The sequence below is a fragment of the Coturnix japonica genome, chromosome 5, assembly GCF_001577835.2.
Source record: "Coturnix japonica isolate 7356 chromosome 5, Coturnix japonica 2.1, whole genome shotgun sequence".
Lineage (NCBI taxonomy): Eukaryota > Metazoa > Chordata > Aves > Galliformes > Phasianidae > Coturnix > Coturnix japonica.
The window spans coordinates 6,379,790-6,668,147 of NC_029520.1; the positions used below are offsets into that span (position 1 = coordinate 6,379,790).

Sequence of the window (288,358 nt, forward strand, 5' to 3'; positions counted from 1 at the left end):
CTTCGCTGGAATAACCTTTTGAGGGGTTATGGTTCAAAGTATGAGCTTCTTAAAAACTGATGCCATAAAATTTTTAAGTAAATCAGTTCTGTCTTTGAGAAAACATTGTGACAAATGATGTAGCACTCAATGCAGTAAGACCAGTGTAAAAACTAAGCTCGAAGTGCAAGTTTCAGAAAGATCTGACCACCAGTATATGAACTACAAACACTGGCACTGTTTACCTCCCAGTGTTGCAAGACCACTGTTGTATATTAGAGATGCATTGGACTCATAAGTGAAATTGCTACCTTACAAGAATATGCACATAAGAAGCTAAAGCAGTGCAATCTCATTTCACTTTACTAGCAAGTTACTACAGCTCCATCCTAGTAAGACTGCCTGATGTGAAAAAGCCACATATTCCCAGCCCCTTAAGCTCTTATTTTGTTCTGATTCTAATTTGCCTAATTCATTTGGAAGTAGGCATGGATTTACCAGCTAGGCAAAGGCAGCTCTAGCAACATCTCTGCAAGCCACTGAAGGACAGCCCACTCCTTTTGGAAGCGATTACTTTGGCCACAGTCACTAGCTCCAATAACATGGATTACTGAAAATAAATCAATAAGAGCAAGTGCTGTTCGCACCTAATTATAGATGTGGAGGTAAAATATTCCATGTTCAATTACAACTGATTAATGTGTGCAAAATCCCACTCCCAAAACATGCAAGCAACATGGAATCTTGATTTTTATATATATATATATATATAATATAATACTTATATATATATGATGGTGGTAGGTAAGAACAATCCTTTCCCTTTCTTCTCCCTTTGATTTGTGTCGTATGTTGCCATGAGGGGTGGTTGAATGACCTCAAATATAACCACGGACTTGCACAAAAATGTTGCTGTTATCACTCCTGAGCTAAAACTGGGTTCTTCTAAATGTTTTCCCTTTTGAGGTACAATAATTGCTCTATGATTAGGCAGGAAACTGTACCACCATTATTGCTTTAAAGGAGCCAGTGTTATCAAAAAACAACACATCAGGGCCTGTCCTCACAGGAAGGAAATCATAAGTAATCAGCAGTGCTATAATCCAATTGGCTGCTGCTCCCTTTTCACGGACAGGGCAGAGTGCAGAAAAATGCTTTAGGACTTCTGTTTGTGGCAAAAGGACTTTAAAAGAGCCCTGGCTGCTCTTTGCCTCCTTCTTCATCTTTTCCAAATTTTTCTGTCTTTCTCCAACAAAGTATATATAAAAAAAAAACTTGATAAATTTGCAGGGCACTTACATAGAAAAGATGTTTTGCAAACTGGTGCCATGGCTTTCCTGAGAGCCCCAGAAGTTTGCACTGGTTTACTCTAAGCCAATTTGTCCATATATAAATACACCCACCCACACCTATGGATATATGGTCATCCACCAAGACCAATGTGAACTACTTACATCTGTGTTATGTAGTGAGAGCCAGCCTGCTCTCAACATGTTCTACAAAAGAAAACAAGCACTGATTTGGTTAAATAGTACAGAATCTTACAGGAAATCTCATTTTTGAAGCAAAATTCTACAGATGTGCTGATCTGCATTTGCAGGCTGTGTATTTGGGGATTCATAGTGATTTGTAGAGATGTGGTCTCCTGTTCATCCATCCAAGTTGCTCTGTGTTTTCAGGACAGGTGATTATTTTGTTTTTTAATAACATACAGTAGCCTAGCTGTGGGAGTTAAAGATACCAGTAATTCTGAAAAGCTGCTGATTCTATAGTGTTTGATTTGATGGCAAATGCATCACATGTTCCCTCTGTAACACAAATGAAGAGGGGTGGTCACTCCTCACTCATTGCAGTATCAAAGTGACACTGAGGTCACCCACAAAAGGGAGGTTTTCACAATGCTACTTTGAACCCTCAGCTCTGCAGTGGTCTGGAAAAGACCTTTAGAGAACAGTAAAAAAAAGTAAATAAAAATCAATCTACATGATGAGCTGTGTGGGGAAAATGTCAGGATATTAATTGAAGTAGACAAACCAGTGTTATGGAACTCACTGCACAACCAGCACCCTGGAAGTATCTGATAAAAGACACCAATAACAATCTGAACCCTACTGAGAGTTTTGATGTCTGCTGAGAGTGATATTCAAGATCTTTACAAAGAAGAGATTCCTTAATGCTTTAACATCCTTGTTTAGCAGGACTAGCATCAGTCAATGAGCTTCTATTTGTTTGTTGTCCTGTTACAATAGGACCCCAAGACTCTGGAGTACTGCCTGAGCCTCTTGGACCTGCAGCGTGTTCCTGACAGGACTACCTAAATTCTCAGCACTGTCCTTAACAAGTAAGCTGCTTCTGTTGTTTCTGATGATGTGGCCAGGGAGCACAGGGTGAAGTTGAAGGCCAGCAGTTCAGAAAGGGTTTCTCCTCTCCCAAAACCAGAGGTGGGGGTTTCTAGGTATCAGCCTGATCAGGTGGGCCCAGGCATTTGGGTGTTGCTGAAGGACAAGTTGCATGTGCAAACAAATGCAGAAAAATGCAGAAGAGTGGTTTAGTATCTATGTTAGTATCTAATATTCTATTCAGCTGAGTCTGTCTTCAGCACAGTCCTTCTGGCAGTGATGGATCAGAAAAGGAAGTAATAAAATAATAATAATAATAGGTGAATGAGCCATTTAGGAAAGTTGCAATATTTTGCTGTTTTGTGTGAGCTCAGCTAACAAAAGGAAAATATGTGAGCCTTGAACTGAGAAAGAAGCCAGGAAAATCAGATAGCACTGGGGAGAAAGCTTACAGGTTTTTGCACTTATCAGGCCACAGGAATAGAATTATTTGTCTTATCTCTACCTTTTCCTGCTTATTCATAACTTGTATTATATTTGTAAGTGCCCAGTGCTTCATGGTGCCCTAATGCTAGTATAGTGGCAGTAAGCAAAGGAGCGCAGTTACATCACACCATCCTTCACATCCTGTTAGCTTCCATCTGAGAAACCCAGAATGCTAAGAGTTCATAGATATAAACTCCAAAGAGCCAAAGTAAGAACATTCGCTTCACCAGAGTCATAATTCCCACATTTGGTCTGATTTTTGGGGTTGCTGTCCTTCAGACAGTAGTGGAAGGCTTTTACTTCAATGACATTGTGAATACTGAGTTGCTTTTATGTCTCATCTGCTCTCCCTGAGATGGCTTTTGTCAGTTTGGTTGTTTGGTTTAGTGGTGATGTTTTTAAACTGAAACCTCTGTGCCCACAAGGCACATAAAACAAGAGCCTTTTAAAAGCCAGAGGATAAATAAAACACAACCTTGAATAAACAACAGGCTTTTGTCCTTATTTCCTTCCCTTCCTTAATGGATGCTGATAAACTATCTGAATTTCTCAGTGTATTAATGCCACAATGACAGTAATAGGAAACCTGCAACCTCACAATAGCAATGATTTGACCAAATTATTAACTTTTAGACAAGCGATTGTTTCATTCCAGATGTTTTATAGGCTACTGCAGTCTTTTCAGGCTACTCCTTTCTCTACCCCATCACTATTTCAGTAGAATATATTTATCAAAGAATAGTGCTAGGTTCATTTTGGGCTGATGTGTTTTATGGAGATATATATATATATATAATTTATATATTTTATTTTTAGAAAAAAAATATATATATTTTATGTATATATAATGTTTGACCAGGTAAGCACTTATATATTGTTTCATTACTGATCTTATACTCTCAATGCTGCTAGCAAATAATACTGTTTATTGTCTGGATCAAAACATTTCTTGCTCTGTAAGACTGATTAGCAGAAGTACTAATAATTTCTCTTTGTTTGGGGTTAGTTTGTTGTTAGTTTTTGCTTTGCAGATGAAGGACCTAAGAGCATACTTATGTGAAAAACAGGAGAACTGGAGGAGCACTCCTAGGTGATTTCATCTATGGCTTACATGGCCTACACTTGATATGGTATTCCATGTCACTCCTCCAGTCATCAAGCGCTTCAGGTCTGATTATTGTGCATAGTAATTTTATGTATTTCTACTTGTTAATCATGGAAGAAGCCTGAGAATTACTATACAAAGGAGGCTGGTTTCTTTTATCTGCATTTCTGTTCCTCTCTTTATGATTGTGAAGATAGAAAATTCCCCTTGACAGAGAGCAGTTACAGACCTATGTGAATACAGCCATAGTGCCAGGTGGGAGATCCACTGCGCCAGTAGAGCATGGCTCCAGCAATGACATTGAAGCTGCTGATACTAAACTAATGCCAAAACCTGTACTTACCTCTGAGAAAAGGTAACAAGAGTCATTAATGTAGGAGCTTCTTTCAGTTGTCACTGGCACTGTGGTCAGCAAGACATCATATCTGCTTTTTGTGCCTTCCGTTCTGTATCTGCCATAGTCATACCCAACCCCTTCTTTGGCAGTATAGGAATTTTGGTGTCAGGGAAAAAATCAAGTTTTGTACATTAAGGCCCTGAAAAAGACAAACTCAGTGGTGAAACTCCCTTCAGGATGTTCATATGTCTCTTCTTCTTTCTGCTGGAGTAGATTGGTGCCTGTATCCAGGATTTCTGCTTCTCATAGCTATCATCGGTGAGTTCACCTTCCCCACTGCTCTCTAGACTGTATACTGGGGTGAGTCATAACCAACTGAACACCCACCCAAGCTTTTGTTTTGAAAACGTTCCCAGAGCAAGTCATATCCAATCCATCTTTCTTTCTGAAGGTCTCTAAACAAAACAGGTTATGTTTGATAACAAACACAGGCAGATGCACTGCTGAACATGCCCAGAAAGAGGCAGCAAATAAAACACACTTGCAGAAAAATACAACTTCAGACAAGTCAGGACACAACATTCATTTTGCATATCCATGCACTTAATGTTTATTGCTTGGCAATGGGCTGCGTAATAGAAAATTTGTTCGTCCTCTATATAGATCTATTCACTTCTGTCTATTTCACAGCGTGTGTAACTTTCACCAAAGGGTGGTGATAATTTTCCCAAGCAGAATTAGCTTTGCTTCAGAAACGACCAAATTATTTAAACAGACCAATTCACAAAAGCATATTATAGTTTTACCAACAAAATTACTATGTGTCCAGGAATGAAAAAACAGAACTCAGAGTCACTTGAAAAGCATGTCTTGTTATGAGAGGACCAGATGAGCATTGTACTAAAAAAGCAGTGATATCTGTCCAGCCATTTGGATTTTCTGAAGAATCCTTTCCTTGCGTGGTAAAAAAGATAAATGAAGTCAGACCTGACATCATGAGAAACTCAGTTTCTGAATATCCATATGGGAATTGGGTGAGATATGAATTCCAGCATCAAAATGAAGGTAGTAGATGTTTATTGAAATGTGAGTTTCCAGAATAAAAAAGGGCAGCCTGGTCTAGTGGTTGGTGACCTTGTCCAAGCAGGGGGTTGAAGCTAGATGATCTTTGAGATCCTTTTTGGCCCAGGCCATTCTATGATGATTTGATGATTTTCTTATTTTTTTTTTTCTCCCTACACACATCCTGGACTTTGCAGGGTGCTTTGAGTTCTTCTCTGGGTGCTAATAGCTCACAGCGTGACAAGGGATCAGGTTGTTTACAAGCAAATTTGGCTGGGTTTTGATGAATTCTCTCAATTATAATGATGGGAAGAAAAATATTGTTCATGGGCTACATAAACAATTTTAATTGGCTCAGGAGCCCAAAATGTGCTTTTTTTGTTTGGCTGCCAAGGTTGCTTTCTCGCTTGCTAATTATGCTTCTTTTCAGCTTTCAGCAAAAACAGGAAATAAGACATCCATTACTTGAATGACAAATTGTCAGCAAGCCAACATTTCAACATCCGTTGTGTAATTTCTGACATAGAGCCAGCTAGGAGCTCAGCACCTTTAGATACGTATGTCTCCTCATACAAGGGCCTTATTGGCCCCATGTGCTGCTAAATAATAGCACACTATGTTTGTGCTGAACTGTGGTCCAGAGACCTTCCCTAGTGGGTATTGGAGATGATACAGCCCAGTGTGTGTCTGATGTTGATTTCCTCTGCCATGCATGTCTTACTAGGGTATGTCTTCTGCATAGGTTTCTACAGGACCCTCAGAAGCTCTGGATTATTCAAGTCCTGCACCTTGTCACCAGCTTAAATGGTGAATGAAACCCTGCTCTCATGCTGTGGCAGCTTTCTAGATTTATATACCAAGCCCACCATTTTCTCTATGTCCTTTTTCTATACTTCCACTCTGATTACTGGAACTACCAGCCTCTATAACAGAACATTTCACTAACTCTGCAGGATGTCTTGGGAGCCTTTTGCTTTCCCCCCTCAGGCTGGTGCTTGTACTCATGGCACCTCTTGTACTCTCTCCCATACGTGACAGCAGTGTTCTTCTTCTAACAAAGACACCTGATAACTCAAATTTATAAAAACAGTAGGTGTATACCCCTGTTAAATCTTTATCTGCTGCTATGCAAAAGCTAAAGATGGAGGGAAGTCATTGGAAGAGCTAGCTGTGTGTCAAACAGCCATTGGCTCTCTTTAGTCATCACCAGATTTCATTGCCTTCACAGGTCCGCTCTGATCAGCTCTTCATGTTTTCAAGAGAAGTTTAATAGAAAAGCATTTGCAACTTGAAAGAAACAATGTCCAGGTGGGTGTACATTTTGTACAAACAAGATGTCTTCAGAATTGGGGTTATAGAAGCAGTTTTTCTTCTGCAAACTTTTGGACATAAACACCACAGATTTACCTGGGATATCTGCAAGTTAGACCAGCAAGGCTCCAAAAACATTGAAGACAGTCTCCCCTCTGTTACATGAAAATACAGTGGTCCCAAGATACAGCACCAGCAAAACAGGGTTAGACTGAGGATCATATGTATTTCCTTTAAACATCTCTATTTCTTTAGTCCTGATGTTGATTTTAAGTTCTGATGAGTTTGTTTTGTTTGTTTGGGGTTTTGGGTTTTTTTTTTTAGATAAGTGTTTTTTTTTTTGTTTTTTTTTTCTCCTGAGATTCCCAGCCTTTTTCGGTTTCAGGGCACACTATCACATCTACCTGGAGTAGCTGCTGTGTCCCGCTTCACAGTTTGAGTGTGGAGAAAAAGCTCTTACTCCTCTTGTTCAGACAGCTGAGCTGTAATTGGCAAAGCAAGCAATAGGTATATGCCACATTGTGGGAGTGAATGAGAATGCCCTTTAAATTACCTATAAAACCCTTTGATTCAAACTGCTGATGTTGCCATGGGCAATTTGCTAAGCGTATTGATCATCTTCTGTTTAAATTAAAGTTTGATGTCCTGGAACAGGCTATTCAGCACACAGAGCTAATGGGATGGGATGAGATAGGGGTAGTGAGAGAAACACATGCACATGGGGGAAATGGACTGTGGTCAAAGGAAAAAAAAAAGAGGTGGGGGGATATTATATACTGAATGGGTTCTATGGGTCAGTTAGCAGTAAATATTGTGGTGATAAAAGAGTCCAGCATGGATACTGAAGGAAAGTATTTTTGGTATGTAACCGAAGGAAAATGGGCAGTTTGATAGAAACCTAAAATTTCATAAAAAGAGAATGAACTAGTTAAGAAATATTATAGATGTGTGCATACAAACTTAATGATTTCTGCCAGAAATATAGGAGCTCCCAAATGTGTAATGAACTGGCTTACATATGAGCCATATCATCACTGAACCAACATGGGCAAAAGCTGATAGGCTTCAGGTAAATGTTGACCAAGAGAAGAAATAGCTCAGAGGGAGGTTATCTCTAATAGCTTCCCTCTGGCCATGTGTATGTCTACTCCTCTGTCTATCAACCATGCAATCATTTGAGCTCAAATAAAATTAAAACTTTAGGAGGAAGAAAAATGAGGTTTTCATGAAGAATGATATCTGTTTTGCTGCTATAATGCCTAGCAGGACTGAGGGTTTGTTTTGTTTTTTTCCCCCTTAAGAAAATGACAGAGAAAGAAGATGATGAAATATTAAACCTGATTATGTTTGTCAATAATATTTATACCACAGGACCAAGAAATTCAGGCAAGAAAAGCAAAATGCACATTGAACTGGTCAGATAGCTCCAGGATTATGAATTTTGCCCAGCTCAGCATCAATTTAATTAGTTATGGGAGCAAACAGAAATTGGTCAGACAGAAGTCTAATAAAGCATATTGAACTAGAGGAGACCTTCAGAGAATGACAAGAGACCTCTCCTTGGTGATTAATTAGTTCAGGTTTTCTGGGCTTCTTTTTAGTGTGAATGTAAATTACTTTGCAGAAGAGTAGCAAGGAGCTCTTACAAAACTCGTGAGTGCTGTTGTCTTTGAGATTTGGTTAGAACTTTGAGTTTTAACAGGAGCATGGATTATGAGGATAGCCTATGGTGTGGAGCATCTCCAAGCAATAAAAAAGTTAAGGTCAAGAGTGCCTACAGTATCTACTGATACTTGTATCTCCTTTGGGAGCAACTAGTAACAGTTACTCCAGCAGGTCTTCCTATTCAAAACCAACATGTAAAGTATCCAGGTATCTCATTTCCATATTTTCTAAACAGAAAAACAGTATTGGTTAGTGGATAAGCCCATCCACATGGCATCAATTACAGCACACCTTTGCAGCTTTATTTTGTTATAGGGTGGAGATCTTGTTCCTCTATGCTAAAAGCCATTGAGGGGGAGCTGTAGACTTGGTTTTGCCTTGAACATGCAAGTGAAGTGAAATTGAAAGTGATGAAACCCTCAAGCTATGTGTGTCTACAGTCAGCTCCAGACCTTCCCCTAGGAAAGAAGAAAACAAAGGTAATGACTGCTTCTATAGAACGCTGTGCAATAAGAGAGGCTTTGGAACACAGTTGCAGGTTCGTGGTTCAAAAGAATATTTAAGAATTTCTTGATAACTGTCAACCAAAGAATTATTCTTGACAAGTTAGCCAAGACACTATATTTACTAGTATTTATTTGTAGATGTGATCTTATTTCCCCCTCCTATTGGCAGAGCCTGATGTTTAGAATACAAGTGAGCTATAATTGAGTTTCACTGTTTCAGGCTTCAGCAGAGCTTCTGTAGTTTGGCTTTCCTCATAGGGAAGTTATCCTTACCAAAATCATTCCTCTTCAGGATCTCAGTGATCTCCTCTGCATCCCTCTGGGCTGGGTTGAAAAGCATCCTGAGAATCTTAAATGTAGTCAGACTACTAAGAATTGAGGATGTATTTTCTATGTTCACACTGTATTTCAACATGTAAAATTTTTATAGGAAGATTAATAATGTGAAATTCAAGGTCAGCACAAGACTTATAGCCCTGAATGTTTATGGTGTGATTCCATGCTGTACAGATGTCTTTGTACTGGATGATCCTCCTTCAGTCACAGCAAGAAGCAGGTACCACTCCTGAATCTGGAGGAACAAAAGCACAGGTGTTGCTCTGCTCCAGTCTCTGTAGCAGTACTTACAGACCTGATTACAACATGCCGGAGAGTTGTTATGACCTAGAGCCCTGGGAAAATCATGTGGAAGAAATGGCTTGAAGAACAGACAAGGAAACCCAGATATTGACATCTGAAAAGCAAAGTTTGGACTGCACATCATTGCAAGGTAGTTTTATAATCTCTGTTGCATTTTATATAGTTACAAGGTCCAAGCATCCCTTTGATGTATTTTAGTCATGCTCATGCTTGGTGGCAGAGAGACGTCTGTCCCACTCCCAGCCAGTCTGGGAGAGTGGTGTAGAATGGCTTGTGTTGTGAAGTGAGCATTCTTGCTTTTAAATGAATGGAATTGCCTTTTGTCTGACCATGATACTTACATTGAAGCAAGCAAAGAGGAGTCCCTTGCTAGATTTCACTTGCCTTGTAAAGCTACAAGAACATACAGAGGAATAAAACTTCTGGGAGAAAAGTTGTGAAGACTTGCAGCACTAGCAATGTGTCCTACACTCCCAGTGTCCTTCACTCACAGTGGGGACACAAAAAGGCAAGTGGATTACCAGAGCATGAAGGGAAAGCATGGTGGAAACAAGCAGCCCAAGCTGCTGGCTACCACACTGCACAAAAAAGCATAGCTCTGGTACCCAGCAAGCAGTGGTGCCCAGGAAGAGCTATCGCAGGAAACCATCTGTACCGGGCAGTGAGGGAGGCACCCCATGCCACAGAGGCTGCAGGAAGGCAGCTCCAAAGGAAGTCAGGCCAGCTGCCTCTGCAGACATTTATTTCTCTCCCTGACAGTCTTCTCCTCTACGCTCTCCATAAATGACATGGAGAGGAAGTAAGTTGTCAATGGAAAATTGTCACCTATTATTAGTTGCGGAATGCAAAGTGCTTTAGTTAAGAAACCAATGTGTAACAGATTTGCATTTATTTCCTGTAACTGTAGTTAACAGGAAATTTATTTGAAATAGAACTAATTAGAAAACCAGTGTGACCCTTTCCTGAGAAATGTAATTTGACAGCCCAGAAATTCATGCTCAGTGTTTTGCTGAATTCTAGAAAACACAAGAGGTTTGAAAGGAAGGATGAAGAGAGTAAGTCAGAAAAATAAATTAGTGGGCAATAATGACTTAAACAAGTCATGGAAATCAGTGGTGCAGAATGCACTTGTACAACCACAGTATAAAAAGCAAAGTCGACTCCTCCCTCCAAATTCAATTGATGTGCTTTTCGTGGCTAAATTATGACGGATGTCTGCTAAATTTGACCAAAGGCACAGGACGGTGGGAAGAAAATGCAGAGAACTGTGGTGAGATTGAGACTGCAAACTATCACATTGTTCATAATAATTATTTCCCCATCCCTGGAGGTGTTTAAGATCAGGTTGGATGGTGCCCTGGGCAGTCTGGTCTAGTATTAGATATGGAGGTTGGTGGCCCTGCCTGAGGCAGGGGGTTTGAAGCTTCATGATCCTTGAGGTCCCTTCTAACTCAGGCTGTTCTATGATTCTGTGATGATGATTATTAGAGTATTTCTCCCACTTTAGAAATATTCCTCTGCCTCTGGCCGCTGATATGTAGTTATTATAATTCCTTTTAAGTAAAATAACTAAAAGACCTTTAGAATATTCCACGTGTCCACATTATACACTTGGGCTGACTCAGCCATGTCAGGCAGAGGTATAAGGAGGCATGGTGCCTGATCAACACAGCAGTGTCGGCGAAAGCTCCTAGCACAGGATAATTTATACCAGCAGAATTGTGCTTTTGCCAGCACAGCGTATTTCATCCAAGTAAGGCTGGAATAAACTCTTCCAGCAGAAGCTTAAGGTTTAAGGTGCAGCTACAAAATCTTGCATTTTGCTGGTAGAATATAATAGCATGGCAAACTATTCCCCACGTAGGTCTGTCCCTAGTCTCCTACTCAGCAGGTAGCAAAGAAAACAGGAAACCAGACGTCAAGAAGGCAGCAAACAAACTTCTGAGTCTAAAAGGGAAAATCTTCAGAAGCTGTGATCCCTCCAGCAAACAGGAACAGTCGGTGTCTTCCTGCCAAGCTGCTGACCTGCAACAGCACTGACAGCCCTCGCAGGCTGCTGGTTAGCTACAAAAGGGGGAGAAATTGTGAAATAAGCTCAATCGGTGCTGAAATGAGGAAGGAAATGCTAAATGCTAAATGATTTAATTTTCTAAGTTCACTTTGTTCCCTACAGATAGACCTAGAATCGGAGCTGATTACAGTGCCTTGTTTTGATTAACAGACAGAGGAGAGAGATCTGAGGCAGAGATACTTCTATCAGTTTCAAAGGGTTTCCACATCTTGTAATTCATTTTCATAGAGAGGTCAGGAATTCAAAGGATGTTTATCTTTCGTGCTTTTTAGCTTAAAAAAAAAGATTCTTAGTGATGCTAGTTTGAATCTAGCTCACTCTACTGACCTTACATTTCCTATACTTCAGTGGAATTATTCTGGGTTTACACCAGTGTGAGTAGATATGCTTTACCCTATGCTAAATGAATTTACAGGCTTTAAGCAGTCTATGCATGCTGACTCAACTTCTTTGGGAGCTAGATGAAACTTACTGGTGATAAATGATTTCAGCTTTATATACTGCATCAGGTGGAACTACTGCGTATTGTAGACAGAATTTGGAAGTTAATGGACCAGCTGCAGTCCCAGGAGCACCCTGAGATGCTGTTGAGATCTGGGTCCCACAGACCATCACTCCTTCTGTGGTGCCTGACAAATACAAGCACCTCTGTAGTGCTGCAGGAGATTAAAGCAACATTTCTTTTGTACTGCCCAGTAATCTTTATGCTTGGTGGTAAAGTTAATGTACGGGTTTGTCATTCAACTCATTTCATGCAGGCTGCCAAAGAGCCTTCAGAGCACAGTGATGTCCTGTTACTACCAGCCTCGAGGAGATCTGAGCCAGCGCTCTGGAGGTAATAGAGCTACACACCCATTTGTTTCTCAGTTTCTGGGAGGCTGTAATGGAGAAAACAATCGCTGAAGAGCAAAGGCAGTCACCATTGCTTATAAATTAATCATATAAAAGCACCTAGAATTCCTGATGCTCAGTCCTGTTGTGAATACTAGAAAGCATTTCCATCCCCTGAAGTCTCTAATTCTTGAGAACTGCTACTCTCCTGAGGCTTGGAAAAAAAGGGAAAGAGGAGGAATGTGTATTAGACGGCTCTGTCCTTTACTGAGTGTGTTCCTTTTAAAAACGAATGAAGACAGGCTTACAGAGCCTATTAGTTGTTCCACGTACACATTCATTGGGAAGGGAATTAGTTTCTGGCTAGCGCACAGCCACTGGGTGATACAAAGGAAAGACTCCTTTAATCTTCTGTGGCAGTATAGCGGTGTCCAAGCTTGTCAGAAGCTGCAGGAGAGTGATGGCCCTGGTGCTGACAGCCTTCTAATTGGGTACTAGAAGGGATCAGCAGAAAGCAGCTATAAAAGCTGTGTTTGTGCCAAACGTGTGGCCAATGTAAAGAGAGATCCATGGGGGAATGGAAAGGGAGAGAGTGGCGGTACTGCAGTGTTGGATGCTGTCCTAGACCAGCCAGGGCTCATGCTACCCAGACTGTGCTTTGATGGCTCAGAGGCTACCAGCAGCTGTAGAGAGCTGCAGCAGAGTAGTCTGGCTGGAGTCAGCAGCACTTGGAGCCGGATGGCCTGGCAGCTCTGCAGTGGAGGGATTTCTGTCCTGGCAGCAGGACTCATGCACACAAATTGGCTGGGAGATAGAAGGCAGCAGACTTTCTCAAAGACATTGTGAAGCAGCAGCAGAGCTTTTGGAACCTTTAAGCTGGATAACAGAGGTAGCTTCTGAATGCTGTTTTCACTTCCACATTAACAGGAGATGCTAGATAATTCCACTCTGAGACATGGATGAAACTCACCTGAGCTAATACATCACTTGAGGCTAGTTGATATGCATGTGACATGCATGTGTTTACCACACACTTGTGTAACTCTGCCTGGCCAGCTCCAGAACTGAGTGAATGGGAATAGGAAATGGGGAATTGAAACCACAGTTCAGTCTGAAAATGGTCAGACCCTGTGTCTGTGGAATGGAGTATCTGATCTAAATATAAGTAAAGGCTGAAGAACTCACTGCCTGAAATGCCTGGAAGCAGAACTGGCAGGATGGGATGGGCACCCTATCCCAGCTGGAGCCTCTGGACAGAGAATGAAATAAGAAGACTCCATGATGATAATTAGAGCAGGTGATACCAGTGAAGGAGACTGAATGTCCCAAATGGGCTAAGAAATTGGAAAGTAAAGCTCTAGGGAACAGTGCACTCAGGAGGAAAATGTTTGGTTTTTTTCTTCTGGGCTTGTTTCCAAACCTAGAATGGCCATAACTGTGTTTCCTGAGTCTCCCAGCCAGCAAGCATGAGGTCCAGGCAGAACTTCTGTTGGTGACAGCAGAGAGGCAAATGCCAGCATCCGATGGAGGTATCCAGCAGAGGTAGGAACAAACTGCTAGCAAGCTTCTCAGATTGCCAGCTCTTCTCCCTTGGCATACATGTGGCCTTTCCACAGCCTGCAGAGTTGGGGGGGCACTGCTGACCCCTATATGGGTGCCCCTGGGATGAGAAAGGCACTTTGGGGCTGTGGCCAGTGCACAGAACAGTGAAGGAGAGCAACAGAGGACATCCTGCAGCAGGATTCCCATGGCCATATCCTGAGGGACTGTACTAGGATAATTCCAGCCCTCATGGGATGTCACCAGGGCTCTAAGGACCGGGTTGTGTCAGAACTGATAAATATGCTGACGAGCAGAGGAGTCTGATGGAGCCACTGTAAACAAGAGGTGTTGTGGCAGCACAGAGAGATGCCAGTTGGGTCGCAACCAACTCTGTTTTCTCATTTTAATGATGCAGACTTGTGTGCATGGAGAGGAAGCCAGACAATTGGTGCCCATAACACTTAGAGGTAGCGAATAATTTGGTCAATGGTGAGTGCAGTATGTTTGACTAACATCTGCGATAGCTGGAAATTTACCCATCCAATTTTCTCCTCTACCCCAGCCACAAAGGGAGATCACTCCAATTATTTTTCAGACAGAATTAAGGCTGATGTTTACCATTATCTCCCTGGTAACCTTCTTCTCATGACTATATTATGCGACATAATTGCTGAGCCTCCTCAGCTCACTGGGGCTGTTATTAAAGGCACTCAGCTTCTTTTTCCCAAGGTCAAGGTTAATAATTAGGTGGCTGGCATGCTTGCAGTGGAGCCTTGTCATGAAGAAAAGAGAAGCGACTTAAAGGTTATATCCAAGTCCAAGAGGAAATTCCTACAGCATGTTACAAGATCTGCTGCAGGTGGCCCAGTGAAGTGGGGTAAGTTAGTGAATAAGTGCTCCTGCACACTGGTTCACAGCTAAAGCTTGGTTAGGTTCATGATGTAAAGCACACTAGATGACTTTCTATAGGATACATGACAACGTGCATGATGAGATTTGGAGCTGCAGCTTCTGGAATGAGGAGGTGAACTCGGTACAATATTTATTTGAGCTAGTGTAACAAGAATGCATTGAGCTGGAATAAAAAAATCTGTGGTACTTGCACTTGATGTGGAAGAATATTATGCAGTCCTCAGGCTGTGTATTTGGGGAATATGCAAATGCTATGAGTGTTAAGGGAGGTAGTGGAGCTGCTGTCCCTGGAGGTGTTCAAGAAACATGTATATGTGGCACTGAGGAACGTCGCTCAGTGGGCATGATGGTGATGGGTTGGTGGTTGGACTAGATTATCTTAGTGGTCTTTTCCCACCTTCATGATTCTATGTGATTCATTATGAACTTGGGGAAGCCAAACTTGTTCATCAGAATTACCCCCCATTGCATTTATTTTGGGAAGTCTGACCTATTGCGCAATAAATGCGCAGAACTAATTAAAAGCAGAAATGACATAGCAGAGCAAAACAGCAAGAACGATGTATTCCTGGAATTATGTAAGACTTCCTCATGTAACACCAAGGTACTACAACTAGTGACCCTCAGGTAACATGAAATAGTACATCAGCTTGACCAGTGGTAATCTTGAAAGCTACCTTTGTTTCAAAAACAGCTTGGAAAGCTGCAAAACACTAAATGATGTTATTTACAAGTCTGGATGCTTCTCTGTGCATTTACAAATACATACACGCATACAGAAATGCATAATTATATACACACCAGAAATACAGACATAAATACATATACATAGACAGGGAAGCTTGGGCTGAAGTTTCTGGTTGGTCAGTGACTCCCTGTGAAGTTTTCTCTCAGGGCATTTATTTCCCAGTTACTGCTTATTTTCTAGAAGGAAAGCATTCGTAGGTCAAACTCAGAGCTTCTGCAGGTTAATACGTGTATTTTTTCTGGTATGTATGGACTTTGGATGAGATATTTAATCCTGAAATAAAAACTTGTGGTGTGCTGCTGGGGTGACTTACATGAATAGTAAGCACAGAGGAGAGTACTTAGCACAGAAAAGGTGCAAATCGCTTGGAAGAATTATGCTGTAGAGCAGTATATGGAAAAAATGACATGGTAATTGGATCTGGCTGGTATGCAAGGCAGCAAGGGCTTGATGGGAGCAAGGGAAATCAATAACAGAAAAGAGAGGAAACAGGGAAGGGGAAACCTTTCACACTTCTGCAGTGAAGCATCCCTCCATTTGACTGCCTGTAACTTACTTGTCATTATCTGCAGTGTGACCTGAAGTCAAAGATTTCTCTCAGCTATAAACGCAGGCTGGTTTTTCATCTTTATTGCTTTCTGAAGAACATAAGGCACAACAAAACAACAACTTGTTACCACTCAAACTTCTTTATGCACCAGACTTCTTATCTGAAAGTCCGGACCTTACAATCCCAGGGCAAACCTCGCCCTCACTGTGCTTTTTATTGTTCTGGTATGTTTTCTTCTAGTTCAAAGGAAAAGTTAACCCGCCAAAAGAGAAGCGCATCCTTATCCTGCAGTCTTTAAAGTCCTGTGAATCACACTTTGCTAAGTCTCCAAAGACTTCAAGGTTTGTGCCTCTGGTCATCACTCAAGAACTCTTTACTTTCACCACTTCCATCCCCTGGAAAGTTAGACATGGGAGAGCAATGGGAGCCTTTGCTAGGAGGAAAACTAGCACTTGTGGAGACAGGATGTGTCACAGAAATTACTGTCTAAAAAAGAGATTTCCAGGTCCACAATAAGGGAAAAAAAGAAAATTCCCAAATATTTTTTTCTTGTAGTGATGTATTGACTTGCAGGCATATTGTGCATTATTGATATGATACTGATTCTCCGGGGTTGTCAAACATTGTCACAAGTAGCTGATTTTTACTGAAGCATTCTACTTTCAGAGATCAGCAAACATGATTGCTCCTAAGCCTCCTAACCTGCTACAGAATGTCAGTGTCATGTCAGAAAATCCCGAAACAAAACAACAGATTCCCTTATTTATTTATTTATTTATAAATCACCAAGGCTTTGGCTCATCAAAGCCCCAGTTCAGTGAGTGACAGTGGGGAAGAGATTTTCTATTTGGCAAATAGGTGAACCAAGGGTGGAATCAGGCAGGGCAGTGATTTTTCTAACACTGCATGGTGGGGTTGTGGCAGACAATAACCCAAAATACAGAGATCCATATTCCTTTTTCTCTGCCACCCTTTGCATTAGTCGTTCAACTTCAGCCATGGTCTTGACATTACTATCCTATAGAAGATCCTAACAGAAAATCGAAGCTACCAGCACTAAGATCTAATTCTCATGTCTATGCAGAGACTTAAACCCTCATAAAGTACATTTTAGGCAAACAGAAATAAATTTACCAGCTATGGAGGACAGCAAAGTTAGTCTTCCCTATACACAAGCTTCTCTAAATGAGAGAGACCTGAATTTATTCAATATTATCCATAAGCTCTAGAGAGAATAAAGCTGGGATATACCAAAGAAGTACACGCAGGAGCAGTGATCCTGGGATGTTCTCAAATGAGCAGAGTTCCAAAACAAAGCTGAAAATACTCAGTCTAGGAGGGGCTGGCTCTTTGGAAATAGAAGCCTTTTGCTATTTCTTTAGATGACAACATTACAGTTTTAGGTGGAACGTTCTTATTGAAAAAATACAGAGAGAAGTCCAGACCAGTTCTTCTAAGCACTGAATGCTTAACACAGTAGCACTGGTTTTGATCTCAGCCGTGCTCCAATAATTAGTCTGTAGTAGGATCTACATTAATAACATTTAATTGAAACCAACAGTCATCCCTCATGATTTTTAATCCGTCAGTGAGCACAAAAAGCTGCACTAGAAAATGCTGGAAAATACAGCCTCCCAGAGAAAGGGACAATGGAAAGAAAAGCCCTCACTAAAAATAGTACTGGTCTTTTTGTCCCTGTGCAGGAAATGTAGGCACCACAAATTCTAGCCCTGAATAATGCTTTGTCTTTGTGAACATTATTCAGCAGGAGGTAAAAGTAAATCAATGACCGATTCTGCAGAGGGAAGTAAACATTTACAGATGGGAAAATTGAGGCACAGAGATATTAAGGGACTTGCCCAAGATGAAAAAGAGATGCCACTCTTTGTCACTGCTCTCATCTGTTGCTTCAGGACATGAAACCCTTGAGTGGGCATGCCAAGATTCACTGTCTAAAGTGAGAGCTGAAACCGAAATGTCCCCCCCCAAAGAGCATACTTTTGTTCCCTGAAGGTGTTAGAAGAGATGGCTCTTGCTGTTTTGTTTTGTGTTGTTTGTTTTTCTTTTTTTACGGTGAATCCAGTGGAAATCGACAGCCGAGGCCAGCCCAGAAACCTGGAGAGAAGGTTCTTGAGAAATTACATTCAGGAAAACCCAAGAGCAGTTTAACTTTGTACTCCCCATCAGGACAGGACGCTGCCTCTTGATGCGCAGGGCTAAGCACTGCCTGGTGCCTTTGCTGTGCAAGTTTATTCAAGGTACTGTAACATTAATCCCCATTGCTCTTTGTTTAAGCAGACTGAGCTCAAGCACTGTCCCACTAAGCATGGTGGAGAAGCACTGTTTGTGGTTATGCATCAGGAGATTGATTTATTTGCTCCTACTAGCTCTCCCCATACTGTTTTGCCTTCACACACACACACACACACACACACACACACCAACTATGTTTGAAGGTGGTTGTTTTTGACACACCTTTAAAGCCAGTAAAAGAAATGAAATGTTCATCGTTCTGTCCATGAAACCTGGCAAAGGAGCTGCACTGTGACAGGAACATTTGGTTGTGAGAACAGCTGCCATACTGTAACGGCTTAAAATACATTGGAGATAACTCTTTTAAAGAATAAGATGTATTCTAATGACCAGTGATGGCTCTAAAGCATTGCAAGAACTCAGTTCAAAGCCCTTGAAATGAATAACAACCCTTCTGCTGACGTTACTAATCTTTGGCTCAGGCTCATTAATGTATTTCAGATATTATAACCCCGGTGCCAAAAAGATGAAAAAATTAAAATGTACTCATAAAAATAGACATCAAATGTTTTTCTGTTCTGGGAATTAATATAGAAGCTAAATGCTTCTGCTAGCGCTTTACTGCTGATCTTTTCTTACTGTTTCTGAAGGAATTAGTGGGGCGAGTGGCTCATTTCAGCCAAGGCTCTGCCTCCAGCAGCCACCCTGATCTCATGCCACACAGACTGGGAAAATGCTATAACCACTGTAATAGTTTTCACTCTAGCCCTGTAAATCAGCTCTTTCCGGGACGTGCTGTGCTGATGGAGAGGAGGGGGAGGAAGGATGGGAGTGGAAATAGAGACATTCGGGCAAGAGTTGCCCACCTTTAGCTTTCGTGTGATTCATTATGGATCAATACTGTGCTCACGAGCTTTTATAGCTCATTAACACCAAACAGCATCAAGATATAAATTTGTTATAGTGCTTACCGAGAACTCGGGGGCATCTGGAAGCAGACACGAGTGACCAGTAACTCAGGGACACAGCGGGATACAAAGGAAGCACAGATTAGTTGACCGATTTGTGCTCTAGGTAGAAAACAGAGCTCGAGTTCTGACCCAGCTCCTGATCTCCAGGTGCCGGTCGAAACGTGCGTGGCGTGGGCATGTGCGTGTGTATTGCTGGGGAGGACGAGGAGAGGGAGCGTGACCCGCTGTGATCCCTTGTGGGACTGGGGTGCCGGCAGCTCGGAGCCGGCCGAGGTTTCCCTCAGCCCTTCGGATGCTTTCGGGTCGAGCACTTCTCCGGGAGCCCCGCGCAGCGGTGCGGTTCTGATCCGTGACGTCGCGATGTGAAAACGCAGCGTCAGCTCGCAGCTCCGGCTGCGGGGAGCCCGAGCTCTGTCCCTTTAAGAAACCGAGCGAGTCGTGATGCCGTTGTTTGTGTTGCTAAACCCCCAGGAGTCCAGTTAAGAAACGGGCAGCTGTCTCTTTAAGCGTGATTTCCTTCTATTGTATTTGAATCGTGATCAGGAAAAAGGAAATGAAACCGGAGAGCCGGGGCCGCGCCGCTCAGCACTAATAGCGATGCCGAGCTCCCCGGCCGCAGCACCCGCCCGGCTCCGCGGGGCGAGCTGAGAACCGCGGCCGGGCAGGCACCGGAGAGCGGCGGGCAGACAGCGGTGGCCGCGGTAGTCGCCCCCCGCCCGCCCGCAGAGCCGCAGCCGGGGGGGCGGCCCCGGCGCACGGAGCGCAGGAGGAGCGCGGCGAGGATGGGAGGTTAGAGCCCGCGGGCAGCCCCGCCGCCGGAGCCCGGCAGCCGCCCCAGCCCGCGTTTGTGTCTCTCTTTGGTGTTGCAGGAGGAAATCCTGTGAATGTCATTGGGGGGCGGAGGGGGAGCGCGGCCGGTGACAAGGCGTCGAGAGCAGACGGCCTTTGCGGGGGCAGCGGGGGCAGATCGCACCACAGGCACGCTACAAAGGAGCCATCCCTGCCAATGTCATCGGCCATCGAGAGGAAGAGCCTCGATCCTTCCGAGTAAGTGGCTCTTTTTCTCCCTGTCTCCCCACCCCTCCGTTCCTCGCGGTGCCACCGACGGCAGCCTGCCGGCCCCGCGCTCCCCTCCGCTGTCACGGGGACCCCTCTCCGGTGGGGGTCTCTGGGGCCGGAGCACGAGTGCTGGACAGCCCCATTGGGAGGCGGCTGCGGGCGCAGCTCCGGGCCGGGCGCCTCCAGCCGCCCCTGGGTTGCGGGACCCGCTGCGGGGCTCTCGCCCAAGCTGAAAGCGGTTGTCGTTTGGGGTCCCCGGACCTGCCCCGCGCTCTTAGCCGATTATACCGAAAGGTCGGAGCTGTTATCTGTGGGTGCCCGACTTCCACATTTGCACAACGCGAGGCGCTTTGTAACTTTCAAGGTCTTTGCTGGGGGAGGTGTTGCGCAAAAGGCGTGCAGAGGGACCCCACGGTGCAGGTGGTGAGAATTCCCTTCCCCGTTTTTCATGTTCGTGGAAGGGGCCGAGCCGCAGGTCCTGTCCTGCAGCCGGTTCTGTGCAGCCTTCCCGGACATTCACCGTCCTTGACTGGGGCGACTGTGCGTGAAACAGCGCTGCGTGCCTTCGTAGCTGCAGTTACACCCCTTTGGAATCGTGATAAGAGAGAAAGAAAGAAAATCTCCTGTTTCAGATAGCACTTAAAACATCGCTCTTAGTTAAGTTTGGTCGTCCGCGGTTTGTTCCCTGCGAGATATTCAAGTGCCGTCTCTTGTAGCTGTGAGTGTGCACAGGGGAACCATCCCCACTGTGGGTTAAATCAATTCCTGCTGTGTTGTGTTTGATGTTTTGCGTGCTACGTTTTTTCTTCTATCATCTTTGAGAAATCAGCATCTGAACTCCTGGGTGTCAGTGTCCCACTTTGCACTGCAGTGCTTTAGTAGAATTTATTTGCTTTCCTGCTCAGTGTCCTACTGACTTCTCTGGCATGCAAATATGTGGTGAAGTGATGAAGAAGAAAGAAATTCTGTTCCTCAGAAATGTGTGGGGCTGTTAGAGAGCTGCCTTGTGATTCCCAGAACCTGCGAGACCAAAATATTTTGGGGCTGCAATCTCAGGTTTTGCATAATGTCCAATAAGGGACACTAAGGTGTATTCCCTTGCAGCTGCACTCTCTGTTGGGTGGCATGCAGAGCCCAGTCTCTAGGAAAGGAACTCTGGGGCTCAACTGAGAAAGCTTGGAAGAAGCAGGGCCTGCTCCTTTCACAGCCCACACTGTCTGGAGTTTCAATGAGAGCTCACAGAGCCTGGGGAGCACCGCTGGGGCCCAGCAGCTTGAGCACTGGGAAAGCAGTGGGCTGAGCGTCTTGTCTCATCACATCCCAGGGCTCAGCTCATGAGAGCTACAAGGATCAGTTTCATAGCACAGAAGTTGTTGAGCAGTGGTCATTTCTCCACCTTGTTCTAAGTCATTTTTCCCTAGAAAACTGCTAACCCGCTAAAAACACTGTATGGGTCTCCTTGTGGCAGCAGTTATAGGATTTCTCCTGTTGCCTGCTGGAATCCCAGAGCAGCCCAGTTCTGCCTTCGGCATGTCTCTGTGCTGCCAAGGGCAGAGATATGGCACTGGTGGACTGAGAACCCCAAACAGTCTGAGGTTCTGCTCTGCCTCCTGTTGAGCACTTTGGTCATGGTCCAGTAAAGCAGATAAACCTAAAGGTGCAAACCTGTAATTTCCTTTCCACTAGCAGAGGGCTGAAATGATACAGGTGCTAAAGGACTGATCCCAAAGTCTTCTTACGAGCTTCACTGGAGTCTGGATGAGGGTCTGTGTCACTGCAGAACTGAGCTCACATGCCTTCCTTTTAGGTTTTGAGCATCGTATAAAATCCAGGCTTCATTCAAAGCAGCAGCAAAGCATAAACCAGCTTGGCAGCAGCCACATCTGTTGTAGTTATTTATTTAATGCTGCTCAGTGAAATAATATCCACAGAATTAGTCTTCAAATTTACATTCCCCAGAGGAAAGCTGGCTACATGTAGAATCCCTCAGGTACCTTTTCTAATCCAACAGTCCTCTGTGAGGCAGAATAGCCTTTGCTCCCAAGCAGAACTACAGTCAAAGCTCAAAGCTCCAAGTCTACACGATGGGCTTGTGTGCTTTGGGGTGCATGCATAACTGCTCTATGGGGCTCTTCAGTAAGTTAGAGGTAGATCAAGATGTCGTCTGAGTTCATACAGGCATTTATAGGTAAATCTTAAAAATACTGGGGGAAAAAATAAAAGGGGTTTATTTTGAATGGAAACTGAAGCCTGGCTATGTGTTGTGTCAAAACAGGATTACTGGAAAACAGGATATAGTCAGAACTTGTAGGAATGTGGTTGTTGGTCAGCCCGTAAGGACCTGACCAGTGTTTCCATAGAGAATCCAGGCACCTTTTTTAAATAAGTGTCTGAAAAAGTGCAGTCTTCAATCACATGAAAATTGTGTTGTTTGAAATGTATGTATTTTTAAGAACTGCGTGGATTGAGCCCCATGTTAAGCAATTCGGGTTTCTCTGCCAGAAAAAAAAGAAGGATATATCTACACTGGCACCAATTCTCTATTAACATTGCAGGTATATTTACAGTAATGAATATTCCTGGGTGATAAAGAGATCTTCATGTTTATGTGCTATCCTTTGAAGAAAAATATATAAACAAGTTAGGAGAGTTTGGCTACTTTTATTAACTCCTTATAGTTTAAGTTATCCCAATCTCTTTAAAGCCCAAGAAGAGCGACGTGCTGCTCCCTCCCACTCATGTTAGAAAGGGATAAATCATTCTCTCCACAGGGAGAAAATATGAGGGTGTGCTCTGTGTTCTCATCAACCCACCTGCCATTGTGTTTGGTTTTGGTTTTCCTCCTTCTTACTGGCATGGTGGCAGCGTGTTTCCCTTCTCCAACACCCCTTTTGTTCACAGGGAGCCGGTGGATGAGGTGCTGCAGATCCCCCCGTCACTGCTGACATGTGGGGGCTGCCAGCAGAACATCGGGGACCGCTATTTCCTGAAGGCCATTGACCAATACTGGCACGAGGACTGCCTCAGCTGCGACCTGTGCGGATGCCGGCTGGGAGAGGTGGGGCGGCGGCTGTACTACAAGCTGGGCAGGAAGCTCTGCCGGAGGGACTATCTCAGGTATGTGGCCTCCCAGCCCGCTTCTCATAGAATCATGGAATTATGTGAGCTGGAAGGGACTTTAAATGCCTTCTGGTCCAACTGCCCTGCAATGAACAGGGACACCTACCCTAGATCAGGTGCTCACAGCCCCATCCAGCCTGACCTTGGGTGTCTCCAGGGATGGGGCAACTACTGCCTCTCTGGGTGACTTATTCCACTCACCTTCCCTTCTTTCTATCATTTCAGCTTTGTCTATCAATTTAAGGTACAGCTAGTGAACAAAGAATCATGCATAATTCATTTTGGCTAATCTTAGATGTAGAGTTTGAGAATAATGGAGTTTGCTCGGTGCTGCTGCTCCCCAGATGGCTGGATGCTGGCTGAGACGTGTCAGTGTGGGGTACTGCCAAGCAGAAACTGGGAAGCAGTGATGAATTTCAGGGCCACCCTGCCCAAGCTGACTGCAAGCCAGCTCCTAAGAATGGCTTTAAGCAGTTCTGTGCCACTGCAGGCATTGCTGTGGAGCTGAAAGTTATATAAAAACAGGTGTTGAGATTGGCTACTGATGAAAGATCATTTCGTTCTCTCATTTAAGAACATGGTATCCAAGGTAACTGAATTTAATTCATTTTCTGATGTGGTAATGTCAGCCCCTTAAGAGACGCTTGATTCCACCAAGCAGTGGGACTTGTTTGGTTCTGAAATGACAGCCTTTTGTACGTGGATTGATCCATGTCTTTTTCTGCATCACTGGTAACTTACCGGAGGCACTTCAAGCAGAAAGACAGCATGTGCTGGATGTGTAGTGTGGAGCTGCAGCCAGTACAGGGAAGTTTGGTCCTGTTAAGTTGGACTCGGTGGAGTTCTCAGCAACATCTGCCTATCTGATTCGCCCTATTTTTTAAGTAAAAGGATTAAACTGGGAATAGTATATTTCATGAAACATCCGTAATAAGGGATCTCTATGTTCTCAGTTATAAGTGGGTCTTAGCTGTGCTGGCTGTATCCCATTTGTCCCATTGGATCCCTAATGTTGCAGGATGTTTGTGGAACAGGCTGAAGACATTGTATATGTTTTCAGCTACCTTTCTGAAGTCTACAAAAATTAAAGCAACATCTCAAAGGAGCTCCTAGTGATTGTGCTCCGGAACTTACTGATGGGAATTTCTCTTGGCAGAAATGGGACCACTTGTAAAGTCTCAGCAGACATCGTGTTCCAGCAATGAACCAGTGTTAGCTACACTTCCCAGATACTTGTCTTAAAAGGGAAGCAAGAGAAAATATGCCAGTGCAGTAATGTGTTTTCTTGCCATGAGATGGAATGTTTTTGTTTATTTAATAATATAGCATGATTTCTTCCATCATTAATGAGACATCTTGCAAAATTTGTGTAACCTTATTACTTTAGTTGGGCAGAAGTAGACACTGACATCTCCTGGTAGACTAAAGGAATGATGTCTTCTACCCTTAAAGAGCTCTCTGTAGTAGGTATTCCATTTCCAGTTCAGGATAAATGAAGCAGGCACAGAAGTGAAGTGTAGAGGGTGGACAAAATCTTTCTGTAATTAGTATGGATACATAGAATTCAAAGTCAATGTGTGTATTCTTTACACAAGTAATAGGATTTCTCCCTCCTTCTAAGAATATACGTGATAATCTTAGTGGTCTTCTCCAACCTAAATGATTCTATGATTTTGTATTTATACATACTCTATATATGTCCCTTATTTATTAATGATATGACTTACAAACTCTGTAACCAGCAGACTGTGTGAAATGCTGCCATTCATTTTGTCCTCACACATGGCTGGGTGTGTTGCTCTGCTTCAGCTGAGAATTCTGGCACATGCTGTGAGGGAGACACATACATGGTGCCTTTGCTAGGGGCTCCTTTTAATAGAAAATATCATACTGATCTCAGCAGGAAATCTCAATCTGTTTCAGAAAAGAACAGTCCAGAACATAGAATTTTCTGTAACGGCAGAGTACCTGTAAGGTCTTAGCATGTATCCTGAAACCCAGCAGGAGTGATTTCATGAATACAGAAATATGTGAGCTTGAAAGAATGTCAAATGTGGCAGCAATGAATGCAGACAGTAGAATATTAAATGGTAGCTATGTCATAATGTGGCAACTTTTTCCTGTGAACGACAATAGCAACAGCTGAAGATAGAGGTGCTGAAAGGTAATGTCTGTTGCTGGTATAAGAGCAAGTATTAGCATCACACAATTTTATGCTATGATCTGGTGAACCTTTACTCTGTTTGAAGCTGCTCAGTGTTTCAGGTTAACGTCATTAATCACAGAAGCCAATTACCTTAGAAATAAGTGAAGACCTTGGACTTTCTACCTCAGTTTTTGGTATTTCAAAGATCTGAGTTCTGCTCAGCAGCTTTCTATGTGACCTCTATGTATCTTCGCAGTCGTACGACTAATGAGGCAATGCACTGATGCCGTGTTCCTGTTTTGACTATTTTTTTCCCCACCTCTCCAGCAAAAGAACTCTAATTGCTTCTTTGCTGTTGTTGTTTTAGGCTCTTTGGCCAAGATGGCCTCTGTGCTTCATGTGACAAACGGATCCGGGCTTATGAGATGACCATGCGGGTGAAGGACAAAGTATATCACCTTGAATGCTTCAAATGCGCGGCCTGCCAGAAACACTTCTGTGTTGGGGACAGATACCTCCTCATCAACTCGGACATAGTATGTGAACAGGACATCTATGAGTGGACTAAGATAAATGGAATGATATAGCAAAGAGGTGGCTCATGATCTATAAAAGACATCTCACGGGCGATGCAGGCACGTAGCTGCAGTGAGGAGATACCACCTGAGCTATGTGCTTTGTCTAAAAAAGGGGGGAAATACCACAGAGTAGGCCCTTTTCAGGCAGTGCTACGTAGAATCTAAGCTACATATAAATGAAGAAGGGAGACTGAAGCAATATTAGATAGACTGACTTCTGGCGTATCGACAATAACTGACATCAACCAGATAGGCAAGAGCTGGGGAGCAAACACAATGTGATAATGAATGCTCATAACTGGAAAAACAGTAGTGACTTGTGTAAAGAGATGTTATGACTTTGTCACCCGCAGACTAGGATTGTGCAATTGATTTTTCTTTTCAACTTGTTTTAGTTACTCAGTTTAGACAACTGCTCCTAATGTAGACATGAAGAGGAATGCTGGAAAAACAAAGGGCCAGTCCCTTATGTGGTCATTTGATAAGGCCTTATGTTTTGGGTTAGGAGAGAATGGGGGAAGAGGGTAGGGGTTATTTTTGCATGGATTCTTTTTTTCTGTGAGAATGAAGAGTGCATCCTCTAGTCCCAAACTGTTCTTCAAAAAAGTCCTGCTGAATAGTTGTTTTCAGGCACTGCTGTTTCAAGATGAGATGTTCCATAGATCATTTCTATACAAATATAAATTGAAAGAGTTGTTCAACTATTTTATTAACTTAGATTATATCGATAAAATATTTGTTGTGTGTAGTCAGACTCTGCAGCTTTAATAAAAATGACAGAAGATTTGAGTGTTATTATTTCTTTCTTGGACATCATACCAGATACTTTGTTTGCATCATTTCTTTTATTTTTTGTAGCGGGATTTCTGCACTTGGACTACAGCTAATTGCTGAATTCACTTAAGGTTGTGTTTCAAAGCAGCAACAGGAGAACACCTGTCAGCCTCAAGAAGCTTTATGGAGTTCTTCATATTAAGAAACAATGCGGTAGTATTGTGTGACATGGACCCTTTGGTGCTAATAAGGATGTTTTGAGGTTGGATGATGCCATGAAGTACATTTGGGTGATACTTTGTAGCATAAGAATAAGCTGCCTGATTAGAGGAGGTCATGCAGGGTTAGGTTCTGATTTTGCTCCAGATCAATGAAATGAGTATAATATAACCTGAGCCAGTAAAAATTGACTAATGTTTAGAAAGATTTCTGTTTAAAGCCCTAAAAGCTCTGAGCTTTGCCTTCAGGCTCCAGTGCTTAATGCCAACTTGGACCCACTCTCCATGAGTTCGCCTCGTCTCTTTCTGGCTCTTAAAGTTTTGGTCTCCTTAAAGTCCAGAAGCTACCTATTTGTCAGTGTAATTCTATGCTATGTATTTTTCAAAAGCTGTTATTCATTGATTTAGTTGGGTGTCCAACATACTGGAAGAGAAGATGAATGTCATTTCTTGTCACTATTTTTTGCACTATGCTTGTCTTTATGGACTTATATCACAACCTCTCCAACTTGTATCATTTTAGAATGAATAGTTCTAAGTTCTTTCTTACATGAAAGTTGTTTCACACTTCTGATCCTCTTCATATGTCTACATGTTTTCTGATTCCACTCTATCCTTTTGAGAGTGTCACAAGGGCTGTTAATTCTGTTCAAACATATTAAAAATTGAGCTTATAGCACAGTGGAACAAGTCAACTCAGAAGGCAGCTGGTATGTCCTTTCCTCCCATCAGTAGTAACACATAAGCTATAGCACCTCTACCACTCAGATATCTATTTGTCCCATTCATTTCAGTCAGATTGTCACCTAAGGGATCTCTCATTTTTCTATTAGTGCTAATTAGTGACAACACTTTGCATTTTACAGTGGGTATCCTTAGAGCTGTATTTTCCCTTGCTTTTGTTGTCACAGGTGGAACTGGGGACAAAAAGCTTTAAATCCTACCACCACTGAAGTTGAAAACTGTACAGGAGCCGTGATCTCACACTTGAAATGAGAAAGGGCTGTTTGAGTCCTCTGATTTAGTTCTTCTCAAGTGATATGCTGACCTCTGGAGGCCATCGACAGCTGTTATAATTACAGCTCTTAGCTTAGCATACATCCCTGTCAGCACAGGCAAAAAACTATGTACCCAGAACAAGGAAAATCCAGCTATCACCTTCATCATCCCCAGTGGCTTATTGCAAAAGCTTTGTCACATTATCCCTGTTGGTTTGCACCACCTACTGAACATAGTCATGGTACTAAGGCAAGGTGCAGGTGCACAGTCATTCCTTGGGCCTGTGCATGGGAGCACACAATGAGCACTGTGCTGCCAGGCAAGGTCATAAAAGCAGCTTAATTGCAGATGCCTTTAAAGCTTTCCAGGTCATCATGCCCTGTTGTAATGTCTCTCTCAGGGACCTCTTCTTTCATGCTTCTCCGTTCCCTGAAAAAGTAAACTCTGACAGCAGCACAACAGTACAAGAAAGGAAAGGGGTGCTTACAGCTTCATTAATGTCCATAAGTTCATGGCAAGAAGAAAAAATGGTACAGATGATAGTAGTCAGCTATAAAGCTGCTCTCCCTGTGGCCTCATGCTAATGCCAAACCAAGACAGATAGATATCAAAGGGAATGTGTTACACCATGGAGGGTGAAGTTGACCCCAGCACGTGGTGCATACTTCAGAGGCTGGGCAGCATTCTGCCAGTGGTCCTGACACTGCCAGGGACTCTGTCAAAGCGGGCAGTGATTCTGACTTTTCAGAACTGCTACAAAGAGGTTTTGAATCCTGTTCTGACCTCGTGCTGCACAATGGTAGAAGTGGCACCAGGATAACTGAAATGGCAGAATTACATTGGTGTAAAGATGGCATTGATGCAATCAGGAGTAACTGAGATCATTACAGAGCAGACTTCAGGCATTTATTCCCTAACCTCTTTGCAGTGTAGTCTTTAACCTTTCTCAGACCTTCTGCAGAGCTAATTTCCACACTTACACCTCATAGAGAGGTCTGACTGAAAATACTGTAAGGGACCTCATTACCATCCAAGCTGAGATGAGGTAATAATGTCAAGAGTTCAGAGAGGCTTTGCACTAATGAAAGCAAGGTCTGTGTTTTGTTCCCACCTCTTAAAGTGCTTCCTGTGTGACTTCTGGCAGTTCAGCGAAATATTCTGCTTCTCTGTTGGTCACTTATGAAATGGAGATATCATCATCACTTCCTCTTCAAACAATTTCCAAACATCCCAATACACTCATTATTTTGTGTAAGGTACCACTTACACTGGAAAAAATAGTTTAAATCCAAATGAATATATTTGGAATGGAATGATGCTGAAGGGTGGGTGTTCTTATTTTATTATTATTATTTTATCTAGTCTGTGGAAGACTTAAGCAAAACTGGAACACAAAAACTTGTGCCAAGAGAAGAGTCTCCACTTGAGTTGCAGTATAACTCTGCCCCTGTCTGTATAATTATGTCACTCTGTAGATGGACATTTCCTAGCCAGATAAACCCTTAGACATCACAGAGCGTGACGGACACATGCCAACAAATGGAAGAGGTTAAAAAACAGTGTAAAAATCTACCATGTACAAAAATGCAAAGATAAATACAGCAAAATGCTGTAGTCATTCCTAGTATTTCTTCTGCTGTCAAATTACCGTGTGATGTTACATTCATCACACTGTTGTGAGTTACCATTTTTTTCAAGCCAGCTGCATATCTCATATTGTTCATATTGCTCATAAGTCATATGTAACTCCTGTTATTTGAGTCCAGGTGGAGGGAGAAGAGGTTTCACTTGGAATTGATTCAACCAGCACTTCCCCTCCTTCCTCACAAGTGTATTCCTTTCAGCAAGGAGTCTTTTCTTGAATAAAAAGAAAATGAAATATTCAGAAAACAATGATGAAAAAATAAAAGCAAAAATTAGTTAAAGTCAAAGAAAAAAAAAAGCACGGTAATCTGAATATGACTTCATTAGCTGATATTCCATTACAGCGTCCTTTATGTGTTTTCAACACCGTCAGTATTTTAAAAGGCATGTCATCCCTCAAGATTTCCCTTCTTTGTCCCCATTATTCAATGTCATGGTAGGAAAATGAGAGCATTACCATCAATATTACTTTTTTAATTCCATGTCCTTGAATAAGGGCAATAAGAACCCTGCATAATAGAGTTTTCAGCAGGGAGAGTAAATGGGAATCGGTTGTTAATTCGATACAGGATACAGAAGCTGACTCTCCCTTCTCTGTTCTCAAGGTAATACTGTGCCTCCAATTGTCATTATACCCAAGAATCAAATTATTGGAATTCTGGACACATCAGCACAAAACCGAAGACTCCCTGCCAATTTCGTAGCCTGCTTGGAAGAGAACATCATAGAGCATCACTCATTTATACGACTGCCAGCCTGAGATTGTAAATTCAGAAAACAAGAAGGCCTCAGGTGCTGCACTTTAACACGTCTTTCTGCTCCTGAATCACCCCCCTCCTCACTACCCCCATGTACAAGGTAACATTTTATCTCTGAAAGGCAAAGCTTTCAACCATCTGCTGGGATGAGCACAGCCTCTGCATGGCCTGAATGTGAATTGAAAATGAGACTATTAAGTCTATTAATTGATAACAGTGACTTCTGACTTTGAAGGAGATTCATGACACTTGGAAAAATAATCTATAAAGATTTTTGTTGCTCTAAAAAGACAGTGCAGCATCAGCTTATTTCTCTTGCAGCAGGTTCATCTCTTTTATTGCACTGCAGGCAATGGAAATTTTAATGGACACTGGGAAAAAAAATGATCTATTCCTCAGACCCACAACAGAAAAGAAACCATAAAAAGGCATAGAACAGAGAGATGCAGATATGATATCAGAAAACATTTAAGGAACTGTAATTAAATTAAGATTCACAAGTCTATCCACGAGACAAAGATTAAACTGGCAGAAAGTTGAACCTTGTTTGAAGCGACTTGTTCCCTCCCTTGTCCCCTGCTGGGGGTTGTTTTGTTCCAGTCTAATGAGATGGCATATTTCTGAATGGTTCTTAACATACCAGTAGATCTCTGCCCATTAGTTAATCAATGTATTACGTAGAAGTGAACAATGCTCGATGCCTTTCAAGTGCCTTGCAAGCAGCAATTCATTGATTCTTCCCTTTTTAAGATACAAACCCCACTCCATAGGTGGGGAAACTGTAGCTCAAGATTGACATGACCTGCTTAAAACTGCACAGTAACTCAGCCAGACTTATACACCACCAGAACTTAGGTCTCCTGACCTAAGCATGGACCATCTTGCAAGCGCTGTTTAAGCAAGTATCACTATGGCATGGCCTGACCCATCCAGCAGTATGGATGCAGCCCCCTCACATCCTCAAATACAGCCTGAGCACCCAAGGGTAGCTTCAGATAGCAATTTATGGATACATTCTGCGAACTGTCTGGAAGTGATTGGTACAATGATGATGCATACTTCTACCCTGTTTTAAATGGTTGGATGCATACAGCTCAGCTGTATGTGTTGCAGGACCAGGATTAAACAGCCTGTGGGGGCATTCAGTCATTGGTGGTAAAAACTCATGAACTTCTGCTAAAATAAGTGCACCTGATAATGTCTATGGCTTATTCTCTGCATACCAACCATTTTACTGCTTGCAGCAATGCTGGGGTAATACTCAAAATCTCTTTAAGCCCCCTACTCTATATTCTTGACAAACAGTACAGGGATGATCAAAAAGCTGTTCTTGCATTACTTCCCCATTACAAATTTGGTTTGCCAGTATGTAATTATTTTTGGTGGAAAACATATGATGCATGAAAATCTCACTTGAGGTTTTCAGGGAAGAGATATTTCTTTTCTAATGCCAGGCTGAATATGCTATTTCCTGAGTGCTTCCTGACCATCTCTGCTGTCACTCTGTGGTATTTTGGTTATACATGTATGCTGGTGTAAGTGAAGCCTGAGACCGAGGGTAGATAGAGTGCATGAAGTTTTATTTCTGTGGTGGTGCTCGAATAGGTGGGCAAAGGGGGATGCTGCTCCAGTATGACTGGAGTAATAACAACCAACCTACAGTGCTGACAGAGGAATAACCTCTTAGGGCCGGGACCCTGGGTGATGGGCAGCTGAGTCCCTACTGCAGGCTCCAGCAATCTGAGTGCCTAGAATCCTGACTGCACTGCTACTGTGGCATGGTTATCTCTGCAAAAAAATAACCAAACACCTGTCTTGCATCTCTTGTCAGATAACGTTAACAGTGTATTTCACAACACCTGTAAGTCACTTTTGAGGTACAGGCTGTTTACTTATTTGCATTTATTTTCAAGAGGCGGTCTGAATAAAACTGCACTAGGACATGTGCTCTTCCATCTGGCAGTATCTTGCAGCATCTTGACAGCTACATTAAAAAGTCCATAGATGTCATGTTGCTAGCTTAATAAAATGTATAAGACCTGGAATTATACACCTGAGGATGTCTTGCAACACTGGGAATTTCTAGGTCCACTTGTAAGACAATGCTCTGTCACAATATGGTTGCATTTCTCTTACAGGAGGTGTGAGCACTGAATTCCCCAGGAATTCTTGGAGCTGGACCAGCAGTGAGTTTGACCCAGCGTGCATGAGAAGCGTGTTGTTCAGCTGATAAGGGAACCGAGAACATGCATCAGCAAACACAGTTTGTTTATCCCGTAATAACTGGTTTTGAGTAGCACAGCAAAAAGTGGCTGGGTCTGCATGAGGCAGATAAGAGCTCCTACCAAAAGGACGAGCAAAGGGCACGTGAGGCTTCCTGGAAACTTCAAAACAGAAGCCTTCAGTGGGAATGGATGACTAAGGGAATTGCAAAGGGTTTCTGGAGTCTTTTATCTTTGCACTACCTCTTCAAATCCGGCTCAACACTTCAGTAATTTATTGTTGCCATCATCTGATGAATGTTCACTGGGCTCAGCCTTTCTCCTGCCGCACAGGTTCTCAGAGCCAAAAACCCCACTGCTGGAACCACAGCTAGTGGTCGTCTCGTTAAGAATCTCAGCTAACAACCCAAAGAAAGAACACGTGGAGCTGAAAAGTGAGCCGCTATCTGGTTCGCACAGATGGCTTTTTTCAGGTGTGAAAGAATCAGTAGTAGCAGAGTTTTTGAAGGGGCACATGTTTGTTCTCCATTTTCCTCAAGCAAAGAAAGGCTTTCAGGGTTTCTAGGCAAATGCAAAAGCAGCATCAAATCAACCGGGTTCCCAACACTTCCCACAAGAGCATGGAATATTTTTCCAATGCTTGTTTTCATTGGGATCCTTCACACATGCCCTAGGATGAATCGTACACAGTGAAATGCTGTAAGCACGTGAAATAATGTAAACTCCCAAAACTTTATTAAAGCCTTTTTTTTTTGGCCAAATTGAAATTAGCTGTCTTGGGAGCGTGCACGTATGATCTCCTGTGGGCTCCTGAGGGCTGTTCTCTGTTAGTATTACTCCAGCATGGACAAATGCACACATACAAAACAAAAGAGTGGGTATCAGCATTGCTGGGCTCTGATGGAGGCCCCTGCTGACTGCCAACTGTGCAGTCTATGTTGCTCATGTAATTTAATGTGTCAGCTTTTAGAGGCAAGGATTGTGTCTTTCTATGCTATTTATGCTCTGTAAAGCAAGCAAGACTTTTACAAAAATTACATGGATTTTTCATTTTCAGTTTACATTTTCAGTCCTATCTCAAAAGTGATTGATGTCCAAGTACATTGTGTGAAAGGAAAACCACCTCTGAACTAAGAAACCACAGGGAAAAAGAAAAACAACTTGGTTATGTCAGTTTGTGTTAACATGAAGACCTTCCTCTGCAGAAAAAGAAGCAATATATATATATATATACATATATATATAAAGCAAAGACTATTAAAATTATGCTGTAATTCATATCTTTGCAAACATAGATAAATGCCTGAGTGCCATTTCAGAGTCGGAGACTTTTGATTTATTTATTTGTTTTTGCTAATGAAGAAGACAAGCATGGAATCACTCAGACCTGTCCAGCGCAAGGGAAGAATCAGAGATGTCCTGATGACAATCTTGGGCAGCCACTGTAGACATGAGCATCCATGTAGGGTCACCCAATAATTCCAAAACTATCACAGTTGTATTAGCACAGGACACCTTCCCTAGCTCATTTCTGCCTGAGGATCTGCCAGGCTCAGAGGCATGAGGGTCAGAGAGTCTAATCCATCCAGAACACTTCTGCACTAAGGGACCTGCCTGGATTACTATGTTCTTCACACCTCATCTGGTCCAGAAGCAGAAAGCTGAGTGTAAGCTCCAGCTGCTCCTTGCATTTCACTGCAACCACAAGATAAAGTCCATTGGTTCAACCCTTGGGGATCCCAGAGCTGGCCTGTGGGTTGCCTTTGACTCCAGCTGACCTTGGAGCTGCCATGGCTAATCTCCTGCTGTGTGAGAGATTCAAGAAGGGTGTCACTGTCTGTGCATACACGGCTGTAACAAGAAGGGGGGGGTTAAAAACACCAGTTGTTTCATTCTGTCAGAAGAAAGCCTGAAGCTGTATGCTGACAGAAATCCCATTTGTTACTAAAATGTCCAACAAGCTCATTCATATGTAATATTTAGTTTATCCACGTACACATTTCACTGAAGTTCTGGCTCTGATCCCTAGAGCTCCATTCTGACATCTTTCAAATCTCATCTGAGATTGACTCCTGTGAAGCCTGGAAAAGTGATTTGCTTATCAGCTCCTATGTAAATCCCTCACCTTTCAAAGGACAACTGATCTATCTTTATGTTCCTTTGACTCACTGAAGTCTCTGCGTGATGATACAGCTCCCATTTATAATTTCCTTTCCCTTACTCCTTAGATGCTGTTTGTTACAGACACTTTTGGGTCGTGGCTAATTTTACATTATCAGACTTCCAAACAAAGTTCATTGCCCTGTTTTCCCTACATGCCCTGAACTTATTCTCTCTTTTGCACATGAAAAAGCAAAAATAATATTATCAGTATAATAACAGTACGCATTTATTTGGGCCCTTTTATTCTCAGTGGTGTCTCTAAGAGGCGTTGTAGTAAATGAACAGGGTTCCAGTGACCTAATTGCACTGAATGAACTCAGATTGCAAAACCCTGTTTTGGCAGGCTCAGGGGTCATAGCTCCATAGGTCAGGTCATAAACTACACGGAGGTTGGGTAATGCCTTACACCCACCTACATCCTGTGGTTTCTTATCGTCTTCTGGCATTTCTCTCATTTGGATACAGAGGTAAGAAGCGAATCTTATCAAATGTATCCAATCATATAGAAGTTAAGGTCAGGGTACTGTAAATGTTAAATGAAGATTTATGTTTGAAACGATTAAAAGACATTTTGTGTTGTAGTCTGTATAAAACGGTCTCAGTTAAGAACAGAGTTTCTGAATGACTCTATAATAGATACAATAGGCACAAAACTCCTGTATTGCAATTCATTGCTCCCTTTCTTGTGTGTCATTCAAAGGTCAGAATCTTGTAAAATCAGATCCCAAACCATGTCATTAAATCCAATAAAAGCCCTAAAAAACCAAAGTGCTCCGTATTCACCCCAGCGACACTGCATTAACAGACCTCACATTCTCACTGCCATTTCCATGCTACCCCAGTGCCACTTTTGCCCATTTATTATTGTCCATTGAGCGCACTATGCAACTGAGCTTGTGAAACACAGACCTTTCGAGAATATAGACATATAGAAGCTTTCCTGACCCAGCCTGGTGAGGTTGGCACATACTTTGCTTGATGATTTCCTACTCTTCAACTTCCCTATTTCCTAAATGGCTTGTAAGCTCCGGGCCTCCTTTCTCGCCCTCCTGGAGCACGGGGCAGCAGGGAGGAGCTGCAGGGACAGGCGGCTGAACTTGTGAAATACAGACCTTTCAAGAATATAGAAATATAGAAGCTTTCCTGACCCAGCCTGGTGAGGCTGGCACATACTTTGCTTGATGATTTCCCACTCTTCAACTTCTCTATTTCACAGAATCACAGAATCACAGAATTATCAAGGTTGGAAAAGACCTAGAAGATCATCCAGTCCAACCATTCCCAATACTTCCCAGCTAAATCATATTCATCAACACAACATCCAGACGTTTCTTGAACACTCCCATGGTCAGTGACTCCACCACCTCCCTGGGCAGTGCATTCCAATGCCTGACCACCCTTTCCGAGAAGTAATACTTCCTAATGTTTCCTAACCATTTCCTAAATGATGTGAACAATGCTGGGTAGATTTGGAGGTGTTCATGCTCATTGTATCATTCACAATGTTAAGGCTGATTATGAATTTTTAATAGGCGATGTTAAAAATGTTTCCTTTGATGATGGCTGCGATATGTAATTATCACACCTGGTCCCTTGTTAAACTCTCCGGCATTGTTTCCTTAGCAGAATGACAGTGCCGGGCAAAAAAGACATGAAGATTTTGGAAAGGGTCCAGAGGAGGGCCACGAAGATGATCAGGGGGCTGGAGCACCTCCCCTATGAGGACAGGATGAAGGAGTTGGGTTTGTTCAGCCTAGAGAAGAGAAGGTTGCGGGGTGACCTCATTGCAGCCTTTCAATACCTGAAGGGAACTTACTCCCAGGAGGGGAGTAAACTCTTGGAAAGGGCTGACAATAGCAGGACTAGGGGAAATGGTTTTAAGTTAAAAGAGGGAAGATTTAGGTTGGATGTTAGGGGGAAGTTCTTCACTAGGAGAGTGGTTAGGCCCTGGAACAGGCTGCCCAGGGAGGTTGTGGATGCCCCGTCCTTGGAGGTGTTCAAGACCAGGTTGGACGGGGCCCTGGGCAACCTGATGTAGTAAAGGTGTATGTTTGGTGGCCCTGCCAGGCAGGTGGGTTGGAACTACATGATCCTTGAGGTCCCTTCCAACCCGGGTCATTCTGTGATTCTGTGAGGTGAGACCGGCGGCCTGTGAGCACCGGGAGGCGCTGCAGGGACAGGGCTGAGCCGGCAGCGGGATGCAAAGCGCGGTACCGGCCGGCAGGGGGCGCTGCGGGGCGGCTACCGCCGACAACGGAGCGGCACGAGGGGCGGCCCCGTCGGCGGAGCGGTGGGACGTCTCTCAAGATGGCGGCGCCCCTGGACATGGAGCCTCCGGCTCTCAGCCTGGAGCTGCTGCCCACCGACCCGCTGCTGCTCATCCTCAGCTTCCTCGACTACCGGGATTTGATGAGGTAAAGGCCGGGCCCGGGGCTCCGCGGGAGCCAGGGGGAGGGAAGGACGATCGTGCGGGAGGCGCTGGAGGCGTTCCCCGGGCCCCGCGCAGCGCTGGGCCGTGGGTCGGGGTGTGCTCCACTCCCAGGTCTCGGTACGTTCGGGCCGGCTGGTGCTGCATAACTTTTGGGATCGCTGTGTTGGAAAACGGGGTCAGGAGAAGCGTAACTGTGGGGGATGTGAGAGACGTGAAGGCGAAGAAGCGAGCAGGGCACGGTGCTTAAAAACATATGTCGCTGTGCAGGGGAAAGGTTGGTTTCTTCTAGAGAAGGCATCTTAAAGCACTGAGAGCTTGAAACAGCATTGCTGTTTTGTTAAGCGAAAGGCAACGTTCACCATTTCCCCCCATTACCTGTTGTTTTTATTTGTATTTAAATTACCGAGTGGGGGATGAACCAATAGCTGAGTTAATGGCATGAGTAATTCTCTGAAACTCTGATATGTGTGGGCAAACAAAGGGCAGTTCTGTTGCCAGCAGTACAGGCGGTTTATCTGAATGGGCTGTTGTTTGGGGATGGGGGAAACCAGACTAAATTAGACAGGAGGGACCTCTCGATCAGCACAACGTGAACCAGAGCTGCAAGCTGCTCCGTGCAGGGTGGATGGTCAGAGCTGCAGGTCGGACGGTTGAGATAAGAATAGAGTTTTAGCTAAAACCTTACCAATAAAGTGATTGTGAATCACAGTGATTGAAATCAGTGCTTCAATAGAGAGGGGAACGTGTGTGAATCAAGTAGAAGGTTATCAGTTGTTTTTGTAGTGAGGAAAGCGGATGGCATCAGGGAGCCTTATGTTAAGTAGGCAGCAGGAAAGAGATGAAGCATAATGGAAGTAAAAAATTAAACAGCGGGATAATTGGGTAAATTCAGAGGAGGTGGCTTAGTAATTGATAGCAATATAGTGAATGAAGGCAGGCTTAATGCCTGTTTTTGTTACGTATTTGATAAAATGAGGTGAATATGCAAGGTCAATTAAATACTGGTTTGGTTTCTTGTTTGTAAGTTCAGTAATGGTAGTTTTGTTCAGCTTTCAGTTCGTGGTACTCAGGGTTTTAATTGAGGACATCTCTGGTCTTCTTGTCTTTGTTTTAGTGGCATGTATACATACGCTATCACAGACAGTCTCATTCCCCCTATATTCCACAGGTTGGTTAGCCTGGTGGTCCTTAAATGTTGGGATTTTTCATTATTTATGTAATTAAAGAGAATGGTTTTAATTGAATCTTTGACCAGGTTTGAAGCCACGTGTTACACAGTTACCACAGTGACTTGTTTCTTCCAAGCAATTATAGGCTTGGTTGATCATTAAGGTTGGAAGGATCACTGAGATCAGTGAGTCCAGCTGTCAACCCACCACTGCCATATCACTAAACCACGTCCCTCAGGGCCACATCTGTGCCTTTCTTGACTCCACCACCTCCCTGGGCAACCTGTTCCAGTAACTCCAAGATAACAGATTTCAGCTAGAAATTTAACTTCAAGATGGTTTTATTTACAAATAAACTTCCAGAATGTTGCAAATGAAGTTCTCACATTGCCAGATGTCAAGGTCTTGTTATTCGTGAGCAGCCATGAATCAACATTGTGTCTCTAGTGGGCTTCTGCTGGGATGACTATGAAATTCCAAGTGCAAGCCATTAATAGGTGTTGAGGAGTTTCTTGTTTGAAAGCAAGATGTGATTCTTTTAATTTTCTGAAGCAGCAATGTTACCTGTAACACAATGGAAAGAGCTATGTATGCTCTTCATAAGAGCGAGCTCTGTATCTTACTGATCGAGATTCCAATACAGTGACTATGGTTGTGAAAAAAAATAAGGTAGATGTATGGGAAATTGGTAATCACAGCCTGAACCTCTGATTAATCAGCTGAGGTAAGTGTCGGGTTAGGTGTGGGAGCACAGGTGAGAGTAATTTAGCTGTGCTCCCGGAAGGGGTGGAGCTTGACTCCATCTCCTTTAGACCTCATTTAAGGGCTGACCACCACTAAGGCAGCATCTCTTGGAGATTGCTTCCCAGTGAAGATTGCCTCAGCATTTCCCAGCGAAGGTGTCCATATCATTGAGTTTTTCCTTATAAATAACCTTTTGAATATCTGTTATGATCTTTGTATCATTCCACCTTACAGCTGAGATGGGCAATTCAGGTAAGGAAGCAAACATAATAACTGGCCTGCATTACAGGAATGCTTACTTCTGGTGGATTGTAATCATACCCAAATCTTTCCAATTATGTTTGTATTGGAAAAGACCTGCAGGCTGACCTGCTTTACAAAATTAATTAATTGCTGACAGTTCTCAAAGCGTATACTTCCATTAGAAAAGTAGTCCATGGCTTACGCAGCTGTGATGGAAACGGTTAACCATTGTAAGAATAACTCTACAAGGGATAGCTAATGAACTGTCAAGCTTTCTCATTTATTTCGTGAGAAAGCAAGTTACAGTTTACTGGTGTGTATTTATCCCTGTTTAGTTTGCTGCTTTTCTGCAATCAAGTGTAATGATCTTGTATTTATAGCTGCTGCTATTTGAGTCGGAGGTTAAATCAGCTATCAAGCCACGATCCATTGTGGAAAAGACACTGCAAGAAATACTGGCTTATTTCAGAGTAAGTGTGGTTGCCTTAAGCCTTTTTTTCTGTTGAGGAAAAAAAAAAAAGTCTTGTATGCTATTGCACACATTACATTGATGAAAGCTTAATGGAAAGTTCTTAATGTGAACTTAAATGGGGAAGGTGAGGGAGTCAGGGCTCTACTAAGAACATACTATAGGGCTAGTTTCTGACATGCTGGTCTCCCTCCACCTAGGAAGAGTAAGTAATCAAGATTGAAGGAAATGTCTACAAATTACATTGGAGGGTGAATATAAGCTTAAACTGCGCTAGTTTTTCTGATTTTCCAGATCAAATATAATCTTTTCCATCACCCCTCTATCCTTCCTACCCCCCCCCCAAATCCTTCCTCAAGAAATAAGGCTATTCTGTCCTTACAAGAGGTTAAATATATATATTATCTGTATATATAAGAAGTTAAAATATATATATGTATATATATTTAATGCTGATATGAAGGCATCTCGATAGCTAAATTATTATGCGGTTGTATGGAGCTGTATAATACTTTCAGATTCAGAATGCTTATTGGAATCTGAGGAGCTGAAATTTATCCTTACACAACGGTGGAAGAGCTGCTACACTTTTGGAGGCAAGCATGCTTTGTCAGATGTCAGTGAGCGTTTTTTAGGCAGCCAATATTTGAGTAATCTGCTGTTGTGCCCATGAGCAGAATTGAATATGCAGTAATTCTTTCAGAAATTGGCTTTCTGGATAGCATACAGCATTCTTATTTAACTATCAGGTTTGCTCTTTAATCCTTTTTATTGGGTAAATAGAGGAGTTCATGACTCCTTTATTTGACTACTGCAGTAGGTCAAAAAATAAGATTTTTAAAGGCCTGCAAAGTGGTTTAGCTGTTTAACAGTTCTAACACTTGGTACTAGACAATATTCTTCCTTTGAAGAAATTGTTTATCCATACTTCCCCTGATACCGAGTACTAAAAATGTATCTTAAATTTGTTCCAAGTTGCTGTTGAATAGATGTCAAAATTAACTAGACTGGTGTGGCTTCCTATGACTGAGAAGTGTTCCTGGCTTAATATTACACATACTGTTTCTGCCAATGACAAAAATTAACAAGTTGGTTTTACAAGTCAAAATATTTAGGCTGGTGTTTAAAAGTTCTTTCTTTGTGTCTACTTAGTGAGGAAAAAATTCGACGAAATCAGAGCTGGAAAGCTATCTTCATCAGTACGTATTCGGATCTAGGAAGATACATCCAGTATTATGCTACACTGAAAAAAGCCTGGGATGACCTAGAGAAATACCTAGGACAGCGGTGTCCTCGGATGATTGGTTCTTTGAAAGGTACAGTGTGATACCTGCTTGCTTTAGTACATGGATGCCACTTGATTTATTTATTATTTAGTTTTATACTGCTTTTGTCTTAGATGTGTGCATCAGTTACTGGAGCCCTGGAAGTGAAAGAGATGTGCTCTCCCTTCTAGTAAATAAGTATATCAGACCACATGTATAGCCCTTGCAAAGCTGCTAGCAATCCAGAGGCAGTCTTGAAGTGAACGAATTTACCGTTGTTTTGCTTTCAGAAGCTTCTTTTTGTCTACTAAAAGTGGTTAGAATTGTTTAATTTCTGCACTTAAGTAGTGCTGGAAAGCATTAGCAGGAACTCTTACAACACTCAGACATTTATGGTACCATTAGTACGCACTTTGTATCACTGAACTGTTAACTGATGCCTCGCAATAACTGAGCATGCAAAATCCCCCCCGGAGTGTGTGTGTGTAGATATAAGAATGGTTATTCCCTACACCCTTCTGTTGATAATTGAATGTGAAAATTCCCCAATTTCACTCAACACGTTTGATGCTTCATGTACAAGATGAATGGTGGCCGTAGCCAAGGGTTTTTTTTTCTGTTAATGGTTGGATTGGAAACAGAAAGAAGCAACCCCTGAAGTAATATTTCCTGACTGTCAGCTAATAGCAATATTGTGGGGGAAAGGTTCATTTCACTAGCTGAAGGTTGGTGCTGTATTAAATAATGAGTTAATGTAATCCATCTCCTTCCAAATATATGTAGTAATAGTTCTATGCCTCCTGGTGTACAGGTGTTACTAAATATTGTTTGTTTGATCAAGATGTTTACTAATTTCATACTTTGTATTTAAAATACTTAATCTGCAGTGATTCCGGCTACTTGCTTGGAACCACGTTTTTACACAATTGTGTTCCTAATTTTCCTTGCTTGTATGTCTGTCAGATCACTTTCTCTGAATTACAAGTTTCAAAATACTTTGAAGTATATATTCTTGTTTATTCCCTCCTCTAATGCTGCCTCGTAATACTCTGTTTCTTTTTGTACACAGAGAGTGTGCAGGAAGAGGATCTAGATGCTGTGGAGGCACAGATTGGCTGCAAACTCCCTGATGACTATCGATGTTCATTCCGTATTCATAATGGACAGAAGCTTGTTGTTCCTGGGTAAGCTACAGAAATTACTTATCAATTTATCAATCTTCTGTATTTTTTAAAATGTCCAAATGTCTGCTGACCAGGACAAATGAAACATTGAACGTATTATAACTGAGGGACCACTTGTACTGATATTGATTGTACAGTTGATTATGTTCTAATCTTAGAAGTAACTGAAAATGTAGTGTGGATTTCTAATTGTTCTTCACACTTCAATCCTATTTCCTTGAGTACCTTTATTTATTTTTTTTATTTTCAATATCTGAAACTTCCAACTGTTAACATACCACTGCATGTTGCCTTCCTGAAGTTTTGCTTTGTGTTCCATAAGTGGACTAGATTCAGGCTGCAGTCTTCATGATTTGGTAACTTTTGTTCTTTAAAAATGGTTAAGGAATAACTTCCAAACCAGGCAGTCATTCTCAGTAGAATCTAAATGTCAATTTTTCAAATTAAGTTTTCCAAGTAGAAGGTTTTATGATTATATATCTGCAACTAAGAACTCCATTTACATCAACATTATCATGCAGGTGAGTGCAACGGATTTGTACCTTCCAATAATGAAAAGATTTAGCAGGTCAGCGCTTAATGAACGAACACAAGTGTTAGCAAAAGATAAAAAGCTGGGGCAAATCATTGCAGTGTCTCTACTGGGTGGAGCTTTCATGTTGCCCTGCCAAAACCTGCGCTAATAAAGCAGGCATGGCTTCCTTTAATTCTGGTGTTGTAAGCACAGAGGGTATTTGGGAAATGGTTCTATGCAGGCATAAGGATGACTTCTGGTTTTGTTTCCTTCCTTAGAAAATACTTTTTTTTTTTTTTCAGAGGAGGGGTAGTGTCCTGCCTAGTTGTGTAGGTTTTAAATGAGACACCTCTTTCCATTTTGAAAGTGCCTCCTTTTGTTACCTGATAGACTAAGAAATGGTCATTAGTAACTGCTAATACATTATTGTTGATCATTGGATAACTAAAAATTTTTATGAATGCAAATCTGGCTCGTAATGCTTACTATATTTGATCACTTGGAAGTGATCAGAATGCAGCTCTGCAGCCTGTGTGTGTTCTGCTCTCCCTACTGCTCTTTTACTCCCACTACACTCTGCCTTGATGAGCAGTGTGCCTGTGGAGGGGCTGCAGCAAGGGTCACATGCATTTGGGTCTGACCTTAGTTAAGATAACTGCCGGTGGGCTGTGTTCTATTGCTGTGCCCTCAAAAGGAGGCTGCAAGCCTCCTTGTCAAGAAGGCCACTTCTTGACAATCCCCATTGGTGAACCAGTTATTTCTGACATGTCGGACCTTGGAATAAGAAAGGGTGTCACACTGCAAGTAGAAGATATAGTGTTACTTTGGGTCAGGCTTGCTTGCTGACCCCACAGTTCATGCTCCGTAGTGGGACTTGAATACTTGCAAGATCAGATCCAGGAGAAAGAATTTAGTGAGTTCACGGGATGGGTGTGTTAGACCAAAAATGGAGGACACTGAGTCTAGATGTGTTTGCCAGTCACTGGTATGTGACACTGGGAGTCTTTGTCTGGATTTTAACAAGATTACATATGGAAAAATGAGAGGAATGGAACCTGTTGCCCAAGGTAGGAGCAACTTAGATCATACAGGCGTGTGGCAGCTTGTGCCATGAGTCACTGCTTTCATAATGCCAGCAAAAGCTTAGTGTGTGCAAAAGTTTGCGTCTGAGAACATTAGTGTAAGGCAAATTAGAAGGGAGTATGGGTGGGGAGGTGTAGATTACAAGTTTGTTTACTTGCATGAGGAAGAGAAGGTTGTGGCTGTTTATCTCTTTGGGGAACAGGAGAAAAATGAAGTACTGTTTATAAAGTCAAGATTATCTTCTAGTGCTGCAATCTTGACACAATTTATAATCCAGTCCACATTAGCCTATTAAATGACATTATTGAAAGACCGCATATTGGAGGACTAATTGGTCTTAGCCTTAGGAATATTTTCTTAACTACGGTATCAAGAGTACTCAGTTGTTAACAGTGGCCCAGTCTAGTTTGTTCAGGTAGATAAACCTTGGACTTCTAGTGGCTAACAGCTACCTCTAAAAGGAAGTGAACTGTGGAGTCTGGATTTTGGAGTGGATATCCTCTGTGTGATTTTGTGTCTGTCTGCCTTAGTTTTTATATAGAGATTTAATCTCTCTGACTCCTGAGTTGTTTCCCTTCTTTACTTATCAACCTTTTCTCCAAAGCATAGAGCTCATAGTTCTGATCAACGTCTGTTACTATAGCAGCTTGCTATTCTAATTGAAAAATTGTGGATGCTCTGATGATACTGGAATTAACTTGCACAAAACATGAAATATCTTGGGCTATTATGTTAAGCTACGTAGGAAATGGTGCCAGCTGTAAATATGTAGCCTACGGCTTCTTTGTAAGTAATTGCAGACAGAGTGGGAATCTTGAGCAGTTTAAAATGGTTCTCTAAGGTACAAAAATGTACAAGAAAGTGCGAAAGCAACTAAGCCTCCCTTTGAGAAGATTGGTACTGAGAGCTAAAACTTGTCTCTGCTTCTGCCTGCTATTGTTGGATTTAATATAGCTCTAATATGATTTTATAGCATTGTTAGATTGAAAACTTTATTTGCATTTTGAGTGATATCTTCTGTTTATATCCATTCTGTTTACATATCTGTTTTTTGTCTCTTAAGGTTGATGGGAAGTATGGCACTGTCAAACCATTACCGCTCTGAAGACTTGCTGGATATTGACACAGCCGCTGGGGGCTTTCAGCAGAGACTAGGTCTGAAACACTGTCTTCCCCTGACTTTCTGCATTCATACCGGCCTGAGTCAGTACATGGCCCTGGAAAGCGTGGAAGGAAGGAATAAATATGAGATCTTCTATCAGTGTCCAGTAAGGAGGATATGCTTATACTCATGAATGTAGATCTGTAATGGTTGATAGTTCATGTTTGATGATGGTGAAACTCTCAGTGTGAAGTGAATGGCATAAGACAGCATGTTAGTTCTAGTTACTTGTCCCCGAATTTCCATCAGATTTTAATCAAAGCCCAGGAATGGAGAATTTATTAAGGCAAAGCAACTTGCATGAAGTCATCAATGTCTATAACAGTTTCCAAATGGCTATAGCAATTTTCATAAGATTGTGCTAGTGGAATTACCTGTATTGGACTATGTTAGTTAAATTTGTTGAAACTGTGGCAGGTGTGTACTCCTAGTTTCTTGAAGGAGGAAAAGCTTTTCTGCTATGGAAGATATGCTGAATCTCCTCTTCTAGATGTAATAAATATAAACCTTCCTGGTTTTAAGCAAGACTTAATTTCCAGTGACAGAACAAATTCGTCTTGAGCAGATCCTTTATAGTCTATATTATTCGAGTTTGGGGTTTTTTTAAATTCTTGTAGCTGTAAAATTTTAAGATTGGCGTTATTGTTACTATTGAAGCTTAAAAATTTGTGTTCTTTATGGTATATTTGAAAATCTGACTGAGATAGAATGATGAATTAAGAAGCAAGATTATTGGTTTAGTGGATATAGGGAAGGCATTTCCTATGTTACAGTTCAGATCTTAAGTTTTAAACTTGCAAGTCTAATGCTTTCTTTCTAAAACATCTGTAACCTCCTTTCTGTTTTAGGACCAAATGGCTCGCAATCCATCTGCTATTGATATGTTCATTACAGGTAATACTTCAGAATAAAATACTCTCCAAAATGTTTTAATTGCACTGTTGGGGAAATAGATGCCTTTTTTTGTCAGATGAAATCAAGCTGTGCAGTGCAGTTGACTTGAACAAAGCAAGTGTTCTAAATCCTTGTCTGGTGCTTTTAAGACTAACCTGTTTTAAAGCATCAGTGGTTACTTGAAGTGATTTCCCTATTAAAGTTTGCCCTTCCTTGTGCCTTGTATACCAGTTTTGCAGTGTATTAACCTGTCTAACAAAATGAGCAGAGGCTGCAAAATAGCCATCATGGGTGTGATGTGAGTGGTTATTAAATATAACATCCAAGTGGGCGCAAAGAGTTGTTTGTTTTTTTTTTTTCCCCAGTAGTTTTTGCAACAGTGTTAAAAGTTCAAAAATATTTTGTGACAAAAAATAGCTGTGATTGATAATATGAAGTAATTTTAATGTGACATAAACAATCCAAAATGTGTGTTACAGAGATCATACTGTAGAACGGACCTTGAGCCCTAGGATTGTCAGAGGAAAGATGCAGCAAAAGCTCAAGTGTAATAGTTTGGTTACTTGCTTCTCTCCACCTGAGGATGATGCTTTAAAGCTACTCCACAGCCTATTCATATTGTTCCTTGAGCTTGCTGCTTTTATGGAGTTGAGTCAATGATGAGATGATCTGATGACATACTTAAATGTACTGATTGCGCTTGGGTTCATCTCAGCATGTTGCAGGAGGGAGAGGAAGCTTATACAACATTTATCTAGGTTTTCTTGAATGTTGTAGAGTAAATTGGTCTATTTTCTCTGTTCAGAGTTACTTTATAAACAGTTTGTATTTTGTGGATTAGTGGTAGAAAGGAGGATAATAAACGTAGACTTCCTTAAGTTCTCAGTACACATAGCTCTTGCTAAAAAGAAGTGGTAAGTACATGAAAAAATCTAAGAGGAGTGATCAGTACTCAATAACAGCTCAGTGTATGTTAGGATAATGATTTCTTACTACTTCAGTTACATTATGTGTGGTTTTGTGTGACTAATATTGACAAACAATTGAAGAACTCTGTGTACTTTTCTACTGAACTCTGCATCACAATGCTTGGAAAATTTATGGCTAGAAATAGAGCCAGTATCTCTTGTATAAGACTCGTTTCTTTGAAAGTTGAATTTGACAACTTGACTGTCAGCTTAGAAATAAAGCTGCTCCTTAATAATGGCTGTAGAGGTATGAAAACCTTTTCTCAAGCAATGGCTGTACGTTAAGGAGAATCCCAACTTGTTTTGAGTGATTTTAAGTTTACTCTTATGGGCGTGTAGTGGGAGTGCAGAGTATATCTGTGCCTTGTCCCTGTTCTAAAGAAAGGGAAACTTTGCAACTTGTTAACAGATTTCTTAGAAAGAATTGATGTGAAAACTTGCCTATCAAAGCTAAGTTCATAAATCCACCAGCAGCTTTGCGTGCCTCTTGTACGTGGACTAGCAGGAAGGAGCTATACAAGAAGAATGCTCAGCTAAATCAGTGTTCCTTCTAATTATAGTAGAACAGTCACTATAAGGAAAACATGATGAGAGACACCAGTGTTTGGAAACTATGATTATAATGCAAAACACTTAGCTAAGATTTTCCTCAATTGCTGTGGTATTTCTGGAGTATGTACTCTTAGTTCTAGGTTGGTTGCTCCAAACGAGCTTACTAGGTTGAATGGACTGGAATACTGGCTAACTCATCTAAGGAAGTCTGAGAATTTATTGTGAAATATTAGAAATTAAGTTTTTGCCTCATGCTGTTTATGGAAATGATCTTAGTGGTAAACTTGCTTATCCTTACAAACACTTCTCTTTGACAAATAGGTACATCTTACTTGGAATGGTTTACATCCTATGTAAACAAAGTGGTAACTGGTGGTTATCCTATCATCAGAGACCAGATCTTCAGGTATTGTGACCGAAACTTAAAGCCTCACTGCAATATGTCAGTGTTTCTTTTAGAATGTAGACCTCTTTATAAGTAGTTATGGGTATTGGATATAAAAGCTAATAGTGGGGGGAGGAGGGAGTGCATGAAATATTGCAGATACAGCTTTAAAAGGTAATTAAATATATATATATTTATATACTTACGAGAAACTGGAATTTTACAGAATGATTGTTCTGAAGCTTAGCTAATGCCGTATTATTTATTGTTTACAATGCATGTGCTACAGCTGCAGGGCTGTTTTGAGTTATTAAGACAGCAATTGTTCCATTGAACTGATCTATTAAAGTAACAGTGCAATGAATAAGTAAATGAACAGGACTTGTTCTGGTGTTTAAATAATCATATAATTTCTTCTGAGTATAAGAGCCTTAGTTTTGTCAAACTGGGGTTCTACGGAACCCAAGTTCTTGATCTGAGATTCAGTGTACTTTAGGACTTGCTATTTATTCCACAGAAACCTAACATAAGAGCACATCCTTAGTAACCAAATATCTTCACTGATTTCAGATGGAAACTGTATACGTAGCTTAGTGCAAGCATTAATGCAGTTAGAAAGAGACACATAGCTGTATGAGTTTGTGAAGTGTATGTAATGAAGACACTGTGTACATCATTTACTTAACTACCCGATGAAAAACTCAGAATCACTTTAAAATCTAGCCCTGCAGTGCTCTTATTAGTGATTAGTTAATCACGTATTTTCTGCATTGAATCACAGAATCACAGAATTACCCGGGTTGGAAGGGACCTCAAGGATCATGTAGTTCCAACCCCCCTGCCTAGCAGGGCCACCAAACATACACCTTTACTAGATCAGGTTGCCCAGGGCCCGTCCAACCTGGCCTTGAACACCTCCAAGGACGGGGCATCCACAACCTCACTGGGCAGCCTGTTCCAGGACCTAACCACTCTTCTAGTAAAGAACTTTCCCCTAACATCCAACCTAAATCTTCCCTCCTTCAACTTAAAACCATTTCCCCTAGTCCTGCTATTATCAGCCCTTAACCTGTGAATGTTCACAGCTATTTGCAGATTTAACTTTTTCTTTTTTGTAGGTATGTGCATGATAAAGAATGTGTTGCTACCACAGGAGATATTACCGTTTCTGTATCTACATCTTTTCTACCTGAACTCAGTTCTGTACATCCACCGCATTATTTTTTCACTTACAGAATCAGGTAAGAATAATAACAGAGCAACATAAAACACCACAGGAAGGACCTTTGCAGAGTTCACATCATTAGTTTTTTGAATACTGCACATAAATTTGTAAAGTTACTGAAATTAATTGAATGTATCTGAATGTGCAAGACATGCAGTATTTAATTAAAAACAACCATTTAAATGTTACCTAGGAACATAAGGTATCTGTCAAGTTGGTAATTGCTAAAATACATGATGTGTGAGGTAAAAAAGTTACAGGTAACTCAGAAAGGGAGCAATAATGATAAAGAGCAGAGACATGCAAGTGGATACTGGCAACTGATTTAGTATACCTACTATACCTAATAGTATACCTTATATTCAGTAAGTTGTAGGGTTTTTGTCTCCCAGTCTGCTTTGAGAGATACCCAAGACTGCCAGAGCTCTTAAAAATATATGAAAATAGTGACATAATCATTGAATGTGCTGTTTGGCTTCTAGAATTGAAATGTCCAAAGATGCTCTTCCTGAGAAGGCTTGTCAGCTGGACAGTCGATACTGGAGAATAACGAATGCCAAAGGTGATGTAGAAGAAGTTCAAGGTCCTGGAGTAGTTGGTAAGCAAAAGATTACTTTTATAAACCTAATGGAGGATGTTCTGGTGTTTAAGTATAAGTTTCATAATATGTATATTAGCCATTTTTTATGGTGATGTGGTGGTTTGTATCAACACGATTTCATTGCTTGAAGGAAAGATGTGTGCATCCATCTGTTTGATCTTTAAAGTTATTCTGCAAGCGTAGTTTTAACATCTTGATAGTCTTTCTTCAAACAGTTCTTTTTAATGCTAATAGTTACAGAGCATCATTTCTGCCTCTACTAGAATCTGAAATGATCTGCCTGAATGTTACAGAGTGCTGCTGCTCTAGCAAGGTGCTAAAATACAGTTATGCATCAACACTTACTTACTGTGATCTAACATCTTATCAACAGGGGAGTTTCCAATTATCAGCCCAGGGAGAGTCTATGAATATACCAGCTGTACTACTTTTTCCACAACGTCTGGATATATGGAGGGGTATTACACCTTCCACTGCCTCTACTACAAGGAAAAATTCTTTAATGTTACGATTCCCAGATTCCATATGGTGTGTCCAACGTTCAAGGTGTCTACAGCACGAATGGTAAGCAAAGATGCAATTCAGTTTATCTTGGACTTTCTCTCTCACCTCCTGTTCTCACTGAACATTAATATTAATAGTAGAATATAATTGTGTGTCTAAACTTCAGTAGTGACTTGAAATGCATTTCACTAACTCTCTTAATGAGTTGGGAAATCAGGAAGATATTTAGCTTGCTGTTGATTATTGTGGTTTGGAGATTGCGAGCTAACTTTAATTTTGCTGACTGTTTTGGAGCATTTAGACTTGCTGGCTTTATTTATTGTACGACTTGCACAGCTCTCTTTTAGTGACTAGTTCAGATAGGGCTTAAAATTTCTGTGTAAGCACCGAGTGTTTCCTCAGGGATAGGCCTCTATTTTGCCTTTGAAAAACGGGACCAAGTGTATTTGAAACATCACGTTACCGGTAGCTATAATAGAAAGTGCCAGCAGAGGTCGTGCTTATACAAGTAAGCTAGAAACACTTTCCACTATGAATGGAAGAGGTTACAATGTGAAAATCATTTAGTTTGATCTCTTTTGTTCTACCGCTACTTTTAAAGGCAGTAATGACCCTTTGTTTTTAAACTGCTAGTATTAAGAAATGAGTCGCTAGGGAAGCTGGTTCCAGATTGTGATTCTACACAGCTGTACGTATGGAATAATTAAGGCTAATGAAAATGTATTGAGTTGAAGATCAAGTAGTTTGGCAAAATGATCTCTAGTGTAAATTAAGCTTTATAATTTTAAGGAACTTCTTTTTTAAGACTTGGGTGCAGTATCTACCTCAGTTAATTGATGTGATAATTTAGATTTCTAATTTTTCTGGGCAGACATTTGTGCTTTCTTATAAGCTGCTGAAATACAGGATTTTAATCAAATATGAACGTGTTTTGTATCAGGAAACAAATCATAATGAATATGCAGTGGATGAAGACGAAGATTCCACAGACACTGATGAATATGAAGATCGCCGTAGAGTGATGGACATTCCTGCACCTTCTGGGCGCTGCCCACATCATACCTGATTGGGACTTCTTTCCAAAACTGTTTTCAGAAGCTGAACTCTTTGGGGCTAGTGCATAAAAATATTTCTGACTATTGTAAATGAACTTTCTGTTGCTCATCAGGGCAACTAGCATGAATGTTGGTGCCAGCTCTAATATTCAGCAGAGTGTAACTTCTTTTTTTTTTTTCCCTGGTTTGAAAGTGCTGGGGGGGGGGGGGGGGAGGGAAGGAAGTAGGAAAAAGAGAAAGGTGTTTGGGTTTTGTTTGCTTTTTCCCCGGGTGCAAAACAGCGTGGTAGTCTGAGATAATCATATGTTGCAGTTTTAAACCATTGCCTATTTATGATCACATTGCAAATACAGTGTGGGGGGTTGTTTTTATACAGGCATTTGAAATTAGCAATAGACAAAGAGGCAAAAGAGGTGTATATTGTCCTTTCTCGTGAGTTTCTACTGTTGGTAATTTCTGCTAGGAATGAAGTTTGCAGGTTGGTTGATATATCCCGTTTGGGTTAGATCAGGTGCTCTGAACGCTCTTTTTATTAACATAGAACCACCGGAAAATTCTGATTGTCAGATAAATTTGGAGTGAAACTGGCCTTATTTTTAGACAATCTGTCTGTCAGCTTGATTTTACGCTAAATGACTCTGATTGAATAATGCCTTTTCAGAATGTAGTGCACACACATCATCTGCCACTCAGTAGAGAAATTTCTCAATGACTACAAAGTATGAATTTGTAAATATGTTTTGAGTTTTTCATTATATGATGTTTGCTGTTCAGACTTTGCCCTAGTTGACATTTATGTTGAAGCATCATGTTTCCCTAAATCCTCTGTGGGTTTTTGCAACTACAACTCCTGAATCCCCACCTCCCTAAAAACAAAGGAGCCTGACAGAACACCAGATGACTAGAATCTTTATATTTAAAGAAGTATCTGTTTGCTTTATCACTTTAATTTTATTTCCGTTGTCATTAATAAACAACTTAACTGCCTTCTTTGCTCTGAGCTGTTACGTGGGAATGCTTCTGACAAGACTTGAACTAAACTGGTAACTGGTTTTGCTGTAGTCGATCCATTTTTTTTTATCACATCCAGAATTAGTAACTCCGATGAGTAATACCACTATATTGTTGTTACAACTGGATCTTTCAATTGCTGAATAGCTACAGCTGTTACAGAAAGCCTGAATGTTTGTTTGTTTGTTTCCCAGAAGTCATTGTCATAGTCGCTGGGTTCTCAATGAGCTCATCTTGCTCTTGTGCCACGCAGCATTTGGGTACATCTTCCACAGTGGCAGACTAATGAATACTGAATGGGACCCCTGCAACAGTTCTTCAGGTGAAACATGCAGAGGAATAAAACGAAAGAAAACAGTTGCTTCTCATTGAAGTCTGAACAGCAGTGTGAATCACTAGAATAGGTTAGACGTGTTTTCACTTGGAAACCCCTTCAGTATTAACTGTTAGAAGAGAATGTGTTGGAAATGGTCATGGCTTAATGCTGTTTCTTAACAGAAGGTTCATCATCAGTTAAAAGGATCGGTGAATAAAGGTTGGGAAACCAGTATTTAGCAGAACTAGAGCTTATTCTGCTGCAATCTGTCTGTTGTGTGTTTTAGCAACTGTTAACTGTTTAACTGTGAGGTCAGGGCCACACCGTAGTCAGGAACAGGATCTGCAGGTTCTAGCAACCAAGGTCATTATGTTCTGTAGAAACACTTCCCACAACGATTTTGTGGGAGGGTTCCTTTTCCTTTTGATTGTTACAAGGGAAGTGTAACTTTTGCATACTGTTGTGTAAGGCAGGATAGGGGACAACACAGTCCTGTCAGCTTCTAAGCACTTGCAACCCATGATCTGATTGCTGCTGGCGATCTCCAGGCTCCTGTAACAGCAGGTATGAAGTACAAACCTACTGAGGTGGGGAGAACAGCTGGTTGCTGTTATTGTACTAGCTGCATTTCTAGGTGGTTCTATAAGATGGCTTCAGGCAGCTGTTTCAACACAGCAATGTATTGCCTGGAGTTACCAGAAGCCGTGTTGTTGGAGCTCTTGGTCATGCACAGTCCAAACAGGGCGTGTGTCAGTCTCACATATCCTACCCAAAACTGAAACATCTGCCAAGTTGGTACAGAAAGTGAAGCAGCTGAAACTGTGGAAAAAAACAAGGCATTAGTCATGTGTGCGTGCAGAAATCTTCACTGGGAAAGAGAGAAGCGATTGTTGGGATCCCACTGAGGAAGATGGCATTTCAACAGCGCTCTGGGTGATGCAGCACTTTGGGTAGAAGCGTTGGAAAATGTTACAGGGCTTCCACTTGCCAACTGCTCATTACAAGCTGAACACTGAATATGCTGCACTGCCCGTCTCTTTGGTGGCCATCTTTTATTTAGATTCAGCCTGAAGCTCTTTCAGTTCTTTCTGACCAGATCCTGAAAGTCTGACGCTCTCCTAACTGGGGCTCTTGTCCACAGGGCCTCGCTGCATGCCTATGAACCCAGTATGTATTTAAAGACACACCTAGTGCAAATGTGTAACTGAAGCAGACCTTATACGTTGAAGAGGCTTTCAGTGCCAGCTTATTGTTGCTGCAGGATTTCACTGGGATTTTTTTGGACCTGTACTGACATGATTAAATGGAGGGAGCCTTCTGCCTTGGCTCTGACTGCATCGTGCAAGGGGAAAACAAGGCAGGTGCCGTTCAGCAGCAACACACCCAGGGGTTGCTGCTTAAGTTGTGCCACTGCAGGGTTTATTCTGATCGTTGGTGAAAGAAACGTTCGTCATCTGTGCAAGGAATGTGCAAGGGTGGAAAATTCGGACCACAGTGGAAATTCTGTTTTATAGGACGCCGTGGACTTCAAGAAGGGAAAACTGGCCCGTTCTCAGCTGTGACTCAAGTTCCACGGTGCCAGTTTCCTCACCACAACGTTTCACAAGTGAAATAATGAATTAGTGGTTGGGTCTTTTTGGATTGTTTGTTTAAGTATCGTCTTAGCGTCTTGCATTCTGATAGTTTGTAACTGCGTGCACAAGCGTCCTACGGACTTTTGCTCGTAGATAAGTATGGCTGGCACGGAGGTCAGCTCTTTAAAGCAGTGCAGCACCAGCTGTGCGTGAGCCGTGCCGCAGCCCCACCGGGCAGTGCCCGCAGCTCCGCCCTCGGGGCGGGCAGCGACGGATCCGCTCAGCCCTGCGCTGCCGACCGCCTGCAGACGGTGCGGGACCGAACGGAGGTGCCTTGCGGAGCCGGTAAGGGGCGAAGTGCGTGCGGGCCGCCCGGGGATGTTCAGTGCCCCTCTCTCGGCTCATCGCAGCGCTGCGGCAGGGTGCTGGAGGGCTGCTGGGTGCGGGAGGGGGGCGAGCTGCCGGGCTGGGGGCGGTGAGGGGCAGCCGACCTCCATAAGAACGGGGAGGACGGGGTTTGTGGGATGGGTCCGCGGCAGTACCGCAGTGCGCTGTGTGTGTATGTATGGAGATAGGCTGCGCCGTAGGGCAGAGCTGCAGCTACCGCCCGGCTGTGCTGCAACGCCCCGGAGACGGGCGGTGCGATGGGATGCGGAGAGGGCTACTGTGGACAGCTGTGTCACGGGGGACGGTGGGATGCCCCGGTGAAAACTGCGACTTGGACAATTTAGGAATCCAATTTCTATGTAAATCACAAAAGTCAGGTACGTTGCAGCGTTACTGCCGCCAAAGCCGTTATGCTGGCTACGCTGACCTTCGCTATTCTTGCCGTGACTCGCTTCTGCCGAGCTGCAAAGCTGCGCCTTGCCCTGCCGTGTCGCGGGGCTGAGGGTCGCTCCAAGATGGCTCTTGGCACAGCCCGCAGCGCCACGGGTGCGGGGTCTCGGGAGGCGTCGCACCAAGTGGTTTATCTTGGGAAACATCACATCCTGCATCCGAGGGCGGAAAGGGCTGTTTATTTATTTGGCTTATGACTGATGAGGATTTCTGTATTGTTTTAATACAAAACCACCTTTTGAAGTTCTGCTGGGAGGGAAAGATTCTACTGCCCCGTGACTAAGGCCTCTTAACTGCGTGCAGAAGTAGCTCCAAGCAGAACAAGTGCAGTCAAGAGCTGTGATGTCAGTGCCCCGTTGCAGTCTTATGGCAAAACTTGTTATCTGAATTCCTGCAGTGCTTTGGGATTGTCAAATCCCACTTGGGCTTTGAAGCTAAACAAAATACCAGGTCCTTCTGCCACAAGAGTGTCTCTCTGTACCCAGATCTGCTTGGTGCAAGCAGCCCTGTGTTGCAGACAGATCTCAAACAGCCCTGAGAGAGGGAAGGAAGGAGCATGGGGTGGCTATGGGGTTATTATTGAATTACTGTAAAAGAGGAGACATGCAGGACCACAGGGCCCATCTTGCAGAAGGTGACAGCTGGTACTGGGCAGTGTGAGCAGCAATACTGCAGCCAGTGGGGCTCCGGGCCCAGAGCCCAGCAAGAAACCTTCTCCATCAAGGTGAAAGTCACTTTTTGTCTCTTTCAGTGATTTTCTGATGGCCAATGACTTTGGTTCCTGTCTGAAACCTTGATTCCTCACTATGTGTTTTGGCAATTCTGTATGTATTTTAAATACAATGCGTATTTTAAATCCATTTGTGCCCCCCCAAACAGGGAAGAAGCATGATCAAGATGAATTGTGTCCTGCTAACCGCCTGCATTGTTCTGCTCGCTTTCTCTAGTTCTGGTGAGTATAATGGAGGCTCTTTGCTGATGGAATGTTATGACAGTGTGTGGAGGAATCATGGAAACAATGTCTGAGAGGGAGAAATAACAAGAAAGGCCTGCATTATTTAATGTTGCTGCAGGGAATGAGGGTAACTTTATAGGCAGAGCTTCATTTCTGTGGCTGATTGTCCTTGGTCAGAGCAGAGAGCTGTGTGCAGAACATGCTGCTGCTTAATATGCTGTTTTGTTGGTGGAATATTGAATTCCTGTTGTATAATTTAGAATTTAGGAGTATAGCACAAGGGAGATATGAGGTAGAATGAAAAGAACAAGTGATAAAAGAACAGAATACAATTCTGGTAAAAAATATCTCCCATCTGTCATGTTGGAAAATCTAATTTTTAAATAGAAGAAGCAAAAAATAATTATGCAGGGGATATAAAGATGAGTGCTTTTTAAAATGAAATATGTAAAGCACATACTTCAAAATCTTACTTGCAAAATTGCCAGTCTCAGCGTGTGCAATGACAAAAGCTTGTGCATTTCAGCTTGAGTTTAGGTTAACAACCAGAAATGTGCTTTGTGGCAGTCAAATGCAGCCACTGTTACTTCATCTTTCTATTCAATGTTGCTTGTTCAGTAAGGCAAAACTCTGTTTTCTTAGGCTATGCCCTGAGGTGCTATCACTGTGAGAACAGCCCTTCATTGTGCAAGACCAACAGCACTTGCTTATCAAATGAAGACACTTGCTTGCAAATGAGATTTGGTAGGTACACTGACTTACATACCTAAGGTAAACATTGCTGTATCTGTTTTCATTGTCTGCGCACTTCTGAGCTGGACATAACTTGAATTTCTTAGCCTTCTGCAAAAGAAGGTTGCAAATATAAGCTTGAAGGTCATGCTTGTAGTCAGTCAGTGTATTTTGACTTCCAAGCAACTGATACAGGTTGCTATGATTTGGATATTTGAAGTATACATGTATTAACATGTATACAGATGTCTCATTATGTACTGAGTGTGTGGCTGGCACACGTTATGTTTTAGCTTGTTGCCTCTGAGGAATCCAAGTGGATGAGCCCATGAAAGCGAAGGCATAGAGGGGAGAAAACTTTTCTGAATTGGACATTTGTTGTGATCACTGTAAAGTTTATATTTCTGATGTAAAAATGGGGTTAATGTGGTGCTAGATAAATACCTCAGCTAAGGATCACTCTAGCTCTGTAACAAAGTATTTATTCATCCACAGTTTTGGAGTTCATATTCTATTTGAAAGGCAGACTTCCTTTGGGTTGTGGGTTACTCAGCACAGCCTTTTAATTGCTTGTTGTTGTTTTAAATAAAGAGATTCTGAAGCTAATCACTTTCTAGTTGGAGCTCCCCTACTGGGCACTTGGCATCTTGCATGAGGATGTCCACAGTCTCACAGAACAGGCTTTCTGGCAGGAATAAGAGCACAGACTGTGTTAGGTGAACCTGCTGGCTGAGTGCTGCACTAAGTCAGCTCTGGCAGCTCATGTCTTAGTGCACGTCCCTTGGAAATGAAGCAACGAGAAAAGTGAAACTATCTCCTGGTTTCCCAGCTGGATCCTTCTGCCCTAAAAGACTGTTGTGCTGATTTTAGGGCTGCCGTCTTTCTAGGATGATTGTTGCTAAAGCTCATGTCATGGAGGAAGGAGACTTTGATCTAATCTAATCTTCGATCTCGAATCTGTATCAAAATGACATTGCTTTCAATGTTTTCTTAATCTTTTTAATTTTTTTTTTTGCAGGTAAATTGAGAACGTCCTCCTGCTGGAAGTTGTCTCAGTGCAATATGAATGATATTGCTGTATACTACCAGTTGGATAATTTTGAATACTTTTGCTGCCAACAAGATTTGTGCAATGAGGGCACGGTTACCGGGGTTAACAAGGCAGCTTTCAGTATTGCCTCTGTAATGGCCATGTTATGGATGCTTCTGTAGCAATCCTTGTCTCTATGCTGTATTTCCAAACTGAAATTATACAAAATCATTATTAACTCTTCTCTTAGTTGTACTTCTTGTACTTTCAGTTCCCAGCTGTGAGCTGAAACAAGGCCTGGGCAAACCTCTGAGGGTGATATGGAAGTTTGTGATGGAAAACTGTAATTTCTTAACCATCCCATGGATTTTAATTGATTTCATTTGAGATTTTGGTTCTGTTGGATGCTACCTTTTTGTACACCAAGCAGTGGGTTTACCCTCAATGTAGGAAGCATTGATCATAAGTATAAACTTGCTGCAGTATTCATGATGAATGCTGATGTATTTGTTTTTAGGTGATGCAGACGCTTTGTTCCTATCACTGTAACATTATTTTTTTTTTTCCTTTAAACAAACCCAAATTGTAACAGTCGGTACCATTATTTTGGAAGAAAACATCAAGGTTTCTTAAGACAAAACCAAAATAATGCTTTTAGTGAGGAAAAATCCTCCTCCTCTTTTTATATTTCTGTGGGCATGCAGATTACATAAGCCAGCTTCTTTTCTGAGCTTTTATTTTACAGTTTAGTTTTGCTTATATTTTTTTTTCTCTGAGTCTAGGATTTAAGCTAAGCATGTGCTTTGCACTAAATATTTCTTGGTATACCAAAAATTGTTTATAAAATGCTAAGGAATTAAAATGGCACATCTAGTTTACTTTCCAATGTCATCAGCTTTTGTTTTGGTTGAAACACATGAGCAGTTAAACTTAATCCTTTAGGCTTCAATAAGAATATTAAACAAAAGTTTGCAGAACTTTATATTTTGACCTTTATGCAACTGTGTAAATGCCAGTCAAAATACACGTGCATCTAAACAGCATGAAGAATAACGCTTGGTTTGTATGTGTACGACTTCTAGAGCTCGAACACTGCACATTGTTCTGACTCAGTGGTGGGGACAGACCTTTGATCTTAGGGAGCCTCGCAGTTAAGTATGATGCCAAATTTTCCTTTGACAAGTTTGGAACTCTTAGCACATTCCTGCAAGAGTAATGGTCCATAGCCAACAGTATATTCTCTTTCTGAGGGCCCTGGCTCATGCTGTCCACGGTGTCATTGACACCGGCTCACTCAGTCATAACAAAGGCAAGGGACTGCACTGTGTTACTCCAAACCATCATGTATTCTGCAATGAACCTGTTAGCTAAGCTTACCTTAGCTATGAAAGCATCCTGGGACCTCTCTGGTCACTCAAAATATGAAAGCTATGCTGTCTTTGATAAATAAAAATGTAAAAAAAGAAAAATGTGGGAAGTGTGGTTATTTAAGATCACGCTACTTACAGCTGAATATAATTCTCATTTCCAAGCAAGATACATCTATGCCTTCCATCTGGAGACTCTTTAAGTGTGAGCTGGGCTTCTCTGGCTTCTGACCTGGAGATGGCTGTTATATATAGCAAGTGAGTTTTGGCAGAGTGATTATAGGTTTAGGGAGTTGTCTTAATGGGAAACAAAGAGGGTTAGCAGTCTTTCTCTAAGTGAAGTAGTACTGGTATGACACTGGGGGGAAGCAGCATAATACACTGTCCATGAATCTCTTAGGAGTTGTCCTGTTGAAAATAATAATTTCCCATCATTTGGGAAAGAAGAGTTGTCAGTGCCAAAGCATATAATATATATATACTCATATTTGGGTAGAGGTACAGTATTCCTATGGGAAAAATAATAAAAGGTGAGAGAGCTGAGATGTTTTAGGAAGAACATGGAGAATTTGTAGGTGTATGGGAGATCACAGTGTGAACCACTGATTAATCAGCTGAGGCAAGTGTGGGGTCAGCTGTGGGAGCACAGGTGAAAGTTATGTAGCTGTGCTCCCTGGAGGGGTGGAGTTCAACTCCACCTCCTCTGAGACCTCATTTAAGGGCTGACCCTCACTGAGGCAGCATCTCTTGGAGATCGCTTGCCAGGGAGGATCGCCTCAGCTCTGGTGAGTTCCCTTTTCCTTATTACCTTCTGTATTTCCATCATTTTCCTTGTAATTACCATTCTTGTTAATACTGGTATAGTTACTGCCAATACAGTAGGAGAGGGGAAGTTTAAAAAGGGGGGGAAAAAAACAAAAAAAGGATTAATATTTAAAAGAGTTAACAAGAAGAGGTAATTCCATAATCATAGAGATTTTCTGTGTTATGGTGGCTGGTTATATGTGTTATTCCTCACTATGAAGATAGTTAGGTGGTAAGTATATTGTGTGATCGACTGATTGGGTTAAGAGGCAAGAACGACTTGTGGATGATACAGTCCTTGTGAGTTTATATGCTGTGTTGATTATCACACTGTAAATAAAAATGGAAGTTTAAGAAAGTTTTGGCCTCTTTCACTGAAGTGGAATGGTTACAAAATATTTGGAGCAGAGATGTAGATAAGTTTTCTGAACCAGTTTCTGAAACTAACTTTCAAGAGTCCCTTAAGAAGTGGTGATACAAGGGGAAACGAAGTAACAGGCTCCAAAACACAGCATTCCCCAGGCAGCACTTGTATGCACATTACTATATTTGAGAGTGGAAGACTGTAATTCTGAGCCTGAAGAGATTACAGGGCTGTCTGTGCTCAGAAGCATGTACAGCTATACATTCTATGGCTACATCTTTTTCCATGTATGTTCTATTTTGGCTGCTCTCAGTTTTGCCTTAGAGCCACAGAGGTTTCTTGATTTATAAGGTCAGTCATGAGCTGCTAGAATTTCTGAATTACAAACACAGTGCAGATGAATCTGTTCTGTGAGAAAACTACCTGAACACAGGTGGACCACTACCTGAATCTGTTTTGGACCATTATATTTGAAGCTTCCTTCCTGCACATGAAAATCTCTAGGTATTATCCAATGCTGGTTCTGTTGAAGTGGTCAGGAGTTTAGTTTTCAATATGGTACATTCCAGCCCCTGTTTTTCTTGCCCGGCTGTGTTGTGAGGGTGTAACACAGTGCTGTTGTTCCTGTGCATACACTTCCCAAAGAAGCCTTTATTCCTGAGAGCATTCATGCATGCTGTGCTGGGAAGCCTGTGGCTGGGAATTTCAGTGGGAAGTGTCTGTGGGAGCTCCTGGCCTTGCAGCAGCTGGAGGAAAAGACCAGGCAGTCTTCTAATAACCAGCATTTGGTCACAGGGCACCTGCTGCCAACTGGAAAGAAGGTCACATTGGGAAAACTAATGACAACACTAATGGCAACACTATGACAATGGTCGCACAGGAAGAACTGTTTCACTTCATCTCCGAGAACACTTGCAGCTCTGCCGTCGTTACAGCGGAGCCGCAGTGTCCCGGTGCTCCCACATTTGGATGCAGTCGGACTTCGCTCATCGGCTGTCACCCTCCCTCAAGGCCGAGGTTCCTCCGCTCCGACAGACGGCGCTGCAGCACCGACGTAGCGCTGGGGCGTGACTTGCTGCCGTACCGGGCGCTGCGGGGCCGTACCGAGCCGCAGGCGGAGGTAACGTCGTGCGGGGCCCGGTGCGGCTCGCCCGCCCACCGGCACCCGCAGGTGAGTGGGGCTGCACGGCTTGGCGGTGGGAGAATGCGGCCCGAGGGGTTCGGTGCCTGGCAGGATTGAATGTGGGGAACTGCGGGGACTGGGCCCCGTCTTCCCGAACCTCCTCCGGCACCGGAGGCGCTGTCCGGGCCGAGCTGGGGCGGTCGCGGGGCTGGACGTTAGGGCTGTGCTGTGCCTTGGCTCAGCGCATGATGGGGCCTCAGCCTGCTGGTGGCACTGCAGGAAGTGTAGGAGCCAGGGGGGGTACGGCTTAACAGGGGGAACGTGATCTGTGTTCTCGAGGAGCTGTTTGTAATCAACACGTGCAATAACTGTGTAGATGTGTTGTTAAATGACTTTTGGGTAGAAGCAAAACTATGCGGGTGCAATGGGGGAATAAGTATATGAAGATGCTTTTCTTTCAGTCTTCAAAGCGCAAGCGTCCGAAGAGTTGTATTAGAAGTAATAAAACACAGTTGGTAATCTTTCTACTATAGATTTGCCAGAGAAGAGAAAGGGAGCAGCATTACCTTCCCTGGTAGTATGAAGAGTTCTGCTTCTGTTTGCTGCTATGCTTCTGCAAAGGAGGAGGAGAATACCTCCTGTAATGCCTTATTGAGAGCTCAGTGAGCATGCACGAAGCCATCTTTATATCAGAATGGCTTTGAACAGCCGCGGGGAAAGTGAGTGTGGTGGTTCTGTGACCTCACACGGATTTGCTGCAGCTGCTGAAAGGTGCCCTGCCCACAGCTTTGTGCTCTTCATTGCCCCTTGTGCTGGGCCCTGACATAGCTGGCTTAGGGGAGGGAGCAGGCTGGAATTCTCCCAAGTGAATGCATGGGTAGATTTTTTTTTAGCTGGATTTGACTGCAGCTAGATCAGGACTAATAGAATGGACGAGTACGGAGCCAAAGCTGCTAGAGGAGCTTTTCTCTTTGATAAAGTCCTATTGTGATAAGAGCTGAAACCTCAGATGTCCTTTGAGCATAAGAAGAAACTCACTTCACTGCAATTGAGGAAACCTTAGTTGTATCTCTTGGAATTTGCACAAGGTTTGAGTATGCTGCCTGTTGTTCCTCAGTGAAGGAAACAGTGAGTGTGCAGTGCATGGCAAAGGGTGATGATCACCATGGTAGGAAATACAAGATGTAGAGCAGGATGAAGTACAGTATTGATAGAGTGGTGTGAAACATTGAAAGTGAGGGTGAGCAGGTGGATCTTGCAGAGGAAAGGCAAACAGAGCCACAAAGGTGTAGCCACAGAAAATTTGGGTTCTCAGCTTCTTTTGTGGTTGATGACTGATAGTGCTATGTCCAGGAAATAGGCTGGTGCTGGAAGGACAATTGGGATAGAAAACTTGATTAAATTCTTTTTACATAATACTGGAAAGAGAGAGGATTATGCTGAGCATTCCAGTTGCAGCTTTGGTGCTTCAGTTTGTTGTCAGCGTAAGAAAAGCAGAAATCACTGTTGTTTGGCTTCATGCTGGGTGGGGAATTTTTGTTTCCAAGCTTAGTGTGGAAAAATTGTCAATATTTAGTAACCCTCCTATAAATAAAAATGGTTGGGAAAGTAGCAGTTAAGGCATTCAGGTAGGAATGCTGGCACATGAAGTGGCTGAAGGCAATTGCATCAGTCAAAGCTGGAAATATTTGTAAGTAAAATGACCATATTGCATCCACTGAGTCTTTTTCCACTTCTCTGTACCTCAGTAACCCTTTTATCTATGTGGAAATGAGCTTTTTAATGAGGGCAGATTTGATGTTAGGGCTCTGGAGGAGTCATAGATGGGGTTTTTACTTCTAAGTTGTATAATTTCCATCCCCAAGCCCATAGCTACTTTGGTGGTTTTAATGTTAGGAAAGATTCTTAGCATAATCCATTTTGACCTTGTAGATAACATAGGCCATAGATTGCAGTCTGTGATTGCTGGTTTTAGCTTTTAGAAGATAAACATATTTAAAAGCAGTCTCTACTATAATTCTGCATGCTTTTTAAGGTAAGCTATGTGCTCATGTTTATAATAAACTGGGTTCCACATTCAGTAGTGCTGACTGATCTGTGAGTGCATATTTGAGAAGTATGCTGTACACATGGGTGTTGCTAGTGGAGAGTGAAGATTATGGAACAGGTAGGGCTTGGCTCCTTGCTTTGTGCTGCTCTTTGGAGTATTATTATGCAGTGATGGAACAACATACATTAGTCTGCCTGTAATATACATCTCCAAGCCACAGTCTGGTGTTTACAGCATGGGATATTTTGAAGACTGCCCATTTTTTTCTCAGCCAGGCCTATCGCTATTACTCAGGATTGTTCTTAACCCCTGAGCTGCCTTCTGTCCATTTGATCTTCAGGATTTTGCCACCTTAGAGCCCTATGAGTCTATGGCTTTCCGCAGCCATAGACTACAGTTGCATGTGTCTGATACTTTGTTACCATCTAGAAATCCCTGGTGCTTCCTGCAGAGCAAAGGAGCAAGGAATACGTGCTGCTCCTGCAGTGTTGGCTGCTGGTATTTAATAGACTGATGAGCGACTTCAAGGGTTGCAGCACTGACTTTATTTCTCAGATGCAGGTGGTCGCATGGCACGTAATGCAGGATGGTGTTCTTTGAAGATTGTATGTGTGTGGTTCTATAGAACCACATGTTGATATGAACCCTGTCATTCTGCAGTGGCAGGCAGTGTTTAAGGTCTGGTTAAATATTAGCAGAGCTTCAATCTTTTATTTACATGTGGGAATAGCAACTATGCTGAAATACTACTTTACAGTATTTACATTTTAAAGGCTTTTGATTTATTTATTTTTCTAGTGTTGACATTTTAGAAAGTAGGAGCCAAAAGGCATAGTATGCATATTTTATACATAATACACTTATTCCTTAGCAACTAGCAGTGTGATGGAGATTAAAAGTGCTGTCACCATTGAACAAACAAGTTAGATTCAAATGTTTTACTTTGAAATATGCAGAGAGGAGGACAGGTTGATTAGAGTTAACTGAGACTCATTGGGATTCACTGTTGTGTTATTTCATTTCTGTTTTTTGTAGCCATCTTGAAACTATGTGGAAATGGGGTAGCACAGATGATTCTCCTTCCAAAGCAGTAGTAAGTAATTAATTACTTTTCAGTAGTAATTTCTGTAATTGAGGTTATGCTAATAACACGTATCTGCTCTTTCATGCAGAAGTTGCTTTGTTGCTTTTAGCATCATTCACTTTTAGGACTCTGTAAGTCAAATTGGGTTTTTGCTTCCATTCTGCTTGATACTTAATCATAACACAGCTGCTCTGCTCTTCTTCATTATGCTCACATTGCTTTAAGAGAACATTCAGAGGAATTTTATGGGCTTTATCCCAACTGTGTTATTTGTACATAGTGTGTTCAGTAAAATATTTTGCTACATCTAGGGCCAGTAACAATACTACTGGATGTCATGGTGAAATTCCAGTAGTTAAGAAAACTCAGTTGCTCAACATTTGGTATAGCTATTAATTATTTTCATGGTTTGTTTAGCCATTCAAAGTCAGTGTTGTTACTCCCCTTAAAGAAAGAAAAAAAATCTTTTAAATGAACTATTGCTCTAATTATGTTAAAGCTTATTTTGGGAAAAGTCTTATTGAGGGAAAGCTGAGGGATACCTGTTTTTTATCTCTGCTTCCTTAAAAAATAAAGCTTTCTTAAAAGCCTTGAGTAGAGCTGGTTAGATCCGCTTGAAATCTTCCAGGTTTCTTTTTACGATTCCACACAGATCTTAGATCAGGGACAGAAGGGAATGTTGCTGTGCCAGAGAATCTATAAGGATGTGGAAAAGGAAGAAACTGCAAGGAATTTCTGAAGACATAAAATATAGGATTGATTGGGTTCAAACAGAGTGGTGGAATGGTGTGACTGAACTGTAGTACAGTGAAGAGTGTTCCTATGCAGAAGAAATCAGGTCATTACAGCTATGTTGCGAGATCTTTTTAACATGGCTTTATATAACCCCTTCTGTTACTATATCTGTCAAACTAGCTATGACCAGTCTGGTATGTGCACATATAGTGTATGCATGTTTTAATGTTGTGTTCTAAAAAGATTTGCTGTATGTGTTTTTAAAAACAAACACACCCTCCTGCCATTCAATGCCCACTCCAAAAAAAAAACCAAAACCCTACACCAAAACAAATGATTTATTTTGCACAAGGAGCATTGTCTGCACCATTTTATTTGTTCTAATGTCTGCAGGCTGAGGGCTCTCAAGATGCAAGAAACATGTCGCTGACGGATTTGAGTGAACAGCTGGCAAGTACTGAGCAGCTGGTAATACAGCTCAAGGAGCTTGTTCGAGAGAAGGATGCTGAGCTTCGAAATAAAGATCATCAGTTAAAGGTACTGTGTATGTATTCCTGTCAAAAAGAATGTTTCAAAAAACACTTCAGTCCTGTTTATCGTAAACTGATTTTGTGTATAAAAGCTTAACAGACAGCTACAGCAACTGGAGGAACTTTAGGATGCATTGGTTAGCTGTTACAGCTAGTGTTGGCATTAGCTATTACTGATGCCTAGATGTTAGAGCTTTTTGCCAACATATCATTCCAGAAGTTTTAACTGAGTTTGGTTATTACATAGGTAGCAGTCTCTTTGGTCTCTTCCAAAACTTTGTTTTGGATTTTGATTTCTTGGTTTTGTTTTTAGATTTTTGTCTGTTTGTTTGTTTTTAATGGGACACCTGAAGGACGCAGTTGTTCATGGAACTGATTTAAGTTGTTCATGACTCTGATGTTTGTAGGAGGAGAAGGAATCTGCTGATGCCAAACTTTCCAAAGTGAAGCTGCAAAACAAAGCCAAGGTTGCATCGTTAACCTCACAACTGGAAGAACTTAAGAAGCAGTTATCAGCATCAGGAGGCTCAGAGGAAAAAGCAGAACCAAAAAAGGTAAGTGCCTTTAAGCTTGAGAGTGGACAGGTTAATATGCTAGACTTGAATATGGAACTGAAGTTCCGATGTTGAGCTGCTTTGATCAGATTATGATCCAGATAAATTTTGTAGTTGTTGTCTGCCAGTGTGTATATTTCTATCTAATTTATTTTGCTATAGGAATTGAGAAAATTGTGCATTGCTTTCAAATTGTTTTGGTGAAGTGAAAAACTAAAAAACTGTGTTGGTCTTTGTTTTATTAGCATCTTCAGCTCTTCACATGTGAGTCAGGTTTGTATGTTTCTGAGGAGAAGCGAAACCAAAAAACCCACCTTGTAATTTTAATAACCAGAACAACTGTGGAAATCTAAAAATGGCCTTGGAAGCAAAGTTTGGATTAAATATAGTAATCTCTCATTTTAGGTGACCAGTATTTTACCAGTAACAGATATTTTACAGTTTGTTTAGTGTAGTGTTTTCATATGAGTAGATTTGTTTTTCCTTCAAAAAAAGCATGTTTTAATGTCTGTTTTAACTTCTGTGATAACTTTAGTGAGACTTTGAGATTTGACTAATTCTTAGGAGATCTGATTTATTTTCCTAGCAAGACATGTTCTTAGCAATCGGGTTTGATTTCTTTTGTAGTTGGAAGTAATTTCTATAATCCAGTCATCGTGCCTTCTCCGTTCTGATTGGAAATAGTGTGCTTTGGTGGGTTTCAATTGACAGCTTTTTCCCCATCCCCTCCAATAGTCCTTTCTTTCCTCTATGTTATATTGATTACGCTTGCCAGGTTATGTGATTTACAATGACCAGAGGAAATAAATACCCTTTCTGCATGTTTCAGTTCGCTTTGCATTCATAATTATCATTAACAATTTAAATATGATGATTTCGACATGCTTAATAAAAATGCCATGCTGCCTTTGTTTAGCTTCTTGGATTTGTATATAAGGGAATGGAAATACCAACCACGAGTAAATATTACTTTATTTCACCATTATTGTTGGAACAGGTTCCCCGATGTCAGTCACAACCTATTAAAGTATTAAAGACCCCTCTTTTTTGCAGGCATCAAGAGATGGTGACCAGGAAAATGCTGCAGCAAATCGTGGGAAAATATTGGTGCTGAGAAAGAGAATTGAAGAGCTGGAATCCCAGATCACACAAAAAAATGAAGAGTTACAAAAAAAGGTGGTATTTTAAGTGATGCTTAGCATGTGTTTTTTCACATTTGTGGTGCAGGGTTATATTTAATGGCTAAACAGATGTTCTGAGAAAGTTTTTGTTTGAGAAGAAAGAGAAGGATATATTTTATAACCTGCTTGAGGAAATACTGTTATAGTTGTTTCATTATGTCTTCAGTTAATGAATTCCCAAAAATACTTCTTTGGTATTTTGATAGTAAGTGGAAAAAGAAAAACTGTGTGACCTGTGTGGGTTAATATCGTCTTTAAACCTTTTATTTTGAGTAAAGATGGTGTTTTGCTTCAGTGGCAAAAAGCAATTCATAAGAGGAAGAAATGCAAGCAAGGAATAATTTCATATTATGTGTTTTGTGCATATTGTTGTTGACTGTAGAAAGTGGCAGGAATGTGTGTGCTGCAGAATTTCAGGCTTAGTAATTGAATGTTATGGCTAAAATTGAACTCAGTTATAAATGTGGTGGCATTTTTTTCAGTAACTTAAAACATGCTGTAAGGATGTAATACAAACTGATCTTCTGTGCTGCAGATGGTAGAAGTATAGATTACATGCAGTGTTGTATTTTCATTTTCAGGATGCTGAATTGGAGGCTCAGCGCTACCGGGGGACTGAAATGGATGCCATGCTGGCAGAGAAAGAAAAGAAGTTAGCTGAAAGAGATGCCTATATCATCGATTTACAGATAGCATGTGGATCAGGTGGTGTTACCAATGAAGTACTCTTGCCCAATGAAGAGCTGAAGGTATATTTCATAGCAATTTCAACGAACTCAACAAACCCTGGTGTTATATGATCAATCCTTTATTGAAGCATAAATAATCTGTAGTTAATTATGTGACTACAATTTCTTCGGTGAATATCTCATTTATTTTGTTAGATCTAATATTTATTTACTTTAGTCATTATCACTAATACTGACTTTGGAATCTGCTGACAAACTTCATACAAATTTATACCAAACCCAAATTTCTAGCTTAATGTTGCTTAATATTAGAGGAAGGGCTAGGAGGTGGGTTCCTGGAGATTGCTTTTTCTTTATTATGGAGCCATTCTTCTTATCATCTTATGGTTTGCATTCTAAAGAACGAACTATCCATTAAGGAATCATCACTACAAAGCATGCAGATTCTTGTTCAGCAACTTAACAAGAAGGTTGGAGACAGTGAAGAAAAATGCAGCTTGTTCCAGGAAGAGATTGAGAGTCTTAAAAACGTTCAGAGCAATGAAAGAGAACGTTTCCAAAAGATGGAAGCTAAGTATATAGAAAATGTAAGTAAGCACTGTAAAAATATTTACATTTGTTGGTGGAAGAAGTGGCTTCAGAGGTGCTATCTGAATATCTGAGAAAAGCCGTTCTTAATTTCAGTGATTCTTGAGTTAAGGTCTAAATAATCATCACATGAAATAAAAACAATGAGACTAAGTGGGTGGTTTGTACAGGTGACTACTGGAGGCAGAAGTATTGTGCAAGGAAGGATTTTAATGATGTGGGTGATGTCTGTGAGTGGAGGAACTGGGATGTAAATGAGTGAAATGAATTGCGGAGCATTCTAGTAGAAGAACCTCCAAACCCTTTTCCTTGTGGCACTGTTCCTGAAGGTGCAAAAGCGTATACATGCAAGTGTCTAGTTGTTCTTCTGATTTATTTAACCATTCTGAATACAATGAGCATCCTCTTTTCCAGACTTGAACAGTCCCAGTTCCCTTAGCTGCACTTTAGTTACTTCAGTGTTCTTCTAATGTACTTTTCTGAACAGGTTTCATATGTACTCTGTATGTGTTTTCAGGTACGTGTGCTTCAAAATATAATTCATGAAAAGGAAAAAGAGCTGGAAGCACAGGGAAAAAAGCATGAGCAGGAGCTCTTTAAATTAGCTGCTAAGTCTGATGCGAGCGCTGACTTAGAACAGGTGCGTTGCTTTGGACACTTGGTAAATTGCTTTGACTTAGCTGTGGGAGTTTGGAATAATGTAATTAATAACCAGTATCACAGAATCACAAAGTCCTCTATGACACTGTTTGGGTGTCTGGTTGGAAAACTAAAGATAAGACTTTCCCTTGTCTTCTGAAAGTATTAACCTCTATATTGACAGCTTGATTTTTTTGTGCTAGCTTTTAAAGGCCTTGAAGCAGAAGCTCCACGAAAAGGAAGAAGTCATGCTGGGAAGAACACAAGTGATAGATGTGCTGCAAAAAGAACTGGATGCCAAAGACCAGGAGTTGAAAGTAAGCAATATCGTATGCACACTAGTCAATTACAAAAAAATACAGAAAACTATTGATTGTATATAAAGATGATTCTACATTAAATACTTTGGCGGTGCTCTGGGAGGTTTAAACACATGCTGATAATGTAATCATGATCGCATACAAGATATTAATTTCAGTTAGAAAATGAATTTTAAGGAGAAATAAATCTCACTAAATGCAAAATTGTTAGTTGTCACCCATAGCTTTGATTCAATCCGGGAACTTATAATATATGAAAGACTTTTTGCTGTCAAAAAACTTCAGTTTCTCTAGTTAGAGTTTTAGAGAGAACTTCAAAACTGAAGCTTTCCTTTTTTCCCTTGAAGAGAATGTTTTGCTAGTAGTGTGCCCTTTCTTTTGAAGTATTTCTTCTGATTGCAGAACCCACAGCTAATCAACGTTCTTTGTGTTTATGCACCTGATTATAGCTTTTTGAGTGTTGCTACTTCAGTTCAGCAGTGTAGGAAAAGGACGTTGCAGTCCCCCAGGCTTTTGAAGCTCTTTGCTGAAACCACTTGTCTGAGAAGTGCAGGGGTCAGCAATTTAGCCATGGTATTTCTAAAATATTTTCCACTTGCCAAGAGGGTTGTCAGACTCTCAATCTATTAGAAATAATTTAAGCTATGTAACCAGGTAGGCATCCTGTCCTGATGAGGTAGTCAAGATCCACTGCAAAAATGAGTGATCCACAGGCTGTTATCTTAGCTGAATCGGTGCTTTATTTATCCTTCACATTTGTTATGCATTGTGCCTTGTGCAGGCTTTTATTTCTGTTTCTTGTTTTTCTGGTGTTAAATGCACTTTGGAGGAAGATGCTCTATGGAAATGGTACCCAGTGCTAGTGCATTGAGGGACAGAAATGCACAACTTGAGGATAGTGTGAAGGGTGCACTGTGGCAACGTGAACTTAGAGCCACTTTAACTTTGGTGAAACCTTGGTCTTAGTATTAAAATAACAGGAAGTCTTCCTTTACATAAGCAGGATAATCGCATTTTGAAAATATTGTCTCTGCTGTCCTTCACAGGACAGCATGACTATTTTACATGGACAGTTTATGGATTATGAATGCTGGCTTTTGTACAACAGTTCTAATCTGATGAACTGCTGTAATGCTCTGTTAGGGTGATCTGTAATCTTTTTTAGCTCTTGTATTATAACTAATGTGAAGGCATCGAAAGAAGAATAAGCACCAACAAAGAACTAATTTGCAACAGGATGATGTAAAAAACAACTAGATTGTAGTTTGCTAGTTTTAATTCTCACTAATGTAAGTAACAATATCTGAATGGTGTTGTGGTGAGCATTCTCAATCCTTGATATCACTTTTGGGTCTCGCAGTTTTCCTGTACACCATACATCAAAACGTTCATTTTTATTCCACTGTTGCCTGTGAGGAGATGTTGTATGCAGTTTGTACCCAAAAATAGCAATGCTGTTTTTTGAAGTTCCCATGTAGGCCTTTGGAATTGAAGCTGAGTTTTTTGTACTAGAGCCAGTTGTACTAGAGTTGTATTAGAGCCAGTTGGCCAACAGTAGCACCCTTTTCTGTTTATAACATGATGGAATGTGTAAGAATGCAGATGTAATGTTTCATTGTGGTACTGAAAATATTTCATATTTAAAAAAAAAAAAAAAAAATATATATATATAATATAATATATATATATATATATATATATTTTTTTTTTAACAGGAGATTAATGAAAGCATGAAACGCCTTCAGTCTGAAAAAGAAAACCTCCAGTCCAAGCTGGATGCCGAGAGACATGTACTGAGAGCACAGATAAAAGACATGATGGAGAAACACATGCTTGAAATGACAAAGGTCAGGGAGAAATACGATGCTGAACTGCATGAAATTCAAGAGAAACATGAAACTGAGCTGCAAGAGAAAGATCAGGCTCTGTTTCAGCTTAAGAAACAAGTGGCAGAATTAACTGGTAGCAGGCAGACTAACTCAAAAGATGTTGCAGATATGGAGTCTACATCCAAAGAGAAGATGGAAGAATTAGAAGGTATTCTATTTAAAAAGTTGTTGCGCATGAAGTTACTTTGCACTGTACCCTTACATACTGTGTGCCATTTTCATTTGTTTTTCAAATAGAACTCCATATAATCCAGTGGAAAAGTTATCACTATAAAAAGTATGTGTGCAGAAGCACTGTTATTATGGGAAGGTAAAGATATCACATAAGCTGTAAATTGCTCACTACATTTCTTAACATTTTTCTTCTCTAAATGCAGTTGTCTCGTTTAAGTGTTACTTTCAGTTATTAAAGAAATTAAACATAGATCCCTTACTGATAATTGTTCCAGGCTGTAAAGTAATTTTTATGCCTTGCTTTTTAGTACAATTGAAATTGAAAGTGGAGGAGGCCAGCAAATCTGAAGCTAAGTTTCTAAAAATGAAGGCTTGGTCTAAATCAAGAATCAAACAGTTGGAAGATGAGCTGAAAAATGTACGTACAGAATTTTTTAACGTTACAAACTTGTTTTTGAAATTACTTTACTTGACTGAAAGAAGTAAAATGCGGGGTAAATCGAATATTGAAACAATTTATTCAAAATAATAGTTGATACAGGCTGTCTTGGTCTTATGATTTTTGGTTACTGGTGTCCCACATCATAATTGCAACAAAAAAAGGTACAAATTTTGATGCATTTGTAAAGCTTACAGTTGCTTTTTATTTTAGTTTTCATCGAAGAATAATGATCTGTCTGCCTTGAACAATCGTGTGTCAGAATTAGAAGCTGAAAAGGAAGAACTGGAATTAAAACTGCAATCATTACATGAAGTCAGAACTCAGAACGGTAAAACAAAGAAAAAAGCTAATGAAAATATGTTTTTTTTTACTTCTCTATTGCAGATGGTACAAAGTAAAGAGGCAAGGAAGGTTAAATGACCTTTTGACTTGTTTTAAATTTCCAATGCATATCTTTTTTAAAACAGATTTGGAAGTAACTTCATGCTGCTTTGAGCAACAGCATACACTACTTAACTCAGAGTTGCAAGTTGGTTGTTCCTTAAGTAAACCTTCCTGGGCTTTATAATTCAGGCCTTGTATTTGACAGAATGTGTATCAACTAATTTAGTGAAGTGGAAGAGAGGTTTCTTCTTAGGATGAAAAATGAGAACGAGCATATTTGGAAAAATCTAACAGCGTGTACATAAAAATGTTGGCAGATTAAATTTAAAGCACTCGTCAGTATTTAATAAAGAAGAAGACAGTCTTATGGGTAAGTGGACAACACAGCCCAGCACGGGGCTTCTAATTGAAATTAATTATCTGTGTTTCCATTTTGAATCTTTTTTCTTTGCTTTTAATGATCTTCCTATGGTTTTGCATCGTAACACACCTAATTCATGATTTTAACTTTTTTTTTTTTTTGTAGAAGAATTGCTGACTAAGCTAGAAATCTATGAAGAGCAGCAAAGGAAGTTGCAAGCTGATCTTGACCAAGTTACAAAAAGAGCAGCTTCACAGGTTAACTTTAAAATCCATTTTATGAATTACTGATTGGCTCAAACAGCACGTTGTAAAGTATGCTCATTGAATCTTGGTTCTGAAGATGAGTAATATGTGAAGTTGAGATGTCAGTAGCTGTTAAGTAACAAGCTGACAGGATTTGAATTAATTAATTATGGATTTCTACTTACGTTTTCACATACCTTAAATTATATTTTCCTAAACTGCTAAGGTTTATTTTGTTACATTTAACACAAATTATTGAAGTGTGACTTCTTATTACTTTGTGTATGATCTGAATAAGACTGGAAGAAAATAACAGATGAAATATTAATAAATGTCCTGGTATAGATGGCAAAGGGAGAAGATGCAGAAAATTATCCGCAAAGATTTCTAGATAGATTAAAAGTGTATATTACTCTTAGTGCTAAGTGATTTTCTACAAGCCAGCAGCCAATTTGAAAATACTTTGCTGAAAGTATTATCTATGAACTTTTATGAAGATTTTCTGCTTATATAAAACTAGGCTTTCTTTTAAAGGGAAAGCAGAAACATTCTACTCATGGATAAAAATAATAGAGATTTCTTATCTCAAGTAAAGGAAGTTGAATATTGTTCTACACTGAAGTATTTCCAAGATGAAAATGTTCGAGAGAAGTATTAAGATTTAAAAAAGCACTTTTCATTTAAAAATATTTTAGACCAAAACTGCAACTGTCAAGTAATATTTTAGATATTTTGCTTTTTATACCATCCATGATAATATCTTCATAGATATTTATGCAAAGTGGTGAATAATATGGGATTTGATGAATATATTTTCATGCCCAGTTTCTCTTGTTAGGCTAGTGAATCGGGTAGTGTGGATGAACTGCAGAGTCAGCTCATGGAATGGCAAGAAAATGTACCAGAATCAGAGGAGTCACGTGATCGAGTCAGAGAAGAGAAATCTGCCATGGCCTTGAGAATGGCTCAGATTGAGGAGGAGAGAGAAGGTGAGTTGTTTTTCTTAATTAAATTATCACATACATATGACATGCAATTTACATCTTATATGTTTGGTTGTTCTGCTTCAGAACAAATTTATACTGTTCTACCATGACTAATGTACGTAATCTTGAGAATTATATATAGCAAATTCACTAGCTTAACTTTGCAATTTTTATTTTTTTCCTATGTCCTTGAATCTTTTTCCCATATGTTTTTTTTTTTTCTTTTCTTTTTTTTTTTTCCCCCTTCTTATCATTTTTATGAGTAGATGTGTTTTTTCTGTTTCCAATCCAAGTTCCTGCTGTGTAAGACAGCTTGAGCTTACTTCGGATGTGTACTGTCCACTTATGAATGAACAGTGCTTAAAAAGCTCACCGTATGTTAAAGCTGCCTGCCTTGAACAGGGAGTAAAGGTGTGGGAAACTGCGGTACTGGTTTAAATTTGATATTGGGTGGTAGTAAAATGCAAAACAAGTTTTCCCTTTAAACATTATTAATCAGAAACTTTCCTATAGTAGTCTGTTAACAAGTGTCACTTGTGTGGCTGGTTGAATAACAGTGTTACAGAAAATAACTTTTTGTGTGATCTCAGGTATCGAAGTTTTTTAAATTATTAATTAAACAGTTGATGAGAAAGTGAAGCAGCTTCTGTTGAATCTCATAAAAGTCTGGTTGAATTTCAGTTAGTTTTTACTGCTTATTTCCCAGGACATTTAGTACTTTATTTTAAGTTTTGTCCCATTAGTTAATGGATTAATGGCACATTTTAGTGTGCACAACCTACCATCATGATTCAGTTAAAGAACTTGGGTCTTTTTAACCTGTAACTGATTAATTGTTTTTCATTTAAAGGATGAATTTGGAAGTTTAGTGTATAAGCATAGAAATGTTCTAAAGATCTTGTCTCATCTTAATGAGGGTTTTACCCTGTAGTGCTTTGGAAGAGAATAATATTCCCTTCATTAAAACTACCTGTTATCTCATGTGTGGTAACTACAGATCCACATGCAATATTAATAGCAGTTGTAAAATTTCATCTGTGTCAGTCTGTGTTTAATTTTGCATTTCTTCCCCTTGGGATAAGCATGACCTTTCTGTTTCTATTTTTTGTTTTGTTTTGTTTTTTGTTTTTTACTTTTGTGGTTTTTTTCCTGCCGTTACACCTGATGAGCCCTCAGCGTCCCTTCCCCCTCCACTCCTACCCTACACTGCGATTTGGTCAGCCAGTGAGAACATAGTTTCCCATCAGTTTTGTGCATGCAGGTTCCTGCAGCAATGGTGACTTGTAATGTACTGTTGCTGATTTTTTCTGATGGTGGTTCTTTTGAGGAAATTAACAACAGTACCTTATATTTGCCATTGATGGTATGTGGGTTTTAACAGTATGTGTAACAAATGCTGTCTTTCAACTTAATTTTTTTCCCTCTTGCAAAGCCAGTTTCTTCATTTACATTAACCGTATCATGTTTCTTTATTTTTCTTCATTGTAACAGCTGACTCCATATTTCTAGAGTAAAAAAATTCTTGGCTTGCTGCAACTGGATATAACTAAATAAGAACTGAACTTACTAAGAAATTCTTAATAGAAATTGAAATCCAATAGCATTAAAAAAAACCCACTTATATTCCCCCATGTAAACTGCAGGATTTATTTACATTAATATTAGTTACCAATATTTTAAGCAATCTAGAAACCTACTACTCATTCCATCATAGACTGGGAATTTGCTAAATAAGGCAATTTTCTGCTTTGGAACGAATGTATGAGGAGCTACAGAATCCCAGGGGGGTGATAGTGTTAACTGATGTCTATAAATTCTGGCTTGTTTCTTCTGCAAACCATTGAAGATTGTAACGTGAACAGTAACACGCACAGAACTATAGATACATCATTAGCTAATTTGAATGCACTGTTTATCAGAATAGAAGTGTTTTGCTCAGGTTTTTACTTCAGGTATAATTGCAAATGAAGGGCTTCCTGTGCTGCTGCAAAACATTAGAAAATAGATTCACTTACTGTTAATTAATGCTGAATTTAACTGAAAGTGTTTTAGCATTTAACAAAGGATTCTACACCATTCTAAAGCTCCGATTTCTATATTGTCATTTTTCATTTGACAGTGGTAATGTCATTCTTTCTTTCATAACCAGAACCAAAAATAGTTGGGTTACTAAAGGATGGTGTATTGTTATTCTGATGATGCTTAAAAGCAGATGTCTTCAATTTCAACTTGAAGATATTTAATTTTTTCAAAGAAGGAGTTAAATTCTGATCTTGAGTAACACTTCTTCTTTGAATTGCTTCCTCAGCTACAATAATAGCTCTGTAAGCAAATATTTAAGATCATCAGAACTTGGCATTTATTTATTTATCTGTGTACATATATGCTTTGAAAAAACATGTGTGCAAGAAACCAAAATTTAATTGAAACCAAAATTTAATTAAAACACTAAATGAAATTCTGTTCTGCAGTTCTGCTTAAATGGCCCTTAAAGGTTTTCTTTAACTTTTTTTGCACAAATCTTTTATGACTGTTGAGTATGTAGTTTTTAGATATTACAGGAAGGACGCTACTCCCATCTAATAGGTGGTAAAGGAGTATGCTTTAATGAAATCTGTTGAATAAGTTGTCCTTGTACAATTGAGATGAATCATACTGATTCCCGGTATGACCTAATAGTTTCTGGGCTTTACTTTACTGATGCATAAATAAAATGTTGTCTGAACTTTGCATGTTGCAAAGACAACTGTGTATTGATGTGAAGTTGAAAGCTACATCTGCAATTGTCTTATTTTCAGTTGAAGTATGGAGCCACCGTTACTTGCATTTCTGTTCACCAGCTGTTCTGTTTTGTCTGCTTTGCATGATATGCCTGTTACCTAATCTATCACCCCAAATGTGTTTTGTCATATCACAAAACAGATGGGAATGTACTTAAAATGAAAAAGCATTTCTAACAATGAACAAGATGCATCATACCTTAGCTTTCATATTCTGAACTTATTCAGTGTGCTTTTTTTTAAAAAAAAAGATTCTGTATTTGTCTTTAAAGAATGGTATTATTAATGTATGATAAGATGGTTTGATGCCAGTTGCAGTGTAACACTTGCTTGTGACTTCCTCAAATTATCATACTAAAATTGAAGTTGAAATGGCCACATTATTTACATGAAATTAACGTGATTGTTCACATTACAAAAAGTACAGCTGTCTCAGCTGTTATTATTATACAAATTAGATATTTTTTAACCTGGTAAATTGAAAGGCTATGTAATTTGGCCTTTAATTGGTTGGATTTATTATTGTTGATGTTTTAGTGTCAGCATAACCTCACCCTTTCCAATCTGTTGTATTAAGAGTTCCTTTAGAGTGATGAAGAAGTAATGTTAGACTTCAGTTTGCTTCTTCTTACTGAGATAGATATACAGTCTTTATTCTTGTGTTCTAATAAGTAATGTTGGAGGGAAATCACAAGGTGAATGCTGTGGATTGCTTCTTTAATCTTGTTCTATCAGTCATTCATAGGGACTTCAGCCTGTCCCAGGTCTCTTTTCATGTAGTTGTGTCTGATATAATTGTAATTACTTTCCTGTGGCACAAAACTGATTGAGGATGACTGGTTCTTTCCTGGCTGCTCTGATCCAGACATAGTCTCAGGGCAACAGGAGCTGGAGGAGGAACTGGCCACAGTTCAAGGAATGGGCAGGCTGGATCAGGCGGGAAGAAAAAGCAGTGAGACCAACAGGAATCTTCAGGTGGGTTAAAAGTTACCAATATCTGTATATACCTGCATGTTAATGAAAATATGGTGCTTTCCAGATGGATAGGTCAAGGTCAAGGGCTTATGAACTTAGATCTGTTATGTAGTCTGTTTTGTGTTAGATACAGTCTTTATTAATTTCTCTCCTGGGAGATGTACTGAGTGGTTAGTAATTAGCATCAGTTCATTCAGGTTGACTTTTTAGTACTTGGTGCTGTTGNCTTATGAACTTAGATCTGTTATGTAGTCTGTTTTGTGTTAGATACAGTCTTTATTAATTTCTCTCCTGGGAGATGTACTGAGTGGTTAGTAATTACTATTAAATATATTAAATGTATTATAAAAAACTATTAAAAATAGTAAAATTCAAAAAAAAAAAAAAAAAAAAAAAAAAAAAGACAAACAAAAAACCCACCAATATTTTAAAAGAATAATTAGGATGTCACTTGTATAACTTTGCCATTGGAAGAATAATTTTATGTTTAGTTAATTCCATCTTCACCCTGAGTTTCAGAGGATGCTATTAACTGTGGAAACTGAAACCAATTAACGTTCCCAAACATAATTATCTGTTGGCCTCTCAGATGCCTGAGGGTGTTTTCAAAGCTGTAGTAGGTCCTACACAAAGTCTGTGGGAGAATCTGCTTCTCTGGAAATGACAGTTTGAGGCCAGGCAGGTGTCTGTAGTGGCCATGTGTGCTTATATTTATGCACCTAAATCACTAGCTGGATTTTATAATATTTAACTGAAACAACACTTCTAATAACAGAATATGTATTTTACCCTTGCTTCTTTTCTTCTTTTAATTGAATGTAATTCTTATATTTTGCACATAGGAAGAGTACAGCTTTGATAGAAAGCAATGCTTTCAAGAAGCTTTGAATGTCACTCTGGATAGCACTGATTCAGCTGAAGGAGAAAATATGGGAGGTTGGTGGCCAGAATACACTTCACCTAATGCAGGTGTGATAGAGACTAGACAGTTTATTAAAGCATGCACAGCATCTGTATTTTGTGTCTATTTTTGTTTTCAAAATTCAACTAACAACCCATTTGTGGTGTATTCTACTGTTTGTTGAATTTTTTTGGCTTGTGTTTTCTTCTGTTTCATTTTAAGCATGTGCGTGCTGTATGAACTGCCTAGTTTTGGTTCAGAAGTAGAATGTAAATAAAATTAAATGCTGGAATTGTTTGAGCCTTACTGCCTGTGAAGTACCTTATGTGGCAAGATCATGTGGTTTTTAAGTTATGAGTCTTGTTCCTTTGAATGTGTTTCCAATCTACATAACTTTTGTTTGGAAAACAGAATTACACTGTACTGCTGTGTACTTTGTTTTAAAGATCAAATAGCTGTTTTTAGTGTGGATGCTCTTCTATCTGTGGTAAAAGCTACTAGTATGTGTTATTAGTAATACAGAGTAGATGCACTTGCAAATTTTGATATAGACCAGTTTACTTTATTAATATAGCTTAAAATCCAATCTTTTAAGTATATAAACTCATGATTAAAGTAACATCACCCAAATTATTAACTGGGACACAATATTGATTAGAATATTTATGCTAGGTTCTCTTTGAGTTAATGGGTTATGCATGTAAATTTTAGTTTTTGAAAAGTTATGGGTATGTTTATCGTTTAATGTTTGCATGTGCAGGACCTCAAGCATTTCCACTGGAAGTGGTTGAGATCAAATTGTGCCCAACAGTGGCAAAAATTGTGAATATAAAAGTAAAAATAACTTCTAGACTTAAGAATTTTTAATAGATCTTTCTTGAAATAATTTTTCATATTTGACTTAAATAGGCTTACGGAGTGTAGTTGAAGAGCTGGAATTGGAAAGAAATCAACTGCAGGAACAAATTCTGTTTCTAGAAGAACGTTGTCAGGATTTGGAAGATAGATTGCAGCTTCAAGGTAGAATGGAAGCTCTTCAGGTGAGCTTTTCCACTTCTTTAAAAGCTGCTATTGGTAAGAGAATTGTTTAGTTCTCTCTTCACATCCTTACAACTATAGCCTACAGTAGCACAAAAGTGTAAATTTGCAGGCAGCTAAAATACCTAAAACCTATTCAATAGTTTCTGTTGGTTAAGAGTTTACACATGCTATACTATGCTCTAAAGTTTAAGCCTGTCACTTCTATTCAGCAAAAGCAGAAGTCAGTGCATAAAAAAAACTTATTTGGAAGTAAGCTTCATTAATTGTTGCAGAAACATAGTAAAGGTCAAAATGATTTGTATCACTCTCTGTATGATGCCTTTGTTAGAAGATCAAAAGCTGATTTTTTAAATTATTTATTTTTTTTTTTTACTACTAGAATAAGTTGCTCTCACAACTCTGTTCGTAATTATAGCTCACATACCACATGCCTATAATATATGCATAATATAAGTATATAACAGGTATTTTAATGTATGCTATAGTCAGTGAATGCACCAGAAAAACAGTAACATAAATACTTAAATCAGAATTTTAAAATATTGTTATAGTATTGCTTGACTGGTAAGTTACTATGTTCAGTACTTTCTAAACCTAGTTTCCACATAATGACGCAACTGATCTCTTCTCGAACTCCTCAAACTTGGTGCATTGTTCATATTCTCTACCTGCTAAGTTGCACCTATATATTAATTTATAATTTATAATTACTTTAAGACACAAGACAAACTTATTACTATCTGAGAATCTTTTAACAAAACCTTTTGATACAGGTAACGTTTGATGTAAAGGAAGAAGGGCAGCTATTGAGGGCGGTACAGGTGTGTTCTGCCTCCTCCAGAATACTAGCTTATTTTCATTAGAGGTGACAAGTTTGCCACGTTTGTCCTTTTTGATGTTGGTTCTGAATATGTGTTCTGCTTTTGGTTTTTGGTTGCCATTAGATTTTTTGTGGTTTTATTTTTGAATGGGTGCAGTTAATCTGACTAGAGTAGGGAATCTGTATTGTTTTGGGTTTTTTAAGTGTCTGAATGGAGCTTGCTTTCTTTTTCTTCTTTTCTTTGCAACTCCCTGTATGCTAATCTAGTTTCCTGCAGATTTTTTGCATTCCTTCAAGTTGAAAAAATGTACTAAAAAGTTGCCAGTTTAGTCTTATGTTCAAATCAGTGAGGAAGGTGTGTTTTCAAATCAGTATCTACCCTTGTTGAATTAAATAAGGTGCCTTGACACAATGTGTGTGTATGTGTGTTGCTTTGGGTATAGAGCAGTGATCCTTGTGATAGTTTATTCTATTGTAGCATCACTGTAGGAAGTATTTCTGAAAGGTGGGTTGCATCTATCTGAACTTATGATATTAATGTTGTATTTAGAACTGATGAGTGCTAATATGCTAACAGCCTCTTATTATGTAAGATGTCTATCCTCTAATGAGTCAGATTTTTGGAACTCTAATTCTCTTACACTATTGTGAGTGCAATAATCCTCTTGATTAACTTTTTGTTGCAGAATGAAAATGAACGTTTTCAAAGTCAACTCACTCAGTTACGCAACCAACAGATTCGAGACGCCGAAAAGCATCAAATTCTGATCTCTGGCCTGAATGAGCAGCTAAAAGGGTAAAATAAAGATTCTTTATAATGCCACTGAATATTTGCTTTCTGGTCCATTAGATGTTTAAATTTAAAGCAAAGAAACTTAATCTGTTAAAATGTGTAAAGTTTATTTACTTAATTCTCGTTTCTGATTGCAGTCACAATATCTTTGGACTTGGAAGTTTAAATGGAAATTGTAGAAATGATTATTCTTTTAGGATCACAGTTTTGGGGCTAATAGACCTAGAAAGCCTAAAGCAAGCTTTGTTTTCAAGGTGGAATTTAGTTATCAAAGATCTGTATATGTATTTTCTTAGACTGAGTGATCGAAATAGCTTTCTTGAAACTTCACTTGGAGAAAAAGAAGAGAAACTGCTAAGCTTAACAGAAAAACTGGAACAAATTGAAAATATGAGAAAACTGCTTCAAGAAAGGGATCTGTTGAACAAAGAGCTGGGAGAGAAGCTTGTGCATAGTGAACAAAAAGTAAGTTACTAAATGAAATACAATTTATTAGAAATGGTGAATATTGGCCTTAACTTTTTATTTGTATTCTGGAAGCAAAAGTACTGTTTTTTGAGCCAAATAGTTTGCCTCTATTGTTTCATTACATCTTTGTTCGTATCATATAGTTACTTTGCTTAAAGTTGGGTATAATGTTTACTTGAACACACCACAGTGCTTTGCATGAATGTATTGGTGTTTTTTGAATGAAATGTTGTCCTAGTTAATTTTAATATATAAATACCACTCTTAGGTAAGTTCAATCTTCAGAACTCTAATATCACATTTTGAATATGTTTCTATGATATAAATTCTTATTTTTAATACTAAAGCTGAAGGAAGCCTTGAAGAAATGCAGTATGTATGAAGTGGAGAACGCTGAGCAGAAAAACGTCATCAGTGATCTAACAGAAAAAGTTGCTATGCTGAGGGAAAAGGTAACTCATAAAATGAAAATAAGGAACTTTCTTGTATTTTGAAATGCTTCATTTAAACCTGAACAAAAAACCACAACCTTGAGCATTAATTACACTGCAGATTTCATACACTGACTTTTGATCTAAATGATCTAAAACATAATGTTATTGTCTTGTGACTGTACTGTTGGGTAGGTCATTGTTACAGCTGGAAAAAGTATTGTGGTGTTACAGTGGGAAAGAATATCATGGAGAAATGAAAAGAAACAGAGGGGTGGTCACCTATATTCAGAGATTCAGGCTCGCAATGAAGGATTCCACAAAGGAGGGATCTCCATAAAGAGATCCTTTCCTAGTGGTAGTCAGCCCTTAGGTGGGGTCTAGGAAGGGATGGAGCCTCCTTCCAGCCACACAGCTCTAAGTTGCCTTCACCTGTGCTCCCAGGGCTGTCTTTGCCTCAGATGTTCAATCAGTGGTTCAGGCCATGACTCAACAGTTCCCATACAGTCATTAGTTCAAGGATCATTTGTGAGTGATAGATTAGCCTAAATGCTAGATTTACATAAGGAGTGTATATTCCATTTTCCTCCTAATGTACCTTTGAATTATTCTTGTAACGTTGTTTTCTTGATTTGTTAGACTTTGAAACAAGATGACATGGTAGAATCAATGCAGCTGGATCTTGACCAGACAAATGAGGAACTTGACAAATTGAATACAAGCCATTTAGAGGAAAGATCTCAACTTATTCAAGATCTCCAGAAACGTGAAAGAGAAATTGATCATCTTAAAGAAGCGGTGGCAGAAAAAGACAGGGAGTTAGCTGCCTTGTCTTTGAATATGACAGAATATTCAGAACAAGTTATCATCCTGAAGCATGAAGTGCAATGCAAAAATGAAGAAATACGAGCGATAGAAGAGGCTTTATTAAAGGCTGAAAGGGAGGCTGATTCGCTGAAAGAAGTACAAACAGCCGATGTGAGAGATGCAAGTGTGAAAATATCTGTCCTTTCTGAGAAGAGTAATACAATGAGACTAGAACTGGAAAGAATTAGAGTTGAAAATGAAGCTAAAAACAAAGAAAATGAGGAACTGATAAGACAAATAAGTGAATACAGCATTACAGTTAAGGATCTCCGTTCTGAAATCAAGGCCAATCATGTAGCATACCATAACAGTCTTACGGAGTGTGAGTCACAAATTACTTTGCTGAAAGAACAAATTAGCAAATCATCTGACAAGCTACAAGAAACTGAGAATAGACAAAGAAAAGAAGCTGAATATTTGAAATCTCAGATTGAGGAAAATAGCACTTTAAAAGAAAAATGGAACAATTTACTTAAAGAGAAAGAGAATAAAGAACAGACTCTTGAAAATGAGTTAAAATCTATTAAAGATTCATACAACAAACTAGTTTTGGAAGATGCTAAAAAAGATGAAGAGCTGGCTCAGCTATCTAGAAAGCTTATAGAACATGCTGAACACCAGGAAACAATTAAAAAAGAATTACAGGAGAAACAGGAGATCATTATGTCATTAGATAAGAAGCTTGAGTTTTTGGAACAACAAAATGAAGAGACTAAACTTAAATTAACTGAAGATCTTAAAGCCAAAGAGACATGTTGTGAAGAGCTTAATAACCAATTAAGTGAAATACAGAAACTAATTAAAAAAATGGAAATAGAGACACAGGAGAAAGCTTCAGCTAATAAGCAGCTGCAGGCAGATCTTGAAGAAAAAGAAACAAAATTGGCAGAGCAAGTGAAAGCAAATGAACATCTGAAAAAAAGTATAGATAGAGTGAAAAATGAGAAGCAACAGTTAGTCAGTGAAAATGAGAATTTGTCCAAACTTCTGGATGTGAAGGAATGTGAATTGTTAAAGAAAATCCAGGCTGTTGCAGAAATAGAGAGCAAGTTATCTTTTAGTGATGCTGAATACCAAAAAACTCTTTCAGTACTAAACTGTGAAAAAAACACTCTAGCAAAAGAAATTGAACAACTCTCAGTAGCTGCAAAGCAAAAAGAAAATTCAGTTGCGGAACAGCTGCAGAAGAAAACAAAGGAATGTAATGTGTTAGCTGGTCAGTTGTCTGAAAGCAAGGAACAAGCACAACAATTGCATGAACAAATGCAATCAGTTCTCATTCAGCTGAAGGAAGCCGCAGACAAAGAAACAAAGAAAGAAGAAATGTTAAATAGTAAGTTATCTGAATGCAGTACCCTAATACAAGAGCTGAGCCAGACTAAGGAACACAATTTACTGCTGCAAGAGCAAGTTCAAAGCTTAACTTTGGATTTTGAAACTAAGAGCAAGTGTCTAGAAGAAAAAATCATTCAGTGTGATTCGTTGCATAAGGAAACTGAAGACAACAAATTGTGTATTTTAGAGTTGCAGGAAGAAATTAAAAATCTTAAAGAGGACAAGATGAAGTTATATCAGTTGGTAGAGGAAAAAGACCTGACTTTAAAAAGTCAGGGTTCAGAACTTGAAATGTTTCGTAAGCAAGTTTCTGACAAAACTGAAGAAAGCATGGTGTTAAATAATCAGCTACAGCTATTAAGCAAAGAAGTGACTGAGCTTAAGCATAAAAAGGAAGAGCTTTCAAACCTATTGAGTGAGAAGTCACATGAATTTGAAATTCTTCAGTCACAATTGATACAGAAACAGTCAGATACTAGTTCTGCAAGGCAACAAGCACACACGGCAGCTCTAGAAAATGAAAAATTGAAAGTAGAAATTGAGAATGTTAATGCAATGATAATGAAAAAATCAGAAGAAATAGCTACTTTAACTTCACACTTGTCCCAACAGAATCATAATATTTTAGCTCTGAAGGATGAAATTGATGGCCTAGTGGTTGAAAAAGAAAACCTAAAAACTCTCGTGGGAGAGAAAGAAACTCTTATTTCTGAGAAGGATGTTTTGCTACAACAAATGAAGGATAGCAAAATGGCAGGAGAAGGGCAATATTTGCAAGTCATTTCAGATCTACAAAACCAAATGCAAACCCTAGGTTTTGAAATCAGCCAGCTTAGACAGACAATGCAGGAGAAAGAAAATGAATGTAAGAGGCAAGCCCAAGAATTAAAGTTACTAAAAGATAAAACTGAGGAGTCTGATATACTTAGGGTTCAACTGTCTGAGAATATGGAGGTTATTTCTGACCTTCAATATCAACTTAAAAATTTGACAGAAAAAGAAGCACAGTTGATTGATTCACTTACACAGAAGGATGAATGTTTAAAACAAAAGATAGACGAATATGTTAGTTTAAAAGCACGCCTTTCTGATGTACAGGAATCATCCATTTTGCAGCAGAAACAGATAGAGCTTTTAACTTCAGAAGCAGAACAATTAAAAGTACTTGTTTCTGAGAAAGATTTAACTGTCAATAATATTTCATTATTCAGTGAGAATTTAAAGATGCAACTTCAAGAAAAGGAGAATGAATGTGTTGTCTTAAAGAAACAGGTAGCAGAGCTGGAGGAAGTAAAAGTGAATTTACAAAAAGAAGTACAACATCAGAAGAATGTAATAATAGAAAAGGAACAGTCCTTATCAGAAAACGAATCCTCACTTATAGAAAATAAAACTCTTCTCAAAGCTCTGAAGGAGAAAGCACAGGAAGATGAAGAGAAGATAAGTTTAATCTCTCAGCTTCAAAGTCAAGTACATGTACTGACACATGAACTACAAAAATCTAAGGAACTAGTCCAGGAGAAACAAAATGCCTTTTTGTCTCTTCAGGAAAAAATTGAAGCACAGTGTGAACTAAAAACTGAGTTTAATGCAGCTCTTAATGAAAAAGAAGAAGTTATTGCCAAACTGCTTAATTCTGTGAAGGAGAAGGATTCCAGTCTACAGCTGGCAAATGAAAACATGAGTGTTCTTTCTAAAGAGATTGAGATTCTCAAAGAAGAATTAGAGAAAAGTGGTGCAACTATGAAAAACCTTACTAAGGAATTTCAGGAAAAAAATGAAAGCTTTAGTACTAATCAGAAGAAAATCGATTCTTTGACAGTTGAGCTTGAGAGTGTAAAAAGTGAACACCGTAAAGCACTAGACCAAATAAGTACATGGAAACAAGATTTACAGCAAAAAGAATTGGCTGTGGAGTCTCTGCGTATGACTTGCACTGAACAGGCAGATAATATAGCATGTCTAAAGTTGGAGCTGAATAATGTAAATTCCAAATCATCTCAAGACAGCCATGAAAGTGCACTTTTAATAGGTAGTCTGCAACACCAAGTAGAGTCTTTATTGAATGAAAAAAATATGTTACAAGAAGATGCTGCTAAACTCATGGCTGAAAACACACAACTTATTGCATCTCAAAATCATTTGGAAAAGAAATTGGAAGAGCTTCAAGAAAGGAATGGAAAACTAGAAGCCAGTGAGAATTACTCAAGAATGCAGATAGATGCTGTCCAACTGCAGATGAAGACTGAAAAAGAGAAGTTACAGATGCAGGTTAGTGTGAAGGGTGAAGAACTCTCTAAATTAGGGCTTAAATTTGAAAATCTAGAGCAAAATCTGCTTGAGTCAGAAAACAAATGGGTGATGGAACTTGATAGGGCAACTTTAGAAATTAAAAATCTTACTGAGCAATTGAACCATTTAGAAAATGAAATGAAATCCAAGGATAGCAAAATCCAGTATTTACAGGAGGAACTTGATCTTACCAAAGAGGAAATAACTCAAAGCTTATCTCCATTACTTAATAGTAGACTTTTATGTAAAGAAAAGAATGTGCAGACTTCAGATTCTGAACTGCTGCTAACTGATGGTAAAATACAATTGGAAAAATTCTCCTCTCTGATATCCACTATTTTGAGCAAAGAAGTAGAAAGAGAACAATTGCATCTGGTTCTTTTAGAAAAAGAGAAAGAAATAGATGTCCTAAAAGATGAATTAAAAAGTATGCAGTCACTTGAGAAAGAGAAGGAGCTGCTACAGAATGATATTGATAAAATGAAGGGTACCTATGAATCTGAAATTAAATGCCTATCGCAAGAAATTGTTGCTGTCAAGGAAACTTTATGTAAACAACAGTCTCTTGTGCAAGAAAAGAATAGACAGATTGAATTTCTTCAGGATGAGATAAATAAATCAGAAGAAATAGTAAGAACCAGTCAAGAAAAACTGCACGTTGACAGTAAAAAATTAGCAAGTCTCCTTGAAGAAATGGGAAGAAAAGATCAACTCATAGAAGACTTAACTTCACAGGTAAATCAGCAAAAGGATTTAATTTCTGGTCTAAGCCAGCAAATGAAAGAAAAGGACTGTTCTGTTACCCAGATCATGGAATCATTGTCTAGTGAAATGCTGAATTTTTCTGAAGAGAGGAATACACTAAGCAGCAAACTGCAGGACCTCGAGTCTGCTCATAATCATTCTGTAGGAGAACTAAATAGAGTGTTGCAGGAACTTGAGGACTGTAAGAAAGAACTGGAGCGTAGTCAGGTTGTGTTAAGCAACAGAGAAGCTGATTTTAAAGATATAATGAAAGAAAAGGAGGAGATGCATCTTAATCTTGAGAAACTTGGCAAGGAAAAAGAGAATCTGAAGAAGAAACTTCAAGCAGCATTGATAATAAGAAGAGATCTAATGCAGAAAGTTGCAAAACTAGAGAAAAGCGGGCAGGAAGAAATAGAGAAAGAGAAAGGAAAAAGAGAGGAGTTGTTGAAGAAAGTTGAGGAGTTAACAGACAAGCTGAAACTAGTTGAAGATCAAAATAAAGATTTAGAGACCTATCTTGGAACTCTGAAGCAACAGGTTAGAGAAAAAGATGACAAAATAATTGACTTGAATGATATCTTGTCAGCAAAGGCCGCTTGTTTAGAGGAACTTAAGGCCAATATTACAGAACTAAATGCTGTCATTGCTGAAAAACAAATTATCTGTGAGCAGAACCTAAAATCTTTAGAGAAAAAGGATAACATGCTTGCTCATATGCAAACTATGCTTGATGAAAAAGTAAGTGCATATGAAGAGAAACATTCTCAGCTCTTAGTAGCTCTTGAAATGATGAAGCCTGAAGTTAAGAATGAAGAACTGTTGAAAAATTCCAGTTCTGGAGAGCCCAGTGCCTGGGACAAGAAAAAGTGTTTGAACTCCAACAATGAAATTAGTGTAATTCAGTTAAAAAAAGAAAAAGAAGACTTACAGAGGGATCTTTTGGTCAGGGAAGAAGATGTAAGAATATTTCAGAATGAGGGGGCAGAGCACACTAAACTTGCAGCAGATTTTGATGAACAAAAACACTTGAAGCACGTCAAACAAGAGCATAAAGATCTTCAAAGAGCATGTAAAGAGTTTGACTTGAATCAATTAGAAAAACATTTTGGGAAAGAGCTTGTTTCTCCTAAGGAAGAAGGAGAAGAAGAAAGTGACCTGGAGAATTTGGAATCCAGCAAATCAAGAAACAAGGTTCAGGCTGCATCCTTTGAAGGGTCAGAAAGCCTAATCACTGTAGTGACAAGTAAAGATACTGAATTGGAAGAACTAAGAAATAATTATGCAAAGCTTCAGGAGGAAACAGAAATGTTAAAGGAGGAGCTGAGAAAAATATTAGTTGAATTTAGTGGTGGTGGAGAAAAAGCAGTCGACTTAAACTCCATGAGACAACAGAAGCAGTACCAGGAACAATGTAAAGATAACCTTTTGGAGGATATAAAGCAGCTGCAGAAAAAGCTGAAAACATTCTTGGCTGAAACTGCAGACATGAAGATGGTGCTGGAATGTGTAAATAATGAGAAAGAAACACTTGTTAAAAAAAATGAGGAGGATTACAGGGTGAGCCAGGAAAAACTACAGAAACTGAGAACGGAAGCTAATAAGGAAATTGCAGAAAAGAACGAGGAAATAGAAACATTGCATTCTTCACTTAAAGATTTGAAGGAGAAACTTGATCTTGAAAAGGAATTGTTAAAAGAAGCTGTAAAGGAGGGCCAAGAAGTCGATGGTTACAAAGCAGCATTTGAAGAAATAAGGAATGAAAAAGAGAAGCTTGTTCATCATTTAGAGGAGTCCAATTTGGAACTAATCAACATGAAAAGGGAGTTAAAGCATGTCAGTCAAGAAAACAAAAAGCTTCTGACGGAACTTTGTTTGCTACGTGAGAAGGCTGAGATAAGTACTCCTGCAGTGTCAAGTAAAGAGTGTAAAGAAGAAAATGATACTGAAAAAGAACTGGTAGAGTTTTCTTCAGAAAGTGGTTTTCTTCAAGGAAGATTACAAAGTGAAGGCACCTCTTTTCAACTATCTAGGACTGGTTACTCTGGGAAAACTAATCTAAAAGAAGCAGCAGACAATAAAACCCAGAAAGAAATGGAAATGGTTCAAGAGCCACTTGCAAAAACCATTAATGTAAGTGATTCTAAACCACAAGGACAAAGGACTACAGCAGAAGAGAAGTCCAAAGACCACCTTCAAAGAAAATTACAAGCAGCTTTAATATCACGTAAGGAAGCTCTGAGAGAAAATAAATATCTAAAAGACCAGATTGATAAGCTCTTATTGGAAAGAGAAGAACTGGTGAACAAGACAAGTTCGCTTGAACGCTTGTTATTAGAGCTTGGTAGAGAAAAACAGAGTTCAAATACTGTTTCTCCATTGTCTGAAGAGGAGAGCCTTGTTTCAGAAAATGCTAGACTGTTGGCTGAAAATGAAAACCTAACTGCTGCTTGTGAAAGTCTTAAATCTACAATGGAGACAATAGTTCAGGAAAAAGAGGCCTTTTCTTTCCAGCTAAATACCTTAAAAGATTCTCAGACAGTTGAATTAACAGGTTGGAAGGCTAAACACAGTGAATTAAAGCAAGAGTATGAATCCCTCCTTCAGGCCTATGAGAATATCAGTAGTAAAATAGCAGATATGAGGCAAGTTATTGATGTCACTAGAAAAGAGAAACAAGAGGTAATTCAGAGACTCAGGGAAGGGGAATCTGAGAAGGAGGCTCTTGAGAAACATTTTCAGAAACTCGCTGATGAAAATGAAGTTATTAAGGATCAGCTGAAACAACTCCACGAGTCCAAGAAATTGGAAGTTGATGAACTACAGAGTAAAGCAAACAAGCAGATATGTGAACAAGAGGCAAGAATTGAAGAACTCCAGGCCCGTCTTCACGAACTCACTCAACAGAATAATCAGCTAATGGAGGAAAATGAGCAGCTGAAACAAACTTCCGAGAACTTAAAGCAGGCTTTAGAAAAAATTCAGGATGAAAATGACATCCTTCATAATAACATCACTGTAACTAAAGCAGCTCTGGGAGACCTCCAAGTTCAAATGGAAGTGTACCAAAATGATATGCAATCTAAAATCAGAGGTGCACTATATGAGAATGAATCACTGTTAACAGACATTAATGTGTTAAGGGATAAACTTTCTGAAAAGGAGCAAGAAAGAAAATTAATTTCAGAAAAGGTGAAAGAAACTGAAAAGTCTTTGGACTATAAAAATCATTGTATCACAAAGCTGGACATGGAGTGTAAAAATCTTACACGAGAAATTGTTAGTCTAAATGAAAAAGTTAAGATTTTAGAAGATGATAAATGTCTCTTACAGGAGGAATTAGAAAATGCACAAGAAAATTCTTACAAAGTAAAGAATGAGAGGGAATTCCTTGAGACAGAATTGCTTAATCATATTAAAGAGGTTGATCATCTTACTGATACAGTGAAATCAGCACAAGTGCAGAATAATGTGCTGTTACAGCAACTGGAAGAATTAAAGGCAGAGAAGTGTAATGTGATTAGAGAAAAAGAAGAACAGCAGTTACAACTAATAAAGCTGTTTGAGGAGAAGGTAAAATGTGCACAGAGAGATAATAGTGGAAATAAAAATCGAACAAAAGAATTACAAGAGCTCTTAAAGGAGAAACAGCAGGAGATCAACCATTTGCAAAAGGATTCTATAAAATTCCAGGAGCTGATCCTGGATTTGGAAAGGTCTGTGAAACTATCACAGTCAAAAAATGAAAAATTTGAAAAAGATTTGAGTAATATGTCAGAAAAGCTTACCAAATCAAATGAAGAAATATGCCATCTCAATGAAAAGCTGTCTTCACAGGTGAACTTGTTGGATCAGTCAAAGAAAGAAGTAGACAGGCTTACAGCTGAGAATCTTAATTGGAGAAAAGAACTTCAGAGGAAAGAAGATGAACTAGAAATCCAGAAGAGAGAATATGTGACAGAATTGGAGCTAAATCTTCAACAATTAAAATTGATTCACAAGGGAGAATTTTTGAACCTAGAGGAAAGACACAGTGCCATTCAGAGAGAAAAAGATAGGGCAATTAGTGAGATTCGAGGATTGCAAGAGGAGGTTAACTTTAAGGACTCTGAAAACAGGAAGCTTCAGGCAGATTTGAATGCAGCTTTGGCACGCTTAGCTGCTTTTGCAAAGTGTATGTCCTCTCTTCAAAATGACCGGGACAGGGTAATCACTGAAATGAAAACCTGGGAATCACAGTTCAAAGAGGCCATCCAGAATAAAGAGATACAAATAGAAAACAGTAATAAAAGAATAATGTCCCTACAAGATGAACTGAAAGACAAAATGACTCAAATTCAGGAGCTGAATATCAAATATTCTATGGGAGAGAAAACAAGGGATGAACTGTATTTAAGGCAAAAATCTGCTGATGTTCCATGGCGTGAAGAGCTCCGCAGAATAAAGGAAGAAAATATACTTTTTTTTAATAGGCAGCAAGAGTTGGAGAATGCTCTTCAGTCAAAAGAAGAAGCTTTGCAAGCACTTCTTAAAGAAAATAATTCTCTTAATCATCTCATGGAGAATAGTAAAAGTTCCGGAAGAGAGATAAAAGTCCTGGAAAGTAATTTTACAAGACAAGAACAAGAACTGCAAAACCTTCTTGCTGAAAAGGAAAAAATTCATGCTGAGTTGAAAAAGCAGGTTGCCATTTCTGAGCAAATGAAAATCATGTTGAATAATAAAGATAAAGAAATTTCCTTACTCATTTCTTCAAAAAGTGATGGAATTTCTGACTATCTGATTCAGGTACAGACTGAACATAGAGAACAAATCAAAGAATATGAGCGTCAGCTCCAGTCGCTGCAGAGGGAGAGAGAACAGTCTGAGGAGTCCTGTCAGAAGTTGGAAAATGAACTGAGAAATCTCAAGATGAAAGCAGATAAGGCAGATCAAGACAAGGCTGCAATTGCCAGTGAACTAGATGCTTTTAAGAAATCAATGTCATCTCTTCAGAATGATCGTGACAACCTTTTTTCTAAATACAAAGAGTTGGAGAATCTTCACCAAAATGTCATAAATCAACGGGACGATCTTATAGCTGGCAGTGCAAGTGAGAATAATGCGTTGAAACAAGAATTAAGAGTACTACTTAATCAGATAGATGATCTTCATTCTGAAAACGCAATGCTAAATGCCCAGTTAATAAAGTATAGGGAAGATCTCAACCAAGTTTTATCTCTGAAAGATCATCAGTTAAAAGACTTACTTAAGCAGAAATTGGATTTCATTAAAGGCCTTGAACAGGAAAAATATGATCTTCAGAAACAAATCAAAGAGGTGCAACTGTCCAGCCAACTGCAAAATAATACTGTTGTATCTTTGGAACATGAAAATAAAAAATTAGTATCTAAAGTAAATGATTTAGAATCTTTAATTGCATCATTAAACAAAGAGAAAATTATTTCTGAATCTGGAGAAAAACTGCTAACTAGTGGTAGCATCCAGAAAAAAAAAAGTTCATCCAATGGACTGTATGGAGAAAAAGTTCTGAAGATTGATGACCTCCAGAAATCACTAGGCAGAAATACTAAGGATGCAGATGGGGAATACAGTAAGGCATTTCAGACAGTTGAGCATGGATGTGAACCTGGTGCTTTTACAGAGATGATAGTAGAAGTTCAATCTCAGAATAGAGAGCTGAGATCTCAGAATGAGGCCTTTGGCAAAGCAATGACTGCTCTGCAAAATGATAGAGATAGGATAATAGAGGACTTAAATATACTTCAGAGCAAATACACATCAGAACTCAAGTCTGAAAAAAAGAAAGGAGTTGAACTTGAAGCTGAATTGGGTAGCTTTAAATCCCATCTTGTCAGTATACTCAAGGAAAATGGTCTTCTGAAAAAGATACTTTTTGATCCTGCAAATATGGTTACAGTTGATCAGATTGCTGATGAAATTGAAAATCTCTGTAGGACGTTTGTCACCCGTGAGCTGGAGATTAGCAGGCTCTCATCTGAATGTGGGAATTATGTTCAGCAGATTGAAGCGTTTTCCAAGGCTATGGCCAGTCTTCAGGATGACCGAGACAAATTGCTGCAGGAACTCAGCAAGCAGAAGGTAGCTTCTGAAACTAAACAGGGGGGCACAGCTTCATTTCCCATTGCTTGCAACAGCATCAATGATATAAATTATTTTAAAAGTAATTTGGATGTGCCTCAGATCGATAGGGAAAGATTGGTAAGTTTTAACTGGCTACATTGCTTGTTTGTTTCTTTTTTTGTTTTACTTTTTTTTTTTTTTTTTTTAATTTAATGCAAAGAATACGTGACTTGGCAAATTAAATGAGTGCTAAGAGAACACAGTATGACTAAACAAGATGTGTAGAATCTTGAGAGTTTAGATAATTTTCCTGTTGAACAGGAGCAAATGGGAAAAGCAAGCAAAAGAATTCTGTACTAGAATTCTGGTACTGATAAAACTTCAATTATGTAGTTTTCCTTCCAGTTTACTAATCATGTTTATTAAATGTAGGCTAAAGAAGGAGCCAACCTTGCAGCTGTTGAAATATCAAAACTGAAGGCCAAGGTTGATGATTTGGAGAAGGCACTGCACCAGACAAAAGCCTTCCAAGCAGAAACTGAGAGGGAGATTGCATCATACCAGAGTGAACTTGCTGGATTGAGGTATGAATGTTTAAATTGCATTAACAAGTAATGCATAAGGCTTTTGCTTGAAATTCTTCATTGATTTAAGCCTGACATATAACTGACAAAGAGAATTACGTATAATTTATCAGAAGAATATTTTCATAATGTGCACAGTCACATTGTCATCTAAGTAAAAGTTACCACTGATAAACCTGACATTTCCTCCCAGTTTTTTGTTATTGTTGTTTTTAAGTAGATGTCTGAAATATTGCAGATTTGACTCAACTGTGTGTTGAAAATAATCATAGAATTGCTCAGGTTGGGAAACACCTTAAACATCACTGAGTCCAAACATAACCTAACCACACTACCCTTACTAACAACCCTCCACTAAGTCATGTCCCTGAGCACCACATCCAGAAAGGTTTTAAACACACCCAGGGATGGTGACTCAGCCACCTCCCTAGAGAGACTATTCCAGTGCTTAATAACCCTTTATCTAAAGGCGTGTTTCCTGATACCCAACCTAAACTTTCCCTGGTGCAACTTAAGGCCATTTCCCCTCATCCTGCCACCAGTGTGAAGAGACCATCTCCTCTCTCACTGTAAGCACCTTTAATCTTCATAATAATCTTCATAATCTTCATTTCACATTTGAGTAATGTTTTTGTAAATTCAAATGTCCACTTCTGCATTGTTCACATCTTCTATTATCTGTGACAAATAATGTCACACCTTCTATCTAATGCTGTGAATGCCATTTTGAAGAGACATCAGTATTGAGAATACTCATAAAATGTACCACGTTTGCATATAAGTGTTTAAAAACTGCCATTTGTGTTAGAAATAACAGTCTTATTGTTTGCATTGATTTCTGTATAGTATATTTTCATTTAATAGCTGGTTTCTTATTTCGCAATCAGGATGGAAAAGAACCTCCTCCTCTCAGAGTCCCAAGCACTGCGAAATCAATATCAAATGACAGTTGCTGAGAAAGACCGTCAGATTGCAGAACTGCAGAAGCTGCAAGAAGACATCATTGTTAAGAAATCAATCTCCACTGGCAACATTTACCCAGTCAAGGTAAACAAAATACAGCAGGAAGCATCAACCTAGTTCAGTCAATTTACTTTACTAAATTTGCAGTTTGCTTCCTAAGTGTGAGCAATCTAGTATGTGATAGCGAAGGCTGATATGCTATAGAGTGCATCATCTGTATTTCACTATTCTGGGGGGCAGACAAATAGCAAGCTACAACTGCAACAGGTCAGTGAATTGCAATACTTAGGAACACATTTTAAATAGAGCCAGGTGTGTAGGTATGGTTCAACTTCTTTTAAATTAAAAAAAAGAAGTTTGTTACATTTATAAACCAACAGAGGAAACTCACTGTTGCAGTATGTTTTGATGGATAAAAAGCATGCAAAGAAGCTTCATAAATAAAATGATAGTTATCAAACCAAAGGTGAAGAACTCTCATGAACCAGTAACTGGTTATTCATTCTTAGCCAGTGAGTATCAATTTGTTATGGTTAAACTGTAAGGTAGCTTTATTTTCTCTTTACATAATTGATAACATTAATAAATTCCTTAAGTAATTTAGTAAACTGCTGTTTTAGATTATTTAAATCCAGAATATAATATGAAGAAGTTCAAACCTGGTGAATGACCACAAGTATGATTCAGAAGCAGACGTGGTGCTGATAAATACAGAGATTTATATTGGAAAGGGGGGGGGGGGGGGAAAGTAACGCAGTTTATGGCTTTCTCACTTAATTTTATCCGATCAGGAGGGCTGGAGCTTTCAGACAACTCACAGAGGAGTTCTTACATAGTAGCTGAGGTAAAATGTATTATGTCCTTAGGAGGAAATTAACTATGGGTCTGTAATTCTTGTGCCAATATTCTGCCTATCATGAGTCATTTGCAGTTCGTGCTATTATAAAACCCATGTTGCTACTTGTTCCTATGACACGCATTCAAAAGAGAAGTAGAATGCTGTACTATTATTTGAAGGGTGCCAACAATGTGTTTATCAGTTACTGAGTCCTTGCATGCTCTTAGACTTAATTAGCTGCCAGGCAGACTGTGGTACAGGCTATACTTGTTTTTCTCTCAGCTGAAAATATCATGTATACTATATTTTCCTTAGCCACTGATTATAATTATCAGTATGTATATATAAAATCACTAAAGACAGAAGTAGCATAACTTCTTTTGAGACATGAACATCTTAAATTTTTTTAAATCCAATTTTAAGTGTGTCTAACTGATGCTAGTGTTATTGGTACAGATGGACAAACAGGGTTACTTGCTTGTATCTTACTTCACAACAAACAGTGTTAATCAGTTGTTTTGGATGTTGAGTAAATGGTAGGTAAAGTGGAGCAAAGCCATTAACTCTACACTTCACCTCAGCTTCACAGAAGCATTGTAATAAAATTGTTTTGAAAGAGTGAAAACGTGATATAGAAAACAAGAAAATTCAGAAAAGATTGAGGTTTGTTCATGTTAGAGAAGAAATCAAAGAGATAAATGGTCTAACTGTAGTGTACGATGTGTGTCTATGAACTGAGAATCTTTACTCTTGCTTCTTGTGAATCCAAGATAAAGTGATATGAAAAACTAGTAAAGAGATGTGCTCTTTTAGATAGCATGAACTTTTTCAAGATATATGATTTCTACAATCTGTTTTCAGGTACACGTTTTTTAACAGGATCAAAAAAGAAACTGGTAATTTACATGGATAGCAACAGCATTCAGAACTTGCATACTTGGTGCTAGCAAATTCATAAGAACATAAATCAATCTCTTAAGTATTTGTTGATGAGAGTATTACCGTACTGTGGGGAGAAGGGAGAGAGGTGCCTAATGGAAGCACTGTTATCCTTTCCCTGAAGCAGCTGGAGTTGGGTTCTAGCAGGAACAAAATACCAAATTTAGAAAGACAACAGCTGAGACCCAGTTATCTGCTTTCATAGATTATCATTAAAGGTTCAAGGAAAATGTTATTTTGGAGTAATATTTTCATTTGCTTTTTCTGTACCAAAGGAAATAGAGGTAAGCCATCTTCCATTAATTTCACTAAAAATGATGTTTCAGCTGATGAAATTTATAGCTGTCATATACTATTCATTTTTTTTGTGTGTTCAAGATGACAAACAAGGGCTGTTGAACTTCATTGTCTGCTGGGTTATGAAGTACCTTATAAAAGTCTTTATTTCATGATTGTATGGGAAAATAGAATCCAGAAACCATTGAAGGTAGTTCACTTTCCTTCATTATTAGACATTAGCATCATAGCTTTGGTCTACCAGATATTCACAACTTCACCCACTTTCCACTTCCACGATTCACACCATTTGTAATTTTTTTTCTATGAAGTTTGTAGATTAAGAAGTAGTAGGTTTTTCGTAAATAAACATGTGGAATTACCTTATAGAAAGGAAGTGATCTTGTGAAAAGGGAGTCATTGTGTAGTCCTTATGTATATTTAATTTGAATTATTTAGAAAATTCCTTTACCATCTAACCTGAATATGCTGATACTTCTTAAGGTTTTGGAAACTGCCTCCCTTGTTGGAGGTGCAGACACCCCTGAGGACGTCAAGCATGTGTTGGCTGAAAGAAATCGTCTTCAGAATGAGCTACAGCGCTGTCTTCAGGAGATGCACCAGAAGGATCTGCATTTACATCAGATTAATTCAAAGGTAACTTAAAGCAACAACTGTTATCCTAAATAGTCAATGTGAACCTGAGCTGTTAACAACACAGAGAAATATGGCTAAACTGGTGGTATCTTGTATAATTGAAACTTCACTTCAAAACTTAGAATTCTTCAAAAAATTCCATTTGGCTCAGACTAGAAATTGCAGCATAAACTCAGTATTACGTTCTTTCTGGCTACATATTTGTCTGAGAGATGTTTATTTGAATCTGCATTCTAAGGAAATTTCTTTTGAATGGAGTGTTGCTAAGCTTGAATTCAAGTATTTTTCATTAGAAAAATAGAACAAAATTTTAACTATCTCATACCGAACAAGAAATACCTCTAAAATGTTTCCTCAGTGTCTTTATGAAGTGGGTTTGCTTGTGGATGTGTTTTGCTTACAAAAGTTTGTAAATGTTTTTGGATACTCACTAAGCACTTATCCTGTGTATCTCGCTATTCAGAAAGAGTTAGGTTTGTTGCATTTCATCTGTAATTGTGTCTGTTTTTACTGCTTCACCAGAGCATTTAATGAATGTGATAACAATTTCAACCAAATATTGAAACTGTCGTAGAAATCTTGACCTACAAGTGAAGATGGATGATTGGGAAAGGGTGAAGAACCATATTGCTGTTTTGTTATTGAGAATATGAAAACTTGACTGCTTTTACATACTTCAGCTTTCTGATGAACACCTTTTTCCTGGAATTACTGTTTTGAGCATATAGATTATAGAGACAATACTCAGGTTTTGTTATTTCTACTTCTCATAAAACAGCTAGTTCAGTCTTACTAAGATGACCTTGCCAAAACGTGGATGCAGTTCTGAAAACTGTATGCAGTTACTTTCAAACTTTCAACAACAGATCTCATTTCTAATGATTTCCTGAATGAGATAGTACTTGTGTTTGCTTTATTGGGCTTTTTGAATAATTTAAATTATAATTTCTTTCAGAATGTGCAGTCAGCAGAAGAGAACGCTGTGTTGTCTGCCCAGCTGAAAACTCTGTCTCAGACTCTAAGGGATAATCAGCTTCGTTACACTGATTTGCAGAATCGTTATTTAAGACTGGAGAGGGAATATCAAACAATGCAGGTGACATCCTTCCAGGGCACCATTCAGGTAAATGAACATAGAGAACATTTTTAGGGCACTTTCCATACTTGCGCCTTTGCTGGTTTTTTTTTTGCTGAACAAAAATAAACATTACAGAGCATTTACTTATCGTTTTTTAATTGCTTTGCTGATACAGTAGTCTGTGACACACTGAAGGTAACTATTGCTATAAAGCTGTTTTTTTAATTAGATTTTTCAGGAAGCTCTTTACAGATGCTGTTTTCATTTTGAACCATCTTTTTTTTTTTAATTGGCCACAACTGGCAGGGTAATTGGATGATCACTGATTAATGGATTAGCAAGATTTACTGATAATTTCACAGCAGTCACAAACCACTTTGCAAAGTCATTTGTAATATTTTGGGAAGTGAGATCTGTTTATCAAGTTCAGCATCTCAGTACCCTTTGCAACCTATCATACACATGTAAGCTTATCTCTTCGTGATCCATTCATTTCTAAAATGCTTTCCTATACTGCCTTGTTTAGTTAATAATGACTGAATAATGGAAGAACCTAAAATATTTTGTGGATTCATATATAAACCCTCTCCAGAAACAAAAATAACAAGGAGAACTGTACACTGAAAAAGCAATTAATCCCTACTTCTTATCTCACAGAAAATTCAGGTTCCATTTCCTTAACGTGTTGATTACAAAGCATGGGGCTGCTTAAGGCCAGTTCTCAGTGCTTCTGCACTGCCTAAAGCTCACTAGCTCTGTATTTAAACATTGTTTACGTTAGTCGTAGCCTATCTTGGAGGAAATAAAAGGGAGATCTACTTTATTCAGTCTCGTAGCATCGCCTATCACTGCATCTTACTGAATATCCTAATATTTCTGTTCTGCTGTTTGTGTTAGACCATAGCAACAAACTATGCAGCTAGAGCTAGTAACTAACCCAAATACTCTGATGTTATCATGAAGGGGCAAAACATAACAGGGTATTCTGTACAAAATCCACAAATATGAGAAAAAGAATACAATCTTATGTAGAATTCTGCTGCTGCCTCTGTTTGAAGTGTCTTGTTTGTATGGCTTGATACACTACCACACAGATATTTTGTCTCAGATTCTGATAGTAGAATAGCTGTGCTATTAATGAAACTGTGGTCAGTCTGTTATGTTACTGTGTGCATTTGTAGATGAATTTCTTGAACTTCAGACGTAGCTCAGATTGCTGTGTTGTGCAGCATACATGTATCTTCCAAGTCCAGCAGCACACAGAGACAGCTGTCATTTTTTACTTAGAAAACAGGTTTGGAAAATTGTGGGTTTGGAAATTAAATGATTGAATGACACAAGAGAGTTTTGTTCCCCTGCTGTGTGTTGCTCATGGCTTCTTTAAATGATATAAAGATTTTTATACAACTAGGAAAATTGTGACTAGCTCTTTCCCCTTTTAATAGGATGAAACTAGAGCAGAAGTTCCCCCTGGAGCACCACAGGAAAGATCTGCAGTTATTGTTGAAATAGACAATATGGAGCTAAGTGAACTCAGAAAAAGGTCAGAACTGAAGAGTGTTATTAGCAATATTTTTTTTTTCTAACAGCTGTATTATAAGTGCATATATAATGCTTTTCTCTCTCTTTTGGGAAAGGGAAGGATGTTGATTTACAGTACATTAAATGTGTCAGTCATATTCTTACAATATTAGTACTTGATTGTATTTCAATATTTCAAAATCTATCTAATTGCAGGCTTGCAGACACTGAGCAACAATATGACTCAGTGCAGCAGGCTCTCTCACAGCTTACACAAACACTAGCAGAAGAAAAGAGAAGGAGAGAAGCTGCAGAAGAAGCTCTTGGACTCTCTGAAGAGCTAAGTAACAGGTAAACTATACTGTGAAATGTTTGTTTTTTTTTTCTTTTGAAGGCATATTATGGATTGCTATATTAAACCCTTATGCAAGTATGAAAAAACCTGTGTATTCAGAGAGCTTAAGCCACCTTCCTCTTCTGCTTCCTCTTGTGGCTCAGCTTCTTTTTGAATGGGTTCATCCTGAGGTTTTCATTTACAGTAGTTTAGAGCAAATGCAAAGTGTACTACAGAACTGAAAATCTACGTCAGGTTTTTTTTTTTTTTGTCTGCCTTTTATATTTAGTGCTGATTTTTCTGTTGAAGTTAGATTTTTGACAATTGAATTAAGACTTTAAGTGTAGTACCTGAAGCAATGAAAAATGCATTTGTAACTGTTAAAAAGCAAGTTCTAACTCTGTGGATCAAGAAAATGTTAATAGCCTTAGCTTTTATTGTTTACAATTTAATCTCTTGCTTCTGATAACTCAGTGTTATTTTTGCCAAGTTAGAAGAAATATACACATTGTGACTTTGGTACCATCATGGTTTAGATTTAAAATTCCCCAAATCATCTGCCCAAGTAAAATCTTCTTTGGTATCATAATCTTAAAACTGCTATTTAACCAGCTAGCAATGATGAGGATTATTCAGAATAAATAGCACTCTTTCTTGGAAAGAGTCGTTTTGGAGGGCCACAAAGTTGGTGAAGGGCCTGGAGCATCTTTTTTATGAAGAAAGGCTAAGTGAACTGGATCTGTTTATCCTTGAGAAAAGACCTATGATTCTGTGAACACTCTGAGAATAGTCTGCAAATGGTTTATGTTGCCATCATTCTCTAAGTCTTACTGCTTTTTATAGGGAGCTCTCTCCAGTAATTTAAATGTACAATATGATGTTTGTTTGTTTTTTTTGTTTTAATCTGAATTTGGTATTTTGGAAGAGCAGGCAATTCTGTATTCCATTGACTTCCTTTAACTTTCCTCTAGAGTTGAAGTCAGTAGTTACAGGTCTGTACCTAGCGAATACACTATTCGAATGGAAACAGAGGAGGAAAGAGAAGCTTTAATCATCAGTCCTAGTGAACATGTTACTGTAAGAAAGGTAAGTAAATTATATGCTTTTAAAAAACGCCATATTATAGGCTGCTTAAGTGGTACATATGTTGTCTTATTGTTAATTGCAGATAGGACTGAAGGCAACAACAGTTCATTATTTTCTTTCAAGCTACTCTTCGTTCCTCTGGTCTTTCTCTGCTTTACCTCTGTCTCTTTTGTTCGTTCTTGGAGTGCCCATTTTCCTTCTGAGTTTCTGGGAATTGCTGAATGTAGGTTATCCTCTTTGTATGTAAATGCTGGCACAAAGCAGCTACTTGTTTAATCTGCCATTAGTCCAAAATGCTGACTGAAGCACACTTTTATTGTGTTACATATCATGGGATGTGTAGGCTACAGAGGGGTCCACTCAACATAGCAAAGTAGGCGGTGAAAAAATTCATTCTATTCTGGTTGTGGATGGTGAGTCAAAAACAGGTAGCTGTGCAAAACGTGCCACATTACACATAACATATGTTCAAACCAAAATACAAGCGACCTAAAATTTGATTTGATTACATATCAGGCCATTAAATAAAGTTTATATGCATATAATTATATGTCTTTGTCTCTAGTATGCGTATGTAATTACACAGCATACGAACACTTTATGTTCGTTCATATTCCCCTTCATTAATGCTGTTTTCTTTTATCTTTAAATCATGTTTATGTCCTCTGCTGCATCAGAGTTAGAATGTTTGCAGTGCCAGAGAAGTCTAGGTTACAGTGGAATTGCTTCTTACGTATTTATGATCACTTTCTTTCCTAACCAGGTGAAAAGAGGAGCCCTTTCCTTCAGAAGATGGCTTCGAGGACGAAGTCTTACCTGTTCTAAGCTGCTGACCTCCAGAGCAAAATCCCGCTATTTATTCCTTACATACCTGGTTACACTACATCTTATTGTTTTATTGTGCCTCACTGGTGTTCTCTGAGTACACTGCATTTTCTGAGTAAATTATTTTCTTATAGGTAATGGTGTGCCAATTCAAGATAATTTTTCACATGCTGCTGTTGAGCTATGCACTGGACACAGTTGTATATATTCTTGTTACACTATATGAATCTTGAGCTTCTTGTAAGAAATTTATGTATATCACAGTTGTCCCAAAGTTGACTTGAATTGCTCTTTAACAGTGGGGTATTATATTTGCTAAGGAGAAAATATTGCCCTCGTTTGCCCTATAAAGAAACTGCTGCATACAAGTTATTTAATATTGCTTGTGAGTACATAATGAATGATTACTACTGAATGGGTTGTAAATGATATCTTTTCTAAATAAATTTTATTTTAAGAGTTGAACTATACAGTTTAAAGGAATATTCAGCTATTACTGTCTATTGGCTTCTTGATTACAACAGGGAGTTCTAAAGAGTGCAATAAAGAAAGAAGAACTGGATTTTGATTTCCTTTTATTTTCATTCAAAAAATAAGCTTAAGTCAATGTTCTTTGGCTATATTAAGCCTTTTTAGTTTGTGTTGGCTGTTTCAAGGTACAGAGGTCTGTATATGGTAATATGGTAAGGTGAAGTATATGCTTCAGTCTGAACTGAGAATTGGCATGAAGAAATGTCTTAAGCTTCTTATACTTCTTTATTGTCATTTCAGAGGTGTAATTTCTGTAACTTTTTGTGTGTTTAAATTTACTTCCAATTTGTGTTGTCCTGATGGGTTTCAGTTAATGTCTGTCTTGTGGCCAAATGTGACTTAGCTGCTCAACAGATGAACTTCAGGCTCATAAACCTATGGTCTTACATATCTTATATACTTTGAATTACAAATGAGGAGTTGTTGCATTTTCAACTGGTAGGCTATGAAAAGCAGAGGATTTGCACTCAGTTTCTGTAGGTACAAAACCAGATTATTTGCAAAGGCTGTGGTGACTAGAAGCTAGAATGTTGTTTTTACTCTCGGTGCTGTTCATTGTTTGTTCTGTCTGTGTTTCCATTCATACCTGTATAAAATGGAGATGCATTCAAAATAAGCCAAGTCTATGAGAGTAGACATAAAGTCACAAGAAGATAAGACCATTTGTTTTCCTAACTAGACTAAAATACTGTGGGAAAAGGTAATGAATATGAAATCAAAGGATTCCATCAGTTTTACAAGGTAGACTTGAGTATTCATGAAGTAAATTATCTGCCTGTGTTACAAGGATTTTTGTACATGGCTGTCTTCCACTGTGCATGGTCACATGGTGGGAGAAAGGGGGATAGGTTGAGAGTTGATGTTTGCAGGGTTAACATTTACTGAATTATATCTGAAGTTTTCTTTTGTGATGTGGAATGGGAAATATCACTGGCCTTAATTATCTAGGTAACGAAGGTAAAGCCTAGAAACTTTCTTCTTATGGTGAATTTGTAATATATCTTAGTCTACTAATAGTCTGGATTCCCAATCCAGTATATTCCAATGTAGTTGATATCTTTTCTTTTTTGTGTGTGAAGTAATTACTGCTCATCTCTTTTGGATGGCTTATTGCTGATTCAGTCCCTGTTTTAAGCCCCAGTGTCATTGAAATTCTGAGATAAGTCAGCTATTTTCAGTCTTTGTGCCACACAAACAAACATCAAGTACAGTTGAAACGTGAGAACTGTACATGGCAAGACTTCTCCTGCTTCAGGATGGCTGCTAACAAGAATGATAACGAGCTATTCTTAGGTATTTGTGTTCTAAATAAGTAGAATGGTTTCCAGTGACAATGCTGGACCTCAGAACCTTCCAGTCTTGCTCACCTGGTGTGAGGGCTTTTGTCTTCAGGGGGGTTTAATGAAAATAAAAATCCTTTCTCATGAGGCATAGCAAGTTAGCAAGTGGGAGGGGATTCAGAGGTAATGGAAATCCTGCCCTAATTTATCTAGGCCTTTGTGCTGTCACAGTGATAAGCACAAACTGAAAAAAAGGGTTTCCAAAAATGGCTTGACACATGTAGATATTCTGTGAACTCCATTCCTGAAGCTGTTATAAATGTAAAGGAAGGTGAGATCACTTCATTTACGAAGGTTTTTTACAGACCATCACTGTTTCCCAGGTAGGTACTCCCTGAGAGCTTCTCCTGTTAACAGCTGATGATTTTAACACTTCTTTTCACTTTGTTTGAGATCTTCTGGGGGATATGTGTACACTTGCTTATTTCCATGATGTGCTCCTGGATGCTTCTTTGCCTCAGCCATTGAAGGAATTCCAGGACTCGTAGTGTAAGGCAGTTCAGGTTTGACTGTGTGATTGTAAGGACATGTAGATGCTTCTCATCACTGGAAAGATTAGTGGTATGCAGTGGAACCGTCTTTATCTGAAGCCTAGAAGAATCTATATGTACAGGCTGAACAGGTAGTTACGAGCAGCTGTGACACAAACCAGGATGAAGCACAAGGTGAATGTATTCCATCACATTTAGTTTTCTCACAGCATTTTGTGCTAAAGTATTAAACACTTTGTAAAAGTGTTCTGTCCTAAGGGAGCTAAGGTGCTAAAGGAGTACTGTCTTGAGAATGGATGGCTGTATTAATTTCAGTGTTACCTACACTTGGTCGACTCACTGAGGGGCAGGGGAGGATGAATGTGGGGAAGGCATTCACAAGACATGGAGGCTCGAGAGTTTGAGGGAATTAGATGGTTCAGGCATCTGTCCTTTGTCAGTTCTGAAACAGCATAGACAACAAGGACTTTTATTTGACAAGTGCTGGATATGCATACAAAATGCAGAACATGCTGTACAATTTAGAACTTTAATAGTGCTCTCTGGACACCAGGCATTATGCAGGAACAAATAAAAACAAATAGGAAATTTTCTGTTTGTTAAACAGAATAATGTTATTCTGTTTAATATTAAACAGCAGCTGCAAAGCATGACTGTCCTTGAATGTTTTTGTGTATTTAAGTAGTAGTCTTTAACATTTACCTTATGACTAAGTAATGATAAGTATTGAAAGATCATTACTATTCTTTTTTAAGCGTGAAATGAACAAATTAATTTTATTAGTAAAGTTTCAGTGACCTGTCTGGAATCTAACCAATACTGAGTATAAGTACCAGCTGAATAACTGCTGGCACTCCAATATCTGGCTTGTAGAGATGAATTGGGGTTTCACTGTGAATTTTGTTTCTCGGGGAATGGTTGCAACTGACATTATTTTTCCTTTCACAGTTGCACATAAAGTGTTGTACATGAGAGTTAATAGGAATATTACTTTTTCTCCTTGGGGATTATTTAATCTTTGTTGTATCCAGCCTTTGGAACCAACGATCAGTGCTGAACTATCAGAGCTGTGAAGAATGTCTCTACTTCTAACTTCTCTTATTTGAAATTGAAGCATTTTATCTGATGTAGTTCTTGTATTTAGGAACTAAAGTTGCTCTGGTTCAGGCTCACATTGCTGGAGTCAAAATCTGGATCTGTTCTGTAAAGATGTTTAATACTGGAAGATGCTTATTGCATTTTTCAAAGGCTTTTTGTTAGGATTTTGGAAGTAAGTAAAGGCTTGTGGCAGTGTGGATGAAGATTTACAAATACCACCTGCTGGAACTAATGTTTAAACATTCCTTAGTTAAAGCTATAAGCAAACATGTTAGAAATATTCAGCTTCTTTATGAGCAAAGGAATCATATGTATATCAACATCAATTAAAGCTATTATTATTTTATAATAACTGCATTATCATGTATTCAAATTATGCTTCCATTTCATCTAGCAGCGTTCTGATCAATCATATGTTGTGATCTTACTCCATAAAGTCTATGGGGAAGGAGTGAACACCAGGACCTTATTCTTTTGATGCAGAAGGGGTAGAGAATCCTATCAGTGCACAGTCATTGGCTGCTGTGAGAAAACCTTGTTTTTAAATATCCAAGGACTTCAGTATTATTGCAGTGGCCCTCTGAAAAGCATGAGGCTGTTTTAAGCCCCACAGATCAGGCAGACCAAATTGGCTCTAGGATAAATGCATGTGTTCCTGTCTGCTCAGCCAGTGCTTGCAGCTGCCCCTATGCATGGCACTTGCTTATATGGAACTGAAATGCCATCTAAAGTCTCATACTTGTTTGAAGACTTAGTGGGATAAGTTCTGTTTTCTCGTTCATTCCTTTCTTGTTCTTAAAGTTCTCTTCCTCACTGAATGAAGTTGCCAGAAAAAGAAAAGTGCAATACTTCTCTCTTGACTGCCTAAAGAGGCGGTCATACAGCCCTAAAAATAAACAAGGAGTCCGAAAGAGAAGTCTTGGTGAAATTCGGGCCCTCCCTCAGTGGGAGTCCTGCCATGGATTTCAGTGAGTTCAGGACACTGTCTGATGTGTTGGCCATCTGCTGTGGTTTTGTTGATTTTTGGCTGGCTGTGCCAGCCACAACTTGTTCTATGTCCCAGAATAGCTGCTTTGATAAGATATTTACCATTACAAGTATGGAACGGGTCCTCTCACCAGCACTTAATGTTACAGAGTAGCTGTCATTTAAAAACACAGCCGACACTTTCCTAAAGTTTCTGTGGGGGTTATTTTTAGTTGTTTCTTCAGATTAATGGTGGCCTTCTGGGAAATAGGCAAAGCTGAAAATGCCATTAGAGGGAACAAAAGCAGCATTTGAAAGAGTTCATGTTCAGGAGTTCTTATTTACCACTTAAGCACTAAGGTTATAACTGGTGGGTGCATATGATTAATTCATTTTTAACAAATGTGATTTCTAGAAGGTAATTCAGCATTGGAAGAGATGGAGTTTTGCTTGCTGAAGTTCTTGTAGGGCTGAATGTGTATCTGTTAGCTGAACCCATTCTGTGGTCGCCAAGTCATTTAATAGAGTATCACAGGGATGTCAGAGATTTCCCTTTTGGAAATGGAGGCTGAGTTAGTCCTTGATAACTTGGTTCACTAAAATTCATTCAAGCTGAAATTAATGTGGATACTTAGTGTGTTTTCCAGAACTGAGCCTTTAGCATAGAGTTTGGTAGTTAGTTTTGTTATTTTCTAAGATCATTTTGCTTTAGAGCAGTATTCTATCTTAAAGATGGGGAATTGTTTCTGTCCCATTCCCTTCCATCTACTCCCCCCAACTCTTTCAAATTACTATTTTGCAGCCCAAACTTGAGGCACTATGTGTGATGATGATGAAACCACTGCCCTTGTTTGTGACAATGGGTCTGGGCTTTGCAAAGCTGGGTTTGCAGGAGATGATGCTCCAAGAGCTGTGTTTCCATCCATCGTTGGACGCCCTCGACATCAGGTTTGTTGGTACAGAAATGGAAGTGCTGCCTGCTCGCATTTGTGAGACTCGTGGCAGTGATAAAGGATTACTCAGGTGAATCTCCTATTTGTCTTTGTGGGAATTGAGCTTGTTAAGAACCAGGTAATTGATCTACATATCTTTTATACAATGGGCTTCCAAATCCTTTGGGAAAGGTATTCTTCAACTATAAAATGTTGACTGTAGAAGAACACAAATGTTTTAATAATGTGGAGATGTCTTATGGGAGGAAAACCCAAAAAAGTTGCTATATCAATACAAACATAAAAGACAGAACGCTGCTAACACAAGAAACCAAATGAATAATAGTGGTAAGGTCCTTTTATTGTTCCATTAAACAATAGCAGTGCCCATTAAATGTCTGAAAAAGATCTCTACCGCATCTCTTAATCAACTCCAGCAAGGCTAGAAAAGATGAATGTGATTTTTCTTGAACTTGACAAAGGTCTTGCTTGCTTAATTAGTTTTCTAACCATTCCTTTAAAATTAGAAGTTGCCAGTTTTCATTGATTTTGTTCTTATCTGAGTCAGATTTTAATTTTCTGAGGTGTATAACCCCTTCCCTGAAGTTCTCTGTCTTCTTTTGCCACACTGAATAAGCCTGTTTAGACAGGCATAAAATATTAAGCTTTTTAATGAATGTGTTTTGATCACCTCTATGAGTTATTGAAGTTTAAATGTCAGTTGTTGAAAGCATGTCCATTCTTTAACCTCTAGAACTGTTCACTGGCTTTTAATTGTGATTGGAGCTGCCGTGTCATTTTGCACAGAGAAACATTTCAGTGACTGAGTTATTATCCATGGCAAAATTAAATATATATATACAAAATATATATACATATATTTTAGTATTGGCTGAATAATGTTGTACCCAGTGTCTTATTATATTTAGAGAATGATGGACTTCCTAATGCAAGCATGATAAAGTTAATAAAACTATTATTCAACATGTTAGTTTTCTTTTACAAAATCTCTTATATATGTTTCACAAAAGAGCATTAATTAATGCAGATTTTCAAATGTTTATTATTTTACCTGCATTGTTAAGTGGTCTACTGGCAAAGAGCGATCTCACCACTGAAAGGCAGTAGTGGAAATGCTTGGACACAAAGTGCAAGCAAATATATGAAGTACATCTTTAGAGCCAAAACCATCTTCTCTCCCTTTCATCTGCAATTAATTTCAAATAATTCTTTGCAATGTTGAAGTACCCACCTCTCCTGGAGATACCGTGGTTTTACTGGTGTCTTCCTAGGTATTGCTTCTACACAGGCATTTGCTGTGCGTGGTGTAAGACCCCAGCTTCGTTTCTGCAGCTGTGCTGGGCTTCCTGGAGGGTTTATTGAGGGAGTTGGTGCAGTCAGTGGTTACCAATAAATTCACATTTTAGTTTGGCTTTGTGAAGTACATTGTGGGCCAACTGTAGCTGCAGTAAATACAGTGTTTCACATGAGGTTTAGACAGTATTCTTTTTACTGTGCGTGATATGCATTATATGCTGCACTAATAGCAGAACAATATACTTTGCAGGGTGTTATGGTTGGAATGGGTCAAAAAGACAGCTATGTAGGGGATGAAGCACAAAGTAAAAGAGGGATCCTGACACTGAAGTACCCCATTGAGCATGGAATTATCACCAACTGGGACGACATGGAAAAGGTGGGTGTTTACTTTTAATGTAATTTTCTTAAAGCTACATCAAAGACAAAGAATTTTCCATTATTGCAAACCAAAGGAAGTCCTTGAAGGAATCCTTGAAGAAATCTCAGTACAGCTGAAGGGGTGGTGCAGTGTACCAGTACAGGAGTCCAGTGCTCATCAGGCCTTAGCACTATTGGAGATGTTTTAAAAAGTAAACATTTTTCTTCAGGTATTTGTGGTATGTTAGACAAGTACTTTATACATATTTTCATTCCTGAAGTTCAAACTGAAACAGAGCTTGGTATGACCTGATTGGAATTGACTAAAGTTAGAGACACTCAGGTTGCAGTTCATCAGAGGTGTAACAGAAACTTAAAGGAAGGTTACTTCAGCTGGTTTTGAAACCTGTGAGGTGATGGGATGATTTTCCCCTCTCAGTACCTGCATACATGAATGGGCCATGCATGATGCCCACAGATTGTATTGCATAGAATGCACTCACTGCCAGTTACTTCACAAAGACCAGATTTGTGCTTCCTGTTCCTGTACCAGCTTTCTAAGCAGAGGACTTTTTCCCTGGAGCATGTTTTCCCATTGCTGATTCCAGTGAGCTTTAATACCAGTGTGGTGATGAAGCTGCTGCATTCCTGGCATTTGGGCAGCAGAAGGGTGCTGTTCTGTGCCCAGAAGCAGGCATGGTAGTGCAGCGTGGCTCTCTTACTGTGCAAAGTCCTTCTCATATTGCATGCATCCTGGTCTTTGCAGGGAGCACCTGAGCCTGTGGGAGTACTCTGTGTCTGCTTAAGGGCAGGGCAACAACTCAGCTGTGTGTTCTCATATAATTCAGCTGTGGTGTCACAGACACAAACTCACACCAGTAGTATGGGGTGTACCAGGTGAATAGACTGAAGTTAACATGGAAGCAATGGGACTTCATGTCTGGATGTGAATTGCCCACCTACTCCTCTAGATGGAAGCATAGTGTTTGCATTTCATTATTTCACTACTACCTGGGAAGGTACCGTGCTTCATTTCTATGGTGTAGAATAGATGGGAATATAATTCTCATTATATCATTCTTCCTGATAATTTTCTTGCTCTCTGTGTTGAGTGAAAAGGTTTACTTACTCTCAGTGAGTTGTCTCTGCAACCAAATCTGTCCTGTGTAGAGCACGTGCTGGTCTTTGCTTTCTGGGTAATGCTCGATGCTGGAGCAGGCTATCTAAAATGCTGCACAGTAGAAGAAATGAGGAAATTGCTGGGGAATGTGACAAAAAATTTGAACAAAGGCTTAACAGTGTAGTGCCCAGCCATGAACGCATGACAATAAGAGGAGGTCACCTAAAGACTGGGTCGAGTGAATGAGAAAGGATGAGTGTATGTGTGAGGGGGAGCACGGGTGGGGATGCTGCGGGTCGCCCAGGCATCTGTGTGAATCAGGAACAGAACATGTAGGCAATGAAGCAAAGCATTCATCTTCTGGTGTGCTTCAGTTCACAATATTCAAATTGGGACTGTTTTGTTTTTCTCTGGATGATAACACAGGCCTTTGTACATCACCGTTAATTTGTTTGCAGCTACCAAGCTGGCAGCACATGGGAGGGGAAGCTTTAGAGTGGGGAGATTTCTGGCCCTCATAGCTACATAAATGTTTAAGTGTTGGAATAATCCCTCTTCAGTAATTTCTCTTAGCCGTTCTGCCTGCTGTTTAAATTTAATTCCTGTCACCTGTTGAAATTAACAGGGGACTGTTCTCATTTCTTGTGGAATATCATTATCCACTATTGTTATCATTAGATCAAATCTAATGGTCTGTGCAGCACCTACTGCTGCCTGGGTTGGAGGAAAAACTTGCAAAATGCCAGAAGTTTCAGCAGGGTCCATTCTTACTAACACTGTTGAAATCTTCAGTGCACTGTTTATTATGCACAACTCCTTCTCTCCTTTCCTATCTGAAGTTGGGGTGTTTTCCTTCTCCTTTTGTATGACGTATATTGTTCTTTATTTTACCAATTACTTTGTTTTGTTCAACATTATTCTGACTTTGTTTTCTAAAGCTTTGTATGATAACTGCTGAGTCCTGGCCTGAAGCACTGATTGAGCACCTGGGGAAAGAACCCAGTCAGCCCTGGGAGCACAGGTGAAGGCAATTCAGCTGTGTGACTGGAAGGGGTGCAGCCTGGCTGCACTTCTCTTAGACCTCATTTAAGGGCTGACTGCCACTGAGGAAGGATCTCTTTTTGGAGATCCCTACTTGGTGTGACGCTTTCCCCTGCAAACCTGGGATCTTCTGTTATGGGTGAGCAGTCTTTTTCCCTTCCTTTATAGCACCTTTCTATCACACCAGTACTTCTGTCATCATGACCTCTGTTGTAAAGCCTTTCCCATTCTGTCCAATTGCTACAGCCTCCAAGTGGAAATGGCCTGTGCCCCAAGTTCCAGTTCTGGAAACATCTCAGTTTACACTTAAGTGGCTGAGATGGTATGTGTTTTTTTTCTAGGAGATAATTTCCTTAATAAGTAATTCCAGCACTGAGCTGGAATTATGTAGGTGCTTCTTGTAGGTGCTTCGGACCTAGATCTTTTTTTTCTGCTTAAGCTAATTCTGGAGCCTAATAGTACTTTTTAAGAGATTAATCAAGTAAACTTGACCGTGAAGCTGATGCTTTGTGCTCAGAAACAAGTTCATTAGGTTGGACGAAGTTGGAATATGATTAAAAGGATGGAGGAAAAAAAGAAGTGGAGGAAAGAATTACATGAGAAGATGAACAAAATATTTCAGTGTGGTACAAAACAATCTCTCTTTGAGCTGACATCAAGAAAATAATCCCTTGAGTTCCTCATAGTCAGTCCTCAGACAAAAAGAGTCTTGATGGGTCAGGAGAACAATCAAAGCCAGCACTGTTGGTACAGGTAGCACCTCCCAGTGTGAACAACACTACAGTGATTCACAGAAACTGAGAAGTGCAGTTACTTGGGATCAGTGACAGTTTGATTCAGGGCCTACAGGATGAAATAGCTGTGGCAAAAACAACTTTTCATTTCTGTGGAAATAATTAGATTTATACAGACTGTCTTGGCAATGGCTTACAACTGGATCTCAGCCTCCACGCAGCTTGAAGTGGAGAAATCTCTCCAGAACTGGCAGTTCAGTGCTCGGCTCAGCTCCAGTGTCAGGGCACTGAGGCTGGAAATGCAGCAGTGTTCCCATTTAGAGAGGATGATCCATCATCTGTGTGGGGAATCCTGGCTGGCAGGGCTCCCTTGTGTAGGTCGTATTCTGTTGTTCAATATGGTAAAAACCCAGTGGTTTTGGTTAATAAAACAGGGCAACATTTGGCAGCTTCACTCTTGCATGCTTTTTCTCTATTTTATCGTATCTATAGAAAATTTATTAGGACAGTATTTGAAATCTTCCTGCGTAGTGTTTTGTGGACAGAAGGAATAATTTCATGATCACTTTTCTGAAGCAATTTTCATTTTAGATTTGGCATCATTCCTTCTACAATGAGCTCCGCATTGCACCAGAGGAACACCCTGTGCTGCTGACTGAGGCCCCATTAAACCCCAAGGCCAACCGTGAAAAAATGACTCAGGTATGGTGGGCCACGAGTTGGGAATCATGGAATTAGTAAGGCTGGGAAGACTACTATGATCACGCAGGCTGGCTGTCAAATTGTGCCTGCCACTGCCCTAGGCCAGGTCACTCAGTGTGACATCTAGTCTATTCTTGAACGCTGCGAGGGATGGTGACTCCACCACACCCCTAGGAAATGCTGCGCTGCAGATAATTTCTGCATGAAAACCATACAGAAAGCCATGGTGTAATAGTCCTCAGTGTTCAGGTTTCTTAATATGAAAGATAATCACTTAGGGCTAGCACCTCCCATAAATAGACCTTCAAAGTTCAGTATGGTCAGAAGTCCATATTGTGTGTTTGACTAGTGATGTAACTAGAAGTAAATGTGATTTACATACAGATATGGAAGTAAGATCACATGGGAAAATCAAGCGTAGGTCTGAGCTTCCCTCTGTGCACACATTTGGCTTATATTTAATAGAAAGATTATGCATCCATTCAGGAACAGTGTAAATATTCTAATTAAGAAGTGAGGTTGACAGCACACGTTTCTGGGGGATAACGCACAACAATGAAACATAAGAAAAACCTAGTTTATGGCAAACAGAAAGTGTAGTTTATACATTACACGTGTCTGGGACTGTTTCTTTGTCATTATGCTGTAATGATAAATCTTGTTTAGAGGCCTACGGTTTATTACCTAATGTATTAAATTCATTGCATCAATTAACTGTGAAATATCTAATTAATATATTCTTTAATTGTCAACAAACTTTTCATTAAAATAGACTTCACTGGCAAAGGCATTAGCTTATGAAATCCAAAGTTTAAATGCAACTCCCTGATTCCAGTGGCTCTACACTTCTCCCAGATGGGTTGGTGAGATGTGGTCATAGTAGTACTATTAATGATGGAGTGGCATTACGTGGGGTAGGTGGCACTAGTTTAAGGAAGAATAAATCCCATATGGTTGTCCATATTGCTGCTTCCTTGTGAGCCTTTACTGTTTGTTTCTGGCTGGAGCCCTGCTGAATAGAAAAGATATTCCATCTGCTCTGATTAAAAAATGCAGATTATCTGACATAGAAAGTGAAAAGAGTTGGAGCTTTTTAGGGTAGAGAAGATGGGGGACAAGATGAGAGAACATTGAATGTCGTAAGTTGGAAAGGACTCGCAAGTTTCATTAAGTCCAACTGGACCGCCCAAAAATCAGACTCTGTGAAAATGTTGTCCAGATGCGCTTGAATTCCAACAGCCTGGGACCCTGGGGAGCCTCTTCTATACCTTGGTGAGAAACCTTCTGATATGAAGTCACCATAAAGAGAAAAAAGTGTTTGCTGGGGACAGAATGGGATGACATAGGCTTAAGCCAAACCAGGTGAGGTTTTAGCTATGCACCAAAAGAAACCTGAAGTTCGTCTTTCACTAGATATGATTGCTAGAGTAATCTGAAAGCTCTAGCAGAGGAATTTCTGAGACAGAGCAAAAGCTGTGCCAGGAATGGTCAGGTTTTCCTTGAACTAGGAATAGAATGGATTATTCCTTTCTTTTTCCAGCTGTGTTTTTGTGAATTTTTTAACTTACATATAAATACTTTAGACTGCTACACTGTTGCAGTGGGGGTGAAAAAGTTATCCGGAGTCACTGCCTTTAATGAATATTATCAGTAGCAACCTGATCTAGTCTGAGGTTCATTAAAAGGTATCCACCAACTTCAGTGATTTTTATATGAATTCCTAAAGAAAAAATGGCATGCTATTCATAGAAGAGCCACAGTTGTCTTAAAAAAATAACAAAATCATAGGTTTAGATTGGAAGGGATCTGAAGGATCAAGCTCCAACCCCCCTGCCACAGGCAGGGTTGCCAACTGCTGTATCAAGTACTAGATCACACTACCCAAGGCTCCATCCAGCCTGGCCTTAAGTACCTTCAGGGAGCGGGCACCCACATTCTCTCTGGGCAACCAGTTCCAGCACCACATCAGAAAGAGTTGTTCTGCTGTCTCTTTGGATACTTTTAAGTGTAGCTGCTAAAGATTTGTGAATTCTTGATTACAGATTATGTTTGAGACGTTCAATGTGCCAGCCATGTATGTAGCAATTCAGGCAGTGCTGTCTCTGTATGCCTCTGGAAGAACCACTGGTGAGTCTGTCTGAGAGTCATGTTGTCTGCCTGTCCTTTGCTTATGCATGTATGCACTACTTTGCTGTGGCATGGCAGCTGTTTATTAAGAGGAATCAATACCTATATGGAGAAAAAAATGCCTTCCACAGTTCCATGCAAGTGCTTCTTGGTTGTTCTGCTCTTCGGGGTGGGTGTGGGCATAGGCCTCGTGTTATTCTGCTTATAATTATCAAGTCACAACTACTCAGTAATGTGAACAGGTGGATGGTACAACTTGATACTGCCCTTAGTTGCACAGCATGGAGAATAGTTTGTATCTTAACTGGGCTGTTCCATACCTGTCATTTCCTTCTTACTTTACATCTGTTTGTATTGTCAAGCTCCATTCCCCATACAAGATAAATAGTGCTCAGTCGTTAAATCAAAATTTAAGTATTGAATGTCTATCACCAAACCTGATGTCTGCTGTTAATTAGCGCATCTGCTCTAGAATTAGCATGTAGTTCTATTCTTATTGCTATTTAGAATCTGATTAAACATCAAGACAATAAATTACTGTTTAGTATCCTTTTAGTCTTAATATGCTTTGAGAAAAATTAAAATACATCTGTTTACGTAGCCTGGTGCAACAGTATAATTCTATATAAAAGGATCAACAGCCTACAGGAATTACAAACTGTTATAAATACTTGTTTCATGTCTAAAATTTGACTGTTTATATGCATCTTTGATATCAGAAATGCTTTATTCATTTTGAGTGGAAAACATACACTCACTTCCATTCTTGAATAGGAAATTGACTCATCTGCAGACAGATAAACCATGGTTACATCTTCCCACATGGAATGATTTCTTTTAATGGCAGACAGATTTTTATGTGCAGTTTATATACTATTTCATGTCTGTGAAGCGCTAGCAGTCTTCTGAAATGAAAGGCTCCGTATGTGATCGTTATTGTTAGCATCTGTTCAGTAAGAACAATACAATCAAGTTGCTGAATGTTACATGTCTTTTCACAGACACGGTTGCTTAGTTTGAGCTAACAATTTCATCTCACATGTGAGCTCTTTCTGTAATAAGAATGACAGAAGCAATTGGGTGATCGTCTTTATTTGTTGCTGCATGTTTCATTTTAGAATGAGGAATGTAGAGGATCTGTATCAGTGGAAAATATCCAGCTTCTCCTTTACTTTCTCTTTTCAGGGATAGTTTTGGATTCTGGGGATGGTGTCACACACAATGTACCTATCTATGAGGGCTATGCCTTACCCCATGCTATTATGAGGCTGGACCTTGCAGGCAGAGATCTGACTGACTATCTCATGAAGATCCTTACAGAGAGAGGCTATTCTTTTGTCACCACTGGTAATGAGCTATATTTTGTATGCACTTTTCTTATATTTGTTCTGGTAGTTCTCTTATTAAGCTGGCAATATGCATAAAAAACCGTATCTCCAGTAAAAATTGATCTTTACAGTATTTGGTAACACAATGCATCTTTATCAGCATATGAAAGAAATTTGGTAATGCAAACGAGAAGTAACCTAGTTAAGATGTCAGAGAGATCAGAATCCAATGAACTGTTTGGCTGCCCTGGCCCTAAGGAACTGTGCATGAGAATGTCTGTGTTCAATCTGTTGCACTGTATGTTTATTAAAAACTTACTCTCTGCAGCGGAACGGGAGATTGTGAGGGACGTGAAGGAGAAGCTTTGTTATGTGGCTTTAGATTTTGAAAATGAAATGGCAACTGCTGCTTCCTCCTCCTCTCTTGAAAAGAGCTATGAGCTTCCTGATGGACAAGTCATCACCATTGGAAATGAACGATTCCGATGCCCAGAAACTCTCTTCCAGCCATCCTTTATAGGTGAGACAGGACATTTCTTTCTAGGGACTTAGCAGAATATAAAAAGCGTGGTTTGTCAGAAAGTACAGGAAACTTTCACAGCTGTAGGATCCTAGATGTTTGTCCTCAGATGTCCTTAGAAACGTGCAGCTTCTATTGGGTTATTTTGTTCTTTAGAAGTTGCTTCAGAAAGATCTCTGTTCTTTTAGAGTATGAGAATTTTAAGGCAGTTTCAAACTTTTATGAATGCAGTAGAAGTTTTAAGATGATGTTTGGAGGACTGTTGAAAGATCAGTGCTTTTTATCTTGACTGATCTATAACCACACAGTGCTGATAATGTTTTTAAACAGAAGTAGCATCTGGATTATAATTTTCTGATATTAATCTCTGAGTAAATCTTTAAATAAATAATATAAAACCAAACTTTATTTTCCAGTAGCTTTATCTATAGTGTTAAAATTCCCATTCTCTCAGTGGATGTTGGCACTTTATGTGGTAACTCATCCTGCTCTCACTAATTTCCCACTTCCCTCTCAGACTGCACTCATGAGGACCCAGCAAAATGTCTGTAGGCAATTTGGCACTGTTTCCATTGTACAGAGCAGCAAAGCTAGCCACGCTTCTATGTGAAAATCAAACTATCCAAGCATTAACATAGCTCCAAGTTCTGTATCTGGACAGGAGTGAGATTTACAGAAATTCCCTTTGATAGAGGAATTTCTTTACCAGAAGTACAGTAAGGATTGCAGTTGGTGCTAAAGGATGCTTATTGTCAGAAATGTGGTAATGGGACTCCTCGATCTCCTTCCTATCTGAAGCTATTCCATAGCTTCTGGAATCTTGTTAAGGGAGATAGATGAAGGAAATAAGCTTGGATTTGTGAGCTTTCCTTTTATTTTCCAGATTAATAATAATAAATTGTCAGGAACAAAAAGAAATAACATGGTGAAAACTTCTTTTTCACACAGGGATGGAGTCTGCAGGCATCCATGAAACTACATACAACAGTATTATGAAATGTGATATTGACATCCGTAAGGATCTATATGCCAACAATGTACTCTCTGGAGGAACCACAATGTATCCTGGTATTGGTGACCGTATGCAGAAAGAGATCACAGCTTTGGCTCCAAGTACCATGAAGATTAAGGTAATTTTTAGTGCTTACCCTTCTTTCATTGGAAAATTATGTCCTATAAGCAAATTTAAAATGTCTGATTGAGTGCTCAGGTCTTGCATCAGGAGTCCTTATGGTAGGAGGGTGTAGACAGGTGGCCTTATCCCTCTGTTCCTTACACCAGCTAACTCAGGATTGAAAGAGGAATTTGAGAGGATAGAACTGAAAATACCAATGGGTAGATGAGCAATTTGAGAAGTTACTGGGAGTATCATAGGCTTCAAAGTTTAGCCATCAGTGAAAGCCATTAGTAGTGAAAAGGATGAAAGAAATTTCAGTAATAGGCTAACTGTTCACTAATAAATTTGAAATTTAGTTAAGTAATTAAAGCATAGGAGAGCTAATGCAATTTAGCACTGGCTAAATGGGGAAGAAGCAGCCCAATGTCTAGCATCTAGCTAGGGATACAAGGCTGGTGTGTCCAGCCTTGTAAATAAAGAGCTACTTTGTTCTTAAACAACAACAACAACAACAAAAACCTGGACCTCCTGTGAAAGTGTTTATTTATGATCAAATTATACTGATCTCTTACATTTGAAATTCTTTCTCATTTGTAAATTTTTTGTGGGTATTTTGTGGGCTGCCACTTATTCATTCTGCTGATGGTAATCTCTACTGACTAGAGTTGGAAGGCAGAAAGCCTCTCAGCCTTTCAGCCCCTCAGATGGCTTATTTCATTAGAGTTGCATTGGAACAATGCCTTTCACCTAGTTATTTCATCCAAAGAAATGTTACTGTGTTATCCACTTGCCACGTTACTTATGACAGATCACACTTCTCTTCTAGATGATTGCACCACCAGAACGTAAATACTCTGTCTGGATTGGGGGTTCAATATTGGCATCACTCTCCACTTTCCAGCAAATGTGGATTAGTAAGGATGAATATGAGGAAGCTGGGCCCTCTATTGTCCATCGCAAATGCTTTTGAATACTTCCTTTGGGTGCTCTCTGTGATAAGTAGTGCTGTTTCTCTACGCATTACCTGCTCTTCTTCACTCTGAGTGAATCCTGGTTTGGTTTTCCTCTACTTGCAATAAAGCACACTGTGTGGATGTCATATGAATTAGGACATTACTTCTAAGCTTTTAATGCTCAAACAAGACTAATGTTTCAGTGATGGTTGTTTTTCAAGGTTAATAACAACAATTATAGTGCACAGTTTGTAGACAACTCCCTCTCCCCAGTTTGTAAGGATCTAACTGCTGTATATGGAGGAGGTGGCATACCTTACAGCTTTATGTTAGTTTCTGCTAACTGGGGGTAAGTCTGAAGAATGTAAGTAGTATGGGATTCTTACTAATTCACCCATGTTGAAAGATTTTGGAACCATATGTAGCTTATTTTGTGCAGTTCAGTGGCAGACAGGATTTTTCTAAGGGGATTTATTTTACTGAGGATACAGAGGATTTATGTGGGAACTACTGTGCACGTGGTCTTTTGGTAGTGTTCATATGGGTGTCTTTCCTTTGTCTGCTGAAACTGTTTGGCAGGAGTCCTTTGTCTCCCTGTGACCACCACTCACCAACAGCAGTGAGTTTCAACAAGCTACAGTGACATTTGCACATACAAGTAACAGGCTAACTTAGTTCTCATATTGTTTTATTCATCTCTTTTACTGGGCAGTCAAAGGATATTTCATTTACTTATCTGTATCTGTGCTATGCTAAGCTAATGGTTACGAAGTAAATAATAACCTTTTAAATATGTTATTAAAATCTTCTGGGTTTAATGGATCAATAAAAGTGTAATTATCCATGTAAGGCTGATGGTGGCATATATTAATTTCATAGAGTCTGCTTTATCTGTTATACATAAAATAGTAATTACTGAGTTCTAATTTAATTTTATTATGAAAATGGTTTCATTTCCTTGGAGTTTTCTAGTCAAATAATTTTTAAGTGAAAACAGAATTGTTTTACACTTTCCATAAAAATTTACATTTTCCTGGATAAGAAATGTTCATAATTTTTTATTTTATTTTAATGATAATTAAATCAAATTGTGGAGATCATGTTTTACTGTTTCAGGTACCAGGAAAGTGTGTTCTATATGATTCTGGATTTCAGACTGCTGGTGATGTAGGGTTTGATGTCATTCATGATTTAAATCAAACCTTTAAAGTTCCTGCGCTGTGAAGTAGTAGTACATGATTTTTGTTTTGTTTGGTTGTCTTTTAATAAATGACCACTAGTGAAGCTTCAGGATGTGGAGCTTAGCCCAAAGCACCCTAATGTGCTGGGGGTGGGAGTGGGACCAAATCCCAAATTCCTGACTCCCAGACAACTGTTCCACTAACCGGACAATGTGTGCATATCCTCCCTCCCTTTCCTCTTTGTCTTCCTTGGACTTCAGTGCATTTTGTATTGCTGCCTCCCGAAGCTGTTGCACATGACCAATGAAGACAATTTTGCCCCCTTTTCAAAGGTGGGGAAAAGCTAAGAACTTTATTTACAGACCTCTTCTTGTAACTTGCTTGGGCTAAACTACAAGAAAAGCTGCTGTGTTTACCTTTCACAGAAATAAATTTACTTTCATTTTGATAACAGTGCTTTTTTAAGGGCCCCAGCATTTCAAAAGCACTGAGGAATCCAGTGCTGTTGTAAATAGTTTCTGTTATCCTTGGAGACAGCACAGTGGGCTGTGCCTGAGTGCTGTAGCTAAGGGCAGTGAATGGTCAATTCACTGTGAATTTTCTGGTGAGTAGCATCTATCTGCTCCCTGTTGAGTGCTCCGATGCAACCAGGTAGCTCAGAGAGAATATTGGTCTGATGCACAAAATCTTCTTGTGCTGTATTCTGCAATGGAGGTCTCTGCTGCACAGATTCTTGTATAGGAAGGGGTGGAATGCAAACCTCCAGGAAGATGGTTGCCTTCGTTTCCATAGTTGCATTGCAAGGTTGTAATTCTCTTCTTCAAGTTAAAACTATCTATCTCGGTGCAGCATAAGCAGAGGTTCGGCCTTCACTACTCTTGAATAGCAGGCAGTTCACATTGTCATTATTCATGTGTTCTCAGTCATCTGTAGATCACAGCAAACATCTCGCCTCTGAACTGCTTAAGGTTTATTGTGTTGCTCAAAGATCTTGTAATTGCTGCTAAAACTGACAGTAAATCATCTATGTCTAGGCTTAGCACTATTAACTGACCTTTAGTCAACATAATTTGCGTTTCTATCTCAACCTCTTATAGGTGTGATGTTCAGCAGCCTTATAAAGATCTCTGGCATTCAGTTACTTTTACAGTCCTGAGTAACATCAAAGTGAAAATCCCTTTATTTTGCTAATAATCAGCTTGTCCTACTTTGAATATTAAAAATGAAAGATATTTAATTTTCCAGTTTACATTTTAATATATCCTTTCAGTATATAATCACAGCTTGCTGATCAGTGCCCAAGGAACTACGAGGTCTCACAATTTCATTGCCTCCTTTTGTACAGAAGAAGTTGTGAGAAGTCCACGGTAGCAGTTCAGTCAAATACCTGGATAACTGTAGCATGTTTTGAAACAAATCCACAAAAGAATGCTCTGAATAGTATACTATTCAAAAGAATACTTTCTTCTATGTTAGTTAAACACAATTACCTGTGACTTTTTAAGGTTTATTACAAGCTAGGCTCTTTGCTCGTCAGACGCTTGGAATGTTTTCTAAACTCCAGCACTTAACGTTTCTCATTCTCTAGGCTGAAACTGGGCAGTAGATCTCTACTGGGGAGGGGAAAGAAATGTCTAATGGCCTGTTAATTTTAAACTGTTCTTAGAATGTGAGTTGCAAAGAAAGTGAACATTTTGTAGTGTTTTTATACAACTGGGGGTGTTCTTTGTGCTTCTCTTTATTCCTCCCTTCCACAGGTCTCCTCCTCTCCCTCTCTAAAACAAAATTCTCTTCAGTCCTTGGTTGGCATTTATCTATTGCTCTTTGCACAGCTGGGGCTGAGATGTGAGCTCTCAATAGCTGCAATTGAGTGTTCATCCTGCAGCTGACTTGTTTCTCAGCATGTAAGAGCCTGATTATGCTCTGAATACATCCCTAACAATCTCCACGTGGAATACTATTCAAAATTAAAATACATTTTGAAAATAGAATTAATTATGTGCCAAGAGCAAATACAGATAAAAATAAATAAAACTATTAAGCTTTTTGTGCAACTTGGCAAACCTCTGCTTCTTTGAGAGAAAGTTGCTCCAGTCAGCATGTGAGTTCTACTTTCCTATAGGAAGTTGTACAGCACGCTGTAGAGTTCATGCCAATGGTGGGAGTACCCATAAGCCAAGAAGATACTTCACAATTTGCTCCAAACACTCACCTGCAGTTGTTAATTACTTATTGGCTACCATTTCACTTCAAGGTTGTCTTTAAACCCTCTGAGCTGTTAATGTTATATTCATCTGGTCTCTAATTCTGTGCTTCTTGGATCTCTAATACTCATTCTTTCCTGCAGCCATACAGTGCTTCTTTAGTAGAAATGAGCAAACCAAATTTATCTCAACTCCAGAAGTTAAGACTCAGAAAACACTGCTCTCTTTACCTGAACTTATAAACCTTTAGGCTCATGGCAAGTTATGGCTCCACAATATCTTATTAAATTCATGGGCAAAGGTAATTCGAGTATTATAAATATTTTTAAGAGCAGCTGATGTTGACAGAGAAAGAAGGAAGAGTATCTTGTACAACAAGGACTTCTAGCAGTTATTTGTACTGGTAAGTGCCAGCTTGCAATTCAGATATTCCACATGTAAAATATTATCTTCCAGGAAAACTAAATCAACAAGTCAAAGGCTACTAATTACACATTGTATGGCTAATAGTTATCTCCTCTATTGAGTTGACTATTGCAATTGAAACATATATTTCTAAAGAGTGGGGAAAAAGGTTGCCAAGTAAATTGTGACTGTTGTTTCAAAGTGAATGTATCAAGATGGTCTTATTAGGTGTTACGTTGAACTATTGCAGTATTTCTGTCTTCAGATCAGACAGTGAGCTTCATCATTATGTACTCTCAAGGCAAGAGGAATCTCAACTGCTGGATCCGTGCAGGCCGAGTGTGTCATTCCTTACTGCATACAAACTGATATTGTGCAAAGAAAGCACTTTGCATTTGTCAGAGTTTCTGGTTGTCTGGGAAATCATCTCTGAAAACAGAAATGCTAATTATAACGACTGTTCTTCCCCAGCTTCTCTAGTTATTAGGCTGCAAACAGTTTTGCAGTGTGTGTTACTGTTCCTGCAGACCAGAGATTTCTGGTGGGGAGTGCAAAGCAAAGGGCTTCTGGAGGAGAATCTTCAATGGTGTTTGCACGGTTGAGAATGGTTCTCCAACTTCAACAGTGAGTTATGGTCAGTTGTGGAGGCTACATCTTTTTGGTTTATCAAGGCACATATTTTCCCCCCAATATATTTTGTGAGTAAAATTCTTATCCTAGTCCCAGTATATGTTTTGGTTAATGATGTATCTTTTATTTGACCTTTACAAATGTTGTGGTTTTATGATTTTTGGTTACTGATATTCTACATCATAACATCATGTAGTGCAATGGGAGTGTTTACAAGTTAAAGTTACATTACAAGTGTAATCTTGTATTTGTTCAGGGTATGCTCCCCAAAACAGCATTTTTCTAGCCCATGACCTTGATTATGTTATCTCTTTCCATTACCAAGGAAATAAATACCTTCGTGTTAAAGGCCCTCTATAGGTTTACTCTGATTTGTTACCTTTTTTCCCCCATCAAACTTTGATTTATACTTCTGGTCAATTTCTATTTCAAATTAAGCGTGCTATTACTTTTTATTTTTGTAGAGCAATTCCCTATAAACATCTTCACAACTTCAATCCCTCTGAACACTTTCATAAAAGTTTATAAGGCCCTGATGCTTCTGAATCTTAAGGTGAATTAGAAGCTCAGGCAATTTTCCTTTTGCCCTGTCTTTTGTCACCCACTTTCTGTACTGTTCTCCTTGTTCTTAGGTAAAAAGTTCTCTTGTGTAGGAAGCAGTGTTTGGTTTTCTTTTTGTACAGCACCTTTTGTAATTAGATACCCTCAGTTGGGCAGCCATGTAACCTGGGTGTATTGGTAATTATTCACTTCTAGGGTGTCCTTTCTGTGCTCCTTAACCTTTTTGAAGTTGGCTAATTCTTTTAGTTCCTCAGTTACTTCTATAAGTAATAGCATGGAAGAGCTCTAGGTGTGTGAAGCCTTTTCTTTTCTTTCTTTTTTTTTTTTTTTTTTTTTATTTTTTTTACAAGTAACTTGCAGAGAAAAAATATTCATTCATACAAGTGTTACCAACTTCAGTATATATGAACTAGAGTATCTTCAGTTATTTGCGTAGACTTAATAAATTAAATCCACTGAATATCTGACATGAAACTTTTAAATGTGAATACAATCTTCCAAATAATGTATATTTTAATGTCTTATAACATTATCTTTCAATTCTACTTCTCACATCAGTGGTGTTTTTCTATTTCTTAAAATAATATGAGATCTGATGTGAAATTCTTATCGGTTGTGCCACACATGTTTTTGATGTTCACTCAGATATCTGAAGGCTGCTTTGAAAATGATGATTCCTGTGCTTCTTTGCTTCAGTTTTAGTTAAAAATCCTGATTTCTCTTGGAAATCACCTGGTACGAAATGTGGTGAGAGGAGCTGTGTTGATGTCTCTATCAATCTGGATGGTGTCCGGGGATTCATTATGTTATGAGTGTGGTGATCAGTCTGTGGCTGGAGGAAAGTCACCGACTTGTTCTGAGATGAGGTGATACTTAAAATATGATTAAGGGAGGGCAGTTTTCAAACTTTGCACAGGATTATTATTATTTTTTTTTACTGATCTCATCTTTCATCTGGACAAATTGCTTTGAAATGCATGTCTAAAGTGCCCCTAGTGAGGAAACCCACTGAAATGTTCATCACTCTTTAACTAGGATTTTAAGGAAACAACATTCCTGAGAGAAAGGAGACCAAAAAGTGACATGTAGCAACAATAAGCAAAGAAAACTGTGCATTCGGATATAAATTAAATTTACAACAGCAAAAGGCAAGCCCCACAAAATAATGAGATAACATGGGAGAGGATAAGATTAATGAGTAAAATATTTATTTGCTGTTTAAGGTTAATCTTGGGTGAGAATGAGTCTGTTGCAAAGCCTTGTTCAATTTTAATATGGAAATGCCTCCTGGCACGTATAATAAACACCCTACAGATTGTGATATTGATCTGCTCTTCAGTTAATGAGAGACCCTTTGCAAAATTCTGGTCTGAATTCTGACCAAGATTAGATAGAAAACTGGATGGTCTTGCTTCAGTCACATGCTTAGATAAATAGAAAATTATATTTGTTTTCTTGAGACAGTAACAAAAACTTAACTAGGGGGTATCAGTCCTCTTTCCTTACAGATAATTATTACAGCAAGTTTTTCTTTTCATTTATGCTGATGGCAATCTTTGTTAGGCATAAAGTAATATATAGTTTCACTGAAGGAGATGCTGATATTGAGTGGCTTTCTATAGAGTTATTTGTGGCCTGAGTCTGAATCTTGCATTTCTACTCTCTAACTTATTTCCCATCTGGATCAGGGAGAATTATGGTTTTACAGGACTTCAAAGCCTCCTAATTAAACTGGAGAAGAATTTCCACCTGTCATAAACTCCACTGGTTCATGAAATGTCTGGGCTGAAAGACAGCTGCACGACTTGAACCCTCTCATGAAACAACTCATACAGCTGGTGGTAATGAGACTGTGTTAAACCTGCTTCCAAGCTATAGGGACTTGTGCCTTGAGAACCATTTTCTGAGCTTGGAATCACCACAACTTCTGCTGAAAAGAAACAAGGACCAAAAGATGGGCTCTGGTCTTCTTAAGCCTGCCCTCATTTAATGCCTCTCAAATTTCAGACAGCAATTGTGACTACTTACTTTCTTCTCTTGCTGCGTAGTCCTTTAAGCAGTTAATTAGGTGCCTTATAAGGGATCCTGAGAGCTCCTTGGGTGTTCTCCTTTGTCAGGGTTTGATAGACTTCATTGCACATACCCAAGAAGTGTGCAGCCTTGGCTTTTAGTAACTACTCAACTCAATAGGCTCTCAAGCTATTACTGTCTTCAAGAAACACCTTCAAAACTCTGCCAGAGGCTGCTGCAGATGGGAGCCTTTTGCACTGCTTTTCCTGAAAACAAAGCATTGTACAGTCCAGCAGGCAATAGCCACAGACAGAACAAGTGAGATAGAAATTGTGTTGCAGGGAGTGGTCTGTAAGTTTAACCCTGCCTGGCTTTGGTTGTAGACTTTCTGAATCTATTGCCACTCTTCAGAAATGGGAAGAACGTGAAAATGCGGTGTGCAAAAGACAGTAAGGAAAATAGCATGCTTTTAAAACTCAGTTCTGTAATTGGGTGAATCTACCTTCTCTGCTTAAAAGTAGAGAAGACAGGTGAATGAGCATGAGCTATACTTTCAAGGTGAGAAGATATTAAATAACTGCTGAAGTCTGTGATTGGTTTTTTTTTTCCCTTGTAACCAAATACCAATAATCTTTTCCTTTCTGTACAGGCTTACCAAATGTAGCAGTCTGAAGGGGATTTGAGGAGTTTGTCTTGAGAAAATATCACTGTTTTGGCACTATTCCAGCTCCCAGATGCTGAGCATCTTGCTGTTGACCACAATGAGTAGAAGATATGATTCTGTGAATGTGTGCAATTCCCTGTATAGCTAACCACTGCAAGAACTACAGAGGAACATTTCCTTCTGGTAGCTCTTTCACTTTCACAGCCTCTTAAGGAACATTTTACATTGCAAGTTGCACACTAAATCAGTTGCTTTGATCTCACACAGGGTGCTGAATTAACGTGATGCAACCCAGAGATGCAAAGGGATTTCTTTCATTAACAGTGCTGTGATGCTAGTGAGAACAGAAGATGTGTTTCCTAGACAACCACCATCACTCTGTAAGTGAAAGAAAGTAGGAGGGCTGGAAAGGGAGTTTGTGAAGAGTAGAGATCAATTTAGGAAAGGGTCTGAATAGCACCATTTAAGCTCTTTTTCAAAATGTAAAACATAACACTTTATAAAACTCTTCATGGAGACCTGCTATGGGGCCTGAGGAACAGCTTTGATGGTCTCAGAAATGAGAAAAAAAACTACCACAAAGAAATGCAGTTTAAAACAGATACATCATCTCCCATGAGTGCTGCAAAAGGTCTTAAAGGTGCACTCCTTATCTGGCTGTTTTCCCCTTTTTTCTTTATTTTGTTTTGACTAGTTAGCTTTCATGTGGGTTGTTGAGTTAAACTGCCTCTTGGAGAGTCCTGGCAGCTGACGACTGAAACAAATTGAGCAATACAGTGGGAGAAGAAGGGGAGAGTTAGGCTTGCTCAAAATCCAGCAACACCTCTTTCACTAATCTGATACCAGGACCTTTAAATAGCACCATTTATCAAAGGATTTTATAACCTTTTACAATTAATACTAATGGAAATCAATTACCGGGAAAAAGGAAGTGTTCTACTGTCATCATTTAGAAGATTGTGGAGCAGTTTATCATGAAAACTATTTACTGGCATGTGAAGATCAGAAGTTTGATTGTAAACATCCAGCGTGGATCTACCAAGAGTAAATTGTGCTGGACCAACCTGGATTGACTGTTACGGTGCCATTGCGCATGAAGGTGAGGAACTAGTGATCACTGTGACTTGAGACTGTCCTGAAAGCCTGTCTCATTTCAGGAGAATACAAAAGAGATAAATGTGATTTCTCCTATGTGATCTTTTATCTTACCAAAGACAGAGAAAGTCAGACACAGTGTTTACCTAATAATATAATCAGTTAAATTGTGGCATTCTTATCTGTGTCAGGGGTAAAGAAGACATCCCAGATGCAAAGTTAGAGGGTTGTATGTAGAAGATGAATGCAGTTGAGAAACGCAACTTTGTTTGCTAAGAAAATTTATGAGGTGATCTCTTCCTGAGCCTGTTTCATGTGACTATTGCATCTCCCTATTGAAAAGGACCCTTGAAGGTCCAGACCATTTGAGTTGAGGAAGGACGCATATTTACCACAATTGCCTTTCATGTTACTACCAGATGAAATCATGAGATAACATTTATTGACTTCCCATACACATAGGCATTACTATTGTAATAATGAGTAGAGGTGGTCTTGGTTGCAACTGAAGGGGAATTTTTTAATTAGGCAAGAGATTCAGGGAAACCCACAAATATCTTCATGTCCTTTTCTGTCCTGTGGTTACCATTAAGAATTTCTTGCTGGGCAGAATAAAGCCTTCAGGGAAGGTATTTATGAGTATGCTGCAGTGGTAGAGTAAAAGGGAATATGAAATTCATTCACAGACCCTCCTATTTTGGCAACATGTATATATCTTCAAAATAGGAAGTAATATAATGCTGAGATTTCTGATGTTAAGCGAAAGAAAAGGGTGCTGACTTGTACAACTGTATGTGGCTGAACTGTGCTCCTTCCTGAGGAGAGCATCTGATTTCCTGCTGACATAACCTTTCCTCAGAAGATGACAGAAAAAATTTATTATCAGCTGTTACAACAGTGGTAGCTGGGGTGAAAAAAGCCTTTTCTGTTCTAGGTAATTAGGCAGGAACTTGTCTACCTGCACAGACCTATGAAGAAGGGAATTCAGGAAGCTGAGTTCGCCTGCAGGAGGGAGGGAGGGGGCCGTCAGCAGTCTTAGATCAATATGAGCTTAAATGAAACATTTCAAACCACGCTGGCATTGACTATTAAAGTGACATTTCCTGCTGCTGGAAACCGCATTGTAATATAAATTACTTTTCTGTTTGTTTCCTTGACAAGACTTTTAAGAAAATTGGATATTCTGCTTTGGCAATACTACAGCAGAAGTTTCATATTTAGATCAAAACCTGTTTGGACCAGGTTTAGGTGGTTAAACACCCTCCCACTAACTGGAGAGATAGGGGTGGATAGGACCAAGCTTTTAGGGCTCTATACTTTTGTTTGTTCTGTGAGGTGTTGTGATAGCGACGTTCTGAGATGAGGAGCTAGGGATGTTGAGTTTTATTCTGTGGCCAAGACAAGCCACTATTAAGATGCTACCAATACAGTTCTTCCTCTTAGGCTGTGGCTAGGAACAGTGGTGTAAATCTCATGGTGGTCTCTTCCTAGGCCACTTTCTACATTGTGTTCGTGCATGATGGAAGAGCAGAACACCGTTCTTGCTTGAGGCATCTTCATGTTGTAGGAAATGCCTTGTGTTTGTTCTTCATAGTAATCTTTGTGGAAGAAACGTGCTTTCTTTTTGCCTCTGAAGGCGCTGAGAAGTTTCGCTCACTAGAAACAGTATCTCTGTATACTGCAGCTTTATATAGAACATTTGGAAGGTAAAATATTGCACAGGGAAAAGCCTGTGTTAATAAGGAAAAACATATTGACATAAGGGGAGAAGAATTAAAAAGTAGGTAAAGAAAACAGGAATGAGATGGCTATCCTAGGTTATTTTGGTCTGAAGTGCTGCGTAAAAGATTAAGTTACATTTTAGCCACTTGTTCCAGTTGCCTGGAAAAAGAAACATCAGCCTGGGCCAAACTATTTGCCTTTTGCATTCCGCATTCTTCCTCGGTGTTTGTCTGCTTTTACTGGAAGTTTAGAATCCTAAAAGGATAAAGAACATTTTTTCTCTGAGAAAAACCCTGGAGCATTTTGGGAAGCATTGTATGAAAGTTTAATTTACTACTGATTTACAATTTGGTACTTGTGCATCATCAGTAATTTCACTAAACAGCAACTATTACTTATTCTGCTCTTGATACTTTACATTTCTGTTAGTATCTTCCCATGTTACATGCTCGAAAGTGCAACAAAATGACTGAGGTAAGTTATATGGGGATGATCCTTTTTCTCTGGATCTCTCTTGTTCTCACTGATCCCCTTACTTGCTTACCTTGGCTTGACAAGAAGATTTGTGCAAGTGGTGTGAATCTGCTTCAGTGCTTGTAGCTTCTGTCCCCTGGCAATGCTGTCTCTTGCTACTGCTGCTACGTTTTCTGAGTGGGGTTGTGACTAATTATTGCTGCTATCTGAGCCCTGAGAGAGGACTGTTTGGAGTCAAGATTATTTACCGTCTTTCAGAAAGAAACACAGAGAAAAAGCAGTAGGATCTTTCTGTGAAGACCAGTATACCTTATGCTAAGAATAAGTGTCCATCAGGCGCTTAATAGACATACTTGAAAACAGCAAATAAAACCTCAGAAAAGATTTGAGCTCGAGAAGCTGTGTTCTTTCAGCAACTGATGAAACACTTTGATCAGCTTTATCATTCTGTCAATGGGAAACGACCTTCCTGTGCATTGGCAGCAATCTGCTGTGCTGGAAAGGAACTGAGTTAAAGAGGGAAATGCAAACTTGAACAAATGAAGCCTCTAGTCTTACTGCTCATTTATCCTTTGTTTAAAACCACAAACCTCTCAATTTACACCATGCATTGTTTTGTCATTTTACCATGTGGAGTCTCACTTTCCTTACCCTTTCTTCAGAGCACTTGAACAGGAGTCTGCTGCTATATCTGTTGAAGCTTCTGCTCCAGTTACACCCAACATTGCTGAAGGAGGAAAGAAGCATGGATAGGGTCCATGTGCTTCTGTTATGATCCAGGAGAGGCTAGTCAAATGGGGATAAGAATCTTTCTCATCTCCTTTTGCATGGATGTGAACATGGCAGCCATGCAGGTTGGAGTGATGGCAGGTCAGAAATATGAGATTCAGTAGGAAGGATTCTTGGCAATCAGCTTGGATGATGTGATGAAACGTGTATTGACTAGGAACAGGGAGTGCAGTGCAGATTAGATGTACCCTCAGGGTGTGACTGATATTTCCTAAACCCCTTTGAGTGGCACTTACACATATACTCTCAGTTATCATTGCTGCTCGTCATCCTCCAGAAATGTCATCAAAGTTCTCTGTGCAAACCAAAAGCAAAACTTCCAAAGCTTTATTTTCAGACAGCTGCTGTCTGGAGGATACTAAATTCCACAAAGTCAAATTTTTAGAGAAGACTGTAAAAAGCCCACATGAAATACAGTATCTAATATTCTTTGCTTTCCTATGTGCCCGTGGAATCAATAAACATACAACAAATAATTCTGAACAAACAGTTCTAGTCTAAATGTAAGCAGCTAGCAGTTTGGCTTTGTTTTAGAAGGGGATAAATGCAGCAAGTTGCAGACATTATTACGTTATAATTAATAGAACATCTAATGAGTTCTAGCTAATAACAAGGAAAGTTGGTGAGTAGAATAGCTTTTTTTAATGAGCAATATGCTGAATAATATGCTGAATTTCAGTAGCTGAGAGGAAACCACTTTTCAAATTATTTCACAAAGGAGGAAGAAAAGAGATATGGATGTAAATGTTTCTTAAAAGCCGAGTTTCATTCACAGTGTTCACCTCTTTAAGTCAAAGACTTTTTCAGAAGATTTATATCTTGTTTGATATAAGTCATCCTCTTGCTTGAAAAATATATGTGCCTTAACAAGTTTCATGAGTGTTAGTAAGGTCCAGTACATCTCAGAGACTATAATGGTTGAATTTCTTTAGGCAAAAGTATCTCATGTTATTTGTTACATGTGTTTTGGTATATATAATTTGGTAAATTACATTAATATCTTCTTAGTGAATATATCAGGAACCACAGCTTCTCCATTTTTTGTATTTGTTTCTCTGTTATTTATGCTGAAAAACCTTCTTTTACATCAGAATATCACAGATTTGTTCATATCAGATTGGTCTGTAGGAGATCTCCAGCCCATTGTCTCCAATGTCTGTGGTCTCACTTGCCTGTGTGCAGAGGACTTGGCTGGTGCCTCTCCATCCATTTTCTCTCCTCTGCAACCAAGTCTGTGTTATGTCAACCTCATAATCCTCCTGGTCGTTTTGTTAAAATTCTGTGTTGATAAATCTAGAAACTTATCTGCTGCTTTTTGCTTTCTTGTAATACAACACAGCACTTTTATGTAGAGCATTTCATCTTTGTTAATACAATCATAAATTAATTAGTTGAGCTGGCGTATCCCCTCTGTTAAATTGCTAGACTTCTAAAATATATTCTTACAACTCCCTTAAGGTATTTTATGTACAAGTGAGGTCTTTTGTTAATCTCCTTTCCAGAGTGTGTTTAACCTTCTTTCACTTACCATTTAGGGTCATTAAGGCTAATCTCAGCTGTCCTCTTTTGAACCTTGTGGTGTCTACCTTTTTTTCTTCTCTACCTGGAACAGTGTAGTTGGCCCAGATTCTCATCAAACTAAAACTAAAAATCGGGAGTTATTCAATAAAAGTTAATTCCACCAGAAGCCAGAATGTAGTCATTCTCAGAAATTCACGTGGCTTTCCAATCCATATTAAGATACAGCACTTCATGCAATTGCTTTGTTGCTTTTTTTAAAAAAAGATTTGTCACAGTGTGCTGTTGAGGCACTAACCAGAAAACAGCACCCAGTTCAAGTGGACAAAGGCTGTCTGTATTTCTTAGAAATTCAGAAAAAATAGTATAAAAAAAAGAAATTCAAAAAATGGTCTGGAGTCTCAAAATCATCGTAATGATGAGAAAATAAGGAGTTCAACTTCTTTCAGTAGAACATACCTCAGGGTAAACTCCAGGGGGAGCGTTGTGAACACTTGGTTACAAAGTGCTATGAAATCTAATGATGGGGCAACAAAAAACAGCGTGTGTAAACTGAAGGCAGACCAAGTCAGACTGCATTTAAGCTTCATTGAAGGTAATTAACTATTGGACATGTTAACCTATGAACGCAATGAATTTGCTGAAGTATTTAAATTAAGACCATGTATTTTTCCTAGATATGCGGACTTGTCCAGCTGGAAATTACTAGATGAGGCTCTTCGGTATTTGCAAAGTTAAAATAATTCATCATAGCCTCTTTCAGCCTTATAGTTTAAGACTTTAAATGCTATACACTCACAACTTTTCCCTTTTTCTAAGTGTGGGGAAGGAGAGTTGCATAATGGCTTTTGTGGCAGTATGGATGTATTTTGCACTGACATGTTCTTGATTAAACACAAAGCATCAGCTCTCTCAGAATTCTTGCTCCCACACATTCCCAAGTGTTTTACTGGGAACACTACAGAAGCACCTTGTCTTTACTCCCTTGTCAAATTAAGATCTCTCTTAATTTGCTTTTGTTCTTTACTATTTCTCTTATACAGTATCACTGCACTGGCTGAATGTTGATCTTTGTGGTGGATCCCTTATTCATGTTTAATTTACTGCTGGCTATTCTGTCAGAACTGTTTCCCGGAGGCCTCTGTAACTATATGCACAGATTCTCCTCCTGTAAAATCTTTTTGTTATTGCTGCTTCTTCAGTGAGGCAGCACAGGAGGGGTTAGGCAAGCTCTTTGCTGGTAAATGCATGCTGACTGCTCACAGTTTAGGTATACTTTGCTAAATGTTCCATGCCTATTATTTTCTACTGTTCTCGTTATTTGAATCATGCTTGCAGAACCTCATAGTATTTTTTTTTTCCCCTGGATATTCATGACAAAAGTAATCTGAGATTCCTCCAACTTTGTGCGCAGCTTCTGAGTTATTCTGTCTGTCCCAAAGAATCCATTGTTGCTATTAAAGCTTAACAGTAGCACTTAGCTGATTTCTGACTAACCAGAGGCTTGAATTATCAATTATTTTCCTCTCTTCACCCTTTGATTTGTGTGCAGTACCTCTTTGCTACCTTTACGAACAACAAAGCTAAGGATGATATCTGATAGGGCGCTTTCTATATGCTATGACAATTTTATTCAATTTTTATCTATATTACCTGTTTCTCCAGTTTATTATTCATATATAAACATGCTTCTCTTTATTTGCCTGTTGCTCCTAGCCAGTAACACACCCCATGTCCCAGGTATTTGGCCCAAACCTTTATTGCCAAGACCATCTCATTTCTTATGGTTTTGAATGCTAATAAGTATCTTGGGTAAACAATGAGTTCACCTGTTCCTGTGCTCTGTGCTACACCCTTTTAACTTCAACTGGGAGCTACAGAGCTGAAAGTTGTCAATATCTTTGCTATAAAAATCATTTTAGTGCTACTCGTAAAAACAAATAAACACCTTTTCTGTCTCAGATTATGTGCTCCTGCTGACAAAGGATTGCTTTTCTTGTGTGAGTGCAGTACATACAACGTCTCTTCAAGGATATGATATCATAGCCTCTTGCTAATGCATTGGTGACCCATTTTTATTTTGTATCATGCTGTTCAAAGACAAAAGAAGGTGAGACCATCTGAGAGAGCCTGAGTGATTAATTGCTCTGTGCTACCTGTCCCAGAATGCAGATTGAAATTGGAGCGCTCTGGATCCCAAAGTTGGATTCACAGAAAACAGCTGCTTTTCCAGTGTTATATATATATTTTTTTCGAATAAGAAGCAGAAACTCACATCTGCTACTTAATATGTGAATGATATTTAAAATACTGGGTTGTTTCAGTCAGATCTAAGCGACAACAGCTTCAGTCATTTAAATCCACTTGTAGCCTCTTCCTGTTGCCTATCACAACCATCGAGAAGCACTTATAAAAAGTGTGTGTTCCTGTGCATTATGCTCATGTTTTCATTTAAAGCCATCAGTGGTTGCTCATTTCCATTCTTTAGAATTTATGAGATCATCTCTGATAAACTGTTTATTTGGCATTAACAACAGTGGGGAATCAGGCTATGGTACTCATATCATCACTGTGGTGCTTGAGCAACTTACCATCATGTGTGAATTTGTTTTTTGAATACTTATTGAGTGAGGGAAGCAGAGTTCCTATTACATAAATAGCAAACAGACAGGCAAACATTTATGTGTTTGCATAAGAAGGAACATCAAAACCAGCAAGTGTCATTGCAGGAGTGAAGTTAAGCATTCAAACAAGCATTTGAAGAAATCAGGGTAGAACAACTACCCAGCCCAAGAGTGTAAAAATGCTTTGTACAGATGGAAAAGAGGTCTCCAGAGCCACATGCCAGCAATAAGGCTGTGCAGCTGGATGGAGGAACATCTCACTTGGAACAGCGCTGAGGAGAAGTGGCAGCAGGAGGGACAGCCACAGCTAGGGATAATCAGCTGGACCCTCCAAAACCGTTAAAAGCACAGTTAGTGGTTGGGCTGAAAAGTCCTGTGGAGTGATTTTGTCTGCTCTAAAAAGTGACTGTTTATATGTTTGTTTCCTGGGGAGGGTGGTTAGTGCAGGGATCCTGCTGGTGCTGGCAGTCATAGCTCAAGACAATTAAAATTTCTAAGTTGCATAAGGAATTTTTTTCTTTGCTTTGATTCTTCTTCCCTTTAAAATCCTGAAAGTGTGCAACCTGTCAAGCTTTACGGGTTTCACAAACTCAGCAGAGATGGTTATTTGTAGCAGATTTTTTCAAGGTGTTATATACTAATAAGTGAATTATCCTTTTTCTCAGAGCCTGTGACATTATCCTGAACTTGAGGCTGGAGAAAGCATACAGCTTGAGTCTTATTTCTATTTGGCTATCATAAACCTGATGCTTGGTCACCGGGCCTCACCTCCTTCTGAAGATGCTGTGTGGAGAACTAGTGCCTGGCTGAGCAGGGTTCTGACCTTCCCTCCACTCCTGCCTGGAGGTGGCTGGCATCCCATGACTGTCTCTGTTCCATACCTGAAGGATATGAAAGAGGAGAACCTGGTGAGGCATTCCAAGAATCCACACAAGCATGTAAAGCCTATTCTGGTTTGTTTCAGAGCAGATGGCATATAGAGAAGTGTTAGGTTGTTTATAATTATCAACACCTTCAGTGCTTATCTGCTGGCATGGGCCATGAAGAACAGCCCAGTGACTGTCTGTATCTATTTCCCAGCTGTCACAAGTGTATTTGATCATCTCTGCTGGCTATCACCTGTCAGACAGACAGCAAATCCATTTTCTAAGAAGCACAGAGGTTTTATTATTATCTGAGAATGCTATGACATTTCTTAATCATTCTGAACATCCAATGTGATATCCTACATTTCAGGGTACATACAAGAGCCTTCCTGAAGGGGAATCTCAGGCACTTGGCCCTAGCTGCTTTCTGCCACAGTACGGCCCTGCTATCAGCAATGGGTATATGACCAAGGGTAGAGCAGAGCTCTGTATTTCTGGGTTACACAATGATCCACTGTGCCCTGCAATCTGGGACAACAAGGAACGTAACATCACCTAGATATTTTGAGAAATGGGGACGTAAGAATTAGAACATTCTTGTCGGCTGCTTTAATGCTTTTTTCATGACAGCAAGTAATATTATTAAAAAATAATAATTACTGAATATTTAGCAGAATTGCAGCAATTCCTAAAAAGATAAGAAATTAGCAAAGAGATATTCTGAGACTTCTAACAATAAAACCATCTGATAACTTTTCCCTTTTCAGAGTGATTTACTGCATAGACAGTGTTGATGAAGCTTAGATATGATTTGAAATTATATGGAATGTTAAAAGGAATTGAACAGCTATTTTAAAGATAATGGATACTGCATCTTTCTAACACAAGTTTTATTGTAGAATTTGAATAGTTTTGTGCACCTAGACAAGTCTCTAAAACTATATATGTAAATACAATTCTGTGATTTAATAATTGACTTGATGTTACATGCTTCAGAGTCCTTGGGAAGAGTGCAAGTGAGAAACTTCAGTTGGCTTTCATAGAGCAATTCATAGTTGATTTAGGTCCTTATTGATGAAGAAATATTTTCTTGGACACAAATTATAACAGGGAAATGGTATGGAAGTTGAATAGATAGAAGACAATGAGGGCAGCGTGATGTTAATTGTTCTGTATTTGTCACAGTGGACTCAACGTAGTGTCTTCATAGTCTATGAATGTCTTGGAGTTTGCAAGCTAAGGCAGACCCTCTATCAGTAAGTGCATTCCTGTCATTATCTTGTACTCCTGCTCCACAGGTGTGCACCACACTTAGCAGAAAATTAGAAAAGACATGAATCTTAAAATAACACAGGAAAGCAAAGATGCAAGTGGTGAGAAGAGAAATGTTAGTAAAGGACCTGGAAAAGAACTTTTGCTTCTGCTTTCTCTTGTGAGGTCTCTACTATTTTGTCATCTACTGTGATAATCACAAGGGATAGAAATATTTGTCCCATGCTGCATCAGAGCTTCTTTTCACTGTCTACAGTTAAGTCATCTGAATATTAGATGGACAAAACTAGAAGTCTTTTTCCTTCTATCAAATTCACTTACATTTACTTTCTAAATTTCACATGTGTATGGACGCACATGTGAAAGATATAACTTTGTTCAAGAAGCTAGAAACTGGGGCAGCAGATAGTAACAATGGAACTTCCTTTTTCTTTAGTGGCTAAATCAACTTAATTTTCTATCTGTTTGGAATAGACTGAAGCACGTTTTTAAGCAGCTGCCAAATACCTGCAATAAATTATTATGTTTAGTTTTGTAGGGAAAACTGAATCTATAAATTGCATTTGCTTTAAGGCAATTTGTTGCTTGTTAGAAGAGTGGAGAGCTCTTGAAAGGATTCTACATACAAAGGATACTCATACTATGAAAGTATACTTTTGTACCTACTTATAAGTACATGATATAAATATAATGTAATTTGAATGTATTAAGATAGGGATTATTTGGGGGGGGGAAAGGAAAAGAGGGAAATTTTACTTAATTGGATGTCTGAAATAAGGACAGTGGCAGTCAGTTGTTAAATTATTTGCAAAATGCTAAATCAAAATCACTTTATTTTATAGGAAGCTGCAATTCTGGAAGTGCTGACAGTGTGATAGTTACAGCAGGGCAGACAGTGTCTCCCTCGTGAGTTTTCTTGCTCCTCTAATTTGCAGAACTTCTCTGAAACAGATTCTCTCATTTTTTCTTTCATGAGGATTATTCATGCAATGACTATCCATGAATATTCAAAAATTACCCTATTATTTGAATACATTTGGCCAGATGAATTGTATGCACTTCTTCTTGATTGGAGAAGAACAGATGAACTCTTTGTTCAAATATTTGCACTGATGCATTTTCCATGTTTTGAAACTGTATTCATACATTTGACTTTTAAATGATTTTTCATGAGCATTGATTTCCCAAAAGTTATTGCTCAGATCTTTCCACGTAGCATACTCAATAATGTGAATGTAGCCAAGCTGTCCTGATTTGAAAATGAGAATATCTGTGACAATTGATTTTTAACTTTACATCCAATTTCCATGTAATATGTTGTTTTATGTGCGTATGGCTGTAAACCATTCACCTGCAGAAGCTACTCAGAAACACAGTTGTGCTGTCTCATCTTGTGGCTGCTTACTGGTAATGCCATGACTCTTATCAAATATTTAGGAAACTCTTACTGAAGCACTGTTCTTCAGCTGTGATTGTGACATAGCTGGGTACTCAAATAGAAATTTTATGCCCTTAAAGAATAACTGAGTGCTGGGGTTTAGAGGATCTTATTTGGTTTAAGCTTACAGTTCATAACATCAAGCAATAAGACATTTTATGCATACCAAGGTGAAGAGAAAAACAGAGGTAATAACATCAGGTACCCATGGGGAAGCTGGTGGAGTATTTTTGCCTGCTTTGGGACTCCAAGCACAAGGTAAGAAAACATACAGAAAACAGAGCTCGGGTCCCATGTGTCTACATGATGTGTGCCTAAGGCTGGCTTTGCAGAGGTGGAGGCTAGTCTTCATCAGATATTACAGATATGTGGTGAGAGTCAGCAGCTCTTAGTTGCGTTATTTGATCTAAGTTTAGTACTAGACCAGCCCACTGATCTGTTTCTTCAAGACATTGCATATTTCCTCCAAGGAGCCTATATTCCCAATCAGAGCTTCAATCTCTATCCTTCCACCCCTTTCTATTTCAGCAGCAGTTTTCTATTTGATTTTTTTATTTTTATTTTTATTTTTTACTAACACCGCATCAGATTTTGTGCCAGGAGAGGAAAGACCCAATGACGGGGATGGCCTATTTACTGCACCTGAGTTAGAGGCAAAGCTGTGATTACAGCACGGATGAGCTTAATAGCAAGAAATACGTGGGCTCAGAGGTGAAGCTGCACTGGAGATCACCTGTCTTTTCAATAATCACGCTTTGATTAATTTATACCTGTGCCATCTGAATTTTCTGTTCCCTCTTCAGGAAGCTGTTTGTTTTCCTGTCCCCCAAGACTGTTTCCTTCAGCAGGTGAAGCGCTTGTATAGGCCTTTTTCTCTCCCCTCAGATCTCTTCGAGAGCTGATGTAGTTCTGTGCTTCTTGACATCAGCTAATCCTCATCAAACTGTTTCCCCCAGATGAGATTTGTCAACAGAGAAATCAAAGAAGCAAGAGTTTGCCTTGTTTCTCACCCAGATAAGCAAGCTCTCTTCTGGTTTAGCTGAGCACATGTTGCCGTGTACATCCAACTGCCAATACATTTGAGAGTTCTGGAAAAAGCCAATCCTGTCTTTCATACTGCATCAGCAAATGATAAAGCAAATGCTTTGCAGACAGGGTGACCTCTGAGGACTAGTGATATAGATGAAGAGTTGACAGCAGAGGACAACTTTTAAAATGCATACCTTTTTAGGTACTGTTGGTAGCTTTGTGTGATAGGTAGAGGTATGTGCAAATCCACCCTTGTTGCCTCAGTCCCCTAGGACACAGGGCTCATGGTCTTTCCTCCTTTTCAGGGAGGCCATCTGTGGAAAACTCCTCTCAGCTGTCCTACAGCCTTTCAAGCACGTCTGGGACATGCTGAAGTTCAACTGAGGTCCAGGAGTTCCTGAGGAAAAAAAGAAGCATATGACCGCCTGTGAAATCCAAAGGGCCAAAGAGAATAACTAGACTTTTATGCATAAAAGCTGGATAGAACCAAGTTTTCTCACATGGGTCAGGTTGTTGGTTGGACTCAATATTCTTGAAGTTTTTTTTTCAACCTAGATGATTCTAGGGCTTATGCAATTTGTGATGAGCCATGCAAAGACCTTTCTTTGTCACCACTATGTAAAATGATTGCATTCATGGCTTGAGATAGTTTTCTTCCTGAGCTGGGATGCCTTTGGTGACCAAGTGCACTGCTAAAGGGACAGAAAGCAGCTTGCTCCATCCCTCAACTATTATAGCATAGCAAATATTATGCATAACTGACTGATTTTTGTGAGAGCAATGAAAAGTGTATGAGCTTGCAAAAGGTTTATGTATGTTTTATAGCAGAAACAATCATGAGAGTAAAACTACATTGTTTTACACTTTTATGCTTCCTTTCTGCTTTTAGTTCCTTTTGCCTGTGAAGTCAAGCAAGAGATTATTTTCTGCAAACGTCTCAGGGAAAACATAGCAGTACAGTTGTGTATTTACGAAATGGCATTAATCACATTGTAAATTCTGTCAATCAAACTGTATATTGCCGAATGGGATGTTATGTTTGTTAACAAAGCATGATCCCAATCACACTCCCTAATAGAGCACGAAACAGAGGCTACAGCAACTTTTCTGTAATTCCTTGCAGCCAGAGTCTTGTTTCCCAGAACTTTCTCCACTGGGGGTGTTCCACCACTGAATATTATTTCCAGTACACTGGGCTATTCAGCAATGATAATTATGCTTTGAAAATGCTAAGTGACAGGCTTGTAGCTGGTATAAAGTGATTCAAATGAACCTATGCTAGTTTCGTGTCATAGCCACTGTGTGCATGTAGTTGAAAAGCAAACGCTTTAATCCCTGCAAATGTTTCTTTTTAATTAGAAACATTGCTAGGGAAAAGGCATAACTTCTTTTATTTCTTTTCTACTTTTTTTTTTATCCACAAGTAAATAAATGTTAGAATAGGATGGTCCTTTGTGAACAGAAAGTCTAGTATGATCTTACTAAGTGTAGAAATACTTTGAGAGTGTCTTTGAGAGTCTTGCAGATCTCAATAGTTTTGAAAGCCTGGCAAGCTATGGCTTCTGAGAATTGGAAGCAAAATAATGTGAAAGCATGTAAGTTGTTTACCAGGTAAGAGAAAACCACCTTCTGATTTGTAGAAAATAAAAAAAGATGACAAATAACTGCTGATAATTGGCTGCACCACTAACTCAAGCGATTTATGTTATGTAAATCCATTTCCATGCAAGGCTTTGAATGTTACACTGCTCTAAATTAGCTAAGGATTACTTTGTCCTCTAAATTAGGTGAGGATCGGTTTGTCCTCAGGCAGCCTTGTGACAAAAGGAATGGATTTCCAGTCATTATGGTAATCTGCTACAGTAAATTGAAAGTTAAATTTCATGCTTTACTCTATCTCTGAAATAAACATAGTAATCATTTACCTTGTCACTGACATTTTAGTAGTTACAATTTGATTTAAATACTGAATTAGCAATATTTAGTTAATTTTTTATATTAAGAATAAGAAAATAAATCTGAAAATATGAATCACCATAATGACAAGACATTTTTTAATGGAGGAAATATGCTGTGCATCACATAAAGTGAAATACATTTGCATCACTTTTAACTAAGGAAAAACTTTTAAGGAGACCAAACAGTGGATGTGAACATAGTAAGGCAGTGGATGATGCATTTCAGCAGTGATGACAGCGATGAAAATGACGAGTTACGTTTTGGATGGCCATGAACATCTGTCGCACCATGAAATGAAGAGCATCTTGATCAACTCATCTGTGCAAATCAGCTGATTACAACCAGGGAACTGTGTACAGAGCTGAATATTATCTTCAATGCATTGGAAACAATGGTGGCAACATTGGAATATCACAAAGTTTGTGCCAAATGGGTTCCATGAATGCTCACAGAGGAACAGAAAGAACACTGTGTACAGGTTAGTTCGCACCTCTTGAACCAGTACAAGGCTGAAGATGATTTGCTTGAGTCACTGTACTTTCTGTGAAACTAAGTAAAGCAATTGTGAAGCAGATTAGACTATGAAAATAAGTGAAGGAGAAAGAGGGGATGTATGATTTTGGTGTAACTTATCTTTGATGTGCTAATCCATTATTTTTCATAGATGCAAAGGTTAAATCCATTAACTGGCGATCTTCCAGTGTGGAGAGAGAGAGCTGACAAGGCATAGAAAGCTTAAGCTAGCAAAACCACAAAGTACTTGATCTTTGAATGTATGACTTTTATTGTCAGCAGCAAAAATGACTTGACTTTCATGTGTTCACTCTACATGTGATGAAATGAATGTAAACTAATAGCTACAGTCATTTCCTCTGGGTAAATCTATCTAAACGATCTTAAATACTAGAATGCAGAAAGGCTAATGGCTTGACTGGCTGACATGATAAACATCTACAGCTGTTTGTGAAGCCAAAGGCAGGTCTTGCGTGCTCACTGTCTTTGAAAATCAGGTCACATCACCAGCAATGTCTATAAGGAATCTTCTTGGTTTTAGGAATATTTATATAAACTTACACTGGGACAACAGTCTGATGTATCACTTCAACATCTGAGTTCCTAAAAGCTGAAAAGGTTGGAAGTGGTTGGGCTTGTTTGCCTTCCAGGAATTGTTAGATGACAGGTGTAGTGTTTTTATCCCCAGTTCTTGAATGTGTCAGGGTTTTGCATTTATACCTAAAGAAATAGTATGTAGACCTTAAGGTAATTTCTAGGAAATGAACAAACATTTGAGGTTTTATAATTCACATGTGCTAACTCCCCTTGCTAGAATTACAGTTCAGGGATAAAACAAACTCAGCGGTTCATGCCTGAGTGATGATAATTTTTCTGTGTTACAGAATATCTGTAAACCTGCTACGAAGCATGGCTATGATTACATTTGATGTTTGTTATGTTTTTGTTTGTTAGGAAAATGATTTCATGTCAATATTTTCATATTACTGGATAATCTTACTAGAACAGGAAAGAAAAATAATTTATTTAAAAGATTTCAGGATGTCACTTCTTGTTCAGCAATTAACACAAAATATAAAGCAGAAGAAAATGGTTAAGGTTTGTAAACTATAGACATTTTATAACGTGAATATCAGTGGCAAGCTCTTTGTATGTTGAACTGATACATTTTGTTTATATGTTGTTTTAACTGAGCAACTGAGCTAAATATTTATGTTTTACGAGTTACATTTTGGTAGTATGTAGCACAAGGACAAACCCACAAACAAACATAATACTAGCATGTGGAGAAAAGAAATTTTGGAATGATTTGTCTCTTTGGCAATTGTAAATCTGGAGCTGTCAGGTGACTGACAAGTTCAAGGCTCTTCCCTAGGACTGGGAAAGGCTTCTTTGCATTGGACTCTTAGGGTAGACTTTTGGCCACTTGCTCAGATCTCAGAGCTCGATAGATGCTTGGGAACAAAGTGGCAGACGTAGTCCCACACTTTGGCTTAACTCATAAGCTACCCATATTTTGTTGGTAACACTCTCTAGCTAGATAGGACTTTACATTTGCTTAAAACATTGTGTGTTAGTAAAGCTCACACTCTCTCTGCTTCATTGCCTATTGCAGAATGTTTTGAGCAGATCTGTGAAAACAACCTATCCTAATAACCTGCCATCTGGACTCCAGAAATTTCAGGGTTTCTGACTTTAAACTAGCTTTAATCTGCTCACTGGGCTGCATGTGTTACTGGCTGGAACATCTCCAGGCTAGAGCATCCTACTTGAGAGAGGAAGGATCACTTCAAATGTGCATATTTTAGCCAACCTGGAACACAAATCTGTGTGCAACCTGAGCAATCATGCTGTATTTCAACTCCTATGTCATATAGCATTTACAGACATATCCCATGTCTTTCCATTAGGACTCAGTGTTCATACAGTCTAACAATACAGACCTGACTCCAATGACAGCTCACACCCATTTTTTTTATCCTCTCATAGGATAACTGTAGAAACAATTTTCTCAAGATTGTCAGATAATTTAAAAACAACCAAGTTAACAAACTTTAGGAAAATGCTGCTCAGTAATGGCAATGTATATTGTATGGTAACTGTTGGCCCAAACCACTGATTGATCTCCTGGAGAAAGAACCTGGTCAGCCCTAGGAGCACAGGTGACAGTAATTCAGCTGTGTGATTGGAAGTGGTGCAGTCTGGCTGCACGTCTCTTAGACCTCATTAAAGGGCTGACTGCCATTGGGGAGGGATCTTTGCTTGGAGGTTTCAGGTCCATCCCTTGTGGAGTTTCCTTGTGAGCCTAGATGTTCAGAAAGCGGTGAGTGCTTTTCCTTTTTAATGCCTTTCTATTGTGCTAATCTTTTTGTTTTTTACACCTCTTGTATCTCCATTTCATCATGTTGATCTTTCTGATTGTTACATATGTGTATCTAACAACAAATTGATTACTATAAATATCTGACTGTCTTATTTTAATATATGACTAGTTACATTAGATTTTATGTTCCCTCTCAGCTGAGTTTTGTAACTATGACACATGGTTACAAATTCCTCAAATGCTGCATGAAAAAGCAAACTTGAAACTACTGGTGCTATCAGCAGATAACACACTTTCTCAGTGACTTGCTGCTATCTACTATGGCCTGCCTGGCTGATTAAGGGGAAGGTGTAACTGGCAGTAAAACAAGTAAAAGTAGAAGAGAAAGAAATATCTTTTATCACTTTTCTATATGTTCTGGGTTCCTATAATATGGTAGTAATCACACAGTGTTCATGTATATTTCAGTTTACAAAACTGATTTACAGTTTACAAGAATTTGAGTAGGAATAGGTTCTAAGCTTACCTCCACTGGGTAGCATTAGCCACAGTTCAGAAACTTCAGACTTGTGTAAGAGGGGATATAATGTAGAAGAATTAACAAGAAGGATTCTTTAGGTCTTTCTCTCTTGTATTGACTAATTCATCCCTTGAGAAAGATTCCTAACCTCTGTTTTTACCTTAATGGATCAATATGAAAAACATTGAAAGTTCTATGTGAATAATGATAACAGAAAAATTGCTGCTTAGTTTTCTCTGAGGTTCTGGTTAGTTACTGCTAAATAGAGTAACCTTTGTTTAGTTTACAAACTGGAGATTATATTCCAGCATTATGAATACTACTAGAATCATAGAATCACAAGGTTGGAAAGGACCTACAGGTTCATCTAGTCCAACCATCTTCCCATAACCATTACTACCACAAGACACTAAACCATATCTGGTTTAACTGCTAGAAAGCATCTCTTCCCTTTGATGAACAAATACTGCATTTGGTAGGTTCAAATAAAGGCAGAGGGTATGTGCAGCTTCACAGTAGGAAGCCTTTCTAGTTTTCCTGTTTTGATGAACTCTCTTAGCAAGAAAAAAAAAGTGAATTCTTATTTTAAAGAGTGTGGTCCTAGTTTAATGTTTAAACTCTGACAAAAATCTTGTCCTGTAGCTTTGGAACAGGTACAAACCTTAGCAAGTGGGGTATTACGGCTCTAAATGGTTAAATGTGGCATAGTCCTGATTCTGAGGAGTACGTTTTGAGATAGAAAACCATAACAAGAAAAACTGTTAGTAAATATCCCTGCCGGCTTGAAAAGCAGAACATCTGCTGAAGTCACGAGTGGTTTGTTGCTTGAGTTAGCAGCAGGACAGCTGCTAACTGATTAGCTATGGCTTGATAAGAGAACAGGAGCACAGTGGATAGAAATATTTGTCATTTAAAGTTGCTAGAAATCAGGCTAAAGAATGAAAATCTAGATAGAGGCTTTTTCTTTTTAATTATTTTTTATTTTGAGAAAATGCTGCAATGATTTTTAAACTATTAATGCTTCTCCAAACTGAAATACATGTGGATGGAATCACAGGATTTCATCAGGTATTCACCAGAGTATTGAAGTAAACATTTGCCTATTCCTACCGAGAAAAGCACATAGTGCATGCAAAGTACTGAGCACATAATCCAAAATGAAGTTAAAGCATAGACTTAAGGTTTCCCATGTATGCTGAGATTAGCTGGAATATGGCACTTGCATTCATTTGCACCTGTGTTATTGGTCCGATTTGCAGAACTGTGACACTAGCCTGCACTTTGGGCCACCTGCTGAGGAAAGACCTTGCCTGCTTTTTTTTTTTTTCTCTTAAACTCAGCTTGTGTGAGGATCTCTGATTTAAAGAAGGTGTGGTAATTCAAACACCTGTGAACCTCAAATATCCTCCCATTAGGCCAGGTGTAAGGGTTTGTTAACTATGGATTTCAGCATAGTTAACTTTGGCTGCTTTTTCTGTTGGACTGTTCTCCTTGATACCCTGCACTTCAGCCTCGAGGAGGCATGTTCAGTAAATGCTCATACAGGAGTTGAAGCATGTAATCTTGAACACAAAACGCCATTGTAAGGTGATGTATATTGCCTTCCCAAATGGCATAGAAGAGATGTGAAATGCATGGTGGTTTTCCCACGGCACTGCTTGCGGATGTAATTTTATATTGGCTGGATCAAGGTATCAAAGGTAATTTTATATTGGCTGGATAGAAGAGGGGAAGTTTGTTAAACCTGTCTTATTCAGTTTTGGGGATGGAAAAGGGCAGTCTTTTGTTTTCCACAAGTACTTAAAATGTGTGTTGTGTAAGATGCTTCATTTTTTGCATAGTTCTCATGAGACTCAAGTCTCAAATTCCCATGAGAGGAATACCGTAATTTTTCTAAATTTATTACTTTATATACAAATTTTATTTATATGTGTAGATACAGTGATAAAAACCTGTGTAAACAGCATATACTTCTGAGTGATGTAAGTCACGTTTGCATTTCCATAGTTTTTGTGATTGGCCAATGCCTCTGAATATTCTCAAGTCATCTGCTTTTACCTGTCCCTGTCTCTAGCAAAGAGTGTAAATTACCTGAGGGCTTCAGAGCAAATAAAGCAAGTTGTCTGTCATACTGCAGTGCTAGGAACTGAAATCCTGTAAAAAAAAAAAACAACAACAAATGTGTATATAAAAATATATATTATCTTGGGCCAATGTACTCGTATCACCAGGGGCACATCACTAAGACATCATCTCTCTATTGCTCGTAGTCTCTGGTAAATTACTGCCAATAGAAAATGTGACCACCAGCAGGGTAACTAAGGAAGTAATGTAGAATGTGATCTGTATGGTCATGGTTTTGTATAATGTTCATAACAGGTCAAGCGCAGCGAAAAGTCTTAAAATAAATTATTGTGTAACTGTGTCATTATGTGTGTAACCTGAGGAGGAAATAAATTAACCATTACAATCAGAACACGCATATTACAGATTGCAGATCAAATGAAAGAAAAAACAGCTTTCAAAACAGGAAGATTAGAGGAAAGTTAGCTAACCTTTTATTATGCTTAATATGCGCAAGTTTTTGCCTGTAAAAGGTAAGAAGAGGAAATTAGGGAAGATACCTTCTCTGACTCTATAACTATTTAGTTATAATGGAATAGGAACAAATTTATTGCTTTATTATTGCTAATACAAAAGGTTGTTTATCTTGGAGTGCAAGGAACCTAATAAAAATTGACACAAAATATTTATATTTAAATGGCTTATTATTTTAAAGGGCACAATAATCTTCGATCTGGAGACATGGATGTGTTTTTATTTTTCAGATCTGTGTCATACTGGTGCTTTTAGTGACTCTTATTAGGCTGTAATGAAGTGCTGGGGAAAGCCTCTCATATTGGCAGGAAAAAGATCTGCGTTAATTTAGCTTTATATTGGTTTAAGCATAATAAGCTGGCTTAGTGAGGGCAACTGACAAAATATTTCTGAACACAAGTGGGGAAATGCTTACTGAAGAAGTATGAGAGCAGAATACAGAAAAAAGCAACCAAACCAACAGAGTGGTGAGAGTGGTATGTGTAGAACCATGTAGGAGAGCAAGAGCTCTGAGGGCGTATCTGTAAGCAAACCCACTTAGAAAAATGACAATTCTGTAATATTAAAGTGATTTTATGGGTTTCAGTAAATGTGTAAATGTACAAGAAAGTCTAAATAGAGCTCTAGCAAATTTATACAATTTGGTCTTTTTAGGAAGTTTATTGAAATGCAGATGGAAATGTATTTTAAAAAAAGAAAAAAATGAATTATTTCACCTACCTTTCCTCATATGAGAAATCTGAGTTAGGAGTCCACTGTGTTATTGCTCCAGTCCTATGTTCACTTCAACAGTTCATCTACGTGCTGGTCCTGATTAATAACACAGCTTAAAAATGTAACCGATGTTAACCGTAATGATAAACAAACTTATTTCAGAGTGTAATTATGACAATGAGAAGTTAGAAAGTTCTTGAAGCTTCCTCTGCTGCAAATAAGAAACAGGGGTTTCACCTCATCTAACCATATTGTAGTTCTACCCTCTAACATGATTACTGTACCAAGTTACATTTCTATTGTCAATGGAAAATATGGGCAATTGCAGGCAGCAACTCCTGCCCTGAAGTTCATATGGTACCAGGAGACCAACAAATCCCATCCATGTTGGTCAGATGGGGCCTTCTATGCTCAGTAGCCCAGACTGCTGCAGCAAGCTGATGGACTTCCACAAGTTACCAACAGCCATAACAGGTGCTGGAGTTGCCACCCTTGGAGGTGTTCAGGAAACATTTAGGTGTTGTACTGAGGGATGTGGTTTGGTGGGAAATACTGGTGATAGGTGGATGGTTGGACTGGTTGATCTTGGATGTGTTTTCCAATCTTGGTTGATTCTATGGTTTTATGATTTTATGAAATTAATAGTCCAACATACACATAACTTTGCTGTTTCTGGGAACTGTGTCATTTCTCTTAAATCCAGGGACTCGCCTTCACTGTGCTTTCATATGTTTTTGGAAGGTTAAAGTGTCACAGAAAAAGTTTCTTAATATCTTGTCACAATTCACCACGTTTTTCAGGGAAGAGCTTATAGTTTGGAGCAGCTTCTTCGTCCCAGATTTCTTAGTTCTTACTCAGCTAAAGCTCCTGAAGGTAGTCATAATTCTTTCTGTTAATGGAAGAAGCCTAAAAACTGGAAATAGAAAATATGTTGATCAATGAAGCTTTGGTAGGGCTTAACAAGTCACAATTTTAGGCGTTGCAGTTAAGTGTATAAATTGTAAGAGGGATTTACTTTAATGGTTTCCTGTTAAATCCAGACCCGAAGCATCCTTAAATTCCTCTTGCATTTCAGACATGACGAAGACACACAGAGAGCTCAATTTGATCATACTTCAAGGCTTTTCACTTGAAATTTCTGGACATGGTATGCTTTAATTACATGTCAGTATGAATAGAGCTACAGAACGGTGCTCCTCAGGCAGAGCAGAGCAGTTGTCAGCTACTGCCACTGACATAAATGATTTTCATTTGCACTCTTTGTGTATTGGTTGTTGGATACAATATGGAACTTTGAATTGCAGTATAAAAGCAGTTCTCACCTCTTTCCCTCACGTCACTGTTGGTAAGTTTTAATTGTAAAAGATGCAGTAGATGGAGGTTTTTGCTCTCAGCACTGCTGTCCTATTTTCCTGTGATATCCCCTGGGGATCTAAGATGAGTTTAAGTCAGTCCATTTTTTTCTCGACTGAGAGAACAAATGTTCAGATGCTTTAAAATTTAAAGAGAGAAATATGGAGATGGGTGGACCAGTTCAGAAGAGGTAGAAAACTCCCATGCAAATTAACCTTTTTTGCTTGCTTGATGGCTTCTGTGTTGCTTTTGTTTGCTTTCAATTGTCTCTAATGATGTTTTATGTTCTGGGAGCTCAGCGTTCCCAGTTGCCTATGCTGCACCTGAAGAGGAAATGTGTGTGTGGCACTGAGGACCCGCAACCAGCAGAGAGAACTCAGTGTTGTGAACTTTGTCAGGGACTGCACCTACATGCAGAAGATGTTTTGTGTGAAAATTATTTCTGTGGCACAGCTTAATGCTCATTAATATTGATGAGGTTACACAGTTCCTCTGCATGGACTGAAGAAAATTCCAGTTTCAGGGACACTTGTTCCTTGTTTAAAAAGAAGCATTTGAGAGCTACTGTGGGGAAAAGTTTTGCAGCTGCAGAAAGCAGGGCAGAAAGTAAAAAACTGAGTTGCTAAAGATATTTAAAAGTATTTTCTGTTTCTATGCATGTTTTGCTGTTTTATTCGCGTATCTTGCTCCAAAAGTAATGCGTTCTATTTTATTTCCGTGTAAACCTCAGCAGATACAAATAGCAACACTATTTGGTAGAGCGTGTTCTCAGCTACTAAATGTTGCTTTCCTACATAGCTAATAGTGGTGACTATGTATCTTGGCTGGTAGTGAACAAAAGCCCGTGTGCTGTGCACCGGTGGAGGTGTTGCACTGTCGCTGCTGAATTGCACCACCCAACACCTCTCTGCGCTTGCATCCATTGGTTGGTCTCAATAAGCATTCAGCAAGTGTTAGTGAATGTCAGTGGGTGCTGTGGAAGAATTCAGCAGCACACCTTTACTTTGTGCTCACTTCCATGTCAGGTGCAATTTTGTCGAGCTGCCCATCCGCTGCCATCTGCAACAAAATGTAATGGAACATTGGTGGGAAGGTTCAACCTGTGCTGCCATACCACCAACATTTGATGTTGTGGGCTAAGAATCAAAAAATAGAAGGCATTACTTTTGGAGCAGCACTTGTTCTTCAGAATGGTTTAACAGAGAAGCAACATGGTCACTCGTGTCTGTGGTGTGCCTCAAGGTTGGCTCGCTCAAGTGCTCTCAGTTCCATACGTTTGCTTTGATTGTCCTTATTTGCATTGAGTGGTATTACAGATCTGGAATGGGGTGACTGAAACAAAGCCTTGTTGGAAGGGCACTGCACAGAGCAGAGGCCCTTGCTCTGCTGCACCCACCGAGGGCTCAGGTTATGGTTCTCGCTCTTTGCTCGCAGCAGAGGACGCCGTCGCTGAGAGCGCACCGAACTCTGCGGGGCCGGAGCTGCGCCGCGTGCAGGTGGGTAACGGCGGGGGGGATGTGGAAGAATGTCGGCATCACCCCTCCCTGCTCCGGCTTCCCCCAGCCGAGCGTTGCGCCCACCCCATCCCTGGATCCCTCCGTGGGCAGAGTCTGACGCCTTCCGTTCCTCGAGGAAAGCGACGCGACCGGGGCACAGCATCTCGCCGTGCAGGGACACGGTCGGCGGGTTCTGACCTCGAGCGGCTCGGGGGGGGGTTGGGGGCGGCGGCGAGGCGGGCGCTGCCAGACGGGGGGGTGGGGGCGGCTCCGCGGCCCGGCCCCCGCCCAGCCCGGCCGGCAGCGAGGCTCGTGGGGAGCGCCACCGTCGAGCCCTGTCGCCCGCTACAGGTAGGCACGGCCCAGGGGGAGCAGCGGGGGGGTGAGGGCGTTATCTGCACGGCCTCGAGCTCACGGAGGCAGGTGTGTGTGTGTGTGTGCCCCTCGACTTTTGCGGAGGAATTTTTTGTACGGGAGCCTGGTCGAGGCTGGGGGGGGAGGTGGTCGCGGCTTGGGATGGAGGGGCCGAGGGTGCCTGGGCGGAAGGCTGAGAGGCAGAGGGAAGCGGTGGGCAGGGGCTGCAAGTTCAGCCGTCTCTCTATCTGCGCTGCCGTCTCTCTGCCAGCGAGAGGCGGGGGAGCCGCAGGTGGAAGCGCTTCTTAAGGGCTCCTCCGGGGAGAGAAAGCCGCGGGGTGTCGGAGCGTTGCTCCGCACACCTGCGTTCGTAGGCTTCACTCCTCTGCAAGGGAGTCGCAAACCTCCCCGCTGGGAGCGGTCTGCACGAGAGCGCGTTCTGCTGTTGGAAGTTTTCACTTCTTTGCTTTGTGCCTCACCCTTCTCTCCTTTGCTGCGCTCTTGGCTCTGTTTGACTGTGCTCAGAACGACCTGCCTTGTTTGAGGGAGCCTCTGCCGGGAAGAAAAAATAAAAGCCCTCAAAAACAAATGCTATCTTTGTTTAAAGCTATTTGTGGCTCAAGGTTGTGACTTAGCTGTGGAATTGCATGGCTCGTCTTTGCTTGTACTGAAAGCGCAATAATGCATTAAAATAATCAAAGCTGTGAAATAGTAAGGCTCAAATGCCTTTTAACCCTCTTAAAGTCTTCTACATCAGCTCCAGTGGTCAGCAACACTCCAGCTCCCTCCGTGGGAAACTGGGAGCTCCTCCGCAGCCGCTGGCACAGATGGAGTAGGAGACGGCGAGATGGGTTAAAATAGGAATTGTTTGTACTGTTTAAAAGTTGCAGCTAATGAAGCAGAGTGCCTGCCGGTCAATTCCTGGCTTTGTTGCTGGATACCACTGTGGGAGTCGTCAGGCTTTGGTGGGAAGCTAGCAGGTCCTCAGCACGTTTGAAATGCAGTAAGTGTCGAAAAGAAACCTGCATAGATTTCGTAGCTAGGAGCTGAAGTTTCAGCTGTCTTCTGGATGCAGTTATTTTGCAGGACATAAACTTTTCTTGTCTTTTCTATACTAAGAATACAACGACTCCAGTTAGACTCAGAAATCAAATGAGAGCACAAACCACAGGGGAGCAGTGGAGGCACTGATGCTCAGTTCCTTGCAGCAGCAGCAGGAGGGGGTTAGCCAGAACCCAGTTAGGAAAAGCACTCCCAAATCCGTAGGAGGAGGTAAAATGGCCTCAGAGCTTCGCTCAATTGTGGCAGGACTTTTTTGAATCCCACATTCGATTGTCTGTGTGTGTCTGTGATCTTACACTTGATAATATAGGCATAACCCAGGCATTTGCAGTGATTTCCTCCTAAGTCTGAAAGTTTAGAAGAATTAAGTTGGAAAAAGTAGTAGCTGATTTGGTGACCAGGCTTGAAGCAATCTTTTGCTTTTCCTGGTATTTTATGGAGAACTAGAACTAAATCCCACAAAGATGTTGCTGAGAAATTTGGCCATCCAACAGATCCTTTGCATTGATTCTGACTAGCTCTTCTAATGGTCCTTTCTTATCCCATAGCACTCATGCTTTCCCTTGCTGTTAGGTGCAGAGTAGATAATCCTTACGTTTCCTGGGTTGGTTTTGCTCTCCTGCCCCCCATTTCAGCTCTTCTTCTCCCTGTGTTTGCACTTTTCTGTTTCTTGGCTGAGGCTGAGCTGGATCTTTCTACTTTCCTTCAGCTCAAGAATTCCTCAGGTGCTGTAACCTCTGGGTTACTTCTTAGCTGCACTACTCAGAGCTAACCCCCGTATTTCCCTGCAGCCCCTTCCATTTTTCTTCTCCACCTCTCTCTTCTTCCTCAGCTGTGCTGCATGTGGAGGAAGGATGTGGCTTCATCCCTTGAGGATGTGCCTTGGGCATCTGGTGAGTGTCAGGTGTCTGGGATGGGGACACGGTGCTCCTTCAACAGCTCTGTCAAGAGCTGTCCAAAGAAGAGAAAGTGAATTATGCAAGAGACTCCAGCTGCTCGATCAAGTTTCTTTCTTAAGTTTCATCAGCAGACTTCAATTTCATTGCTTTGGAGGTCAGCCTTTTGTGTTAGGGAGCCTGATGAGCATTTGCTGTGTGACAGAACTGCAAGTTTCTAGAGGAGCCCCGCAGAGCCCCAGCATGACGTAGGTGTTCCCATCAAACTACTTTTCCATTAATTAAAAAAGTAGGCACCCTAGATAGTGTGAACTCTTTGATGAGGACATTAGAGGCAAGTTGCTTATCTTCAGAATTTTAGTTCCTTTTTTAGCTGTTATTTTTTACACGTGGGTTATTCACATCTCTCATCTATCTGGAAAACCTCTGCTGTAACCTACAGGATCATCATTGCTCCATTTTCTAACTTCTCAATCTCATTCTAATCAAGAATGTAAATACATGCATAGTGATTTGCATGTCATTAACTTCAGGAAAACTGTCATGCTAAGAATCAGGGGTTTGGTTTTTTTTTAATCTAATTTTCTTGCCTGTCTGATAAGTAGCACCTGAAATTCACAAACAAAGATGTCTGAAAATATAAGCTACTTTCCACACTTCACTCTTCCTATATTTTTCACTTCAATCTGAGGAAAAAAAATCATTTAAAAATACGGTTATGGGGATTTTTATAAACCAGTTTCTCTCTTAAGTCTTCAATAAGATGCTTTGCAGGTTTGTGAAGGAGTACAGCCAAGGAAAAATATATTTTAAAATGAAAAATCTAGCATGCTGTGTAGTTACACACAACTTGGTAGCACGGATTTCCTTGTGATCATTTGTGTATGCAGTGTTTAATGTAGCCTACAGATTTCAAAGGAAGATCCTAGACAGGTTTGTGCTGATTTCGAGGAATTCTGGGAGACCAGGGGAAGCTGAATGTTGTCATAAGTGGGCCCTGGACTTCAGTTTCCACAGCACAGAGCTATGTGCAGACACTGACAGTTCAGGCTGCTGAGCTCTGCATGGAGCAGTCCATAGATGAGGCTGTAATGCAGGCAATCTGCCAACAGTTTACATAGTTGTTTTTACTTGATGTCAGAGATGCTGAGAATAAAAATTCAGGGGATTCTTGCTTGATTTTGGAAGTAATAGCCACAGAAATCTGGAGGAGCTGAGTTTGACCCTTTATGCCATCTTTAAGAATAAGCAGATGTGATTTAATTCACTTTAAAAACCTGAGATGTGAAATGGGCCTTTGCTATGCATCGTTTGTGCAGAATTCAGGTCTTGTTTTAATAGGCTGCCATCAAGCCAGAGAGCCTGTAAGCGAGCATGAGGTTACTTTGGATCAAAATGCCATGATGTATAAGGGCCATCCCCATCTGAAAGGACTCATGCCCTTTTAAAACAGGATTATCATTAGGACTGCAAATGCAGTGCTTATACTCTTGATAGAAATGCATATGCCGGACCCTTCTGAAGCAAAAAGAAATTGCTAGCGTTCGTAATGATCCATTATAGCAGCTTTAACATGCCTCTTCTTTCAGGAAGGATGGGAAAACAGTGTACAGTATTTTGCTACAAAGAAAGACCTACTTTTAAACCGATGAGATAAAATATGAGGCAAATTGTGGATCAGATTTAAGTTCAAATTCTATTTGAAGAAACGTTTTAATCTTCTTTGCTATGTCACATTTAGCATATGGTTTTGTGTGAAGCTTTAGATACAGTAGTTGTATTTCATGCCCAGCGTCTCTTCAAAACAAATTTCTGTAGTGGAAGTGAATGGTTTATCTTTCACTTAAATACCCAAACTCTATTTGGATGTCAGGAGAAAACCAGATGGGCTATTCTGTCTTTTTGTGCTCGTGTTCTTGAGTTTGTTCTTGCGTGTAGGGTCTGTTGTAGCGTTGGGGGAGACGGGAGTTGTTCTCAGCAGGGGGAGTGCTGCCGGGGTCTCTATAGGTATGCATGGCTGAGCAATAGGATGCTTAATGAGGGGATGATGAATGAAGAAAGGAGTGCCGTGCCAAAGCTTTCTTATAGGCAACCATAAACAATCGCTGGTTTGTTTTGAGATAATGGCCGTAATGTTCAGGGTCTATGGCGTCTTTCTACTTAAACTGATATTGAGTTCTTATGCAAAGGACTACCTTTAGATTCTGAATGTCTCTGATTTTGGTAAAAGTTAAGCGTAGCTATGCACGTAGTTTTTCCATTGCAATTTCAGGTTCACAGTGTTTGCCTGCTTTTTATTAATTCAGTTCTACTGAGAAAATGGAGCAAGTACTTCACAAAATTTGATATATGTAATGAGGATGCTGTCATTAAGGAAACAGAGTTTTGGGACTGAAGTCCATTTGATTGCAAACAAAGGAGTTTGTCTGAGTATGTGTTGAAAGTAAACTTCAGAATAAAGTTAAATAGTGTTTTTGTGTTCAACGTTGAGGCTGTGAAGCTATGATGCAGGTTGTGCCAGCAATGCAAGCTTTACATTGAACACTTAATCACCAGAGGATAACAGAGAATACGTTCAGCAGACCTTATTCTGATTACAAAGATACTCTTCCTTTAATTTGTGCTAACACTGCAGCATAAATATTTTATATCCTCCAACCATTCCACCATCATGACTCATATCTGGGGATGTGAGGAGAGGCTTTGGATCTTGAGTAGTCTGTGACTTCTGCAGAGCAGCCTTCCACATTGTTGAGTCTCATCTGAGGAGACACGTTTCTGTGTCATGTGCAGCAGCTGCCAACCTCTCCTGTCCTGGGCTGGCTGGAATGGAGCCCAGCTGGAGTATGGAGTGGAAACAGAGTAGGGGAAGAAAAGGAACAGAGGCGTCTGATGTTGAAGGAGAGAAATGATGGAGAGCGAACTATTGTAGCTAAGTTGCTGCATGATGTTAATTATAACCAAGAAAAAAGTTTGAGCGTAGTGTGGGAAATGTGGGTAAAAATAATTTGAAAAAGTTAGAAAAAGTCCTTAAAACATCACCTATTTTATCAGCCTGGTAAAAGAAATAGTTAAAATGAATGTCTCTACTTCCCAACTCTGCAAGAAATGTAAAATACTTTCCCAGCCTTAACTAGACCACTCATACATTCTTTTGGTTCCATCATTTCTGATCTGACATTCAGTTACTTCATGAGCTGTGAAGGTCCAAGGTACAGCTGAAGGTCTCTGTTGTTGATGGAAGTGTAAGGGACTTGGAGAACATTGCTCCTTATCGAGGAACATCCCCAGAGCCTGCTTTAAGAACTCTGAACCAGTCCTTTTAGTATACTGCTCAAGGGGTCACTGGTAGTATATGACATGTTGGGCTCAAACTAATTTTTAACAAAAATGGAAGTCATAACCAAGCTAGTTATATAATGAAAAGCATGTAGGAATTTACTGGGTACAAAAGGTGCTTTTGTTTTTAAAAAAGTCAATGCTTAGATCCCAGCAACCTATTTTAAAAGAAGAGCTGATGGCAGAAACTGTGATGTGCAGTTGGCTGTTAGTGATATACGTTGACATTCCCTATGTATATATTTTGAAAGTGGCTTTTCCAGTCAAGGGGAATAATGTGAACATGTTGCAGTTGAATTAACATTGTAGGAGTGTGTTTCAAATTGGTGTATGCTGATATTTTCCCAGACTCCCACTATTTCCAAATGTTTTACTGACCGCTGTAATAGATGAGGGAGCTTTTCATATAAGCTAAAAGAACACGTGGAGTTCTTCTAGCATGTTGCTGCTCTTAGTAAGATATAAACATGCAGGATTCCCCTCTGAGACTGCCCCAGCGCTGCCAAGTGTCCACGGTGCTTCTCGCCTCCTCTACCTGCACTAATGGGAAGGGGCTCTCAAAGGACCTGGCCTGATGGCAAATAGGGCATGACAAAAGCCCTGTCACTTGCCAGTGCTTCGATGCTAGCAGTAAATGTTGAACTGGCAGATGACTCTTTTAGACCAGCTGATTTCCAATTAGCCTCCCTTTACAGCATGCATCCACTGTGCAAGCTCAGTAATTTGACCCATTAATTTAGTCTAGCGTGTATACGTATCTGCAACCATTATTACTGAAAACAGACTTCTACATACATTATATGTGATTGTAGTTGCAACAAAACATTACATCTCTCTTAAATATCTATCCAATTAGAAAATGTGCTCATAGAACATGACTTCGGTGTAGTATATTGTTATTGCTTTTGTTACTGTACATTGCTATAATCAGATGGCAGAATGATTCTACCATCAGTGCAGTGGACTGTACAATTTCTGTCTTCTCAAGGAAATATTAAGATAGAATTTTCTGAAGCATACTGTAGCCTGAAAAACAAAAACAAGATGATGATACTCTTTCCTACTACCAATAGCCACATAAATATATATATATATATTTCACACAAAGTCTTTTCCTAGGACAAAAAAAAAAAAACACAAGGAAAAATGTGACTACTGATCAATTAAATTTTTAAAGCTTTATCCTTTTTCTGTTTTTCAGTGAGAAAACCTCTGTTTTAAGTCTCTGGCTGGAACTGTTGTGGAAGCTACTAGGAGCTTTATAGAAAAGTTGGTGTGCAACAGAAGAGGGTGCACATTTAGCTCAGTAACTGTCCTCTCTTATAATCTGCTGATATCCTGTTTGGTTTATATCTGAAATAGTTGAGAACATTAAAAAGAAATGACAATGTTTTTTGGTAGACCTGTCCACTTCTGGTGATTACAGCTTTACATAAGAATATGGTTCACAACAGCACAGTGTGTATACTGAGGGCAGCTGAGAGGAGGCATCTGGACAAGGACTTTCAAGTGCAGAGTGACATGTCTGCTTTTGTGCTTAGCCTACTATTGCAAGGGAGTAGCTTATGGGGCTTTACTGCTTCAAAATATTGCTTTAAACTAAGGCTTGGTTCAGTTTTATCAGATTTCAGTGACCTAAGTGCCTTCTGTTTCAAGTGCAGTGAATAGTCTTTCTGAAAGGTGCCATGGCTCAGCTATCTCTGCAGGGCAAGCATCCCTCTTTTGTCTTTTCTACAGTGGGTCTAAAACCCATCGAGGAAGTCATTAGTCTGCAGAAATTTCATGCTTCTCCTATTTCTTGCTTCCAGCCCTGCTGTGGCTTCACCAGTTCCCCTGCCCATGCACTGAGAACCATCAGGAGAAGCAGCCTACAGACTTGCAAATTGCCCCACCACCCTGAGTGTGAGGTAAGGCTATGCGGCAGAGAGACGACCAACACATGGACTGTGAGAGGAGGGATCTCTAGGCCAGGACTGAATGCTCATGTTGAGTGAGCACTGAGTAGTGCTGTAGTGCCACTTTCTTAATCCTGGTGATGACTCTGAGATGCCCAGGCATTGTCTTCTGTGTAGCTACAGCTACACGGGGACATGCACAGTGACAGTGGCACCTGGAGGCTTGTTACAGCTCCCACTGGATTGATGGCTGCTGCAGGCCATCTCTGGAATTTGTCCTCTGAGGTCTTGTCAGGGTGTTATCTGTGCTTTGTGAACACTGTGAGCACTACCTGCAAAACTGAACCTGACCTACCATTTTCCACCTGATGAAAATGCATTATGGAAGAAAATCATGCTTATATTTAGTCTTCCTGCTGTGCAAACCAGAAAATTTGCTTCACCTTGCCATCAGCATAGCATTTACCTGATAGAAAAAAAATCCCTAAATAAATATTTGGAAATGTTATAATGGAAGGACTAGCTTTTAACACATTCTTGTGAGGCTTCCCTCACATGAGGCTTTATATTGACAGGGAGGTTGTAAAACTCTGTGGCATTAAACTCATCCTTTTATCTACTCCTTTTGTGCAAATCCCTGTTAGCTGTTGAACCAGATGGGACAAAAGACATAGCAGTAGGTAGGCTGGACATAGCAGTTTAACAATGTGCCAGGCTCTCTGCATTTATAGCAGAAAATGTTTTTGTAGAGTTTGTTCATATTCATTGTCTCATATTCAGAGTAACGTAATATTACATACTATAAAAAAAAGTGAATTTTTCTATTTATTACATGCATGTTTATTCATGCATAGGGTTACGTAATTTTAAATTTCAAACTGAAAATGATAATACACAGAGGTCCTCAGAAATCCACATTTCCTTACTGATTATCTGTAAGTGTAACGTGGTCTCAAAATGTATTGTCTTATTTATAATATTAATTTATGTTGCACACCACTGTAACCATTAACCCAAGCCATGCTTCCACAATATTGTTGTAGACTATTTTATTCTCCTCTTGTCCTATCCAGCTCACTGTTCTTACAAAATTGCCATATCACTGCATCTGAATTGTCGATGAAGTTACTGATCAGTGTTTCTAGAACTCTGCAGTTGGTCAAATCTTGCTTTGAAAGCTTTTAATCTTTATTTTCCTGCTTGAACTAAGAGGCAGTTTTTGATTATAAGTTTGAAAACATTGGATTATTATTATTTTTCTCCTAAGCAGTTTATCATAGTTTAATTTCTCAGTAAGTAGCTACAAGTAATATATTGAAAGGTTGTAGGCTGGAAGTCTCACATATACAGGCTTGTAAATGTGCCATTTGGAAAGGCATTGGTTCAACTGGTCACCAAAAGAGTGAGCAGATCGCTTGTTTTCTAGACTTAATTGACATGCCATTGACATGAAGATGGTGGCTTCAGATTTCTGTGTAAATATTGTATCATTCGCTGAGTAATGAGACAGTTCTGTGATCATAGAATCAGATTCAAAGATGGAAAACAACATGAAAATAAAGCTCAGGATGAGAATGGATGAAAATAAGCTCAATTCCTGCTTTAGACAAGCTTTTATTTTCCACCAAATCTACAGAATTCCATCCATGGGAGAGTTTGTGTCCCATTAGGCACTTCTGTCTGGTGCAGAAGCTCCCAATTTCTGAAATATCTTAAGTTTGTGTGTGCCTGAGCTGTTTTGGTTTAACTCACAGATAAATTTTAACAGTTTCTCACAAACTGTGTACAAGTGTTGCAGTTACAGTTGCAAATACGTAGAAGAATGTTTGTGTTGCAGTAGCACCTAGAGGTGTTAAACAGGTGGCAGCTTGTCCTGGTGTTGGGTGTGTAGAGAACATTGGTTTTGCCTTGAAAATTGCCTGGCTTAAATTTAAAAAGGAGAAAAACCTCCAAATCTACCGTACTATGAAAAGTATTCACTATCTACAGTCCTGCTGTAATGAAATCTGTGCCTAATCTTGTCAGTTCAAAGCATTATAGTGCCATTTTTAAAAGGAATTAATACATTTACAAGAGATGCTTGAGGATTACTGTGTTTGTAGAAAACCAGTCCTGTAGCTTTCCAAGTAAGCTCATTAGGGACCAGTAAATATTGGAGGCAATTTGCTGCAGAAACAAAATGTTGTGTTTCCTTTGTGGTTATCATGTAAACTTGATACTTCTGCTTTGTGTCAGTCTTGTGAGGCTGGTGCAGTAGATATCATGCCTTGTACTGGATCTCTGTGCGTAAACACTACTTTGTTGATACTTATATTTTTCAGAGTTCTTAAGGTGACTGTAATTTTTTTGCCACTAGACATCTATAAGAACAAGGAAGAGATCTGTTGGCAAACACCCAGGTCTACTTTATCTTTCTTTGGGGGCAGAGGTTTCTCAGGTCATGATGGAATGTGTTGCCCAAGGTTCAGCCAGTGAGGTCTCCTAAATAACATTGTTAAGGTGATCTATTCTTTGTAAAATGCTTTAGTTACTGTAAAGAGAAGAGAGTGCAGTGGCTTACAAAGTGCTGCTTCTAGTTTCTTGAACAGGTTGAATACATGTTTCAAAACCAGGAAAAATGAAACTGTATGTAAGCTGTTGACAGCTACGCAGATTGAGAACCTTTCCCCTCTTGTTGTGCATTCCAAGCCACAGTTATGGCAAAATCAGGCATCACTAAGGTACAAATATTTTTCTGTAGTACGTTTAAGTTAGATTTTACTTTGTCTTATCAAAACCTTTCGCTTCTCCTTTGTCCCTTGCCAAGAAAAATTCTTTAACCTCTCTTTGTTTCTCATTTACTGGTTTGCATTTCAGAGTTGCTGTTGAGACTGTCATTAGAAATGTCATTGGTGGGCATGTAATAAGGAAAGTGTAACCTACCAAAGGCTTCAGTAAAAGGTTTCTCCCTCTCTCAACATAAATTTTACAGGCAGTTAAATGTAGGGGCTGTAAAACCTTCAATCTGGGCAAGTATGGGAAAGAGTAGGGCAGAACAGCTGTGGTTCTGCACTGGGTACATATGGAAAGAGAACTCATGGTAAAGGAGATCAAGTTATATGTGTTGGAAATTATAATATACCTCGAGTTTGACAGCAGTTTAGACAAAACCTCTTTCCATACATTTGAATCATTAATTAATGACGTCACAGGGGTGTAAACAGCACAGTTTAAAGCAGTAACTCTGAACTCTTAAGTTCTTGAGGTTATAGCCTGCCTGCTCAGCAGCTCTCCCATAAGCAGCTTGGATGTTCCCATAGTAGATATACTTTGGGGGGAAAGGAAAGGGGCATGGTAAGTCTTTAGTATACCTTTCCTGTAATCTGTCTGTTTTATTTTCAGTTGCCTAGGGAAATGTGAATGAAACATAGTTCAGTCCCAGATGTCTGCATTTCAGCTGTGCTGCAGAAGGCAGGATTGCATATTGTATTTTAATATATGTTCTAATTTTAAAGGATACTATTTTTAATGTTGAGAGTTCTACACTGTGCAGGGCATCATCAAGGTCCTGAGTACACGACTGAGGGCTTTTCAGCTATATAAAAACTTGGTCTGACAGTTCTTTAACACTGTATATCTCTGTGTCTCTTGAAAGACAGAATGGAGTTGGACAAGATACAAAGGCATAAGAGGCCATGACTTCAGTTTGGAGAGGAGAAGGGAGAGGGAGAAATGAGGTTTCGAAAGTCATGAAGTCAGTGGATTTATATGTGTGTGGAACTGTTTTTCATTGAATTCTGCAACAGGAGAGCTAAAACTGGATATTTCTAGTTAAAACTAGTACCTTGGTTTAAAAGCGATGAAAGAAAATTCATTTTGTACAATGGATAATGAACTTTAAAAAACAGGTGCCACAGGCAGGTGTGGGAACAGACAGTACCACTAGATTCAAAACGGGATTAGAGAAATTTGTGAACTTGAATTCCCTGCACAGATGCTAACTGGACTTGACAAGGATATGCCCATCATCATCCCTCCTACAATTCTGGAAGCTGAGGAAGCCAGAGAGAGAAGTTGACAGTAGGTAACCAGGTTGAGCTTCCTCTTGTCATCATCAGAGGTAGGATGCTGGTGTTAATAATCATTGGTCTGACTGTAGTTTAATATGATTTTAAATAATTAATGGATTAATGTTTGCCTCTAAATATGGTTGTATTCTCAATACAGAAGACAGAGAATGAATGTCCTAGAGAGGTCGTTCTCTAGGTAGGATGTATTAAGCCAGAAGTACTGGATCAGATATGACACACATCTCATAGACAAGATAATTTACCAACTGGGCATGCATTCCAAGGTGCTTTGGAGTCATTCGGACTCTTATGGGGCAGAAAACTGCCCCATATCTGATGACCTAGACCTTGCATGCTGTGCTTGTAAAAATCTGTACCAGGGGAGGTAACCCACTGTTTGTTTAATGGCTGCTATGATGGCATCATTGCTAGGAAAATGTTTCCCATGCAGTCCATCTTTCATCAGCCTGAACAGATGGAAGTCAGAAGGCACCAAATCCAGACTATTGTGTGTATGTGTGGTAGGACAGTCCAGTCAAGACTGGGAATGCGCTCCACAGTCTTCAAACTTGTATGTATGAGGCCTAGAGTTACGTTGCAAGAGCAAGGTTGTCTTCACTGTCCTGACTCTGTAAATTCAAGCTTTCAGTTTATTAAGCATAGTGATGTCATGGTCAGAGTTGATGGTTTGTCTGGGTTCCAGAAAATCCAGAAGGATCATGCCTTTCCTACCCCAAAAGATGCTTTTCTTGTTGAGGTCTGTGCCTTGAACTTTTTCTTCTATGGGGAATTCACATGTCACCACTCCATGGACTGCTGTTTTGACTCTGGCTTATAGTGGTGACACCACATCTTGTCACTGCTAATGATGTGATCCAGGTAGCAGTCACCTTCAGCCTCGTATTGGTTCAGTAGGTCATGTTAAACTTGCTTATGATGTTCTTTCTATTCCTGCTTATTTGTTAGACCTAGCTGGCAAAAACTTCACAGTATCCCAACAATGCCACCATTGTTTTCAGTGAGGTCAATATTCAACTCTGCACACAGTTCCCTGGTCATAATTCACACCGACGATCTGATTGAAGGGCTCAGTCAGCATGTCAGTGCACATGTGTGGTGTGACAGATGTGCATGGCCATCTAAAACGTAGATTATCTATCATATCACTGTAACTACTGCTGAAATGCACCACGCTTTTCTTACATCCACCATTTGGTCTCCATAAGCATTGAGCATGCATTGATGAATGTCAGTGAGTGCAATTTTTTCCACACAGAGGAATTAAATGGCATATCTTTGCTTCATATACACTTCCCTGTCAGATGCCATTTCATCAGACTGCCCCTCCACTGCCATCTGTCACACAACAACAGAATATAATGGAATATTGGAGGGAAGATTCAACCTTTCTAACCTTCCCAACTGCCATACCACCAATAACTGCCTCTAATGTTGTGGACTGCCATAATAAAACAGGATGCATCACTTTCAGAGCAGCCTTTGTAATCTTTAGTAGCAGTTGTGTTACTTGTCATGGCAAAAGAATCCATCCTGATATCTATCTGTTTCCTGCCAGTTTTCCAGCTGGTAGTTAATGAAGTGCTTCTCATTTTCTTATTCTGTGTTATGTGACTAATCACATATAGCATCAGGTATTACTGCTATTCATTAAGTAGACAGCTAATTAGTTAAGATACACTGGAAAAAGCATGCATTAGTTCTACAGCAGCTTGTGTGTGTTTGCACCAGGTCTCATCAGCCAAGAATGTTTTCACTAATAGAAGGACGACTGAATGTGTCTGAATAACTGGTGTGAATCGCAAGTAGCAGGAGATATGCAGAATAACAAGAATTACAAATGGTTGTTAAATGGCCACTTGCAAAGAGCTTTCCAAGAAAATGAACATAATAAATATATAACTCACCTTCTGCTAAGACTCATTAGGAAAGGTGATTTGTTTAAGGCCTGGTAGTTGAATTTATTTATGCTGACAGTCAGTGTTATTTTTTAGTAGCTGCAGTTATCTTGGGGTAGTGTTTCACTCAAATAGGTGACCAGCATATTGAGACATTCAATAGTGTCAGGTTTTAAAAGTTTAGAGCATAGTAGTCATTATAACTTGTGACTACCAAGAACTTTGTATAATAAGCTGAAATGCTAGGGGTGTATGGGAAGCTTTTAATGACAGTAAGAAGCATGGCTTCCAGAACAGTGTCATTTTATTTCCGTCCTATAAACATGATTGTGTTGATCTACACAGAGATAATAAAGAATGAAAGACCTGGAGAGTCTATTTCTCTTGCTCTGGTTTATTAAGCAAGACTTTCAAAAAAACTTTGACTGTATGATGTTTATCAGAAGACACGTAGGGATTGTGCTTTATCTGGGGAGAACAGAGTGAAATTTTTTTATGGAACAAAGTATTGATGCAAAGATGAGCATCAAGTTTTCAAAGCATCAGCTTAGGAGCTCTGTAAGTAAACCTTAATGCTTTATGGGGAAACTCAGTAACCAATTAATTGCAAAAATTACATTTCATATGGGACTTTTCCTGATAATGTTGTGTTTTAAAGCTATTCAAATTATTGTTTGCAAATTGAATGATAGATAATTAGCATAAATATCCAATTTACTAATTACAATGCTAATATGTCATTAACATCCAATTTTGTTAGCACTTAGGAATGATACTTGATTTTGGTTTCTTACCAGTGAGTTTGCATTTATTGGTACTAATGAAGCACAAAAGATCCTGATGTGATTTATTACTCTGAAGATTTTTTCTGAAAAACAGTGCTAACCTCACACTTCTTAGTCTTTTCTCCTCCATAGCAGATATTCACTGTTTTGTTTTCTACTAAAAATCAAGTAATTGTAATTTTCATACTAATAATATCCATGCAAGTGCCCTATGAAATCTGTGCTTGCTGGGTGTTCTTTGCAATCATTTTAGACCCATATTAACTTCTTCCATTTTGCCTGTGATTGATAATACTATGTAAAACTTTCCTAAATACTTGTAAGAAAATATAGTAATAGTGTTCTTTAGAGTTGAGGTGATGTACAGCTGGCATCTGCTGCCATTATATAGCTGGTAAGGAAGGCAAAGTGGTGGTGGGAGGTGGACAAAGACTCTGAGAAGACTTGAAGTATGGCCAAAATGGATAACGGCAGGCAGGACTGTTCATATGGAACCAAAGTAGATCTTGAGTAGGTTATGTTGGATAAGTTAGACTCTTGGTGTTACCATATGTTCTGTGATTCTATAATGCTCACAATATGTCTCCCAGCTGAAGCTATGGACCACATTTCTACTGAGGCAATAATGTGATATATTCAGAAAGTTTCAGTACTCAGAATGGTATGTTGCTCCAAATAGACTTTCCTCAGACTTGAGAAATGGCTGGCACACCATAAGTCTGTGCTGCCAGTTAGGTAGATCTGGACAGGCTGGAGGGCAACAAGAGCAAGTGTAGAGTCCTGCACCTGGCTAGGAGTAACTGCATGCATCAGTGAAGGTTAGGGGATGACCTGCTGGAAAGGAGCATTGTAGAGAAGGACTGAGGTGACCTGAAGGACAGCAGGTTGTCCATGAGCCATCAGTGTGCCCTTGTGGCCAAGAAGATCAATTGTATCCTGGGGATCATGAAAAAGAGCATCCTACATCACCTGGGAGGTGATTCACCCCCCTCCACTCTACCCTGGTGAGGTCACATATAGAATACTTTGTCCTGGTCTCCCCAGGCTAAGAGAGATGGAACTACTAGAGAAAGTCCAGCAGAGGACTGCAAGGGTGATTGGGGCCTGGAGCATCTTTCGTATGAGGAAAGGCTTAGAGATCTGGGGACTGTTCAGCCTGGAGAAGATTGAAAAGGGGTCTTATAAATGCTTATAAATATCAAACAGGCAGGAGTCAAGTGAGTGGGGTCAGACTTTTTGGTGGTGCCAGGTTGGCAAGACAAAGGGCAAGAGGTACAAGCTGGAATATAGAAAGTTCCATACAAACATGAGGAAAAACATTTGCTTTGAGAGTTACAGAGCACTGGAACAGACTGCCCAGAGAGGCTGCAGAGTCTCCTTTTCCGGAGATATTCAAAACCTGACTGGATGCTTTCTTATGTAACCTACTCTAGGGAACCTGGTTTAGCGAGGGGTTGGACTTGCGGATCTGCAAATGGTGCCTTCCAACCCTTATGATTCTGTGATTTTGTGAAACACAGTCATTTAGAGATTAAAGCATTTCTTAATTGAAGCCACGTACACTTTTAATTAAATAAGCCTTTTTGTATTTCACATGCACAACTGTACTCTTCACAGTTCCAAATATATATTTTTTTCTTTCCTTTTATGTCTGTGGTGTGTATTGCAGGTGTAGCTTAGGTCAAGGTGACTCTGCAGTGTTAGCTTTGCTTAATACCTGGCGCCTTTTATTTTCATGGCTGGGGGGGAAAGGGAAGGGCTGGTTTTGTCTAAGATTGCATTTTAAGCAAAATACTCTGTTTCTCAGGATAAAGATCACTCAAGCAGAGCTTGCAGCTACCCTATTCATATAAATCTTAGCACTGGCTGAGCAGGCTATGTGGCCATGTATTGCTTTGGGGCAAGTTAGTATTTATTTTTTCCTCACCAAGGTCAGTTCCCCATTTAGCAGTTTACATATTTTTAGAGCTGATTTGGTCATCTGTAGTAGCAGAGTACCTCTTTGTGGGTATACATACATGTATATGTAACCATTTCTGTCCCTCTATCTCTGTGTTTGTTTGTTTTGTTTTGTTTGTTTTGTTTTTATCTTTTCTTAGTATTAAGTTATTTATAGGGTTAAACAAATTTTTGGGTTACAATACTAGGACAATAATTAATCTGCTTATAGGAAGGTAAAAGCAAGGAGAGGAATAAGATGTGAACAGAAGAACCTGACAAAAGGCAGTGTGACCCATATTTGAATATTAGTGGAAAGTGTATGTGCTTTCTTTAATTGTATTTACACTTCCTATATTCCAGGCAGATTCATTTCTAAAATTACATTCATACTATGAGTAGAAGCAATGCACTTAATAAATTCCTCATGAAAATACTAGCTCATGTTCTGTGCAGTGCATTTGTAGTGGAAAAACCAGACAAGTAAATCAATTGGTGCCTGGTGTGACCCTGTTTACTTTAGTATGCTATATGAGCAAGGAATTTGTATAAGGAATCAAGGAAGCTTGGAGATCTGCCATCTGGGTCTGGCTCATATGTCATTAATGCTACCTACAAAGATAAGAATATCAGCTTTTTAAATACTAGTAATTAAGAAGTAGAGGTTTTCAAATACCTGTAATTAGTAGTTCGTATATTCTTCCTTCTCAGCAAAAACAAATATGCAAGTTTTATTAAGATTTTACGTTCTTTTATTTGTTAGGCTTCCAGTTAAACTGAGCTTAGCTTGCTTGCTATCTGTATTCATAAGGACTAGAAGCAAATCCTAGCTTAAATAAAACTATTAATTTAAAAGACATCTTGCTGTCAGCACAGATGCCTCAGATTTATTTTCTCCGTATGTTTCTGCCATGTTAAAACACAAAAAAACGTTTTGTAATATAAATCAGTTTAATCTTGTTGAATATTCATTAACAGGTATGGAGATAATCCCATTTAGGCAACTCAGTAAATTCACTTGAATGTTTTTTTCACTTGCTATATGTTATGTCTTGTTCATTTTAAACTATGTCCATTGTATAACACAAGGCTTGTGTTAAGAAAACACAGCTACTGAAATGGCAAACGATTTTCTTGACCAAATTTTAAACCCTGCCCATACTACCTAACCTAAACCTGCTGTTAGTAAATGGAATGGGATGGAGATGGAGATGTATGGGCTCATTTACTCCATTGGAGCTGTAGGTAAGACCTGATAGCTGAAAAATTGACTAATGGGAACTTGGCTCTTCTTGCTTAGTGCTTGGTCACAAACCCAAGCTCAAAACCAAGCACTAGTGCCTGGCATGACTTCCTATTTCATCTCTTTTTATTTACCACCCAGTTCAGTCAGGAAAGTCAATAGAATCCTGTCTTTCGCAAATATTCCTGTCTTAAAGAGAAGCATGAAGGGACAGAGGCTGCAGCTGTTGGCAGTGGTTTGTGATTTGTAGCTGGAGAGATCTCTCCCTCCTGTTGTCAAAATGCTAACAAATGTTTCCACAACAGTGTAATGGCTGTTCAGATGGTACATGTAAATAAAATGTAGACACTGGGGCTACTGAAAAATTGGCAGATACAGTGCTCACTTATCTTGAGTACATTAAGACTGTTTCTTCCTTTTAAATAATTGTAATCTGTGAATTTAGTGAAAAATCTGTTTCCTTTTCGTCAGCAGCTAATAAAGTTAACAGCCATTTGAATGTAAGGCTGACTTGTAAAGAAAGAAAACAAATCAATCGATCAACAAGAACAGCAAATATCCAGAATGAACACCCATCCACTTTTTTTTGGGTAAACACAATCTTTCATTTGAGTTTAGACTCAGTTGCACATACAGGTAGCAATTGAATACAAGTACTTCTGTGAATCTATAGCAAAGCTTTTCACCTCAAAGAACAGAAGGGGAGTCTGGGGAATTCTGATTTAATTTTCTTCAACACATGTAATGAATTCCATGAAGAATTACATTCAAAGTGAGAACCTTCTGGCCTTCAGAAATACTATTTTTTATTAATGAAAATGTTGTGGTGTTGGGGAAATAAAATAATTAGTAGACATGAACCAAAGATGATATTTTCCTTTCATTGCTTGTAGCTTATATATTACAGTAATACTTACCACTTTAATTATATTGTTGTTTCATATTCAGATAAGAATGGAAAGGAAGGTGGTTTCTTTCCTTTCCCCTTTCCTTCTGTAACTCAACTTAGTGTTTAACCTACTACAACCAGACAGCAATAATGCAGGATCCGTTTGTGGTCTTTCTTATCACAAACATTTGAGCTGCCTGGAAATAAGTTCATTCTTTTTATTCTACAGCTTTCCTAGTAATTAGAGTCTCCTTAAACTTATGTTTAGGAGTAGAAAATTTTCATTTTAGAAATGTGGGTCATAGACACTGAATAGTTTAAACAAGCTACTAGCAAGTCATTCAGATGCTGACAGGGTGAAGATGTCTGTTGGCAGTGTACTTTTATTCTTGAGCTTGAGTTTACTATTTAGATGGAATATTGCGCATGTTGTAGTTGTGAGGTGTCAGTTGAAAAAATGCTTTCCCATTGTCTCTTTCTCTTTGAGTTCTCCTTAGCTAATGGCACACTCATAGGTCTATAGGTCTTAAGAATGATTGGATAGATACCATATGGTTTCAGCCCTGTTTTCTTCAGGTGGCTGTCAGTCCACCTATGTGCTTGTAACAGAGCTGCTGTTTAAGTATCTCAAACTCCTCTGAACCTTACTTCTCAGTTTTGTGGTGTTTTTTCTTCTTTTTCTCTTTTTCTCTCTTTCTTTCTTTCTTTCTTTCTTCCCCGCCCCCCCCAAAGGGACCTTTTAAATGAAGCTTATATTGCACTAAATAATCTGTTAGGCCAGAAGCCATGACTGATGTGCTCTGAATTCATGGTTGCCCTACTTTATCAGAGGAATGGGAGGAGGGAAATCTAGAAAGAGGTTGCCCTGAGGCTACCTGTGGTAGTTCCTGTGCTTGAGAAACTTCTGGTGTTGAGCAGCACAGTGACAGGTCAGATTAGAAGAGCAGTGTGACTGTTTGGGTGGTGTTACTGCCCAGAACTGTTTTGTGTTTGAGTAGCATTTTTGCTAGATATGATGCTTGTCTGATTTAAAGAGCCCAAGTGTTTGTTGAAAGTGGGGAGTGTTTGTATGCCTAGATCAAAGTCAGCTTATTTTCACATCTGTATCTTCACACACAGCCATGGTTTAGAAGGTCATTATATTCCCAGTTTATTCATGCTAATTAAGTCTCTGATATCAAATGCAAAGATTCTGTCACATACTGTCACAAGCCTTTTGAACTCTGCAGCACCGCAGACCCTGTTGACTTCCAAATGCAAGTGGCCAGCTGTGTCCAATTCATATCTATGAAACAGATGAAAAATGTGTCCCTGAGTTTCAGCAATGGATTTTCATTCTCTATTAACTTCTTCCATGCACTGCTCCTATTGCATCTTGTATGGCCTTTCCTGTTGGAGAACAAGGTGTTTGGAAAAATTTTTGCTGCTAGCATGAGCTTGGTCCCACAGACCATGAAGAGCATGAAGCCACAAAACATCTAACATTTTAGAAGACCATTCTCTGCTACTGCAAGCATTGAAGCCATTGGGCTTGGATAGCTTAGGAAAAGAAGATTAGAGTAGTCGGGCATAACAAAGAGTCACAAATAAACGAATTCATTCCAGTAAATGTTCAAGCAGCTGTGGATTTCATATTTAGTTTTAAAAGATCCGTGTGGAGTTATTTCTGTTCTGAATTTTAAATATATGCCCAAATACGGTCTCTTCTAATGAGTAAAATAACCATTTTTCTTCTTTGAACTGTTTTCCTGATACTGTTCACGTTTCAACCTTGTGAACAGACACAGACGTCTTTTGTTTGCTCTGGCTATATACAGTGGCAGAATTGGACAACAGGAGTCTCTCAAAATCTCAAATCGCTCTTCCCTTGCTACATTTATTTTTCAGCTCCCTGTTATGCTCTTTGCAGAGCTAGAATCAAATGTTGTTTGCTTATTTGGTCTCCCTCAAGCAGCATTTAAATCAGTCATATACATATGTGCACACAAACCTTGGTGCTAAAACTTAACCCAGTATCTGAGCCCTCCATTTAATGGGGGGAAAAAGTGGAGAACTCAGCGTGTGTGCTTGGGGTCTTGGAAGTCTGAGTGTTACCAAACTAATGGAAAACTGGAGGCTTACTGTGCCTTCAAATCTCTTATAAGTTACCTGAGTTTAACAGTTCAACAGTAAGCACTTTCATCCGGCACAACTGGACTGCTTCAGCCATTTTTTAAACTGGTGGGGTGTTGCATACATTCATGTGAACTCTTCTGCTGTTCAGTTCTGTAGACCTTCACTCATGCTTGAAGACCTCATGTACAAACTGTCTTTGATAAGCTGCTTGCAACACATGCTTTTGTGCAAATAAGGGGATCTTCAGTGTTGGTAACAACTGGAGATTTTTGTGTAGGCAGCTAAAGAGAAGTAACACTTAGCATAGCATGGTGCTATTAAGAATGTAAGGGCTGTTTGTGTTCAGAAATGGTAGGATGAATTCATGAAATGTCTCATTCTAAATTGTATTAATTAAAACATGCTAATCCTTCAGTTGAAAGTTCCCATATGCTTCATGTCTGAGTGCTTCCATGTATCCATTCTCTTTGCCATTCTCATAAATTCACAAAGAGGGGTATTTTTCAGCGGCCATGCAAACAGCTGTGCAGAGAAGCTGTCTAGCCAGCTGAGAGCCTGGACCAGTCCAGAAACTGGGGCACTGAAATTATGGTAAAAGGTTATACAGGAATATTCCCTCAAGTTTGCTATTGCCAGTATGGTTGTGTGATTTCTAGTTGGCATGCACTTGTGTGAGTCAGAATACTGGCAGAGTAAATGCATGTTTGTTTGCTGAGAAGTGTGTGGACATGCTTTATCTAGTCAGTAGCTGGATTTTCTTAATTTTGCTCTTATCAGTTAATAACTTGTGCTTTCCAGAGTCTGCACCTGGGCACTGAATAAAGGTTATTTCCCTGTACTGATAGTTCATTAGGTGCGTGCATTACAATAGAAAAAGGTAAACATGGAAATCTTCCTGCCACTAGTTAAAATTCCTATAAATACTGGAATGTTCCTAATCTGAAAACCTGCCAGTCCTGGGGAAGGCTTGACCTGTGTCCTGTTGGGAATGATGGTTCTGATGTCCCCTGCGGTGTGAGGAGGCAACCGCAGCAGTGCTGGTTGAGCTGCATGGGAGAGGAGTGGTGCTGAGCAGAGAAGCCAGCCCTTCAAATGTTGCATGGCTTTGGCCACACTGCTCTTCAGCTCTGTTACCGATGCTACATTATGCACTACAGAAACATCAGATCTCCTCACTGCAATGCATTGAATCTTATAGGTACTGCCAGGTGTACCATATGTCTAAGCACTCTGGAGTCATAATTTGGTTCTTTTTGGTTGATTTGATAAGGAAAATGGCTTACAAGGCAGGAATGCAAGTCTTTTCTTCCCTCTGTATCCCTCACCTTCTATTTTCCAAAGACCTTTGTTGTTTAACTTCAACTACATTTTTTAAAGGATCAGAAATCTCCTTAGCTCTTACATTCCTACAAATGCTATAAAAATTGGTGATTAGATGTAGGAGATGCTCCCATTAGTGTTTAATGGAAGGAAAGACATGAGGCTAGCAGATGCCCATCCTATTTCTCTCCCTTGCCCAGCCAGGCATGAAGGTGACAGATGGAAGAGAATCCTATTGCAGTACAAAGTGCTGGAGATGCAAGAATAACTTTGGTTTTCATGGCACAGGAAATTTTATAGGGATGCACTGGAGACTCTGAGAGGATAAAGAGAAACTTCAGCTTTGCCAGTCATGGGCTTGAGGGGAGGAAGATTAGGACACAGAGGGAGCTTGGTCCTTTTGGTCTGCAGATTAAGAGGTATTTTGCAGGAACAGAAGACAGGACAGTTGCTCACTTTTCCAACAGTGGTGTCTATCCACTATGAAACATCACCCAGTCTTGTTAAGACGACACAGTCTATATATGTTATGTATATAAGACACAATCCATATATGTTATGTAAAAATTTTAACAGATTATCTCTGAGAGGTTCTGGTTTTACTCACAGTTGTGTTCTTTATTCTGGAACTGCATGACTAGCTTACACTTCTCTTGTGTATAATAGGTGCCTATTTGGACTTCTTAAAGTGGTTAAATGTAAGAATGTAATTCAGTATGTAGTGTAATCCAGTATTATTGTTTGATCCAGTACTATACACCAGAGTATGCTACCAGAGAGAGGGTAACAAAAAAATTCTTGTCAAACTTACTTTATCAATGCAAAAGGCTAGATTTTCCCTTTCACTTATATCTATAAAAGTAAGAAATAAATGAGAGGCAAAACTTTCTTTTGCATGAACTGTTCTCCATGAATCTAGTCATATACACTTCAGTGCTTCTCAGCTAGCCTGCTCTAGGCTGTCCCTTATTGTGGTGGGGGGTGGACTGTGATGCTCAGCACATCTACTGAACTTGTAAATCTTTTGGTGGAGGTTGAAGAAGCAGAGCTAATTTCTGGATCTCAGCTTGACTTGGGGAGGTGGGGGTGAAACACTAGAATCTTGCTGAACAAATTAGGATTGTTCTGCAAATGCACATCTGGGATACTTTGTACACCAGCAATGCTTGAATAAGGTGTCCTTGGGAAACAGCAGAGAAGCATCTTCCATCTTCTGTCATATCCAGCCTGAAATGTCTGTTGATAACCAAGAGGGTCTCTTTTTGTCTTAGTACTGGTTTTATGCTGCCAGAAGCGGTCTGGTGTGAGTGAAGTTAAGTCAGGTTATTCCCTAGTGAAGCTAAGCAAAATGTCTATGTTTCAGCATGATGAGTACATTGGCTAAGTGATAAAATACCTTCCTATTTTTTTTTTGGAGACTGATATATCCCCTTATGCTGCATTAGCTGTTTCACAGATTTTATAGAGGACAGTTATTAGGTCACTGATTTCTTCCTTCATGTGTCAATCTTATGTATCTTATGTGGATTGTTACTTATTTTTTCTCCCCCAGGAATCAAAGATGAGAATAGCTAGATGCTGATGATCTTGACAAAGTTGCTCTCTTATGTATGCTGACAGGTAAGCATGCCTAAATAATTTTATAAAGAAATTATTTAAGTTCTGTCTCAATTCTCCATCTTTTTTTCTTTTCCTAGAGTAAATTTCTCAGACTTTTTCTCAGATTTTAATGCTACAGAATTGGTAAAACTGAGCAGGATTTGCAGCTTAACAGTAGTCTATAGTGAAGAAGGTTGGGAGAGTGTGTTAACTTTCATCATTACTTCTGGAAGCCCTATTCTTCCTTCTGCTCTATATGCTTTAAATCTGGGCAAGCAAGTAGACTAATATTATGATACTTCTTGTATTAGATGTAGCAAAACATCATTTTTTCCATATGTAATTTTTGGTGAGTTCATTATAGTTCATTAGCTACAAGATATGGTTTAGTGGTTTGTTGTAGCTAAGGTAATGGGAGGACAGTTGGACTAGATGATCTTGTAGGTCTTTTCCAACCTTGTGATTTTATGATTCATTGTGAATTTTGCAATTTATGTTAAATTTGTGTAAAGAATTTCAGGATTTTTGTACTGTAGCACCCTCATCGTAGAATGAGGTGAGAACTGATGGACCGTGGAGTCAGTGTAGAGCCTTTCCTAACACAGCGCAAACACATTCCTTGTGTTTTCTTTGCCTTATTTAAATGTTGCATTTTCAGTGTTTTCTATTCAAACTGACTTCTGGACTTGCTCTACTTCTTTATTATCACATTTATAATTTTTCCTCTTTTTTTTTTTTTTTTTTTTTTTTGATTCTTTATAAACACAATCTAAAAAATTTTGGCAGCACCCAGAGACTTCTTGTTATCTTCCTATAAGAAAGAGTTTCTTAAACTGGAACTAATGTGTTGGCTTACCATCCAGTCATTACAAAATAAATAGAAAATTTCAACTCAGAATTCAGAAAACGAGAACAAAAAGTACAGTGATTTCGAATTATGTTTTCTTTGGTAAAGCCTGTATGATCTGGAAACTAAAAAACTCATTTTCTTTGTGATAAAGTGAAGGTGCCTTTTTTCACATTGCTGTTGCAGATGTCTTTGTTAATGCACGCTATGAACACAGATCAGAGATAAGATAGTAGTGTGGTTTCACACTGATAGACAGTCCTAACAATATCTTTGTTTGAGTACTGGAAAGGGAAAGAAAATATTAAAATTATGTAAAAACAGTGGAAGGGATTGCTATAAAATGAGTGGTGACACTATTTCAATTTAGGGGAGCAGTCTGTAGAAATGAAAAAAGAAAAATATTTATAAAAATGCTGTATTCCTCAAGGACAGCAGAACAAAACATTTCTAGCTTATCAGGCATTTAATCACTGACTATTTGTGTCTGTGGCTACTGACAACACCAGAGATAAATACCAATGCTGATGAGAAAAGAAGGGAAACAGAACAAAAACAGGTACAGAAACTTAGATTTATATATATGTACACATTCAACATTGTGTTGAGCTGATGTGGCTAATTACGTATTATTGACTGAAAGGCATCAAGATTCCAGTTGTGGCTAAGAGTTTTTCAAATGTCAAATTGGTCATTAGTCCATGGGGGGGGGGGGCGAGAGGAAATATTTGAATGATTTTCTAGGAATAGGAAAACAAATTTCTCAATTTTATAATTGCTTAGTTTTGCTAGATATTTGTGGGAATAGATATCAGCATATGGCTGAATTATTATTCTTACAAGTCTGAAGCATAAAAACAACAGTTACTGAAACCTACCTTTGATAAAAATACGTTTTAAAATACACATATGATGGGAAAGACAGTAACACATCTCAAAATACAGATCTGACTGGTGAGGCCTTTGCTTACCTTTTCAATCTTTTTTTTTCTTTAACGTCACTCTTTTCCATTTGCATTCACTGCTGTCACAGTCACTGCAGATGTGAAAAGCAGACATTCATCACTGAGCATGATGTTTCACTGTGAGAGCCAACAGTGACAGTGATGTTTGGCATGGGCTGTAAACACTCCTCTGTTCTTTACGTGCTTGGATTCGTGAAGGGGAACTTAGAAGATCCTAGTTCCATGACTTTCCTGAAAATATTACTATAGGTCTTGTATTGTTGCACATACCAGTCTTTGGGTTAATTGTTATTATATATATAGTATCTGTTACTAAAATATACAAAGATTGTGGGATTCTATTATATTATAAGCATATTCTGCTCTTTTCAATGTAGCACACCTTCATTCTGTGTGCACTCTTTCTGACTGTCTGATTAATAAGTCTTGCCCTGGCTATAAGATAGGGGATGCAGCCTCGTGCCCCAGATGCTGCTGCTGTAGGAGCTGTCTTATGGGAGAAGGAGGTGGTATGAGGCTCATCCTGCCTTCCTGCTCCTACCGAGACAGCTGAAGCACCTCTGTTGCCCAACAAGCCCTTCTTTGCAATCGAAGGCAATCTTTAATGGTGAGAAAATCAACTTCCAGTTGTATGAATAACTGCAGATTTGTGATGAGGGAGAACAGAATCTGACTACCTATCTGTTGAGTGGGAAGTTAGCAGGTATCCAGGAATCTCCTAAAATAAAATTAAAGAGGAGCTTCTGGCTGTCTTGATCTGAGAGAGGGACCAGGAGCATGCCTAAATTTTGAAGCAATGGTAGAAGCACATAAGAAAAGAATTAACCTCTGATATGTTTCCAGTACCACAGAAGCATATGATCACTTGTAATTTGAGGTTGCATGGGAGAATGCAAAGCAGAGATAAGACCTAATGGTAAATCTCTTTTTAATGCTCATTTCCTTTAAAAAAGTGAATTGAGAAAAATATGTCTGGTCTCGTGGCTTTATATTAATGTTGAAGAGGAGGGCTTTTCCACTCTGCCTCTGCTGCCTTCGTTTTTGCGTAGAGAGGGGTTCAGTAAATCTAATTAATGGGTATGTCCTGGAGGATTTAGTTCACATGATGGGCTTAATTATTTCCTTCCCTGCACAGCTGCCTTACATGGTAAGCAGAGCTGCTTAGATGTCGTTCTTTTATAATGAGGTGAGGAATAGGTACCTCTGACAGCTTCAGCAGCAATGTTAGGAAATGAGCTTTGCACTGCAATTGTTAAGATTAGCAATACATGTGGGACTATTTGAACAGTAAAATAGAAAGGCGTGGAATAAAGTGTGTGTATCAGGGTCCAGCCTCAAGTTTAATAGAGAAATAGGAGTTCTTTCAAGCATTGTATTCCTGAACATTGCTGCTCCTCATTTCTGGAGAAGGGCAGTTCCATGTGAGTGGCCACTGAAAGGACTGTGATATCCTACACCGTCAGCTGCTCAGTGTTTGTGGAACATTAAGAGGTAACTTCTATGATTTACCTACTCATGGCAGAAACTGACATTTGTATGTCTGGAATTCAAGATAGTTGTTTGTTAGAAATATTTTATGCCGTAGTTCAGTCAGGATCTTTTAAGGTTCTTTTATATTCAGTTTGCATTTCTTGATTAGGCTGTGATAATTTTCCTGGCTGGAATCTTCAAAGTATGTTATCTTTAATTATAAATGGTAATGAATTCACTTAATCAGGTCTTTCAGAAGTACAATCAACACAAAATATGGTCAATTAGAAATAATTAATTTAAAGCATTTCTAGTTCTCTAGAAACCCCATTTTAGGACGTGCATTACCTGTGAGCAAATTAGAGACCTACACAAAGAAGAGGAAATCATACTCTGTAAAGAAATCACTGTAAATGTTGTAAACAAATCAAGAGCTTTTTGATGATACTGAAATTTATTTGGGTGTCTGCTGTAAATTATAGATTGAACTGTTCAATGATAATTTTTACTTTGATGTCCCCTTAAAAAGCACAAGAAAGGAATATACTACCAAGAGTACATCTAAAAGCCAGCATGCATTTGTACAGTTAAAAAAAAATTGTAGAAATGAGTATATTTTGCAGCATGCTAATGTGTGAGACTCTACTGATTGCAATGCAAGTGATTGCTTAGATATTAACTTGCAGGAAGTTTTTGGATTGCAGAACTAAGCCACATTTGTAGGTTAATCTTCTGGTTGGATATTAACCATTACAGCTCTGTTTAAAGGCAAAATGCAGAAGAAAATATTGTGTTTTGCCTCAGAAAGCAGAGTGGGTCCAGAGAAGGGCCATTAAGATGATCACAGGGCTGGAGCACCTCTCCTGTGGAGAAAGGTTGAGGGTGCTTGGAGTATTTGACTAGTCATGGACAAGTAAAAAGAATGAAGAAATGCTTTTCTCTGTTCTTGCCCCATAATTTTAACAATGCAAAAATGCTAAAGGCTTCAAGATGTTTGATAATATACATTAGCTGTATATTTACATAAAACTAAGGTGAAAGAGAATCTTCACCTTTTAGCTAAAACCAAAATACATGATTTATTTTATGTTCGGGATGTTGAAATATTTATACTGAAATGGTCGTAGTATAAAGACAGTTTTCCTTGAGGGGAGTGGGCACAAAACTTGAAGTTAGCATCAACTGGCCTATGCCTGTGGAAAAGCTAGATTGTACATCACTGCTTAGCAGGAGACAACAGGTAGAAGTTGGAGCGAGTTCTATGATGTATAATGAAAATCTTTCTCTCCATGAGGACAGTCAGTGAGGGGCAGAGGTTGCTCATAGAGGTCACACCATTTCCAACCCTGGAGGTGTTCAAGAAACACCATGATCTGCCAGAGAAGATCTCACAGCTGGGCCAACTTTGGGTAGGAGTTTGGACTAGAGACCGCCAGCGGCCCTTCCAAACCAAATGACAGGATGACTCTGTGACACAGCATAGAATCCTCCTCATTCTGTTTGTGGAAGCTGATATTTATCTTGGTTTTGTGTTGAAAGAAGAGCACTTCAGAAAAAGAAACATGTGAGATGCTCAACTACTGTGGTACTTTGATGTGGAGAGTTTGTAGTTCTTGGCTGGAGACATTCATGGTATCTGTCTTAGATTGTAGAGCAGACTCCAAATCAAAGTACTGAAAGCAGTTATCCAGCCTGTTTTGACATGGTTTTCATTTTTAATGCGAAGTTCCAAAATGCTCTTGGCAATTAGTTTGTGGAGGCTCAAATAATTTGTTATGAATTTGTCTGTGTTCTTAAAATGTTATTATTCTACATATGTATTTTTGTTTTCTTGTTTTGGCATACTACTTAAAAATGTGCATCTCATCTCATTTTTTTTTTTCTTGCCTAAGAATTAATCTTTTATTTTTTGCCTCCGGTGGACAGATCAACAGTTGCAGGAAGTCACTGAGGAAAACTGGTTGTTTTCATTAGTTCTATTGTATCTTCGAAGTCTAAATTTTGGTTAAATATTACTAGCTAAAAATTTCTTATCTCTACTATGAGCTGGATCAAAATCTTAAAGGTCAAGAGAATAATTTAATTCTCGGTTCTTCTACAGAATTTCTGTGCTGCCTGGATCATCTTGCAGATCATTTAACCTTTGTGAGCAAGCAGATATTTTTCCCCAGACTGCCATCGCCATTATTGCTTATATACACAATCAGAAAAAATGAACTCAGACTTGCTTGAACAGGCTGGAGGGCAGGGTACAGCCCCACATATTCTTTGTAGTGGAAAAAAAAAAGGCAAGATGCAAATAAGGTCAGCTGAGTTCCTCTTTCAAAATTTCCTTTGAAAAATTCAGGTAGCTTTTTCTGCAATTAGAAGAGAGGAATGTGAGATCATCTGGAGACCATTCTGCCACAAGGATGGGGGGATGTTTGCTGTAGACTTACACAGATGAGTGCAGATAGTGAGGATGCAGCGCATGGCTTTGCTTACACTAGAGGCTGTCTGAGCCGGTCACCTGTCCTAGTTCTACGGTGTGTGCATCCTTTCTGGGTCACCATGTGTTTATTGTTTCTCTCTCAGTTAGAAAAAGAAATTAAGTCTAGAACAACAAGGTGATTCCTTCTGCCTTTCTTCCTTTTTCTCTGTCATGCTGATTTTGTGATCTTGAGGCTAGGGCTTTTTTTTCTGGTCAGCTATTCAGAAATCAAGACAGCAATTGAGCTAGAAGCCTATTTGCCTAATATGTTGTCTATTGCTCTTGCCAGTATACTTCCCAATGCTGGTGAAAAAGCAATAGTCTGACGCTCAGCTGCATTTGTTCAGCTGCTCTTGATCTGAGGCTTCTGGACCCTGGTTTTAGGAATCCAAATGATACCCAATTACAAATAAAGCTGATGGATGTGTGTAAAGGCTCTGTGCCTTTATCAGCTTGAATTCACCTGCTCTAGTTCAGCAGATATACAAGAAGGGGAAAAATATACATACTTATTGTGGAGGTTTCCTGCATTTTGCAACTTGTTTTTTGGGGGCTTTTGGAACAAAAGCTCTATATTTCCAGATATCCAATTGCTGGGCACTGTGGCGTGGGACTGCCCCAGGTATGCAGGTTCTGGGAAGCTTGAGGTCTACATTGCAAGGACCCTCTCACCCACTGCTGCAGGGGGTGAGAAGAGTGCTCTGCAGACTTCCAGAGGTGTTTTGCAAACAACTGAAATAATAACTAATTTGTTGGAACTAAGAAAAATCTCAAAGACAACAAAAAAGGGTAATTGATTCTTTTTCAAACATCTCTCTGGCAAAGATAACCAATCCTTTTATGAGAAAAAGAGAGAATTTGTTAGAAGCTTTGCTGTTACGGAATTGCTGACTAGTTCTTTACTCGTAACATTTGTTGCAAATAATGTAAACAACAAGACTATTTGGCGGAACACAGCAAATAAATTACAGCAACATAGCAGACCCTCATTAGGAACATCCTAGAAGAAAATTCAGGTGGAAGTTCCTATCAAACTCCAAGCACTATCCCATTTGTAGGGAGAGAGGGAGAGTGTTTTCTACTCTCAGGACCTACCTAATCTACCTAACAGGTTAGCAACTGATATTCTCTGTTAATTCAAATACAAACATTATTAAATTTTATCACAGAAATGTTTTTACAGTGGATAAATTGATAAGCATATAATGAAAACAAATATCAATAAAGGTGCTATATCCACCAGGGAGATGCACCAGAAAACAAATGCACTCCTCAAACTTTGATCTTTATTTATTTATTTATTTATTTTTATCCAGTTCCTTTTGTAAGTCTTGTTAAACTCTCTTAAGCTCTTTCCTTTCCAACTTACTATAATCGTTGTGATATTTACATAGTCAAGTGCAAGCAGAGGCTGGAAACAGGTTAGAAGATAAAACTGATTTCCCCACAAGCCCTTCCCCTCTTTAAAACTTCTGGAGAAACCAAGGCAAGCATTATATCCATCTTTTATAAATAGATAACAACCACTCAGAATTAAAGCTCGCATATTGCTTAAAGAGAACAATTCATAATTACTTACTTAGTCTGTACTCATTTTGAGTAACTGAGTGGGAAACTGTTTCATTTTGTGCTGCTTAAGTATCCAACTTTGGATTCTATGTACTATGACATGAGTGTGTTTGATAAAAGTAAATATTTATTTTTCTGTGGTCATATTATGAAGAAATACTTAACTGGATCTAGAGCTGAATAGACCTCCATGATTCATGTTGGCTCTTATAACTTTCCCTGTTTGTTTTTTTCTCTTATGAATACTATGCATAGGAGGCAATCTTGGTGCAGCCATTCTTAAAGGTATTCTGGTTACTTCAGCAGGATTACATACATTGATTCCCCATGCAAGGTGTGAAATTGCTTTATAAGTTCCAGTCCATTACTTCATCATTCAAAGAGCATTATGATTTCATCTTGGAAAACTGTAGCATATGTTGCAAGCTGTATTTAAACAATGACATAGTAGGAATGTTGTTTGTTCATCTATTCATTGGAAAATAGATGTTCGAGTACATGTACAAAGCCAGAGGCTTTTGTGTGAAGAACAGTTAAAGAAACAAAGAGAGCCTGGAAGCTACCTGCTCTGGGACTCGAGGGGCTGGATGTAATTCCTTGTCTGGAGGGGCGACCTTTAAATAAAGGTCAGATAGGATTGCACAGGAAACCTTGCAGGTGCTCTGCAGAAGACACTTAAGATATTGTATTGCCAGTGGGAGTTGGCCTTTGCTGTAAACTTCACTGTGGTTAACATTTGTAAATACTTGGTGTGCATTCCCTAGTAATATGCTTTTTTGTTGTTGAAAGATTTCTAACCATTTTACTGCTCCTCTTTTTCTAATGGGCTCTATTTTCTAATGGACTCTCTTTTCCAATAGTGTTAAGCTCTTTCTACTTTAAATGTTTTCAGGCCTTTTGCACACCTGCCACCCTTCCAGCATTACTTATTTAGGGCAATAAAATCACTTGTCCACTGTGTACTTTGTTTCTGTTCTTCCTCTAATCCCTTTTTGCATCTTTGTGATTGAAGTTGAGCCTTTCTGTAAAAATACTTTGACCTTCTGAATAGTAAAAGAAATACTAAGTGAAACAGTTGGAGGACAAACGATAAATCTATCTTTGTACAAAAGAGAATGCATCCAAAGCTACTTGGAAATTTAAGAAACCTTTAGAAAGCAACATGGTATTTGCAGAAATGGGTTGTGTGTGTAGGTACTGTATGTGTTAGGAATGCTAGTGGAGAAGTATATCTGCAAAAAGAACAGTTTACCTTCTTGCAAACTGATCTTGAGACCCACTTTAATCATATGATTTTGGTATTTGGGACTTGAAATACCAGAAGTTAATGGGACTTAGTCTCTTGTTGTCAAGTCTATGCTGTGCAAATATACATCACCAAGGGGCAACAGCCTGCATTAGAACTAAGGATCAGGTCCAATGATTGCTTTACTCAGTTCTCTTAAAACTCTTGATCCCTTTTGCAAAACAATTTGTAACTTGTGTGTAGCACACCTAGAATTGAAATATGAGGACTACAAAAGTAAGCCCTAAGACAGGACAGCTGGAATCTCCTAGCAGTGCTGTTGGGAATGAGTGAGTGTGGCCATTGATTTTCAGTGTTAAGTCCAATTCTGTATTTAGGTTTTGGTGTAAGAGATAACATGCTGAGAAACAACAGCTTCAGAGAAATGTAAAAGAGGGATTTTGCTTGGCAATGTGGTACATTACTTAGCACTCATCTTGTAAAATATTTATATGGGTGTTTCAGTTATTTAACAGGGAGATAAAAAATGCATTACCAGTCAGTGCAACCAAGGTAAATTTAAGTGAAGGAATGGTGTAAAAAAAATGAAACGAAACTGTAATTATGGGGATATAAGTAGCAAAATATTGTATGATCAGAATTTTTTAGGTAATGCCATAAAGGGGGATTTTCTCTCTCTCTTTTTTTGTTTTAATTTACAGGCACGTGATTTGCTTTTCTAGTGCTCTCTCTCACATAACAGAATTGCTTTACAGAAGAATCAAGAACTGTTTGTCCCATTTTACAGATCGAGGGAATTGCAGGACTTCATAGGTTAATTTTCTTAGAGCCCTGATACATGCATCTGCTCATCCCCTAATTTTCAGTCTCCTAAGTGACGTTTGAACTTCTGAATAGGATCGGATGAGGAGGTGTTCCCTTGGAGACAAGTCTGGCTCTGCTGCAGCAGACCCCCAGGAGTGTACCCCAACCAGCGTAACACTGTGTGGTGTTGGATCAACACCAGAGCCCCCTTCTGGTCTGGTGGGGTAGGGAAAGGGGGGAAACTACAAGGACCTCATCCATCTGGGTCTGTACTGAGAGCTGGTTAGCGTTCCTTCTGTATCTTCTGTTTCTCTTCACCTAGGCATATATTTTTTAAGGTTTTTGCACTTTCCTGCATCGATTTTGTATCAGTGGATTTCAGTAAGCTAACTTACTCTGTGTTGTTATATTTTGATACCGATAATCAATACATATTTCTTGTAATTGATTGAATTGCTCAGTTTATGTAGATTTCTTTGCCATCACGTAGGCCATGGTGCCTCAGATTCATTTTATGCCAGCAAACATTTATCCTGCTTTTGCAAAAAAGTGTTTTCTGCCCTTTTCATGCCCTGACTATTTGCTTCTGGCCCTCTGCCATCTTCCTCCTGCTGCTTATTCAAACATTTGCATAGTGATCCAGAGTGATGGATGCTGAAGTTAACCTCCCAAAACAAAAAGCTGCTCTTTAACCTGGACCAGTGCTTTGCTCTGCTCCATTGCTTGTGTTGGCACAACAATTAAAGCTGTTGGGGCACAGTGGAGGGACCAGGAGTGTGAGGATGGGAGTCCGGGCAGTGCTGCTTAAAGCCAGCTTTAAAGCAACAGTGCCAAGTGGAGTTTGAGTCCATCATCTTGGAAACTGTCCATTGGAATTGGTCTGCCAATCAGACTGTCTCCTCCACAATCTTTTCTGTGCAACTGTACAGAGGTTGATTGCACCCCTGTCTCCAGATGAAATGCATTTTGGTTTTAATATTAATATAATTAGAAAAGGCAATGCTAGGTCTTCTTATTTAGTAGATTGGATAGCTGCTTCTTGAGCCAATATGTATATAATCCCAAATAAAGCCTGAGAATCTGTCTGTTAGGAGTTGGAAGGCTGGTGGAAATCCCTTTTCTGAATAGTTTTTTCTTCATAGTTAATTATTAAATACCTCTTTGTAGCAGTTGCTATTACTCTAACAGTAAACTTTTCTCACAGTTGGGTTAATGGCATTACTCAGCCCATAACAATGACGACTCTGTCTCTGGGATATTCCCACAGGTACATTTTTAACTCATCTGACAATAGCAACCTAGAGGGCTTCTCCCTGCAGGCAACAGGGCTGCCATTGTGCAAATGAATGTTTATATAAAAATAGATTGTTCTTATCGAGACTGAGAGCCAACGACCCTTGAATTTGAAACTTTGCTTAGAGATCTGCCTTGGTGGCCTTGAGCAAGGTATTTGATGTGTGTGCCCAGCCATGTTGGAGAGAAAGGAAAACTAGTAACTATTTGATTCATCTGAATTGGGCATTTGTGGTCGACTTTAGTCTTTGTTCTTACAACTGCAAAACAAAAATCTCACAGGTCAGGGAAGGAAGCACTGAATCCTTCAATATCCTTTATTGTGATTTCCACATGAAAATGTGGCTTCAGTGTTAGGAATGTGTTTCATCCTGTCTCACCATATGCTAGTCTTTCCCTCTGCAGAAACGCAGGGGAGCACAGACTACAGCTGCCCTGTCCTGCTCTCTGCAGGGCCATGGGGATGGATTTGTTGCAGACCTGGGCCTGCTGAGCTGGGTGTGCAGCAGCAGCAGGAAGCCACTGCTTGGGAGAGCAGCTTTTGCAGGAATGATGACTGGGGGTTATGCCCCAGGGGAGCAGAGACACTGGCCCCCGAGCTGTCAGTCTGGGGTGCTCTTCAGTTGTGGAATAGTGGGGTTTTGTCCATTCAAACTGGAGAAATGCCTGCATTTATCTTATTTTTTGGTGCTGATACATTAAGGAGGGGACTGTATATGAGACATCTTTCTATGTAGGTCTTTGTGTCTTTCTGTATAGTTCTGCTCCAGTTTACTACTATGAAACTAGATGGGAGGGCTTGCTTGTTACTTTTTAGGACAAATAAATTGCATGTAACCTTCATTAAGCAGAAGATATTAGAACATAATTTTGTAGTGGGTATGTGCACTGAGGATCTTAGAGTGCTTCTGTGTTTATTTAAGATAACACGCTAAATATTTGTCCGTATCAAATATGTTCTAATCTCTGTAGTAAATATGTATTTTATGATATTTAGCATAGTTAAGCATAAAATTTAAGATAGGCATTTGTATATTCTGTCCATAGAATACTTACCAACCACAAGGCTCCAAAAAAATGCTTCTCTTGCTCTTTCTTGCTATATCAGTTTGCACTTAGTGGAGCACAGCATTCATATACACAGAGTTCTGAGACTCGAAATTCTTGTCTTTTGATAACCTGTGTGCTGTTTGTATAGTCTTTTATATGTCCCTAGGCTCTCCTCCCACAAGAGAAATGCTGTGAGCAGCCACTTATTTATCATATCACTGGCAAATGCCATCAACTTAATTATAGGAGCCAAAACAATTGTATCAGTGAAAACTAATCTACATATTAACTATGTGACCTCCTGTTGAACCAATAAGTTTTGAGAATTAGGAGCCTGTGATGCCACGTTATCTTTTACTGCACAAGAATAGCTAAGCCAAGCAATGTACCTTACTTATCCTTAGCTGATGGTTTTAGTTGGGGAAGTCTTTGGAATCTCACTGGGAAAAATCTGAAACAGCTCTGATAACAATTTCCCTGAGGGTGCTGTAATAGTGAGCACCACTGGTTAGTGAATGGCCACATTTCCTATTTCCACTCAAATGAGGAAGCAAGAAACCAAGTTGCCCTAAAGTGTCTGTGGATTTATAGAGGCATGCTTGGTCTCTGTGTCCTGGCAGGGTTCATGCCCCCAGTAGTTTACCATCTCCAGTGATCAGATGGTCTTGCTTAAAAATAGCATTTAAATCATCTGTTTCTTAACTGAGCTGTTGGATATTGCTTCTGCTCTCTTTACTCTTGTAAACACAGTCTTTCATTATCCTTTGTGAGGTTTCTTGTACTTTTTTTTTTTTCTGTCTTATACCAGAAAATTTGGTGATTTATACCATGCTGATTTTTCTCCAAGTTTTGTTAAACTTAAGTGCATAGTACTTTGGAGCTGGTTCTTAGGGTGGTAGTTTCCCTTTGTTATCCCACAATGAGATATTTCTGGGTAGTTCTTACACAAAAATTCACTTACCAAAACCTTGGGAAGTTTTTTCACAATTCATCTATTTATTTCTATATTCTATATAATTGCAGTTTACTGCACTCTGTCAGATCTGTTGAAGCCATAGCTCTGGAAGATATTGTGTTCTTAGATGGCTTTAGGGTGAGACAAAACACATGTGATGGTCATGTCAAGTCACATGCTGGCCTCTACCTTTTGCGTTCTTAAATACTGTGTATCAACCTACTACTTTAGTTTTGTTTCATATGATTCAGCATTGGTAGATAAATAAAGCAGCCATTGAAATGTTTATGCGTTTTATTGACTTAGGGTGCCTTGGAAAACAGCATTAATCTACAGCTCAGTGAAGCAGTTAAAAAGATAAAATACTCCCTCAAGGGTTTTTGTTTGTAAATAGAGACTTGCATTAGGCTGCTATGAACTGGCAAGATTTCAAATTATTTTTGAATGTACTGTTTTTGTCTTCATTAGTAATTATAGCTGAGGGTAATAATACTGAAGTTGTCCCGTACCAGAAATAACAATATTACTTGATGATGTGGATGTATGATGTGCTGTGGAAATTTTTGACTTTGATACTGAACTTTAGGCCTGCTTTGCCACTTCCCACACTGTGGTTCAAGCTCTGGTGCCAACACATTGGCACCTTAAAATGCTGAATTGGAAGGGTCACCTTTCCTGCTTCTTTTATAATCATTTCAGTATAAATGACCAGTTGCTGAGGAGGAATGAGTAATCTCATTGTGATTCTCAGTTGACTCAAACTGAATTATGAGACACAATGATGCCAAGTGCTGTGCTGTTGTTTGAGTGTATGTTTACTTTTGGGATCTGACTATAGACCATTGTACAAAGCATACATTTAGAGATCTTGGTACAGTCACATGGCATGTGAGAAACATGGCAAAGCCAGTCTGCATTTCTGTGTTTTACTTCTGCTTTAATGTCACTTTAATGTGGGCCAACAGATGAATTGGTTAGAATTTTTTTTCTTTCAGCTACGGATCTTTCTTGATTAAAAAGCAGAGAATTTCTCTTGGAAGGTTGCTCAGAGAAAGCATGGAAAATAATGTTTACATTTTTATGGCCTCTGAAAACTGAAGTAGTATATGTTTGCCAAACACTGCATAGTTTATGGTGACCTTTCAGTTTGTTTTTTTCCAGTATAAATTTTCCTTCATTTTTCCACAGAGTAATAATTACACATTTCCTCACAAAGCTTTATATTTCTGGGGCAAAAACTGTCATTTGCTCCTGCAGTTGGAAAATCTCTGGAAGGCAAATGTTCTTACTGTGAGGCCTGAACAACTGACATCTGAATGCAGAAATCATCACTTTAGAATTAAGTATTACTGCTATTTTACCTTAATCTATATCATAGATGAAAATATGTTTCTAAGCTCTGTATTTATGTATGTATAATAGAAAAATTTTGGTAGTATAGATCCAGAAAACACAAAGGAATGTCTTTTTCTGTCTAGCTCCCTGTAGTATTCCATTATTTTGGTTGATTTTGCTGTTTGAAAATACTGTGTGAATCCTTATCCCTACAGTTTCTCAGCATTGATTTTCAATGATAATATAAGTTTAGCAGATATATTAATTTCCTGAACTGTCCTTTATACACTGGGAGAAATACACTTGGAGTCTGGAAGTACAGTTTACAACACTGCTGTGTAGCAGAGAAGCTGCTGCTGATGCTGGGATTCTTTAGGTCTTTTGGAGGACCAAGTGTGCCTGGAAGAAAGGTCATCTTTTCTTTCCATTCCTCTTTTCCTACTCCTGACCTTCTTTCTCTTTTGTAGTAAATTGTTAGCCAGATTTATTTCCATTACCTGCTGTCTACCCCCTGTAAATTACAAGAGAAAATAAAATAAGGTAAAAGCTATGACTTCACTGTTAAATTTGTGTTAGTTTCAGGAAAACAAAGAAAACCTGTTGCTGATTGATTTTTAAGACTTAGGTATTTATATATTTTTATCCTTCTGCTTTGTATTGGCAGAGTAAAAAGCTTGAACATGCCTCGTAGCCCAACATCAAGCGAAGATGAAATGGCACAAAGCTATTCCGACTATTCTGTTGAGTCTGAATCTGACAGTTCCAAAGAAGAAACTATTTATGACACAATTAGAGCAACTGCAGAAAAGCCAAGCAGCAGAATGGATGACAGTCAGAGCAACACTCTGGTGATTCGAATTATAATACCCGATCTACAGCAAACGGTAAGGGATATTTCTTTACCATTTATTAAAAGTTTAGAAATGATTAACGTTGCTGGTTTCAGTCCACAGTAGGTCTGTGTTGGTTTCTTACAGCTAAGTCAAAATATATGTCCTGTTTGCTTTTGTGTCCAATTTTTTTGCCCCATTAGTGTGTCCAACTGATTGCCCAGACTAAAGGCATCAAGCAAGAGAATGTATTTAGCATATTAACGATGTAAGTTGTGAAGCGAAGTACTTGTCTGATCTGCATTCAGAGGCATTTGACTGAGTAGAGTAAGGAGAATTTTGAATCTAAAAAGCTTATCAGAATATATCATATATTCTCTAGGGAAGACTTATACATAAGTAACTGCATTGTCTTCTAGTTTATCTCTTCATGAGATAGTTTGTGACTGGTCTTACAAGAATTCACCATTCTATCTCATTGTAGTCACCTTTGTATATCCTCTTCCCTGAAATGATATCCTAGTTAGTGCAAATGTGGAAAACATGAAAATGGGGAAACACCAAAATAGGACTTTTCTTCCTGTTATGCTGCTACCCCTCCACTACACAGTGTTATTTCTCAGTCCTCCACCCGGAGAAATCAGCACCCGTGGTCTATAAGTAGAAGAAAGTGTGACATTGTACCATTCCACAGGTTTTACAATGACGTGAAATCAGTACATTATTTTTTCCTACCTCCTCATCAGTTATAATAGAAACGTATCAGAAATTATAGGATTATCCCTTTTTGATTTTCTGAAATGAATCTTTTAAGATGCAAATACTCCAAACCTACAGCTATATCTCACATTCCAAAGTCAGTTGGATGAAAACAGAAAGGCTTATTCTACCACGTCATGCAGAAGGAGATGTTAAACAGACTTTCAATTTGTTTAAAAATGTACAAATGATTTGATAATAAAAATGTTGTTTTTAATTTAAAATGTATCTAGGACATTCCTTACATATCAGAAGTCTACAGTCCAGAATCCACTTTCTAGTGAGGAACTATAAAATTGTTTCTTTTATGGCAGGATGTGTAAAATGCAGGGCCTGAAAAGTTAGAAAAACAAAACTGGAGAAGATTGCTGTTGTAATTTGTAATAGTCCTCCTAAATGCTGCAATAGGAATAGCAATTGCATCCTGGAGAAGGTCACTGGGAATTGCTGATTCTATCTAGAACCACAGCTTGTCTATGCTTTGATTAATTACCTAAATTATCCTGAGCCTTCCTTAGTGCTGTTGTCTTGATTTTCAGCTGATGGTATGCATCAGGCTTTCTTCATTTCAAAGGTAATTATAAAACCACCATTCTTTTGGGTATGTCTGTTACATGCATCATTTCATGATGACATTTAACTTCTACATCATACTGTGCTGCCACTCAAGATCTATCTCAGATGAAATTATTCCTTTCTTTTTAATTAAGTTCATTTTTGGAATGACGGAGATGGCCTGTCTACAGGCTGATAGGAAAGAACTGGTTTGACAGTATGGCCTCAGGTGTGCATGTAGAGCCGTTTTTTTTTTTTCGAGCTCAGTGTACACAGTGCAGCGGAAATTCTGAGAAGTCTGAGCAGGAGCTGAGATCATTCTCTCTTCAGTTCTTGTATTCAAGATTTCTAGTTAAGTCTTGAAGCTCTTTCTGCTGAAATTGTAGTGACACTCTATTAAATGGTGTGAGATTAAACGATTAAACTCTGTGAAGAGGAAATGGTGTGGGACCTGAGCAGGGCAGGAAGGCTATTGAGGGAAGAGCAGCACTAAGGGTGCTGGGATCTACCCCTACAATACCTTAGTTAAATATTGGCTGAGGCAATCATCACCTTGGATCTTTCATTTCAGTGTTATAGAAATACTGAAATCTACTTTGTACATGGTATACTTTAAAAAACTCATTTTTACCTGTAATTAAGTCTTCTGTCATTGTTCCTTCTAGTCTGCTATATATTTTACAATGAATAGATAGAATATAAACAGAAAGATTACATCCTTTTTTTTACTTGCTAGCTTCTATCTGATGTTAAAAACAAAGTGATGTGAGTCTCCAGAAGCCCTCTCATTTCATCACTCTGTTTCTTAGACCAATAATGCTTTATTTATTGGCACTATTGAAACTTATTTTGTTAAAAATTAATTTTGTGCAGGAAATGAAATAAAATGTGTTTTAGGTTTCCTTGTTCATTTGTTCATTTTTATTGCTTTACTTTTCAGTATATATTTTTTTCCTTATCAATAATGTCTTAAAGAAAAATAACTCAGCTGTTTTAAACAGTCCTGTAGCAGATGACCTATTTCTGATTTAATTTGTAAGCCCGTAAATTCTTGTGCAATAAAGTGAAACCTGGATTCAATTTTACAAAATAATAGCTTAAATGCAGCATAATGTAACTTGGAAAAGATCACAGTTCATTATAAATGATCAACCATTGTGTACAATAATTAATTGACATTCTCATCTGAAACTTACAAGACATTGTGAACACGGCCGAGCTCATACAAAGCTCTTATGAATAATAATTTTTCAGTTATTATATCAATTATTTTTTGTCTCCTTTTCAGTTCAGATGACAGTTTGTAATGTTGAAACAATACATTGTAGAAGAGGTAATTTCTTACTGCTTTTGCTCATCTGTGTTCAAGAAAGTGTCATCCTTAGCACAAGGGTATAGAGAATGATTAAATAAGTCGATGGAATGATTCCCTGAATCACTAATATTACTGAGGGAATGGAGCTCACAGAAAACCCTCCATATATATGTAGGAGAGCGGGCAAACAAGCTCTGTATTGTGGCATTTAACTCCCTGATTTAATAAGACAGAAGGTACTAGATCCTTCATGTATCTAGTGTAATCCTTTGAGCAGCTGCTTATTTGTAGTGCATCCAACACAGAGGCCCTGGCTTGCTAATCTGTAGGGAATCACAGTAACTGACTTTTTCTTCTCTCCTAGCCATGGTGGCCTCTCTCTTCTAGTGCAGAAGATACAGATGAGCAAGTCTGAATCTCTCTCTTGGGCTTGAAACTAATCCCAATCTCCTACCTCACACCTGAAGGAAATATGCATTTTTAGTGTTCAGTGTGTATTGGACATGGAAAGCTAGTGAGCTGATGGTCCTGTGCTTTCCTTTAAGAAAGACGGTATATCTGATCTCTCCCTGGACTGTATCAGTATCAATACTAAGTCTTGGGTCTATTTCATTCATCAGCCAGAGAAGTAGCACATCAGAAGTGATGTTGCCTCTGACTGGAAGCAGTCTGGTTCCTCTCCACTTGCTCTTGCCTTTTCATCAGTAATGGCAAACATTTTGCATTCAGAATTGCTCTTTTCCCCAGACTTAAAGAACAGATATGTCAAACGTTTGTTTTTAGGAATGTTTTTGTTATTTCATTATTAAACAGACTGATGCAAGAGGAAAGTAATTTAGGGTCTTGGTGCTTTTTGAGACTTTTATGTCCTTTTGAACTATATCTTGTGTTTCTGTAAAACTTTAAGAACCATCAGTATGTCTCAGTCTGGAAAATGGAAAGCAGCCCTCAGTTTGCCTGCTGAACTATTTGGTTTCATCAAGCACACAATAAAACCCAGTGTACTGACATCAGGTTTTGTGATATCTCAGTATTTAACAATGCATGACGATGCACTATTGATATTACTGTATGGATTCTGAACTCATTCCAAGTCAAGTACTCATTAGCTACTTACGTGTTAAAGAATCTTACCCTCTTATGAGCATACCTTTGCTGGCTTCACTTGCAGAACTGTTTGTTATATGTGGATTAGTAAGGATGTCTATCTGTGAAGGTTTGATGTGTTTGTGGAATCCTTCAGTGTGACATCCTCCTAATCTGTTTCACCTGACCGCCTGTGCAGAAACCTGCATCAGGTGAACTGCATCCCTAAATGACTGTGGGAATCTGCTCTTGGTATTCCAATGCTGTCTGCTTTCACTGCTGGCAGCCTATGCATTTTGCTGCAGAAAAGCTGGGAATCTTATTAGTGTACTAAAGCATACTAATTCCTTTACTCCAAATATTATTTTCTTTAGAAAGATTCAGTTGTCTGTTTTGAGGTGTTGTTTGTTTTATTTTTAGTCTGATTTATACCCCAGAATGCACTATCTTAAATCCTGTTTAGCTGTGTCTGTCTTTGGCTGTAAGGCTGATATTTCCATTTTATGGAAATCCTGTAATTTCCAACAAATATTGATATTTTTGTTTTGCTAAAATCAGGCCCTGCAGCCCTAATAAGGAGCTGAAAATCTTTGCAAAGTTGATAATACAATTTCAGTAATCTTCAACATTTGTAAAAATAAGAGAACTTTTGAACTGGTAGATAGACTAGGACTGTGAATAAACGCATCTGTAGCATTATTAGTTTTGAAGTATTTTCATATTTATTCTGCTATCGAGGTCTCTATAAGATATCATACTCACTGTGGTAGAATTGTAATGGTGATATATGCATCAGATAACTCATTTTAAAGCAAGCCTTTGAGCTACTGCACAAGAATCCTTCCGTGATGTTTCAGCCCAGTGCAGGTGGTTAAACTCTTATTGCCTCTCCTCATGCATTAGACAAATGTGGTGATATCAAAAGTGTAGAAAGTGAAGCATTTAAGTAGATAAATATTGTGTATTACTGATGGAGTGTGCTTAAATCCTGTAGAATTATTTTCCTTTGAAATATGTCCTGAAGAAATACTAAATTTATTATTTTGACAGTTTAACATATCTTTGAGAATTAGAAATATCCATCTACCATGTCTGCAGGTTATCGAGAATGGATGGACAACAAGAACAGGTTAAATGAAGCATGTTGAATACTCAAGGTGTATTTAAAAAAGAAATAAGAATTAAATTAAGAATGAAAATCAAAGCAGTGTAAAGCCAAATGCCACTGCAAGACTGGTCATATCTTCCTTCTGCCACCATTTTAATCCTCCATATCCCCTTGTAAAATAACAACAAAATACAACACTTTTCAGCTAACACCTTGGAACTTATAAGAAGATAGATGAAGCAGAATGAATGCTGTTTCCTAGCCAACTTTATTTATGACACAATTTGATATTTTGTATGATTACATTTTAATCATAGAATTGTAAGTATATTGAAATATATTTGAGAACATATTAAATTATATCTAATTAAATTATATTTAAGAAAGTACAGGATTAAAGCTATCAGTACCTCTTGAGTACATGGCAAATTGGAAACCAATAAAATAAATTAAAGATAATTGTAATAAAAGCATGGAAGGTATCTATAATTACTTGAGGACAATAAAATAAAGGTAGGCAGGAAAGCACACCTCAGAGCAAAAGCTGTTAAAAGCCATGGGTTGGAAGGGGTGACATATCAGAAGAGCAGGGGGTTTGTTTCTAGGGGTTCACTTGTTGCAGTCTCTGCTTGTATGCTCTGGAGTTGCCAGCTGCTGGTCCCTTCCCCCTCATTTTATCACTCCCTCATCAGACACCCCGAAATACCCTGATGTCAGCACTCGAGCCTTATCTGAAAAACTTCTGGGAAAGACAAACCCAGTGGTAGTTTTTAATAATTAATGACTGGCCACAGTGTAGCTGGATGGGACCCAATTTTGCTCCTGTCTCACTCACTTGGTCATGCCACTGTAAGATGCTATCACAGCAGCTTCAACAGCACTGCCAGCCAGCTATGACAAATAAAGGCCATCCCAGTGTCAGTCCTCATGTCTGAGATTTAATTCACAGAAACACAGAAGACACTTCCTCTGCTTCAGCTAGTTCTCTTTGTTCTGATAAAGCAAGTGCACATGGAGGGCTGGTTGATTACAGTTAGAAACAGTCATGAGTTGGAAGTCTTCTGGCTCCTGCTTGGCAATTTTCACTGTTGAAAATTCTTGCCATGTAACATCGAAATGGGCAAGAAGACACTGTAAGCATATAAAGTAGTCGTGGCTTATACACTTGCTAATAAAAATTCAGGATTGAAATACTCACAGGAATTTGTTAGTTGATTTGTGTTCATGGGATCAGAGGTGACATTCAGATACATGCAGAGCATGCCAGGATAAATAAATTTATTTGAAGAAGACAAACTGCAACCATTTTCTTAGGGATGGCCTCAGGACTTTAAAAGGATGCCAGCAGATGCTGCCAAGTTGAGCAGTGCAGAAGCAACAGTGAGGTTAAAGCATGGCAGATCTCATGGTGTTCTACAGCTCCTACAGTGAGAAGAAGGCAGCACCAAGTTCTGTTCTTTGGTGTTGGCTACAGGACTCAAGGGAAAGGTATGGAGCTGTATCAGGACAGGGTCAGGTTTGGTGTTAGGAAAAGGTTCTTCTTCAGAGGCGGTGGGCATATCTCCAAGCATGATGGCATTCAAGGACCATTTGGGCAACATTCTCAGATGTAGGGTTTGGTTTTGTGTGGTCCTCTGTTAAGTCAGGAACTGGACTCGGTGATCCTTGTGGGTTCCATCCAACTCAGAACATCCTTTCTATGAAATACTCAGACTTCCTAAACACTGAAATTTCGTGATGCCCAATAGCAGAGAACTTGCAAAGGTTTCTGCATTTTCAAGTCCTCCTCTACTTCACATCAGATTCCTCTCATAAGCTTACCCCAAGATAAATTTATCTTAACTGACTACCATTTTTCTGTGAAACTCTTGCAGATCAGACAGAACAGCCTAGAATCAGGTGGACGGTTAAACATATTGTAATATCCCTTCTTTCACTTGGCCTTTCTAACTGGTTAGCCATGAAGGTGCCTTTTCTTTGAAGAAGGATTTGGTCTCTGAGGTTTAAGGAGTGACTTGAGATGTCCTGGGTTTTCTCAGTGCATGTGTACTAGTTCCTGTAGAAGAATGAGTGTCTGAAATATAATTCCTTGGATGTAGATTTTGCCATGGCACGTGTAGATTTAGTGTATATATACAACACTTGTAAATTTTGCAGTACAAGATATTGTTTGAATGCTTTCTCATAATTTAGATCTCCTCTTTCTTTGCAGAAATGCATTAGATTTAACCCAGAAGCTTCAGTATGGGTTGCAAAGCAACGAATTTTGTGCACTTTGAATCAGAGTTTGAAAGATGTCCTGAATTATGGACTGTTCCAGCCAGCAAGCAATGGTAGAGACGGAAAGTTCTTGGATGAGGAACGACTTCTCAGGGAATACCCACAGCCAGTGAATAAAGGAGTTCCTTCCCTAGAGGTATTTTTTTATGGAAAATCTGAAATAGTATTGTACTGCTCTGATACAGATTATACTCTAAACTATATATGAGGTTTCTGTGTGCACCTGAATTGCATTTGGGAAACAGCAATCAACAAATATGAACTTGAATTCTTTCTCTCAGAAGTGCTAGTGTTTGATTGCTACTCCCAAAACCTGCAAAGAATCAGGGAGATGTGATTTCAGGACTTTTGTCTCCTGAGGACATAGGATATGTGTTTTAGGAGAGTAGTCTGTGATTTAAAAAAGAATTGTAAGGCTCTGGACTAAGATTTTGGGTGTATGATTAGCTTTACCTAAGTAGGGTAACAGTTGCTTAATAGTAGCTGTTTGTCTCCTGCCAAATATCTTTCTGTCAGGAAGCTAGGCACAAAACTAGCATTTAATTAATGTTACTATTGACAGTGTGGAGGTACATCATCCAGTAATAATCTGTAGTTAATAAACTTTCCCCACTATGACACAAATAAAAAAAAAACAAAACAAAACAACAACAGGGTCCAGAGAGAGTTTTGAGTCCTGTATTGTCCAGCAGTTTAATTCTGAATGTTGATCTCTGATGTTCCTGTAATAGCCACAAGCAAAATAAGTAACGGCATTATTTTCTCTGCCATGTTTATTACATAGGTTTGTTTAATAAGCATTCACTTGGTAAAATTCTTCTCGCAGCAGCTAAAGGGATGCAATGTGTGGGTTAAAAGTGGGCTCTTATACAATCTGGTTTTAAATTTTCCTACAGTGTAGTCTCGTTGTCCTGCAAATGTGCTGCATTCTTTGAATTGTGTATATTATCATGCAATAATAACAAATTAAATCTAAGTAAACCCCACGATTTTGGCTGCAGACCTTTCCATGCTAGCCAAAGAGTAGCAAAGTGCTCACAGAGGCTGAGTTTCAGACAAAAGAGACAATCCTGTGAACCTCACTCACAGGACCACTCTCATTAAACATCAGGTGAACTGTTCCCGTGTTCTGCCTGTGTTGATTACTGGATTTTATGGGAGTTGTTTCTGAACGTTTAAGTTTTAGAAGTGCTAAGTGGATATTTTGAAATGTTATTTGTTTATTTTTATTTAACCTGAATTTTCAGGCTTTCTTTCTGTCTGAGGCCATAAATAAAAGTTCAGAACTACCCTTAGCAGTAAGCTCCATTCCCTATAATGCTTGCTTGTCTTTGTAGATTCTAGAGACCGATCTCATTTCCAACATATTTCCACTCATCTCACTACATTTATACAAGATAGACATTTTGATTACATGAACTGTACAACTGTAACAACACATTTTTATGCATAGGGCTGATTGTAGGTGAATACTCAAAATAGTAGGTCTTTTTAATGAATATTACTTAAAACTCCATCACTTTGGATGATACTTTCTGGTAAAGTCAGAAAAGTTTTGATTGCTAGTTTTTAAGCAAAAAATGACATTTTAATTTTTGTTTGTTTGTTGTTTCTTCCCTCTCAGTTTCGATACAAGAAAAGAGTGTACAAACAGTTCAATCTTGATGAAAAACAGCTGGCCAAACTTCATACAAAGGTACGCCCAGTTTACTAGGGAAGTTAATAAATACCTACTCAGAAAAGTAATGTGTCTGAGAAGCTGGAAGTAAGTAGGCATTCATTACCACCTGAGTGAATTAGTATAGTGATGTCAGTGTATACATAGTGACAGAATATTTCACTTTAAGTCAAAATTTTCCTTTCTAATCAGAGGATGATTTGTCATTCTGTGATTCTTTATTTCAGGCTAACTTGAGAAAATTCATGGATCATGTCCACCATCTCTCAGTGGAAAAAATCATAAAGATGTTGGACCGAGGACTGGACCCCAACTATCATGATCTAGAAACTGGAGGTCAGCACAGTAAAAACAGCAGCATGACATAGTACCTTGGGTTTGCTCAGCTTAAACTGATGAACAGGTTAAATCTCATGCATTCTATCTGTTGTCTTTGTATCTTTAGCATAATGGTATCCTTATGGCTTTGCTGGCCAAAGAAGGAAAATAATCATTCATGGTTTTCTATTATCAATACTTTTAACATAATATTTCATCAGTTTTTAAAGCAAATGTTCATTATTTTATAAATCTGATAATTTCTTTTCCATGAGTGCACTATTCTCTCCTTCAGAAACACCACTAACTTTGGCAGCTCAACTTGATAATACAGTAGAAGTGATAAAAGCTCTGAAAAATGGAGGAGCACATTTAGACTTCAGAGCCAAAGACGGAATGACAGCACTACACAAAGCAGCCAGAGCCAAAAACCAAGTAACCCTCAAGGTAGATGCTTTCAGTAACTATACATTACTTTATGCAGAAAAATATATGAAGGAGCGTGTTTTCAGTTAATTACTATACCATCCTCAATGGATCATTTAAGGTGTGATTGCTCTAGTGCATTATAGGTTTTCAAATCCTGTGATTTGCTTTCAATTCTGGGTCTTTTGACTTTTGATTCTTGTGGCGAAATATAAATTTTTTCAGTGACTGATAAATTGGAACAGATCTGCTTGAGGAAACAGTGATATTACTGCTTATCTCTTTGGAAGTAAATGCCAGTGATATGGATTATGCAAATCTTTACAGTCTTTTCATTTTTTTTTTGTATTTCAACAGATATTCTTAAATTACTTTGATACACTAGATTTAATCTTATGTTTATGGCATATGTTTATTTCCTTTTGACAGATATTCAGTTTATGTGATATTTTTAATAATGTTTTCTGTAAATGAAGAAGTAAATGTTTTTCACAGGTGATGAAACATTTTCAAATTGCCAGCTCTGAAATTCATGTAAATATGGAAATTGTACATTGTCATTAATTCTTACCTTGTCATCCCTGTAGATTCCTCAAGATCCTACTTCTTTTGAGGTCATTCCTAGTACAAATTACTCTTTGTCACAGCCTATTATTTCAGCTTGTAAATAAATGAGCAACAGATAGACATGACAAATATCACCTTCTAATTACTTTAAGTCCCTTCAAAAAGCAGTTTACACCATTTCTGTTTGTTTTCAGACTCTTTTAGAGCTTGGAGCATCTCCTAACTACAAAGACAGCTGTGGTCTGACTCCACTGTATCACACCGCTGTTGTGGGGGGCGATCCTTACTGCTGTGAACTGCTTCTTCATGAACACGCTACAGTTAGTTGTAAAGATGAAAATGGATGGCAAGAAATTCATCAGGTAGGGAAGATTACTATTCTATGTCCAAACACTGTTTTGAATACCACTTGTATATGTTCTGCCCTTGCAGATTCAAGTATGGAATTCTTGTTCATTGCTTTGCATCCTGCTTTTGCGAATGCTTACTGTAGATATTGCTGCAGAAATTGCTGCCACAGCTGTCTGCTAATCATATTTAACCAAAGGACACTTTGAAATTTGAAGTTCATGAGTGTCTTAGTGACACTCTAGTCTAAAAAAAAAAAAAAAAAAAAAAAAGAATAAAGTGTAAATTGACCTTAGTTTAAAAAAAAAAAAAAAAAAAGAATAAAGTGTAAATTGACCTTCTGTTAGCAAGTAAATGCTAATTTTCCTGATAAAACTTCTTGTCTGTCAGACATACTTCTTTCTCTTTTAACTTTACAGGGAGGATTTATATGGAGGATTCTGCTTCTAGAATTATGTAGTATATTGTATTGCAAGTAGCTGAATCCTTGCAAACGCATGATCTAAGTTCAGTTTTAATTCATTGCACATATTGATACTGAGATTCGAAATGTTTTTCTTTTGCTGTTTATACGTGGTAGCTTTATTTTAGTGTGTGTGTTTAAATCTGAATCTCTCTCTAGTAAGAAGTAAAAAGAATGCTCTGCCATCATTTCTGAGCCTGTGAAGGGAATGGATTGCTCCAAAAGTAGTGCCCCTTATTTATTTCCATGGAAACTACAGCAGTTTTAGAGAGAACAATAACATTATTTGATAGAGCAAGTTCTCATCTGCAAAACACTTTTTCAAATCAGTAATCACCAATGCATGCAGATGAGCTGATCAAGATATTCTTCATTTCATGATGTGACAATTGTGCACAACCATCCAGAATGTGGCTTGTCTTTCACATCACTGTCACCACTGCTGAAACACACTACCCACCACCTCACTATACTCATATACACTATTAGTTCTCCATAAGCATTCAGCAAGCATCAGTGAGTGTCTGTGAGTGCCATTGTTTGCACATGGAGGAACTCACTGCACACCTTTGCTTCTTATGCATGTCCATGTGGATGCCATTTTGTCAGGCTGCCCCTCTGCTGCCATCTGTTGCACTGCAACAAAATGGAATGGAATATTGGTGGGAAGGTTCAACCTCTACTGCCATACCATTAGCATCTGCTTCCGATATTGTGGGCAAACACCATAATACAGTAGAAGGCATTACTTATGGAGCAGTGATTCTCCAAGCATTCATCAGTGAATTATTGAAGACAGTTATATGATACAATTACATGTTGTCTGCCTGAGAAAGGCAAAGTTATTGTGTGTAAAATTCATTTTAGTGAGTGTGTTTTTAATTTTGTTAGAAGATCTGTGCAGTAATGAGAGAAAGGTAAAGCATTCTGTTGTGCAGTCATAGAAATAAACTAAACATCCTCTGGATATACTTATTCCTTTCTGTTGACTATAACAGGGAGCCTTGATTAACAGTTTGGACAACTCACCTAACACGTATCTCCCTGTAACTAGGGGAAATGCAGTTCCCTTGTATTGTTGTCTTCCAGAGCTCCCAAAAAAGCTGAGGAAGCATTTCTGTCAGATTGGCAAAGAGCAGGAGAAGGTCAAGTCCTGCTTTAGCAAGGAAACAAAGTGAGGGAAGGGCTTGGTTTTAGTCCAGCTTGTCATATGAAGAAGAGAAAGTTGGACACCTGCACATTCATATCTAGCTGTTGACTGACTTTTAGAAATTGGACAGAGCTGGTAGCTTAATATGGCACATAGTATATTTGGTCTAATGTCCCCTGCAATCAGAAACACAGCTCTGGTTTGTTTCTGTTTATCCCTTTTACTCAGTTTCAGTTCCTTGCTTTCTGTTGCTCAACCTTAAACCTTTCTGCGCTAATATCAGCTGACATAATTTTGGTAAATAATTTGTAAGCTATTTAATAAAATAGTGGTGAATTAGCTTATATGATAACATTTGGAATTAGAGAACAATGTGGTGGTTAATGTATTACTCTGGGATTTGGGAAATCCAGTTTACTCCCAGATGTGTAACATTTAATCTTGCATTCAGCAGCACACTTAATTCTTCTGATTCAAATTGCAAGATGTGCAAGTGATATAATTCCCAGTGAAGTCAGTGTAATTAGGTAACTACAGCAGAATGAATGGCTTTGTATATCTGTACCTCTCAGCTTAAATTCCATGTTATTGTATTGGAAAAATACTGATTTGAGACAATGACAAAAAGAAAATATTATAAACTTCAAGATGCTCAGTTGGTGTGCTACAGAGAAGAAAGGAGTCAAGTAAATGAGAATTAAGAATGGAAGAAATGTGATTTTTCTCAGACTTCTTTGTTAATCAGGGAAATTTCAAATTTTAGTGGAGTCTTCCTCTGTATCAGCTTATTTCCAACTATTCAAGATCTAACATTTTATCTCTGTGACTGAAAATAACATTTGACAGTTGTACAGTGACAAATAATGAAAAGATGGTAGTTGTAAATACCCAAAAGGTTATTTACAGGAAAAACTTACCTGTGTGGAAGTCTTCAGTCTACTGGGAACTACTGAGGCAATCCCCACCAAGGAGCAATCTCCAAGAGATGCTGCCTTACTGGTGGTCAGCCCTTAAATGAGATGTAGCGGAGGTGGAGTCAAGCTCCACCCCTTCTGGGAGAACAGCTAATAAACTCTCACCTGTGCTCCCTCATCTGACCAGACACTTGCCTCAGCTGATTAATCAAGCGTTCAGGCTGTGATTACCAATTTCCCATATAACAATGTTAGGAGTTAAGTGGCAAAACACCTGAAAAGGACGTTCTTTAGGACATGGTGCATACACTGACATCACAGAATTTGAAGATGTTCTTTTGAACTACTTTGAGCGCAGTTGCCCAAACCTAAAGAGCAGACTTTGGAAATCTGATCGTCTTTAGTGCCACCTTGTGGACAACTTCCCAAAGATTTGTGGAACAAAAAGCTATTTGCTGTCAACTGTCAAACATGATGAGCATAATAAGAATACTGTCTCTCTTTATGTGTCCTATCTAAGAATATATTATAAAAATATCAACATTTGTATTTCATTGATAATTTACTGTTAAGGATATGCTTAAACTTTTGCACAGATTTGCTGTACCTGAAATGCACATAACTCAGTTCACAGACATGTATATAGATCTGAGTCTCATCTTGCAGTCCAGAGGTGGTTCTGAAAGTTAGTTTCCAGGTAAAGTAAAGTAGTGCTTTCCCTGATAAAAAGACACTGGTCTGGAATGCTTGACTGATGCAACTAGATTGTATAATAATGGAGACATTAACACATCTCTTGCTAGGCTTGCCGTTATGGACACGTCCAACATCTGGAGCACCTCCTCTTCTATGGTGCTGATATGTGTGCACAGAACGCATCAGGAAACACAGCACTGCACATCTGCGCCCTTTACAACCAGGTGAGTAGGAAAAGCTGTCAACACCATGAATTGCTGAACTATAATTTTTAGTGTCGTGTCTCAATATTTGTTTCCTGTTCAGAACTTATTGCTGTTTTGCTAGAATTTAAATTAGAATTAAATAAGAAATACTTAGAAAATACTGTGGAGATTTATCTTCAGATTGTTCAGAAGATATCTAATTCCCTGCTGTTTACAACTTGTAGAGCCATTAGCATTTTGATTTGATAGCATTCTTTGTAAGTGTGGTGGAGAGGGAATGAGTTTTACAACTATGTTAAAATGCAGCACGTACAATGTTGCATTGAATTAGGCAAACACAAGTCATGAGATGTGACTCAAACTAGCAAAACATCTGTTAAAGCATCTGCTTCTTAATCAATTACCACCTTGTCTGTTTCAGAAGTTTTATCAAAGCAGATTCCTCAAGTATGTCTAAAATAACCTCAACAGTTTTAAAAATAGGTTTTGGGAATTATTTGACAATTTTCAAGTCTGCTGGCTTGATGTGTGTGTCATACTTGCAATAAAAATTAAATAAAAATAAATTAAAAATAAATATAAATTCATATGGTCCTGTCTTATGAATCTTCCCCATTAATGCTGATTATTGTTAGAAATATGCAGCATATCAGTGGGTAAAGTGCCTCTATGGGATTGTTTGTTGCTCAGTCTGCAAGCTGCAACAGACCATCACAGTACCCAGGGCAAGCAGGTTAAGGTTGGGACAATTTCTTCACTTCTGTAGTCACTCAAATGTTCTGTATGTTAACACTTGTCAAGATTTCTATCCAGAAAAGTAAAATTCACATTCTCAACAAAAATTTTGCTTGTAAGCTTCCCATCAGGAAGTTAATACACAACTAACTGTCAGCTTCACTGGTGAGTATATTAGACATATATTTTTAAACTTCATTTCTTTCACTTTTCTTGAATAAGAATTTTGAATATATAAACATACAAACTTATGAATATATGCACATATAAACTTAAAAATGTGAACTCAGCTCTCATATTTTTTATATTATTTTCACAACTTACTGAAGTATTTTCATAGCCTTAGACGTTTACAAGACCACACGCTTTTAGCAAAGGCTATGCAGTATGAAAATTGAAATCCTGTTGCACAACAGCATTTCTCATGTGCATTTGTGTTCTTCTGACCTCGGTGGAAAAAATCATTCTGTGGAACACTTAGAGGCCATCACTGAAATTTCATCTACAAATCATGGGTATTTTTGTAGCCAGTTAAATTTGTCTCTGAGATTGGATGTTTTACTACAGTTTAATGATTTTCTTTCCTTAATCAGGAATATGTAAAAACAAACATGTTTTTCCTCGATGTGCTGTGAACTGTAATCTGTGTTAATATTTTCAGTGTCCTTTTTATTTGAAAGTTGTTGTTAACTAATGTGGAAGGAAGAAACTGTGACCTTTTCTGGCTTTTTCTGGCTGAAGAGAATAGGAACAGCAAAATTCTTTTTTCCTTTTGATTCCTGTAGATGGAGTCATTACCCGCTGAATTCTTCTCTTCCAGCTTTTCCCAGGGAATTTTCCCAGGATTTCAGCAATTCTGTTTTCCTAACTTCCACCTAAATGCTCATTGGAATAAATTCCTGGTTCTTTGTTTTTATAATTTTGCTTTTTTTTTTAAAATTTATTTTTTTTAATGTTCACTAATATAGAACACGCACAAAAACAAAGTAAAAATGAGATTTTACATATTGATGTCAGTGTTTTTATGTTTAGAGTTACAGATAACACACCTTAAGTACAGATATCAGTGCAAGCAAACTAGACTATATATACTATACATACATATATATATATATATATACACACACACTTCAAGTTCATTTAGTTTCAGCCCCCTGCTATAGACCCTCTATTTTCTAGGCTGAAGGGCCCAAGCTCTCTCAGCCTGTCCTCACAGGGGATGTGCTCCAGCCTTCTGATCATCTTCTTGGCCCTCCTCTGGACCTGCTCCAACAAGTCTGTGCCCTTCTTGTGTTGGGGGCACCATAACTGAACACAATACTCCAGGTAGGGTCTCACAGGAGCAGAGTAGAGAGTCAGAATCACTTCCCCTTGACCTGTTGGTCACACTTCTCTTGATGCAACCCAGGGTATGATTGGCCTTCTGGGCTGCAAGCGCACACTGCCAGCTCATGTTGAAAATTTCATCAGCCAACATCCCCATATACTTCTCCTCCGGGCTGCTCTCAAACCATTCTCTGCGTAACCTGTATCTGTGCTTTTGCTTGCCCTGACCGAAGTGTAGACCTGATGAAGACGAACACTAAGGGTTACATATAGGAAATACATTCAGAAATTCTGGTATTTGAAAAGCAGGCTAGAATCACAGAAGGTTTCTGGCAGGTCACAATTGTTCATACTTTACAACACTGTGGACTAGTGACCTCAGAATACTATGTATTAATTGAAAAAAAAAATGATTTAAAGGATTTCATTTGCAGGTTTCTGCAGTTCAGAAGGATTTAATTCATGCATTTCTCTTTTCCTTAGAAGAAAGATCACACTTGGTTTGCTCTATTAATAATTAATAATTTTTATGGAAGGGAGAGAAAGTAAGCCTCAAGACTCATCAGTATAGCATGAATAGCCATCCCAAAATAATTCTGGGTAAATGAAATAGAAAGAAAACAAAAGAAGAATCATACATTAAATGTTTAACACTCATAGCAGAAATGTTAAGTCAGGGTTTGAAGCAGTGATTGAGCACCTGGTGGGAAGGCAGGGCCACCCCCAGGGGAGCTCAGGTGTGTGCATTGTGCCTGAGTGACCAGAAGGGGTGGAACCAGGACCCACCCCTTTCCAGACCTCATTTAAGGATTGGCAGTGCTTCCCAATGCAAGTAGCTTCTTTCCTTTATTTCTGTGCTCATAGCTCTTAAAATTGAGCAAATCCTCACTTGCTGTAGCCTGGTACTTTGATTCTCTGCTTTGATTGCTGTGCTTTCCATTGTGTTACCCGTATGGGAAACTGGTAATCACAGCCTGGACCTCTAATTAATCGGCTGAGGCAAGTGTGAGGTTAGCTGTGGGAGCACAGGTGAGGGTAATTAAGCTGTGCTTCTGGAAGGAGTGGAGCTTGACTCCACCTCTAGACTTTATTTAAGGGCTGACCACCACCAAGGCAGCATCTTTTGGAGATTTCTCCTCTGTGGAGATTGCCTCAGCGTTTTTCAGTCAGATGGAAGGCTTCTGTACTGGTGAGTTTTTCCTATAGATAACCTTTTAGGTATTTATCATTGTCCTTTTTGTATTATTTTCATCTTACGGTTACAGCACTGAAGTGAGGGAAAATCAAACAAAAAAAATGCTTTCACCCAACACCCCAAAAGAAAGAGAGGGAAAGAAAAGCAATGAAATATCAGAAACACAGAAGAATAGGAAGAAAAAAGTCACAAACCCAACCATCAAACATAATAAATGAATGTAATTGGTAAAACTGCTATGTTTAATTTTTAGAAGGAGGGAGTTATATCCTTCATCAAAGGCACCTTACTGTAAGAGTAATGTTTTCTCTACAAAATAGGCAAAAACCATATAAACAATATGCGAGCCAATTTCATTGTTAACAAATATGTTTTTTACAAGATCTAGTCTGTTCAGTATGGAGTTTTCAGGGTACATTTTCTTAAAAAAGTTTGTTTACAACTTATATTTCTCTACTTTTTTTTTTCTTATTTGCAAGTTGTTTCTACTCTAACTCATTTCACTCAGTGTAAAGCCCTGTCTAAAATACTAAAAAGTGTTTCTTTAGTAATTTCATTTCTTAGACTTGTATACGTGTTTGATGTTGCTGTTCTTATCTAAGAAGATATACACTAAACATAATCTAATAGCATCAACCTCTCTTCAGGATTGTTATTTAAGTAGTTTATTTTTCTACCATTTCCAGGAGAGCTGTGCCAGGGTGCTGCTATTCCGGGGGGCTAACAAGGAGATTAAGAATTACAACAGCCAGTCTCCATTTCAGGTAAAGAACAAACAAACAAAAGCAACAAAAAAGAATGTCCTTTCTTCCTGCTGCTCATCAATGCCTACCAACCCACCCCAACAACAACAAACCTTATTTTCCTTAATGTCTTTTGTGGATTCTTCCTTCTATGGGTGTGGTGGTAAAGAACTGGTAGATGTTTCAAGGACAGGGTTGGGCTTAGCACCCTATCAGTGGAATTAGTTGAGTTGTCATCTCTGTCTCTGCAAGGAAAGTTTTTCTTTGGATCACTCAGAATTTGCTAGATGTTTTTTCATTAATTGCTTCCATTTATGAACTTTCAGTAAGCTTAATTAAAAAACTAAATGGATGAAAATTGTCCAGGTATGTGACAACCTTAAGCCCTTATTTTTTGAAGCAGTCTTAATTAGTCTGGTTTGCAGTAAAACATTCATAACGCAAACTGGCATGTGAGAAATAGAGATGAAAGCTGCAATGTTTCAAGAAAAATTAACAGAGAAAAATTTATTTTGCAGAAAGGGGGCTTCTGGAAGAGTGATGGTACTGTAGCCCTAAACAGAACTCTCTTCTTTTGAAACATGGAGGAACAATTTTGTAAAATCAAGTGTTCTTTAAACAATAAGAAATCCTCACTTACCTTTGTACGCTCTGTCTCCCTTAACATTCCAATCCTTAATTAGATAATCTTGGTTTACAGTAATGATAAAAAACCCACATGTGTGCATGCAAAAGCCAGAAAAAAAGCCACCCAAGAAATAAAACACTTTTTCTCTCATTCTTGGACAAGTGAAATTGATGGAGTATTTGCTATGTCTGTGTGGGTCTCTGAGTTAGTTTCTCAAAGCTATTAATACCTGTAAGTATCAGACTCTTAAAAAATAACTTGGCCAAATAATCCCTTATTTGTTTAATTGTTCTGTTATTTGAAGTTTTTCTGGACATAATTTCTGCCTCTCAAGCTTCAGAGTTCTGCCTGCAAATTCTAGCCAGATGACTGTTTTCTCTTGAGATCGTTTTACCTGAACTGGAGAAACAGCATATAATTTTAGGGACCATATTCAGACTGTTAACAGTTTGATGTCTAAATATACACTAAACACAAATTCACTAAGTTTTAGATAATACTTATCACTGCACCTTATATTTAGGGAATGATTTAATTGGATGATTAAAAATGGAAAAAAGGAATCCCTAATTTTTCAAGGGGTAGACTCCAGTGTCATTTATTACTTTGAGAGATCAGATTATTTTATTTCTCAGCACCTGAGATTCACTTTTCCATTTGTTTTAGGCTGTTATGTAGATAGGTTGGCAGGAAAGTAGAACTATTTCCATTTGTCATCCTTTTTCTACTTAATGCTGCGAAATTATTAGTTTTCCTCTTAAATTATGAAAACACATTGAAAAAGACAGAAAATTAAATCTTTGTAAATGCTAGTGCTGATCGTTATAGGGCCTCAAGGAGTGAAGGATGACTCACTAAAATCAAATAAAAATGGAATAGCAAGTGAGCACAGAGACAGGAGAAATAACCTCAAGAGAAGACACTAATAGTGGAAGTGTACCTGCCTCTATGGAATAAAATGTTTCTATGTGTTATCATTTATTATATGCTAACACTTCTGATATTTGGGTTTCTGACACATCCTTTCTTAGTATAAACAGAAGGAGTGAAAAATAGGTTGGCTTTGTTCTATCATATCCTTTCTTTGAGTGTGTGGATGTGGAAATTGTTTCCATTTTGTACTTCATTTTGTCTTAATTTTTTAGGTGCAAGGAATGTAAGAAATAGTCCAGTTTTTCCAAATGTAGTGAGTAGAGAAACCCCAGTGGCAGCATTGCAATAAAGCAGCATTAGAATTAATTCTTTGCCATCTGTCTGATGCTGACCCAGTCGATCAGACACCACAAGTGGAGCTGTTATAAAATTATGTAGAATCCCCTTGAGTTAATAGGATTTTGCATACTAAAATTGTTTACTCATGTAATCAGTAGCAATGAACATTGAAGCATCTCATATGTACATAATGAGAACAGTTGTAGCTGCACCTTCTATTCTTTTGAGTAACCTTTATTATGTTGTTATCTGAGAAAAAGCAAAAAGGATTCCTTTGAATTGCTGCTACATAACTGATTGTGTGAAAATTGGTCTTTCCTGTAAATACAAAGTATCCATATATCAATAAATGTGTACGTTGCATTCAAAGCCTGCTAAAAATGAGGGGCTCGCTTTGACTTCTGTATTTGGCATTTGTGGCAAATGCCCTTTAATTTTATAGCACATTAAAAAAAAAAAAGAAAAGAAAAACAGAGTCAAGGGGGTGTTCATGTAGTTCCAAATCATGGTGGTGCTTAAAATATGCATGTGTTTACACAATCATTAGGAAAAAGCCACTCTGAGTTAAACTGTGTGCCTTTTAACTAGGGCGTCCCATACTGGCTACTTTGTAGATACCTTTGCCTGAGATCTGTCTGTCTTTTTTACTATTTCATTCTCTAAAAGAATTAGTATTGGAATGACATTGCCATTGTTAAAGCCTGGAAAACCTTGTGGATGTTTCCTAATTGAATGCATAAGTGTTAATTAGCTGCTTTTGAAGAGGTGTGCTTCATCCTTACTGATCATTCCGATCTATTTAGTAATAGCTTTAGAGCCTTTTGCTGATAGGATGTATTCTAAAATAACAGAGCATGGAACCGAAGAAATTTCAGCATGTTTTTTTTTTTTTTCCTAATAAGCAATAATGCTTACACAAACTGTTATGTAGATTAGGACAATTCTTATATCATTGTCCTCAATATGGGCTTGAGAACCTTCTGCATATTATGTGTTTTGATTAAAATTGGAAAAACAGTTTAGTTGAAACCTGTGCCACATCATTATGTGACATTGTTAGTTCTGTTTGTTAGTCGTTTACTTACCAACCATGTATTGACTGGGTAATCTAAGTACCTTATATGGTAATTTTTCTGTGCTAACAGAAGGGGTACATCTATCAGCATTACAGAACTGGAAGTGCTAGCTAATAATATGCTGTTATGTATGTGTGAGCAGGTTTGTGCTTTCATTCATAGCACTGAACTTGAATGTGCTCTCAGCCATGACTGCTGTAAGTACTATTGATGCCTTCACAGCAATTCATACCTTTTGAGAGAGTTTGCTAAGCATGTTTGCCCCCATTATGTAGAAGATCAAGTTACAGCTCTTAAGAACTGAATAATGAAATGGTGAACAGATGTAGGTTGGCTTTTAAGTTTCCAGTGATTTTAGGTGTTTTTTTCTGTTTTTTATTACTAAAAACATAGACAGAAGCTTGTTTTTTGACCTTGTTGTAGATGCAAGATGGTTTAAAAAACTTTCTAGATGTCCTTTCAGAAAATCCATTATACCTTACCAACATCCATAGATTAATGTAAAATTTCTTACCTTGCAATCATTATTCCAGAAACTCAGGAATATCTGGTGTTTACAAGCCATTGACATTGTAGGCGTCTGCAAAACACTGATATTGTATTATGCAAGTTCAAATGGACATACACATGGTTTATCATTTTTTGTCTACTGAGCAGAAGTCCTGTGTGAATAATTCATATGTTTTTATGCTGTCTATAAACACTTCAAAGCATAGAGCTAATGGAACTAATAATCAGTGGGTTTAAAGCTCATGTGTTCAAATATGCTGAGGAATTTGCATTTAGTCACGTTCAGGGCTGTATCTAAGGGTGATTTTTCTCTCAGATGTACCTTGTTGTTGACCATTGCTGTCTCGGGTCAGCGTGGTCTTCTAATGTGCAGAGATATAGACAGCAGGGAGAACAACCATCTTCCAGTGCAGTTTCACTGCAGGTAGAATTATTCCTTTCAATATCTTGGCTGTGTATCCATTTTCAATTGCTTGTATTTTTGCCAGATTTTAATCATTTGAAAAGAATTTTTCTATGCCTGGTGTCTCAGGCTGCATTGTTGAGAAAAACAAAATGATTCAGCAGTTTCTGAGTATGGGTAAAGGAAAACATGTGTTGCTTTTCTCATACTGGAAAACACTGTTGGCCCACCTCTCTGTGTCCAATCTCCCCTGTTGTGCAATGTTGTTTTGTTTTCTTTAATTGCCCCGCATGCTGTTAGTGATCTCTGTATTAGTAACACAACAGTGTAAAATGGCTTGCAGCCTGACTCAAATTCAGGGGCTCTGAAACTAGATTATGTATTTAGAAGCTTGCTAGAGGAATACAGGCACACAGAATCGGGCACTGGTAAGTAAAAATGGCATTTGAGAGCTTGCCGATGGGTGGGAAAGTACAGGATTGGCTGAGGCTGGGAGGCTGTTAAAGTTTGGTAAGAGCAAGATAGATAAGGATCCTAGGAAGACTTCTATCACCAACGTCAGAAGATAAAGTAAAAATCAATTCAGGGAAAAATGGGAACTGACTGCATGGTAAAGAGGGGTCTGATCTGGAAAACTAGGGAGGGTGGGGATTTCGCAAGGTACATAAGCTAGCAATGGGTCAGAGAAAAATTAATCTGTCATCCAGCATATTGCCATAATAGCTTCCCGAAGCTCAGTTTTGATTTAGTTTATCTTGCAGAATCTCCTTTTGGTGGAATTTGTAGGCAAAAGGCAAGTAGTTGTTTCCAGGTATTTTTGTCTCTGACTTATTTTTGAAGGGTAAAACTGAGAAAGCAAATTTTAAGACTGAAAATCTGTGTCCAGTGCCTGAAGAAGTCATTTTTACAAATACAAGGAAATGTTAAAATATGTATCTGTTGTATTACTGGAATGTAGCAATTAGAAAGTCACTTCTTTTTTTGCTGAGTATTTGATTATATATTTTCATCTTGATTCCTTCCCTAAACACTTGTGCAAAGAATGCATCATTGGATACTTTGTGTTATTGGCAAAAGAAGCCTCTTAAAATATCTCTTTTATCATGATGCATTCTGCCTTTAGTCAGACCTTAAGCTTATTCTTATTTTCTTCCTCCTTTGAGTGAAATAATTGAATTTATTGTTATCTGTTCATGTTGGCTTATTTTTTTTTACCCATGTTTGGCCATTGATGAGTTACACTTTGCTTTACAGTACAGAAGTAACAGGTAAAAGACAATCTGCCACAGAAAAGTATGCAGTCTAATTTACACTTGATATTGTGATATTTTAATATTATGTAAGAGATTCAAACATGATCACGTTTAATAATCGTGGTAGAAAAATGTTTTTAACTGTTCACAAGAGATGATACAAGAACAAAATACTACATGAACTTATGTATGCATACTCACCATTATTTTCATAAGAGATTATAAAATTAAATTAAATGAAGAGGTCTCATGGTGATACACCCAGATGCAAACAATGATTAGTTATGACATGTTTTCTCATCACTTACCTTGAAGTGCTATTTATAGAGGAATTTATTTTTTCATATGAGAAAAAGGATTTTTGGGAATCTTCTACATTACCTCCAGCATATTTATGCCTTTGTGCTGGTATGGTATCTGATACAGTATTAGAGGAACTGTTGCCAATTGAAAATATTCCTGAGAATAGCCGGGATGGAACATGTTCCCATTCACACTTAAAGTGTTCATTGGGAAGCTAGAAGTGACCTAAGTTGTCAGTAGATTTACCGCTGTTGTTGATTTTGAGGCATTGACAAGCTGCTAGGCAAAAGCTTCCCCTTACTTGTACATGAAGCACAATTACCAGGGGTCAGTATTTAGTTCATTATACAATTGGTGACAACAAAGCAGAATGTCATTTGCTCACTGAGAATGTGGGACAGCAAAGATTCTTCTATACAGTGCTTTTGTAACAGAAACTGAAACCTGGGGCCTCAGCCCAAGGGGCAGGGAGCAGTCAATATTTCACTAGGCTGAAACGGTGGCTTTCTTTTTATATCTAAGGAGAACGTTTTCCTTTTCCTTAGATCTCTTTAGCCACCCACTCAGCATGTGTGTACATGTCTTTTGGTAGTGCTTTCTCCTGGCTTGGATGAGTTGAATGTGGGAAGAGATACAGGAGCAGAATAATATACATGCATATGTAATGAGTTTAAAATCCATTCCCCTTGACCCAGCAATGGTTTGCAGAGAACTAGCTAATTACTCTTAACCTCTGTCTTATCCTTTGTCATTTTTCAGAAAAGGGGACAAATTGAAATAATTTGGTAAAACAAACAGAAATTAAATTATGTGATCATCTTGTACTGTAAAAGGCAACATATTGCCACACTTGGAGGTATTAAAAAAATACTTACATAAAGGTCTATCTTCTAACAAAACAAAAATAAAAGCAATTGTGCAGCAACATCAGCTTATGCGGCTGCAGACATACGGAGGAGTGTCCATGAGCTGGTTCTTTGTACTGTACTTTGTGTGTGGGATCCCAGACCTCTTATCAACCCTTTTATGTTTTCTCTTCCTGCTCAGGCAGGAGCTGAAGTGCCTCAGGTGTCTGTCCATGCACCAATATTTCACTGGGAAGCGAAGTGTCCCTGGGGTAGCTAGGAGCCAATCTGCCCGTTTGTTTCCACCAAATGGATAAACTTCAAAAAACTGAGAAGCAGCTGAAACTAGGTTATAGAAGGGAACAAATTAAGAAAACTAAATTGTAAGGGTCACTACCAGTTCTTGCCTCCAAGTGAGAGATGCTGGTGCGCAGCGCAGACGTGATGAGCTGTCATGGGGGAGGTTGCAGGAGGTAATGTAGGTCTCTATAATTTTAATTTAATTATAGAGTTTTGATAGCCAGACTGAATATTGCTCTTATAATTTTATCCATACTATCTCTTACAAGGGAAGGCAGCAAGGGTAAGTTCTTAACTGGCTGGATTGTAACTGAGCAGTCACACGTATCTTGTCTAATCCTTGTAAAAAGGTCAGCTGTGCCAACTCTGTATATTTTTGTTGCGGCTTTAAAGAGTGCAGTAATCTTGTCATTGGAAATTCTTCATTTGATTGTTGTATCTGTAAGGAGCTGCTTTTCTGTTTTTCTTTGTTTAAAGCAGAGTTTCTATCTCCAGCTCATCAGAAAAGCTCTAAAACAATTCTAAGTCCGTGATGAACAGGATTAATATAAAATGCCCGTTTATTTGAATTGCTTTGTTGCCAGGGTATTATATATATTGAAGAGGAAATGATAGTTGCTGTATTAACTTTCAGAGGGTGACAGATAGCAAGTATTTATTCTTTCAGTATTCCTATAGAAAAGTGCATTATATCAGAATCTGCATTAGATTTAACCGCGGGAGAAATGAGAGATGCTGTTCTATGACTTCTTGATTCCTGTACCTGTATGTGTGGTATAAAGACGGTTAAACCATATGGGAAATCTATTTCACAGTCCATAGATAAGCATGCTTACAGTAATCTGCTACGTGTAAAGTTTTCCTACTCTTACAATAGAGTGTTATTTTGAGATAACACTATTAACTTTCTCTATTAAATACATAATACATCATTAGACTTTGTGCAAAGCTATGATCTGTATGTAAAAACTCTTTCAAGCTGATCTAATTAGTTGATGCTAATAAATGAGAAATTTCAGAGAAACTGAAATTTCTTCACTTAGGCTGAGACCACTTCTGTTTTGATGTTCATGATGCCCAGCGGTGTTCTGCTGTTCACCTCTGCCTGCTTGCATCTGAACAGACTGTCACAGTCAGTGCTTAGATTTGAGGGAAACAATGTGTTCTTGCAGGCTGAGCCAAGTCCTTGACTGGATCATGGGCACCTTAGGTCCATAAATACCAGCTAATGATTATGGGTATGAAAGGCAAGTGATGTGCTGGTGTGATCTCTTTCTTTTACATGAATATACAGGCTGTTAGCTGTTAATTTCTGCTAATATCCATGTGAGTTCTTGTTGCTTATAAAATGAGGCATCCGTGCCTCTGGGATGACTGAGCATCTTGTTGCACTGCCCTTTGGAGAGTGCTTGTATTGAGCACTTGGCGTATACCGCATCCCCATGTCTGTCCTCATCAATGCACGTTGTGGCATTGGCCTTTTCTGCTCTTTCCAGAGGTTTTGTTGTAGCTAATATGTTGAGTTTGGAATTAATCCACCAAATGTATTAGATAAGATAATAATCATATTTTATTAGCTTGGTGCGTTTAGCCCTAAGGGCTTTCAAAAAGCATTTTTGTCAATTTGGTGCAGCAGTTTAAACATCACCATGTTATTAAACAGTGCTGTTTGCAGAACTGAATCCCATAAGCTGTTTTCACTGTGAAACAGTGAGCAGTGTCTTTTTGCCTCCTGTGAGTAGGAAGACGTTTTTTTCTGAAAGTATTTTGGGAAGTATCTGCAAATATAGTATTTTTTGGCTTTTCTATGAGGAAAACCTGTGTTCAGATGTGAAAGCATCTACGGTAGGGCACACCTTTACACCCTTTGTTAAATTTTCTGCATAATCCAACATTTACTGTGATCTCAAGGAAAGCAAAATCCAGCACACAGCATGCTTTCTCAGTCATTTTTTTTTTTTTTTTTCCTAAAAGACTTCTGCTGAAGAAGATTACATTTCATGGCTTTCTGATTTAGCATATTATTGGGGAGAAAAAAAGAAAATTAAATCAATTTTATTACTGGCTGTGCCTTATCTGATTCATCTCATGCTGCAACCTGGCTTTATCTGCTTTCAATAAACACGCCTTTGGAATTGCTGCTCACCCATGTAGCAGTAATGGGGCTTATGCAATAACTGGCTTCTGATGGCTCTTTCCAGCCTGAGCGAGACTTTCTCATGGAATGCATCTGTAATTGTAAATGCATGTATCACCCTGTCTGCTTTTTCTTTCTTATATTAATAATTAAAATGCAAGCGTAGAACAGTTCATCTTGCCTGAGAATGACTTGCTAGGTGGCATTTTAGCAGAGAAGCATAAGAAAAATGTGCGTGTTTTTTTTCCTCCATGTAGGATAGAAATACTAACTTTCCTAATACATAGAGTGACCAAGGAAGAGTCTCAGTGCAGTCTGTATAAAACAGGGCAACCTAAAAATAGTAGTTATTTCTCATCCAAGGAAATAGAAGGAAATGAAAAGAGTGACATGAAGCAGTAAAGTTGTGCCTGGGATGAATTCACCAGCACATTCCTTTTTTTACTGCCTGACATGTTTCATGGTAACTTTAGCTGACTTGCCGGCATATTCAGTTCAACACTTCCTGGCAAGCTGGTTATTGCATAACTCCGGATCCTTTTGTCATAGGAGTTAAGTTTGCATTTCAGTGCTGAGAGAGTGAGATGATTTAGAAGCAATTTGCTTGCAAGTTATGAGGAAAGGACATTAAAATTTTTTTTTTTTTTATCTTGGTTTCCATGCAGGCTTAACTTAATCTGAAGGTTTTCAGTCATGGCTTATTCATGAGTTAGAGTAGTTACGTTTTAAGAACATACTTGTGTACTTTCTTGAAAGGACACTGTAACATAAAATACACGGCCTACTTTTTAAATCATATTAAAGTTGATGGAAAATGAGCTTGGCTGCCTATTGGCACTTTGGGTGTCCAGCCATCATGGAACCTTGCTAAGGCAGAACTCTAGAACAAAATGAGAGATTTCAGTGTAATAGTCTTCACTTAACAATGAGTAGAATTCACTGTGCTCATCAACTCTGGCACTGTTTTGTGGCCACTGAGTGTTTTATCAGAGACCTTAGGATCTGTAAAATCTGCAAGCAAAACCAGTGTTTTAGCAAAGAAAATGTTTGCAATGTACGTTTTTAATAACCAGGTATATGCATATGTATTGAGTGTCCATTGTTACATAACTGAATATTTGCTTGGTTTTTAAATTTTAAATACACAAAGGCAGTTAGGGTAAAGTCCTAGTTCCATGAAGTTAATAAGAGTGGATGGGATGGAAATGTATTTTCCATGCCTCTCTCAAGATTGTTTCAAAGCCAAGTTACTAAATCTTTCAATATGATATATTATAGTTGGTATAATTAATGCTACCTAATTTTAGCACTTAGCTTTCTTTTAAGCCATGTAAAATTGCAAACTGCATTGAACCAAATAACTGCAAAGTCTTTAGCTACTGATAGTTGATTCTTGTAATCTGCTGCTACTGAAAGCAGAAAAAAAAAAAAAAAACCTACAAAAAGAGTTTTGAGAGACAGAAACATTGCTTTAGTAGATCCAATTGTAATTTTGTAACCTGTGAGAGACATTCAGGACATCTTTTATTCCCTATTGTACCACTGCTGTGGAAGTCTTTTTGTCATTGCATAGCAAGATGCAAAGCTTTGCCCACCTGTTTTGGGGCACTTAGGTTCCTAAGGTACAAAACACTTTTGCCTTAGTACTGCAATGCAGCAGTACTTAAAGTTTTAAAGTCAAGTCTTTGATTACTGTTAATGAATAGTCAGGGCACCAGGTGGCCCTCGTGCAGGAAGCTGCATGGAGAGCTTTAAGATGTTCATAAAAGATGTTGGTACCTAGCACTGCAGACCTGCGCACTGCCGTGTGATGGTAAGCGTGAAGCTGTGACCTTAACACTGAGGCAAAGTGATCATTGCATGCCTCTGTTTAAACGGTGCTAAAATGATCAAGGGAATGATGAAGAGCCTCAAAGAAATATTGGCCCTTGCCCATAATTTATTTTTTCAGATGCTAAAACTAGTTGTTGAGCAAATGCAAGGTATCTATTTTAAGATACTGCATGTCAATATCTGACTACAGATGGCTCCGTGAATCATAGTTGGAAGAAGGAAAATGTTAGACACTAAGATATTGTTGCTAAGAGATTTTTGTACACAGTATGCTAACATGTGCTGGCAAATTTGGGAACAGTAGCAGCAGCATGCTTTGGGAGAAAAAAAATTCAGTGGCGAAGAAACTGTCTTCAAAGGACTATTTAAAGGATAGTAACATTATTGTGCTTTGTTGTATCAAGAACTGATGAAGATGAAATTGTCTTTCAAGCAGATAATATACAGAAAACATCCAAAAGGTAAAGCTAATCCTGCTATCCAATGAAATAGAAAGCAAGGACTAGGAGGAAAAAGAAAAAAACGTACTGTACTTTGGGGTTTAAATTAAGCAAATTTCAAGACAATGAAAGATATTGCTGATATTTTGCCATCTACTGGACAACTGTTATATTATGTTATATTAATATACAATGTTAATTCCTTTCTAAATTGAAAATAGTGGGCTTGTTTTACATTCTGTAAATATATCAGTTAAGAATTATTTTCTGTCCAGGACAAAAGCATGTATGAAAATGCTGAGTATAATTTTTTTTACTTGTGTTCTGTAATAACATCATAGATCAATCTTAGTAAAACTGCCAGTATTTTATTGACCTGGCAGAGATGTAGGATTTTTCTGCACTTAATAGAATCTTTTCTGACTGGTATTTGAGGAAAAGAAAATTAAGTGTTAATTCTTTGCTTCATATATATATATATATATATATATATATTAGTCCTTGTTTCAATGTTCTGATGAAACTTGAAAACAACATTATATCTGAAAGAAAATTTCAAATTTCAGTATTCTTTTAGTAATCTTTCTCTCTTTGAATAAAACTTTTTACAATTCTTTTTTGTTTTCAGGAAAAATTATCTTTATGTATAAATATAGAATTCTCATGATAAAATGTGCTTCTAACATATTTATAATCATGTGTGTTATATCTGAACTTCAAAGCTGTTTACTTTTTATTAAAAGTTTTGGAGTGTAAATGTAAAGATACGTCTCCATAAGATGAATATATATATCTTCTTGAGGTTGTGTTTTGTGTCATCCATCTTAAGTGTAGTCAGGAGCGCTATTAGAAAAGAAAATGGAATATTGATATTAATAGCATATAGAACAAGTGTTTAGTTGTGTTGTATGATAAGATGAACTAAAAAGCTTCCTTTAGTTTTATTTTGCCTTATAGCCTCAAACTTAAGAGTCAACTGTAATCAATACAACTATAAAATATGGGATGGTGCTTTGCCTTTTGAACTTGGAAGGTAAAATACTGAATTCATGATTATTAAGCATATCTATTTTAGATTATATAGTTATTGCAACTGCATAGAATTTTCCAGCTGGTTCAGAATATAGACTTTTTGCTCTATTTATTGAATTCTTGATGTCTTTTCTACTTGAAAATAGCTAAAGCTGTTACATTTTGCAAAAATATTACAAAATAATATATTTGCAAAGGAAAATGATTTCTAGATATGTCTTTGTATTCATTGAATACATTAACATATCTTAATTTTAAAAGCTCTCTTAAATTGGGCAAGAAACCAATAATGCTTGAGAGTACATTTTTCTCCCACACCTATGGGAAAGAAATTCAGAATGCAGATTGCTTCATGCTTTTCCAAGCCAAACTCCATCTGCACCACTGAGGAGAGTTTTAAAATCTACATGCTGCTCATATATGAGAGCAACTAATGCATATCGATTTAAGATTTCTTTCCAAGTCCACAGTGTGCTATGTGATTTTTGTGTCACTATTTATCCAGAATATATCCTCACTGTGCTATGTGCAGCATGGGCACACATGCTCATACATGAGAGCAAGGGTTTCCCACTTAAGAACCGGAATTTAAGATTCTAACATTGTTGCAGATGAATAATGAAATGATGCACAGTGACAGCCTTCAAAGTGGCTTTAAACTCTGAAAAGCTTTTACCTCTTCATTTCAGTAGGGATAGCTTTTCTGTCAGGACGACGTGATAGAAATATCTTGAACTGTATTTCCTTTTCAATGCCCAACGGTAAGCAACATTTTAACTTCGTATTGAATTATAAAGATATCATTTCAGTGTCCAAAGTCTGTGATTATAAGGCAATTATTTAGAATGATTTAGATTTTACTATGCTGTTGGATCTGTTTGTTTTGTTTTTATGTTTCAGGTACTGTCAGTGAGTTGTTAAGTTTTTTTTGTCCAGAAGTTTTTTCATTAAAAATGCAAACATTTCAATTATATTTAATTTCAAGAGATTATGTCACAATTAAAAGACATGCAAGAGCTCATCAGACAGTCTCTGTTAAGGAGGTGATCCTAACAATTCCTTCCAAAGGAAGTTTGGGATAATTTATCACCTATCTCTGCTGTGAATCATATCACCTTTTTCCTAGTGGTATAATAAATCATAATTTTATAAGTCTACGATTTGAGTGGAAGGTAATTTCTGGAGAACCTTATTCCTGGGTTGTATCATCTCCTTCCAGTTTCTTCCAGAGATAGGAGAATGCAATGTACATAGGCCTCAGAGTAGCTTTTATGTTGCATTTGTTGCTCTTCCTTGCCTGAGACTGAGTAAAGTCTCTTTTGTTCTGGGATAGAGCTATCTCCATTAATGTACACTGCCATACCTGAGCTCATTGCTATTTCAAGCTTTCTTGAAAGACTATCATTTAGTGAGCACTGCTGGATAGCAGAGACAATGCAAGGGTGAAACATCAGCTCTGAATGAAAGAATAATGAAATGTGCTTTCATCAGGGAAGTGAAATTGTCTGGAAAAGAAGGAGAGAAAAGCAGGTGGGGAGTGCTAGCTGTTTTATCATGAACTGCTTATTGTGAATTGCAGCTACAAATGTGCAGCACAAAAAGATTCTTCCACTCTCCATTTAGGCAGAGCTTTTGAAAGCTTTGTCTCACCTGGTCTCAAATTTAAGCATGTGGGGAAGGAAGTGCAGTAGCCTTGACTGAGAGTGAAACATAAATGAAATGTGAGCAGCTCTCCCTGTTTTCACATAGAAACTCTTTCTGAGTTCATTGGCTGGACGTTAATAGGGGACAACTTCAATTTCTTTCTCTTTTTTAATTCATTTCCTATTGTGGGGAGTAATTTGTTTCTAAGAGTAATAATGTAATATTGCTGTGGCGCTTGCCTTTCAGGGGCTAAGCCCTAAAGCTCTAAAATTGAATTTGCTAACAGGCTACAAAGATCTTACTCTAATTTAATATAATCTCCACCTCTGATACATTTCGGGAGCAGAAAAAAAATCAATTATGAAAGGTTAGTGACAGGTAAAGTGTATATATAATTTCCAATTTCCCAAAAGGAACAAAGCTCTGCATGAATTACAATCCAGAAAGTCTAAATACTTGGGGATAAGTAATTGATATATTGACAGGTGCAATTTCCATGCTGAAAAGAGAGCCTTTTGTGAGACAGTACTTACTAGAGTCTGAAAGCCTTTATGAATCTCTCTGCTGAAACCTGTCTCTTGACATCTACCAGGCCCCAATATATATATACAAACTAGACTTATTTGCCTTCATTTTAACTAAATTTCTTTGGGGAACAAGATTCATGAAAGCAGAGTTAATCAAATGCTTCATATCTTTTCATTTCTGGACTGACTTTTGAAAGCCATCCTAAAAACTGCTTGAATCTAGAAGGATCTTTCATTGCTGTAAGTAACAGAAAACCAGCAGACAAAAATAATGCTGTGCCAGTAGGAAGAAGCACCCTGCCTCCTAGTTATACTTTTACTCTTGCAGCATATGTCAGGACCAGCAATCACAGGGCATCCTGTCCTCTGCCTGGTCCTCACTGCAGCCTAAAGTGTCACAGCCACTTCATTCAAAATTCTGCTTCGCTGAGCTGCCACTTAATTACCACTCAAATGCCTGGCATGACAAACAGTAAGGCAAGTATCACTGGTTAGGTTTGAAAAGAAACATTTGTCTGTAAGACAGTACATAATACAATGGGGCAGCTGTAACAAGCTTTGCTTCTTCCAAGGCGAAGTAAATACTGGTGTAAACACACAGCTACTGGCCATGCTCTGCGTTGCACACCCTTACAGCAACAACCAGTGCTTGACTGCCCTGCCCCGTAGCTCACCAACTCCATGACTTGAGTGCAGAGCAGCTCTGACACATATGTGACTCCATTAACATTTTGTTAAGATGACATTATGAAGACATGGCATCATGGAAGTAGGTGATGATGCTGCCATTCTATCTGCATGGGTTTATCTTATTTTGTATGAAATACCTCCTACACAGGTTTTCAGGCTTAGCTTTACTTTCTGCTCGTTTCTCTGTTCTAAAGGTGTTTATTCAAGTGAACTCTCTATGTTCTCAAATGTAATTAGAAAATAATTGTGTACATATCACCATCCTTAATGAAGTAAGCTAGACACGGGAGGGAGCTGATAAACAATTAACTTTGGTTACTAGTGGTCATACAAGATTGCCTGTAACGATGATATGAAAATCAAGAGAACTGCTATTTGTGTTGTATGTGTTACATGTGAGTGATCCCAACTGAGTGTCCATGAAGTAGATAAAACCTCCTACTTTGGGTGAGAAAGCACTGTACTTGAACTTCTTAGTTACGGTTCTCAGCTGGACATTCACTGTCACTGTGCTGGGATGCTGCAGGAGCAGTCTTCCTGATTCTGGAGCCAATGCATAGTAAATATGGCCTTTAAAAATAGGCTAAAAGATTTACAGATTTGAGTGGAAACATAGATTAATGACTTTTTGAGAAGATAACCAGAATTTATCAAGTTTTACAGAATAATCTCACTAAGGACATGAACCTGAAATATCATAAGACTGCTTTGTATGCTGTTTTTTAAAGAGCTGCAATTTTTGAAGCTTCAGCATAATAGAATCTGTAGCTAGCCTCTAGCTGTAAAGTGCTAGCTCCAACCTTTCATGGCAATATCTCATGTCTGGAAACATGCATGTGATGCATTTTGATGACTGGAATCCAATTCCTACTGGAATTGGGAGAGACTTTCCTTGAAGTTTTGCTGCTTGTGCTGGTTTTCTTCTTCTTTTCTGCTAAGAAGAGATGTATTGTAACTGAAAAAAGAAAGCCAAAGATAACTTTCTTTTGTGCAGTAACCTATCAAGTAGAAATCTGACTGTATAACATCCCTGCAAGAGAAGTATGGATATTTAATGACGTGTATGAGTATGAAATCACTCTATTACCTTTTGTAAAGTACATAAATATCTATTTCATTCTAAAATACAATGAAATTTAGTACATTTACAGATATTTCCACTGAAGTTTTATTTGATTAACATGAAAAAGCTGGACCACTTCAGTTTGTATTTGTACTGGATGGAGCCTGTTGTTCTGATCATATGAAGACCATTCACTTGCACTCACACTAATAGTTTTGTCTAATCACACTGCTACTTTGGTTCAAGAAGAATTTTGGTGGAAAAGAGGCTCCTGTGCTTAGTTTGCAACTGTAAAAACTGAATGAATATAGTTTTATATATTTCAGATCTCTCTGACTTCACTTTCTCCCACATTCTTTACCCATCAAATTCAAGTGAAGCACATTGACATTATGCCAAGAAATATTTGTACTTTTTTACTTGCTTTCTTTAGATCTTACCATACTTGCCTTCATTTTTGCTGTTGGAATTTTACATAATGTTTCTACTGATTTGAAGTAAATTGAATTAAAATAGTTGATACCTTGAGCTTGCTGAATCTAGTGCTTGGTTCAGAAACAATTCTCTGTCAAGCTGTCTCTCAGCTATCTTTTTTTCTAGTAATAAAACGTATTTGTCATTTGCACAACATGTTTTACTTGAGTTTTAAAATCTTTTTTGTATCAAACATTCTTTCATTTGAGTAACATGGTGGCTGTCTAGCAAGCAGCCTGTCACTGCTGAATTCCCTGCTTGAATTTTGCATGCCAATTAGTGGTAATACTGATGAAAGGTATTATTGCTTGCATAACACTCCCTGATGTATATACAAATGTTGTTTTTATGAGGCAGGTTGCATAATATGAGGTTAAACAGGCAGCATTTGCATAGCTTCTCTGTTACTTTTATAGTGCCGTGACCAGGTTGAATGATAAGCTGCACTTTAAAACTTTCTACGGAAGGCTGAGGTCCAGATTTGGATATATTATCAATGCTGAGAAGCAAGGTGTTTTTTCATGACTAGTTCCTGGAATACAGGTGTTCTGACGAATGGTTAAAATATTAATAATTTTCAGATAGGCAATTATCTCTATTGATGATGAGGTGGCAGTGCTCCACCATATCCATGTACCTCTGCTTGAACTCACTGATCTTTGCAGATAATGTAGCATACTGATATATTTTTTTATGTCTGAGTCAATTGCAGTCTAAATCAAGTGGGTTTGATTAGAACCAGCATTATTGATTAATAATAATACATTTTGCTCACAAGAATCAATTAAGTCCAAAACAACTGAGAAGTGCCCAGAGCAAAATATTTCCTTAAGTTTAATATTGTAATGAGAAATTGTGTGACTGTTACTAGTAAGTATGGTGCTATTCTGTGTGCATCAATTACTTAAAAGACAAAAATTATTACATTGCACTTGTGATGCTATTAACTACCTACCGGAGATTATTTTAAAGCCCAAGTAAATACCTCTTGAGTACAACTGCTAGGAGCTGTGAAAATGTGGAACAGAGCTTCTGCTATCATGTAAACACACTTGAAATGAGAAACAAACTTAATTACTGTATTTAGCCTTTATGTTGGCTAGAATTTTATGATGAGATAAGAAACAATTTGTGAAGGAAAATATAACGTATGAAAAGCAATAAATAAGAAAAAGGAGGGGGGACTTGGATTTAGTATTTAGACATGATAAATGCTATGTGATGTTGTTTGTTTTAAGCTTTTCTTGGTAATCTGAAAATGTCATTTTGATAGTGTATTATGCTTAAAACATAATGATTTCTTTGGAGGCTTGCTTATACTTTCCAAGCTTGTAAATTTTACAACCTGAACTAGATCAACCTGTCTCTCCTTAAACAAACTGCTGCTTGCTTAAGGCTGTGAGATAAATTGGAGATTTCAGTATATTTGAAAACATTTTTTTTTAGATCTGGGTTTTGCAGGGATTTAGATCTGGATCTGCAGGGATTTCCAGAAGTATTTTGTGAGCGGTAACTTGAGGTGTGAGGACCAATGTGATGACTTAGGTCTTAAGAAATGCCTTAATTTGAGCTCACCAGGAGGATTGTAGAGCAGAGCAGAAAATTTGATAATTTGTAAGTTTTTCCCATCTAGCTTTATTTAGGAATTTTGTAAGACAGTTCACCCATTTATGGTGTGAATACTCATCACAAGACTGCATATTAATGAGACTGGTTGCAGAGTTCTAGTAGGATATATAGTAAGCCTAAAGCCTACACAAGATTCACTAATGGCAGAAAGAGATGCAGTGTATGAAATGAGGCATGCTGAATGAAAAGCACAGAAAATTTATGTAATAAATTTATTTTGAAATGAAATAGATGTCCGAAATGTGGCTTATGATTTAAGCCTGCTCTGAGTCTACTAGATTTGGAAACTCTTACCTGCATAATAGTCAAGATTTTCTAACTGTACCTTGTCATGAGTGTATAAAGTCTCTCTCTTTAAAGACATTTGCTGCAGTAAGAGAAAGAATAAGCTCAGACTTGTTACATTTAAAAATATTACTTGTATTGTACCTCATAGACCTCCCTAAGAATATCTCATTCTTTTAGTTAATTGTCATGTCCGATATTAGTTGAATGGTTCAGACCAGATGACAATTTTTCTTGGTCATCAACTCAGACTTTTCCCCAGATTTTTAATTATTTCTTATGATTGACAGTGATGCTACATCCAGGGGAGTCCTTAAGTAAGGACCTGCATTAAAGTTGGATATCAGGACAAATTATTTCTCAAAAAGAGTGGAAAGATGTTGAACAGGCTGCTTAGGGAAGTGGTAGAGTGACTGTCCCTGGAAATGTTCAAGAAATATGTAGATGTGGCACTTGAGTACATGGTTTAATAGGTGTGGTGGTGATGGGATGACAGCTGCAGTAGATCTTAGTGGTCTTCTCCAACCTTAAAGATTTTGTGATTCACCCTGTATATGCAGAAGCTCTTATGGGTAAACTGGGCTCAGTGTATCACTTTTACCAGTATTAGGAAGGACACAGTGACACTGGGAGGAAAGAAAGCTTCAAAATAAGTGAAGGAAAGGGAGCTGATGGATATTCACATTAAAGCAGGAGAGGAAGAAGGGAGAAAATAGCAATAGCACAAGCAAATTTTTCTTCCTATCCTGTGGAGGTATTTCTCTTAAGATCATTTAAATGAGGACTTGGAATAGCCTGTCATGCATCCATGTTTTACAATCAGGAAACAAATAAAAAAGATAACTTTTTTTTTTTCTACCAGAAGTGTAGTTTAATAAATATGTTAAATTATTTACATCTGTATAAGCTATTGAAGTTTCACTTTTGTAGTCATATTTGCTGTCTTAGTGATACCTAACTTATTGTAGTTTTTGGTGTTTCATTCCTGGTTATTCCACGTATGTTGCTGTGCAGCTTCTAATTCAGTGTTCAGGTAAGGAACAAGGCAGATCAATAAAAGGAAAATAATGTCTTCAGTGTATCACTATGAACCTGTGATTATACAATTCTCCAGTCATCAGTACAGCCCTGAAAGTGCTGAGGATGCTGTATTTAATGTTCACTGCTGCTTTTGACTGCCACAACATGAAAACTCCACAGGTCTTACAGCAGTCGCCTGAGAGACATCTGTGATCACAGCAGACTTATTTAATGGGTAACTGGGAGACTTGCTGTACTTTTTCAAATAGATTGTAATATCATTTCACAATGTTGCTTCTACAATGCATTGTGTGCAACAGTTGAAGAACAGAAGTAGAGATGTCCAAGAAATAATTAATCGCTTTTGCAAAATGAAATGTGTGATGTTTATTAGTAATATAACTTGCATGTTTTCCTACTTATTGAATTATGGCAAGATATTAATTTTAACTATTTTACAATCCTTCAGGTGGCTATAATAGCAGGAAATTTTGAGCTTGCTGAATATATCAAGAATCACAGGGAAGCTGATATTGGTAAGCAAAATATTTTCAAGCACTGAAAATAAGTTATTAATGTTTCAACCAAGATTTTACTAAGATGTTAAATATGATTTAATGTTAGATGTGCCTGTGAGGCTGGTGATGGTGTTGTTTCAGGGAGATTTTAAAAATATCTTTCCCTTAAATTTTGCAGGTAGGTGAGAAAAGATGAAATGTCTTCAAAATATGCTTAGAAAAGGAAAATTTGATAAGTAATGCAACAGTTGCAGATGTTTTAAGTATGAATTAGTCAGTTTCTGCTAGATTAAATAGACGTGCTCATGCCCAGAGGAGTAAATCGTCTTTCTAGCTATTTTGAACTTCAGCATCAGGCTAAAGCTGTTCTCATGTGGGAATAATTGGTCAGAGAAAAATAAAGATGTTTCCCCAGAACTGAATACATACATGACAAAAACTATCTATCTACATACATAGAAATTTTTTCTTTCATGGAAGTTGGTGTGTGAGACTGCATGAAATCTATAGCAGTTCCAAATGACAGGCATTATTAATAGCCCTCAAGATAAACCTTCAGAATTTTTAAACATTTTTTCACACAGTGAGTTCTGCCATTAAAATAAAGATAATTTCAATAAAATGATTTCTTATACAGATTAATTAAAATAATTTAACTAAAACCAATTAAAGCCCTACAGAAAAATTGTTGCACTAAGAAGGGCATTTGTTCTGAAGTAGGAAGGTCTGCACTGATTTAACTCCATAATGTGTCTGTGACTTGATAGTATTATTCATGTGGAATACTGAGCCAACTCAAACAGCTCAAATCTGAGAAAGTATTGCTCTACATTAAGGTCTCTCTTCCTTTTCCCTTCCCATTATTCTACATTATTGCTCTTCCCTTTGCCTTCCCAGTGGCACGTTCTCTGTAGGGATACCTTTGAAAATTAATCATATGAAATTTAGTCTCACTGTAATACTCTTAATTCTTTGTAGCATGCACTGAGATAACTCAGGAAATTTTGAAAAAGATTTGCGTAAATGTCTTGTTTCTGCAGCTCACTGCATGCTTGGAAGTTTTTTAACCAGAAAAGTAGGATCGCTCCTTTCCAGTTCCATATCTTCTTCCTTCTGTCTTTATAAGTAGTTTGATATAAAAAATTAACATAAAAATGAACCAGCTATTCCTAATACAGTGAACACCTTGTTTATGTTTACATAAGATTAATGGTTTTAGAATTTTGTGAAGATCTTGAAATGAATTGAAATGACTGGTTATATTCAAATGGTTCAGTTTGTTTCTTCTGTGCTAGCTCTTGGTTCTTGACTTGCCTATACAGCCTGCGTAGAACAAGTGCTGCAGATAGACAGTGCACTGTATTACATTTTATGTCTTCCTAAATGTATTTTTTTATATCTTAAAAATAGTTAAGTACAATGAAAGAAGTGCTAGCCTAGGAATTACTTAAAAGTTTTATGCTACAGTTTCAATAAGAGAAACTATAAAATAAGTAATGCTTACTGACATTAGACTTTAAGCTGGTTTGCATTAAACCATTCTGACCTTGATGTTGATATTTTTCTGACTTCAGTTCCATGCTATTTTCCTTCCCCTGATCAGTGCCATTTTTCATTTACTATGTAAGAGAGATTGTAATATTGTTAAATACTAGATGGATGAGATTCAGTTCAGGAGAAAAAATGATAGTCACATGGCTCATGCTTTAGCAGAACTTAATGTTCATGACTATTTAAACTTTCTTTGTGATTTCTATATAAAAAAATAAAAACAAAAAACAAGCTTATATGGGAAGTTTTTCCTGTTTTTTCCCTTATACCTTCACTTTCCTAATGAAGAATGGAAATACGGGTGCTTTTGTCAGTTTTTTTCCAATGTGTTTATTGATTGCATATAACTATTTAAAATAGTAGGTTTGTTCTAAAGAGCAAGCATTCCTTTATGCTGTTTCTCTCAGCTAATTTGATTTAGCCAGATATTGTCCCTTAAGAATTATTACCTGAAGAAAAAAAAAAAAGCAAACAATAGTGAATAAATTAATAATAAAAAAATGCAATAGCCATTAAAATATCTATTTCTGGAATGTTGTTTAACTTGAAAATAAATAGAGGAATCCAAGAACAATGTCCTGAGCAGAAAAGATGACAGCTACTGTGATAAAGAAGGTGCAGACTCATATCAGCATTTAAACTTGACTTTTACTCATCTTACTTGTTAGTACATATTCCTATCTTACTTATTCTTTACATATTCCTGTAGTTTAGATCTATTCCAACATAAATCCTTTCATTAATGCACCTTCTCTGAGTGCAGAAGCAACAGAGTGGAATCAAATAGCAAAGACCCAGAGAACTATCTTCAAGAAGAAAAGACAGTGGGTAATATGAAGTATATTGAGAAACATTTTGTCTTTTATCCCTCAGAGTATTTTGGATTAGGTACTGAACTCTGATATTGAACCAGTTTATTAAACCTTGCTGTTATTATTCTAGACCCATTTAACAATCTACAAGTTACAGCTTTGGGAAATTCGCTGGGTGGGTTAGCGATGGAGGGGTTAGCAATGCATCGGGGAAGAAACTCTTCATTGCCCTTGGGAGACTTCTGAGCTAATGTTTTAGTGTTTTGTGGTCTTCATTCAATATCTCTCCATATAGTTACATTATAAATGGAAGCCTAATAATAACTTTCCTAGGTGTGTCATCTTAAGAATGTGAAAATTTTAACTGATGAGCATGTCTGAAGGCTGGACCTAACTTTACAGTTTCCAGAGCAGTATTTTTATCTGGTAATAGAAGTGAGTTTTTACATTTTTCAAGCTAATGTATCCGATATGAAAAAAACATTTTATTGAAATCTCTAATCCAGAACAGTGAAGGACTTCATTATCAGTGTCCATCTGTTTTGGTATATGCTAATTAACTTTATTCGTTGATAAAATTATTGTCCCAAACTATTGCAGTAGGAAGTCATTTGTACTTTCAATGCAGAAGGTATTGTGTGGGTGTATTCCAGTTTCTCAGTAGTCACAAAGCTGTTTCGAGTAATGTAGCCAAAACGGCAATTATAAGGATCTAACAGCAGTAATGTAATGCTTATGATTCATGATCCTTTTCTGTGTGTTGCCATGAATGAGCTGCTTCGTTTGGTGGCATATCTCAGTTTTTCCATGGGAGGACATCACTGCCTGTGCAGTAATGGGAGGTGGCTGCAGTATGCCACTAGCAACAGAACAGTAGCAACCCCACTGTGCTAGTGTGCAAGAACTCTATATAAATATATTTGCATGCTTAAGTGCTTGGTGTATTATTACTCAGTAGCAGTTCCACCTTTGCCTGACAGATATATTTTCACTGGCTTTTAGAGTAGGTTACCACTTTATACCATATACAAAGTCTGGTATTATTCAGTTAAGAGGAGACTGACCTCATGCCTGAAAGGAAGCTTTTTTTCCTCTTGCCTGGATTGATGCCAAATTGTAGTGCTATGACTATTTTATTGTTGAAGATGATGGAGAAGCTGCACAAGTGGAAAATGAACTAGGTATTCCCTAGCAGTAGAAAATAATAATTTACAGCAGTACTGTTCAGCAGAACAGAAAGTTCACAAGTTTCTACAGATCAATTCCCACAGAGATTGTTCTTCCATTTTATTTAATTATGAAGCACTTATATCAGACAAAGTTGCTAAAATAATGAAAAAATAGGTAAATATGAGAAAAGATTTTCTGCAGCAACTGTAATACTTGACACTATGCTTTAAAAAGAAAATTTAATAAGAATAATATTAGAACCATAAAAGGCAAAAATAGGTGACCTATGTTACTAAAGTATGTGTTGTCTGACCCAAAGAGAGGGTTGTTCTTCTAGGGTGAATGCTGGCTGTCTGTGTCACTCAGAAGTTGCCAGAATAAGTATCTACCTAATGCTGTGAAAACAAGACAGATTTTGCCAGGAAATTCTCAGCTGTCCTACAGAGGCTGTTCAGTTGAATAAGCTAAATGTGTTTTAAGACATATAGGGTCTTTCAGGATTTCACAACTGCCAGGAGAGGTTAGAGCTGGTGGAGGTTTTCTTAGCAGCACCACTGTGGTTGAAGAGCATGCACCCGAATTTCTAAGTCCATGTCATTTCTTCAGTGTGGAGAAAGCCTGATGTCTTTCATAGCCTTGGTGAAGCCCTCTGCTTCTCTGTTTATTTAGTAGATGAAACTTATGATGAATTGATGAATAAGTCAAAGCAGAGACTCAGAATCCAAGCCCACTTGCTATGTTCATAACTCTCATTTATGGCACATTAAAAGTTCAACTTTGTCTGCACTTTAAGCTCTTATATTCCTTTTTGGATCTAAGCCCTTGTACCTCCCAGCAAGCTTGAGTTTCAGTGAAACTGCTTTGCTTATCCACTGTACCAGCATAAAATCTGTTAGCAATTCTGTCTCACTGAAAACTAGATCTTTTCCACTGGATGCTCATGATTGTGTGGGTTCTCTCACACATGCTCTCCCTTCTTGTATCAGCAATTTTTTTCCTCCTCACCTTGCTGCTCATCCCACCATCATTGCCACTTAATCTTTCCATCATATATTAGCTATCTGGGTGACTGGTATCTTGGAACTGAGACATGAAATCTATTTATCACAGATAACAAGTTTTTTGACTTGGTGCTGCCATTTTAAGGAGCAAAATGAGAAAAAGATTTGCAAATAATTTAGTACAGTAAAAGACACCATGCTGTCATTAACAGGAGAAGTTCACACCGGTCTGAAAGGGATGGTGCTTTTTTGTAAGACCAAATCATATCTAAAAGACAGAGTTTTCAGGGCAGAGGAAAGAAGTGTATCAGTAAGGGATTAAAAAACAGATCCAGATCTCATTGTATTTATTTATGTAATGGCATACCAAATACTGGGGAATCCCTTTTGCTTTCTTGACAGATGTTCAAGGGGTGATTGGAAATTGCCCTATCATTTTAAAATAATCCTATTGGAAGCAAAATAAAATGATATTTTTCATAAAGCATGAAAAACCTATCACCAAATGGTACTTGTTTGACAAGCAGTAGGAAAGACTAGCATAGCTTCTTGGATTATTTCAATTTATCATGTCCCAAAATTAGTCATTTAAGGAATAGTAACAACATCAAAGCAGCTTATTCTAATTATCACTAATTACGAGAGTCTTTTGGAATTCAGAACTATTTTGCAGTGTTATGACTATTGTCCCATCTTTTCTGCACTGAGGAAGACATTACACAAGCTCCTGATGGGTAGCTCAGCAGTTACACATCACTTTAAAATAACCACACCACTTTGAAAGCATAAAAAAAATAAAAAGATTTTAAAAGATTCTTTAAATTAATAATTTATTTATCTTTATGTATTTATTGCAAACTAAGAGAAAGTAATGGATTAGAAGATGTGATGAATAGGAAAGTTAATCCCTGTTTGTTTTCATCCAGCCTGCAGCTGTCTGTGAGTAAATGAGCACAGCAGATTTAGGAAGCTTTTGCTGTACAGAATTTACTATGGCGTCTATAGGATGGAGGTACAAAGCCCAATCACATATGTAAGAATATTGAAGCTTTCATTAGATACAGATATGCAGATCTTAAGTATATTTCAAGTTGATAATCCTTTGACTTGGATAACCTATTTTTAAATCTGCCTTTTGCCTTGGTTCTTTGTGATGAGATGAATTTTCACATGGATTAAATGGCATGAGTTGTTCTTCTTCAAGTGAACAAGGTTTGTTTTATATTGTGCATCTTGTCCTTCAGCAGCTCGGAAGCTAGATGCAATAGAGGATTCTTTTGCTTTATTTTTGTTCGCTTTTGCTTTTGAAAACTGAGACATATTGAGCTGATGTGTGAGTTTTTGGTAGTTGATTAGCAGACTAACTAATACTTGGATACTGTTGCTAGGCTTCAAGTCAGAGTTCCTGTATTCCTCTATAATTATGCAGAGATATGTGTATGTGATGCTTTGTCTGTGCTTTCACATGTATTTTCTTTTTAAATATTGAAAGTCTGCTAATACAGTAGGCTTACCCTTTGAAATACACATATTCCACATTAGGCAATTGCTTTTATGTAAAACATTTTTCAAACATAAGTATTTATTTTTATAGGAATTGTGACTGTAAATAGGTTAAGAAACATGCCTTTTATTTTAGAAGAAGTAAAACGGGTCTTTTAAAAGACAAAGATACAAGTAGGTTTTTGGTAAAACTGCTTTTCTGGCCCATTTTCTTGGATCAGAGTAATTGAGGTCAGCATTCTTGATTATTTTTTTTTTTTTTTCCAGCTGAAAATGTTTTTATTAAATTCTAGCCAGCCTGATGATTAATCCACTTTTTTTTTAATGTTTTTATTTTGATTTTGAGAACCTTTTTAGCACTTTTGATTTTCAGAAATCAGATGTCTGCAGAATACTTCTCACATTAAGAGAAATCATAGCAAGGAAGATAAAAGCAGAAACAAGAAAGGGCAGCAAATCAAAAGACTTAAAAATCTACAAACTGTCATCAGTGCACTACAACTAGTTCTAATTTTAGCTCACGTTACTTAATAGAAGAAAAAGGGACACAAGCATGTATTACAGCCCTGTGTATTTGTTATTTGAAGAGAAGTAACATTAACCTGTTTCATATGCTATTGGGCATTTTAACACAGAAAGGGGATTAATAGTAGTGTAATCAGGATAGCAGTGGTACTGAGATCCTCATTGCCCACATTTTAAATGCTTATTTTGGGTGGACTGCCATAATCCTGTAATCCCGTGTTTGTTTTTGTAGTTTATTTTAAATACTATCGTTAATCTTAATATCTATTAATTAAATTACTAATATTCCTCATATCCATGGGAAGATTTTTGACCTTAATTACTTCTGAGATCAGTTTCAACTAAACAAATACTAAGTGATCTGCAATAAGTCTGTTGCTATTATTATTATTTTTTTTTTCCTAAGAGTTATAAGAAACAGAATGTCATATGCTTCAGCATTGGTAGGAAGGAGCAAACAAATTGGAAAACTGGGAATTGTTATCTCTTAATGTAGTTACATACTGAAATGTAGGACAGAGCTTGAAAAACTTCCAGTAATTTTCTTTTTCCCTTTGATCACAAGTAAATTGTTTTCTGCATATACATTAGCACAAAATATTGTGGTAGTCGTTTAGTTTTATTTCAAAGTTTAAACCTTATTTTCAGAAGTGGATCATTCTTTTTGGCTTTTGAACTTCAGTGTGCATATTAACATATTTGTTGTTTATATGGGCTTTGTAGATCAGAGCTTCTAATCTGATACAAAACTGCAGGCAAAGCAGAGTACTGTAGATTACTAGCATTACTTGGTCGTAGCCTGTGATTTCTGATGCTTTCTCTGAAGTTCTGAGCAGGAAAGTGAGGACAGAAATCATAGAATCACCAAATGCGTAACAGCTAGGGCAGGTACTGTAGGTTTCAGAATGCTGTGGTCTGGTTTTGTAAACCACTCCATAGCATGTATTTGTAACATATCTGTTAGGGAATAATTGCCACACCTGTTCATGTTAGTTATTTGAGATCAAGCAAGAAGTGGCTTGCATTGGAGAAGAAAAACTATCAGAGGAATCTCAAGCTATCTTGTATACTGGTGGTGTCACTAGTTTTCTTTTCATGCGAGAGCTTTGTGGTCTGAACAGTGAGTGATGGTCACACAGTGCTGGCTGGCTTATTTGCATCTTCCCTTCTGGAGAACTCAGGGAGGATGGCACAGGAGGGATGAATAAGGGGTACAAGTTTGGGTCTTGTTTCATTTGTTATGACCCAAGTAGTTGGAAAAATATTCCCCAAGCCTGGCTTCTAGCTTGCTCCTAGTCTGCAAGCATCCTGATCAGGAGAAATCGTGTTCGTCTTCTCTGCTCCCTCCAGGCTGGGATCAGCTGTTTTGGAATTGTGGCTTGCTTGTTTATAAAAGTATTTATTTATAATATATAATATAATATCTGCATGCTGTTTCATTCTGGAGCGGGATCCCTTCTCCAACACTGTTTTGTTTTATTATATTTTATTTTGCTTTTTAATACCCTTCACTGGTTTGAAGCTTCTGAAGTAGTGTAATAGGAAATAAAATCATAGGCTACCTGGAGAACTAATGCAAGCTGATGAATTAAAAGTCAAGACAAACAGTATCTATCATATTATGTTAAGGAAAAAAAGGAAGAAAGCCTTAAAACATAATGAGAAAAATGATTTGAGAATATACCAATAATAATTGTATACAATTATAATTGTATAATTGTTTTGTCTGGAGATATAAGTGGAATGTATTTTTGGATATCAAGCATTACTAAGTGGACAAAAGTAATTTCTTTTTTTAAAAAAAGAAAAGTAATCAAATCGATTTTAGTATCCTCAACAATTCTGGTGAAATACATTAAAGGGTAATTCCACTGAAGTAAATTGTCAGGTCAAGGGTAATGTTATAAGACAGCAATGCACATACCCCAGAGCTCTCAAATGCTGAAATTTTCAACTAATGTTTCAACTAATGCCAAACTTGAACTTCTGATAATGATTTCTGTTGTTCTCCATGAATGAAATTCACCTCTGTGTTGGAAGTTACAGTTCTGTTATCACTGAAGTGCAGCACTAATTTGATGTACTTGGCTGAATTTTTCTAAATCATGGCCAGATCTTGTGCAAAAGAAACATGGCTCCTCTTGGAGGCACTGAAAGAGGGAAGTGAGCAACCTGTCCCTTGGGAACCCAGCTTTCCCAGCCATTCTTCCAGATAAAAATAAGTATGTTATCTTATGCTGCCCTGGGATACCTTTGGGGGCAAGATCAGAGTAAGTCAAATTAGGCTTAGAGAATTTAAGAACGAAATACTTTTGAGTTTATATGGGATGTGAAATTTGTTCAGTGATTTCTGACTCAATTTTATAGATCATATATTCTAAAGCTGAAAGAAGTTCAATGTGATCATGCAGTCTAACCTTCTCCATAGTGCAGATTACAGAATCTGTATTAGCTAACTCCTGCATTAACTGAATTATAACTCAAAAATTTGTCTTGTCTAAAACCTGTAATAATGAATAAATAGGGTATGGAAAATTGGATCTGAATCTTGCTGTCTGATAGTTCTGGATCAATTTGTGAATTGTTCTAGAATTTATAACTCCTTCATTAAACAGATGCATCTTGTTTCTAATTATGGTTGTACCAACTGGACCTTTACTCTAGCTCAGGCTTCTTGACTCTTCTGCATCCTGTTACCATATTTCAATGGTGTTGTTTGTTTGTTTGCTTTTTGCTTTGTTTTTTAATAGACTGCCTTAAAACCACTCTGTTATACAACAAGGAACTGAACTAAGTTTGAATGGAAGTCTCAATAGAATATAATAAATTATCACTGATAATTTTATTATTATTGATCAGTATTACCTTAATTTTAATTGTCTTGGTACTCATTAATTAATATCAGGGTTCATTCAAATCTGTACCCCTAGACTTTCTGTAATTGTGTGGTTTTAGGAGAGTTTGTCCTTTGGATAATATGTTTTAATCACTAAGCAGAGATATATCTAAAACAGGAGTATGGATGGCAACACCCATTTCAGTACATCAGAAGGCCCAGTGCTAGTGAGATGAGGCACAGAGTGTTCACTGCAGCTGTAAGATATGCTGCAGCCAAATAAGGAATAACACAGAAGGCAAATTGTTCGAGTGTTGTACAGAGAGCTCTAGTATTCCTGAAAAACCTAACATATTTTCTTGAAATCACTTTTCAGCATGAGCAAGAGCTCTCTAATATTATGTCAAACACTACATAGGATTTCAAACAATTAAGCTGTGAAGCCGGGTCAAAAATAGATATAGGCAGAACTGAGAAAAAGGGACTGCATTGAAAGTAATGCCTCCTATTTTATTCTCTTGGCTCACAATGTCAGTAGAGGATGTTGGCAGTGCCACAGTATAGACTGAACTCTCCTGTCAATGCTGCATTACATTTTGTTGCTGTGTGACAGATGGCAGCATAGGGACAGTCTGACAAAATGGCATCTGACATGGAAGTGAACATGAAGCTAAGGTGTGTCACTGAATTCCTCCATGTCACCCACTGACACTTGCTGAATATTTATGGAGACCAACCATAATGTGTGGATGGGAGCACACTGATGCAGTAGGTGGTGCATTTGTGCAGTGGTGACAGCAATGTGAAAGAAGTCACAGTCTGGATGGCCATGCACAGCATCACAGCATGAAACTGTTTCAATCAATTTATCTGCATGAATTTGTGGATTAGGAGTAGAAGACCATGTGCAGAGCTGAGTATCAGCTTCAGTGCCTTGGAAATGATGGCGGTAATGCTGGAATATTGCAATGTTTGTACAAGGTGGATTCTGTGAATGTTCACTCATGGACAGAAAGTACATCATATGCAAATTTGTCAGGACATATTGAACCCATATGAGGATGTAAGTGACAGCTAGCATCGTTATCAGTAATGAGACCTGGTATCACCACTATAAACTGGAGCCAAAATGCAGCGTGTGAAGTCCTCAACAAAGAAAAACTTCATAATGCAGCTCTCAGGGAATAAAATGAAGTGCATTGTCTTGTGGGATAGCAAAGGTGTGATTCTTCTGAATTTCCACGAGTCCAGACAAACCGTCAACTCTGACTGCTATTCCACAATGCTGTCTAAGCTGAAGGCTGGAATTTTCAGTGTTAGGCCACAGGGGAAGACAACCATGCTCTTGCTGCATAATAACACTAGGTCTCATACCAGTCTGAAGAGCATGGAGAACTTTGCCAATCTTGTCTGTTCTGTTTTACCACACATACCACTTAGTGAGGGTTCAGTGCCTTCTGACTTCCATATTTTCAGGCCAATGAAAAATGGGCTGCGTGAGTATTATTTTTCTAGCAACATCATGATCACAGCAGCAGCGAAGCAGTGGGTTACATAGCTGATGTGTATTTTTACAAACACAGTATGTAGGCTACCACTTATTGCTTGTGTAAATGCATAGTTAATGTTCTGTTGAAGAACATAATTTTGTAGCTGATGATTAGCTCTATCAAATTATGTTACTGTGCTTACTGTATCTGTTGTAGTTTCCATAAGAATAAATGGGAGGCATTAATTTCGGAGCATCTTATGCAAACATGTGCGCAATCCTGTGATTTTCTATTTCTCCTAAAGAATAATCCTGTATTTCCTATAGTATATACAGAGTTGGACTGGAAAATAAAAGAGGGGAAAGAACAAATTAGATGTAATGTACATCTTTATGATGAGGACTTCTTCACATGTCTTTTTATGAACCAGTTATTTTTTTTACATAATGGGACTACAATGAGAATGCAAACTTAAGGCTATAGACAGGAATGTTTATCAACTTTGAAAGATATAACCTTTTTGCATGCCTGTGAATATGTTCATCATTATGTTATTGAAATAGTCAGGTTCAGTATAACCCCTGCTTGGAAAGAGAAATATATTCCATGGAATATTTGAATTTGATTAAGGATAGCCTTCTGAATGCAGAAGCAACTTGGTTCAATTTCCAGTCATGTAAAACAACTCACTAAGCATTTGTATGAGCTTAGTGATTGGCAAGGATGATATTTTTCTTTTCAAATGGTTCAAATAAATATTTCAAGATTGAGTTTTCAGTAATTGCTAATATCTTCCATTCTGAACAGATTCAGTACACTTCGTTGACTTGGAGCTCCTCTTTCTATTATGCTAAATTTATGTAACTTTACCAACGTTTCAGTTAAGCATACTGTTTTTCTTCCAAATAAGATTATTCATCAAAATTAAGTTCCTGTTATGTTTTCCATTCTGTATACAGTGGCTTGGCAATTTGCTTTAAGATCCTAGGCTTCACTAAAGAAATTTGTTTTAATATATTATGAATAATCTGATTTTAATATCATGTTATTAATGTCAGAATTTCAGGGAAAACTGTTGTTGTAGTATACAGTGTGTCTTTAAAATGAAGAGAGGACCATTTGCTGTAAATTACAGATTAAACTTGATAAAGGGATAGGCTTTGAAGCACGCTGCTTCATAATGAGTGTAATATTTCACACTGTATTTCACACTGCTCACAATATTTCTCACTGTTGCTGTTACTCTGTTTATATCTCAATCTCATAGGCTGGTGTTCCTGGGTCTATGTTGACAGCCTTCTCTTTGGAGTTCTCAACAAGCTATATATTTTTGCAGTCAATTTTTTGTCATACCAGGGAAAATACCTTCTGAGTAAACACTTCCTGAATATTTAAACCCATTTCTATATATTTAAACTCCCAAAGCAGTTGAAACTACTTGAACTTCTTCTGACGTTCCACCTCTATTTTAATGAGATGCTGTCTGGAAATTCCTCCCTTCCCCCCCCCCCCCCCCCCCCCCCCTTATTATTTTATTATTATTATTATTTTAGTCCTGAAGAGTACTAAGTACTAATTCAGTAGGACACCTGATTTTGCCTGGTTTACTGGTTTTCTTCTGTATCTTTAGTAACACATGATAGTCCTAAGAGAACATGTTTATTATTTCTTTCCCTAACTTTGCTTTTAATTATGTAAGGGAAATTGTTCTTGTGTTATCTGACTTTTTGTGTTTTCCGTTATAGTTGAAAATCTGAATAATTTCATAATAATATACAACAGAACTTATGGATGGCCCTTATTGAAGTGTTTCAGTTTTTAATTCCACCAATTTAACCAATTAGACATAAAGTTTTATTTTCTATACTACCTCCCTCTGCATTTGACTATGAATATATGTGTAGATTTTAATATGAATGAATAACCCAGTTAGGGATTAAGCTTATTGGTGTAATTTTTGCGCAGCACTTCTTTTTGCTTATTCCCTGATGCTTGACCAGGCATCTTCCATTTGGATAGTCTCCTCCTGTCTCCCTGGGGCCAGTGTAGTTTACACATTTTGCATAGCTTTGGAAACGTGCTGCTGTACAGCAAGATTGCTTCTTAGGGAATCTCTAAACTGTTAACTTTTTCCTTAACTTTTTATGTGTGTCCTATCAATTATGTGATCAAATTTTAAAGTCAAAAGACTATTTTCTGCACCATCTTCTACATAATGTTGCTGAAATAATTGGTCAGTCAATTAAAATACCATCTTAACTCAGAAAAGCTTGGAAGAGAATGAGAAAGTTTTTGTAATTGGATGCAGTCTATGTTGAATGAAAACAAAACAAAACAGAGGCAGGAAGAGATGACAACCTTACAATTGCATTATTTATATAAGTGTAGGGGTATCCCTTTTTTGTTTTTATTTACATGTTTCTGGTAACTCTGGTATATTAGGACTTCAGTATATTAGCCTATCTAATGGGACTCCAGCACACTGCCAACTATCACTGTAGTTTGTTTCTTTCTCAGAAACAAGAAAACTGTGAAAGTTGACTAGCCTTATTTCCTTCCAATGTGTGTTCTCTTATGAAAACAAAGTACTATTTGATAAATCAGTTTTCTTTCTTTGTATATAATCTTCTGTATTTGCAGCATTTCCTGTTTGGTAAGCTGGCTCTTACATCTCTTTGGAATACCATACAATCATCAGAGTTGTAAGGGACCTTTAAAGATCATCTAATCCAACACCCCTGCAGTGAACAGGGACATCCACAGCTAGATCAGGTTGCTCAGAGCCTGGTACAACCTATCTGCGATAGTGAAATTAAACATGAAGTCTGTGGTGTGTTTGCACTTTTAAATGTACCTTGTAAAATGTATAATTTAACACATCATTTATTTATCCTGAAGAAATTATTTGTTGCTGCTGAAAAACCCTTCTAAGCGCAGACTACCAGCATGCTGATTTGTCCTTTCAATCTCTCATTCATTTTTTTCTAATCTAACATCCAGCTACAAGTATTTCCAGCATTTCTGGGAGTGCAGGCACTGTCTTGACCTCAGAGAGAGGTCAAGCTGACTGAAATCTTTGTTTTTATGTGCACTATGTGTCACATTCCTGTAGATGAGAGCCTCCACAGCCCCCATCCCACCAAAGCGTGTTATATGCTATGCATTACACTCTGATCCCAGTTCAGTGTCTTTCTCACTGCCTTCAAAAGGAGGCACTCCCTGCTATTTCTCCACATAACAACTGTCCAGACTTCTGGGGTTATATGATGCAAGAAATCAGGAGGCCACAAGTCCATAGTATTTTTTTTTTTTTAATGTTAGCTTGAATTTATCTTTTGAGGGTTTAGCTTTTTATTTCGGGTCAAAGCATGGCTTATCTTGCCAGATTAATTAACACTCTTGAGAGTGCCAGGTGCTAAAGAGCTCTATTTTTGCTGTGCATATCAAGTGTGTCTAGTTTCTTGTGGCCTATTTTTACATATTTCTTCTTCTATGACTAGGAAAAGCTATGGCAGAGAACAAATGAATGAGACTAGCTAGAGAAAATGGCTATGATATTATTATGGGAAAATACAGAGGAGGATATATTTGTGAGATTCTGTCTCTGAGAGGTCATGGAATTAAAGTTGAAGAAAACAGTGAGTATGGAAACAAAATTAAATAGCAGTATATTACATTTTTATAGCTATATTTCAGGAAAGCATCAAATATTTCAAAATAATTCTCTGAAAAATGTTTTTAGGTCTTTGAATAAAGGTTCTATGACACTAGCAGCTAAAAATTTTTCTCAGTTATTCATCAGTATTCCAGGGTGTCTTTATTTATCATTCAGCGTTAAGCAGTTATCTGCACAAAGGGAGGATATGCTCTCCCAGGAGGAGAAGACATACATCATAATGGAGAGAGGGCCTAACTCAGCAGACCTGTATCTTAAAAATGCACCAGTAGCTAGGTGGTAGGGAACTTGTATGGAGGAAAGCTCAATTCCTTTTTGCGTAAGCCAAGCTAATACAGGCAATCTGATACTGACATGGTCAGAACTGGAATTCTGCTATGCAGTAGTTTATATACATTTGATATTCATGGGATGAAAACCAACTGAGAACCTCTTGTGCTGATTTGGTGTACAGCAGCACAGCAACTGATGTTCCCTAACAGTTCTGAATAATTTCCTAGGACTAAGCAAATCAGCCCATTTTAATGTTCACTGGAGATCCCTTGGACTTCTGGGCACTCATCTTGTCCCCTCAGTTCCCTCTAGATGATACATACCTGTATGATAACTGTTGAATCCTGGTCTGAACCACTGGTTGAGCACTTCCAAGAAAAGGTTATGTTAGGAGAAATAAGAAATTACAATCACTTGCAGAATGTGCTCACCTTACATTGGAGCATGGGCTTCTATGTGTTAGAAGTCTTGTGTTTTGGAGTTCAGCAATTAAAAGTAGCTAAGGACAACCCAGCAGTTAGGTGACATTCTACATTTATAATCTATGCTTAGGACAGAGTGTTTTTTTTTCTTTTGACCCATTACTTTGACAGTGTATATTCAGACATCTTACTAAGCAATGGATGCACTACCTTCACTGTGAAGATAACCAAAAAAGGCAGAAAAATGCAAGAACTAATCTAACACTGTTTATTTCAATTAAATAGAAGCAAACTTGTATGAGCTGAATTACTAATGCAGAAAATACTTTGGGCATTAAGGCACAAAACTGTATTTTTCTCCTTGTCATAAAAAATATGCCATGTGGTAATCATTCTTGTTCAATCTGACTGAAATGTATTGAAAAGGACAATGAAACATAAGGTTTTAAAATGTATATTTTAAGATTTAGTTACGTATTCGTTTGTAAATGCTATAGAATGAAGGCGATGTTATTTTGAAACTGTTTGTAATTTATTCAGCAAACTAAAAAGATTGTAAGAAAAAGCTCGCTGTTTGCTTGAGAACCTCAAAACAGGAAACGCTGAAAGAATCTGATGCTTTAAAGTATCTAAAATTCATTCACATTGAAACAAACTCCAATAATTAATTTGATGTAATGTTTATTGAATCGCTCTTCTTCTGGGCATGTTTTAAATCCTAAATCTGCTGAAGTCAACTTTTTGTTTTACTAGGTTGGTTATGTGCAAGGACACGCATTTTTCTTACTCTTGTTGGATGGTGAATGGTTTGTAATCTTATTTATTGTCAAAAACTGAAGTTTGGGCCATTTTACCTCCAAAGCAGGAGGGGGTTTTTCTACACATGTCTGTGAGAAAGGCTTTTTATTTTTGAAGTGGGAGAAGATCTAGTGGAGTCAAAATTCCAGTGGGTTAGCCGTGCTTTTGATCTTTCTGTGGAGTACAGGTGTTCTATTAGAAAGTACACTTCAAAAGTGATTTCTTGGCAAATGTGAATTACTCAATTGAACATAATTTTTCATCTATCTGAACATTTACAGTGGAGTACTGAATAGAAATTTTTTTAGTCCTATCCTGGCAATAAATATGGCCAGAACTTAACATCATTTTTTTTTTTTCTCATTAACTTCATTTTCTTATTAAATGATTATTTAAAAAACAAACAAACAAAAAAAAACCACCCCAAAAAACTAAGAACAAAATAAATGTAAGAATTTGAAGTCTGCGCTTCTCCACTTGGCAGAACTGCAACCTACAAGTATGGAGGAAGGCCTGTTGTTGCAAAGGCTGGGGCCGAGCAGTGGTGCTGAGCACAGAGGGCCTGTGCTGGAGATGTGTGTGTTGCCATGGTGGCAGCTCCCTGCTCTGAATGCTGAGACTCAGCAACCCCAGAATGGCAGTGACCACCTTCCTGCAGCAGAGACTTGGGGTTTTCTATGTCCTGGGCACTGTTCTTTTTGTGAAGCTGTTTGTGTTTCTGTTTTCCAGCCATGGCTGCTTCTAAATAATCTCCAGTAGGAGTGGCACAGTAGCTGTGCCAGCTGAGGAGGGAAATTTTCACGTGTCTAAACTCTGTTATGCAAGTAACAGATCGTGTTCTGCATTAAAGAAGTGTAAATCTTGATGCAATCCACATAATTTATTACGGATTTAGTCTAGTGCCTTATCTTAGGGTGTGTTCGAGTTTCTGCTTTGAGAAGGCAAAAGACAAAATCTACTAAGTCGGTTGTTGGCAGCAAGTGAGCTACAGCAAATGCAATCTAGAGAATATCTGTGTTCTTTGCAGATTAAAGAGGAAAAAAAAATCTGCTTCAGTTTGGGTTCACATCTTTCATCTAGGGTGGGAAAAAAATGGAGCAAGTTGGAACTAAAGAGTTATTCAAAACCAGAGAATTCCCATCTTGTTACATATAGTGTTTGGTAAAAGCGTATTCTTGATAAATGAAAATAAAACTGTAGTGTACTTCTGGTATCCAAACAGCACACATGTTTTTACTGATACAGTGCTATATACAGATTAAAAGCTAAAAGAATTAGATTAATACTAGGTTCATGTATGGTAGCAGTTATGCTGGTTTCTGAAAAAAAAAGTTAAAATGACATAAGATTTGAATATAGCTTTTATAGATTACACTAGCATATGGCTGAGACACTGTTACCATCCCTATCACAGCAGGCTCTAGTTTTAGAATGTCCTTTATTGGTTACAGTGAGATTGTGGTGGTTTTTTTCTTTCTTTCTTTCTTTTTTTTTCTTCTTCTTTTTTTTTCATATTGAGAAAAGTGTGGGTTTGTTTTTTGTTTTTTTTTTTTTTTGTTTTGTTTTGTTTTGTTTTTGGGTTTGCAGTGTTTTAATAATCATGCTGAAGTCCATTGAGCTTTGTGGTAGCTCAAAAGAAATAGGAAAACAGTGAGTCATTAAAATAGCTGCTCTTGAAGATTAGATTCTTTATTCTGGTTGAATTCCTTCCAAGCGCTAAGGAAAAGTCAACCCAGTATCATATTGTGTTAAAGAAGTCTCAGAATTTTGGCAAGATTTTACTGCTGATTTTTTTTTTTTTTCTTGGTAAATACACCTAAAATTTGACTTTGGGAATACTGAAGTAATTCATGCTACATGAGAGATACCAAGAAAAGACTATATAATTTGGACATATTGATACTGGGAGGTGCTATTGCAATATCACTGACCATAAGTGAACATCAGTACTAAAACAGGGTGCATTTCTGAAGCTTTGTGTAAATCCTTGTCATCTGAGATCTGGTTTTGCTGAGTTTTAGTGAGCATGGCTACTTGAAAGGGTGAAATGTTCAGATCTAGTATTTGTTTTATGGGATGTCAGGCTAGATGCAGTCATTGGAGTTATTGGAAAAAAAAACAACACCCAAACAATTTAATGCTCTGTGGCTTAACTTCTTTATACAGGTCTGTCGATGTGGGGCTTCAAAAAGTGGATTTTAGTCATGACACAACACATACGTCCACTCTTCGACTGTTTTTCTTTCATGATAGAGCCAGCACACCTACATGTATCTCATAAGAGCTGTCTAGCTTTTATGAGATCTGTATAAAATTATACTGTCCTCTTTCAAAAAGCTTTCATACTTTTATGTAAAATATCATTTAATAGGTTGCTCACTTCTGATGTGGCAGGATATGAACATCCAGATCAGTTAGTTTAACCTTTTTCTATGATCAGTTAAAAAATATTTTCTGCAAAGGTGGACGTATTTTGATTGCATAAAACTGAGCATGCACAGATGAGAGTTACACATATAAAATAAAGCCATTATGATCTATTCTTTTTCTTCCTTTTTTTCCCTCTAGAGAAAAATCAGTGCAAAAAGCACTGACCCAAAACAGGCTTGTAATCAAAGTCTGTTCTCTGTCTTTCCATATACTTAAAATTTTATCTTTTAAGGTATACAGATATGGGATAAAGTCAGTACAGTTTGCACGTGAAGAGAGGTGTCAGTTCTGAAGTATTTGATGAAATACTTGGGTGTATATTTTGTTCCTCTTTTTTCTAGAATGCTACTGCTTTGTTTCCTGGAATAGGAACAGAAGCACCAGAGATCTGAATTATTCAATCTAAATGAATAATCAAATAGGGATTTTGAGCATATGACTACAGCGTACTAGTTTTGGTTGATTTCAAACTTATGGGTTGGTTTTAGCAAATAATTTATCTGTACATTTGTAGACAATTTAATATAACCTTATAGTGAATGCATCATGCTTAAAGTATTCAAGCTCCTGGGAACTGGAGGTTAATGTTGTTTGAGGATGTGTTTGTGCTTGGGCTTCCTAGGGAGATGCAAAGAGAGATCTCTGACCAGAAATCAAGAGGGCACTGTGAGAGTAGAATTTCAGTCTAGATTTATGTGAACACTAAGAGTCTATCGGTAATTTCCGTAAAGTGACAGCCTTGCTCTTTTCTTTCTGACTTTGGTTCCTATTTCTCCTCGCTAAATTATGTCTCCATGGATGGCTGCTCGCTGAGTCAATACAGCGTAGATGTCACACTCCAGAAAAGAATTACAACTGAAGTGCAGGAAAATGAGTTGCTAGTGTAACATTATGTCAGTAGTGTTTCTAGCCATGTAAAAGATGATATGACTTAAGATACTAGCCAATTTCTTACTGAAAAACTATTTCATCTCAAATTCCAGGTGGATGTTGTTATTAGTCTTATTTCCTTTTCTTTTTTTTCTTTTTTTTTTTTCTTTTTTTTTTTTTTTTTTTTTTTTTTCTTTCTTTCTTTTTTTTTCTTTCTTTCCTCTCTTTGGCAAAAGAATACTTCTCTCATGTTACGTGGAGTATCTACTAATCATCTTAGTCATCTTAGATTTACTGTCAGCCAAATATGTAACTGGATTGGATTGCAGTGGTGATTTGTTTTGGTTTTTTTTTTGCCATCCAGAGTAAGGCATATTTGATTTTTATTTCTTGTTTGACATTTTCAAGTCTTGCACTTAGGACAAAAAAGTTTTCATCCATAATCTGGCACTCTGAAATTTTGTGAGATCAAAGCTCAGGTTGCAAGCAGGATTTTTGAGTTCAACAGACTGTCAATATAAATAAGTAGATGATTAAAGATAGGATTTTTGTTTAACATGAAACTGTCTTGACTGCAAAATAAACATCAATTTCCATTTAACTGAACATTTTTTGCTATGTATCTTGGAGGAAAAAATACTAGCAGTATAATGATCGTCCTTTAAACCAGAGGCATTAGAACTATTAGATTCTGATAAAGAACATGAATGCATGGGGTTTACAGTGTCCTGAATATGCATCAATGATAATAAGTTCAAGTTCATGGAAATACATTGCAATGTAATGTTCATGTAAATGTCACTGAAAATTTGTCCAAGGTGATTTGTATAAAGTTGCAGAAATTATACATGCCTCTACTGCATACATTAAATAAGTAGTCAGGGCTTCTTAGCAGACGTTTCATTTCTCTCACTGTGGTTTTAAAATGAGTTTTATTTCTGTTCTCACTGTTTTAGTGTATGTTCTCCTAAACAGATGTAATAAAATAATAAAATAATTGCTATGGATCATAACTTAAGATAAAATCCCACTAAAACTTCCTATCAAAGATAAAGATGGTGTGAGCAATAACTTCTATAAAACACTTTTGCAGTGAAGGTAGAATTTTCAGTTTGTTTTTGTGCTTGACCACTGTATTGCCAGACAGATAAAGAATGAAAATTAACTATGTATTATAGTCAGTGCTAAAGCAAACAAAGGCTTTTAATATAGAAGTCAGTTTTTCTCTGCTGTGTGCTAAAGGATCTGCCTCTATGGATGTGAAGGGACAAATGGCTTGACCGTAAATGAAACATGGTCATGGGTCTGTGCTTTTGCTGTCATTCTAGAGATGGCTCATTGGCAGGTTAAGCTATACCAAGTACTCATAGCCAGGAGTGGGGCTGCAAGGATCTGGGCAGCTTCATGCTTCCGTTGTGGAGGAGTTGAGAGTTCAGAGAAGGCTGTGAATGATCCACATTCTTAACTGCTTTCCCTTGATTTACATTTGATTCTGAACTGCTTAACCACTGGTGGATTATTTCAATTTTCCTGGTGAATAATGCATAAGGGTATATAAGTGGATGTTCCCTGGCTGAGTGGGCTGCAGATGAAAAGTGTCAGCTCCTTTGCAGCATTAATGTGTGATTTTTATATTTTTTTTTCCTCAGGTTAAGGCTGTAGAGAACCTAGATACTCTTTTTTTTTTTTTGACAACTCCTACAAATGCCAAAACATTGGCAATGTTTGCTTTTTCTCTTCTTTCCCATTTGAATACCTGTTATTACAGTGAAAAAAAAGTCAGTTGCCAATTTTCCATTATGATTTTGTTTTCCTCAGGACTCCCATTCAAAATTTCAGTCCTACATTGTTGTACCTGCTGCTTAAGCTTTCTGAAAACTGACAGGAAAAAGAATGTCTTTGTTTCTCTACCTCTAAGGTTAATTTGTTTTACTGGCTCAGACAAATTTGATCTGCTCCCTTCTTATACCTCCTTATTCATCAGTATCCTCCCTCAAAGGATTACTAGGGTATCTATCCCGCCAGCAACCCTGAGGCACAGATTCAAGTGATTTTTTTTGCATAAATGTGCAATGTTTGACACAGCTAGATTTGAACACATTGAATACTGTAGTAATTGATGTAACACTTACTGTCACCCATGGTGCACTTGTAGGAAAATGTCTACAAATTTTCCCTGACCAGTTGGGTATCTTAATGTATCCTCGTGTCAGTCCCTGTAGTAGGCAGAAAAGATCAGAACTTGGGCAGTGTCTAACACTGGTAATTTTACATTTTAGAATGCCAGCAAATTAAAGCAAAGCCACTGTTCTTGTCTGCTTGTTGTTAGGCTTAAATATACAGGACATTTATTCCTGTTCATAATTTGATCTCAAAAATGTCAAAAAGCTGGAACTTACACTAAACCATTCTAAGCCATTCTAAACCAAGTGTTTAATCAAAGTCATAGAATCATAGAATTACTCCGGTTGAAAAAGACCTTAAAGATCATTGAGTCCAACCATGACCTAACCACAGTACCCTTACTAATAACCCTCCACTAAATCATGTCACTGAGCACCACATCCAAATTGTTTTTAAACACAGTCAGGGATGGTGACTCAACCACCTCCCCGGGGTGCCTATTCCAGTGCTTAACAGCCCTTTCTGTAAAGAAGTGTTTCCTAATATCCAACCTAAACTTACCCTGGCACAACTTAAGGCTATTTCCCCTCATCCTGTCACCAGTGAGAAGAGACCATCCCTGTTCTTGCTGTAAGCACCTTTTAGGTATAGGAAGAGAACAGTAAGGTCTCCCCTCAGCCTCTATTTCCTCAGACTAAACAGTACCTCACTGTCCTTTCTGTACTGAGAACTAGTCAAATATGTCATCTGAAGGCTTCCAAGGATCTGTATGATGTATCAGTTACCTTGGATATGATTCTTTTGTGAGTGGGATTAGAAAAAACTTCCTAAAATGTGAGATCATGCTACTGAAACAAACAGGCCTATAAAATACAACTCTTCAAAACTTCCCAAGTATTGTTTGAATTCAGACATCCAGACATGATAAGCACACTATAAAGTGTAAAAAATTAAGCTAAGCTTAGCCTGATCGAAAACACTGAATATTTGTTTATTTGTTGAGGTTATATAGTAAACATGAAAGTATTGTGCAAATGTTTGAAGAACAGCTCAGCTTTAAGAGTGATTACAACAGAACTCCTTAAGTGTTCTAAAACAGTCCTAAGAGTACTCTGTAAACTTTTCTGGTATTTGATATAGAAATGCTGAAATTGGTAATGAGAGATTTGGTGAAAATGCGCATTGATTTTTCACTAGTGTCAGATCATATGAGTTTTCAAAATGTATACAGAGAGTAATAGAGAGGCAAACGAGGAAAAAGTGTGAAAAGAGGAGAATTAAGTTTGAAATAATTACAAAAATATGATATAAAAGCCATGTGTGATCTCTTTGTGGTGGAGAGCTATGATTCCAAGGGGTGTGACATGATGTTGTAGTGGTGGAGCCTTTCCACAGCTGTGGAAATTAGTCCCTGCCTTTCACATGTGGAACTCAATCCATTGTAGGTGAAGCAGGTTTTTTCATTGTTCCAGTCTTGTGAATCTTGCATTACCATCTTTCTGCTGTCCTTAATTGCTTTCAACACTCTTCATTACCTTCTATTACCTCATTTATATTATGTCATTTTTATCATCTCATTTCATGTGCAAAGTGACAGGGACAGAGGAGTGGAAGAAGTGAGAACTCAGTTCCACATCTTCTCTAACTGTTTATTTTGCTCATCTTTTGATTTTTCAAATCACGTCATAAGATCTTGACTTACATAATCTTCTGCTTTCTAATTTTTCCCCTTAAAATCTAATTCTGACACCTAACTTTTTGATGTTGCCTTCATTCCTTCCCCTTCTGAAAGGATCCTGCTTCTCATATCCAAGTAGAAGTCCCAGGAATCTGTTGCTATCAGGTAAGGGTTCAACCACAGTAATTTTTCTGTTTGGGGATAATGGTAGAGAGATCTGATTTAAAATAATAATTATAAATATATAAATATATACATATTTTTTCTTTTACTCACAATTAAGTAAAGTTAACAAAACACATATGTATTTTAGGAGCTTAGCTGCAATGCAAGGAAATACTTCACAAATCACTATTCTGTTATCTTGAGCCTGTTTCTGTTGTTATTAGGTGTTTGGAACTGTGGGTATATGTAAGCAATACAGAACATTTATATTTTCAAGGAAAAGTAATGCTAATTCTGCCTGATCTCACACACTTGTTGCAAATAGCCTTTCAGCATAAGATCTATATATAGGAGTAAGCTCTATGTGCTCCTGTTTACCTTTATTCCTGGAAAAGCCAGTAAACATGCAGCAGAAAAAGTGCAGCACTTAGTTTGTAAATTTCAGCTTAAAAATTAGATGCTATATGATGTGGACCAAATTATCATTTAATGAACTAGTGTGTCAGAACAGTATGTCTCTTGGAAGAGATTCTACTAGGCAGTAAGATTGTTTTAAACTTCATAACTGCAGATTAAATTGTACAAGAAATAGGGCAGGCCTTGCATAATTCTCAGTTTATCTGTCTTTTGTTCACTACAGAGGGAATGAAATGTTTTGATGCATTTTGGGTTGTTTTTTCTTTTTTTTCTTTTTTGTTTGTTTGTTTGTTTCTGTTTTGCATGAAAACCTCAAAGATTATTCTTTGATTTTGATATTTTTGATGGGTAATAAACAGGATACTAAATATTTTCATAAATATTTTCATAAATATATATAGGTTCGTGTTGTTTTGATTTTGTTTTTCTTACAGATTTAATAAAATGTTTATAACTTTATCTGTACTGATATTTTACACTTTAATTTGTTTTAGTATATCGATGTTTTAATGTGGTTTGCAATTCAGTTGTTAATAGGAAAACCCCAGATTTCATCACACAATATTGGCTGGACCGTTTTCAATGTATTAAAAGAATAACTGCTTCGAAGCCACTGAAAATTGTGCATAAAGGTCCTAATATCCTAATTTTGGAATCTGAGCCAATGACCTTGGTGTGACACGGAGGTCTGTGAGTTATCTGGGTCATTATTGCAGAGTTCCAAAAATTCTGCAAAGTAGAAGAATGCTTCTACCAGATATGAACTCAGAATTACAAAATGTATTAAATGTTACACTTCAATCAAAAGCAACCAAATCTTACATAAAGTTTTCTTCTAGTTTGTCTACAGTGTATTTGTCTGTAAACACATATATACAGCTGAGTATATGCATATCCTTTTTTTTTTTTTTTTTAATATATTATATATAGTAAAGCAAGTAACAGAAGTCACTTTAGTGTCAGAAAATTCTCAACATTTTGAAATAAAATGCTTCAAATATTTTAGCAAACATTTTAGATTTTTCGGTGTCCTTTCTATTATCAGAAGTATAAGCCAATTATCATCTTAGGTGAATTTTGACTGTGATCTTCTGTCATTTATCTCATTGTGGATCACAGTTTTGGTAATGGATGTGACTAATATTTTAACTCTGGGTCAAAGGAATGGTATTCAGAATTTAAAGGTGTTGCAGCAACAAAAAACCAGTGTAGAATTTGTCTTCTGTTTTATGAAGAAAATTTGAAGATAAGTCCATCAAGTCTTGGTGAGAGGCATTCAATTAGAATACATTTAATTATGATCTTTTATCATTGCTTTGTCTCAAAGGATGAAAATTGATAATTCTGTGATTCTGTGAAAAAAATGTACTCAGTGAGTTAGTTGTACGTTGCTATAAGAAGTAGTTGGTATGTAGATCGGCATTTATAAAAACTGCCTCTCATTGGTAATACTGATGTAGTTGACAGCTTGGAGTTTGACTCAACAATATTGACCAAGTTAGAGCTGCTTAGAAATTCATTTATTTTGGTTGAGAGTTCAGCATCAGGAAAGTCAAAGCTTTTATGACAATATTTGACAATCCTCTGTAGAATGGGTTGAGTAGGAAGGGATAATTAAAGGTCATTTAGTCCAACTCCCCTGCAAAGAATAGGGACATCTACAGCTTGATCAGTTTACTCATAGTCTCATAGAGCCTGATCTTGAATGTCTCCAAGGATAGGGTATCCACCACAATCTCTGGGCAATGTATTCCAGTACCTCCCCATCTTCCTTATATCCAGTCTAAATTTCCCTTCCTTCATTGAAACTATTTTCCCTTGTTCTATCACAACAGACCCTGTCTGTCTTGTTACTTAAAATCTCACTTTAGGTTCTGAAAGGCTGCTCTCAGGTCTCCTGAGAAGTTTTCCCTTCATTTGCTCACTGTTCCCCTTCAGACTCTGTTCTGCAGTCAGATATCTGTTTATATGTATGCTATATTAGTTTAGACAAAATGATGGTGTGCTGTGGTGTAACATTAATGTTCTAAGACTATTCTCCTGAGCCTTAGCTAAAATATAGGAAGTTCTCAATGCAGTTACATTAAGTTCTGTTAATCTTTAAATTTAAAGCTATAATGTAGGAACTTCAGAGGGTTTTTTCCAATTATTTTTTTATTTTTATTTAAACTGTGATATAACTTGGATTACAGGTTGTCAGAATCAAATTGTACTACGTTTTCTTCCATGGCTACAGCCTTTGTAATGAAATGTATAGATGTACCATGTACTGTTTTTATTAGAAGTTGGAAATTATTTTAAACTGCTTAGTTTTATGCCAATTTTTTTATTCTTGTCAGAATCTGCCATTACAGTTGCTTATCAAAAAATTCATACCTTAGATGTTCTTAATTCTGTTCTGTCTTTATCTGATGAAATGTTTGTAAATACACAGTATGGAGTGAGCATCTTACATGCCCTATAGAAGGGGCACTGAGAGTTGATCTAATTCTAAACCAACAAATATGCAAAGCAAGAGAAACTTATAGAAAGTATATTTTTTAGGAAGGTTAGTTTTGAAAAGGAAATGCCCCACTGGGTTGTAAAACTGTTGAGCAAAACTACCAATCCTGATTCCTCTAGTTCATGTCTTGGTATTTTTGGGGTCATTCAGACTCAACTGTCAAGCCATTCCTTAAGCCCAGCGAGCTCCCAGAGCAGTGACTCTTACATCAGCACATTTTGCTCCAGGAGCCATGAGCCAGAGTGTGGATGACTGGTGCCCATCATCCAGGCATTCCTGCATGATGGTAGGAAAAGCCCATGAGGGAAATCTGGTTCAACAAGAGCTGCTGTAATGCAACCCCAAAATCAAGGAGCTCAAAACTTGCCTAAAGTCGATTTTGTATGGGTCTTTTCAATGTAGCTCTCAGGACGTTCTTAATAAATTAAATAAGAAAGATGAGCCATTCAGATGCTAAGGAAGGCATGGTTTCATAACTAATCATTTGAGCAATTTGGAACACTAGATAATCACAAATCATGTTTAGTTATTGAAAGCAAATGACAACTTTCCAGTAACAGCTTCAAAGCTGTTTGCTGCCTTCTGTATTTTCAGAGGCTTCTCACCATGTAGAAGGAGGGTTACACCAGGACACATCTTTTGATATCATCTGACATTATGCAGTGCACACATCACATTGCATCATCACTGAAATAAACACTGATCTGATCATGTCTTTTCCTTCCATTAGAGCTTAATAACAAAAAATGAAATTGCACTTGAGACCAAATGAATTTTTACTAGTTTTCTTCCTTTTTCTTTGGTTTCAAATGCTAGATTGAGTTGAAAAAACATTATCTTTGCTGAAATCAGCAGTTCTAATGAACAGTTTTGAAGGTTCAAAGCTTTACCCTTTATAACTTCTAGATGTTTAATTTTTCAAAATTTAACTGGAGAAATCAGATGAGCTGAAGATCTGGTATAGCACAGCGGCTAGATGAATGCTATTTTTCCAGCTTACTCTCCTGCTGCAGCATTTTGTGGGGGTGTTTTCATCCTGTGTAGCTTTTTGTGTCTCAAGCATTTCCAAATTCTCCTGGGAGATTTTTTTTTTTTCTCACAATTCTAATGCCCATCATTGTCAAAATTTAAATCAGCAATGTATTGATGCAATGAAAAGACACTATTGGATTGCCAAATTAAAGTAAAAAATAATTTAGATTCCTTATTTCTTGATTGTCCTTTTATGCTTGAATAGAGGCAGAGTTCAGGTCAGCACCCAAACCCTCACATGGTAAAAGTAAGTCATACTGTGGTTCAAGATCTGTCCGTATACCTATTTTTTTTTTTTTTGCCATTGTTTTGGTGTCATACTTTTTATATTGTGTACTTCTCCCTCATCATATTTGCTTTTGTGTAATATCTGTAGGGAACTTTAGCACTGACTTACACAGTAAAGCAGCATGAGTAAATTATTTAAAATAGGTATAGTCACTTTAGTGTGATTTAATAATTAAGAAACCCTTTTAAGAAAAAGGCAGCTCCACAGAGACCTCTGGATAAGTACTGCAAGCTCTCATTTGAGAACTAGTGGCTCTGACCAGCAGCCCTGAAGTTTCTGGATAACCAGGCAATTGTCAGCTGTGACAGTGACAGCCTCTCCAGCTGCCTGTAGTCTTTGGTGTTTATGTTAACCATTTAATGAATGCTGCATTCTGACTTGCAGACCAAAGTATGAGAATCCTTAGTGTCAGCAAGCTTTAGAGATCTGTTTCTTTTTCTTTTATAGCAATTTTATTTTATTTTATTTTTTATTTTAAGTAAAATAAGTTCCTTTTCAGGCATGTTTGGGGAATGAAATGTTCAAAAATGAATAAAATATTCCAGGTATTATTTTTTCATGATTTTAAGTGACTGTACTTCCCAGCCCTCTTATTGTGATGTTTAAGTGTGTGAAGATGCAGACCGAATGTCCTTTTTTGCTTCCTAATTACTTTTCAAGTTCTGAACTAAAATATCATTACAAGTTCAGATAGTTAAAACATTACCTGTCTTGCTTTTCTGCTGTTCTCTTTTAAAGAATTGTTTGATAATGCAAATGGGTATTGTCACTTTAAATAAACAATATTTTATTAACAGATTGCTCTGTGTATCTGCACATATATACACAGACAGCAAAGTGCTAGTGGTTTGATTTCCACATATAGTTATATTAACTATAAATATGTGTGAAGCCCAGTGTAAAGTTAGCATTAAGCTACATTTAGAAAACAATCCAGAGAAAGATATTACCTAAGGATATTAAAAATATTTTTATTTCCCTGAGAAAACAAAGTGGTTGCAATAGGATAGAAAAATTATCTAATGAAGGCTTTCCACAGATGCAAGCTACTGGATACAGTAAAAATATTCAAGCCTTGCTGCATAAGTGTTGAATTTTTGGGGATATGGTTTTGAAATAAATTTCCTTAGTGTAGATCTAAATACTTTCCAGAAACAACAACAAAAACCCAGTTATTTCCCTTAGGGTACAATTTAATTGTTTTTTCTTTCCAGTCCTCCTAGAATACTGTGCAAATGAAGCATATTTGTTAAGTCAGGAAAGCTTTTAAACACCTGTGAGGAAAATTGCAGTCCTTTTGAATGCTGACTGTGATTTCTTAAAGGTATCAGATAGTACGAGTAATGATTTTATGTGTAGCAATGTTATTATAAATCTAAGCAATAAGTCAAAATTATGTTATAAATTTAATCACCTTTTTTTCATCTTCTCACTTTGAAATGGGAGAAGCTTTTAAAAACAGATGTTTGAAATATAACTGTGTCCAATTCTGAAAGTGCCCTTAGCATCCAGTAGCCAATCAAGCACAGTTATTGACTCATGAAGTGCTGTGGTGCCTGGGAGTTGTTTGGCTGCGTGAGATACTTTGTGACCCATTGTAAACCTTCTAAAGAACCATCACCCTTCAGCTGCATGTGGAAGAGCGGCAGGTCTGTCTTTTTTCTTGCTTCTTCCCCTTGGGATTTTCTATGAGACAGTAACTTTTAAAAGCCCTGATCCTTCCCCATGTGTGTGGACTATGCTGCCACTCCAAGTGTTCTTACATGGATGCTGGTAAACATAATAATTTTGTTAACTACAGCTGAAAACTGCACAAATAGAAAAATGCCAAGTCTTTATAGATACTGGATGCCTGATTGTGTAGAAAGGTATATTGTTTTGTATGATGTTTTTTTTTAACTGGTTATGTGCTTGTCTCCTATTGAGGCATATATTTTAGAAATCAATGAAATGACATAAAAAAATATGCTTTGTGGTAAATCCACCATCAATTAGCATCAGTGCATTTGTGATCACTTTCCACTATCTAGAGCACTGGGAAGCAGGCATAGCCTGAAAATGAGTACAGATTTCTCAACTAGAGTAATGTGAGTAAAGGATGGTTTAACTCTAGTGTAATGCTTGCCTTGCTGCATCCTCCTTTCCATCCCTTTATTCTTTGCTCTGGGAGCAGTGCAGAAATTCCAGAATCCAAAATACTTCTGCTCTGTGCTTCCTACATTCAGTAGGTGGATATGCTGCTTAAATTAAATACATAGTACCTGAGTTCTTTTAAAAAATTGTTTTAATGTCCTTTCAGCTTATTCTCTCAGCTTATTATGAACATTAATTTTTTATGTCTATTATTTAGTAATTAGTAAGTTCCTTACTAATGCTTAATGAAAGTTTGTATGCTCTTGAACTGAAACAAAAACTGTTTTCTAAACTGTATTCTATTTCTCTCATATTTTTATTCTCCTAGCAACCTTGAGGATCTCAGGGTCTTAGTTCTCCAGGTCATGTTTGAAGTCCCAGTAGTTATACATGGCCTGTATGCATGTGAAAACTGATGCTTTCGATCATTCTGCTAACAGAATGAAAAACTAAGAATGTAATCTTGCCACATGGTTCGTAGTATTTGCACCATGTCCCATCACCAGTAATAATGCAAACTATCACCTTCAGCCTTGTATTGGTTCAGTAGGTCCTGACAAACTTGCATACGGTGTTCTATTCCCGTGTAAGCATCTGGGGGACCCTCGTGCAAACTTTGCAATATTCCAGCATTACCATCATTGTTTCCAATGCATTGAAGCTGGTACTCAGCTCTGGATACAGTTTCCTGCTGTGCCAGTTCCTGCAGATGGGTTGATTGAGATGTTTCTCATTTTGTGGTGTTACAGTTGTGTGTGACCATCCAGAAGGTGGCTTGTCTTTCACATAGCTGTGAAACACACCACCTTCTGTGTCACTGTGCTCACAACCACTGGTGGTTCTCTATAAATGATCTGCAAATGTCAGTGAATGTCAGAGGGTGCCATTGATTTCCTGATAGAGGAATTCAGTGATGCACCTTTGCTTCATTCTCACTTCTGAATTGGCCTCCATTTTGTCACGCTGTCCCTTTGCTGTTGTCTGTCACATGGTGACAAAATGTAATACAGCACTGATGAGAAGGTTCATTTTCTTCTGCCATATCACTGACATCTTCCTCTGATGTTGTGAGCCAACATAATAACATAGGAGACGTTACTTTCGGAGCCTCCCTGTTAACAAATTAGATATGTCCTAGTTTGCTATTTAATTTTTTTTTTTTTTTTTTCTTAAAGCACTGTTTTTCGAGAAGTTACTGAAGTCAAAGTACTTTGCAATTGTGAGACACCACAATCTCTGTGCTTTTGTACTCCAATTTACTCAGGAACACTTGTCTGTAACTATTACCATAAGTACTAAATTTCTGCTTCCTTCATTATTCCTCTCGCAGTTTTCATTCTTTTTTAACAGTTTGAATCTGTTCCCTGAATTTTATCTCTTGTTTATCCTTATATTCCTGTTGAATAACTTCAGCCATTTTTCACAGACTCCTTACTGAATTTCTTTCAATGCTGGAGCTGTGAAGCAGTTTTCCTGTCTGCCAGTTTTCTAAAGAGCCCATTCTGATGTTACCTTTTTGTCTTGTTAAGTGCTTATGGGATCAATTCATTACTGCTAATCCAATCTCTGTCTCTCTCTCTCTCTCTCTTTTTCCTGACCTTAAAGGTATCTGTGCATCCCATTTATTTTTCCTTTATCTTTACTTTTAATAATTCTTTTGATGTTACTTGGAGCTTCCCAATATAAAGGAAAGCATGGCCCTACCAAGGAGAACATAGGTTGTATCATTTCTAAACTTCTTGCTGAATTGTAGACCAGTAGAAAGACTTATTGGAAATTTCACTTTTGCAGCGATTTTATAAAATTTTCTCCAAATTCATACATTTCCATTTGTTCTTGTTATTTTTCTCCTATCCTACTGGTAACCATTGTTCAGCTGAGGTCTTGGGTATTGTGTTTCTGGATTCCATTTCTGACCACAGCTGAAAACATGGAATGGGGATGTGGATACATTTGGGATGTGCTTCCATCATCTGTTGTGCTGGAGGCTTCTTATGGCTGAGTGCTGGGTCTTTTTTTCGGTTTCTATTTATTTGCTTTCGGTTTCTATTATAAATATTAGTAAACAAAGAGATATTGCAACTCACGTCAATTCATTGTTTCAGCTGAAGCTTTCCAATGTAATAAGTGTTCTGCATTACCATGTCTGTCCTTATTCTTTATTTTTACTTTGATACATTTTTTGATGTTTTGTTGTTATTTTGCTTATAAAGACAAGCGTATTATTCATTATTTTCATACCTGAAATTATGCCTCAAAGTATATGAGTACAATCATCGTTAACTTGGTTTAAATTATGTTTCTGTAGAGGACAGGTTGGACTGTGGGTGTTTCTTGACAAATGATGCTTCCTGTAATGAAAGTGTTTGTGGATACATATAGTAGTTTCACATATGCACAGGTAATACTAACATCAGAAATTATTTCTTTGCTAACCACACTGTCTGAAATTATTCTGAAACATCAAAAATCAACCCGAAATGCAACTATGGCTTAGTACAGGACAACATACACAATTTGCTCATTTGTACAATTACTCTCCTTTCTCAGATCCCATTCTTTTTCAGGGCTGTGCATTGCCTTTTCCTTCTAGCTTTATTTATATCACTTCTTGTCCGGAAGAAAGCAGAGTTATTTTGGAACATGAACATGGAATTCATATTTCATTGTAGTACTCATGATGTCCGGGGGTGTGACTGCCAAATAATATCCAGAACACTTCTATTTTCATAGTAATATCTTGGATGTCAGCCATACATTTTCCACTGAATTAATGAATATCATGAGGCTACATCTACTACTGCTACCAGAAATGTAAGAAGTAGCATTATTTCTGAAACAGCATGCACACAGGATTAGGTTTTGGTAATGGGCCTTAAGCTTGCACCGTATTTGTTCTTTTAATTAGTCTTACCTGTATAAACAAGAGTACTTTTTCATATTCTTATTACAGAAAATCTCTTAAACTCAGCTACTGATGCACCATCATAAAACTTAACCTGCAGTCCAAATGAAGAAACAGAGATACAATAGCCAAAATGAACAAACAAAAATAAAACTTATCTCAACATCTCAACTTTTTCAAACATTTTAAACTACAAGTGATACTGTTGTGAATGAGAAGTAGGTGTAGTATTATTAGTAATATTACTTCAATTATTAGTCTACCTCAAAAATGCTCCAGTGAGCAAGCGTTTCTTTTTCAATGGGATTAACCACTGAGAATGTTACAAATGCTGCAAACACCTACATATTTGTACAAAGGCAACCCCCTGCTATAGCATATACATTCCTTTTTTATCCTTTCTTATTTAGACCAGCATGATTCATTAACAGTTATTTTTGAAACTGAGAAACGTAGGCTACTAATATAATTTTAAATGCTGTTATCTTAATGAATAAGTCAGATACGTTTTAGTTTCTTCTTAAGATGAAATGGCTAAATGGAACTAAGGATAGTGAGAAAATTATCAGCTTAAATTATTGGGCTTTATTTTTCAAAGATCGTGCTTGGTGGCATAGCTTTTGATAGAGCTTCTTTTCTTCTATTTAGAACATATATCTTGAGGGGCAAATGGCTGCATGCCACAAGTACTGTCTAAGTATGGATAAGACAAAGACAAGAAAGTTTTCAGTGGGAGACTGTCTACAGGGAACAAAAGTGTGCATGCTCTCACAAGCTAAAAAAAAAATGTCCTCAGCGGTTGTAGTGCTACATCTACTTTTAAAATGAGTTGATGACAAAAAGAGTAAATGAGTAGTTCTTGCAGATTCTTGGAAGGGACATATTCTTAACAGAATCTGTTGTGATAGGATAAGGGAAAATGGTTTCAAAATAAAAGAGGGAAATTTTGGCTAGATTGAATGGAGATGATTTTTACAGTAAGGGTGATGAGATACTGGCACAGGTTTCCCAGAGGGGTGATGGATGTCCCATTCCATTCCTGGAGATGCCCAAGGTCAGGCTAGATGGGTCTCTGAGCATCTGATCTAGTGCAGATGTCCCTGTTCATTGCAGTATGAATTTCTTATGTCATTTGCCCTACAGTAACTTGGGAGTAACTGTATGTCTGAGAAACACTTGAAATGGAGATGGGTTATCAAGTTGGTCTTCAATACATACCATCTTCTGTATCTCTATATGTACCTTGTGTTATCATCTAGACTTCTCGAAAAGTACTGTAAAATGTTGTCAGAACAGGGTGGATGTGTTTCATGTCTGATGTTCTGGAGGAATAGTGCCAACAGGTGTGAAGCCTGGAGAATCAAACCCAACAGACTGACTCAAACAATAGTACAAATAGGTTTATCCAGCACATGCCGCTCCAGCAAGTATCTTTGTCTTTAAAAATTGTATTCAGGTAATGCACATGACTGTAGCATGCTGTTTGGCTGCTTTGGCTAGTTAAATATTTTGCAGTTTTTCAGATGGAGATTTTTTTTTCCCCATTGGTTGCAATAGACACTTTTCAGCTATGGAAATGATGTTATTCTAAATAAAACTGACAAGATCCACCAACACTTTTGGAAGCACAGATGCTTTGTCCCACTATTTACTAAAGAGGTTCGCACTTAGATTAAAGCAGTGCAATCAAACCACTGAATAAATCCCGGAACAACATAATGATTTAAGGATTTTGTTGAGAGCTTTTGGTAGGAGGGAAGTTACACAAAGGCAAAATTGGACTGTTTTCTGTACAACACCAGAACACAAAAGCAGCATGTAATCCAGCATTGGTTCGTTTGTTTTTCTAAGTGTATTGTGCAGCTCCATTTGTCTTTTTTTCTCCTCTTCAACATGAGACAGCAGCCCACAAATTTGTGTACTGCATCCAAGGCCTATATGCATCAGCTGTGAAAAGAAGCATCAGGCACTTTTCAGGAGCTACATGCTCTGAAATTCTCCTCTGTATGAATTATACTGATTTTTTTTATTTTTATTTTTTTTTTTTTTTCTGCTTGAACTGTATGGCTTGGGAAATGCACAGCCCCTGATGTTAAATTATAGTTTTCCAACTCAATGTATTCATAATGCAAAGAATGAACTCCCTTTCTGGTGTCTGAGTGGTGCTGCATCAGAACTAGGTTTCCCGGTGTATTAGAAGAGAAAATTGCACCATCCTTTCCTCAGCTTGTTTAAAAAGTGTAAAATATGTATTGGCTGAACAAAACAAGTCTTTCTGTCCAGATGCCATATATGTTATTGATCTCTTGTTTTGATGGCACATTTAAGTAGCTGGTAACTGATAATCCACTGCTGTGTAAGAGTGAATGATTCTGAGTGAGTTCTAATTAGTACTGAAAACAGATTTTGAAATCGGGACAGTCCATATTTAAAGAAATGCCATTAAAAAGTAACCCAGTCAGTTAAAACAAGTACTTTCCTGATTTAACTCTAAATCGTCCATTGTTTTTTCTGAAAACATTTACAAGAACTACTTACTTTTTATATTTTTTTCTCCATGGTCATATTACAGTGGAAAGGTATTTCCAAACGGTCAAGGAAATTCACTGTTTCTTATGTGCACACACAAATGCATTCAGAACAAGATTTGATGCTCCTTCAAACCCAAGCATGTGATTGAAATAGAAGGCTGTGAGCATAAAACCTTTAGAAACCATTGGCAACTCTGAGCTGTTCTCTCCATGCTTCATCTCTGGATTGTATCCTGAAGAAGCAGAACTTTGTAAGATTCAGGCTTGTATTTAGATAAGTGCCTTTTCTTTATAGGACAGTACCTGTAAAGATTGAAAGTGAGCCATACATTATTCAAATAGGTTGCTTTCTTTGACATCGCTGATGGATTTCAATCATATTTTAAAATTCTGTTTCAGCTATTGTAGCTTTCTCTCACTGCCTTTGCTTTTCTCTCTCTTTAAGCTACTACTTACCAAACGTTTTCCTCATTACTGGCCATTGTTTCCTCTCCACTTCCAGCCTTGCTCATAAAATATGAGGGTTTCATTTTCCCACATTTTAAGCCTCCATTGTTCTGTGTCTGCCTGCACCCCAACCCAGATTTCCCACACAACTTTAAGGAACAGAGCAGCTTCCTGTTCTTTTGGTCAGAGATTTCAGTTCGCTTCTAAGGTAAATTCTGATGTGTGTACCTTTATCCCTGTGGTTGCCTTGAGCCTGGTAATTAGAAAAAAAGAAAAGAAGTGAAACCCAATGGTTTTCTAGTTCTTTTGTATCATAGTTTCTGAACCCATTGTCTTCTAACCTATCACAGAGATTTCAGATATTTGCTCTGACATGTACAGAGTTTTAAGTGATGCTTAGCAATTTTTTTACATGGAAGATTCTTGATGTTGTGTAAGCATCTGAAAGTAAGCCTTGCAGTCAGCATTCCTGCCTTCTGCAGAGGCATGCAGCTCTCTAATGCTGTTCCTGCTTAACTGTTGTAATCCCGGTGAATCTTATGGAAGCCTTATTGATGATCATGTGAGTGTTTTAAGAAAGAGGGGTTGATTTTCATTTCCCATGGTACTGAGCTCATGTAAGTGTGGCAACTGTATACTCACTGCCTTTGAAAATCCTTTGAAATGCTCCCACAAATATGTGCACCTCACATGCTGAATTATTAAAATTCTTTTAAGAGCACAAATTGAAATAAAGGATTTTCTGCAGAACCGGAGACCCAATAGTGGCCAGTTCATTCTATTGTACATGTTTTGCCTCTAGCAGACCTTCTTGTGCACAGCTGTGGATTTTGCTGCCTGAGAATCTTTCTAACTACTTGTTTTGGCTGTTGTTTTTAAATACAGTTCTGTGAATGAGACATATTCCTCAAGAGAGTAAAGTGAGGCTGGCCCTTGTCAAACAGCAAACTTTGGGGACAGCAATGTAAGGTACATGCCAGGTGATGGAAGGGAAGTCTGGCACATGGCTATGTAACTTTCACTGCTATATTCTGTTTTTCTTTCTCCTTCTAATTGATAACTCTTGCCATCTGTTCCCAATCCATCCCTCTGCTGTCCTTTCCTACACACTGTTTCCTGCCCTCGTTCTGCTCTTCAGACTTGGACTGCCTGCCTGAAGTCTGCTAACTGGTGCTGATGGATACAGATAGTGGCTGAATGGGGAGATGTCTCTCCCAGCGGTGTGAGGGAGACTAAGGTTAGATACATTTGGGCTCTTCAAGCAGTTGCGTGGGCTCAGATGCTCTTCTCTCAGGGCTGTTATAACTGCAGCTTCCTGAATGAACTCAGACATTTTACAAAAAATAAAACAACATGCTGTGATGAAAGAGGTTTAGTTGTTGCCCTAAGAAGGGTTCCTTCTGAAGCTACACTGTGGCTCTGTAGGATTAAATAAGCAAACTAGAAGTACTGGCTTTTCTATTTTCTGTTTTGTACTCTACAGTCTGTATTTGAATCTTTTTGTACTTTACAGTCTATATTTGAATCTGTCTTTTCTCATCTAACTTTCCCCTTGGTGGCTTAGCATACGGGAAGCCTGTTTTATAGTGGAGAGAAATTTATTTATACATGTGAAGAACTGTATTTTTAACAAAAGCCTAGATGGGTATCTGAGTTAAAGGGATTTTTTTTCTCTTGAGAACTCAAAAATGGGCAAAACCTAAAAAGAATAAAGTATGATAATAGGTGTTCTGCCATTATCTGAAAAGTGCTTGCCCTTGGTGAGCAGAAGAAGCAAGGGTGTAGATTTGGTCAAATGTATCATTTTTTAGCTGTTCATAAAGTTGCTAAATTTAGATCCTCAAACAAATATATAAGTCACTATTTTGCGTAGATTTTCAATGGAATCTAGGGACTGAGGTACAAAGAAAAAAGTCAGGGACCCTGACTTTACCAACATACAAGAAAAGCCAATCAAAGCTAACCTCAGAGCCCATGTTTTAATTTCTCTTGAGGGGTCATGCAGAGCCCGTAGATGTCTTACTGAGCACTTACAGAAGGTGTAGAGGGGAAAAAAGACTGTTAGGGCTTACCTCTCTTGCACTTGTAATGCTTGCAATGAGCTTTATGATTTTTAGATTATAGCTGCTATAGCTTGTGGGTTACATACTTATTGTGTGCTGACGCAACCAAATTATTAGTTCTTTTATGCTGGGCTAATGGTACCAAAGCTACCATCATAAGGCAGCAAAAAAACTTCCGGAAAAGGTGGAAGTTGCCAGAATGTTTTCTTTATTACTTCTCCCACACTACAGATTTTAGGACGTCAGTTAAAACAAGCAAGTTCTAATAAGCTTTTAGTGAAAATCAGAAAACATCAAAAACTGCAGCTGCAAATAGTTCATTGACTTCCTTGATTGTCATATTTTCCAGTTGTACAATAATGTTTATTGCAGTAGGCTCTGCCATGGAGGAAGAAAACATATTTCCTTCAATGGGAGAAAGAGAGACAGTTAACCAGAATAAAATGCTCATTCATCTGCTGATATAGCTGATGGTGTAGATATGAAAGGATTCCTACAATTTCCATGAAACTCAATAATTTCAAGTGACTTTAATATTTTTTTTATGTTTTTATAACACTGATTAGAAACCTTTAGGTGATGAAATGCTGGAGCTCCAGTGAGAATCTAATAAAAATACCCCCTGGGATTGATTTTGATTGACCACGGTTGCCTGCTTGTTCTTATTTTTCTGTATATGAACAGACAGGAACAAGCACAATAGAGTTAACACTTTCCTAGCCTAACTCTTGAAATTAGGTACCTAGGATACCATTAACTTGAAGCACTGAAACCCACACTGAGGATGATGTAATCTGAGGATGAGGCTCCCATGATTATATACTGGTAGCACTTTGATGTTAGCAAAGTGCCCAGGGCTGAAAATATAGGGGTAGGGTTTTTGGTCTTTCCCTGGGCACACAACAGGTAATTCTCCTCTTAAAATGCAAGGGGGCTAGTGGGGGGATCAATCTATGTTCCACATAGTCAATAAAGAGCATTCCCCTGTGCTGTGTAAAGCTGATTTCAGTGTACACCCTTGGAAACCTCTACTCTGTGGGCATTGCAGCAATGCTGAGTTCTTTCAGCCCCATCAGTAACTAAAATCCAAGATGTCAGTCTCCCCTGAGCATTTTCCATCTCTGGCTGCTGGAACTCCTTTAGGTTTTCTGCAGGCTTCACCAGCTCTCATTCTCTGTTGACTAAGTTTAGTTAGAAAGTACCATGGAAATTTGGAACATTACTAATAATTACAGCTCCTTTGTCATTCATGTCTCCAAATGGAACTGAGGGTGTTGAATGGAGTTATGTAAAGTGGGAGTTGGCCTCTTCTCTCAGGTGACTGTTGATAGGACAAGAACTAATGGATAGGACAAGAACTAATGGCTTGAAGTTGTGCCAGGGGTGGTTCAGGTTAGGTACTAGAACAAACTTCTCTGAAGGAGTGGTGAGGCACTGGAACAGGCTGCCCAGTGAGGTAATGGAGTCAGCAGCTCTAGAGGTGTTCAAGAACCATGTAGATGTTGTACTGAGTGATATGGCTCAAGTAAGCACGATGGGGATGTGTTGGTGGTTTGAACAGATGATCTAAGAGGTCTTTTCCAGCCTGAATGATTTTATGATTCTATTAGAAAAAGTAACACACAGAAATTCATAATTTAAATTAGTGACATAGCTCTCCTGGTGTAAGTAGTTCTTGTTCTGGGAACAATACTGGTTCTTCTAGAGAGCTAACAAATGCATGTGCTTATAAATTGGTGAAAGAGAGTTCAAAGTTATTCTTTAGAAAGCTTTACATCTTTTTAAAGTGAAGAAAAAATTCTTTTTCTCAAATATAGATGTTTAAGTTTATATGCATATTTTATATCCAGTATCTCTGGTAAAGTTTCCACATGATGAGCACAGTGAAAAAGAAATTGAATCAAAGTGTACAATTATATTAATTTAGAGAAATATTACTCTCATTAGAAATTAAGAGCTATGCAAACACTGGAATGTTAAATGAAGTTTAAATGATTGAATTCATTTATGCTTACTAATTCTTTTCAGTTTTTCTTAGTATGATATCACCAGGCGTATGGAGGTTGAATCCATTTAAGTGATTTATCTTCTATCTTTCTTGAAGCTGTTTTCTCAGTTAGAAAAAGACCAACGTTTTCAAAATAGATGTATTAGCAGTCAGCAGATGTGTCTGAGGTGGAATACATGTTTATTAAATACTATGTGGTTTATGCAGTTTGAGGATGGTTTTTCACTCTGGGTAACTCATGCTCAAAGCATCAAACTTTCATAGCTGTTTCACCGTTGGTTCTGCTAGAGTTCTGGAGGGGCTGCTTGCACTTCCCCTGCTTCCTCTTTGTCAAAGAGCCTGTACATTGCAGGCTGCTATAGCTTCCTCCAGAATGTTTGTCAGAATTATTGTATCATATAACAGAATGGTTTGGTTTTGAAAGTATCTTAAAAGATTATGGAGCTCCTACCACCCTGCCATGGGCAGGGCTGCCCCCCACCAGATAAGGATGCCCAGGGCCCCAACCAACCTGGCCTTGAGTGTCTCCAGGGATGGGTCAGTGCACTACAAACTGCAAGCACAACATGCTTATTTATTTTGTGTCATCTGCATGAAATTTAGAGATATGACACAGTCAAATTTTAGTATTTTTGCCCTGTGCAGTAAGGGATTCTGTTTTATTTTGGTGTAATCACCACAGCAGAGGGGAGTGGGAAGTTGCTGGTGTTGATACCTATCTGTGTCAGGCTGGAATATAGGCCAGCTTCAGCTACTCTGGTTATTGGCAGTTTTGTGTAATGTCTCACTGTATTCGGTACAGGCAGCTTGCTGCTTTGATTTGCTTCTCACTTTTCCTTGCAAACACTGCACTCAGCAAGCAAGCAAACACCGAAAAACAAAGGGTGCCTGTAAGCCCTTCGGGTCAGCCAGGCAAGTTTGTGAGCTGAGCATGCTAGCGCTCGTGAAGCAGCTCCCAGCTCTGCCGGGGCTCCCTGCCATTGACAGCATAGCCCACGGTGTGGCCGCAGAGCCACGGAGCCCTGCTGCACATCTTCTGTCCTCCCTGCCTCTTGCCTTGGGCCCAGGAGCAGGGCACCGCTGCGAGGCGGCAGCAGAGCCGCTCACATGACTGATGCTGGGAGGGAGAGCAGGGTGGTGGTTTTTTTCTCCTTTTTTTTTTCTCTTTCTGTGTGTGTGTGTGTGTGAGCGGCTCCAGTCTATGCACAGTTGGCTCCCAGCTGACAGACAGGATGTGGGGTGGGCTTTGTCACCAGCGCGCCGGGCGCTGTGTGCCCGGCTATGCTGGCAATTACACAGTGCCCAGAAACCTGCTGCTTATGTCAGGGTGCAGGCAGCCTGAGCACATAGAAATTGGGTAGCTGTATTATTATTTTTTTTTCTATTTCTTTTTTTTTCCTCCTCTTTCTTCTCAGCAAAGGTTATATAATGAGGGGATTGCTGCTAAAGTAAAAGGGAAAATGAAGTCTTTGTTAAATGCCTTCACAAAGAAAGAAGGTAAGCGATACAAGCAGAACACTTTGATGTTTCAGACTGGTGTTTTCTTGTGTACATTTAATATGATTGGCTTAGTGACTATATAATTAATCAGTTCATACAGTTTTGTTTCCAAAATTATTTTATGCTAGACAGTCCATTTTGGCAACTGATTATGAAGGCTGGATGTGACTTTTTAATTGTGTTGGTTTTTTTTTTTTTTTTTCTATGAAGTAGTTATAGAAATGTGTTATTCCCTAAGAAATGCATTTGAAGACACGTAAGGAATTTCCTGAGTGAATTTTTGTCAGTGACTGCTACTCCTTCAGATGTATGAAATGCCAGGAGTAGAAGGATGCTGAGAGATAAGGAAGAATTAAATGATGCTTTCAGACATGCTTTTAGGGATGATAATTTTAAACTTCAGGGGCTTTAAATTAGTTCAGGCATTTTCATGTCATGTTATATCAACTGTTTTTCCCAAATGAGTTTTGGAATAGTTATTCTTATAGTCGTGAGCATAGTGAGATATTAGGGAGTGACAGTGTCCAACAGAGCTAAAAAAGTGGATGTTTTCATTCCATCATTTTGTGTTGTAGTGATTTTTTTATTGTGCAAATAATATAAATAATGACTATAAGAGGAGCTAAAAAAATATCCGCCCACTTACAGTTTGCAGATTGCTGGGGAAAAGAAACAGTTGGGAGGAATATTAATCACTTTAGGCATGAAAATGTTTATTTTTAACTCTTTCTGTAAAAGATCTGTTAGACACACACCAATTGGTGTCATTAGTTGCCCCCTTTCCTGTTTATTCTCTGTAGTAAAGGCTGGTTTTGCTTGCACTTCTGTCCTTAAGGATAGAACGTTAATAGTGAATCAAAAGCTGACTCCTAAATATAAGATCCTTTTCTGACATGTGAAGGAAAAAGTGTGAATTTAACATGATACCTGTATATGTGAGTGTTCATATATACAATGCATACTACTTTCCAGTGGGAGATAGTGCTCAGCCCTGTGCTTTCTCTGACTGCTGGCACAAAGGTGCTAACAGCTCACTGCTGTCCTTTCCCCATCCCAAGCTCGTGTCCTCCCGCTGCCGCTGACATGCACAGCTGACAGCACACGGACAGAACCCATGGGCACCGTTTGTTTTGGTGGAGTTGTGGCTCCGGACCCTACCCTGGGTGTAAGCAATTTTAAGGGGTAGAAAACTGAAGTCTTAGGGTTAGACCTCATTTTTACCAAAGTCTGAGACAAACTTTTGTGATCTTAAGGAAACAAGGCTACTTATTCAGGCAGAAACCTGTATCTGCAATACGTTTTCTGATTTTTGTCTCTTTTCTCCTGTAATTAAACTATTGTGGTAGGTAATGTGGTGGGTTTTATTTTGTACCTGGCAAAGATTTCTGTCTTCAGTGAAATCACATCCAGAGCCATATATAATCCTCAAAGTACAATAGTAGGGTAAAAAACAGCACATCTATGTCATAGACGTTGGTCAGAAGATCTGTGGATGTTAATTCTGGATATAAGAGCAGTGAATTTTCTTCAAGTTAGAACTAGCCCGTGGGTTTCACCGTGACATTCGAGGCAATAAGGTGCTTTAGTGACACACTTTGCTGCTTTGAAACCCTGAAAAGCTATGAAGAACAAGAGATTTGGAATACCCAGAAAAGGATATAGACTTTCTGTCAGTTTCTAGGACAGATATTGAACTTCATGCCTTTGACATCTTTTAAAGACTACTTCTCTTGTTTTAGCCTCTTTTCAAATTATGGAAATAAATTTAAAGCCTTTTCTCTCTGTGCACACTGTTCTCTTTTCTATGCTTGTTCTGATATTCTTGGGCTACTTACCAAACACTGTTTCAACCCATTAGAAACATTAAGGATACTATTTTAAAGTACTAAGTGTCACAGTTAATCATAAAGCAGTTCAGGTGAAAATTATATAAACCATTATTTTCCTTACAATTACACCTTTATTTTACATTATAAATATGCATTCAGTTTTGCTCTGGAACTTGTAAGTTTTTCTGTGTACTCCCAATTAAAAGCTAGCTGTCAAGGCAGGACAGATTGATTCCTGTGTATATTCAAATTTATGTGAATTCATTTACTTACAGAGTATGACAGACACAATCTAATTCTGTTATTTTCTATGTTTTTAAAGGGCATTGAATGTGTAGACATTTGTGGCACTTTACAAATGGCATTTGCTGGCACTTTAGAGATGTAGGATGATAGTTTGTGAGGCTTCTTTCCCAACTGAAATATGATATTTGAAAATTACAGCAGCTCAGTGGAGTCCTCAGAATGACACCTGTCTGGCTGCCTTGTATTAGTTATGCTACTGTGACTTTTCAGGTGTAACTATGTGCATTTTTCAGATTTAAGTACATGCAGGATCAATCCTACAACCATGAGCTCCACTGAAAGTAACGAGAGTAGTTGCATGAATGTAGACTGTGCTAAGTATGAGTTTCCAGGGTCAGGTCCCTTACTGCCTTATTTAATAAGTAGAAAATGCTGTCACTTCTAGTATGAGTTGAGTGCCTTTTATTAGGAAATTCTACTTCTAAATTGCGCTTGCAAGTAACTGACCCACTAGAGTGAGAAATGGTCATGTGGAATATGAAGTGTCTGCTTGTTCAAATTCTCGTATGGCTGCAGCAGTGTACCAGTAATGTAGATGAATGGATAGGCTCTCTGGTTTGCATTAGGTTTTTATTGCTCTTGCTTTTGTTTTCTGTAATGACTGTTTCATTAACTAGCATATTGCAGCCTTTGGATACAGTCATGTTCTCCCCAGGACATGGCACGTGACAAGGCGAGTGTATTACCCTGGGGTAATATGCTCTATATACAATAGTAATAGATGGAGTAGAAATGCCTAGATTAGAAAGAGATGAATACCAGGGGATTGTAGAGGTGTAATAGAGTTCTGCCAGAAGAAAAATCTATGTCCTTGATTTTTAACCTGGAAGATGGGGATAAGGTGACTGATAACACAACAGATTTCAGGTTAGGCCTGAACTTATGATGGAACAAAATTGGAGAATTTTTTGGATGCTGACAGGAGAAGGGAGATGGAAGATGATACAACAAAACCTACTGATCAGCCCCATTCAGTGTCTTTCTGATTGAATATTAGGACATAGAGTGAATCTGAACAGCGTGAGAGTCAAGCTTGGTGATAATTAGCTGTTTTCCTTTTCATAGACCGTAGCTCAGACTGCTCAGCAGACTCTGACCGCTGGCATTGCCTGCCTGTTCATTAAAACCAGTAAACAAGTTAATGTTGGCCAGTTGTTTTCAGTTTTAATGATGTTTTGAAGATAATTAATTTGGTTAAATATGCAGGCAAGGTAAAGTTTCTGTCTCTGCAGAAAAAAACCAATGCCATATGTTGCTAAATCTTTTTATGGGGTGGTAAGCACATATAAATGATAAATTCATCTGCAATTACCCTGGATGTCTTTCTTTGCACAGTGCCCTTTAGGGAGGCTCCTACCTACTCAAACAGAAGGCGGAGACCCCCGAGCACCTTAGCGGCACCACGTATCTTGCTTCGTTCCAACAGTGACAACAACCTGAACATCAACAATATCCCTGAGTGGTCAGTCTCCTCTTCTGCGTCTTCCCACCGCAGCCTTTCACCTCATCTACTTCAACAGATGCAGAATAATCCTAATGGAACTGTAAAAACTGTGGGGAGCTACACTCCATCCTCCCGGAGCCGGTCACCATCCCTGAACAGGTTGGGAGAGGATGGCAAACGGCAGCAGCACAGGCACATCAGGTGAATTTTGAACATTCACAAAGTATGAGATATTCCTAATGTCATCATGTTACGCTGCTATGTTCTTTTATGGAATTTATCTGACCATTTTTTCAGACTATATAATATATAGGTAACAAAATCTCAACAGCGATTTGAACAGTGGAACATGTTCAAATGTGAAAGTTTTAATCCTTCCCACCCTTGGTAGTCAGTGCTAGCTGGTTCCCTACAGAGCTTGAACAGTAAGGCAGACTACAAAATCTAGCAAAGCTCATCAGCTCCAAATCACAGAGCAAGTTCTCAAGGTCTTATAATTGTATTCAGCATCCATAAAAGATATTTCTGAGATTCTTGGTCCCATCTATAGGTCATGCTTGAAACCTGTGCTGGGCCTGCTAAGAGTGACAGAGCAGAGACGGTTTAAGTTTTCTACAGATGAGTGCTGAACCAAACAGGAAACCAGAGGGAATAAGTGTGGGCAATAAGTGGGGCAGAACAGGAGGATGACTGAGAGCAGAGGGAGTTTCTTGACTCATGTCATAATCATGACAGGTGTCACGGGCACCTGTCATGATTATCCTTGCTGCAAGGTTTCACATTCCCTCAGACTTTGCTGCTTTCTCTCCTCTCGAATTATAAAAGCGATTTAGCAGGCGCTCTCTGCAAATAACCTGCAGCTATGTCCCACTGGAGAGCAAATCCTGACGAATTAGAGTGATGTAGATATTGCAAGTAATATAATAAAGCAGGTGATTGTGTCTAGGTTTTGATCACAAATGAGGACTTAAGGTTTATGAAGCCACTGTCAAGCAGTGAACAGGCAAATTAGTTACAGCTTCCCTTTGCATAGGACACAGAAAATGCATCTGTTAAGTGTGTAAGTGATGGAGCTGCACCAGGATGATAAGCCAGATGGGTTAAAGCACAGGGTTACAAAAATGAAGGAAGGCGGTACTGATAGAAATTTTCAGTGCTTAAATATTTTGATAAAATGCATTTAATTCAGTCATCATTTAAAACATCAGCCTTTGTCCATCCTGTTTCCTAGTATCAAAAATATTCCATTCTTCAATGCATAAAAGGCAAGGGTATTGTTAAGTAAGGTAGGTGTTAATTTCTCTTTGCTATTTGTAAGTATCTGAATCTTTAATCGAGTTTCCAAGTCAGTAAAACAGAAAGTGATGTAGTTGAAGTTACTATTCACATTCTGCATGTTTGTATTCTCTCTTTGGCTGTAGGCTCAAAAAACTGATAATCATTATTTGTGCTGGCAGCAATATTTCTGGGATGTGGTGCATAAAATAGTTATCTGAGAAGTAAGAACCCCTGAAAGAAATTCTTAGGCAAGCAGCTTCACGCAGCAGAGCAAAGTATGTTACAATAGTGGCAAAAGCTCATTTGGTTATAATTTGGGTGATGCTGCTTCACACAGAAGTATGGCAACTTCAAGTCATGTTGTCTGGAAGGAGTCTTCACCTGCGAGATAGTTTTTGCAGAATGAGTGTGCTTGTGTTCTACTTAATGCCTCTGGTATCACCAAAGTGGGAAGATTTACCTTGTTTTCCATGACTACTTCAGCTGTAATGGATAAAAAGTGCCTTTTCTTCAGTATTCCTGGGATAACATGTTTCAACCGGAGTACAAACGCTTCTTTGAGGGAGAGAAGTAAAATTAAAAAAAAAATAAAATAAAAAATTGAATATGCATTTGAGTGATGTTTATTTGGTTTGGATTTATTCAGCCACTTTTCCCTCTCTGTGAACCAGTGGTTTTGAAAACTAGCATAAATGATGGTGCAAACAAAATTCCTGCCTGAAATTGCATGGTAAAAAATATTGGTTGTTCTGTTAATATGCCAGTATGATAGCCACATGCATAGCTGTCCAGATGCAAAGTGCTATTTAACAGCAAGGCTTTTCTGAGAGAGATCCAGAGCTACAAGTGCTTGAAGAGAACTGAAGTCTCTCTAAATTTAAAGGCAACAAAATCATTTTAAAGTCTCTCCCTGCAAGCAGTTGCTTTTGATGCCACAGGCCTGCTTTGCTGCCTTGAATGGCAACTCACATGATGCAGATTTTGTTTCACTGTGTGACCACCTACTTACTATCAGCTAAATGTGGGAATTGGTGCTAATTATTTGCAAACAGTACATAACTGTGAAGCTGCTCCTCCCTTTATATGACAAAGTCCTTTCAGACTGAATGTTGGATGTTGGAGCCGCAGCAACAGAAGGGGCAGGGTGATGGAAAAGGTCAGGGTTAGCTTCACCAGGAGGTTAATGAGGTGTCAGAGAGCAGTCTGCTGCTTGGAAGGACAGAGCTGGAGAGTGATGCTGGAAGGGGTCCATGTGGTCACTGCAGCCTGTCACTCAGGTGTTTGTTTATATTCTCACCTGGCTGCTGTTCTGCACACCAATCAGGGGTGCCCACCTACTCCTGGGCAAGGGGAAAACATACTAAACTCCTCATGTTCTCTTCTGGCTTCTTCTTGACGTGGGACTTGCTGGAGCAACGGGACAAAAGGGAGATCTTTCTAAGAAGTCATGACTCCGCTGTTGCAGCCCTGATTTCCATTACTAAGCTCGTCTTGAGTGAGAAGATGTCTTCAGTGCAAAGCTTAAATATGCCATTATACTCTTCTCTTTCATTAAGAAAGAAAATGAATGAACCTTCTGTTACAGGTGAATAAAATGCTGCTACCAGGTTAGGCAGAAAATGCAGCTTGATACATTTGGGAATTGTACATAGAACAATCTGGACTGTTTACAGTTATGAGTATTTCTTCACTTATAAGGAAAATGAAATGGAGCCAAACTGAAAATTGAACATCAGCTTTTCCTGTTTTCCTTTAAATGGTGTGAGCCATTTCTGATGCAAAGTCCTTCACAGACAAGCAGCAGGAGTTTACTGGACCTCAGCACCTTTTCATGGTAATAGAAAAGCATGATGAAGTGAAAGGGAAACATCATTCCAAGTGAAGAAGAAGTTACTGAGTTACCGAGTAGGATGGAAGTGTTGATGATAAAAAAGGAAAAGATGAGGAAACAGTAAGGAACAATCCTCATATTTCGTTTGCTTTATATAGCATTGTGAGATCATTTATTTCTCCTTAAAAGAACACAGAAAGCTGAAATGCTACATCACCAGTCATTCATCTTCTTTTTCTATTCTTCCTTAAAAATCTTTATTAATACTTCTCTTTCTCACAAATGATTTCTGTTTCTAGACTTTAAGACCTTCATACTTTACCTTTTTTTACATTGTGATATCTCATACAAGTTTTCTACCCTCTAATATTTGCTTCTTTCTCATGCTATATTTCTGAGAGTTACTTGTTTTGGAGAGATTTAATAATGATCTGTTCAGTAGTTTTCAATAATTTCTCTCTGTATCATAACTGGATTGTGAGTTTTTTAATGATCTCTGCCTTGTTAATACAGGCCACTCTGAAGTTACTGCGAGAGCTATTGATTCCCACAAATAAGTAATGATCTCTTTGAGAATATGCTAACTGTGCTTAGTGCACATTCAGATGCAGTATTTAGCTTTAGGCCATGGAGTGATGAAGGAACTTAATTATTCAGTCCATAGTAGAGTGATGAAGTAGCTTAAGTTTTCAGTCTGTTCACTTGATGATTCATTTTTCTTGATTGTTCAGTTAACACTGCAATATTACAATGTTATCCATTCCCAACAAACATTGTATATACAGATGTTTAAAAATCCTTCTGACAAATTGTGGAGCTCGTGTTGTGTGGTTGTACAGAAAATTTAAAGTTAATCTGGGACTGTGAATGTGCAAGTTCCACTTGTAGAAAAACGAAAAACTTTAGTATTTGTTTTAGTTTCTAGGCCAACATGAACAGGTGAACATTGTATTTCAAACAGAAGGACTTCCAGAATGTAAAGAATGCATTTAAGATGAAGATAGAACATGTGTATATGTTTTTTTTCTGCAGGATTAGATGTATTACTGGAAGATGATTATGCTTAATTTAATACTACCAATATGATGGTAAATTATTAACTTTCTTCATTTTAAATAACCAGTTAATGATTTTAATTTCAATCTCCAGTGCCGTTTACAGTCCTAGTGCCAACAAGGATACTCTGTCTGCCTTGGATTATCAGGGTCCAAAACGCAAGCTTTACAGTGCTGTACCAGGAAGACTTTTTATTGTTGTAAAGCCATATCAACCTCAAGGAGAAGGGGAAATTCATCTGCACAAAGGAGACAGAGTAAAAGGTGAGTAATTAATTTTAAATAAGCTTTTCCTTTTCTACATTGAAATTTTATTTTAAGATTATTTTATCTTAGGAAAAAAATCTCATGTTTAATAGAAGTGATTTTTTGCTTTTGTTTCTTTAGAAGGTATTTTGCTCCTAGTTCCATTCTGTAACCAATCTGTATTCAGCTACTATTTTAACTGTTAGTGACTTTTAAGTACATTGAAATTCAAATACATGTGCAGTAGTAGCAGCATGTTGCACAGAACATGTAATTGGCTTCTGTAGTCATTACAGAAAGACAACATTAGCACTTAAAAAGTTCGTAAACGTGTTGGCTATACAAAAAGCTCAGGAAGGAAACAGCAATAGGGTCAAAGTCTGTCTCTGTTCCTTTCCTCAAGGAACAGTTCACTTGTTGAACTGAAAGAGTCCCGTCCTGAGAGGTAGAGTAAGTATGTAGATAAAGTCTGCTGTAAGTAATTTAGGGATCAAATATGGTGATACACATATCATTTCTGGTGTCTGGTACACTTCTCAAACAAGAATGCAGTAAAATCAAAGTCAAAGTTCAAGTTATTACTTTGAAGACAGAAAGCACTTCAAGATAATGCTGAGAGAGTGAGAAACGTGCTGTACAAGACCCAACTTCCTAAGAGAGTAACCACAGTTTAATCTGTGATTTTGCATATCCAGCTAAAACTGGCACAAAAAGATCTGCTAGTCAATACATGCAAACAAAATTCCAGTTATGGAAGGCAAATAAGAAGGAATAAATTCTGAATCCTAAATAAAAATGTTAAACAGATGAAAGTTTCCCTGCAACTGAAACTGTTTACCTTCAAAAGGAAAATATCCCACTTTTCTGATCCTGTTTGTAGTGGCTGGAAGTAATTAGGGAGATATTAAAACGTATTTTTCTGTTTTACAAATGGTTGACATTTGAAGCATTTTTAAGTTTAATAATTATTTTTAACTCAGTCCTTCAGAAGGTGTAGAGCAAATTTCAAGATCACTACTCTTTAAAGATAAAACACATGTAAAGTTTTATAAATGTAAGGATGAAGGAGGAAGGTTAAATTTAGGAGAGCTGTTTGATTGCTGTGGGGCTGAAAAAAGTGATTTGACAGTTCCAAGTGGCTATACCCTGTCTGATAGAAATCAGTGATTATGAGTGAAAGAAAATGGTGCACAAGGAAATTAGGGAGAGCCAATAGGAACACTTAATAAAACTGTAAAAGCTGACAAGTAATGGGACTTAACTAAGCTAGAGTAAAATTAATAAAGACAAGCAAAGCACTGGGAATGCCAGATATTGAGTAAAATTGAAGTTACCAATAGCAGAGTTGGCTTCAAATTCTAACAAAACTGACAGAGATTTGTATCTTCTGGGAACCTCTTTTGTAAGCATTCAGTTTATGAGAATAAATGCAAAAGAAGAAATGCATAATTTCAGTTAACAAAAGCCTTGAAATGTCAAAAGAATGGGTACAACCTAGAGAAAGTTTAATTTGCATTATGAGTAACTGTCATGCAAAACATAAAGCAAACTGAATGTAAATGTAATTTTCATACTTTCACATGAGAATACTGAAAATGTGAAGTCCTGGGGTCTTGCACAGTTTGTTCTCACCAAGAAGGTGTAGGAAAAAGACAGTAGAATAAGCTACATGTTAGTGAATTGAAAGAAAATAATAACAAAAAAGTGAAACATGCATATTCCAGAAGTTTTTGCTTGAGCATAATCTAAGGAGGTTTATCACCAATTGGGAGAACTGCTGGTTTCTACAAGAGGTGAAATATGAGGAGCCATGAGTAGTATTAAATAGCTTTCTGAATCAGATGTGTTCATGAGGTTCCTAGTAGCTGCCAACAGATAAAGAATGAATATGGCTGAGCAACAACATCTACTCTTTGGGAAGTATTATATCCCTACATGGTTTTGTTCAACTGAGTTGCTGGTTTTAAAGATACGGTAGAGGATTTAAGAACAACTTAGACCATAGATTTTAGTCACCAGAATAAAGCATCAGAGACTCCAGGCAGTTCTGGAGAATGACAAAACAGAAAATGTTTTCCCTGACAGAAGTGGAAACACTATAACACATTCGTTGGTATGCTGAAGTTTGTAGGACGTTCATTAGCAGGCTGCTTGTTTACAGTAGAATCTGGGCTGATTATATGCAAAAATACCCATCAAACAAGGAATTTAAATTTCAATGAAGTGTTTAATAGTTAAATAAATTAGTTCAGGAGCCTTGGTTCTAAGCTACTATGACAGTAACTGGAAAACAGTGCAGGGGAAAATTAGTTCACTTTTCAGATCTTCTTAATATAGGATGATCAGGACATAAGACAGTGATTTTGTGGGGGCAATAACTGAAGCATATAAAAATACTGAAACAGAAAATGGGGAAAATCTGTGTTTACTGAAGCTGACCATAAATTATTTACTACTTTTATATAAAGCAAGGCTTACCTATCCAACATTATATCATCCCTACAGGGATTCTTCAGTATCAAATATATGATGTGCACATTGAAGCAAAAAGCTAGCAGAGATCTAGGATTTGCAGGCATGTTTATTTTACAGCATTTTATAGAACTTAAATGCAGTGAAGTCTAGTGAGATGTTTATAGATGTCAATCCTTTTAGGAAAACTTGGAAAAAGAAAAGAATGTACATAGGAAAAAGAAAACTAGTTCTGTTACTTAAGATGAAGTCTTACTGAGTGTCATTTAAGTCTGTTTGATAGGAAGGCTAGAACCATATTATAGGTTGCAATTACTCATCAAAGGAAAAAGTTTCAGAGGCATATCAAACTCTATTTCTTGTTATCATGTCATTTTGGTTCCTCAAGTGTCACAAAAAATATGTCAGAATGTACACAACAAGGTTGTGCGGAGGATGAAGAATCCAGCTGAAACAACACTGATGCTTTAAAAAAGGTCTCAGATGGGTGATGGTACGGAGGAAGGATTCAAAATTACCATATTGGACAAAAATCTGGCTTCAGTTAAACAATTCATGCCTCTATTCATGTGAAAATGTAATTATTTGAATCAGAGAAAAAAACAAAACAAAATAAACAAAAAAACCAACAACCCAAAAATTGTTTAACAGGAAGGACTGATAGACTTTCTCTCCATCATCTGATAACATGGGCATTAAAACTCGCATCTGTCAGTATTGTGTGCTGGCTATCAAATACTCCTTTGTAAGTAGAAGACTGACTCAGTACCTGGTATATCTTGTGTCCTTCTATCCCTAAAACTTGCTTAGCAAGACCACAATCCAGTCAGTAATGAAACTTCGCACAGGTTACATAATAACCTATTAATTCAAGAATATTTTATTTAGTTTGAGGATACATGTGTCTGTTTGAGGCTTAGAGCCTCACCGTATGCAGTGTTTGAAAACACTCTTGACTCAGAACTGAAAAATAAAAAGCTTTCTCTTGACCCCACTTATGCCAACTTGAGAGCTGCACTGTACTGCTTAGGTGATTCTTGGGTTACAGATTAGTACAGAAATTCCTTGTGGGGTTCTAGGCTCTGGTTCAGTCTGTCTGTTCTTGTCAGAGTGTACCGTGAGATTGATCACTATAAAGATGTCAAAAGGCAATAGCCCAAAACATGTTAGAGAAAGGAATAATTAGGAAACGTTTTTATATGTTTTCTTTTATAACTTTTATAACTATAAGACAGGACATGGAGGTGAGTGAATCCCTAAACTCTTGTTGAGAAGTGCTTTTATCAGGTGAAGATGAGGCAGAGTTTTTTACTTTCTAAAACCTTTGAAAGTGCATGAGTGATAACTGATCACAGTAGATGGCACAAGGAAACTACTCAGAAAAAGATATGAATGAGCAAGGTCCTAAGATAATGTAAACTAAACAAAATGGTCTTGTATTAATAGAATATTACATAGCCTCTATAAAAATACCAGCTTTATTTTTAGTTGTTAGTCATGCTCACTGACATCATTTGTGTGTCTGCCACTCATGAGAGAAGGGCCATGGCTGATGTAAAAATAAACCTGGTAGCTTTATGCAGGTTTCATTCAAACATGAATGAAGAGCTAGCTTCATTCCCCATTGAAATATTTTTACCATATTTTGTTTCTTTTGCATTTTGTACGGGCCTAGAATTCCAGTGCGATAAAACTAATTCAGTCTAAACAGACACACGGACATATACAAACAAAATGTAAAGTATGTGCAAAATACACTTTAATAATCTTTTGGATTCATAATAGTTAATTCTTAAACTGTTACTCAGGTGGCATCTTTTATAACAAAACCCAGATATGGATAAGGCAATGCTTCTAAGCACTTTGTGTGTGAAGAATTAATTCTTTTCTGTGTCTTGAAGACAAAGAATTACAGAAGGATGTATGCATCCCTGAGAAGGTTACCTGTTATTCAAGTCTATAGTAGCATACCTTGTTGTAAAAGTAGTAGATTCTACCTCTGATCACAACTCAGCACAGAGCAGACAATCTCTGGTCCCTTAGAAACAAAACAATGAAGTTGTTTGTTTGTTTTTTCCAGAAACAATGTTATATTACGACATATCTGAAATGGACATGAATTACCTCTTACTGACTAAAGAAAAAGTTAAAGCATTGCTATTTGTGTCTTTGAAAAACTCTGAAGCCTCTTCTTGCTCACAGTTTTTTTCTTCCTGTCTTTCCATTATTATGTGTTTTTATTACAGCTTGTTTATTTGCCATGTGATTCCTATCTTTCTAATTTTTGGGTCCCAGAGTATTGTCTACTCTCTCCTAATGGGTGGCTATTAACTCTAAATTTTTACTTCTCTCTTTTATTTTTATTGACTCCCATGGTATCACCAACCCTTCTGTTTCATCTGGAAATACATGGGCCAGTTCTGAAAAACACTTGGTTTCTCTGTTACTGAGATTAATTACATTTTCTAGTGTTCATCATCTGGAAATATGGGAGCTTTTTCTGGTATCTCCAGTGTATTCCGACATATTTTTTGGAGGGGAATCTTGTCTGATGCCTCCCATGCAGGTGCAGTCTGTCTGTCTGAGAGGATTTTAATGCAGTCAAGGTCCGCTCCCAGATTCTCTAGTATTAGAGAAACAGAAGTCATACAGTAGTGATGACTCGAGCATCTGTTCTACCAGAAGGTCATCAGTTCTCTGCATTAGAAATACTGGCCCCTGCAATACTACTTTTACTTCAGTGTGCAATCCAAATATATCACTAATATTTTAATTTCTTGTAAAATCTACTTGTAAGTCGTTTTGAAAAAGAAAGATTATTAAACACCTGCTGTGCTTGAAAATATTGCCAACAGACAGTGTTCATGGGTGGCAGAAGGAAAGTTGTTCTCCTGGGCTTTTGCATTTGTTAGATTAGTAAATAAAATACCAGAAAGGGAAGGGCTACATAAGTATATTTTGTTTCTTCAATAGCATTTTGTATTTTGAGTGCATGAGCAAGGCAGCAGAATATAACCTAAAAGGCTTGCATAAGGATTGTTATACTATGAAATATGAAGGATGAAATTAATGTGAAATTAACCTTGCTCAGATTCATTGGTCTCCTTAGTTTCCTTACTGTCTCCCGACTTGATCAGTTTGATTTAAATTCCTAGCATAAATAGTTATGACACATCACAGATAATAAACTAATTCATTTCTTTCAGTCTCTCTTACCTGAAGGAGACAGAATTGTGCTTCTAACTGGTAAATCAGAGTTATATGTGACAAACACATGGCCTTTCTCTTGCTCAAGCAAGAGTGCTTGCTTTGCTCAGGAGGCTGCATGAAGAGGGTTAGGATGTTCTTACATCTTCAAATCCCCATCATCTTCTGTAGAAACTGACCAAAAGCATTCAATAGACACAGAATACCAGTGAGGTGAGCTATGAAATGGATATGAGCACACTATTGTCATCTGACACAGTAGTATAGTCTTCTGATCTAGGTTGGTTTGGAGCTACTTCACAAGTTAATTCTCTCTGCTCTGCACTCCCCACACTTGTAGTTTGGCATTTCTCTGGAGAAGAGCAAACCTGGCTCCATCCTCACCTTCTTCAACAGAGATAGTGATAAAATGTACAGAACTAGAGATTTTCCCATTTCTTGATTCTAATTTCTTCAATATTCAAATCAGTACAGGAGGATTATTTTGTGCAGTGTTTTCATATGTACTCCCCTTTTCTCAAACTAAGACACATACTGGAACTGCAGAAAAGATAGTAGCTTTGTAAAAAGTAGTTCACAATGGTAAAGAGGAAGAAAAAGTGTACAATTCTAGATCTTGACTGGAACAGCACGGCTCATTCAGTTCCATTTCAGTTGAGCTCTCTTTCCTCAGATTTAGAGGATTAAGGGTAGATTACTGCATTTGTAGACTTTGACGTAGTGAGTGATTGCTCTGTTAACAATCCATCATTGTGAACCATCTCTCAAGCCAGGTCCTCTTCTTGAACACTGTTTGTTTTCTTTCTTAACAAAATACAGGTGATAAAGGTGAAAAAAAAATGCTGCTCTGAGTCAGGATTTAGCCTGGCTTTGACTGTGGCCATGTTGGACACAAAAATTTAAGCTAATGTTCCTCAGCCTTCCCATCCTTTAGTGATAGGGAGGGAATGGGACACAACCAAGAAACATGAAGTTATCAGAGTTTAACAGTTAGTCCTTTAAAAGAAATCAGAAAATACAGTGGTTGAATTACAGGCCAGTAAGGTAGTTTTTCAGATAAACAGTAAAGGTAAAAGGGACTACATAAATTTGATTAGATTAATCCTAGAAGTCACAGATGATCACACATTAGTTTTAGAGGCAATACTGAAAGTTAAATATAAAATCTGAAAGTGAGAAATATCTTCTGTCCACGTTACTTCCCCAGTTTCAGTTCTTTGTGATGTTCCACAGGCAGAGATGGGGAAAGATTGCTGAATTTGCTTCTCCTCTAAAAGAAATGCCTGTGCAGCTACTGTTGAATCCAACTGCTCAGGTCAATCATGCAAAATCATTAACTGCGGATACACAAGGCTTTCCTTCCAGATTGTACGTGGACTGCACAGGAACGTTTTCTACATGGCAGCTGGGGCTTGTTTGCATGCTGGAGGCCTTAACATGATTATATCAGTGCTATAGACAATTAGTTCCTTTCTAGTAGTGTTGCACTCGTCTCAAGATATGTCAGTCTCTCTTGATCATGTATTTTAAAGCCAGAAATGATCTGCCCATAAGGCAGAACAGACAGATCCTGTTCATTGTTAATGACAGGGAGGGCAGGCAGGATATGTTTCTGGAATAAATGAGGATACATAAAGAAATGGAGTAAAATTTAAACCAGATTTGCAGAAAAAGGAGAAAGCAAGAGCAAGTTGTAATATGAGCTGACCTCCAATTATCTTGCTTATAATGTATGCATCAAGATGCACTTCAGATGCAGAGAACTGTCACTCTGGAAGGTAACTGTCATTTAATTTACATTTCTCTTATTTCTATGAAAACATAGTTTAAACCTTTAACTTTTTTTTCCTACTGAAATGTACTTAGAGGAAAGAAGTTGCCCATGTAACACAAAGTTAAGAAAATAGATTTGTAAGTTGTAACTTTTTAAAGGTAATTTTTCAGCAAAACTGTCTTTCCAGTGCAACACCTACTCTTGGAGCAGTTATGTCATTTGGAAGCTGTCCTTCCAGAGGGCAAATAATTCTGCAAATTTGCATCAAACAGGTGACACTACTAAAAGAAAAAAAAAAAAGACTATAGTAAATGTTTCTGAGAGAAATAACTTGCTTTTTTGCCCTTCAGAAAAATAAAAACCATAGGGATTAATTTAAAAACATCCAGGAGATAAATTGTTGCTATCTACAATTCAGAGGAAAGCCTTTTACATTTCATTAGGTAAATAGCACTCTTTAGCAATAACTGAACAATGGTTTAAAGGTAAATGACATGGTCAAACTGCATTATGAATGGAAGCGGCACTATCATTGTTCCTTACAGATGAAATTTTCTGCTTTCCACTGCAAGTTCTAGAGAGCACCCTTAATTCCTTTTCTCACTAAAAGTATTCAGATCTTCAGCTGCACATCATCATAGCAAGCATATTTACTTTCAGCCCTTGTGGCTCTTAAATCAGCATAGACTAGTTCTGTTTTCTCTCAGCTTTTTTCTCTCAGCTGTAGAAATATTAGTTTATCCTTTAAGTTCCCAACTATCTGTGTTGGAATACATGAAGTATTGCCAGTTTTTATAGATACAAGAAATTATTTTATTTTTGACTCCTGCTTCAGAATTTCGTATTAGTGAAGCCACCTGAGATTTATTGAAAAGATTATTTCAACTTTTTTTTGGTAGTGCAGAACCCACATATTTATCTCAAATATTACATTTTTAGTATTAGGCAGTATGCTATCTCCTCCATTTCACCAGTAATTTGTCTTGTCTCAGTACATCAGTTGCATCTCTGGCTTCTCCACATTTGCCTCTTGCAGTTCCACTGGGTTTTCCTCTTCTTAATATCCATAATGTTGTATTCTTTATATAAATATTATCATTTTATTTGTAGATTTAATTTCTTGACAAACTTAGACGAGAGTGGTGAAGGCTGGCTGCATTCTAGCAGTACCTCATTTTCTCTTCTACCTCTTTTCCATAGATGTTAGGCAGGTCTAAGGATATTTGCTTCCCTCTTGCTCTTAGCAATTGCTGATATTTAATAATCCATGCAATAACAGAAAAGCTTTTGCTTTCTGGTAACCTCATTTTGCCTTGTATTCACAGATGGACTTATAAAACACATTCTTTTTCTCATCTTGGCTTAGATGTTTTATCAGCTGCTGCTACTCTAAATGGATATCCGATATCCCGACTTCTTTCTCACTGTTCAAATTCTTTTTGGGCACTGAAATATCAATTTAATTTGAAGCATTTCTGAGAGATTAATGAAATATTGAGCTAGAGAAGACGTTCTTAATTGCTAAGTAGTTGTTTTTCTACTTATCTTGCTAGTTTGTGAAATCAGGACTGAGATTCACTTCTGAACTCTCCTCAACAGGAATCTACTACTGCTGCATTTTGCAGTTTCAGCTGATTGGAAGCTTGGGTGCACAATTGTTATTTGAAGTGGAATCAGTGTACAATAGAACACTACAATAGATATAATATCTATATGTATGTTATTAATTATGCCTCCTTATGTATCTCATATGTGAGAAATGCGCTCAGTTCTTATGTGAACAGAGAATACATTCTTAAAAACATATTCAGTGTTGATAAATACCCAATATATACAGGATGAATGAACAGGCTTCTATTTCTTTCTGAGTTATTAGATTGATTTTCTGTAGTAATAAACACAAACTTCTCAAGAATTACTGGAATTTATAAATATAATTTTATTAATTATATCCCAAATCTGTACGTAATAATACTTCTATTTATGTACTATTTATTTTATTAATAGCATTAAAGTACAGTTCAGGTTTCTTTATTTTCGCTTGCATGAGAGGCATGGTGATACAATATTTTCTTCTTATCTAAACAGTACCAATAGGTCTTAGCTAACAAAAAGAAAAGTCATGCTAAACATTTTTTTATTTGGCTTCCTTCTCACTGCAGAGTAGTTACTGTGTTGCAAAATCAGTGCTCCCGCCCATTAGCCTCTTTCTAGACAGGTTTAGGTTTCCTCATACACGTGAAGTTGGAGAAGTGCTTGATAAACAGTATTTTTGAAACCCACACAGGAGTAACATTTTGCTTTAATGGATTTTTTCTTGGGTTTAAAATGTACTTCCCATTGGAAGTGATTTGTGAATAAGCAGCTACTGGAATCTGTGCATCTGAATATGCTATACTAAAAAACTAAAAGTTTACACATTTAAAAATATTTTTTCTCACAAATATTTTTGTTAATAGACATCCGCGCTTCATAAGCAACACCACAAATATCTTAGGACTGCATTAATGACAAATAAGGTAAACATTTTATTTCAAATACTGTTTTTACTGATCCTAATTTGTCAGGCCAGGCTTCTTACTATTCCTTTAGTAGTCTCAGAACACTCTTTTTTCCTCTAGCATTGATCTGATTTCCATCTGAGTCTATAGTAGTGCAAATCAAGTTCAGATTCAAAGCCATTGAGTCACAGCAGTTCCACTGATACAGAATTCAATTGCAGTCAGGCTTTGGGACTACAATTTTAAAGCCTGATAAGGCATGTTTTAACAGAGCAAAGAGCGCTTATGCTGGAGATCATCAAAATGGCTCTGAGCATCGTAATATCCCTAACATACCGCAATACTCCACAGAGATCTTCTTGGTTGCGAAAACCACATGCATATGTTAACACAGAGACAAGCTTGGGCTAATTAGCCTTGATTTTTCATCAGGGCCAGTTAGCTTGGCTGGCTTAGCAAGCACACTGATAATGGAACTGTGCTGCCTTGACTTACATGAGCCTGTTTTTGGTAGCTCAGGGACCTCCACACTGAACACTGAGTTTTGTACAGATGTACTCTGAAGACCTGCGCTGTATGACTGAGCTACGTTTCCAGCCAACCTACTTTGAAGAGCAACCCATGATTTTATTATTCTTTCATATGCATTCTATTAAAAAAATGGAAAGTATATTTTTAATAGAACATTTATGTTCTTTCAGCGTATGTTATTAACACAGTGATTAGGAAGAACCTCACCTATAATTGCTTAGTAAAAATATGCATCATTAATTTGCTTTTTCTTCCATTGGAAACTCATTCTGTCCCTATTTTTATTATCTTCTACTGAGACAGATCACTAAAATGTTTCAAAAGATATATACATTGGGTACATTAGCTGCTGCATACTCAAACTATTCAATTATGTTACTTAACCTATATTACACCTCTGGAGTTACCCACTAAATAAAATGGCATGTTTCCTTAGGAAGTACAAAACATATGAGATGTCTCTCTCTACGTATACATATATATGAAAACCCAGTTTCAATATGTATTCAGTTTTACAGTGCATTCATCACTTCAGCTTAATCTGAACAGGCAAGACTCATTTTTGGTGTTAATATGACCATGCATTTATCCTTGACTAAAACGGCAATGCAAAAAATGTAAATGGAAGGGATTATGTAAGCGCTGAGAAAACATCTGATAAAAATAGTTTTGGGCAGGAGTTTCAAAGTCTGATTAGGTTTGAGTTACATTTAAAGTTTACTCTGTGCTTACTTTTGCAGCACTAGAATTTAAGTTATTGGACAGTGTTTGCTGTTAGGAACATAATATTCAATTATTATTGAAAAGTTGTTTAAATAATCTTAGTTTTTACATCAGAGGGGAATAAAAGTCTAATGTTTCCTATGTTTCTCTATATTTAGTTTTAAGCATTGGAGAAGGTGGATTCTGGGAAGGCAGCACCCGGGGACATATTGGATGGTTTCCTGCAGAATGTGTTGAAGAAGTTCAGTGTAAACCAAATGAAAGCAAACCAGGTAATCCGTTTAAGTCCTTGTTGAATTCTAACAATGACAAATGTGATGTATTGGACAAGCAGAGGCAGCTGGGTGGTAGTATGTTATACAGCAGTGTGTTTGTGCAATATTAGAAATTGGAGAATTAAATAAAGCTGAGCTGCTGA

The 288,358-nt window shown here is 38.3% G+C and overlaps 6 protein-coding genes and 1 long non-coding RNA gene across 23 annotated transcripts in view; all 7 read left to right on the forward strand.

The window, feature by feature from the left end:
- Positions 1 to 2,156: 2,156 nt before the first annotated feature.
- LOC107314399 lies at positions 2,157 to 12,893 on the forward strand. 2 transcript variants are annotated; one of them, XR_004307409.1, is made up of 5 exons: positions 2,157 to 2,320; positions 6,537 to 6,616; positions 7,921 to 8,763; positions 9,301 to 9,559; positions 12,259 to 12,893. It is a non-coding gene; the product is annotated as an uncharacterized LOC107314399 (long non-coding RNA). The 2 variants fall into 2 exon arrangements; XR_004307410.1 differs by lacking the exon at positions 12,259 to 12,893 and having other exon boundaries at positions 9,301 to 9,712.
- Positions 12,894 to 19,857: 6,964 nt separating this feature from the next.
- LMO2 (LIM domain only 2) lies at positions 19,858 to 26,994 on the forward strand. Its single transcript, XM_015863588.2, has 4 exons — positions 19,858 to 20,096; positions 20,177 to 20,354; positions 23,268 to 23,483; positions 26,000 to 26,994. The coding sequence occupies exons 1-4, from the start codon at positions 20,090 to 20,092 to the stop codon at positions 26,217 to 26,219; spliced, it is 621 nt and encodes a 206-aa protein (XP_015719074.1). The 5' UTR covers positions 19,858 to 20,089; the 3' UTR covers positions 26,220 to 26,994.
- Positions 26,995 to 37,247: 10,253 nt separating this feature from the next.
- On the forward strand, positions 37,248 to 52,488 carry FBXO3 (F-box protein 3). The gene is made up of 11 exons (XM_015863590.1): positions 37,248 to 37,402; positions 39,956 to 40,045; positions 41,197 to 41,360; positions 42,379 to 42,493; positions 45,154 to 45,358; positions 46,101 to 46,146; positions 47,988 to 48,072; positions 49,170 to 49,292; positions 49,759 to 49,874; positions 50,251 to 50,441; positions 51,322 to 52,488. Exons 1-11 carry the CDS (start codon positions 37,296 to 37,298, stop codon positions 51,445 to 51,447), a joined length of 1,368 nt encoding a protein of 455 aa, XP_015719076.1. The 5' UTR covers positions 37,248 to 37,295; the 3' UTR covers positions 51,448 to 52,488.
- A 2,078-nt stretch (positions 52,489 to 54,566) lies between these two features.
- On the forward strand, positions 54,567 to 59,360 carry CD59 (CD59 molecule (CD59 blood group)). 2 transcript variants are annotated; one of them, XM_015863591.2, is made up of 4 exons: positions 54,567 to 54,682; positions 56,054 to 56,126; positions 56,772 to 56,873; positions 57,880 to 59,360. In XM_015863591.2, exons 2-4 carry the CDS (start codon positions 56,063 to 56,065, stop codon positions 58,071 to 58,073), a joined length of 360 nt encoding a protein of 119 aa, XP_015719077.1. In that variant the 5' UTR covers positions 54,567 to 54,682; positions 56,054 to 56,062; the 3' UTR covers positions 58,074 to 59,360. The 2 variants fall into 2 exon arrangements, with proteins under 2 accessions (XP_015719077.1, XP_015719078.1); XM_015863592.2 differs by lacking the exon at positions 54,567 to 54,682 and adding an exon at positions 54,988 to 55,101.
- A 1,933-nt stretch (positions 59,361 to 61,293) lies between these two features.
- LOC107314382 (golgin subfamily B member 1-like) lies at positions 61,294 to 103,594 on the forward strand. 7 transcript variants are annotated; one of them, XM_015863536.2, is made up of 30 exons: positions 61,294 to 61,597; positions 64,635 to 64,692; positions 65,812 to 65,955; positions 66,356 to 66,502; positions 67,556 to 67,678; positions 68,265 to 68,432; positions 68,774 to 68,959; positions 69,478 to 69,600; positions 69,803 to 69,916; positions 71,635 to 71,956; positions 72,291 to 72,400; positions 72,635 to 72,752; positions 73,335 to 73,426; positions 74,253 to 74,403; positions 78,001 to 78,155; positions 78,998 to 79,124; positions 79,966 to 80,096; positions 80,871 to 80,918; positions 81,604 to 81,713; positions 82,007 to 82,175; positions 82,526 to 82,630; positions 83,249 to 94,069; positions 94,364 to 94,515; positions 95,403 to 95,562; positions 98,036 to 98,188; positions 99,144 to 99,311; positions 100,712 to 100,809; positions 101,004 to 101,138; positions 102,093 to 102,207; positions 102,971 to 103,594. In XM_015863536.2, the coding sequence occupies exons 2-30, from the start codon at positions 64,648 to 64,650 to the stop codon at positions 103,127 to 103,129; spliced, it is 14,649 nt and encodes a 4,882-aa protein (XP_015719022.1). In that variant the 5' UTR covers positions 61,294 to 61,597; positions 64,635 to 64,647; the 3' UTR covers positions 103,130 to 103,594. The 7 variants fall into 7 exon arrangements, with proteins under 7 accessions (XP_015719022.1, XP_015719028.1, XP_015719023.1 ...); XM_015863542.2 differs by having other exon boundaries at positions 61,295 to 61,597; positions 74,253 to 74,404; positions 78,002 to 78,155; positions 83,249 to 93,949; XM_015863537.2 differs by having other exon boundaries at positions 61,295 to 61,597; positions 74,253 to 74,404; positions 78,002 to 78,155; positions 78,998 to 79,091.
- A 1,337-nt stretch (positions 103,595 to 104,931) lies between these two features.
- On the forward strand, positions 104,932 to 120,558 carry LOC107314384 (actin, alpha skeletal muscle B-like). 3 transcript variants are annotated; one of them, XM_015863544.2, is made up of 9 exons: positions 104,932 to 105,226; positions 108,261 to 108,406; positions 109,958 to 110,086; positions 113,554 to 113,664; positions 115,707 to 115,791; positions 116,977 to 117,138; positions 117,448 to 117,639; positions 118,588 to 118,769; positions 119,583 to 120,558. In XM_015863544.2, the coding sequence occupies exons 2-9, from the start codon at positions 108,278 to 108,280 to the stop codon at positions 119,724 to 119,726; spliced, it is 1,134 nt and encodes a 377-aa protein (XP_015719030.1). In that variant the 5' UTR covers positions 104,932 to 105,226; positions 108,261 to 108,277; the 3' UTR covers positions 119,727 to 120,558. The 3 variants fall into 3 exon arrangements, with proteins under 3 accessions (XP_015719030.1, XP_015719031.1, XP_032300932.1); XM_015863545.2 differs by lacking the exon at positions 104,932 to 105,226 and adding an exon at positions 107,727 to 107,828; XM_032445041.1 differs by lacking the exon at positions 104,932 to 105,226 and having other exon boundaries at positions 108,217 to 108,406.
- Positions 120,559 to 151,933: 31,375 nt separating this feature from the next.
- SHANK2 (SH3 and multiple ankyrin repeat domains 2) overlaps positions 151,934 to 288,358 on the forward strand; it is a 325,477-nt gene continuing 189,052 nt past the window's right edge. For 5 of the 7 annotated variants that reach the window (XM_032444759.1, XM_032444760.1, XM_032444761.1 and 2 more), the window contains exons 1-16: positions 151,934 to 152,018; positions 159,127 to 159,225; positions 175,021 to 175,088; positions 189,736 to 189,955; positions 196,937 to 197,140; positions 198,629 to 198,700; positions 198,910 to 199,018; positions 199,296 to 199,447; positions 200,188 to 200,355; positions 203,672 to 203,788; positions 207,713 to 207,790; positions 227,543 to 227,609; positions 250,865 to 250,915; positions 272,214 to 272,523; positions 276,581 to 276,750; positions 288,099 to 288,212. In XM_032444759.1, the coding sequence (XP_032300650.1) occupies positions 175,075 to 175,088; positions 189,736 to 189,955; positions 196,937 to 197,140; positions 198,629 to 198,700; positions 198,910 to 199,018; positions 199,296 to 199,447; positions 200,188 to 200,355; positions 203,672 to 203,788; positions 207,713 to 207,790; positions 227,543 to 227,609; positions 250,865 to 250,915; positions 272,214 to 272,523; positions 276,581 to 276,750; positions 288,099 to 288,212 (1,846 nt within the window). In that variant the 5' untranslated portion in view covers positions 151,934 to 152,018; positions 159,127 to 159,225; positions 175,021 to 175,074. Of the gene's footprint in view, positions 152,019 to 159,126; positions 159,226 to 175,020; positions 175,089 to 189,735; positions 189,956 to 196,936; positions 197,141 to 198,628; positions 198,701 to 198,909; positions 199,019 to 199,295; positions 199,448 to 200,187; positions 200,356 to 203,671; positions 203,789 to 207,712; positions 207,791 to 227,542; positions 227,610 to 250,864; positions 250,916 to 268,473; positions 268,741 to 272,213; positions 272,524 to 276,580; positions 276,751 to 288,098; positions 288,213 to 288,358 lie in introns of those variants that run through there. The other 2 variants (XM_032444762.1, XM_015863582.2) reach the window with 2 other exon arrangements.

Coding starts and splice junctions, on each gene's coding strand:
- CD59 (XM_015863591.2), top strand. CDS start 56,063: ATGATCAAGATGAATTGTGTCCTGCTAACCGCCTGCATTGTTCTGCTC. Junction 56,127..56,771: donor GCTCGCTTTCTCTAGTTCTG/GTGAGTATAATG, acceptor CTGTTTTCTTAG/GCTATGCCCTGAGGTGCTAT. Junction 56,874..57,879: donor TTGCTTGCAAATGAGATTTG/GTAGGTACACTG, acceptor TTTTTTTTGCAG/GTAAATTGAGAACGTCCTCC.
- LOC107314382 (XM_015863536.2), top strand. CDS start 64,648: ATGTGGAAATGGGGTAGCACAGATGATTCTCCTTCCAAAGCAGTA. Junction 73,427..74,252: donor CAAAAAGAGCAGCTTCACAG/GTTAACTTTAAA, acceptor TTCTCTTGTTAG/GCTAGTGAATCGGGTAGTGT. Junction 101,139..102,092: donor TCTGAAGAGCTAAGTAACAG/GTAAACTATACT, acceptor ACTTTCCTCTAG/AGTTGAAGTCAGTAGTTACA.
- LOC107314384 (XM_015863544.2), top strand. CDS start 108,278: ATGTGTGATGATGATGAAACCACTGCCCTTGTTTGTGACAATGGGTCT. Junction 113,665..115,706: donor ACCGTGAAAAAATGACTCAG/GTATGGTGGGCC, acceptor TCTTGATTACAG/ATTATGTTTGAGACGTTCAA. Junction 117,139..117,447: donor CTATTCTTTTGTCACCACTG/GTAATGAGCTAT, acceptor TACTCTCTGCAG/CGGAACGGGAGATTGTGAGG.
- FBXO3 (XM_015863590.1), top strand. CDS start 37,296: ATGGCGGCGCCCCTGGACATGGAGCCTCCGGCTCTCAGCCTGGAGCTG. Junction 37,403..39,955: donor GACTACCGGGATTTGATGAG/GTAAAGGCCGGG, acceptor TTGTATTTATAG/CTGCTGCTATTTGAGTCGGA. Junction 49,875..50,250: donor TCAAGGTCCTGGAGTAGTTG/GTAAGCAAAAGA, acceptor TCTTATCAACAG/GGGAGTTTCCAATTATCAGC.
- LMO2 (XM_015863588.2), top strand. Junction 20,355..23,267: donor AAGAGCCTCGATCCTTCCGA/GTAAGTGGCTCT, acceptor TTTTGTTCACAG/GGAGCCGGTGGATGAGGTGC. Junction 23,484..25,999: donor TGCCGGAGGGACTATCTCAG/GTATGTGGCCTC, acceptor TTGTTGTTTTAG/GCTCTTTGGCCAAGATGGCC.